Source organism: Pyricularia grisea, chromosome VI, assembly GCF_004355905.1.
Source record: "Pyricularia grisea strain NI907 chromosome VI, whole genome shotgun sequence".
NCBI classification, from domain to species: Eukaryota; Fungi; Ascomycota; class Sordariomycetes; order Magnaporthales; family Pyriculariaceae; genus Pyricularia; species Pyricularia grisea.
The window spans coordinates 599,451-868,386 of record NC_044974.1 but is presented as its reverse complement, the minus strand read 5'-3'; the positions used below and the strand labels follow the sequence as shown (position 1 = coordinate 868,386).

Genomic DNA, 268,936 nt, shown 5'->3' with positions numbered 1-268,936 from the left:
AGGGTCAATGGTCAGCTCTGTTTTTAAAAACTGCTGGGTGAGATTATACGTAAAGCAGACTTGATGACCCAGTGACTTGTAAATACTTACCCTAATAATTCTGCAGATTGCTTCTTTTTCCTTGTTGATTTTGACTTGGCAAAGCACTCCTTGTTCATTCGTTGGCAGCTAAAGGGCACATATCAAGACTGTCAGATTTTGGTTTAGTTTTTTCATGGTGGTTACACAATGATGGCCCCAGAGTTTCCCCCTCTCAGCAATGCATGAAGCCTCCCCCCCAAGAATTGGCGCTTACCGTTCACACTTGGTGGCGCCATCGGGTGTGATGCACTTGGCCTTTGCGACGGAGCAGTTTGCGCAGGCCCGATGGCCTCCAGGCGGAACAAATTTCAGTGTTTGAAGGGAAGAGCCGTGGCTGGCCATGTCGGAGCTATATCGGGTCGTCGGCTGTTGTACTGGTACTGAGCTCAAATCGAGCTTACGGGTCGCGTCCTTTTGACACCCCAAAGTCGTCGGGTCAAGTCGAAAGACACCGTCGAGGCCCAGTAGTGACTTGTTCCGACTCTTCTCTTTTCTTGCCACGACCGGCATCTTTGTTTCTTCTCTGGTCATTTCCCAAGTGGGAGTTTTATGTAAATATAAAAAAATAAAAAAAAGTATATATGAAAATAGCTAGTTGCTTACAGTACCAAGCAAGTCGGTAATAGGCAGCATAGGCAACACAGGCAGACAAAGTCGGATATAAGCAACCAGAGATGGAGAAAAAAAAAGAGCTTTCCAAGGATTAACACGGCTGGATCCTTCAAACACCCCCACTACCGTTTTCGACAGGGCTGTCTTTCAACGACTTTTTGAGCACGCCCCTGTGGGGTGGGAAATGAATACCCAGAGCACAAATGAGAAGAAATAGTAGTAATTGATGAATAATTAGATAGGGGGTGAATGTTCTCCACGATGATATGGATCAAAATAAATGGATTATCTTCGTGATTCATACCAAAAAAGAAAAGAGAAGAAAAAAAAAAAAAAAGAGGAATCGGCCTTTGAATGTCAAGGATCTAGGCCGCTTAGCCTACCAGACTTGCAGAGTAGACAGACATCAACACGCAAGGTACTGTCTGCAAGTGGACGAACACCCTGCTTTGCCTACTTGGTAAGGTGCCAAGGGTGCCTTAACCTACTGCAGTTCTAGGTCTAGTAACGAGTCGACCCGCAACGGCACCGAATTCTCTGATCCACTCCTGGCAACGTGCACCCACTCCGGGGGCGACGGAAGGCCCCTCGACAGTATGCAGGGTTGGATGAATCAAATGAAATGGAGTAGGAATCGGCCAATTACCCGATTCGGAATTCTTATCGGGGTAGCATGCCGCGAGCCTCGCCTCGACTTCTTGACCTTGCAAGGTGAAGAGAAAGGGGTTAACAATTCTAGAGGGAAATAAAGAAAGAAATGATGAATTTGACTGTGTCTATGCGTGGTTTAATTTAAAAATTCAACAGAGTGTGCAGGCAGACTGTGCGTGGTAAATCTCATTGACAGGGGGAAAGCATAAACATGGGATCATATCATGGAGTTCGCTATAAGAAGTTTGGATAAGTTAAGGTAAGGTGAGACGGGTAAGGTACAGTACCTAATTAACGAACGACCTTACCTACAAAAGTAAGTGGTATTGATCCAAGGTAAAAAGGTAAAACTAACCCCAGCAAGGCGAGAGAGCTTGAAAATGGTCAATTTGGATCAGGCAGCAGCTCTGAGGTGACGTCGTCTGGGTCGTTCAACTCAACGCCGTGCCATGTCGGATATAGCTCGGGAGGTCCCCTGTTCAATCTTGATTTTGCCTTGCTGTGATTTCATAGGGATTGTTTGATGGTACAATACATATTAAAATCGTAACTTGATCGTAGAAATCGTGTAATTCGTCAATGTCAGACGAAGCGCGCGAATCCAGGTGGCGCTTATGTTGGGGGGCGATCCTTGCGAATTGCAGTGGATGGTGTCGTGCGTGCGGGGATCTTGTCTACTGTAGTGGTACAACGTGGTAGACTGGAGTTGGATTTGAATTGGAGGTGAGCCCGGGAATATTCATTCCAGACAGACTCCATTAAAAACCGACGGTTTGGCTGAGGCCGTTTGTGGGTGGAGTTCAAGCCCCATAGGGCTTGTCTTGATTTGGACACTGATCGTCAGCTGATATGGTTGACCACTGCGGTGGCTATACATACTGTACTGCTGTGCCATAATGACCCCTGGATTTATCCATTGACTTGTAGGTTTTGGGTTGCCAAGAAGATTAAAGCAAAGCCCAAAAAAGGTACCTTGATTTGCTGGATTTCTCAATACAAATAGGACGACCATGCTCAGAGAGTGGCTTCTTCACAGAAATTCCACATAATCAACTTACTCTAATTTCTATTAGGTACGTAAGGTATTTACTATGATTTAGAAGAAATTGGGCAATCAACCCAAAGTTGTAATTCAGGCACAATAACTCTGGCCTATCAAATAAAAAAAAACAGCACTCACTAGTCTAGGTGCTCACACCCGACCCTACCTTATTTAACCCAAGGTTGTCGATCAAAAGGAGCAAATGCACTGCCCCCCCTCCAACTTTTGATCCCATGTCTGATATATCTGGTTATCTTATAATAGCAACGGGATTTGTTGGAAAAAAATAATAAAAAAGTCAGTCTGCGTAGTAGACCCATCAAATCCCGAGTCATTAGAGAACCTTCAAAACATGTCTAGGGTCCACCGAGCCAGCCTGACCTAACAGCAAGCCAATGTTCTTTCTCTTAGGGAATTTTGCCCTCTTGAGTAAATTAAATTTTCTCTTTTCTCTCGGAGGTTGAAGTATCTGCCCACTGGCACAGCCTACAATTACTTCGTAATACGCATATCTCTCTCCCTTTCCCTGTCATATAACCCGGCAAGCGCGGGACAAGCCGGTGAAGAAAAAAAGAAAATAGAGAGTGGAAAAAAAAATTGTATCATTTACCACTCAAACAAAACCCACGCCAGGGATAGCCTGGACGTCCGTCTCAGCCCGGCCTACTGGAAGCGGGCCTCTGTCTCCCAGAATCATGACCACATTGGATCCCCTATCCACTGCACTAGGGCGTACGGCCCGTTCGGCCCTCGGTGGTTCTACCACCGTTTTGACTTGCTATGATCGGTCCTGAAAGCCCAAGGTTGGCACCTACTACTGTACACCCACTCCCCTCTTTTTTTTTCCCTCTCCTCAGCGTGGAGCTTTTCCTTTCAAAAAAAAAAAAAAAAATAGGACCACCTGTTTTCCTTGACCTCTTCACCGGCCGGGTGATCCCAGGCGGGGTTTTCTTGTCCTCGTCTTTGCCAAGTTCATACACACACACAAAAGTATCATGTCTCTATCATCACTGACCCGGAACCGAGCCGGGGAAATCGAAAGCCGTCTTACAAGTTTCCAAAATGTAACAATGGGGGGGTTTTCCACCCCCCCGCTCCCGGGTGAATTGCACGAGTAGACGCGCGGCTCAGGGAGATGCTGAACCCCCCTCCGCGGGCGAACTCAACCAACGCCCGCGGCCTTGACCGGTCAAAAAATGCTCGGCGGCAGAGGCCGTCATGGTTTCGGGGTAGCATCGACAATGCCGAACGATGGGATACTTCCCCCCCTTCCTTCCTGCGTCCAGGGTGGGATAGGTCCGCCCGCAGCCGATGGGTGGCCATGCGGGTCTGATACGCCGAATTTATCTTCATTGGTGCGTGATGCGTTTAGTCTTTGCCGGCATGTTTACATACGTCAAAAGGCATGGGAGGGTGTCACTGGTCAACTTTGACCAGTTCTGTATCTTGAGGAGCGAACAAGGCAGGCAGCATAGTGTCATTGGTAATCAAAAGGGCGCGCTGGTCAAACATATTAAAGGTAACGTGGTTCCACCCGCAGCCTTACTGGAAAAGTTGACGCCCTCGGTGTGGGAATAGCTCTAGAATGGAGGAGGATGGATAAATATTTATTCGCCTAAGCTCCCCACAAACGGACTAGACGACTCTAGTTATAGTCAGACTCCCCCACGTATCCAGGCTTGTCCAGATAAGCTTGCCTTGTAGTCTCTGGGTAGGCGTTGACTTGGCGCCTCGGGAAGCCAACTTCCTTCTGGCCTGATATCAAAATAATTTGCATCCTAGACCCCATCATCGAATAGGAGAAGAGCGATTTTGCCTCCCTCGTCACAAAAGCTCATCAGCCACTTTCATTTCGTATACGCACAAGATGCTGTTGCCGCTTTCACTAAAACTGCAATCAGTCACAAGTTGTCAAACAAATCAGAGAAGGTGACAACAACTGGCATATGTTCATTACATCATGGTACTACATTGGTTTGTCCTGCATCCCCTGCCCCTCAAGACTGCGCAGGTTGGCACTCGCGCTTGTGTCTCGTCTTCCAGTCCGCCCGCTGGCAATCAACCGAGCAGTACTTGACCTCCAAGCATGCCTTGCATCGATTCAGCTTCTGCTGCGGACTTTCAGGCTTCCCACAGGTTCGGCACGTATCCACCACGTCCGCCACGTCGAGGTCCTCCGCCTTGCGTTTGAGCGCCTCAACCACGGCCTTGTCGACGATTTCCTCGACAAAGGGCACGGAAAACAGCGGACTGATGGCGATCCGCGTCGCGTACTGGGCGGCCGTCGAATCCCACTCGGGCAGCGCGACAAACGCCTCGGGCAGCTTTCCCCTGCCGCAGGAGCAAACCACCGCGCTCCCACCCCCGTGCTGTCCGTGCTCTCCAGGCAGGGGGATCGTCGCACCGGCGGCCTTGTACTCGCAGTCTTCGCCGTGAGGCCACGTCCGACAGCGCTCCGCCAGCGCCGGCAGCACCCTGCGCCAGAGCGCGAGCTCCGCATCGTCGGCCGACACGTAGCAGACCTGGAAGCTGGGCAACATGGCCAGGAATGCGCGCAGGTCCACGTCCCCGGCCACAATGGCACGAGTCAACGGCAGCACGGCTGCGTCTGCCACGACGCCGGCTGCCGCGGCATCTAGGCGGAGGGCCGATACGGCCACGATCATCTGCACCGAGCCGCTGCCCGGCCCGTCGTTGCCTGCGCGTTCGATGGCAAAAAGGCCCGTCTGGTCACCCTGAAGGCCAGAGGACAACATAAACATGGTGAAAAGGGACTCCTTGAAGTTTGTGCGGAGTGCCTGTGCCGCAGGCACGGTTTGAGTGTCGGACATGATCCGTTCTCGGATGCGGCGCTCCCGACTGCTGAATGTGTGTGAGGCCAGAGTGACGAGCCAGCGCAGTGCGCCCTTGTCAGAGATGTCTAGAACTGGTAGAGTGTTGAGGTTGACGTAGGGCAGGGCCCCTGAAACAATGGTTGGAATTGATAAGTGGGATGTCAGGGTCATGGGAGTGATAAAATCTTGTAGTTGTGGTGACGTGATTGGATTGGAGACAGGCGCGACAACTTCGACGTATGATGACTTCCGTGCTATTCGAGTCTTGGATCCCTCCTTTTCGATCGGCAGGATGAAATGTAAGGGGTACACCTTGTCCTCATCACCGAAAACTATCTCGATGACGAACGGTGTTGTCTGGCGAATATAAATAGGCACTTTCTCTGTGAGGAGTCTCATGCCATCGTCATCGGTGATATTAACACGCCCGGTCAATGAAGACATCTTGCCTGTGCTAGTGTCAGCATCAAGGCTCAGAGATATAGTTGTGTCTCGCTCTGCAGATGTTGATCCAGTAGCCGGACTACTTGAATAGATTGGATATGCCTCCTGATTCGGTAGGTAGCGTGTAAAGAATACTGCAGATGCATTCCCAGTGACTGTCTGGAATATTTGCATAGGGCTTCCGGGTTTCCCGGCAAACGTTTGGATTGCTTGCAATGTGGGCTGTACATCGAGGCTGATCTGCGCTGTGTGAGGCTCGACTTGCAGGGCAGCAGTAGGACAGTAGAACGAAGCTACAACGGGCAAATTTCCATTCCATCCTCCCTCTCCCTCTGATGCTTTGACCGCGATGGCAAAATCATCATTCTCTGGTGCTCCATGGATCTCGACTTTGCCGAAGCCAAGCTGCAAGTCGCCAAAGTAGTTGGTCCATTGACCCTGACTAGATTTGATGGTTGCTTGGAGAGGAAGTGCAGCACGTTGCATTGGTAGCCCGGCGAACAGTTTCTTGAGCTTCTCGATCGGGACAACGAGAGATACTGCAATAACTTCTGGAATTTTCTTCCACGCAGCGAAGGTGAGGCCGTTGTGGGAATTCGAGAGCCTGATCTCGCTCCTGAGCCATGATTCTGTATGCAGACCCTGAATATGCATCTGAGAGGCGAGTTCTTGGGAATAGTTGTTACCCATCATGATCGAAGTGTCCTTGTAGACCCGGTCGAGAATTTCTTTGCATACTTTTCCCCAGTCTGTCTGAACCCGGGCTACGAGAGCCTTGACGAAGGCCAAAAACGTACCGCGGTGGTAGCACGGCATAGATGCGCTCTGCAGTTTCCTTTTACGCTGCTCTGGTGAGCCTCTGAGCAGCTCTTGTGCATTCTCCTGCTGAAACATGTTGAGATATGCATGCCAAACCATTGCCACAGCCCCTTGTATATCCATCTTGACAAGCAACGGCGATAGGTTACCATGGCAAGCAAACTGTGAATCAGGAACCCACGTCATACGGTAGGGAAACATCTTAGCGTTCTTTTCTGCTCTGAGCGCAGTGCCGAGTGCTTCCTGAACATCACTTGTGACTGTCGAGTTGGTCCAGTACTCCGAGACGGTGAGTCCAAGAGCTGCACCAACAGCCAGAGTGTCGCCACATAGAAGTTCCTCAAAGTAGCTTTTGCCCTCAGTAGTAACACTCGCCAGAGCCTCAGTCGAAATTGCGGACCAGGGGCGGGCTTTGAGAAGCGGACCAGATGACATGACAATGTTGAGCACACCGAGGTGATCGGACAGGTTTGATGAATCGATGGCATCAAATAAAATCGGCGCTGCCGAGGCCTCGGCTACTTTTGGGCCATACCAGTCCCGGTCCAGCTCAAGCTTATCTGCGGAGAGTTGGGAGCGGACGAGGTTTGCTGTGAGCTCACTACGTGATGATGCATTGCAGCGTTGAAAGGTGTGACATAAAGCCAAGGCGTCTGCATTGACTGGGCGGATGATCAGGGATTCCCGTCTAATCAGGCCGACCAGTGCGCGAACCCAGGCTTGAAACTGAACAAATGCTGTATCGGCAGCCCTTGATATACCCTGCACACTCTGGCCCGAGCCTGATAATGGCGAACCCTCAGCAAGGTGTGCATAAGCCGTAGCAAGATGAAATCCCAGAAGAGGGTCGGTAGCATAATGCAGGACTCTGTCACCGTGACTAAGAGGACCCGAAAACATCGGATTGGCATGTTCGGTAGGTACATTATCAGGGTCTTGCTTGGTAGTGGTCCCGTGCTCCCAGAAATGCTCAAAAGAGATCCTGAGATCGTCAAGAGTATCCGCGCCAGGCTGTATAGCCAGCGGGGCAGAAGAACGCACACCGGTGTGGACTTTTCCATCGACTCCAAGTCGCGCAGTCTTCTCGGCCTTGGAGTCGTCGAGGCTATTTTTGAATGCCACAGGAGGCTCGCTTTGCAGCAACAGCTGTGACATGAGCTTAATCACCGAGCAGAACGCCTCAAAGGTAGTCTTGTCACAGAATTTGATGATGGAGCCATACCGGCTCTCCTGCCACGAGTTCCACGATTTGGCTTCTGCGACAAGATTTTGGATCTGTGTTCGCAAAAATTCCAAAGATGAGCCACTGAGATAAAGATGGTAGTAAGCATCCCTCAGCTTGCTATAGTCCCTAGGTTTTATTTCATCAATGAGGAAAGAAAAAAAGATTATATTGCGGGTGAGAATGGAGTCGTCGACATCGCAACACGTGATATCGAACTTCCTAGATACTGTCCAAAACGCGACGGGTTGTCAGTCATACATTTTTTGATGAACCAGTTGCTCAGAGCAAAGGCTTTAAAAATGACTTGTAAAGAGCTGGGAATATGCATACGACTGTCTTTGTTGGCATAGGCGGTGTAGAGAATATTGCGTACATCACCACAGCCGAGTAGGAGGATGTCAGCGTCAGTACCAGGCGGCACATTACGAGCTAGGTTGACTGCCGGGGTGTTCCCCAGAGCGTAAAAATAACCCGCGGGTCTAACTATAGACGGCGTCAACATGATGAATAGTATTCAATTAAAAGTGTAGATGCTTGAGGTTTCTTCAGTTGGCCGCTTTGACTGCTTGTACTGCATGCACCCAGACCTTTTGGCGTTTGGCGTTCTGTTCGCATGAGCTACAAGCGATGAGTGGGTTTTGTGGGGAGGAAATTGCGATGATAAAGACTGTTGCTGCGAACAATACAAATTCTGGACCCAAAACTGGGACAGGTTTTTCTGGGGTAATTGTTGGCCTCTTGATCCCCTTGGATTTCCCAGGAAAGATTTCGAGAGAGGGTCCTGTAGCCTATTTTTATGTATCCTAGGTGCGTTCCACAGCAAGCATTGAAGGAAAGAGGAAGGAAGTGAGTCTGTTTGGCGGGGCGTTGATTGAATGGGTACCTACCTACGAAGTAGGTAGGTTGCTAGGTACCTGCCTGGAGTCTGGAAAATTCCATGATACCTTAGCAAGCTTAGGTACTATTTGCTGGCTGGAATCACGTGAAACAACACCACACAAGAGGAGACAACTAACTAATTTTGAGAAGAGCAAAGTTGAAATGAAATTTACTACTACCTACGAAAGCCATGCACGGAAAAATACAAATATTTGCAGTGTCACAAAAGCCGGTCGAACCATCGATTAATGATGCCCGTTTGTACTGCCTTTTTTTGAGCGCTCAGTCCGCTCCCCATTCCATTAAAATCATAAGGGGTGATAAGTCATCAAGAAGTAGGTAGGTCCTATCAACACAAGCACAAGCACCAAAGATATCGGTTTTTGACACAAAACCCCTATTCTCAGGGTTCCGGCCCTTTGAAACCCCTTCCTTTTTTTCTTTCTTTTCTTCCTCCTCTGTTGGCGCATGCCATCAAGCCCGCCCAGTTCAGCCACCAGTGCTTTGCCTCTTGAGATCGTGATTTAACCAATCACTGTCCAGTTGGCTATCGGGCGCGAACATGTCCTCTTCAGGGCTGGTGGGAGTGAATGGGTTCTCGACAAAGTCGTTGATGTTGAATTCTTCGCCTTGTACTTCTTGATTTGAGCGCTCGGCATCGTTTTGTCTGGTGCGTGCTGCCTTGTCGATGCGCTCCTCCATGTCAGGGCGGGCCTTTCGAGGCCTTCCGCGCTTGCCTTGTTTCCTGACGACGCCTGGCAGACCACCAATACACATGCCGCGGCCTCGATGCCTTGTGAGCGCGTCTTGGCGCGAAAACTCCTTGCCGCAGGGGCAGGCGTATGCCTTGACCAACGTGTGAATCTTGGCGTGGCGCTTGAGGTCATGGGAGCGGACGAAGCACTTGTTGCAGTTCGGGCAGTTGTACGGCCGGTCGTTCAAGTGTGTTTGTACGTGCGACTTGACGTTTTCCTTGCGACCAAACATCTTGCCACAGTCGGGATAAGTACATGTCCACTTGCCCGTGCTGGCATCTGGGCCGGTAATGTAGGCTTGAACCGTGTCGGACGAGATACCGGTATCTCTCTTGAGCTTATCGAAGTCGAGATGTGCGATGCTTGCGGCGCTGACGGCACTGGCCTCGGACATATTGCGCTGGTGACCACGCTTTCGCAAGGGCGTCGAGTACGAATCAATCGATGACTGGTAGCCTGGGGAGCCGGCAGACTGGTAGCCACTAGACGAGGAGTGGTAGCTGAAGTTGTTCGAAATCGGCGACGATCGGAAACCAGTCGTAGACGTAGGCGACGTCAAAGACGCATTCATGTTCAGGACCGACGATGAGTAGGGGAACCCTGAAATGCTTGGGCCTGATGGCTGGCAATCGGTCGTGATTTGCGGCGGGACGGTCGGCATGGCGGGCATTTGGTAGCTGGCCGAGGGCAGCGGCGGGCCCAGAGGCGAGACCAACGGGGGTCCAAGAGAAGATACCAATGGTGCGCCATTGGGGGACCCTGTTGTTGGCTCAGTGGCATCCGTGATAGGGCAAGCAAACTCGTCGGAAGGAGCGAGATCCGGCGTCAGTGACGGCGTAAGAAGAGGAAGGTCAGCGTCTGATGTCGGCGTGAACATTGGGGGAACTGATGAGGAGGAAGAGTTATCGAACAAACCATGCTCAGCACCATTGAGAGACGAAGATGTCAGATTACCCATCAGACTTGTGGGCCACATCGCGTCCAGAGCCCATACGTTCTGTTCTTGTCCATTCGAGGTCGAAGACGTGGTCCCATGGTTTGGCAAGTTGTACATATCAATAACTTGATTGGGATCCACGTCGACGAAGTCGGATAGTGGATGGTAGTATTCTGACATCTTGGGTGACTTGATGTACTTGAACATGCTGGGTAGCACAAGTCACCTTCGAAGATCGAACGGTGAGAAGATGGTATCGCTTGCTATTGTGTGGTGGAAGTTTTCTAATTTGGAAGAAGACTTGAATGTGGAAACTGGGTCTGGTTTTTTTTTTGGTTTCCAAAGGAAAGGGGAAAAAAGAAGGCTTTACAGTAAACTTTTGTTGACTGCAGCGCTTGGGTTCCTGGGAAATACTCGTCGTCCCAGCAACCAGGCCAGGCCCTGGCCCAGGTTTGAGTCTCGATCTAGGCAAGCGCCAACTGGGGTGCATGGAAGTGGGTCTCAGGTCCAAGATTCATACAAGACTCAGCCAATCCGAAACGTGAAACAAATCCATTGCAGGAGCGACCGAGGGCGCGGGCGCTAGTTCGGTGCCTTAGTAAAACCCTATACACAAGCCTGTCCTACTATTTGCAGCCATCTTTTTGATTATGACGTGACCTTTGCTCAATTCCATCAAAGTTGGAGGGAGCACCCGTCTGCATACGCCAAACAATCAAGCCACACAAAAGCTTCGGTTCATGAATTGAAGTGTGTGATCTGAATATGTCGTACAGAGCAAATTAGGTACTTGACAAGGTACCCAGCCCTGTGGCCAAGTTCCTGAGGTACGGATGCTGGTAACTGCAGCCTGTAGCTTGTATCGTGCAACCAGTCATTCTGCGGCCATCTTTACTTGCTGCACTGCCGTGGTATGCTGATCGAACGTAATGCGACTAGACGCAGTCTTTTCTAATTTTTTACAATAATAGCCTATCAGGGTTCTCTTCGGGCACATTTGAGTTGAACACCATACATGTGTTGTTTGTCACCCGGTGCCTACTCGCTGCAATAAGCAAACCCAAAAGGAACTGCCATGGTTGCTAGGGAGCAAAGAAAAGCAAAAGAATGGCAACAAAACAGCAACCAAAAATATTAGGGAAGAATTTGAAAAAAAAAAAAAAAAAAAAAAAAAAAAAAAAAAAAAAAAAAAGGATCATGGCCCAGACTCACTGCACCTCATCAACCAACCCGCATCACGGGACAAACCATCCCGCGCCAAGGGCTATAGGTTCTCCCTACGCATAACCAGTTCTCCTTTGTCGCCACTGCATGCCCTTGACCCGACTCAAGATCACACATCCAGCCCCAGTAGTACCAATGAACAAGGAAACAACTGTGAAGAACCATCCCCGACCGAGCATGCGGCTCGCCGGATCAATAATAGCAGCCGCAGCAGCACTGAGACCACAACGCATCATCTGACCCGATGCATACGCCGTGCTCGACTGCTCTGGGAATATATCAACCAACAACGCGCTCGCCGTGTGGCTTAGCATGGTCGAGCAGCAACATGCAGCAAACTGGAGGACCATGGCAACCGCTGCATGTGCTCCGTACTGCACTGCCCAACCATACCCGGCCACTAGTGCGGCTTGTAGAGCGATCACGGGCAAAATGTGGTGGTACCTTGCCGCCTCTATCGGGAACTCGTCCAGGCTGGTCAGTCTGTTGCGCTCAATGACCGCGTTGTGGGCCCGGGCCGTCACTGCAAAGTTGCGGTCGACGAGCTTTCCTGCGACCATGCCCCCGATAGTCATGCCGGCCAAGCCGGGAAGCATGGAGAGACCGATTTGCAGCTCATTGTAACCGTAGATGTCTGAAAAGACGACGGGCACGGCCACCTGGAAGATGTAGTAGACTGTGTACGACGATGCAATAACCCACAACACCGGAGCGGAATCGGCGTGGAGTATAATCAGAATAGCGTCTAGTGGGCCGCGAAAAAGTCGTCGTTTGCCTCCCAACTCGAGGTTCCTCTCCCGAGTCGTTTGAGGAGCTCTGCGATTTTGGCTTGGAGAACCCGGGCCATCCTGTCCACTATTCCCACTGGTGCAGGATCGAAGGGAAGGAAAATAGGACCTCCACGGCCTCCAGACGCCACCGACGGGCTTGGACCCGTTGCCGGCCACAGAGCGGGCGGTCTCCGGAAGCGAGATACCTACGAGCAAAAAACAAAGCACAGAGTAGATAAGGAGGGCCAAGAAAACCCACTTGGAACCGCTCGTGCCTAGAGCCATAGCACCGCCAATGGCAGGACCAAGGGCTGAAATGCCATTACAAGTACCCAGAGCAGGGCCGAGCATAGACCCACGCTCGGCGACGGCCGCGACATCGGCTACCACGCCATATGCGATAGTGATTGTAGGCGATGCGCCGATACTCTGGCAATATTCATGGTCAATAATCAAAAACCTCCCCATATGCAAAGTTCAACGAACCTGGAGGGCTCTCAGCACAGCCAGCATCGCGTAATTGCCTTTGTTGAGTGCAAGACCCAAGCTGGCGCAAGCATAAAGGGTCACAAGAAACAGTAGCACTGGCCGGCGGCCGTGGGAATCGGCCAGTGGAGCAAACAATGCCGGGGCGATTGCCTGACATACGGCGTATACGGTGACTGTGAGGTTGATATCCTGAATAGAGGATGCGAACTCTCGGCTAAGCATTGGAATGAGTGGGAAGTAAATGGTAGCAGATATTGTTGACAGGACCATGACGAGACCGAGGAGGTAGGTCAAGTATAAACGCATTCTGTCAGAGAAAATTGAGTAATCCTCATCTTGCGATTCTGAGGAGGACTGCATGGCATCCGTTGGATGTCTCTGATTGATGGATTCAGGGCCTTCCATGATGGGCGAAGGGTTGTTAGATTTTTATTATGTCGACTTGGACAATTGTACCAATGCTTTTGCTGTGTCTAGGACAGAAAGCATTTTGCAAACAGTCACAGAAGTAGTCGAATTTGAGAGATTTGTACTTCATCCCTCGGCATGTACTTCATTTCACCGGAGCGGGATCGGCCTCGTTTTTGTCAAAGGTACCGGAGTAGACGCCGGCTCGTCGGCCGACCATACCAATTGTGGGTGCTGTGGTTCGCTGATAGGAACAGTAAACGCAGGGTTCGGCCACAAGAATTCAAGGTAGCTGCCAAATAAGGCAACGATAGTGCCCGCCGAGCCTCATGATGAAGTCATGAACCGACTTGATCCAAACAAAGAGAGTAGCTGTCTGCGGCATCGGACATAAGATGACAGGAACGAAACTAAGTGAGTGCGACACCGCTGGTCTGGCATCGCATTGAAGTCCGCATTGGTGGGACCTAGGGTGAGTCAGCTGTACGAATGAGTCTTATACCATATGGCTCTTAGAGATAGGAAAAGAAAAAGGGCATTTCATTTGAAGACGGACTCATGGTGAGATCTCTCGAAATGGAAACAAGAGAGACTTGGATGCTGAATACTGGCCCACCTCTGGAGGATAATCCTGGTAGTGGATCCCGATCAGGTGCTTGTGATGATTCTAATTGAAGAAAGACAAGAAAAAAAAAAGAATGCAAAGCGCAGTGCAAGTGCACTTAATAATAGCTCAATGACTATCGAATTTTTCCTTGGGTACGTAGTCCTTAGTATATCAATGAACAGATTGCACCATGCAGGGACAAGTTCATCTCATGTTTGTCATGTTAATTTGAGATGAATGCAGTTCGTCCTAGTTCGAGGATTGCAACCTTTTGAAAAAGATACTTCCAGTTAACTACCTAACTACTGTACGAAGCAACAGATTGCGGATGATATCGGCGGAGACACCCACCCAGTGGACCCCTCAATTTGACACTGGCGACTGGTGCCGAATAAGCAGCAATTGGTCTGTGCATCACCGTGTCAACTGAACCGAATAGGAGGCCAAACTTTTCTTGGTCAAATTCGAGCTGAGACCATCTTAACCTCTTGATCATCCGTCGTCGCGAGTATTCTCCAACCAACCGGCAAGCTATCGCTGCTTGTGCTGCCGTGTTCCTCTCGGTCAATTTTTGCTATCATACAGCTAGCTTCCCGACGCGGCACGCATCTTCGATCCTGCTTCTGGCCTTGTTCCACGGCGAATTTGGGGTTGTTGTTGTCTTGTTTGGGGTGTTGTTTTCGCCCAATCAATCAGTCAATCAATCAAAACCCAGATTTCCCATCTCCCAGATCTCCACCACGTTTATGCAATGTCAGGCAACACCCTTCGAGGTACTCCCGGGCGCGCTCAGGGACGCGGAGCAATACCAAACTTTCCATCCAGCCCGGCAGCCGCTGGTTCAAACTCGTCCATTCCTCGCCCTGTACTCGAACAAACCATGAGCAGCCATAATACTCAGCCTCCAGCCAGCGAGGCAGGCGGATCCACCATGAGCGCCAGCCGTCAAAAGCAGACAAAGAGAGACGAGGTACGTTTTAGCATGCCCTGTCGGCCAGACCCCTGGTCTTGACGATGTGATGCCCTACCCCTTTTCGGCCTCTCCGCTCCCCCACGAAGCCGTGTGCGTGGTCTCTTGCATCGATACATTTGATCTCAGTTTCGTCCCATCGCCTCACGAGAAGCGAGAGAGATCAGCTTTACCTCTAAGAAATCGACACCATGAGCACGATCAGCGAGCCCATTCGGGGCTTTCACGCCACCAGAGGAATGCCCACTGACTATTATGTTCAGGCAATCCGCCGCAAGATGGAAAACGATCTCGCCAAGAAGAAGCATGTGACGGGTCGAGCCCGGCACTCGAGGAAAGCCCCGCCCGGAACCGTCCTCGCCCTCAAGCCCAGCCAGGCTCTCCAGATCAAGCCAGGCACCACGGTGGCCGAGGCGGCGCAGCTCATGGCCGCCAAGCGGGAGGACTGCGTCCTGGTCACGGACGACGATGATAGAATCGCGGGTATCTTCACGGCCAAGGATCTTGCCTTTCGCGTCGTTGGTGCCGGTCTCAAGGCTACCAACGTTACCATTGCCGAGATTATGACCAAGAACCCGCTGTGTGCCCGAACAGACACAAGTGCGACCGATGCTCTCGACTTGATGGTCCGCAAGGGCTTCCGCCATCTGCCTGTCATGGACGAAAACCAGGACATTTCGGGTATCCTCGACATTACAAAGTGCTTTTACGATGCCATGGAGAAGCTGGAGCGGGCCTACTCATCCTCGAGGAAACTCTACGATGCCCTGGAGGGAGTGCAATCGGAGCTGGGCGCCAGTCAGCCTCAGCAAATTATTCAATACGTCGAGGCTTTGAGGACGAAGATGTCAGGCCCGACTCTCGAATCCGTCTTGAACGGCATGCCCCCCACGACTGTTGGTGTAAAGACATCGGTTAAGGAGGCTGCGCAGATGATGAAGGAAAACCACACAACGGCCGTTCTGGTCCAGGATCAGGGTCAAATCACTGGTATTTTTACTAGCAAAGATGTCGTGCTTCGTGTCATCGCTCCCGGTCTGGACCCTGGAAACTGCAGCGTAGTCAGGGTCATGACGCCCCATCCTGACTTTGCCCCCATGGACATGAGCATCCAGGCTGCTCTCCGCAAGATGCATGGTAGGTCAAAGAAGCCTTGTTCGTACGACATGTTTAAACCATAGGCTAACCACAACCCTCGTTAGACGGCCACTACCTTAACCTCCCAGTCATGAATGATTCTGGAGAGATTGTCGGCATGGTGGATGTTCTCAAACTTACATATGCCACTCTTGAGCAAATCAACACCATGTCAAGCGGCGACAACGAGGGCCCCGCATGGAACAAGTTTTGGTTGTCCCTGGACAATGAAACAGAATCCATGGTTTCTGGAGATGGATCACATCACCATTCCCACTCTCATATCCACCACCGTTCCGTTATGTCACCAGACTTGACGCGCGAGCGATTGGATAGTGTTGCACCTGGAGACTCCGCTTCTCACGCCGGCGTAGAGTCTCCTGGCCACTCGATCGTCCAGCACTCTCCTGAGCTACCCGTCAGCGAGATTCCCTTCCCCTTCAAATTCAAGGCTCCGAGTGGCAGAGTTCACAGGCTACAGGTGATCGCTTCTCACGGAGTAGCTGCGTTCATCACCAACGTCACTTCAAAGCTTGGCGGAGAAATCGAGGCAGTGGGCGGTGCACCAGAGGTTACCGAGGACGGACAAGTCCGTGGTGGCTTCGCGCTCTCATACCTCGACAACGAGGGCGACTCGGTCAGTATCACAGCCGACCAGGATCTACTCGAGGCAATCCTGCTTGCCCGCCAATCCGGTCGTGACAAGGTTGATCTCTTTGTTCACGACCCTGAAAAGCCCCCTGTTGCCGTGGCAGCTCCTGCAGCTGTCCCACCTGCCCCCTCGGAGCCTGTTTCAGTGCCCATTCCCACACCACCAGCCTCCAGTGTGGCCCGGGAGCGCAGGAGACGTAAGTCCCCTGCCAGCGATGAAAGCGACGAGGAGGAAGAGTCGGAAGACGACGGATCTTCAACCCTTAGAAGACCACGCCGGCATCAACGTGCGGCGGCAGCCCAGCAGGAGCCGCTCATCGCGGGCGTCCCTAACGAGTTGTTGCTTCCTGGCGCTATCGTTACGCTCGCGGTTGTAATCGTTGGTGTCTTTACCATCTCGCGCGTCTCAAGCAACAACAGGTAAAAGTAGCGACGACGCCTGGCCTTGAGATCAGGGTTGGTGAGATAAATGCGAGAGCCTGAAAGTGACTGCCATGGACAGGGTAGATACCCACGCTGGGGGAGAGGCTCCAGCCCGCGTATTACTGTGTTCGTCATATATGATTTACCGCTATGTCGTCGCGGTTGGCAAAGAGATGAGCTCAGCTTATTAGTGTTTTTGATATGTTTCCACATAGTGTTGACGATACCTGTCCAATACAAATAATACCGTACGCACTAAGCATCTTGGTCCCATGAATCGCCAACGTGAATATTGAGAAATACTATCTTTTTAAGTAAATTTGAAAATCATCAACCAATTTTCCCATCAAGTAATTTTCGAACCGCTGACTGTACATGATTCCTCATCTCGCGTTGTCGCGACCATCATCAGAATTCGGACCAATCTGCCACCTGCCAACCTACCCTGAACCCACCCCTTGATGAGGACCCACATCAACCAGAGGCACGGGCCACGCTAACTGACGTCCAGCTTCACGGTCCAAAAAAGTTTCGAAGCTTCAGAGTCTCGCGTCGAATTAGAAACTAAGCCAAACTCACATGTCACCATGATTATAAGAAATATAGCAGTCCGGCACGGTAAGATATCCCGCATATTCCATTGTATAGTACAATTGGTCGTTTTACTCACAAAATTTCTCAATTCAAAGGCCGGTCTGCCTTTGCAGCTCCGGTTGCCCGCGCCGTAAATGGCAGCACCATCAGCGGCATCCGCAGCATCTCGACCGAGACCCTCTCGACCTCAGGCACCGTTCACGCTTCTACTCCGCCTACACACCCTCTCCCGAGCACTGGAACGGCAACAGCCACGGCCACGTCAGCCGCTCCCCTGGCAGTGCCCAGGGTGCTGGATCCTCGTCTCCAGGCGCGGTTCGGCCAGACCCAAAAGGAAGAGGCGCCCGACACAACGGCCCGTGACTGGATCGAGCTGAAGCGGTTCAAGAAGAAGACCTCGGGGATTGGCTCTCAGCGTTCGACGCGGACCTACCGCCCCAGCGACCTGCTGCGCGACCCGCCCAAGCCCAAGGACGTGACCCTGGAGCTGCTGATGGCGTCGCAGTGCCACATGGGCCATCACAAGTCGCTGTGGAACCCATCCAACTCACGCTTCATCTACGGTGTAAGGCAGGACATACACATCATCTCGCTGGAGCAGACGGCTGCGCACTTGCGTCGAGCCGCGCGCCTGGTCGAGGAGGTCGCCTTCTGCGGCGGCCTGATCCTGTTCGCCGGCACGCGCCAAGGGCACATGGAGATCGTGACGCGGGCCGCCGAGCTGAGCCGCGGCTGCCACCTGTTCAACAAGTGGACGCCCGGTACCATCACGAACCGCGACCAGCTGCTGGCGGGAGGCGCGCTCAGGATGGTCGATGAGCACGACCGCGAGCTGCCTGGGTTCGAGAAGCACCTGCAGGAGCGGAGGCCCATCACGCCGGATCTCGTCGTGGTGCTTAACCCGCTTGAGAACAACATCCTGCTGCACGAGTGCAAGGTGTCGCAGATCCCGACGATTGGTGTCATTGATACGAATGCCGATGTCACCAAGGTCACCTACCCGATTCCGGCAAACGATGACAGGTAAAGACTTTCCTTTTTCTCCTTGTTCCTTTGGGAAATTCAGCGTGCGTACAAGGAGTAATCAGGTGCTAATGCAAGTCTTTCTGCAAAATAGTCTGCGAAGCATGGCCGTCATTGCCGGCGTTCTGGGACGCGCCGGTGAGTTGGGCCAGAAGCGGCGTCTCGCGGACGCCAAGGGTGGCCAGGTGCACTGGGAAAACCCGGCGGACGTGGCACGTTTCTTGGATGCGCTCAACCGGGATGCCATCGAGGCGACGCGCCAGCAGATGGAGGTGGAAGTCAAAGAAGAGCAACGTTTGCTTGAGAATGCTACCATCAAGGATCTGCTCATTTAATGGAGGCGTGTGCCCTGTATGTTTTCACTCTCGTCGCCTAGCGCCACCGGATCTTTTTGGGTTGTGTGGAAAGGGTTGTATTACATGTGAATAAGTTTGTAAAAATACATTTGAAAGAAATAGACATTGTATCCATGGGGTTTCTTGACGCGCTGCGGCCTTTTATAATCTGTCTGTTCACGGCATTCTAGACTGCCGGCTTTACTTTACATTTGGTATACATAGTGCGACTCCTCGATGCTCCGTCACAGAAAAGAAAAAAAAAGAAAAAGAAAAGGTACGCAAGGCAGAATTTCCTCCCTCTCTTGAACTTCCTTCCTCTAGAACTAGTCTGGTAGCCGAAGCGTAACCTATCGAGCTAATATTGCTAGCCCAAATCATCTGTACAGCAGCTTGATAGGAGGCCCTCTCAATGAAGCCTTGCGCGCCCGAATTCCGCATAGAAATCTCATCCGACACTTTTTTCTTCAAGGCACATTCTCTTTTGTCGTTACCGAGCCTTTGGTGCCTTCTCTGAGTCGTTATATATCGTCCTCTGATTGCTCCGGTGCACTCATATTCGTCTCTCCAAGTCATTTTGCTTTTCTCTCTTGCAGATCTTTGGCATGTCCGTGTTGGGGTCCTGCTGCAAAGATTTTTATGCTCTCGGTGGACCATATTAAACGAACGACAGATCTTAAGGAACACTTTTTTTTGGTTTTAGTTGTTGAAGTAACCGCCCATGTTGTGCATTCCGGGCGCCTGGAAAGCCGGGATGTGCTCTGTCGAGTACCGGACAGGAGCACCGCCTGGCTCCACATCAGGCATCATCGGGCCTGGCATAAGACCTCCGGGTTGCTGGTGGTACATGGCCTGCTGATATACAGGCTGCTGCTGCTGCTGCTGCTGCTGGGGATAGTGAATCTGCATGGGCGCCTGCATCATGTTGGATTGAGGATAGGGATACGCGCCGGTGGGGCATGTCGGGTACTGGATGGGGTGGTAAGCCATCTGCATAGCGCCGGGGTAGTAGAAACCGCCGCCGACACTGCCGCCTAGGGCCTGGCCGGGCATCATGCCGTACATTCCTTGCTGCTGCAGCTGCATCTGTTGGAGATGGGCGCTGAGGAGCTGGGCAGGACCCATTCCCAAAGCATCGTGGCCGGGTTGGGTCGGTTGCTGGTGCTCCTGAACGTTGCCCGTAGAGATCTGCACGGGAACGAGCTGTTGTGTTCCGGGATGTGGTCCTGGCACGAGCATGTATCCCGTCTGCTGCTGGGACACAGGAGCCGCCGTGGTCTGCTTTTCAGTGGTGGCGAGATGGGCAGTGCTCTCAGGAACAACGTGCTTGCGGCCCTTGGACTTCTTCAGGGCAGAGCGGAGGGGCTTCGTGCCTAGGTATGGTGCATCAGATGAGGTGGATGAGCGCACGTCGTCGTCGATGTTACCCGCGTCGACATCGCCACCACTGCTGCTGCTGCTGCTGCCCGAGTGGTGCCAGCTCTCCGGGTCGCGGGGCCGACGGTGACGAGCGGCTGTACCAGGGTCGCTATTGTGAGTCTTGAAGTGGACGTGGCGGTTCTTGATCTTGCTGCGACTATGACGCCCAGAGCCTGAAGAGTCGTCGGCGTCTTCGACCGTGGCGCGGCGGTAGTTTTTCGCCCAAGTACCACTGCTGCTGCCGCGGGAGGGATTGGTCGTGGTTGAGGCTTTGGCCCTTTCCAGATCCGCGATGGTGACTTTTACCATGCCGTCGGTCGTGGAGGATGATGATGAGGATGATATGTCACCTGGCGTTTTGGTGCCCTTGTTGCGGGAGCGACGGTCCATGGTTGAGGTGAGACTGAAGTGCAGGGCTGTCTAACTTAGCTTTTTTTTTGTTGTTGGATGGGAGGGTAGTAGGGCTTGAAGGATGTGACTGCGGTCAGATAGATGTTGATGTGAAAAAAGTCGCGACTAGAAAAGAAAACAGAAAGGCTTGCTGCACGACCGTGATTTGTTTTGGTTCAATATCGAGTTCTCCCGTGGCGAGAGATCAAAAGGAAGTTTTTTTTTTTTTTTTTTTTTTTTTTTTTTTTTTTTTTTTTTTTTTTTTTTTTTTTTTTTTTTTTTTTTTTTTTTTTTTCTCGTTGGGTTGACACCAAAATCAGCAGGTGAAGTAGATCTGAGGATGAAGACGGAAACAGCAGAAGCCGTGTGAAAACAAGAGCAAAAAAAGTAACAAAAGGTCAAGAAATGATCACAAATGATGCAGCTCCAGAGGAGCAGGAAGAAGGACCAGCACCGATCAGAGGTCGCATCTATAACGTAAAAGGTAACGTATTCGAAGTTGTGCAGAAGGTGGTGGCGAAAGGTTGGTGGAAAGGGTCCAGGTTTGGTCGAGGAGGTGAACGCACTGGGAAATCAGATATAGAGCCCTCCTACCTTTCAACGCATGTCCGAGCCTTACTACAGGAGCTCTGCCAAATACCCCTCCTCCAAGGACAGGACTTAGGCAAAGGGGTACCTTACCCTGCACTACCGCGTCTAGAAACCTGGGGAATATATACCTACCTACGTAGGGAGTGAAAGATTTCAAGTTGCAGGCGCTGATACAAGTTTAAGCAAGTCTTGATATTCCTTGATGTTCTTATTAGCAGCTCTTCCTGAAGCTCACCGACACTTGGTTGCTGTTGATTTCACCTGTCAGGCGGAAAGAATCTAAACTTACGACGCGCAGTCTTTAGCATGTAGTTTTACGACATACGTTTGGGAAGGTCAAGCTCGAGAAACATGTCTTGACGAGGGCCTCGAAAGACTACGTGGGGCATGGGTTGTTTCTGTCTGGCATAGCTGGCGTGGTGTCTCCTCGTAGCTCTTTTTGAAAGCCCATGAACTTTTGGAAATATTCGAAGTCGATTCTTTATCATTTCAACCAAAAATACATGAGACTCTGAGATAATCGTTTTCTATCTGGTAAGATATGCGTTGGCGGAATAAAGGACTAAATGCTGCTTGGGTACACAGCAAGCATATCCTACGAACAGACGTAACTCTAGACATCAAGACCAAATAGCAGAGGATGTCAGATTCTAATTTAGCTAAAGATAACCTCACTGCACGCATTCTGCCCACCATATTGACGGATTAGTCTAGTATTAATATTTCCAGTTACTTGGCATTTTAAATTTGCCAGCTATTACCTCATCAAAACTCACCGACTTAGATCAAAACTAGCGCATTAAACTGACCTTTGGACCGGACTATACAAAGCACAGGAAAACAGAATAGTTGGAAGAAACGAGTACGGTCGAATCAAAGTGTGGGAAAGAGGTATAGCCGGCTTCGTCAAGAAAAGAGCAGAACCTAGCACGGATTGGACCAGTATTCGACAGGCTTTGATCCTAGTTCCAGCAAGTATGTCACGTTTACGTATTCTATATAGCTAGATGTAATAGATCAGAAGAAGAAGAAATAAATAAATAAAATTTTATCTGTAATTGCCCAAGATGGACAAAAGCAGACCCAAGAAAGTGTCGAGTAACGACCGAGGTATATGGCCACAAAGAAAAAGAGAACAGAAAAAATATAATAAAAACAAACCCACAAAAGGAATTGTGAGGCATCAAGGGCACCAAAAATCGAGCTTTGCTCGAGGCAACACTATCTCTCAGCCCCCACAAGGTTCCTGTATGCTGCATACTGCCTGTCATCCAGGGCCGCCATCCTATCAAACTGCCCATCGTTCCCCGGGACGCCAAGGTTGGGGTTACCAGCAAAGTTCTGTGGAGAAAAGTTGGGCGCCGCAGACATGTTGGGATTGCCAGCAAAGTTCTGCGCAGCAAAGTTGGGCATCCCAGGCATGTTGCGGTTGCCGGCAAAGTTGGGCGTCGCGGCCACGTTGGCGCCGCTGGGGCTCGCCGTGGCCCCGGGCCCGCTCGGGGGCTTGTCGTCAAGAGCTACCTTGACTTCTTTGGTGCCCTTGAAACGTCGGTACATGTAGATTGCTGCACCGGTGATACACGCAACACCGGCTATATCATGTGTAAAAAGAAAGAAAGACGGTTTTGATTAGCTTTTGAGGATAGTTACCCAAGTGACATTTGCCCAGAAAGTTCCGCATCACCTACCAATGGAGCCAACAAGAATTCCGGGCGCGTCTCCTCCTCCAGTAGCGGCGGAAACTGTACCAGCCACGTTGGCCGATTCTCCGATAGGCGTGGTTTCGGGAAGCGCGGTCGGTGGCAAGTCTGTGCTAGTGGCACTGGTCGCGCTGGTTGAAACAACAGCGCTTGTAACAAAACCAGAAGAAGAAGAAGGTACCGGCAAGGGGAGGCTGAGGGTTGGCGGGCTGGGTGACGGTATAAGCAGTGAAGACAGAGGGGTTGTCGAAGAAGATAGAGTGGCTGCTGAAGACGTCGCCAAACTCGATGATGACGAGTTCGTTGTGGACGGAGGCGTTGACGTCGGGGCAAGCGTCGCCGGGTTTGTCGGGGATGGTGCCCGCGTCGTCGTCGAGGTCAGCAGCGTCGTAGAGTTCGTCCCAGGAACAGGGACGAGTATGGCACCTCGATTCGGCGGTATAGTATCATTGCGAAAAGCATTAGCCGGGGAAGAAACTGCGGGCAGAGTTGCCGTCGGCTGGCCAGGAAGTCCCGCTGTTGGCGTTGGTGAGGACTGTGGTTCCTCCGTTTTGACCCCTGACGCTTCCGAGCCTGAAGCGGAAGACGAGGACTCAGAGGAAGATCCATCTCCTGTAGAATCCGAAGACTCGGACTCGGGACCATCAGGTTGGGATGCGCCATCAGCATCAGGCTCTGGCTCTGGCTCGGGCGCCTGCCTACGCTCCAGGTCGGCCAAAAGATGAGCCAAGTCCCGGGGTTCCTCTCCTCGTTGGATGATGGCCGGCACCATCCTTCGAAGTCGACGATGCTGCATCTTTGGGACGGCCATGGTTGTTGGTATTGTGTATTTGTGTTATTAGACCAAACCAAATCATGCGCAGGTCTGGATTATAACCACAATCGAAAAAAGAAAAAGAAAACAACAACAACAACAACAACCACGAGGCGCTCAACGCCTCAAGGAACCGATTACGTACAAAAACGTTAAAGAGGGTAACGCACAGCCAGCTGCTCTGGGGGGTGAAAGAAACAGAAAAGAACGACGGGCGGGCGAACATGCAAATCAAATCAAGAATGATGGGCAAAAAAGGGGCAGGGTGGTATTCATCAGGGAACTACCCGCATGCAACTTTGAACAATACGATTGGGCAGCCTCTGGGGACTCAAGCATTTTGCCATCCCAGAGCTCTGGGCCATTCAATAAAATGCGAAGAGAAGCTTAACGTGACATTACAATTGGCGACCGCTTGGGAGCTGGAGTTGAACGGCCTCGATCTGCGACGGCCAAGACCGTCTCGAGCCCCTGCCGGGGGCCCGACCATCTTTTCCGAATCAAGTATTCTGGCTCGCGGCCATAACCAACACAACTACAGTAGGCAAAGCGGCATCTTGGCGGACGCTGTTCACCTATCGGAGTCCCCCCTCCACAACGTCAACGAACAGCGGAGCCGGAGGCGCCCAATCGGTGGTTTGTCCATTGAATTCCCCCCCCCCCCCCCCCTTCTTTTCTCCCTGACGTGGACCCCGGACATTAATCCAGACCTGCCGCACCGGATCATGTGCGAGCGAGGCTTGGAGGCTTGTTTCCGGCATGCTTCAACAGCCGCGTCCAGACTACCAGAAAATTTGACCGTGAGTGGAGACGGCTCATTTCCCCATGCTACTTACGATTCTACCGTACTTCGTAATGTAGATCGAATTCGTAGAAATATCGCAGATTTAGTTCCAGCACGTATTGACTCAGACTGGGACCCTATTTTTATTTATTTTTCGTTTATTTTCTTTTCGCGTTCGGCCTCAGAATGCGAGTTTTGGCGAGATTGTCAATCGCTGAACTTGCTGGGGGCTTGTCGTATCCCAGATGGATGAGTGAGTGTGTGTGTGTGTGTGTGTGTGTATGTGTGTGTCTTTCGCGACTTGCAATTCCGGTATGGTGGCGGCGGGTCTGGCGGACGACCGAAACAAGCGCCAAGTCGATAGGAGCTAGAGATGCCCAATTCTCCAAGTTTGGTCAGTGGTCAGTGCTGGTGATTGTTTACAGAAAGGGCATGAATAGCCTACCATAGTATGTTGATTGTACAGAATCCTTGTTGACTCATTGAATTTCTTTTTCTTGGCTTCGACACAGTTTGCCTTTGTACCTTGAGAAAGTAGGGAGTGATGAGTGGAAACAGGAATAAAATATATACGACATCATAAATTTCAATTTCAACTTTCTTTTTTTCTTTCCCCAACTCTTATCTTCAACTGTTTGGTTTTTCTCCTCGAAAAACAAGCTTATTTTTGACGCAAAACTCTAGTCATACGGAGGACGCAGTTCGTTAAACCACTTTAGCGATAAGCTGCCCTTGGGAGCGGATGCAAGTGTTTCCATGCACAGCCACAAGTTTGACGATCTTGGCATTTAAACGTCAGACAGGGGCCAAGGATTTTGGGTTGGGAGATGGAGATCTGCGAAAAAGAAGGTTGTTGTTATTATTGAAACTTGTTGTTTCGTAGATTGATAGTGGGACATAAAAAGGAAGAACAAGAAGAAAGGAAGAGGTATAGTAATAAAGTTTTTTGCAGCTCTTCAGTACCGGACGCGACTGGTGAGAGAAATTGCGATAGACAAAGAGGTACGGCGCTCAGGCACGCGTTCACATGAAATTTGAACCAGACATTTGTACCCAAGAACCAAAAACGACGAAAGGAAACTAGTGAAGCTCGTCCAGTGGATACGATGGCTTTCCGCAATCCGGACGGCAATGAACAGAATTCCCATTGTAGGTAGGTAGAACGGCGGGGCTTTTCGTACCCTGGTTGCCTGGCAAAGACGGGCCCACAATTATAGGTAGCCAGCTGTCGGAGTTGGGGTTGACGAGCGTGTGGAAATTCCAGTGACGAGAGGCAGTAATTACCTAGACCTAGTTGGGGTTGACCAAGCAGACAGACATCCATCCATCAATCAATCAATGTCAATTTCCTTTCCAGGATACCATCACTTACCTACCTTGCCACCCACCTCAGGCATATAACTTGCGCTCTTCCTCACCAAAGAAAACCTATTTGCAGAGTTGAAAAAAAAAAAAAAAAAAAAAAAAAAACCTTTACATCATGTCAGGTTATGTCTGAGTCACGTTGCAATCAAATGTATCTCGTTCATTCGTTGGATTTGCCGACGTTGATGCCGCCATGGAAAATGTGTGGATGCGGGGAAGAAGTGGTGTGGTGTGTGTGTGTGCTTCGAGCCCTGACAAAGCCCACACTGAATTCCTCACGCTCTGGTGTGCTTACTGAGTGGTCGGTCTGCTGCTTGCTGTCTTGACGGTCGCAATGAGGGGAAATCGATCGCGGCTGGACCAAGATTTAGTTCTGCGGTCAAAATTTCGACCTGAATGCTTGCTTCACTCACGTCATTCACAACAGCAGCGCTTCTCTCCCAGTTGCTATTGTCCTGTCTTGTTGCCAAGTACATCATAGAAATCTCTGGAGTAACCTGCAAAAAAACAAAAAAAAAAAAAAAAAAAAAAAAAAAAAAAAAAAAAAGAGACAAAAATGCCAGACAACCCAGATCAAAAGGTAAGGAGCCACTGGTAGAACCATGCTTACCCTTGGCTATAAAAACCCCCCAGTTCCAAAACGTTGATCGGATCTGCTCTTTTTTTTGAAACCAGAAACCAGTAATCATCGTAGGGGCAGGGCCCTCGGGCCTCCTCCTCGCCCTCCTGCTGTCACAGCGCGGCATCCCTGTGCAGATCCTCGAGGCCGAGGCGCACCTCGACGACCAGCCCCGGGCGGCCCACTACGGCTCGGCGGCACTGCCGGACCTCGACCGCGCGGGCGTCCTGGCCGAGGTCAAGAAGCGCGGCATCATCATCAACGACTTTGCCTTCCGCTATGCGGTGCCGGCGGGGTCGCCCGAGGACAAGGACGGGAGCGGGTTTGCTCACATCGCGACGCTGGACACGTCGTGCGTCAAGGACGTCGACGGCTTCGACTACCGCTCCCACTGCCTCGTCCTGCAGGATCTGGACGCCTTGATGCTCGAGATGCTGATCGATCGCATCGGGGATGATGTGGTCAGCTGGCGGCATCGGGTCGTCGATGTAGGGCAGGATGAGGAGCGCAAGGTCGCCTGGGTCGACGTGGTCACGCCCGAGGGGAGGAAGCGAGTCGAAGGCGAGTACGTCGTGGGTTGTGATGGTGCTTCCAGCCAAGTCCGGAGGAGTCTGTTCGGGCAGGACTACCCGGGTTTTACGTGGGAGAAGCAGATTGTGGCGACAAACACCTACTATGACTTTACCAAATTTGGTTGGGGAGATGTCAACATGATTATCCACCCGGATAACTTTTTTGCAAGTCGCCCCCCACAGAATCATAAGAGACCGGGCTATTCGCTTTCTAATGAGGAGGTATCGACTAACAGTCAGCTCATTTGTGTAGATGGCTGCCAAAATGGACTCAGACGGACTCTACCGTGTTACATATGGCGAAAAGTCCGGGTTGACGAAGGAACAAATGCGGGCACGCCAAGCGGCCAGGTTTGAAGAGATATTACCCGGACACCCCAAACCGAGCGAGTACACAGTGGTGAATTTCTCACCCTATAAAATGCATCGTATGTTTGCAAGTCAATCCTGGTGTGCTTTATGACACACCCTACTTTCTCACTGCCAACCGCTGATTTGCCCTTCTGTTTAGAGCGCTGCGCTCCATCATTTCGAGTTGGTCGCATCCTCCTAGCCGCCGATGCGGCGCACCTATGTAATCCATGGGGAGGTATGGGCATCACCGGCGGCTTTGTCGACGTCGGTGGTTTGGCCGACTGTTTCATAGGCATAGAGGAGGGACTTGCCGACGAGTCGATCCTCGACTTGTACAGCGAGAAGCGGATGGAGAAGTGGAAGACGGTCATCGATCCGATATCACAAGGCAACTTTCGCCGCATTGGGTACACGGAGGATCCATCCTCGGCCGCCCAGACGGACGAGTTCATGTTGCTGTTGAAAAAGGCAGAGACGGATCTTGAGCTCGCAAAGAATCTTGCTATGGGCAGCTTGGGTCTGAGATATGACTTTACGCAGCATTACAAGCAAAAAGATTCTGCCACAAATGCGAGCTAATGACACGGACAGGGGGGAAGGGGGCCGTGTGACATCTGTCTAAACTTGAAGTCTTGTTCTCAGGGCGAGAGGTCATGATCACTAGAGAACTCGGGCAAATTCGCTTCTGTTATTTTTGCTCAATTGTTTGCGCTCATGGGAATTAACACAAGACAAGCGACTACTAGATACAATGTTAGAAACCTTAATTTGGTGTCATCGCTCCGAATAATTACTAGGGCCTAATATGCCCACCATGATTGATCCACGTCGTCATGAATCCGACTCGAAACTTGATCCAAAAGCAGCAACACCTTTGGCCTCTAGTCCATCCACCACCTGCTCGGTGACGCGCCGGTTGCTGACGACAATTACGGCCTCGCACTGGCCCATGGCCTTCCTCACCGGCACTATCCTCATCCCCGGGCCGGCGACGTCCTCCTTTGCGCTGTCGATCCACGCCTTCCACGCCAGCCTGACCAGGTCCGGTCTGCCCATCTTGCGCGTGTCCCAAATCACAGCGTCCGGGTCGACGCGCAGCACCGTCTCGACGACGCCCTCGCCAAACGTCTCGAGCGGGCCGTTGGCCGCCCAGATGATCCTGGTCAGGTGGTCGGGCCGCTCGGTGAAGAGGGCCAGGCAGGGGATGATGCCGCAGCCCGTGGCCACGACGATCAGCGGCTCGAACATGGCGGCCACGCGCGCCACGCCGAACCGCGGCACGCCCACCGTGTACAGCTGCGTCGGCGCCGCCGCCATCATGCCCCGCGACCACTCGCCCGCCGCCGACGACGTCACCACCGAGAACCCCGGCTCGCCCGCGTGCGACAGCCGCGGCGGCGACAGCTGCTGCAGCTGGTGCTGGTGGTACCGCCGCAGGACAGATCGGTCTCGCGCCGCCGCCTGCAGAGCCTCGACCGTCGGCTCCGTCGTCGGTGCCGCGTCGCCCTTGCCGATCCCGCTTTCGAAGATGCTGCTCACGGGCGTGGGGAGCCTCGCCGTGTAGGACGAGTAGTTGTTATTGTTGTTGTTGTTGTTGTTGTTGTTGTTGTGGTTGGTGTTGCCGGCCACCCCCGCCGTGTTGGAGCGGCTCAGCATCGTCGGCATGATCTCGATTGGGGGTGGATCTGCCGGCTTTTTTGGGTTCGGGAGAATGGCAAATGTATAAGTCTTCTTCAGCGGCGCGTCCGACATGCAAATGTGCTGCCCGAACTCGAGATCCTGGTAGTCAAAGTTGAACTTGACGCAGTTGTCGGATAGATACTCCACGTGCACCTCGCGCTTTCTCATGTACGCCCAGGGGTATATGACGAGGAAGGTGATGATCAACAGGAGCCAGAAGGAAGGGTTGTCCGATAGTGCGTCGCTGTACGACTGATCGACCCTCCTGTCATCGTGGGCCACCAGCAGGGTCTGGATCCAGACGAGGAATATTATTGTCCAGGCGAGGAATCGATGGATGAGCTGGGTCCAGTCTTGAGTGGCACGGCGGAGTCTGGGAGTAGAGAAGACGAGGATGGTAAAAACGGCGATGAGAAGGGTGTAAGTAACAAAGTAGACGTGGCTCCGCGCCGGAGTGAGGCCGAGATACATGTCTCGCTTCCTATACTCGACCGTCAGAATCACGAGGTATGCAAGGTACCACACACCCGCTGCAACTCCACAAGCACTGTCTACATTACCAAAGAGATCCAGTCAGTCATTATGCCAAGGGCGAACAGTTGTGGTGCTAATTGGAAAAGAGAGAAAGAAAAAAGGATTATAAACTTACGAACGCCTCCCACAGAGTAATACTTGGCGAACAGATAGCGAACGCGGAATGGTATCCTCTGTGGCCGGTCACCAAGGAAATGGAATGGAGCGTTGAGGACATGATCATTGCGGACAATGAGAAGAAACAAAAGGTTGATGGTGAAGCCACTCATGGCAGCTTGGTACGTCAATCGATATGACCCGGTGAAGGTCAGGGCTAATACTAATATCAGCACCATTATGTTGGCACTGAGGATTCCTGCAAAGATCCACTGGTGCGCCGATCCAAACCTGCAGGAACGGGACCGCCTCGGCTCCATATCCTTCTCCGGCGCCAGTTCCGTATCATCTATGTCCATAGGGAGCGTGAGCTCTGAGCTGGTGGACTTTCGAGGCGACGGAGGCCCATCTTCGGACGTCTTGGAGACATCGATCCCGCCGCGCGTAGTCCTGCGCCCGTCTTCCAGCGACCTCAGGATGCCGACGACCTCGGCCTCGCTGTAACCCCGATATGCTACCCGCTGCGGCCTTGCCGGTGAAAACCTCCTGGGTATGCTGGGAGGTGGTGGAGGTGGTGGAGGGCCCTCGTAGAAGGAACCAGCTTCGGACGGGTTCGCAGGAATGGAAGCCGTCTGTCGCGTGAAACTCTGTCCGGTTCCTCGGCCGGAGTAAGGGGGTCGTGGTGGCGGCGGTGGCATGCTCATTTCCACAAACAAATCCGTGTACGGTTTATTGTTGATAGGAGGAAGCTATTAATCCTGTCGTATTGACTATATTTTCGCTTCGTGAAAAAAAAAGATAAAACTAAAAAAAGGAAAAGAGAGAAACCACTAGCTACATCGTCCAAGCCACATGGTACGGTAGAGACATTTTGGAGTGAGGCGGAATAACGCTATCCAATATTTTGTTCGTCAAGTTGAACGAGGTGGCCAAAGAGTGAAATATAAGACAAAAGAAAATAATCCCTTCCAATCTGACCATTTGCCGGTCCCCAAATCCCGAGAATATCATGAATTAATTTCCTGAAACGGCAAAAAAACATAAAAAAAAACACAAGAGAAAAAGGCCTCTTCTCGCTCAACCATCAAGTTTCATAATTTGAATAGAGACTTTGGACGGTGTGCCTGAACCGGCGATGCATCCAATTTAAGATTTTCAGTGCAGACAAGAGCCGTTGCACATACCAGCACGCGGAACGATCATGATTTGGGATGGGATGTTTTGACCTGGGCGAGAATCGGATCGACGCACGACTAGTATAATCAGATCAAAGGGGGTTTGAAATTTCCTGTCTTGGTAATTAAATTGTCCTCCCTAAAGGACCTGACAATGAGGCTGATGAGATGGAAGAAGGTTTTGACATGAAGCAGGTCTTGATGAGGAAAAAAGGAGAATAGTGACAAACAAGGATGATATGGCTTCTTTTGTGGCGCTCCGCCTGCGGTTTGTTTGCCGCATGGTCTGGTTTTGTTAGTGCAGCTCGCCATAATTTTGCCTGGCCACGAGGGAGTGGGCCACATGAATAAAATATCAGTTGGAAACAGGTCACAGTAATTAACTTGTAGTTAAACGGAGACTTGTTGACCGACAGAGGCTTGGAAAAGATCATCACCACGATTAAGTGCAGTCTAGGTTAGCACAGCTAGGATAGAATTGACACAAGATTAATGCTAACCATTGCCGGCACTTCTCGCCAAGGAGCAAATCTGCTTATTAAAGAGTGACAAAATCATTCAACTGAAGTTATCCCAAAGATAGCCGCCCATCAGACAAGATGAGTTTATCGGCCGGTGACTTGCAACAATGCATATCCTTGCAGGTGCAGGGCATTTATGTGTAGCCAGGGTGGGCCGGACAAGCACGATATACATTCCACATGGAGTCATTCAGCCAAGTTGCCAAAGATCGCGAGGTCAAATTAACTTTGTTAGACAGTTTGGCTTTTCTTTTCTCTTCGAATCCCGTGCTGGAATCCCATGCCTGAATCCCGTGGCCCGTGGGTTCATCCGCGGACCCCTGATTTTAAACCGTTGCCCGTGAGGTTTACCACTAGAGTGGACGAAAAAGGTTCCAAATGAAGCAATCTTCCTGGCATCAATTCCAGTCCCTGAGGCTCTGTTTGCCCGAGTCGCATTAACCTTTTATTTTTTTTTTTACCCCTTAACTAACGGACACTAATGTCCTGATCGTCATTGCAGGGGCCCCTCCTCCTGTGATTTAGTGCACAGAAGCAAAATGACTTGCATACCGTTTACAGCTTAACAATGAGCTTAAATCTATGTCACGTCTCCACCTGCAGATTTGTTGACGACGCTATACTTTGGCAGGTTAGGTGTCTTCCCGATGCATGGCGGACATATAGCATATGGATCGGGAGTTCTTCAATTTGTCAGTCACTTGCAGGAGGCTCGGAAGATTCAAAAAGCTTCTGTAAATTGACACGACCAAAACACTAATGGTCTGACAAATAGCAAGTTTCGCAATTTGACCAGCTGAAAGACCTTAGATGCAAATCTGGGACAGTGAAAGGGAAGAAATGTATGTGTCTGTGTGTTTTAATTCTCTCTTTTTCTTCTTCTTTCTTTCTCAAGTATTCTTCCTGTATAAGCTCACATGAAACTTGGCAAGGCTCGAGTATAAATGGAGAACCTCCGTAGACATCAGTCATTCGCTGCCTTGTGGTGTGCACCTCTTTGACGTCAATAGCTCAATGTGATGTCAAGCTAATGCAAGGCTGAACAGCTAGGTAGCTTTTAGCTCTAAACGAATAAGACCGTTGAAAAAAGAACAAAAAGAGATGCTGGGGGAAAGCGCACTGGTACAGTTTTTTTCTGATCTCATCGGCTTCACCTACTACCTCGCGACTAGAATGTAGAACGCGAACTAACTGCTGCCTCCAACTTTGTCCTTTGTTTCCTTGGAGTATTTTGTTTTCCGGCTTCTTCTACCTCGGTTTCGAGGTCAACTCGGTAAAAAACAATCCCTCTTTCTCGATCGCACTCTCAAAACTCCAATTCTTGGTGCTATTATAAGCATGGCATTCCTTTTCATCCAATATCCCTAATGTTCTTTTCTTTTTCTTTTTGCACACATCGCACCTAGTCATTACGCCAGATGCGCCTTGCAAGCCCTGACGTCTCTTGCTTCTGACTCCTTCTCAGTTATACCTCGTAGTTACTGCAAAGCAAAGGGGAAATTTGAAGAAGCTATCAACGATGTCGAATACTGTTTCAAATTTCCTTCTCTGCCCCGTATACGCTTGCAGTTTACCTACACTTTCCCTTCATGTCGTAGTCGTGACATTTGACTGACTATGCATGCCTCACGTCATTCCTCCTGTTCACACTCAAACCTCGTATTTGTCAGTTTAACCATGCGTGAACTCGATGTTATCTTTTCTGACATCCATTTCTTTAGATGCATGACTACCCAAACAGGTGTGTCCTTAACTGTCAGCGTGACCTGAATTGGAGACATAGACCCGGAAACGGCAATAAGATCATCTCCGGTTTGTCCCTTGTGGTACGATTCTAAGCCACTTTCCATCTCAAAACAGTTCGTGCTGATGCGGTTCTAATTATGTATCGTCCTCATTCTCAGTACATCGGGAACAAGGCCAAGACCATCAGTCCGGACTTTTCGATGCTTTCGGCAGGTCTCATCGTGCTCATGGAAATAGTCTAGATGTTCTAGCTACATGAATAAGTTGATTCCGCTACTACCCATACTTGCGAGTCAAGAGAATTGATCGACATGTACTGCTAGCAAGCAATCTTTCATGCTCTCCCGGATGGAGAAAAGGTACCTAGATAGAAAGTACCCTGGGACGATATATCGCCGTCCAAACTACCAACAACAGGCATCGCCTATCTGCGCAGTATTAGGGGCGACAATAACCTTCCTGTCCCTGTCGGTCATCACCGCGGCCGCGTGAGTTGCTCCGGATTATGTGAATTTTTCATTGCCACACCGCCTCCAAGGCCATGAAAAGCCCTCCGCCCCGACCGATGAGATGAGGAAAAAGAAACCCCGGGGATGGCACATTATCGCACCAAAAAAAAAAAAGAAAAAAAAAAAAAAACGGCTTTCCTGACCTCCAACTTCAAACCTAACTGCAAGGCTAGTGATAGCTGTTCTTGCAATATTTTATCCGCTCATCTTACTTTCGTGGGAAACATTGTGGCATCGCATTTCTTTGCACCCTTCTAGGTAAAACTACGACTCCTTATGGCTGGTCCCACCCTTGTCGAACTATGGCCCCCTGTTAGATCAGTCGATCTTCGGCATACAAGGAGCCTACCCATATATTTTGGGCTGTTTCGGAGAACGATCCGTTCTCGCAGTCAGGGGTGATGCTTGCTACTCTTTGTACGTTCAATTCCTGTCGATATCCCCAAACTACACGGCTAATATATTGATCTTCGACGGGGTCTATCTATCTCCTGGATTGCATCACCGACCCCCAGAGAAAGTGGACCCCCTTATACTCAAGTTGTAGCTGAAGTCTAGATACTGATTTGCTTTTCGTTGAATTTGTATACGGACGCAAAGGAGAGATACCTGTGATTGAGAAAATATTATTCGATCGACTGGGGATTTGTCAAGAGCATGATTAGGCTCAAAATTTTCAGTGTAATACGGGCTACGTTGCAAGCTTTTCAAGGCAATAGACCCAAGATTATCACGATAATGTAATAGTAATCCCCAAACCAGGAGGTTGGCAATTGTGCCAAAATACACAACAATATGATGCATCTCAAACATCTAAAGCTCATTTGTACCAATGAAAATACTCAACCGGCATCCCGACCTCTTTCTCGTTATATGCACGCGTTCTCAACATCAGCGCCCACCGTCAAGAAAAGACGGCTTCCCATCCAGCATCCTCAAAACCCTTGCTCCGCCCTCCACCTCTCTTCCCACCCAGGGTAGAAAGGATGCTCATCCAACGTCCCGGCCTCCCAGCCCTTCGGCGCGACCCCCTGCTCCACCTGTTCCTCGGCCCACCGATCCAGCACAGGGAGGACCAGCTCCCGCACGTGGCCGACGGCCTTGTGCGGCACCACGAGGGCGGGCTTCCCCTCCCTCAGCACCGTGGCCAGCAGTGCCGGCACGAACGGCTCCGTCCTCAGGCGCGACAGCGGCGTGAAGACGGCCTTGAAGTTGAAGGCCACGGCGCCGCTGCAGGGGAGCCGCCGCAGCGTCTGCCAGTCGCACCGCAGCTGCACGTCCTCGATTGTCAAGTCCTGCTCGGGCAGCGCGCACCTGCTCCAGCCGCCACCACTTGCTCCTCCTCCTCCTCCTCCTCCTCCTCCTCCTTCCTTCTTCTGCGCGCCTGCCACCGCGCCAGGACTCGAAAACAGCGGCGCGCAGTCCTCGAGCGTCCACGAGCACCGCTGGATCGGCTGGTCGGTCGGCAGCCGCGCAAAGTACCGGTCCATGCCGAGCCCCATCTTGGCGTTGTAGTCGACCACGGGCCTGTGTATGTCCGCCAGCGAGAGCCCGCGCTTGGCGCCCGCGTCCCACCCGACCGACGAGCAGATGAGCGCTGCGCGGAGGTGGTACAGCCCCGTGTTCTCGTTGCGGAGCATGAGGGCAAAGTCTTCGGGCACGGTCGCCGCAAGGATCTCCAGCGGGTGAAGAGCTGGCGGTGCTGCAGGTGATGATGATGAGACGACGACTGTCCTGGTTTTCAGGAGCTTATTGACCAGGATCGTCTCATCACCCTCCACTTCGAGCCGAAAGTACTGCGGATAGCGCTTGCACAGGAACCGAACAACCATCTCCATCAGTTCGCGGCAGGCCAGCTCGGAACCGGGCTCATAATACATGATAAGGTCACGATGCTGGCCCAGGAGTTTCTGGCGAGCCGCCATGGAAGTGTGGTAGTTTTGCTCCAGCTCGATCCAGTAATCGGGCTCGAGTTTCATAAGAGCTTTTTACGGATTAAGCTCATTTCAGAGAGAGTGTCAGACAAGCCCGAGATGCTCCAAAATGCACCAATTGAAAAATTCCTTTTTATTGTCCTCTTGGAAAAGACCTACCCATAGTCTGGTGATACCCCCATCTGAATGGCCGAAAAGGGCGAAACGTAGCCTTGGAAATGTCAAATCCATCGCCACATGGTTCCGGATCCGGCACGCCACTCAGCAGTGGGTAATCTGGGAAACGGCCGAGGGCCCGGATATCCTTCAGATTGAAACCTGTCGGCGTCAGGAGCCCTGCGTCCTCGTCTGCGTCGACGCTGCTCAGTGCTCGGGACGTCGGCAGCGCCTTGGCGGCGAGTAGCTCCGGGCTAAGCTCGATGGCCGAAAACGAACCTTTTTCGTAATGGGTTCGGGTAGGAAACAATTTGGAGAGGAGGTGTCGCCTCGAAGGTGGAAAGACCAGCTTAGTGCTCGGGGGTTTACCCTTTGAGCCAAACTTTATTCCGGAGCTGGAGTTGGCCGTGTGTCTCCGATGTATAATCCAGGCTGCCAATACCAAGATCGTCGGAATAATTAATGCCCACGTGGCAAAGCCAATGCGGATTGGTATATGAAAATCCATCGTAACAAGTCCCATGTCTGAATATAGGCAAATAGAGTCAGGGCCCTACGGCATAGGTAGTTGGGTTGTCTTGACGCCATCACAACCGAGGCCCACGCCACCGATGCGGAGATTTCATACAGATATATCGGGATCGCTCTGATAAGGTGGTTTCTCACACCATCCCGACCCCGCATGAAACAATATCTTCTGACATCACCTGACATGAATTATATCGGTATCTCTGCTTGATATATGGAGAAGCTGTCCTACCGTGATGTGCTGAGCACATCAACCTACCTTATCAAACTGTATGCGATCCACTTGTGCTTCAAATAAACCCAGAACCTAAGATTGCATGATACAGAGCTCTCATTTCTTGGGCCAATCAGACCTGCCATGTGTCTGTTATTCACCCACTTAGTTCTGCAGGTAGTTGGTCGAATGCATGTTGTCTTAGGCCACCAATAGCAGTACAAGGATACGGCTACTTATCCTGACGCTTGAGCAACCTCCTCTAATTAGTGTTCCCTACATCCAATGGGAAAGAAATAATTATTTGCCAGGTGGTTTCCCCTCCTATTTATAGCTACAATTACTTGGAGTTTCAGTCCTCGATCGCAGTATATACCTGCAACATTGGACGGCCGGTTAGTAGCCAATTCAATGCATTGGACATATCCCTTGTCACAAAAAGAACATCCTCACCAAAAATAATCGCACAAGCTCAAAAGGTTGCTTAATCGTCAAACTTATAACTTGGATTTCAGTCTCGTCTCGTCGTAGATCCCCCTAAAACATAAACCTTTAGCGACAACTAGACCTTTTCCCGGTTTAAGCGTAATAGCCATTCCCGACACATCCTTCATAGTTATAGATAAAACTACTGAGATATGCAGAATCCACGACCAGCCACGTCCAAAACCTCATCGAAAATAATGATTCGGAACGCCGTCATTTGAGATTAATCGGCTTAGAGACCGTGTTGATCGTTTCCGCTAAACTCACCGGCGCACGTCGAAACGGTCAAGGTTCATGACCTTGTCCCAAGCGGCCACAAAGTCCTTGGTGAACTTCTGCTGACCGTCAGCGCTACCGTAGACCTCAGCGAGGGCACGGAGCTCAGACTGCGAACCAAAGATGAGGTCCGCGCGGGTGCCAGTCATCTTCTTGCCAGACTTGCTGTTGGTGCCCTCAAAGACCTCACCGTCAACCGACTTCCACGAGGTGTAGGGGTCGAGAAGGTTAACAAAGAAGTCGTTGGTCAGCTTTCCGGGATTTTCGGTCCAGACTCCGTGGCTAGAGCCATCGTAGTTTGCCCCGAGGACACGAAGACCTCCCACAAGCACAGTCATCTCCGGTGCCGTAAGGGTGAGCTGCTGGGCGCGGTCCACCATGATCTGTTCGGTGGAAACACGAGAGGTTCCCTTGCCGTAGTTGCGGAACGCATCGGCTGCCGGCTCGAGGTGGGTGAAGCTCTCAACATCGGTCTGCTCCTGGGTAGCATCACCACGGCCCGGGGTGAACGGAACAGGTACACCAGCAGCCTGCTCGAGTGCAGCACAACCGGCAAGAACAATCAGGTCAGCAATTGAGACCTTCTTACCGCTCTTCTCGAAGTCTGCCTTGACTCCCTCAAGAGCCTTGAGAACCTCGGCAAGCTGCTGAGGGTTGTTGACCTCCCACTTGTTCTGCGGCTCAAGTCGGATGCGTGCACCGTTGGCTCCACCACGCTTGTCACCTCCACGGAATGTCGAGGCAGAAGCCCATGCAGTCTGGATGAGCTTGGAAGGAGCAACACCAGTCGCAAGGATAGCCTTCTTCAGGCTGTCAACGTCACCGCTGTCAATGATAGGGTGGTCAGGAGTCGGGATCGGGTCCTCCCAAAGGAGAGTCTCCTTGGGAACTTCAGGACCCAGCCAGCGGCTACGGGGACCCATATCACGGTGAAGGAGCTTGAACCATGCACGAGCGAAGGCGTCCTTGAACTGCTCTGGGTTCTCAAGGAAGCGGCGAGAGATCTTCTCGTACTCGGGGTCAAAACGAAGCGACAAATCGGTGGTCAACATCCTTGGCTTGTGCTTCTTGCTAGGGTCGAAAGCATCAGGAATAAACTCCTCAGCATTCTTAGCAACCCACTGGTTGGCACCAGCAGGACTCTTTGTGAGCTCCCACTCGTATTTGAAGAGGTACTCGAGGTAGTTCATGGTGAATTTGACGGGCTCCTTGGTCCAGATGACCTCGAGACCACTGGTGATGGTATCAGGGCCCTTGCCAGAACCGTGCTTGTTGGACCAGCCAAGACCTTGGTTCTCAATGGAGGCGGCCTCAGGCTCGGGGCCGACATTGTCAGAGGGTGCGGCACCGTGAGTCTTTCCCACAGTGTGACCACCTGCAATCAGAGCGACGGTCTCCTCGTCGCTCATGGCCATACGGCTGAAGGTAGTGCGGATGTCCCGTGCGGCAGCAACCGGATCCGGGATTCCATCAGGACCCTCCGGGTTGACGTAGATCAAACCCATGTGGGCAGCTGCCAGAGGCTTCTCCAAGTCGCGCGTGTGAATATCTTTGTGACCCTTCTTGGACTCAGAGCCGTCGACGACGCCCGAGTCCTTGTGACCCTCGTTGCCCGAAGAGTAACGGACCTCGTTACCCAACCAGGTCGTCTCGCCGCCCCAGTATGTGGATTCGTCAGCCTCCCAGGTATCGGGGCGGCCACCGGCGAAGCCAAAAGTCTTGAAACCCATGTCCTCAAGTGCGACGTTTCCGGTGAGCAGCATAAGGTCGGCCCACGAAATCTTGTTGCCGTACTTCTGCTTGATAGGCCACAACAGGCGGCGGGCCTTGTCGAGAGAGACGTTGTCGGGCCAGCTGTTGAGAGGGGCAAAGCGCTGCTGACCTTGGCCACCGCCTCCGCGGCCGTCCGTGACACGATATGTGCCAGCGCTGTGCCAGGCCATACGGACGAACAGACCGCCATAGTGGCCGAAATCAGCAGGCCAGTAGTCCTGAGAGTCAGTCATCAGGGCACGAAGGTCCTTCTTCAGGCCCTCGTAGTCGAGGCTCTTGAATGCTTCGGCATAGTCGAAGTTGGGGTCGTATGGGTTTGTGGCTTCTGTGTGCTGGCGAAGGATGTTAAGCTTGAGGGTGTTGGGCCACCAGTCACGGTTGCGGGTGCCGCCACCAGCAACGTTGGCGGTGCGAAGTGGACATTCACCCATGATTGCAGCCGTATGTGTTTCTTTCTGTTTGGATTGATGGGATTTTGTTGATGCGGATGATGCTTTGTCGTCACTATAGGACGCTGCTTTGAGAGAAGACGAAGAAAAAAGGAGACGGGAAGTAGAATTGGGTGGCCAAAAGTTTCGGGGTCGGGGAGTTGCTCTGTATGATATTGTAGCACCAGCGGCAATAGCTCCAATACCCCGCGTCCCACGCTTGACAAACCACTGCATTGAGCCCCGCATCTGCACCGGTCGACCCTGTCTAGCAGGGTGGGTTTCTAAACAGTAGTAAGGACCGTGGGTCCCTTCCAGAGTCGTCGGATGTAATGTAGCAGCGTTAATTGGTTGATTGATCTGGATGCAATTCCGAGGTCGTTCCGTACCATGCCCGAAGTCTGCGTTGGCCAAAGAGGTGCTGTGGTATTTGAGGGTCGACGCGTCCTAACGGAGCTGTGTAGTCTTGGTCGAGCGAGCTAGGCGGGGTTTAAGCTTGCACTGTACCGTCGAAGAATGGCCAGCTTTTTGCCTTTTCTTCTCCTCATTATCTGCTTGGCGTAACACTTTGGCTCAAGGGTTCGTTGTCAAAGTCAGTCCAAAGTATAATATAGTCATACGGACGGATTAGCTACTCCGTTGGTTGGGTAGGGATCACATTGAGCAATGCAATGCTTGCCATGGTAGAATGTTGAACATGACGGAAACATCTACAAGAGGACTGCGTCTGGGATTCGGCCTGGAACCTCCAAGCTTTCCGACACAATGCGATGGCGAAGCAGACTGTGCGTAGCAGATATATCTGGGATGAAACGATGGTCCTGGCGATATTCCATTTCTTGCGCCAAGCTATCGCCACACAGATAATGAACGCAGACACCACTAATCTGTAGTATCAATATGCACAAAGGGCACCATCGTTGAATTAGCGCCCCGAGGCAAGAAATCCAAACCCCTACTGCCAGCACATTCCATAGCACGCAATGCATTTTTGTATCATGCCATGGTTGAGGAGCGGAGCCTCGAGATGCGTCCAAGTGGCGACATGAGCTCCAGTATTTGGAATTCCAGACACAATTGGAAGCTTGCACGACGTCGCGTCGCCGTTGCCAGGACAGCCTACCGTGCTAATGCGATTCGGCTTTTACTGTCCAGTTTCGAGCAGCTGAGTACCGTGGAACCTTTTACAAGGTACAAGTCAGATCGATTATGTGTGGCAGTTCTAGACTACCAAGACTACCACTACTATAGTAGGTAGTGTGGCAATTCTTCATACTTTTTCTGTGGTGGTGGGGTTACGGCTACTAGTCGGTCTATATGACGTAATTACCTTAACCTATCGGCAGTACGGGCGGTTTCACCATTTTCCATCATTTTGGAGACTTACCGCCCCTCTTCCCCCACATGCTCATGATCTGCCGCAAGCTATCGAAGCTTGCCTGTGGAGATAACTGCACTGGCATGCTGAATTGTAAGCAGTACAGCATAGTAAGCTATTCCTAGCAGCTCAGCACAGAATTAATGTGGATACCTGGTGGGTAGCTATCCTTTTCATTAGGTTGTTCAACAGGCATTCCTGGTTTGCTTATTGGGCGTTCGACTAGATTCTCGAATCAGGTGCTTCCTTTTACACATTTTCCCAGTTTAGCGTTCTTGGCAATATACGTGGTAACCCTGGCAAGCCTGGCAAACAGCCCACCAAAATCCAATGCCTTCGGAGGTTCAGCCCAGAGTTATCGTAATTGGTCTTTGGTGGAAGAATTCCAGAAGTAATAGCATCAGATATTTTTGGACATGGTAACCTTTCACAATGATCATTCATTCTGTCTATAATAGAAAAACTTTAATTTCAAATCCTCATATATATGGCTGGCAAAGGCAGTTCGTGGTCTTGAAAAGGTCTTACCTTGACGTTATGCACTGACAAAGAAGCACCCTTTTTTCAATGGACGATTGCTATCGTTCCGTGCAGGGCACCCAAAAGCACCATTGAAATAAGAGTAAAATATTGGATAGTAATAGGTTAAGTAAAAGTAACCAGAACACATCATAAGTGAATATTTGATAATCTGGAAGTTATTGCTGCGTCCAAATGGGCACTAACTTTCTTACCTCGAGGTTTCAACTGAATACCTTGGTAATTGCTGGATATTATTAAAATATCATGTATTCTTATAGAGACGGGGCTTTCAGCTAGCAAACTCCTTGCGCCAATCTTTTTGGCACTACATAGTGATTGATATATCATCAGGATATTATACAAGATGAATTGGAAACATTTTTCAATGAATCTACGAAGAAGGGTAGCTTGTCTACACAGTTTGAGCAAAGGGGCGACTGTTGTACAGATAATAGCCAAAAAAGTCTTGCGTATCAACGATACCATTTCTGTGTTTTTCAAAGTTAGTTTAGAATGTGTTGGTTCTCTGCCACTTGCGTAGGAAGATACCTTGACGAACGCATTCGTGAATCGTGATTGGGATTGTTATTTATTGACGGTTTTTCATAAGTTTGTTAGTTACATGCCTACTCCTACTGTCAAACGTCCATTTAATATATGTTGTTCTCTGAGTATCGCTTGTATAACCAGCTGTTAGGAGAGTTTTGCGTCTCTGACTTCTGATATTCTAGGTATCCGGGACTTGAATTGCTTGAACCTAAAGAGGTGCTTAAGTACTCGGAGATTATCCTAGACCGGACCCGATATCTTGTCTAGTGCGATTGTTTTAGCTATTCCACAGTAACTTCCTGACACTGTTGATTATTTGAAGTAATAGCTCTTTGATTATCAGCCTGAGTGGGAGTCTAGGCCGTGTTATAACTACAAAGCACATGCCATCCTATTTAAGTTAGATCGAAGTATCGAAATAGCAAACCCGCGAATGCGTCCATAACAAGGGAGGTATGTGGTCTGACCGAAAGGTTGGCAGTGCAGGAGTAATGGGGAAAGAAACTAGATCGGCATTGAGTTTTGATTCGGAAGCGATAGACCTCCTGATCTTGAAAAGTTGAAGCCAAGTGCTAACGCTCTGTAACAATGAGGAACATTTAATTGCCAATTTTGATCTTTGCTTTCAAAACTTACAAACATGTCTGGCTTTATCACCAAGGAGCCCCTCTTCGTTTTCTCATAACCTCACTACCGTTTTCTTTAGGGTTGCTGCCAACCACCAATTGTAGCATATGAAGCTAGCTGAACTGTTCCGTACTGGACCGTATATGGGGGCTCATACAAATCAGACTATTTCTCTCATTGGCACTGCCTTGGAGCAAATATTATATAATTCTTCATCTCCCTTTTGATCGTCACATCTTTCTCGTGCATAACCACTACTGTTGACATGCCAACGACAATTTGCGATCAGCAGGCCCGCTTCCGGAATTAGTGCACACCTGAGGCCCGGCCCTAAATGATTACCTGGGCCTAGCTAGCTAGAATGGGCCAAATGGCCTGGCCTGTGCGAAACGTACCCTGTTTATGTCGAAGTGGTTAAAATTTTGGATGCTTAAAATTTTCAGTCTCGTTTTGTGCAGCTCATACGCCTTCAATAGGGGCAGAACCGAGTGAATTATTGTGGGATATAAATGCTTCTCCATCCTGGTTATGAGAATCGAAATTTGTTTATACGTGGTAATATATGGGCCAACGGCTCAGGTATTGCTTAGTGTACCATAAATTGCTTTTATTGGCTCATTCTCTCTGCGTCAACTCTGTCTGATTTGTGTGTCTGATTTTGTCAACGTTCCGAACCCCTGCAATGAAATGCTGGCCCCTGCTGTTGGTGTCAACGAGTCTTTTTGCTTGTCCAAGGCGATCATTTGTCTGTGGCGCATCGGACAAGCGCCAGCTGTCAAACTTGGTTGTATTCCCGTTGGTGTACTGAAGATGCACCGGGGCATTGCCAAAATTGCTTCCAAATTTCCAGGTTGCTTTTCGATAGGCAAAGCCCAAGACCAGTAGTCAATCGAATCGAAAAATTTACCAGAGTACGCGCTGAGGTATTCACCGAACCGTGGAATGGAGGACCAAAATGGGCATATCAATGCACCACCGAGGAATCTAGAACATGGACAGCTCACGGGTTTGAGATGGTACCTGCGGGCGGGGGTACATTCCGTCCGGCACCCCCTGTCATTTAATTTACGACCACCCCGGCATTTGGGACTGAACACATGGCAGTGCAACAATGCTTATCAGTAAAAGCTGGAACTGACACCTCTCAACCGCGAATCTGCGATGCAGCCAAGCTGGAGAATCTCTTGTTTCTTCTTCATCGCGCCAATCTTCCCTTAGGTATTTCATCAACCACAAAAGAACGACCGTCGCAAAGCTGGCTCGTTAACAAGACGGAAGCGGGCACCCGCGCCCAGATATCTCCTAGGTTCCTAGTACTCTTCAATTCATTCGTTTGATCATCGCCTTGCGCTCCGAGGTTTTTTTTTTTCTCTCTTTTCTTTTTTCTCACCATTCCCTCACCTCATCTCTCACACAACCCGTCCGATGGGTGACGGCTCGCACGACGATGGCTTCTTCAACAGGCTTCAACTTCAAGACCGCTGGGCAGGCATCTGCCGTGCCATAAAACCATACCTCCCGCCCGTCAATTTTATCACGGTCCACCACGCCTACTTCATCTTCATCGGACTGATAGTATCGGCGATTTTCTTTGCATTGGCCGACAGGGAGGAGTTCAAAACGCTCAGCTTTGTTGATTCATGGTTCCTCATCATGTCTGCATTCACGGGCAGCGGCCTCAACACTGTCAATCTGAGTGAACTGGTCGTTGCCCAGCAGGCCATCTTGTTCGTCATGATGGTCATTGGAAGCCCCGTTCTGGTATCTCTTTTCACCATTTGGTTTCGCGTTCGTATTTTCGAGAAGCGTTTCGACCGCATCGTTGAAGCCGAAAGGGAGCGTCGCCGACGCAAGCGCGCAACTGGTGCCATGCTTGGCATGGCTGGGGCCATGGCCGGTCTGCCAGTAATGTCGACTTTTGGCGCCAGTCCCCGTCCCAATCCTCAATCTCATGAGGAACGTGCCAAGAACGACGCTTTTGAACTTTCAAAGCCCAATTCGCCCAGGCCCCGGGAAAAAGACGGCCGTCAAGCCGAGTCACCTCAGTTATCACCGTTCCTGAACTCCACCCCGATGGCCATGCACCCGCAGGTGGCAACACCTCAGAGCGACTTCCAGGGGGACATTGCAGCTCCTTCGCCACGTGGTCCCAGGCCTACCCTTTCGCCCGGCCAGAGTCATCGCCAACGACCTCCTATGTCGCCGCTTGCGCGCTCTGCTACTATCAGGACTGGAACCACTGAGGCCGTAGGAGAAACTGGATTCGACTTTAGGACTTTTGTTCGTTCACACAAACATTCCATCGGGCGCAATGGCCAGTTTTTCGATCTTGACGACGACGAGCGCGAGTATCTTGGAGGGGTCGAATACCGTGCCCTCAAGCTATTGTTCGTCATAGTTGCCATCTACTTTGTTGTCTTGCAGATCCTGGGAGCCATTGCGCTGGGCGCTTGGCTGGCCGTCCACGGGCGAGAAGTTACCGCGGTGAATGCTCAGGATCCCTGGTGGTCCGGCATATTTCTGGCTATTTCCTCCTTCAACAATTGCGGATTGACGTTGCTAGATGCCGGTCTAACCGCCTTTGCAGACGACGCCTTTGTGCTTACTGTCATTACTTTACTATCCTTTGCCGGAAACGCCGCTTTTCCTGCCTTTATCCGAGGCACCATATATCTGGGACGTCTCTTTTTCAAGCACATCATCGCCCGCCACGGCCCCGAATCCGACGAGTACGGCGCTTGGGAAGAGGCTTTCGATTTTATCCTCAAATACCCACGACGCCTATTTATGCTAATGTTTCCCTCAAAGGCCAACCTCGTCTTTGTCTCTTTCTTTTCAACAATCGTAGCCGTCAACTGGATTGGGCTCCTTGTCCTAGGCTTGGGAAATCCGGTGCTAGATGCATTCCCGCTGGCCAAGCGCGTCGGTGTGGCGCTCTTCCAGGCTACGACGACGCCCTCCGGTGGTTTCTCAGTATTCTCGATATCTGGCCTGTGGTTCGATGCCCAGGTGCTTTTACTTATTGTCATGTATCTCGCCGCGTATCCCGAGATTATAGTGATGCGTAATTCTAATGTAGGTAACAGGATTCTTCTTACTTTGTTATAACTGACCATGAGCTAACCACTTTTGCTGTGTACGACAGGTCTACGAAGAGCGGTCGCTCGGATTATATTCTACCGCAGAGGCGGCCAAGCAGGACGAGGAGGAAGACGCCGCGGACGAGGCAGCAGCAGCAGGGATGACGCTCATCGTCCCACAGCTCTCGGCGAACTCCATGTCCCACGCCAGCGGCATTTCGGCAAAGCCTAGTATAGCCACGGCAACCATAAAAACGCTGGCGCAAGCCGGTCGGCGCGGCACCGCATTTGTGGGTAAGCAGTTGCAGCAGCGCATGAGCGACTTTCAGGGTGTGGGCATCGACAATGCCGCGGCCCGCCGTCGCTCACAGGCCGCCGCGTCCCTCCCAGTCATAGTCGGGATCAAGAGGTCCAAGAGCATCCAGTTTGAACCATCGCCGGCCGCTACGGCGGCATCCGATGGTAGTGTCAGTCTAGTCTCGCAGCACCTTCGCGGACAACTGGCGCACGACGTATGGTCCATCGCACTCGCATTGTTTTTGATCACAATGATCGAAACTCTACATTCAATAATTGACCCACGCACGTTTAGCGTGTTCAACTTTCTCTTCGAAATCGTTTCAGGCTATACAAACATTGGTATCTCTGTTGGTTTGCCCGACCAAGCCTACAGCTTCTCTGGCGGCTGGTATACCGGCAGCAAGGTAGTAATGATACTCATGATGATCAGGGGCCGACACAGAGGGTTGCCTGTTGCGCTAGACCATTCGGTCAAGCTGCCGGGCTGGGACGACGTGGCGAGGGAGGAACAGGACGCAGAAATCCGGCGAAGTCTCAGCATAGCTCGTGCCAGCATGGAAAATAATGGCCAACAGCAGGTCATTTACTAGCCACAAAACAATTTACCCATATCCGATCCAAATCTACACCTAACTATGTGCATTCACTGGGAAATCCGGGCACAGACGATCTCTCCATCTCTATTTTAGTGATGAGCGGACAAGTAGTGACAGCGGCAATGATTAAAGGTTACGGTTCCACCGTGCTGTATTCGAAACCGTTCCTGTTTGGGTGCGAAGCGAAATGCGAGTTATTTGTGCGTGGGAACTAACTGCATCTTTGCAGCAGACAAGACGCGAGCTCGAAGAGGCAGGCATATAGATGTTGGGTAAAACTTAATTTGTGTTCAACAATTCCAATAATTAATGTGAAGGAAGGTGCGGGCAATCACCCCTTTCAACGAGGATGCAACAGCCAAGTTGGTCGGATGTCCCTACCTCCAACTAGGTACATTACCTTAGGTACTGTAAATGGCCCCACTTCCATCCCCCACGTCCCAACGCCTCAGGTCTGCCCGAATTCAACAGTACTTCTGCTAACCACAAGTTTCCCAATGTTGGAAATGGGCACATTGCCCATTATATCGAAAACCGCTACGGTAGCCGCAAAGTCCTTGAGGATCCAATTACGGAGTTCGACCGCGAACAAAGAGTCGACGCCATATGCCGACAAAGGCTTTTCGACCTGCACATCGTCGGGTGAAATTGCCATGGAACGGCCGAGTTTCTGCTTGAGCCCCTCAACAACCACCCTGGCCCGGTCCGTTGCGTCGGGAGTGGCTCTAAAAATGGCACCAGGATCACTTGCAACGGATTGACCGACTGCCTGGTCAGCGCTCTTCTCATTGCTGTGCAGGAAGGTCGTGAACAGGGGCCGGCTGAGCATCTCCGGCGGCTCTTTGCATTGGTCCAAGAACTCGTCTGGCGTGCGCAGCCCAAAAAGCACACGTGCATCCTCGCCAGATTTTTGAGACGATGACCTTGATGGATCACAACATAGAGTCAATAGCGCAAGCAGCTCCTCCTCTTCGAGCTTGTGCATATCTTCAACCAACTTGAGGTGTCGTTGATAGCTTACTTCCTCGGACACGATGCCGACGTTTTTCATCCAGCCAACGTCAATCGATATGTTGCCACGTAACCCCAGTCGTTGGCGATGTTCGGCAAGCCAATCTTGTGCGGCACACCCTGCTGCGTAGTTGGCCTGGCCCGGGCCACCGATTGTACCTATGAGACTCGAGAGGAGGACAAAGAAGTCTAGATCCGGAGTGTTGAACTGGCTATGCAAGTTCCAAGATGTCTTCACCTTGGACCGCATGGTAAGGTCCCACTGGGAATGGCTCATGTTGGCAAACACGGAATCTTGAAGCACCATGGCGGCGTTGATACAACCTTTGACAGGGGGCATCCCGAGCCTGTCATGACAGTCCTTGAGTGTGGCGACTAGAGAGGCTTCATCTGCCACATCGCACCTGGGGGCCTCAATGTTGACACCTCGGCTGCGTAGTTCCACCAACAGCTCGGACACTTTCGAACCTGCCTCGCCCGCACCCGACCGAGATGGGAGAATAATGTGTCGAGCCCCACGGCTAGCCAAAAACCTGGCGAGTGATCTGCCAAGCCCACCGGTTCCTCCGGCAATCAAATATGACGCTTTGGAGTCGAACTTCCAGTCTCGACTCTCAGTGATCATTTGTGGCACGATGTCGTTCCGATCGAGTGTAATCAAGCAGCGACCAATGTTCTTACCACCTTGGAGCTGCCTGAAACCTAGCTCTATGTCCGATGCTGGGAAAATATTGAGGACGGGCCCAGGTGGACGTATCTTGCCATCGACAAGGAGTTGAATGATATCGCGGAGTAGGCGCGATGTTAGCTCAAGGTTGTTCAGAACAACGTCTCGGAGATCTAACGCAAAGTAGCTACGGTTGTGTAGGAAACCACCCATCGGAAGGGCTGCGTTGGCATGTTGGTCGGCTTCACCAATGTCAACGAACCGACCAAAGGGGGCGAGAAGAGCCCATGAGGCACGAAGCGCGTCTCCAGAGAGTGAGCTGAACACAACGTCGACGCCTCGTCCGTTTGTCATCCGCTTGACTGCTTCGGCAAAGGAGGTATCACGACTGAAAAATATGTGATCTTCCGGGATCCCCATATTGTTGACGAGGAAGTTGCGCTTGCTGTCGTCGGAGCAGGTCGCAAAGACTTCAGCGCCCAGCATCTGTGCAATCCACACAGCCATCTGTCCCGAGCTGCCAGCCGCAGAATGAACGAGAACCTTTTCGCCTTTGCTTAGACGAGCTCGATCCGCCAAGCCAAAGTAGGCCGTCATTCCCGGGATGAGGACTGAAGCGGCAATCTCAAATGACATGGAGTCAGGTATCTTGCACACAGCTCCCTGCGGGGAGCGCGGGAAAGCCCTCATACAGTTTGGCGATACCATGACTACCCTGTCTCCCGGCTTTATATTCTGACAGTGCGGTCCAACCCTTGTGACCACACCTGCGCAATCAACACCCAGGTCATTGTCACTTTCCATCTTGCCTAATGCAACGAGAACGTCACGGAAGTTGATGGCCCATGATCGAGCTTCGATTTCCACTTCGTCTCCTTCGACCGGTCTGTTATGGTCTGGGTCCTCGACGAAAGCCAACGACCCCAAAGTTTTATCTGCACCCACGCAAAGCTTGACTGGACCCTTGGAGAGCCATGGAGCCCTCTGGATCTGTGGCCGTAACAACGATACTAGCTGCTTGTTTTGTCTTACATCCTCGACAACACGCCCGGTGATGATGCGACTGTCGCGGTAAATATATTCACGCTCCGGGCTTGCGTATGAGCCGAAGGCTGCATCGAACACCTTGGCTACGCACTCCGCATGTGTGCTGCTGTCTTGACCAGACAGGCTAGACTCAATCAGCAAGCTGACAAGATTTTTCCCTGGCTCTTCTGTTCGGACGGTTCGCATCCACCCGAGATCAGCGCTGCCCTTTGCACTTTCATCATCTGATGAATTGACTCGAGTAACCCAGAGCAAGTTTTTCGTGCGATTGATCAAGTCTTGAATAGCATGAAACTCGGCAGGTGACGGACTCGCCAATACTGGACGCCACATATCTATCATTGATATGAGGACATCGTCCTCTCCAATTCTTATCCCAGCAGCTGTTTTGAGGTCCAAGATTCGGGAATCACGTCCTTGCGCTATTTGATCCCGGACCAGGTCTGCCGCTCGGATTTGGTCTTGTTCGTTAATGTCTTCCACCAAAAACAGCAGCTTGGATGTATGCTTTTGGCGAATCAGGTCATTCTCGGCCGTCGCGCGAGAGACAATAACACTGAACAAGTGAAGTTCGTTGCTACTATAGTCTCGAAGACTCAGCTGTCTCTCGGAAAACCCCGTTTCTGTAAAAACCCAGTCCCACATGGACTCGGGTATTGCAGCAGACAGGCCACGCCATTCCTCCCGCTCTCCCCACCAACCAGGGATCAATCCTGTTGAATAGTTGGTTATAATATCGTGCGGGGCTATCGTCTCGAGAGCCAAAAGAAGGCCCCCTGGCTTGAGCAACTTTCGAACGTTACGCATGGTCTCGAGAAGATCCTCTGTGGCATGGAGGACGGATCCAGCAATCACTATATCGTATGCGCCCTCCTCATATCCCTCCTTTTCGGTGCTATTTTTCATGTTGAACGTCTTAAACACCATCCTCTCCCGGAGTCGTCCTCCAGCGGCTCCCCAGCGTGCCTCTGCTGCCTCGAAGAAGGCAGGAGAGACGTCTGTATATGTGTACGATCTGAATCTCTGCGTGCCAGTCTCTGCCTCAAGCGCTGCCAGAATTGGCAGTATGGTTCCAGTGAAGCCACCCGTTCCAGCACCCACTTCGATGATCCGCATGTTTGGGTTCTCATGGGCGGCAAGATGGAGGAACTTCCGCAGACGATGGTCACAAACCTGAGCAAACATGTCGGCGTAGAACAATCCAGCTTGGTCAGATCCAAACATTATTTGCAAAGGATCTACAGCGCCAGTCAGAATCGGTTGCAGATCGCGCATGAAGGCGCAGTGTAGTTGCCAGGCAGGTCGCATAAGCTCGAGTTCCCTCATTTCCACCTCGAGCTCCTCTTTGCTCAATCCCCTGGGTTTGACTTCTGTGTCTTTAAGATATTGCCTCATCCATGTCAAGTGCCTCTGCATGGATTCCGGTACGGTTTGGTTGCTGGTGTCTAACTCATGGAGACTCGCAGCAATGGCTTCAGTCATGGCAAGCCGCAGCTTATCGAACTGTGCAACCAATGTCGCTTCGTCCTTGTCTGGAAATGTGTCGGCTTCGCACTCGATCGCGAGCTGCTCTGCGCTGAGCAGGCTCATCTGTGGCTTCCAATCGATCCGATGAAGCAACTTCCGGCTGGAATCATGGCTCTGGGGACCAGTGCTCACAGCTGCCATAACCATGTTGTCCATGCTGCACAGTATAGTGCCATCGTCCGAAATGGCATAAACGCGCCCGTTGACGCGAGACCGCCCGCATTCCTCTGGCAAGCAGGCAGCATAGAATTTGACGGAAGTTGTTCCAGGGGCCTGCCAGTTGTGCGATGCAGCGAAATATGCGTTGGTCAACTTGAATGGAACGTTTGTACTTGCGGAGGACAGTGAAAGCCCTTTGGTAGTGCTGACGCGCAGCACCTGGAATGCGGCATCAAGAACCGCCGGATGAACAATGCTGGCTGTCTTGTATCGACCTCCAGGATCGCGACGCTCGAGATCGATGTGACCTATGGTGCCACCAGATCCATCCCATCGAATATCATCTAGATGACTAAACCAGTCTTTCCACTCAATGCCAAGCTCTGCGGCGTCATCATAAAAGACTTGCGGGCTGATTGGTCGTGTGCAGGACTTGTCCGCGCGCCTAACCTCATTCACAAGACGAGCATGAACGAGTTTCCACTCGTCCATCTGAGCCGGTGACGCGCCACCATATCGAACCGAGAGTCTTGCGCGGAAGCAATCTACCCATTGGTCATCCAAATAAGCAAAAATCACAACCTCTGACTGAGCCACCGCCTTGATCTCGTTGGTCATGGATTTGATAGGCCGAAGTCGGACCATCACCTCGGTCCGCTCTTCCCACCTCTCACGAATGATAACTGGAGCAACGAATTCGGCCTCGTGTACCTCGTAACCTAGCACCTCGCGATTTGGTATTGCCATCTCTTGGACTGCCTCGATGGACATAATCAACATGGCTGCACCCGGGAGTATCACAGTCCCACTCACCACGTGGTCACCTGTCCAGGGTGCTGATTCGACACTCCAGAAGCTGCGCCAGCGCGGTTCGAGAGGGTTCCAGTCGTAAAATCGTGCACCGAGAAAATCGCCCGATGTTGTTGGCTGACGAAGGCGGAAATTGCGACTAAGGCGGGACTCAGTCCAATACTTCTTGCTGCGGTCAAAGGGGTACGCAGGCAGATCGACCAGAGGTACGATACTAACTCCTGAGTGGTTGTTTGCGGCTGGGATGTCCATGCTGTACCCTGCACAGAAAAGCTGGCCTACTAGCTCGAGGGCTGTCTCGAGGGCCGAACGGTTCCTGTGCAAGACACAAGCGTATCGAATTTCTCTTTGTGATTTCTTGATAGCGGTTTTCAAGGTGTCCAGTACCGGCCGACGCAAGGCAGGGTGGGGCCCAACCTCAACGAGATCGGTAATACTACCAACTTGATCCTTGAGGGCTGAGGTGAGGGTTCGAACGGCGTCGGAGAACTGCACGGGGGAGACCATGTTGTCGACCCAATACTGAGCCTTAGCAAGCTCGCTTGGATCTATGGTTTTGCCTGTGACGGACGATACCATAGGAATCCTCTTCGCTACATCCGGATTTGCGCAGCCGTGAAGTACGCCCATTTGGGTTAAGTACTCGCTGGCTATTTGATTCATGTGTGCCGAGTGGTAAGCAACACCTGTATTCAGCTTTTGTGCAAAGATCCCATCACTTTCCAGGCAGCTCTTGAGTGCATCTATAGCTGCTTCGTCCCCGGCTAATGTCACGTTCCCAGGGCTGTTTATGCAAGCTATACTGATGCTGCTGTCCCGAGCCAGGTCTTTGTCGGCCAGATAACTTGGTATGTCTGCTTCGGGAAGGTTGACAGACATCATGGCACCGGGGGTTTGAGAGGCCTGCAACTGCTGCTTGAGATAGCCCGCAAGCTGCCCCCGCACAAAAGAAACCTTGCACGCCGATTCTAGCGAGAGCGCCCCCGCCGCGTAGGCAGCTGCGATTTCGCCCGAAGAATGGCCCACGACGGCCTTGGGCACGATTCCAAAAGCCCTCAAAAGATCAATCATCGCGATTTGCAGGGCCGTCGACAAGGGCTGGCTGTGTGTGGGCAGGTTTATGGTCGCGGTATTGCTCAACTCGTCAAACAATGACCATTTGCAACCGAGTTTTTGGTAGACATTATCGATACGCTGCAGGGTTTGCTCAAACACAGGGTATCGCAGTAAACCACGGCCCATATCGATATACTGCGCACCTTGGCCGGTGAAAATGAAAGCGACACCGAGTTCTGACGTTCCTGTGCTCCTTGTTGCTTTAAAAGATGACGCGAGGATGGATTGACGTGCGACGCCGGCCGGTGTCGATGTTACCGTGGCGAATTGGCGCCAAAGCATGAGGCTACGGCGGGTCGCGAGCGTGTAGGCAAGCCTATCTAGCTTGTGACTATTGCCAGAGATCTGGTCTCTGTGAAAGGTTTCCAACTGTTTGCCCATACGACCAAGAGCCTGTTGGTCTGCAGCGGACCAAACGAGAATACGAGGATGCTCATGCTGATTTCCATTTTCGTGAGTGGCTTCGTCATTTTGGTGCTTTCCTGTCCCGTTCGTTGCAGTTCCATTGTTTCCATTTATTTCGCTGCTGTCATATGACAAGCTTTGTTCGTTTGAGTTGCCAATGTTATCGCCGTTTTGCCTCAACCCATTCTGCTTGGACACTGCCCTGTTCGGCCTGGACTGGATCCCGCTGAGCTCTTCTTCGACAACACCTTTTGGTCGTGCATCGGGATTTGGTGATCTAACAGTGTTGTGGTTTCCATTCAATCCCGTTTCCTCGAGATAGTGCAAGGCATCGTCAACAATAACATGAGAGTTGGTGCCTCCAAATCCGAAGGAGTTGACCGAGGCTCGACGCAAACCTTCGCAAGGCCACGGTATAGCAGCTGCTGGAACTTTGATGTTGTACTTCTCGGTTTCCAGTTTTGGGTTAACCTTCTCAAAGTTTGCCTGCGGTGGAATGATGCCACTTTCAAGTGCCAAGATGGTCTTGATTAGCCCAGCCAGTCCTGCACATGCCTCAAGGTGGCCGACATTGCTCTTGACGGAGCCAACAAACAATGGCGTCTCTGGTGTGCGCAAAGGCGCAAATATACGACCAATGGCTGCCATCTCGATGGGATCTCCTACTGGAGTTCCGGTTCCGTGGGCCTCAAAGAAACGGGTTCTATCTAGAGGCAGTTGGGCCTTTTCGTAAACTCGACGAATCAAGTCCGCCTGGGAATCAGAACTTGGCTGCGTCAAACCAGGAGTGCGCCCGTCCTGATTAGAAGCGGAAGCCCTAATGACTGCACGGATCACATTGCCGTCCCGTATTGCATCTCTCAGTGGCTTGAGGACCATGGCAACGATACCCTCGCCTCTGGCATAACCATTCGCACGATGGTCGAAGCTGAAGCATTTGCTGCTGGGGGACAGAAAACCTTGAGCAGATAGCATCTGGAAGGTGTTGGGTACTAATATGACGTTTCCACCGGTCACGAGGGCTGTGTCCGCATTGCCGCTTAATATGGACTGACATGCCATATCTACGGCGAACAGACTGCTGGAGCAGGCAGAATCGATATGGATGCTGGGTCCACGTAGGTCAAAGTACCAGCTCACTCGGTTGGGGATGATGGACGCAAAGGTTCCTGTTGTGGCCATCTGGTGATGGTCTTCTGGGTCCATGGACCCCATACGGCTGTAATCGTCAGACATGGAGGCTGAAAATACTGCCGTGTTGGACTGCTTCAAGTCCTCGATCGGGATTCCGGCTAAGGGTAATCAGGGTCAGTATATTTCTTTTTGTTCTCCATCAGTGCTTAGCTCGACTGTCTTCAACCGACCATTCTCAAAAGCATGATATGACGCCTCAAGGGTCCATCTCTGGAGTGGGTCCATGGATGCCGCCTCTTTGGCCGTGACGGAGAAGAATGGGGCATCGAAGACGGCCGGGTCTTCGGTGATGAAGTGACCTCCTCGACATTGGACCTTTAAGCGTTGAGCAAGTTAACTTTGTCATCAGTCCAAGTATGCTTCGTTGCTACATGACTAAAATACCGACCTTGTTATACTGGTTTGACTTGACAGCGCCAACATTGATACGATCTTCAGGCCAGTCTGTTGAAAGGTTGGTCCGTGTCTCGAGAACGTCCCAGAAGTTGTCAACGTCGTCTACGCCTTGCGGTAGCTTGAAGCTAAACCCAACCACGGCGATGGGTTCCTGCATTGTGGAGTTCTTTATCGCAGAGAGAAATAGCTCTTAGATGTTCACGAGTATAGTGAAGATAAAACGAAGTCTATACGATTCTTACGGAAGTTGATCTCCAAGTTAGGCTTCTATTTATTGCTTTCCAATACCAGGGGACGCATCTGCAGGGTCTCATATCCGATCTATGCTAGATGTGCATTCCAAGATCTCGGGACCACCTTCCATAGTCCTGGGTCTCTGCCTCAACAAAAAAAAAAAAAAAAGCAATTTTCGCAGACTACGGGGCCAGCTACCTGGAAGCACTCGTCGGTCTGGCGGATCCAGGTCGAAACTCAAATCCACCCTGCTTATCGTTACCTTGATGCCTACCTTACCTAGTAGGTACTGTGCTTGAAACCTACGGCCCGCCGACAACGACTGGGAAGATAAGGTGCCAATCAGTAAGGGAGCGTATACATGCCGCTTGGCGGAGTAGCTGACTGACTCTAGTAGTCCATCGGGAGGGTCTAGAATTACATTAGTTCCTGAGGCTGTGTGGCGAATTGCGAAGAAAAGCCGCAGAATAAGCAGCAGCGGCCCCCTTACTTCTGCGGGAAGGATCCTTTATTGCCTACCCGAAGGAATTACTGATCAGGCAGGTGTTGTATTAGACCCCCTCGGAAGGATGCGAGGTGTGCTGTTTGGGCATTATGCTGACATGTAGTCAAGGAACATGTTCTGTTTCGGCCTCTCCGTGGTCTTGGCAACGGCCGTTTCCATAACCAGTTGCCCGGCAGCCCGGGTTGAAGAAGGACCGCAATCTGTGGGAAAGATGACGAACCGTGGCTTTCTTAGCTGGCCCTTCCCTGTTTAAGTAGTTTTGATGGTTAGTTATATCAGTACTCTTTTGTGTACCTTGGGTTTGCCTGAGTTTACCAGATTGATGGTTCGAAATATATTTATTTTGCTTTCAGGGCTCGTGTGATCGGCATCTTCGTTTACCTCTTTCGATGTCAGGCGAGAGCGCATTTGCGGGGCATATCTCACCTCTTCATGCTGCTGGAGACTGACAAAAGGGTAACTAACGATGTACATAGATTTACCGACATAAGTGGGTTCTTCATCTTCTTTTTCCGCGACTTTGTTCTCCCGCAGCCCAGATGCTCTCACCAAAACCGTGTTAAGTTTGTAGACATGTACTACAACTTCCTTGGGAGACATCAAAAATCTTGTTCTGCGCTCTACAAACAAGGGCAGTAGAGCTTGGGTACTTGGTCATGCAGAGAACGCTTTATTATCTCATGAATGCCAAGGTATGCATTTGCCGGTTTCACATCCCTTCTGTTTGCCAGGCACCAGGGGAACTTCCCGATCTTGGCATGGGGCCTCGGGATGCGGTGAGCATTTTTTTTTTTCTCTTTTTTTCCCCTCACCGGGGGTAAAGCGAGATTTATGTAATACACAGTAACATGGTCGGATGGTATTTCTCGTTACTACTAGTAGACGAATCAAAAAAAATGACTACAAGGGCCCCAGTTTCGCCCTGCATAACCACATCAAATCAAGACTCTCAGCGAGGTCGTAGTAATGGATTGTACAGTATATAATTCCCAATGCAACATCACAGTCAGAATGGGTCTCGCGATGTTACAGTACGTAATACGATGGTATTATAGGATGGGGTCTTTGGTCAGGGTAGGGGCTCCATCACGGTATGTGGAGCCGGGGTTAAAGTTTGCTCTGGCTGGTTACTGTACAGTGTACGCAGGGTTGAAGAGAGAAAAAAAAAATCTTTTTTTTTTTGTTATTTATGCGCTGCGGTGTGGTACCCTTTTATTTCGTCTTCGTCGTCTAGCGAGACGGAAATAGCCGAGGCCGTGACGATGAACGGGAGGGTCTGCGGCCCCTTTGGTCCGGGCGGTTGTGGTTCGGCTGGGCAGCGGAACTATATTACGGCAACTAGTCTAGACTAGGGGCGACGGGCTGCCCCGAGGAGGGTCGTTTGATCATCTTGTGTGGGGGATCAATTGGGAGAATCGATCAAATGCCAGTTAGTGGCTTTGTCGTTTATTATTCCCCCATCTTTCTTGTTAACCCTCTTCTCTCCTCTACTCTGGGCCCTGCATCTGTCTCCGAGAAACCAATTGATCTGTCCCTCCTTAATTGACTCAATCGAAACCTAAGATGTTCCCTCTTTTTTTTTTTTTTTTTTTTTTTTTTTTTGTGGAGCTATATTTCACTCCATACACACACAGTCTGTTCAGGAACGCAGTCGCTACCCCATCTATTGCATGATTGGTCCATTGGATGAAGGGGTTCATCATCTGTACTAATTACCATGTACCACGTACATAAGGTAGGTACGGATAGTATACAATGCGGTATGTAGGGAACTGAATCGTACACACTTTTTATTGGTTTTCCCGCCCCGCCTGCCTCCTTTTACTCGCCTTCAAATTCTCTTACAGATCATGATGCTACGTCGGACCATCGTTGTAGTCTTCTAGCTTTTTCTTCTTCTTTTTTTCATTTTTTTTTTTCTTTCACCCCGCGTGTGTCCCATTTTTCTCCGTCCTTTTTACCCTCGTCTCCGTCTCCTATGTAGCAAGTCTTGGCTTATATCCCGCGTATTAATTACCCAGGAACGGCCTTTAGGCGAGCTTAGCCTATCCCCATATCCAGGCCGCCAGCTCTCCGAATCACGGGCAATCGAGAAGCTGTCCCACTAGTCTGTAGCATGAGTTACTACCATAGTAGGTCTACAATCTTATCTGGGTGGGGTATGGTATGGTATGGTATGGCATCTTGCTAAAGTTCAGATGGCTGGATGTTGTACCGTGGACCATGTCGTACCTACGCTACTTTGGGCTGAACTCAACTTTGGTACTGTGCTTTGTGGGCTATGGACAGGCTGTTACTGATTCTGGCCTGAATAGGTATCTTTCATGGCATGGTTTTCCACTGTAGGTAATAATTCATAGTAGTGGTCTTATTTGAAATATTTTGTTTTAGTGGGCATACGGGGCAGCCAAATTATCGGTAGTCTAGCCGACCTTCTCCAACTGTTACCTTGCCCAAGTCTTGGAGGCGTTTTGACGATGTGTACTGTGATCCGGTTTGCGGCTCGCGAGTAGCAGTTAAAATAACTGATCTACGTACATACAGCTCCTCGGACAGGATGAGCAGTTTTTCTCGAAATTCAATCTCCTGTCTACCGTACCTCCTACGCAGTCTTGGGATCGGCAGTAGTGAACATCCTGGTTTTTGCACAGGAAGGCTGGCAAGGCACAGGGGTGCAAAGACGCGGGAGAACTACGGGTAGCTCCCCTTGCAATGGATGGATGGATGGATGGACTGACAGGACCAGGGCCTTTCATTGGGCCCGTAATTCATGAACTTCCCACCTGTGGTGATTGGATTCGGTTGTGAGCATACACGGAGTTGCATTTCGTTTATAGCTGTACCAGTAATGCTAATACAGGGATCATGACATGTTGGCCTGTCACCTCCTAGCACTGTCGTCTGGTCTGTGTACGAAGACGGTGTGAGATGGCGCAAGAGTGAGATGATGCTGACATGTATTCTCCTCACCCAACACCTACCTTGGTAAAAAGGTGACCATGCAATAACATGTTGAACTGTTGTGTTTATGCGGAACGACCTTTCAATGGCTCATTTCGCAGAAATTGACTTTGAGTCCCTTGACCAGTTTGTCCCCTTGTTAGATCGAGGCTTGACGACCAAACTCTAGATAGTTCTGGGCCCTGATCATCTGATATGTGGAGGTTACGCACGCACGACTCTTTCCAATGCAAGTTTGCGCGATCCTTAAAGTAATTCCTTACCAGGCGATCGGCTCATCCAAGCCCAGAATCAAGGGCCCGGGTCCCTCGAGGCGGAACATGGGTGAAAGGGCGTCGAACCTAGGCAGAGGTGGTCATCTGAAAGCAAGTTGTCTTTTGAGTTTGTACTGCATGAATATTCCTGCCGTAAGTTCAGCACATCCTTACCCTATACAACATAGATCCGTCATAATCTCCCGAAAGAAAAAGAGTAAATCATATATAGCTTATCGAGCGGTATACCGGAAGGAGACAGAGGATCACGTTTGCAGAAGACAAGGGGGGTAATCGAAAGTTTTGCACAGCTGTCAACCACGGAGACAGGTTGATATTAGAAACAAGGTCGAATGCGGGATCGTCTCAGTCAAATGTACTTGTCTGGAGACAGACCCTCAAAAAAATAAAATAGAGAAGATAAATAAATAAATAAACAGAAAAATAAAAGAATAATGCAGATCTGGTCCTCAACTGGAGACTTTCAGATGACGGGAAACTCGAATGCTGGATAGAAATGATCTTGGGTCGACCGGGGGAGTGGTACCATGCACGAAATTACATTTGTGCAAGACGCATCTTCATGACATGCTTGGTGTCGTTCATAACTTGAATCATCCTGACTGTGTCATGCCTTGGTGTCGGAATCACGTAGTGTATAACCTTCTGCCCTACGACACTAAAATTCATTGCCTGCCCACGCGACCGACCACTTACTTGTTGGCAAAATACTCTCCCGCCTACGCCATGCTTTGAAGCTTGAGCATTTTTGGCTGGTATAACAACAGAGGCGAGCTACCGTATTGCGCATTAAAAACAGGCCAGTCCTGGTTTGGTCTCCAATAAAATCTTTGTACCAATCTCGCTCCCGGTGGCCTCACTTGATGTGGTAGCCGATAGAAAAATCCACATTGCGTACCATATCGCAAAATAAAAGCAGGCCAGCAAGGACAAGAGTGGATTCCGATCGGCAGAGGTCTGTTTTCTACCTTGCGGTCTTGATGCTTCGGTTACCTTTCGAACCCAGCCATTGCTGTTTGATGGGGTAAAAGGGGGAGCACTGATCGTCTTAGTTGTGGTTTTTTAAGGTTTAGTTCCTCTGTTTCTACCCGGCGGCGCCTGTGTCAGGCTGAACAACCCTGCCGTGGGAAGATTCCATGGGGTCAGTGATAAATGGGTGCAGCGTCGCATTCAGAAACTTTTTCATGAAACCCCTTTATTTGCGCCTCAAAATTCACCAGCCTCTCGGTTGGTCGACCTTCTTTTTTTCTTGTATAAACACTCGGCCGACAGCTTGTATTCTTTACAAACCAGCAAGCCGTGAGCCTGCATGCTGCTCAGTCTTCGCCTCGGTCGCAGCTTCTCGCAGTCTCTTGCGCGGTGCCTATAACCTCGCCCTACCAGCCAGCAGACTCTCTTACCGATCGTCCCGCTCCATAGAGCCGTTGGAACATCATGTCAGGAGTAAATAATCCTATCCCTCACCTACCTAAGGACCAACAGGAGCAGATCCTATCTGGACCTGCTCTGGCTCCTCCAAATGGAACTGTGTCCAACTTCGACAATCCCTCGAACGAGAATGGCCTCGCGATAGGAGTTATGTCGCTCTGCATCGCAGTGTCCAGCTTGTGTCTATTGATCAGAGGATATCTCGCTGTACTAGCCAGGCGGGTGACAATTCCAGAGGTCTTGATCGTGGTGGGTTATGGCTGCTATGTCGGATGGAGCTACTGCTGCTGTAAGCAACAACATTTATTCGATATGCCACCGTTGGGAAACGAAACTAACACGTCTTTCTCTTTCTGTTCTGCAGTCGAGGTCGTATATGTCCCGGGTCTATTTGTGCATCAATGGGATGTCGTGATGAGGGATATGATCCCTCTAGCATATGTAAGTCTATTCTCTTCAGAAAAAAAAAGCCTCCAAAAAAACTACGCACTGCAACTGCCTAGGGTGTCTTGGACTAACCCCTGAAAACTCTTCTCGACTGCCAGTACGTCTACATTGCCGGAGTCCTTTACTCGATTGTCCTCCCGTGTCTCAAGATCGCCATTTTGGTTGAGTGGATGGAAATGTTCACGGTGCAGAGGAACTTGTTTTGGTGGACCTGCATTTTCCTCATCTTCTTGCAGACCACCACCGGCATTGTTATTACCGTGCTGCTAAACTTTGTGTGTATTCCTAACGCCTCCATCTACGACCTGACTGTGGCTGGAGTTTGCAACATCAACAAACACTCCATAGAGCTCGCGTCGGCGTCTATTCATCTCTTCACCGACGCTGTCATGCTCTTCCTCCCGCAAAAAGTCATCTGGGGACTCAACATGTCAGTCAAGAAGAAGCTCGGTGTAGCGGGTGTCTTTGGGCTGGGTGTGCTGTAAGTTTTTGCAACCCCTTTTTTTTTTTTTTTTTTTTTTTTTCTCTCGCGTACATGACAACTTGAATCCACCGAAAAAGAAGAATCTCTCAATTTCCACATGGAAGTCACTAACCCACGGAACTATTTTTTTTTCTCCACCATTTCTACAGCGCCGTAATCTCAGCCATCAACCGAGTCGCTGCCACCGTCATATATGCCGACGCCACCGATGTAACCTACACGCTCGGCCCCGTCATCTTCTGGGCCTTTGCCGAGATGACATGCGGTTTCGTCATCTCGTGCCTGCCAGCAGCACCCAAGCTGGTGCGCGAGCACCGCGTCTTTCACCGAATCAAGGCCAAGCTGGGCATGAAGCTGACGACGGCGAGGAGCGGCGCGTCGGGCTCCAACATCTCGCGCGGCACGACGCTCAACAACACGCAGCAGGGCACGGCCCCTGGCAGCAGCGCCGGCGGCGCCAAGGCCTGGCGCAAGATCGAGGACGAGAGCGTCCAGCTCGGGGACATGACAAAGTCGGACTCGACAGAGTACCTGCAGCACGAGGCCAAGTCCGATGCCGCCCCGACAGAACGCCTCAGGGCCACCACCGTCACGGTCAAGCAGGAGGTGGCCGTCGAGGAGGACCTCGAGCGCGCCACAAACGGCCTGCCGTACGGTGCGGACCCCATCGCCGATAGCGGACGGTTCGTCTCGTCCGCGTGGCACGATGGTCCCCAGAGCCGTGGCGGCAAGAAGAGTTACTATGGCAACGCGAGGTAATTCCTGGTTGCAACCCTTTTTTTGTTACGCTGATGGCTTCCGCTGCTTCCGGTGTCTTGTTGCCGGGGAGCGGAAGAATGTACTACCTACGTATGATAAGCAAACGAAAACAAAAGACCACGATCAAGTGTTTTTTTTTTGGAGGCGGAAAAAGAAAAAAAAAAGCAGTATTGTTTTGTATGAGATGGAGTTATTGTTGTCAAAAGTTTGGCTGAGTTTGCCATTTAATCACAGGATAGATGTTATATACCAAACCACATTGGAAGATTCTATTGGAGAAATCATTCATCGTCTGCATGCATCACTGTTGTTGTTTTCTTCTTTCATTTTGCTAGACCAAGCCTCTCAACACATACACACACCAATCCCTCAATTAATGTGAGTCCTAGGGCTCCTAAACACCTAATCGGCCAATTAAATAGGGGTAATAAACGGAGCTGGAAACAGCAGGTTTAACAGATTGTACATAGTATGTCATTACAGGGTAAATTCGAATATAGCCGGGTTGGTGAGCACAGGCGGTACAAAGTGGGGCTTGCCAATTTGTACCATGTACTACGTATTTATTTGAAAAGGTGAGTTCGAACACCGGATCCGCATTTTAGTCGCCCCTCTCTTCAAGACTGTCCTGTTGCTGGGCACTATGTGATAATAATCGCGTTTGCCGCCTGCTTTTGCCGAAACTCTATTTTGACCCTTGTCCAAAGCCCCGGTACCAGGGTTGCAGGGTGCCCTACTTTCTGTGGCGGGCAGAAAAGTGAGAAGAAAAAAAAATAAAAACAAAAAAGTAAAGGATTCGGGGAAGTTTAAGACGAGAGCCCGTGAAGAGCAGGGTTACCCGTAGATCTTCTACTTTGTTGGGCATGCCATCGATGATACCATGTTGTCCCTAGCCGAGCCGTTTGTAGGAGTGGGACCCCGAAACAGTCCGTTGAGCACTTATTCCCACTTCCCACACCTCGGTGTCGTTTTGAGCATGAACCTTGCTGATTATGGTCAGGCAACCACACCATGTCTCCTGGATAATTCAGGGTCATGCAAATTATCAACCCCGCCTGTCAGCAAATGCTAGTCTAGGCAACTAGGTATACAGTGGATGGGTGGAGAGGTTTGTCAATTTTTGTTGTTCAACGAATTTTATTATTTCTTATTGATCAATTTGCACGAGTCCCTCATCATTAGCTGCTTCTCTTGAGATGTGTGAGTGATTCAAGCATTAATCGGCTGCACAAACCGCAAGCTTTCTGCACTTTCTGCAAGGGTACGGGTAGAATATATCGTATTACATATAAGGGATTCGTTATAGACCATCGTGAACGTACAATTATAGCCCAATGAAGGCCAAGACCCTCCTCCCTATAACAAGTTCTGTACCTGATCATTCCGAGTTTCCTGTTCATTTGCTCTCGAGCTCAAAGCCCCTAAACTCAAAGTACTTCTTGAACTTGGGGTCCTTCAAGAACGCATCGACAATCTCATTCTCGATGGACAAGGCAAACTCGGGCCCTTCATCCTCACCCAGTGGCCCCTTGGTCCGAGGCGGGAAGATGAGGAGCAGATTCTCCGTGACGACCGGGAACAGGTGGCGGTAGGCGTGGGGGCATCCGAACCCAAAGTCGTAGCTGTCGAGGACGGCCTCGCGCCAGTCGGTGGTGACTATAGTCAAGGGCGGGAACGAGTTGACGCGCGTGAAGAGGCACGTCTTGTCGCGGACGACGGCCAACTGCGCCAGCGTGGCCTCGAGCGCCTGCTGCGTCATGCTCTGCGTCATGGCCCGGATCTTGGCGGCGAGCTCGTACAGCGGCGCCGTCTCGGCCACCTGGGCCGTGGTCAGCTGCTCCGGCAGGCTCGCCGACGCGGCGGCGAAGAAGAGGTTGCGCTGGTACTTTTCCGCCACGGGAGGGTTCAGCCGGCCGTTGAGGCGGAAGTTGATGGCCTCGGCCAGCAGCGGCGCGTCCTCGTCCTTGGCGCCGTACAGCACCCGTCGATGCTTGGTCAGGAGGCGCCACAGCAGCGCCGTGAAGGCGTCGTACGTCGAGATCCACTGCTTGGACGGGTCCGTGGGCATGGCCAGCTTCTTGAGCTCCTCGGCTTTGCTCTTGGGCAGGTGGAAGAGCAGACAAGACGATGGTTTGAGGTCCGGGTGACGCTCCGGAGGCTTCGGTCCGTCCACCTTTTGCGCCGATGCGACGTTGGCCGTGAAGCGCTTGCCGTCCGTTATGGCGGCCGGGTCCCAGGGGGGAGGGGCCGTGCCGTTCATGGCCGCTGCGCAGTTGCCCGCCAGCTGACGCGCGCACCAGACCCAGCCCATGATGTCTTGGCAGTAGTGGTGGTGGTTCATGACGAACATGAGCCCTCCGCGTATAAAGTTGGCCTTGAAGGCTGCCAGGACGGGTTTCTGTGAAGAAAGATTCGGCGGTACATAGTCAGCTTGGGCAAGCCTTGAGCCACTTATCAACATTATTGACTTGTAAATGCCATGTAAAACCTACGTTGTCAGGATGGCACTCTGGCTTCTCTCCATACTCCATACCGGGAGTGCTAAATCGAACAGTATCACCAAGGTTCTTGGTCGCGAAATGGACCTTTTCAAGCTCTTCAAAGGACGGCACGTCGGCAGCCTCATCCCAGTACTCGACCATAAGGTCGACCGTGTCATCCTTCCTCTTGACGAACGAGTGGTCATCATCGTCGTCGTTCTTCTCCATCCTGCCCACGAGGTGCCGGCACTGGGAGAGGGTCCTCTCAAGGCCAGCCTTGAGCGCCTCGACCACCTTGGGCCGCTGACTGTCTTCGAGCTTGAAGTAGATGGCGTACGAGTTGTACGTCATGGCTGCGAGGTAGTCCAGCGAGGTGGTGTGTATCCGCTCCTCCTCCGCGTCGTTCTCCCAGCCCAGAGGGCGGAGCTTGTACAACTCGGTCTTGTTAGGCATTTTTGACGAACAAGCAGCGGTGGAAATTAATCTCTCTCTCTATTATGTACGCTGTGTATTCTCAGAGGTGCTTGAGTGGGAAAAGAAAGAAAGAAAAAATTGCCAAACAAGACTTGTAAACTGAGAAGTATATCAACCCCTCACTATTCTTGTGTTTCAATATGTAACCCCTCCAAAATCCCACTCCTTCGAGGGGAATAGTGTTGGCGTTGGTTGCCACTTCATTGTTCCCATGCATTGACAAGGGGACCCAGAGGAGCATCCTATCCTTCTGAACCACCTTGGGTAACTGGTTTCAGGATACTTTTGTGCACCTGGTTGGTTAGATGAAGCGCGCATCACTTTTATGGTGATTGTCTGCCTTAAGACCTTCCCTGATCACGTACAGTCCTGCCATGGCCAAATGGCACCGTGAATCATTACCACTACGGGGGTATTGGTGAATATCATACGCACTAACGGCGGTGTGTAGAGCGGAGCCGACTAGGGTGGCACGATTCAGTGTATGTGCCATTGACACCTTGGCACAGTGGCATGAATACCGTCCTTGAACCCAGGCGAGAAAATTATTATCAATTATTAATTCATCACCTCGGCACACACCCCATGACCGGTAATCGTATGACCACCCACCCCGACGCGCATATGCGACAACGATAGCCAAGCGAGTGTTGAGTGTGCTTACTAGGACTTTCTGGTAAAACAAAACTGGAGGATAGGGGTCTGCATTATGACAGGGCAACAGACAGGGCCAACCACACCACAAGAAATGTCGATCTTCATGACTTTCAAAGGATCGGGTCGTGCACGGTTTCTGGCCGAAGCTTCTCGGCCCGTTGCTGTGTGGAGACTTTGCTATCGAGACGATCCGTCAGTAATACGAAGAAGTATCGTATATTGAAGTGAAGCCTGCCGCGGCCTTGGTATTGACTTGCACTAATGTATGGTTGTGTGGAGATGTTGGCATGCAGGTATAGCGTACCACGAATTACGAACCAAAAGCTTTAACCTTTCAGGCAGCCTTGCCTCACGGTATACAGAAAACCTGACTTTCAACCTACAAGTGACCCCGAGCGCAACCCCCAATCCATATGGGGTGTCTAGAAGACCAGCAGCATACAAATGCATGCTCCGGATACGCTAAATGTATTATAGTACGTCAAATAATGGAACTTCTTGATGGTTGCTACCCCTCTCTGCGCCAATGCAATTGCGGTATGGGCCTCGAGGAAGACACGTAACTGTTCTCGGTTGGTATGCGCTGCTGCACAGATTTGTGCCTCCTCGTTGGCGCAGATCTTTCATTTACTTATTCATTGATGTGTACTTATTTATACTTTCTCGTCCATTTTAAGTTGGCCTTTAACCTCAGGGTTTAAAAAAGCAAGGCATTGCGTTTATCCCCAAGACAGCTCAAGATAATCTGTTGCTGGCTTTGTTATCATGACAGGGTCTGGATAGGGTAATCAAGGGTAAGTAAGCAGATAGCTGTGGAACCGGTACCCTGCCTCCCCTTTTTATTCGGGGTTTTCAGTACCTACAAAGCTAGGCGTGGGCTTCATATGACATGTCGTCAACCAAGCTCAATTCCCGCATCGCTAATTGTGATCGAGTCTTGGTACAGGGTAGGTCATGCCGCCTAATGTCACGGTGTGCGCTTACATGGCTTCCGCGTCCTTTTTTCTTCGAGATGAACACGCATGATTGCCATGTGTTAACAGAGTTCGACACGTTCGAATGATTGGATGACATGTTGCTAGATAAACTCGACACAAAACAGCTATAGTCGTCTTCCAGATATGCCATGTACCTCAAAGTGTGTTATTGCGAGGGCGCCTTCTTCTTTTCTTAGTACCCGGTGACCCCCAAAGACTCAGTGTACGAATCTCTCACTCAGGCTTGCGGTGATGGATTCACCAGCTTCAGGGGAGTGTTTATACCAACTTGGTCTTATAAGAGTTAAATTAAGTTAAGCTGTTGGCCCGACCTCTTGGATAGGGTTCACGGAGGGGTGTCCGACCCTTGCTTTTGTGGCAAAACAGTGGTAAACCCGACCCGGGTGCAGTGTCCCATCTCTACGGCCATCTTAGATCTGAGCGCTATCATGGCCCGCACCAACTCAAAAGTGACGTACATATACTTTGCTGTTACGTGGTGGCTTTGTTTGAGTCAGGGTCGTGGATGGAGAATTACTCTATATATTATAGGGCTGATTCTCAACGAGTATGTAGGATTGTCATCAGTAGATCAGTCTAAAGATAGCATCCATCTAAATGACAAGTCTTGACTGACTATGCTGGATGTGGCTCGGCAGTCGTCGCTGTGACATTAGATGCTTACCAAGCCAGAGTTTAATCGTACCGGTAATAAGGGAACAGATCGTTACACTGCTCACTGCCCGGAACCAGACTGGCCGTCTTGAATGTTGTATAGACCGGACAAACTGGATGCAACGGTGTGCAAAAATGTCATGGGGAAAACTTGGGAAAGTTAGTTGCGTTGGTGTCTTGCCTCGGACAACCAAACTCTAGATCTAGTACATACCTAGGTAGGTAGCATGGTAGGTAGGCAACGCAGTTATGTAACACCAAAATTCCCCGATCGCCGACCGTCGGTGTTCAAATTTCATTCCGATCGGTAGCTTATACATGCATTTTCGGTGATTCGATGCGTTCCCGACGTTGTCAAACCACCAATATTGATTGAGGACGGCAATCTTTGAGATCATGATATTGATGGAGGACATACAATAAACGGCTTTGCATGTGCGTTAAATCGCAAATCACAGCCAATCGCGAAGAAGGTGGCGTAGGAAGAGGGGCTTAATCAGCTAGAAAGTGGGCCGCCCGTTTGACGAAAGTAGCCATCTGATATCTGTTACTCAGCGCGTAGGATCACCACTAAAACGCCAGTTTAAGTGACTGTTACCTGCTTCCTAACCAATTGATCACTGACCCATGTCTGATTCGGGATGGAGCAGCCAAAGCGTTGAGGAGCTTGGACCAACAGTGTCATGATGCAGCACATGGAAGGAAGCTAGGGAGATGTCAGCTGCTATGGCAGACCCGAGATGGTCTCTGAATCCCATCTGGACAGGGTTGACTATCATTGTTTGCACTACCAACCCCTCCATTCCATCGTCTGCTGCACTTGGTATCATTTATAATCTATCAGCGGAGGTGAGCGCACGCGAAAACGAAACAGACATATCATTTATCTTGGGTGAACCTTGGCGAATAGGCGTCGATTCATGCTGACGCCAGATCGTTCGGCTGAGTTTACCAGTGATTCAGTCGCGCCTCTGAGGCAGCGATCCACAACGTCATCCAGAACCAGGCAGTTTCGATGCCACGCGTGCGCACTCATCCACGCCGCCACCATCGGCCTTCGACCCTTGTTTTTATTTAGACCGACTTGCTCCCATTTCGCATCCCCTCCACATCTAACCAATTGATCGCCCACCAACCGACTCGCCACGCACAATCAGCCATGGATGAGGCGGAAACGCACGCCACCTCGGCGGACTCGCTCGCGGCCGGGCACGCTGCGGCTGCGCTGCATTTTGTCGGCGGGCACTTCGGAGTGTCGGCCGATTCGATATCTAGAGCCACATCGCCCGGCCTGACGGTATCCAAGAACTCCGAAGACAATGACAAGCGATACAGGCCCCGAACCTTTGCCTACCAGCGACTTCTGCCCTACCCCGTCGAAGATGAGAGCTATCGCGATGAAGCCCTGGCGGGCATCCTCAAGAACCTCTACATGTCCATCATGGCCGAGGACTTTTCGCCTGGTGCCTTGCACTGGACTAGGGAGCTGCAAGGCTGGTTGAATCTCAAATTTGAGATGACGCGAGAGCTCCGTTCCAAACTGGTTCAGGTGTACTATCACCTGGCATTGGCGCCAGGTCTCGATACGAATACAGCAGACCGTTTTACAAAGATGCTGGTCACTCTCACAAGGTACGCTAGGTGATCAAGACTGACTTGAGGGGATGGAGGGGGCAGAATGACCCACTCTGGCTATGGTCTCTTGCAGCCGCCTATCCCATCCTCAGCACCGTCGAGTCGTATAGCTGCTAACTCATACGTTATCCCGACACAGGAGAAAGCACTACCTCAAGCCAGTAGAAGATCTCGTTCTCGACTGGCGACCCCTCTGGAAGGAAATCAAGGCGCTGGTTCTCCCGTCGGAATGCCCATCACACCAGAGCCGCCGGCGTCGATCGCAACGGCATCTGCTCAGGCTCTGCCTACATTCGCAGATATACTTTGACCCCAGTTCAAGGCGCGAGATGTTGGACGAGTTTCTGCCATTCTTCAGCACATCGGACTTGACAAACGCGTATATCGTTCTCGCTCTCGTCACTACCATGCTGCCATCAACCCCGTCGGCCTCGACCGACGAACTTTCCCAACCTTCCGAGTACTTCCCGACTCTATTTCACATCTGGTCACTGGTTAATAGGTCTAAAATATTTGACCAGTGCTTCATCGATGTATTTTCACGGATGTCACGGGACTACTTAGGATGCAATGATGTGCCTTTCTCAGAACACGGCATCTTCACCAAGGATCAGTCTGATTATATCTTCACGGCTATCCTGCGGCTCACCGAAATTCCGGTTGGCCAGGCCAACTCTCCCTACACAACGCTAGATTACTCTTCGGGTCTGGCAGTGTACCTGGAGAAGGACAAGAAAAAGTATCCTGTGCCGTATATGATTGCCCGATGGATCGTACACTCCTTGTCACCCCATTGTCTGGGGAAAGATAGTTCGATACTGCTGAGTCTCGAGGGTCTGATGGAGTCAATCGACACTTTTTTCCACCCGTCAAATCACGGCTCTTGGGCTCAATTCCTTGGTCAGCTCACTTATTATCTCACTGACATTTTCGTCTCGAGATGGAACAGAGAGCAGAGTGGGGAGCTCAATCTTCCGGCCGATCGAAAGATCAACGATGAGCTCAAAAAGAGATTCGTTTTGTCTCTCAGGGAAGTTACTTTCATGGGATTGTTTGCCAAGAGCTCCAAGGTCGCCAATTACTACTACTCCACGTTGCAGGGTCTTGCATACCTGCAACCCGATCTCATCCTCCCGGGTGCCCTTCAGCGCTTTTACCCTAGCTTGCAAGGGCTGGTTGAAGTCCATCGAACGACGGCCAGTCTCTGTGGACTTCAAATGATCACCAACATAATGGCTCGTCAAAAGGGGTTCAGATGCCATATAACAGCGTTGATGGCTTTAGCACTGCCCGGCATCGATGCGAATGATCTGGGGAAGACGCAATACACACTGAACTTTTTCCAAAGTGTGGCTTACAGCATTCCTTTGGTGTCCCTTATCAAAGAGCATGACGATGTCCACGACACCTCACTTGCCATGCAGTTTGTACAGGGAGAGATGGATAGAATGGAGCAAGAAGGTCAAGATGTTAAGATCAACTACGACGAGGAGCTCACCGACGAGATGGAAGAAGCCATTGTCCGTTCTTCCACGGCTGGGTTTGGAGAATTCATCATTGCGTTGCTTGGCAAAGTCTTTACCCTCCTAGAGAACCTCCCCGACTCTTCACACCTGCGAACTGGCTCTCCCGAGGACAATGTCATCAATACCTTGCCGGCGGCATTAACCCCACTTTTTGCTTCTTTGTCACCAGAGCTGTTTGAGATTGCTCTCGAGAAGCTCTCAAACTTTGTTTCAACTCACGTCGTTCATCAGGCACGTGATGCCATGGCCTGGATATGCAATGCTTTGTGCAAAGTCAACCCGGAAAAGACGCTCAAGGTCTTCATTCCGATGCTCATAGCCAACATCCGCAGCGAAATTGACGACAACGGCGCTGCGTCCGATCGGAGCAGTGGCACAGATGTCTTGCCCCGAGATCGCGCTCTTGTTTGGCACGTCAGCATGCTGAGCATGTGTGTGGTTCATGTTGGCAATGAGGTGTTGCGGTATCGGGCCGAGCTCCTGGGCATCGCCCAGTACATGCAGGAAAAGTGTCGCGGACTGCCAACTATTCACATCTCGAATTTTGTCCACCATCTTCTCCTGAACCTTACCCATACCTACACTCTCGACAACGCGCTTTTCGAGCCGGATGTCATCGCCAAGGGCCTAGGAGTTGAACACTGGGGTCGCGTCACTGCCCCTGCAGATCTCACCATCCACTGGCACCGTCCATCTCGGGAAGAAATCGAGTTTGCTGTTGAGTTGTTTGAGCTGCAGGCACACGCGGCATCAAAACGATTGGAGACTTTGATGAGTGACGACTCTCCAATTGCAAGATCAGCGAAAAACAAGGAATGGAGTGACGAGGTTTCGAGAGTCCTCTCACGGATCCGCCTGGTGATATCCGGTGTGTCGGCTCTTTTTGATCCTGAACGAGTCGTGAACCACAAGGCGAACGGTCATGTCGCTGAACAAGATGACAGCATGGATACGGACGGCGACACCGCGATGGACGAAGATGACGACCCTCTGGCTGAAGCAGCAGATGATGACGAACTGAAGCGAAAATACATTTACCCCGCGGGATATCTCCTGGATCGTAGTAGTACTCTTTACGAGCATATCCATCAACTACGGGAAGACATAGGCCGCACTCTCTCACGAACGCACCGTTTCCTGATTGCCGAACAGGAAGACGACGTCCCGTGCTTCACTGCTCTATATGCAGCGTATCGGACATGGATAACAGATGTTGGCATTGAGAGATCTGCGCATCCGCTTGAGCGCCTCCTCCGCCTCTACAAGGCAGACGTGGGCCCGTTCAAGGTGAGCGGACTACGAAAACCTTATCCCCGTCCTCTACTCGTCAAGCGAGCCGATGCATACCAGCTCCAACGCGTCAAATACAACGCATCATACCGTCAAAAGGGCGAGCTCGACAAGCAGCTTCTGCTAGATCTGGCAGAATCCTGTACCTCCGTCTACGCAGACGTGCGTAGGGTTGCACAAGGTTCGCAGGACTCTTCCTTGAAAGTACTTATTGGCGGGAGGCCACTAGTCATTCCAATGCTACTCAAAAAGCTTCGCATTGCTCTTGATGAAGTCAATCACGATCGCATCAAGGGTGCCATGTATACCTTACTCTTCACTAGCCTTCTCAAGACGCTTATGAAGGATTGGCGGTTCGCCAGTGATTTTATGAGAATGTATCTGGAGACAGCGAATGTGGATAAAGCATCCATACAGGCATTAGGTTCCACCGCGCTCTATTCTTTGATGGACTTTGGTAGACCGCTGGAACGTTTGATACTCAAGGATGACTCGATCATTGATGGGATCAAGCCCGCCGACGACTGCTCTGCGCGGATTAAGAAACGGCACAAATTTATTCTAGAGCGTCGTGCCAAGGTTGAAGCGAAGAAGTCAGCACTAGGCCTGGAGCTTACCGAGATGGCACGGGTGAGCCATTGGAAGGTGGCGACGAGGTGCATTCTGTTTGCTACAAACCTGAGTAGCCGATTTGACACTATTGCACCTCCCGAGTACATTGATCTCGTCGTCAAGGGCACCAATGATCCACACCCGGGTCTGAGGAGTGGCTACCAGTCGGCGTTTAGTACGCTCTTCACTACTATCGATATGCGCGCTGTCTATGATCACGATTATCGCAAATTCCTGGCCGAGGAGGTCAAAGACCAGCAGACAATCGAAGTCCAAGTGCCTGAAGATGATCCGCAGTGGACAGACCGCTTCCTCAAAGGCTTTGAGGATTACGATAACACTCCAGACTTTTACGTGGACACCGACCACCCCGGGTGGCTTGTTTGGGGGAAGAAATTCCTGGCTATGCGATCCCGCCCATTGCCCTTTGAAGATTATGATGATGTCGAGAAGGCCGCACGAGAGCAAATCGGCAAGTTGCTGGACAAAGACTGGTTCAAGCAATGCTTTGAGTACATGAAGCAAGAGCCTAGGGACAGTGTCAATGATCGCTTTAGGATGCAAAACGCTATTCTGTTGATTCACCTCTTCGATCTGATGAACTACAACGTCACCACGGTCAAGCTGGAAGACATTATCGATCTCGTCAAGGATGTTTATGGCGATGGTAGTGACAAACATCAGCATCGAGCAACATCCGAAATCCTTGGAGCTCTTTTGTCGGGAAGCGCTGAAGACCCGATAGAGATGCGGGCCAAAATTTGGAAGTTCGCAGCTCCTTGGATGTTGAAGATTCTAGCCGAGGACCTAACGCCAGACAATTTGTCTTACTGGATGACATGTCTCCATGTCATAGCTGACGCCAAAGACCCCCGAAAGTTCCCCGAGTTCATGAAGAGCATAGGAGCCTTCAGGTTGGATATGAGCTCGAACGCGGCGTTCAAGGAATCCTCGCAGTTGCAGCTGCTGGAGTTACTGATCAACAATTCAGGCTGGCACTTCCGTCACGAGAAGCCTATTCTTGATGACTTCCTCGCGCACATTGATCACCCCTACAAGTCGGTTCGCGAGTCTATTGGCAGGGTCATAGCTACGATTTACCGCAGTCGATACCACGAGTCTTTCCCTAACGTTGATGCCCTTCTACGAGAAAACAAAGAAGCCTCGTCTATAGGCATCCGCCCGTACCAGCCCAATTCCGAATTCAAGGACACGATTATAGAGGTCTTTGAGCGACTTGAAAAGTGGCGCCACGAACGTGAGCCTGGACAGCAGACCCCCTCCAGCTACACTTCGGGCTCCAAGACGGTACTCGCGTGGCTAGATACGATGCTCAGTTCACATGAGTGCACTCAGCTAGTCCAATTCTTCCCGGATCCGTTCATCAACCAACTCTTGCACATGATGGATGTCAAAGAGGACCCAGAACTCATGCGCCTGGCATACCACGTGTACCGCCATCTGCCGAACATCCCATTGCGGGAGGGAGAGGATGACGCCTTCATAAAAGCCCTTATCAAGGTGGGCCGATCGGCTTCGTCGTGGCACCAGCGGCTTAGGGCACTGGTCAACATGCAGGTTGTCTACTTCAGGCGACTATTCCTCACGGCGCCGCCTCAGAGAGCGCTTCTATTTGACGCTGTCAGCAACATGCTTGCAGATGCTCAGCTGGAAGTTCGCGATGGCGCATGCGCAACACTGGCAGGCATGATTCGCTGTTCCCCGCACGTCTACCGTGAGCCTATCATCCACAATCTCAAAGCTCGGTTCGAAGAGCAGTTGAGTCAGAACCCAATGCCCAAGTCCAGGCGAGCTTTGCAAGCTTCGGGCACATCTTCGGGCACAGAGACTCCAGTGGATATTCAGGCTCAGATCAGGGCGCGGCATGCCGCGGTCCTAGGCTTGGGCGCATTGATTGAGGCATTCCCGTACCTTACCCCGCCGCCCAAGTGGATGCCCGAGGTGCTGGCGCTTTTGGCGAGGAATGCGGCTAGTGACCCTGGCATCGTGGGCAAGGCTACCAAGACAATCTTGGCAGAGTTCAAGAAGACGCGACAGGACAGCTGGGGAGTTGATCAAAAGGTTAGTCTACATTTTCTTTTCGTCGACTTTCGTAACATTGATGCTATTTTCACTGTATCATGATGCTAACAACTTGTTTCGAACGTCACAGTACTTCACCTCGGAACAGCTCGAGGACTTGGAGGGTGTTCTCTGGAAGAGCTACTTTGCCTAGGGTGGGTTTCATCTGGACAGTCAACCAGATTTTAGACCAAGTCCATTTTGTATCTTTCCATATTTCTCATGCCCTTTGGCACTTCATGATGGAAACAGCAAATTTTTAGTCTTTGTAACATTTTTTTTTTCTGCATGCGGTGCGGCGAGGGGTTCCTGGGGTGTATACGGACGGACCGGATTGCATGCCCACAGCGCTAGGAGAATACGCTAGATGAATATCTACATATTCGAACATGGCTTGCAGTGATTAGTATGATTGGCCGTGGTTTAAAGCAAGATGCACTCACATAACTTCGGTAAGCATACCTTGAAGTGCTTGACGACAAGGCTAAAGCGTAAAATGGCAGGTTCCAAAACTCATTCGGAGTTGTTGCAATAAGGTAATTGGTTCTTATAATATATAACTCAAATTTGCTGTTCCTGACAATGCACAAAATAATTATTCCAAATAACGCCTCCATATATGCAGCTGCCCATAGCCCAGTTTAGTTCATTTCAGAGTCAGCGAAATGTCTGCTCAGTCCCAATAATACGAATAGATGTCCAATCCCATACAGTCGTCAATGTAGAATTTTGCTTCCTCTTCTCCAGCAGCTCCAGCACAAACGGCCAGCGGCATGAAGTGCTCCGCCCCACGAGGTGGATGGCTGACAAAGGCGTCGGGGAAGCTCCTCCAGGCGGCGAACTTGTCCTCCCTGGCCTGGACGTCCTTGGTGGTGGCGGCGTCGGTGACGGCGGCGTTCCAGGCCTTGTGGCCAGACATGAAGGCTTCAGACCCGGTGGTGTTGCCCGAGAACATGAGGCGCTGGTTGTGGAAAGAAGCAAACCCGGAGCCGACAATGGCGATGGGGCCGTTGCCGGCCTCGGCCTCGCGACGCTGCAGTTCGCCCAGCGCGCGGCCGAGGCGGAAGTGGGCGCGCGCGTCGTCGCCCCCGAGCACCGACACCTGCAGCACCGGCACGTCGGCCCCGGGCCACGCCAGCAGCAGCGGCACGAACACGCCGTGGTCCCACCCGCGGTCCTCGTGCAGGCGCGGCGACAGGCCGTGGTCGGCGGCGACGGCTGCAAGCTTCGCGGCCAGCTCGGGGCTCCCCGGCGCCGGGTACTTGAACTTGTAGCTCTCGGGCGGGAAGCCGTAGTAGTCGTAGATGAGCTCCGGGCGCGCCCCAGAGGTGACCTCGGGGAAGGAGCGCGGCGACTTGGCGATCCAGTGGGCCGTCACGAGGATGATGGCCTTTGGCCGCTCTGCGGGGTCCGGCGAGTTGAGCTTCAGGATGGACGGGACCCGCGTCCGCAGCGAGGCCGCCATGGCGGCGGAGTGAGGGTCGCCCAGGAGCGGGAGCGGCCCGCCGCCGTGGGAGAGGGCGATGATGGCGCCTCTGGTTGCGCGGCGGGACATTTTGGCGGGTTCGCGGGGTGGTGGTGTTGGTGATGGTGTCGTGACTGTGGTGTTATTAAGGTTGACCAAGTAATACGCAGCTATGGAGAGTAAGAGGATACCGATGGATACGGTAAGTTGCGTTTTTCTTGCAGGCATTAGTGGATCTTTTGGATTCGACTTGATCTCGCCGCCGTCAAGTCAAAGATATATATTTACAGAATTACAGCAGTGCATTCATCCTATGTTGATTTCAAAGAATGATTGGAAAGCTAGGAGCCGGTGGGATTTGATTACCTTATTCAAGATCACACGTGATGTGGGATATTATTACAAACCATTTTTTTGTCCAATTAGTGGACCACAGAATACAGAAACCAACCATCGCAAAATAGCACACTTGGGTAGGTAAAGCCAAGTAAGGTACGTAGACTTGTACAAAATCCGGTTGCGAAAATGAAGCCCAAAAACCGCATCGCAGCCTCTCAGCAAGTGAGATCTATGGCGGTGTGCCATCCCGCCCGGATATTGTTAGGGAATAAAGAAAGAAAGAAAGCATACTATAGTAGGTTGCTGGGCTGGAGGTTCAATTTGAATTGATGGAGTGATTGGCCCAGCAGCATTTATCCGATTGTCCACCCCCTGACATGCACAAGAAAAATCAAGGCCGCAGCAAGTCTTGGCGTGCCTGCGATTTTGATCGATGTCAGGAACAGTCATTTTAGGGCCGGAGCATATGCTGCATTGGCAGTATGCCAGTGATAAGAGAGATGATGCCAAGAGATGTAAGCTGGGTATGTTACCTCATGGAAGAATCCATTGATTGACCTAATCTTCCATGTTTTGGTGGTCTTTATCAAGGCGGGGTATCCCCTGCGACGGGGGCCTAGAAGCCAGAGGAAAAGATACGAGCAAAAGTTGGGGTTGGCTGGTTGCTGGCCTGTGCATCCCGTTGCGGTTAATTGAATTGGAAAGATCCATTGAAGCTCACTCAGCTTGCTCACGTGCACTGAGTTGCCTGACAATGCACAGCCTCCAAGTAATTCACTGGTGTTCCATCGACCCCGCAAAGGATTGGGCAGGAGCTGGGGATTCTATTGAACACAAGTCAAACGAGTCCATCGATGCGGGCACTTTATACACTACCAAGTTTAGAGTGCCCAGTCTGTATCGGCGTCTCAGCAAACAAAACGAAGAGAAATGCAGCCAAAGAAGTCATGGAACCTGTACCCGAATGAGCCGAGAACCGGCCAAGCCACCTTCCCTTCTTTTCTTCTTTTTTTTCTGGATTCTTTCTTATTTTGCTTCTATGGACCAACCAACCTCGTCGCCACCCAACGTCGAGTCAAAAGAGTTGTTGCAGTCAATTTTCTGAGCTCCTGCCAATTGTGGTTAGCGTCATCAGCAAACCATTGACCGACTTTGGTTGTCAGCTTCCTTTGAAGAACAAGCAATCCGATCCATGCAATAATGGATACGATGCCGTCGAGCCGGATAGCAAGCATATTTCGTAGCATGGGTGAAAATAGAACTAGAACTAGGTAATCTACAACTATCTAGCCTAATCAAGTTCACACCAGACAACACAGCTGCCGAAATGTCCGAATACCTAGGTACCTACCTACTTAGGTACCTAGTCGATGCTACCTATACAAGTATCAACTACAAAGTGGCTTGCCATGTTAACCTTTAATCATGTTGGCCAAGACCCCATTCATTCATTAGCAGGCAGAAAAAAAGCAGCCCGACCAACCTCCGCTCTAGCGGACATGGGGCCCCGCCAGCCGATCAATGCTGGTCTTGGCATACCACAAGCGAACTCTTGTCTGATTCTTAACCTTCCTTTCCTGGAGAGCCTCTTCAGCCTATGAACAGTGAGCGGCAAGGCGGCCTTCTCTTGCCCCTGGTTCGCAATCATGAAGCAGCCAATCTCAACGTCCCACCAAAGGCTCGGCGACCGCGTGTAACCCGTGGCCTCGGTAACCCGCAGCAAACACCTGCAGAAGAACTACTGGTATTACGGTGGACCCAAAAGTCTTGGATTGCAGATGGCCTCCTCCGATGCTGCAGTGGCAAGGGTCTTGCTCCCAAGGCCGCCGTTACCATAAAAGCATGTCTTGTCTCTCCAACGTCGTTCCACAGATCTACTTTCCCTTTTTTCTTTTCCTCACGCGCCCATTAGATTGGAGCTCGCACTGAGGAATCGTCTCAAGCCCAGCCGCAGTCGCAATTCGCACTCTGTCTGCTCCTCCTGTCCCAGTTTGGACCTTTTTTTGTTCCACCCACCCCCCCTACAGTCAACATGAAGATCCAACGCATTGGGGCTCTTGCCTCTTTCCTCGCAGCTGCTGTTGCGAAGGAGATCAAGCCTGATCTGCAGAGGGGCGCTGGTAAGCCCATTACTTAGCACATGTCTTGATAGCCGGTCTATTCCGTTCTGCCGGCCATGTTTCTGACACAATGTACCCAATAACTAGAGTTATATGACAGTGGTATCATGCACGAGCACCTCATGAGCCTCAAGATGGAGCATTGGGCTGCTGAGAAGGCTGCCGGCATCATGGACTCATCCGTCTGGCCGCGCCTGAACTACACCCAGTGCATCAACGGCAAGGCTGAGGCGATCCCAGGCGACCCTCTTCACACTTTCAAGTGCAAGAACGCGGTAAGCATTCCTCCATCCTTGCCATTAGATGAACTTCTGGCCTAACTGCTAACTATCAACTTCCCTATATCAGGACCTCTACGATTTCTTGCCTCACGCCGCCATCGGTTCGCCCATCGGCAACTCTGCTGGTGAGGTTGGCAGCTCCGCTTGGGGCTGGACTGACGAGGAGTCTGGCAGAGAGTTCATCGCTGCCGGCCTGTTCCAGGGTGCCTCGTTCATCGAGATCCTCCCCACCGGCAAGATGCGACACGTCGGCTTCCTGCCCACCTTCGGCACCCTGTCTGAGAACTCGCTCTGGAGGGAGATCAGGGGCTACAAGCACTACATGCTGATCGGATCCGAGCAGAACGGGCACGGTGTCCAGATCTTCGACATGAAGAAGCTGCTTGACATCACCGACGAACAAGCTCCCCGCCAGTTCGCCCAGTCCGAGGTCACCGGCCACTTCACCGAACTGCCCATCGGTGCCACCCACAACGTCGTGTCGAACGACGAGATGGAGTACGGTGTTGCCGTCGGTGCCCGTCCCCGCACCGACGCTTGCCGGGGTGGACTGATCTTCTTCGACCTGAAGGATCCCTCCAACCCCAAGAAGCTTGGTTGCCACGCCGATGATGGCTACGTGCACGATGCTCAGTGCCTCGTCTACCGTGGCCCTGACAAGCGCTACGAGGGCAGGGACATTTGCTACGGTTACAACGAGGATACCCTCACCATCTACGATGTTACCGACAAGACCAAGACCAACATCATCTCCCGCACGGGATACGAGGGCTCCAGCTACACCCACCAGGGTTGGGTTCTTGACAAGAACAACCAGGAGTACCTCCTGATGGACGATGAGTACGACGAGTATGATGCCATTCCTGGCCCTGGCCAGGACGGCTTTGCTGCCACCTACATTTGGGACATTAAGGACCTGGAGAACCCCAAGCAGACTGGTGTCTACAAGGCCACCGTCGTAAGTTTACTCTTAACACAATGCTCGGCGCCGCTTTATGCAGTATCGATTCTAACATGATTGACTTTCCTTTAGCGCGGTATCGACCACAACCAGTACGTCGTTGACGGCTACTCGTACCAGTCCAGCTACATCAACGGCTTCCGCGTTTACGACGTCTCTTCCATCCCCTCGGACCCCACCGGAGCCGGCGTCTGCGAGACTGCCTTCTTCGACATCTACCCCGAGGACGACTCGGCGCCCGGCGGCGGCGTCCTGCAGTTCAGCGGCAGCTGGGCCAGCTACGCCTACTTCAAGTCCGGCTACATCTTCATCAACAGCATCGAGCGTGGCGCCTTCGTCGTCAAGCTGAACAAGAAGGAGCGCTGCAACAACAAGGCCACGTGCAGCGCCGACAACTGCCTGCGTGCCATGCGTTCGACCTCGGTCGCCGGCCGCCTGGAGGAGAGCCAGGAGTTCTGCGGAGAGTTTACCAAGACCCACGTCTACGACGTCGCCGTCGTTCCCGAGTTCGCCTCCAAGGCCTGCGGCGAGAACGTCATCTCCAGGGTCAGCTCGGCCTGCGCCTGCCTGCCTACCCCTACCGCCGCTGCCTAAGTGACCGCGAGGGAGCAGGACTGTGTTTTGGAGTAATGCCCGTCTTGTAAAACAAATGCTAGATGTCTGTCTATAGAAACGAGCTGAATGAATAATAATTCTTAATGGCCACTATTTCTTTCGTCCAAGATTTGTGAACGCGGAATATAATCTCAAGGAAGAGTGATGATCGACATAAGAGGTGGCGGCAAGAACGGCTTCAGATCGGAGGGGAACGCAGCCACTTTTAGTATGTGCATGAGTAGCCTTTCTTTCGTTGCATCTAGCGGCATGCTTCATTTTACCCGCCGCCCTTCAGATTACCCGGGTTGCAACCATTCATCGCGGCCGGGGTGGCAATTTTCACATGCCTGAGATGCACAAGTCATCAAAAACGGGATTTATTATCCAAATTATTGCATTGCTACTCGTTTCATTTCCCATTCTTTGACGGTGTTCCCTTCCCCGTCCAGAATTTGCAGCAAGGAATCAATCAACAATGATAAACCTGAACTGGCTAGTGTACCAAGACTCAAAACCCCCGCCCTGTACATCATAGGTCTGCCACGCCATCACGTTTCCCCCCCTGTGCCCTCCACCAATGGTGTCGGCGTGGGGGGGTGATGTGTCCCGTTCTGGACGAGACTGCAGCAAGATCACATATCACATGAAAGGGTCACAGATGCCAAGCGCATATAGTTTTGCCCTAGTTTCTGCTCTTTGCAAGTTCTGGAACACAGCGCCAAGCAACCCCCCCAAGAATACTCCTTTTTTTTTTGCTGGCGGAGCGAGGGCCGTTGGAGTGATGATTGGCGCTTCCCGGGTTCCTTGGCTTGCTTGACAAGTTTGACGGGAAACGTATCCCTGGAGGCGCAGATAGACTAGGCGCGTCACGAGCCGGGCGGGTGGGGAGAAGGAAGCGGGTCTCGGCTCAAGAGAGTGACGGAGGGGGTCTTGGGGGTGGCTAGCTACCCTGCCGATGGCGGTTGCGGCCGCGGATATAACGGAGGCAGGGAAGCGGAGCCAAAGATTTTCGGTCTGCGCAAGGTTGAACGTCGGGTCGGGGAACGACTGATGAATCGGCCTGGTAATCCGGTGATACAGGTTTTACAGTAGAAAATGACAAGGGAAAAATATGTTTGTCCCGGTTGGTTTTGACGTTTTTTTTTTTTTTTTTTTTTTTTTTTTTTTTTTTTTCACCGCCCCTCAAGTCTACCTTGCGCAGCGTGGTGAGCGATTTAGTCAGCGTCCATGGTATGTGTGACACCCTTCAAAGAGCGGAAAACATTACCGTCCTGATGTGCAACTTGAGACTTTTTGCTTCTTGAAAAAGAAAAACTTCAAGATACTGCCCAGGTTGGCAGGTTCCATCACATGGTGACTTGCGCAGGTCAATTGCATCTCTGGTGGTTGCTCGGATGTAGAAAACAACCCAATCATTCGTTCTCAACTTCAACAATTATTCAGCTTTGATAGTCATCCCTTGCATGGATCAAAGCATACCGCCAATAGAATCGATTTCAGGGACCAATAAAGGTTGTCACATATTTTGGACAGGCCGAGGTTGGTGTGCCGCCTAGCATGCTTCGAACACCATGTACATACGCAACTTATCGTGATTACAGCATATCATAATGCAGGCCAAGCAGCACAACCGCACACGGAGCGGGGTACGCATTGTTCATGAAGCAAGGGATCAACATGTTTATTGTTGTTCAGGTATCTGACGCGCATAGAATGGACGTATGTATGGGTAGACTCAGAAATTGTTGAAGGCATCTACATCTCCGTTAGGGTTGCAAAACATGATTATTGGCTCGTAGAGAAGGCCGATTAGCGTGTGTGTGGACGGCATTGTGCTGGACAATGTTAATAGTCGCCACTTGTTGCTACCCTGCGAGGATATATTTGCTTCTACAAGTACATATATTGTCGACATGCTTCCCCGTCTCTAGAGTCTGGGTCGGATTAGAGGCTTCACAGCAGCATCTCCCACATCCAAATCATATCCCATCAGGCGGTATTTAGTATGGCGGTCGTTTCTCTCGAAACCCTGGCTATCTTGGCCCCCATTCTCATCATTGGTAGCCTGGCCTGGAGAATAATTCATAGCCTTTACTTCCACCCCCTTTCCAAGTTCCACGGTCCGTGGTACGCGTCTTCCTTCTCTATCGTCCATGCACTTGCCTCTACCCTCAAAATTGAACACGAATGGCTTCTTCAACTTACGAAACGCTATGGTGGTAAGCTTTGCTCTCGTTTGTCTTTTTTTTTTCCTTTCGAGCATGAAAGTGTTACCTCCTCGGAGTCCTTATCCTAACCAAGAAATGATATGACTGAGCACCAGCTTCCGAACCCATTCGAATCGCTCCAAACCTACTCCTCTTCCCGCAGCCCTCGGCTGTCAAGCAGATCTACTGGGACTCAAAGTGCAACAACAAGGGCCTGTTCTACGGTAGCGGCGCCCTGGGACCCCCGCATCTGTTCACCACGCTGGACGGCGACCAGCACAAGGATCTGAGAAAGGCGATCGGCGGGCCGCACTACACCATCGGGACGCTCAAGAACCACTGGGAGCCGAGGTTCGATGACCTCATCCTGACTGCTCTCGAGAAATGGGGTGAGCTGGCCGAGAAGGGCGAGACCATACTGTTGGGTGACAAAGTCGCGTAAGTGCCCCTTCTCCACACTGGAGTAATTGTACTCTAAGTATGATGATGTCTTTTTTCCAAAATCGAAAGTCAAATTGGTCCTGACACTGGTGATGGCTGACTGTCGTTGGCTTTGAAATCCCGGTTTTAAGTGAATTCGCCGCCGATATCATGACAATGGTATCCTTCTCGGAACCCTGGGGCTTTGTGCGAAACGGTCGCGATGAGCGTGAAATGCTGAGACGCTGGCGCGATAGCTTGCCCTACTTTGGATTCGTGAACCGATTCCGCTGGTTTCGTGATGTGGTTATGAAGTCCTCGTGGGGAGTCTGCTTCCTCCCTTCGAGTTCCGACGAGACTGGCATGGGCTTTTTTATGCGCGAGGCAGACAGACAGGTTTCCATTCGGGAGCAGCGAATAGAGAATGAACACTACTCCCAAGAGTGTCCGGATTTTCTCCAACAGTGAGCTTTTAACCCGCTTCTCCTTCAGTCCAGCTTCTCTGTTATTCCCNCCCCCCATACCATCGCAAGACTCCGCTGTCGATGTTTAGATCAACTGACACACAAAACCAAACCCAAAACAGCTGCCTCGAGGCCCGCATCGGCTCCAAACCACTCTCGCCGCTACAGAAGCGCTCCCACATCACGCTGCTGTTCCAAGCCGGCGCCGACACCACCGGCACCGCGCTGGGCTGCACCTTTCGCTTCCTGGCCATGAACCCCGACATCATGTCCCGCTGCCAGGCCGAGATCGACGCGGCCGACCAGGCCGGCAAGCTGTCCAATCCCATCATCCAATTCGAGGAAACGCGAACACACCTGCCCCTCATCGTAGCTTGCATCAGAGAGTCGCTGCGCCTGAACCCGCCGGCGCCGACCTTGTTCCCGCGCATCACGCCGGGCGCCGATGGGGGCGGGTTTGGAGCAAAAACTTCCAGCAGCAGCTTCAAGACGGTCGATGACGTCGTTCTGCCGCCCGGGTTCGAGATCACGACGCACCCGTACGTCGTGCAGCGGGACCCGGTGCTCTACGCACCCGACCCCGAGGTTTACCGCCCGGAGAGGTGGCTCGAGGCCAGCCCGGAGAAGCTGAGCGAGATGGAGGCAGGGCAGTTCACGTTTGGGGTCGGGCCGAGGGTGTGTTTGGGCAAGGACGTGGCTTATATGGAGATGTATAAGCTGATACCCCAGGTGAGATTTTGTCGCTTCTTTCTTGTTCATATCCATTTATGAGGCGGGTCCCACTCCCCCAGTTGCCAGCAGAAAATGGCATGACAGAGAGAAAATACCCCGGTACTGACTATGATTGAACCTCCTTCCAATCCACAGGTTTTGCGCACTTTTGACCTGGACCTGCAGCGAAAAGGGAGATTTGTGGTGGCCGGAGGAGTAGCGTATAACCATGACCTTGCAGTGAAGCTACGTTTGAGGAAGAGTGGTGAGGTATGAGGCTGTTATCTGGCTTGAAAACCTTGGTCTATTCTCTTGAGCATGAAAGAATTGGTAAAGCGGCGTTGGGGGTGCAGCCCTTATGATTATTGGCGATTTCTCTACTTCCGGTTTAGGATACATCCTTCAAGGACGTCTCCAACGATAGCACTCTGTTACAATTATTTGTTTTGACAGTTTGGCAGATATATGCTCTGAAACTCTACTAGACGCTCGCTTGTACTGCGAAAAAAAAAGAAAATCTCAAATCAACTCCTATGACTTTTATCAGGAGATATGGCCGTACGTAACAAAAAGGATCGCACCCGGACTTATAGGGGGATCTACCGCGTAGGATCTGAATGAGCTAGTCTTTCAACCCATTAGGTCTGAAGTTCGACAACGAGACCGGGGTAACGGACCGTGTAGCATGTAAATCATTCCAAAGTATAGCAATCAAGAAGAGAATGATTTCTTGGGCCACTTTAGGCTGAGTAGACGGTGTTCATTAATCAGATATATGCGAAGAAAAAGAAACGCTTTGTGGTTGCAGAACTGGACCCAGTACTACACTAAAAGACGCCAGGGAGACCTAGAACTTTCGTTGTAGTAAGGGAGCAGGAAGAAGCAAAGGGACGCCTGATACAAGAAAAGAATGGACCTAATATCGATTCAATCTAAGTTGATTTGATCTCTGTGCGGTGAACAACTGCAAATCCTGGGCTGCACGCTGATGATTTGTGACGGAATGAACAAAATGGTAGCTCTCGCCTTAATAGGAATCATTCTGCACTGACAATATTAATATCTGTAAATGGTAACTTAGACAGATGACTAGTGAACCCGTTTCTCCGAAGGCTCCCCCGACTGCACCTTGCCCCAAGGGCCAGCCATTTTGCCAATGGCTCGCCAAGCCCCAACCAGGCGCCGTGCTGCAACTTGATTAAACATTACGGTAGCCACGACGAGATCGGTATTCCTCAATATGCTCCGGATACCGTGATGGAAAATAGTGTTTAAAATTGGGTGGGTCGATAACTGTAACTGCATCTTTATACGTGAGGCAGTCGTTGACGCGTTCCCCACTGATTCTTTCCTGAGCTACCCATACTTTGCGATTGTCATTATATTTAAGAACTTTGTCGAGTCCATTGGTGGTAATCTTGCAAAAATATGTTGTCCCTATGTTATTCTTGGCATGAGGTAGGGCTTCAATCAACTCGTCCCCTTGGTCTAAGCCGTTAGCTCTAATAGTATGAGAATCACGAGTGGACTTGTACCAGAGGAACTGTGGTAAGGGGTGTGTTGCGCTGGCTAGCGTTGGGGCCGCCTTGATAACTTTCGGTCCAAACTTGGCGCAAAGGGCGATGCATTTCCCGGGGATGTCATTTTGCGCTTCCCATATCTTGTTAACGAAATCATATTTGAAATCATTCGTTCTTCCGTGGGTATGAACCTCGCAAAGATATGTCGTTTCTATATTAGAAGGTTGGGTTTCCGTAAATTTGTCCCCTCTATATAAGCCTTCCGCTTGAAGAGTAGACCAATCACGATTGGTCTTGTACCAGAGACTCGTTGGTAAGTTGCGACTTAGGCTGGCCTGCGGAGAGACTGCAGTGGCGTGGCCCAAAAGGAAAGATGCCGTGATCAAACAGTATGTTGAAAGGTGGAGCATTTTGGAGATAGCTAGGTTATAATTGTCAAAGAAAAGAGACAGCGAGTGTGCTGCAAACTAAACGAGTGGATGTGTGTAGTTACACGAAGAAGTACCGCAAAATGAATGAATGTATGTGTGGTTGATTAACGGGCTAATCATTGACACTGGGGTAAGTGAGTGCTTATTTTATATAAACTGTGTCAATATATGGAGGTTCCCCCAGCAAGGAGCTTCCTCGAGGGTGTCACTCACATATGGTTCCCAATTACCTAATTATATGCTTATCACTTCCATGTACTAATTTTGGCAATTCACGATACGAATTTGGTCCACGTAATTGGTTACAAACCCAAATCGGTGTTAAAATGCGGAGTGCTGTTTGAGTCGTGTACGACATAGCACAAAAAAAAAAAATTGCACATGCTGTATTTAGCTGTCGACGGTCATCCTCGGGTGATCATGCATGACGAGGGGCACGGCGATTCCCGGACCAGGATCTATGGCGCACGGGCTGCGTAGAGCCATTCTGTACAAGGCGGACTCTTGCATCACCTCGTTGTGCGACTTGTAATTGGAGGAGAGACACCAATTTGAACATCCAGTTAAAAATGGCGGCTAGTCATCTTTCCCATAAGCTTATGTAGTGCTATGAACAGTATGTTTTACCAGTTGTCATCAAAAATGCGTTGAACTGGGGCACAGCATATTATCGTTCGACTAAAGAACTTTTAACGAATATTCATGTGCCGGAAAGGGTGTCTATGACTGTAAAAGATTTGCATCCTCTCATTGTTGCATGCAAAAGATAAATGCAGGTTCCTAGCCAGGAACCTTTGTAGGCAGGCTCGCGTCTGTCACTCCTGGGCTGCTTTGCGACCCCTCGCAGCGACTGCCAACAATGACTCGGAAGCATGCTAGAACGTCCTTTGTTTTGGATGTTCATTGTTGGCATAACACAAGTCCGAGTTTATCAATACAACTTCGCCTGGGAGATGATCATCTCACCCGAATCCATTAATCTTCTCGCAGGTGCACAGTTGCCGCCTTTGAAGATGATCAGACGGCTGCCCAAAGACTATTTGATTAGAACCAACTGGCACCACTCTCGTGTAGAGTCCGATTGTAATGCACTTATCATTTGCACGTTGCCTCTACTAAGCGAACCCCTTCACAAGAGCTGGAGCCTAGGGCGGCCAATGAGTATGGTCGCCTGAGGAATAGCAAGGAACGAATAAAAATGCAACAATATGATCTTGGCCATATCAAAGCGATCTCACATAGCGCTACCGGGTGCATTGCGCCATCATTGCCCCGTATCATGGCCAATAACCCAGAAGATACCGGTTCCCCATCTTTCAGGCCCCGTTGTGTTCGAGACTTTGATCGAGTGTAGTTATTTGCCGATCCAACCGAAGTTGGATCCCCTTCATCAGGCGTCACTTTTGGCCGAGGTGTCATCACGCCCGTAGTCTTTCAGTCTTTCTCTGGCGAGACAGTTGTTGATAGCCTGAGTTGATGTTGCTCCGTTCTTGACAAACGGGAAGCCAATCCATGAAATAGATTTGTTACAAGGCCGGTGGGCTAATTAACATCTCTCACCTCAAATGCTTCCAGACTTCCGCGAAGACTGGGGGAGGGGGTTAGACTGTCTTCCTATCAGAACAACATCGGCAAACGGCACTGAAACCATTTTGTAATCGGCGTATTAGGCTCCTTGAGCGGTCAACTGACCGCAATACCTAGTCTCTATTGTAAGTCGGCCTCCATTTTTGATTAATCCTCTATTTCTCTGTTCATAATTTACTTCTATTTGACGATGGGTCGAATATTCTCCAGTCATAAGCGTTCAGCATTGGCGTATGCAATAGGTGTGCTTAAGGTATGAATTGGATTCAATTTGTATCCATCTCGGTAATTCATTCATACAAAAGAGGTAAACTTAATAAGATACAGCCAACAGGATCCCCCTTTTCCTGAACTTTCCTGTGTCGGCTTCTTTTGAGTCGGAAGCATCAAACCCGGATTGGCATTACCACCACCTTGATCTCATCTGGAAACTGTTGACTCAACGTGCAACCTTTATTGATCGTAGCTTCATACTTTTTCGAGCCATTGTAGGCGTGCGCTAGATATCTCGTAATCTTGACGCCCACGTCCTGAACCTTTTCTACGCTAGATCCATCGGGTTGGAAATAATAAACATAGCACGACTCTGTGGATTGTACAAGCCCGAACTGTGAAGCACAAAGCAGCAAGGCGGCGGCTTTGGCGACAAAGGAGGCGCTGAATTGCATAATGCTAAATGCTTTTGTTGAACAAAAAGAGAAGAAAGGTTTCGGTGCTGGGCTCTGGGTAATTGGTGACCGACAAAAAATGCAAAGGAAATGGAAGGAAATGTCTTTGTTTTTTTTTTTTTTTTTTCGAGTTCGTATGCCTGGCACTGAGTGAAACGCAAGAGTTAAGCAAAAGATTTCTGAATTTATACTTGGTTTATATAGTTGGAAAGCGCGTTTTGGATTTCTACCACGGGAGCAGGTCCAAAAGTCCCACCCCTATCACCGTACGTTCATGCTTATGCTTTCACCCATTTACTTTTGTATTATGCGAAAAGACCAGCCCTTGTCAACGTACTACTATCGTGGTAAGGGTAAAAATCACCATCCCTGAACAGTTAGCACAGCGCTGTGGGCCTAAGGGTGCTCCCGATTTTGGTAATAGTTTTCTTTTCTGAAAAAAAAAAAAAAAAAAAAAAATTTACCCTGTGGCAGGTACCTGAATCTCCCCGTGGATAGTTAGGTTGGTAAAGACCCACGTACTATGTATACATATACGGGGGCAAGGGGTGGTTTTTTTTTTTTTTTTTTGCCTGCACTTTTTTTTTGCCTGCACCCGTGGTACCTATGTTGAGGTTTTCCACGGACCCACGTATTCATGCGCCCGCCTGCCCGCCTGCACCAATCCCAAAAATTACAATCGCACCGGGTAGTTCATTAGACCATTTTATTGCGATAAACGCGCGCGCGTATTCTTCTTGACAGTTTATTTAAAAAAGACACAAACATATAAGAATAGGAAAGGAAATCAAGTTCTCGTATACATCTTTCTCGATTAAATTACGTGCGCGGGCGTATTTCTAATAATCGAAATAAAGCAGAAAAGAAATAACGTAAGGAAATTTGTCCTTACGACCGTATTTTTGAAGTTTATAAATATAAACCAAGCATTAAGTTCATAGTATTAATTTAGAATATATTCATATGCCACGCGTTAAATACCTATATTATTATATTTAGTATAATTGATGCGAAAAGTCTATATATATATATATATATCTCATTACAGTATAAGGTAAATAATAATGCAAGTTAATATGCATTAATATTATACAGATAAATATAAATTTATTACAATAATATAAATAACAAGATGTTAAAAACAAAACAATATTTAGAATATAAGTAGAGTGTAATAACCCGCTAACAATAAATAAAGTTTCCCTAGAATTATCAACCTCGACAAGCATGTTATAATAGGATTTCACTGTATGATAACCGGGTAAATACCGTTATAATACCTTTTCTTTTACATTATAATGTACTTAATAATTACAAAGACCCATTTTTTCATTTCTATAAGGGTAATTTAAAGCGCCTGTCTAATTAATTAAATGTTTGCAAAATTTATAATCGCTTTTGGAGAGGGTGGTCACTTTAGGGGCCTGACCACTTTTGGACCGCACGCTTTAATCGTTACCCTTATATAAATAAAACATGAGGCTTCGCACTTATTAGGTATTATATACTGAAAAAACACGTTGTAACGATATTTACCCGGTTTTAAATTACTAAGTAGTAATGTCCTGTCGTGAGATAACCCCACACCCCAAAGTATTTCCAAAATAAACTATAACCACAAAACCCACACACCTGCTCTATTGTGCAAAGTGAGTTATTTTTACCGCTAAAATTATAATATATATGCGAGGAGAAGTTGCATTCTCGAATTATAAACGTGAATAATTAAACTAAAATAAATTTAAAATAAACGCCCGCAAATTACGGCAGTAATAATAGAATAGGGATTTATGCGTTCAATTTGTTAATTGAATGATAAGTCACGGGTTTGACCGCACGGGCCAGTTACACGTGACTAACCTATTTAAATAATGGTATAAAACGAAAAGGACATCCAAACGCTTTTTTTTAAACTGTGAAATAAAATATATACAATATACCTACGTTTTCGTATAATAACGTTTCATGAACAAACATCAACAGTTATTACATATTAACGTTCTGTTAGTCGATTAGCACAACGAAAGGCCTATTAACAGTCTCGGTAATTTATTATACAAAAGAGGTAAGTTTAAAAATAAGATACAGCCAAAAGGATCCCCCCTTTTTCTAACCTTTTCTATGTCGGCACTTTGAGTCGGAAAAAATAATCCCTACATTGGAAATGATGCTATGTCCCAGCCTTCTGGCCAAATACCAAGTTTCTGTAAAAAGCAGTTGCTATAAATTTCAGCTCTATACGTTTCAGCCTTTCCTAAATTCTCATTCCATATCCGTGTCGGAATTACATCAGGCCTCGTTTGTGTGTTTAATATGTAGTGTATGTTTGATATGTAGCTGCCATCGGGCTTGTAAAGATAAACCATGCATGGACGTTTCTCCTCGGAGTTTGCAGCCGCGGATTGTGTAGCACAAAGAACCAAGCCGGCGGCTTTAACGGCAAAGGAGGCGCGGAATTGCATGATGCCAAACGTTTTTGTTAAACACAGGAGAAAAATAGCTTTCGATCTTGGGCTATGGTAATTGGTGTCCGATAAAAAAAAAATAAAAAAATGAAAAAAAAAAGTTTTTTCTTTTTCTTTTTCTTGGTTCGTATGCTCGATATTGAAAAGGATACAGAAAGTAATCAGAAATTTTTTAAATTATATTTGGTTTATATAGCTGAAAAACGCGTTTTGGACTCCTACCACGGAAGCAAGCAAAAAAGTCCCACCCTTGTCCTTTACGTTTATGTTTATACTTTCACCAACTTATAAACTTTGCACTGTTTAAAGTATGTTATTTTACTCCTAGAATTGTAGTATGTATGCGAAGAAAATTTGCATTCTCGAATGGTAGACGTGAAGGACTAGAATAAAAATAGACTCGGAAGAAAGCCCCGCAAATTGCGGCAGTAAGCTAAATAAATACATACTATTTACAGGTAAATGTAGTCAAAACTATACTTGCGAGTAAGACTCACGAGTCGCGAGGTCAAGCAAATGCAGTACCACGGGTGCAGGCAGAAAAAGAACGACCCCTTGCCACCGTATGTGTACGCGTGGGTTTTGACCAATTTAACTGTCCGTAGGGAATTTCAAATAGCTACCGCATAATAAATCTATTTTTTCTTCTTTTTTTTTGCAAAAACTATTGCCAAAATCAGGAACACCCACAAGGCCCATAGCGCTGGGCTCTGTGGTATTGATAACCGACAAAGAAACTGCAATGAAAGTGGAAGAAAACACTTTTTTTATTGACTCGTACCTCTGGCAGTGAGTGAGACACAAAACAAAGCAGAAACGTTTGGTCTTATTCTTGTTCTATATTAATGCAGAGCCTGTCCTCGATATGCAGACAAAAGGTTGCACTCTTGAAACAGTTAGAATAAAATGGATGCGGCATAAAGATCTGCTAATTGCGGCATTAAGCCGAGTAAGTATTATTTACGGGTAATTCTAGTTAAGATTGTATTTACGAATAAGATTTAAGAGGTCAAGCAAATTTTGTGGGCAGACAATTTAAAACAACAAATGGAGACCTCTCATCCTAGCGTAGTTTTTATGGCTCACCGAAACAAAACCAGAAAGAATTTTCTGATGATTTGGAAAACTTAATTGAGACTATAGAAGAAGTAACATAGTTTTTTCTGACTCAAAGGGATATGCTGACGCTCGGAATTGTTAAAGTAACCTTTTGTTAAACGACACCGATGCTCGGTTATTTTTATAGACTGTCTCTTGAGGGTTTATCGAGCTGATGGCAAAAAGTAGAGATATAAGGTTGGGATGACCTGTTCTCAACATGAAAGTGAAATGAGTCATGACGAAGCTGCTTTGCCCCTGCGATCATGAAACTAGGGGCGCTGTACAATCCGTTGCAACGACTTCTATAAGATTTGAGTTCGGTGGTCATTTGCTTGACGGGTGCGCAGAACAGGAGAGCCTCGTGCAATACGGCAACCACATGGCCTTGCATTACTCTGAATTTTTAAGCACAAGATGCTTACATTTGTTTTTTTTTTGTCTCGATGGAAGGAAGACCCACATGTCTCTTACAATAGCCCTTTTTAGAAGTTCGAGCCCTTTTACAAGGGAGGTGACGTCTACGACAGACTGGCTTTACACAATGATTCTCTGTCAATTTTCAAGATTGTATACCTGGCTGCTAGGATCTTCGAATCGGCACATTCTTTCAACATAGGTTGACACTGGACACGCCAAGGTGGCTTTAATGCATGCAAGCCGTTAGAAAGTCTCTGCTTTTTCGATCAAACATGCCGTCATCTCATAGGCTGCGGACGTATGTCTAAGGCATTCCAAAACCCGTTGCGGGCGCCCACGGGGGCCCATGGGCCGAAGAAGACCGAAACCCACGGGCCCCCGTCTTATTTGCACATTGTAGGACATGTATCTTGATGTTAATTTTAGCTTAATAAATACAAAGCCCACAGTGAAAAAAGCCGCGGGCTTTTAAAATAAAGTTTCGGGTCCCCATGGGGTATTTCCAACTTCTTTTTTAAACTATATAAGCGCATGAGCGTTACTTGGGATAGGGCACGTTATGGGGTGAGACCCCATTGGATCTGTTATACTTGAAAACCAGAATGCTAGGTCAAAAGGTCTGTAAACCATCAGCGGTGGGTGTCTTGAACCTCAGGAACCTGGGCGCCACTATAGCTGTAAGCGATAGATACTGCAGAGGAACATGATCGACCTTGTATTTCTGAGTTCTCCCAAGTATTCTTCTCCAAAAGCGATAGTTGCAGCTGTTGCAGCCCATGCAAGCACAGAATATAAAGGCATGAAAGTATTTACAGGAATATATGTACAAAAGAATAAACAAGACCTGCCATATAACTTCAGCTCAACAAAACCGAAACCTCCTTTACAAAATCTGACCAGCCTGGCCGGGGACCTGGTTCCTGACGTTTCCGGAACCGATGGTGGCGATCCTGGAGTAGGGGAAGCTGCCGGCGCTCAGCGTGCCCTTGGGGGCCAGGTTGGAGCTGCCGCCGAGGTTGACGTCCTCGGTGACGGCATAGCCGGCCTCGGGCGAATCCTCGAACAAGATGGCCTTGTTGGCGCAGTTGTTGAAGGCGGTGCTCTGCACAAAGGCTTGGCTGCCCATGCGGGTGTTGATGCCGCTCGCCATGACGGTGTCGTAGTAGCTGTTGACCACGTGGAGGGTGCCGAAGCGGAGCAGGGGAGTGCGCGAGTTGATCCGTTGCCAGTAGTTGTTGGCATACGTCACGCGCAGCTTGCCGCGGTCCTCGCTGGCGTTGCTGTCCGAGTGGCCGATCAGGGAGGCCTTCCAGCTGTTGGTTGGGCTTTGCGTTTAGCTTTTGATGGGAAAAAATGTTGAAAACGTCAAGAAAAAGAAAAAAAAAGAGATACTCACGCGTCATGAAAGTAGACGTTGGACACGGTGATAAAGTCAGCACCATGCGAGATGTCCAGCAGACCATCCAAGTCATCTTTGCCTGCGTTGAGGTCGCCCTTGAGATCGCAGTGGTCGATCCAGACGTTGGTGGAGGCGTCGATGCCGATGGCGTCGCCGTTGCTGGCCAAGACGCCCGAGATCTTCATGTTGCGGACGATGACGTTCTTGGCCTGACGGATGTAGAGGCCGATGCCGGTCAGGGAGCTGCCGCGCTCGCCGTAGATGGTCTTGTCGGCCGTGACACGGACCTTGGCGCTGCCCTGGATGTTGCCCGACACGATGATGGTCAGGGGTCCAGACCGGCCCGCCGCCTCGGTCAGTGCCGAGAGGGTCTTGACGGTCACGGTGCTGCCGGAGGCGCCTCCGCGGGTGCCGCCGTTCTGCGTGCAGTAGCCGATGCTACATGCCTGACTGGCTTGGCGCTTGATCAGCTCCTCGCGGGTCTCGAGGGGAGAGGCGGCGACGAGGCCGACGAGGAGGGCGAGGGCGTTGAACTTCATGTTGACGACGTGTGTGGCCTCGGGTACAAGTCACAAAAGAATGACAGAGGTTTTTCTGGTGCTGAGCAGTGAAAATACTCGAGCGAATAGATGACCTGGAGAGCGTCTGTGGCGTAAAGGGAGACAGTCAAGGGAAGGCTCAATGGCCAGCTATCTTTTATACATCCAAAACAGGATAGTTATAATGGAGAAGCTAACGATGTTTTCTCGTTTCCGCAAAAGTGTACCCCCATTCTGCAATACCTTGGCAAAAGGGGCACTGAGATCCGAACCATACAAAAGGTCGCCTCGGACATGGGATGCAAGCAATGTCAACTTGGCAGCATCTATTTTTTTCTAGTTTACAATAATGGACTACTTCGTACATTCGAAACGTTGACAAGGCTAACTCTCCACATTGTGGCATGGGGCGGTGGTTCGACGGAATCATACTGTAGATATTTTCCGTTCCGGAACAATTGGGATCGGCCATGACCCCTTGTCATCGTCCCAGTATGGAAATTTGGGTTGGGGGCCGGGAATGCCTGCTAGGGCGGTAGCGAAGGGTGTGGTAATTGCCAACGTCGGAAAAGGGCGGGGGCTCTGCTCCCTCCATATTTCTTGACATTACGTATCACTAGTGCGATCACTTTGCCCAGGAAATGGGTCGGATTGCGGATCAAAAACTCGGTTCGACAAGTGGTTTCTTTCTGGCCTTTATTTGTAGTTTTGTTTTTGTTTTTGCGTTACAGCTTGCTTTCTGGAAAACACCATCACTAATCTTCACATCAAGCATCCAATATGGGAATAGCCTCAACTGCATCCGGACTACTGCGTTGGGAATTTTGCGTCATGAAAAGAAAAGAAAAGCGGGGAAACGAGCTACGGTAATTGGAGGAAATACCGGGAACCACACGACGGTGAAACACGCTACGTTAAATTGATTAAAATTTGGCGTGGAAGGAGATGTACACACCCAATGAAGCAACGCTTGGCGTCAGCGGGATCTGCCGTTGGAGGAAAACCTATAACCAGCACGATCGACAGCATGGGCACCGGCATGTAAATGAGCAGTAGCTTTCTTGGTTATTTCCCATTTGTGTTCAAAGAGCATGGGTTTCGGATCTCGGCAACTGCAAAGCCATAGAAGATAATCTACCAGAAAATTTGCTTGAGGTACCGCATCCCTTTCTAACGTACCGCGCATAACATGAGCTCCATCTCGACAAGACGTTTGCAGTCTCAAACTCGATTAAACAAAAGAGAAAGAAAAAAGAAAAAGAAAGACAAGATAGCGTGAGATTTTTGCTACCATTTTGAACACTTGAGCGCGGTTTCCGACCTTATAGCAGACTCCATACATACCTATCCAGGCTAAAGTCTAAACGTTCTGTACCGTCCAGAACCCTCCCCCACCACGGTTACACCTGACTGCGCCTCCGGACCTTGAGCTGGTAGCTTATTGGCGGAATTCTCATTATACCATACCACGTGCCCACCGGCCTTTCGTCAATCTTTTCAAGTTCATACTCCAGCAGGAGGTGGGCAAGCATGAGCTTGAGCTCGGCTGCAGCAAAGAACCTTCCCGGACAGGCGTGTTTGCCGTGACCAAATGCCATGTACTCGGCAGAAGTGCATGAGAAGGCTGTACGCGCGCGCCTTTCATCTTGGGTGCCCATATCATCGTCGGCGTCGTCCTCGTTATTGGCCTTTGGAACAAACCGCAGCGGCTGGAATTCGAGCGGGTTCGGATAGTAGATCTCATCGAGCATGACAGGAGCAGCCGGAAACATGATCGGGGTGCCTTTGGGCAGGGTTTGCCCGTTGGGCAACGCCAGCCCTTCGGGGGCCGTGATGTAGCGGTTGCCGGCGACGCTCATAAAAGTATCAAGACGCGCTGACTCCCGCAGTAAAGAGTCAATCTTATACATTTTGGCCAATGCCTTTTTGCTCCATTCGCCGTTGCACGAAGCGAGCACCGAAACAACCTCTTGCCGCATCTCTTCCTGTACCTCGGGTCCGGCTGTGGCTAAGTCCAGAACAGCATGTGTAAGACTGAAAGCCGATGTGTGGATTGAAACATAGTTTGCAAATAGGGCACGGCTAGCCAACACTTCCGGTTTGGAAAAGTATGGATCCTCGAATTCTTCGGCCTGTTGAATCGCCCAGTTTATAAAATCGTTTTGTTGATCCTTTTTCTCGCCGCGGTTCGAATCGGCAAGCCGTTTCTTAACTTCGGGCACGATAAGTCTTCGAAATTTGTATAGCGACAAGCGGTGCGGCAGTGTAGCCAACAATGCAACTAGTGGTCGGATAGGTTTCCACACATTGTATAGCATTAAACCGGTCACAAATGACCTCTGAACAAACTCCATCGTCACTTTTCTCAACTCTGGATCACGGCTTAAGGGTAAGCCGTACGTAACCCTGCTTGTGATCAATCCTAGCATGTTTTGTACTGTATCGTAAACCTTGACCGAAGTCCATTCGTCGGACCGACCCCATTGCTCGGTGAAAGCCAGGTTTGCCTCCTCCACCATATCAGGGATTAAATTGCCATAATTCTTTGTTAAGGTTTTGGCGATGAGGTTGATGTGTAAAGGTGGACTGTTAAATCTTTTGTCGAGAAACGCGTAATCGAGTTGCAGCATTTCGACACCAATATCCCATAAGTTGAGGACGTGGTCCGGCTGGGATATGATATTTTTAATCCAACTTTTTGGCAGGACCACCATTCCTGCAGGTGAGCCGAAACATGGTAAAGCGTATGGCTTTTCGGGCCATTCCTTGTATGCCGAAAAGATGGCTTTTTGACCATCAGTAGTATTGCGTAATTTGGCCTGCAAGTAGGGGAACCAGTCGCCCTTTTTTGCGCCAGCGATAACAAGGTCGGGCATGTTACTCCGTTTAAAAAGGGCTTGGTAGATGAAGTAACATGCCGCGAATGCTATTAGCATCGCAATTTCGATTGTGAACATATTTTCAACCATGGTGTCTATTGTAATGAACAGTAGAGGAAAAGAAATGGAGTTGACGTTGGCAACAGTTATCCGTGCAGAAGTGATGTAGGCTAAAGAGTACATATTTATATAACTATGCTAAAGCTTTAAATATGGAATATAGCCTCGCTTTCGTAATCGCTAAAAAAATCCAAGAAATACGACCTTTAGCCTTTTACAGTTAGGCGGTCAGCATGGAGCACTGAAACTGGACTACAGTGGACCCAGGATTGCTAATACTGACGTCAAAGGCTTGAATTTCTCGAAGAAAACTAATAATCCCTGGAATGAAAGCCAAATCAAAGATAGCAACCAGAACACTGGGAATACATGTGAGATGATAAACAAAAGTATAAAATGAGGCCGCATTAGATCCCCATCAAAATTACTGTAGCCTGCCTTCCAACTTGGGGCCAAATAACATCCAAACCTCAAGCAGCAAACGGTGATGAATGTGCTTCGTCTCAGAAATATGGTTACAACTGGGCTCCTTTCGCCCTCTTAACGCCATACCTTTCTTGACTGCGAAAGCCCCAAGTCGATTGTCATGTTCCTTCCGCCGGGGACGGGCAACTTTCGTCCAAACTCTGATTTTTCAGCCAATGTTGGGCATAGTGTTCAGTTTTGGCATCTGCACTTGTTGCGCCCAGTTTGACATGTGCACATTGCCTCTATATAATTTCGAAATACGACGGATTTATATCGGTGTCACGTCCTTTTTCTGATCAAAACGTTACATTTCTGGCAAGAACCTGGCCAAGATAAAGAAAGACAAGTCGATGATCAATATGAAAATACAAAACCCACAAGTTAAAGTCTACAACTGAAAAAAGTTATGAAATTAACGCAAACCCAGATTCCAGCTAGTGGAAGTTCATTTTTCGGCAACTCCTATGAGTCCCTAGACTTTCTTTTCATCTTTATATTTCAAGTTCAAGCTACTGTTTTGATTACGAGTTTGCGTGCCTGGGTGGCTGCCAACCGTAAGATACCTCACTTTATCCAACGGTACATGGATCAGGTGGGGACAAGGCTCAAAGTGTACCTTGGTTAATCAGACGTCTACTGTGTACGTGACTTTGGAACTTGGCACCTTTATCATCGGGATTTGGGGGCCGCATTCGGACGAACTTGAGATGATGCGAGATTTTAGCGAATGCTATACATGGTCGATAGGCTGCCCCCCTTTTTGAAATTTGCTTTTTTTTCATGGTTTGATGGAGTTTACGAATGGGATTCCAAGATGGAGATGCGTAAACTCGTGCGTGATGAAACTGTTTGTTGAACCTCTAATTTTAGATGCCAAATGGCTGGGATGCACCGTGTACCAAAAATTGATCACGAAGAAGCACATCACTCGATTTATTTCATCACGCCCAGTGAATTCTGCGAGTTTTTCGTCCAAGCTATCTAGGTACGGTACTATAGATACTTTGCCATCGCCGGTTTTTGTGAGGATACTCTTGCGTTTCTATCCAGCCCACCCGCATCTCAGAGGCTCAGAGCCACACCATGCTCCCGCCACGTGTGGGCCATAGTAGACAGAAGGCTTAAAGTCTCCTTTTTTATTGGCCCTGACCCTGCCCCTGGTTGCTGCCCTGACCCTGCCTCTGGTTGCTGCCCTGGCCTTGCCGCTGGTTGTTGCTCTGACCCTGCCGCTGCTGGCAGCGGCCGCACTTGGCGTTTACAGTCTCCTCAACTACAACGATTTGGTTGGTATCTGGGTCCCTCTGAAGCCAAATATCACAGCATCTCGGATAAACCTCGCATTTGATCGACATTAATTGAGCCCCAAAGCACCTGTGGCCGCAGCGGTAGTTGCGATAATGCTCTTTATACCAGCACATCTTAGATTGTTGTTAGACTCGGTGGTTGATTGATTTGGGAATCGGTTTTGGTTGTATTGTCTGGTTGTTTGAGTTGGACGAATGAACCGTGTCTAGGAAAAGTTCCTCGAGGGGTATTTATAGCACTAAGCCCGCGGTGATAATCACACATCGACACTTGCTCACAGCGTCTACCCAAGTGACAAATATGAGTACTATAATGGAGCCTACAAAGAGAAACAGTCGCCATTGGCCAAGATCTCAATCAAACTCATTGATAAATCACTACAAAGCAAAACACACAAACGACCACAACTTCAGTTACTCGCACACACAGGGTGCTATCAGTTCGGATTCAAAGGTAATAAGTACATCACTATCAATTGCGATTATTCAATTATCCAGCAAAAAGCCTAATTATCCTGCTACTGTGCTGAATATGGAAAGAATTATCGGGTTTTGGTCTAATCTCTGGCACTGACTTATAGCGATGGCACGCCGTCGGCATTGAGATCTGGCTAGCTTGACAACCAACCAAGTTTCTTTTCTTTTTATGAGTAAAGTAAGTGAATAATGTTGCAATGTTTAACAGGCCTTAACTTTTGACAGATATCTGATCATGAACCGTCGCCACATTACTATATTAAGTCACATTTGTACTCTGTGCCAGGCCTGTTAGCTAGTAACCTTGGAATTACACAGTATGCCTTGTCGTTGGAAATATTGCGATCGGAACGCATGCCTGCTCCCGCCTAAAGCTACCTTACTTGCTACAGTATTTATACTTTGCCATCTGTTTGCCTCGTCCGCCTCGGGCTTATGATACTAGACCGCTTTTATTTTCGCGTGGTCGGCAAGGCATAAATTCAAAGATATTGACAGGGCGCAAAGCCCCCACGGAGTTTGTCGGTCGCCTTTTCAAAGGGTATATAAATTAAGCATTGGGTCGAAGCATTTCCGGTATATAATTCTGTTGGAACTGACGGGATCGCTGACCAACGGCATTATTGTTGCCTTTGATAGGCCTGTCCTTTTGCCAACTTAGTTGAGCCCGAGGAAAATCTTGCTGGATCGAAAGCGGAATGATTACGGCCGTTGTTGACTGGGCTGGGGCAGGCAAGCAACCGTTTGGCTTTACTCTCTATGGACTAGAGCATGTCCTCGGTAGGATGAACCATGTCGGATGGAGGCGGATCGACAATTTTAGGGAACCGAGGAAATGCGTTTTTGAGTGATTTGTTGAACGGAAGAGCAGGCAGCATATTTGAAACCCAGATGAACCTAGCTATATTGCAGACAATGCAGATATTCTTGTTTGATACGGTACGCCTTTTGACGGTAAATTCACGGAAACAGTAGGGACTTATAATCCGGATCAGAGCGATTCGCTAGGACTGGATGCGTTACTGTATGGATAACAAGTCGGTTAAGGGCGCATTATGCGTGAAAATTAAGACCGCAATCCCCGCAGCCTTGTGTGTAGCTCTTGGAGCCAGTTACGTCTTTGTCAGACCATCTACTTTCTAAATAACAAAAGGGGGACGCTCCTTGGAGATCCGTTGATTTGGGCGAAAGCAAGGATCCCAAAGCATATACCTATGCATGCTCTTCTCGGCCATAACCTCCAGCATGCCCCTGACCCCGTCGTACGGCACCACGCCCTCGGGATCCCAGTGCCTCCACGACACGACCCCAAACTCCAGCTCCCGGAATCGCTGTAAACTCCCATAGATGTCCTCGACGGCGACCTGGAGCCTGCGCCTCGCGTCGCCGTCGCTCCTGGCCAGAGCCTCCAAGACAGCCTCCTTGCACCTCGCCGTCGTGGCCCGGTCGATGAGCCAAAGGTCGCCGTCGCCATCGCCCTCGCGGTCCTCGGCCCCCGAGAGCGATACAACCCGATCAGGCATGGGCGGCCACTCGATGCGTCCGTGGTAGCCCGGTGGCAGCAGGGACAGCACGCTGTTCTCACCGCTGCCGCGCTCGAAAAAGCTCAGCGTCGCCGTCGTGACCTCGCGCGCGGGTGCGAGGAGCCGCAGCCGGAAGCCACCGTCCCAGAAGGGCTCCAGGCCGTTGGTAGCAGCGAGCAGTTCCTCGTAGTCCTGCGGGAGGTCCGGGTCTGCGCCGGCGGTGCTCAGCCGGTGCTTTAGATCGGCGAGCTCGTCTGGGTGGCAAGGCTCGTGGAGAAGACTATTTGCGTCGGCGGGTCTGTCGATGGGGGGTCCGTAAATTTCCAGTTCATTAAAGTCACAGTTCTCATAGGTGTGGGCGCTGATGAGCTGTGCGAGGTCTGCCACGGTTTTGTCTCGGAAGGGTCGCTCTGGACCGTTCCTTAGACGTTTTGCTAACTGTTCGACTGCTCGTAGGCCACAAGCGTGCAGGTCTGTCTGGCTGAGCTCGAGCAGCTTGACAAACCGCGAGCCGGTATTTCCAGCACCCTTGTCAGGGGTGAACAGACCGCTGTGCCAGGCTGACCTGGAGCAGGCTAGCATCTCCAGCTGTTCGGTAAAAGTAATCCTGTCGCAAATTTGTTCAAAAGTCTCTTTGGCATCTTTATCCAAGCCAAGTTTGAGCTGGATATCAAGGGCGATACTAAGGCCAGCCGAGCGGAAGAGCTGTTGCCACGGGAAAGGGTATAATCCACGACGCCACCATCCTTGAATCTTGATATATCGAGCACTAAAGGGGCCCATCGGATTTGACGCGTAGCCGTAATATCCATCTTGGAACCATTTATTCGCCAGTTGGATTCGCTCTACAGCAGATACGCTAGGGAAGACGTTGTTGATACTGGCCCGCGCCATTTCCAGCGCTTTGGCGGCCGTTTCGCCGTCGACCTTCCACTCCTCCGTAAAACGCTCCAGCCAGGGCTTCCTCGCCTCTGCTTCTATTTCGTTCAAGCGGTCTTCGGTACGCTCTTCAGGCGGGATCCAACCTGGCCAAGACCTGGTCGCCTCCCACGCAAAATACATAGCAGGGCGGGCGTAGGTGCTGCCCTCGTTATGGGGATCGAAGGGATCCAGCGAGTGTGTGCGAAGGAGCTCGATGATGCGCGTTGCGGCACCCGGCTCGCCGCAAAGTGCGAGGCCAATGGCCGTATCGGTGGCACGGTGTCTCAGCTCGTCCGAGAATCGCGTGTAGGAAATGCTTGGCGCCGCGTCGACGTGCCTCATGAGGAAGGCCAAGGCGGGGTATTTCTCCCGCATGGTCGGCTGTGCATCTTGGTACTGCTTTGATGTGGCGCCGCTCATCTTGGTATGGAGTAAGACGGATTGGACGGCAAGACGGTTTTAGACTCGCCCGGTTGTCGAGAAGCTAAGGTTTTAAAGAAGCAAGCTTGGAAGGGAAACAGTAAGCTTAAAAAAAGAACAGAAAAAAAAACAATTGACAAACGTCGATCTTTCCACTTTCATTTTGCCACTTGGAACTCAGCCATCTGCACTCCTTACACGCGAGCCAATTGCACCAGCCAAGTACAAAACTTGAGAATGACATAACACTTGGCAAATCTAAGCCAACCAGTGGCTCCAGCTGGATCCGGATGATAACCGCTGCAAGAGTAATATGTTACCAATCCAGTAATATCAGGTTATACTGCAGTGTTTCTGTGCATTCCTTCTGTATTCCTTTGAAGGGCAACAGCCAATCACTTTGGCAATTTAGTAATCAAAATCAGTCCATGTAATTGCCAATTGAAGCTTGGCTTAGCTATGGTGTGTCGGTGTATGGTGTACTTACAACAAGTCGACTTCAATTAGAACCATGTGTTGGACTGAATTGCACCATCCTATGGGCCTAGGCTTCCATTGAATCTTGGACTGAGTAAGTCAAAGACTAACACGGTAATTGCCTCAAATGCTGCGAGAGTGATGGTTATAAAACTAGCAGTTCCCTGTGAGGAGTAACTTACTTTATCAGCGGTTACATGATCATCTCACATGTGCACACGTTAAACTTTCCAATATCCTTAACAATATATTCAATACCTGTATCTTATTCACTTCTCATCAGCCAATCACCACCAGCCCACCATGCGCTTCCTCTACTTTCTCACACTCCTCTGCGTCTTTGAGGGCGTATTGTCGGGAAGTACCAGGCCGGCTCCAAGAAGAAGCAGTCGGCTTAATGCGAACCAGGGCACTAGAAAAAGCAGCGCGACTCAGGCCAGCAGCGGGACCAACAAGCTCGCCAGCAGCGGCGTTCTGCCAAAATATCGCTCTAACGCGGGCGTCAAGAAGAGTGGGGGACAGTACGGCAGGGAGATTGCACCACCACGGCGCCAGACATCCCCCGGCGGCACCGAAAGGGTCATCGAGACGTATGATGGAAACAAGATTCCGGGACACACGCAGGCCAAATATGATGCTATTAACCAAATCCCAGAGCTGGCTGTTAACAAGGTGGGCTCCGGTGGGCATCGAGATGCCGCCATCGGGGACCTGCCCAAAAAGAAGAACATGAATGTTGACGAGACGCCTAGGAACAAGCTCGAACCCACAAAACTGCCCTCGGGCATGTCCCGCCAGGACGCAACTTTTAGGAACTACCTGCCAGCCAGCGAGGGGAAGAGTGAGGGCGGAATCTCCACTCAGACCTCTGTGAATAGCAAAAACATACAAAAGGAGAAGGGGAGTAAGCCCGAGGTTATCGTTAACCCCATCAACGTACCCAACCCTTGGGCTGACAAAAAGGGAGGCCCCTCCGGCGGCTCGTCTTCTTCCTCGTCCAGGAGGATCAAGCGTAGGTCGATAGTCGCACCCGGTTATCAGCCCGATGTTGCTGTAGCGATGGCCTGAAGATGTTTAGAAAAGTGAAGGAAATGTGATGGGATTAGGACGTGGCACTTTGATTTGGATTTCCGATGTAAACACAGATTAGCGAGCGTAAAAGATAAAAATGCAAATAGTTACTGAGATGGCTCTTACAATAGATGGAGTAGTTGGCCATGACTGCATCCCGGTAGCGACTGAAGAAGACCAATGAAAACAATAAGAACAGCCCAAAAACATCCACAAGTTGTTAGAGTCCACAGGTCGTAATTGCCGCTATTAGCGGAGACTCGGACTCGGGGAATAAATTACACCCAAAATGTAAAAGAAATATATGACAGAGGGAATCAAGCACGCATCTACTGCAAAAATGATACATTGGCGAGCTTCTTACGTAGATTTACGCGGAATGTAGCGTCTGTTATCACACACTATCTCTTTTGCAGTTTTCTCTAGTTGAATGATGCTTCCAAGGCTTGATAAACTTAGCCTAGCTCCATTTCGCCCTAGAATACTCAAAGTTTGGCAATCCAATATTCGACGATGGCATTCGAGACTAGGATCCTTTGGACTCCACCGAAATTACCTCAGTTTGGAAAAGGCAAAACTCTCCAGGGTGTAGATATTAGGTCCCAATACGACAGGCCCATGCCCGCAGGGCTACCTTTAGGAGACTACTCCGTACGTACATTGTTTATTCGCGTCATTGCTTCGGCTTCTTTCAGACTTCAAGCATCTTTATCTTTTAACCTGTCCGATGTCACATCTGCACTCTCCATCACTTTGTCTAACCGAAAATTTCATCGGTGGGACTCGGCATGAAGATTACAAAAGTATCAATGGATGGAGCTATGGCGTGGCACTTATTCTATCATACCTGGTCCAGATCAGCAATATTTCCCATTGCAGTTGCCTGGACAGAGCCATTTAAAAGTCTCACGACATCACGGCCCCAAGGTCCGGCAGGGTTTCCAAAGGCTTCACTCACCGACAGTATTAAATGAAAGCAGTTGGCAAGGGAACGCCCTAATTGCAGTGCTAATAATGATCAAACAGGATTTAAATACCAACCGTAATTGAAGTAGGTTTAAAATAGGCCGCTTTAAGAAGCTAGCGCTATAATTAGTATTTTCAACGTGGTAATAAATTTAGCGTCATGGATACCTAATAAGTAAGCTTCAGAACAGGTACTACCCATGGAAGTGCCCAAAAATACACCGTTCGTAATTAATAGAGACAAAATTATGTAAAGGGGCCTCAAGTCTTCTTTCCAACGTATGGCTTCTCCTAACATCATCGTTGACCCGCAAACTTAGCTTTGGTTCCCGATCTGATTTACATAATCGATCATTTCGTTTACAAATTGTTAAGCTTTAACTGACTTCATACCGCCTCAACCTAATTCAAAATACCTTATTTCTCAGATAATTTCCTGCGACAAAAATAAAAACCATGATGCAATTCGCAATCATTCTCGCTGCCGGCCTCACTACCATAACTATGGTTTCAGCTGGCCCTGTTGGCTCCCAACATGGCTCCGGGGGAGTGACCCCAAACTCAAAGCCCAACAGTGAAAACGCTCCTGTGAAGTGCGTGGTGGGAATTTACGATGAAAAGAAAAAAGACTTCGTTGAAGGCCAGAATAAATTAATTGGACCTAACGAGATCGCCTACTTCGATTTCCTGGGACAAACATTTAGTGCCAGGACTAATTTTGAATGCTCGGCGACTTCGGTTGATAGGCAACCACCGCTCGGGTATTTTATTCTCGGAGGCATCGCTAGGCCTTTGCCTCGAAGCCAATAGTCTGTTTCTTTATGTAGCCGTTGGTGTAGAAGAAAACAAAAGAATGAGGAAATTACCATTCTTTCCATTCATAATACTTTGAGAAATTAGCTAATCAAGCTTTTTATACACTAATTTCAACCCTTTGTCACAGTCTGGTAGCCCACTACAATAGCGGGAGCTTGACTGCTCTATGGTATGAAGATATACTCCAAAAGTTGCAATACTCTTATACATATTTGGCGGGCGAAAAAGCCTCCTCTGATATATGACACAACTTGCTTCAGCTTATTGCATGATAGTGCGCTCTTGTTTCGTCGTCGGCATACAAGAGTACATGTGGTGAATTGAAAATAGCTGAACTGCTAAAAACGGCTCCCACCTGCAATCACAGTATCTCATATGCCAAATCCGTATAAATACACTAAGTCATTAAATCTCTCCTAATTTTCCCTCTTTCTAACAGGCAGCCATCACAATATTCAAATCCGCTGGCTCTCTTGCACACAATCCTTTATTTGCAGATCAGCTTCAGGGACACTTTAAACCCACCACTCAATAATCGTGACGCTTGATTGAAGAACCCCATTGGGTCTAGCGTCTTAACAGCGTCGCTCTATGTCTTATATTATGCATACAAAGGCTGCTTTAAACAAATATCTGTACGTTTATATTCTCCGGTTGTGTTAATATTCTACCACGGAACCTGCTTTTTCATCATCCCCTTTTCCCCAAGTTAGCGAAGATTCCCTCTTCTAAACGAACCGTGCCATATAATGGTGTAACAATTACAATTTAAATCAAGTTTTCTTATCTTCTGGTAAATAGCTTCAAGGAAAGATGCTTCGAATTTCTATGCCACAACCTATAATACACCAAAATTCTAATCCAAGGGTAGCCCAACAACCTACTAGTAACATGGCCCATCTTTTACTAAATGCGGTCAAAACTTGAAAGTTGAGATTATCACGCTAATATCGACAATAAATTTCAAAAGCACCAATTCTTTACCGCATATGTAAATGACCCGTAATGTTTACTTTATCCGTAGCAACTAGCAAAGTATAACTCCAAAATAGTAATGTACGAAAAATTGGTCCACTCATGCTCGCCACCGAAACTAAAACCACGGGACACGGGCGGGTGCAAATAACACTGGCATGGGCCACTCCTGACAAAATTTAAATGTTCCCACACTGGCCATCTCCATGTTGGGTTCTGCACGCCTATTTAAAGTAGTTAGTAGCCGTTGATACTATTTACATCTTGAAAAGTGACTTACATCTTTCCACTGCTGCACAGTAAAGCCCTGCTCATATTTACAATAAAACTTGTCGCCGCGGCTTGTTCCAAGCCCATGATTCACCTTTACACAAGCGTTCACGGTGATTTCTTTGTGATATTCAGCGCCCTGGGTGCACCTATTATCTTAGTTAGAACTGATGGAAATTTATACAATATAATGTAATATAACATACCAGCATAGCTCCTCTGCCTGTGCTCCAACTGAAGCAGCAGCAGCAAGGATAAAAAGTGACTACTTCATATTTCAAGATGGCAAAGTAATAATGGGAAATGGGAAATCAAAAGATTGGTTTTAAATGTGATTGCAAAAGTAGAGATGTGTGTGCGCATGCAGGAGACAGAAAGTGCGTTTGTTGGATTGTTCAATGTGGACTTATATAATGATATTGTTACAGCCCGGCCTGTAGTTCAACAACGTTCAACCCAACAAACTTTTAGAATCTGTAAGGATGACGAGGAAGCTTTCTAAATTAATCGGTTATGCTGCACATTCCGCATTACTCGCCAGCAATATAGCATTTACAATTTAGGATTCGTTCAAAGCCTTAACACACCTCAAAGAAGTATATTCCGCCTGTCTTAAAATAACCACTATTTGAACAAGGCCAACCCGGCTCAAAGCTCCATCTGGTGAATGCAGCCCAGCTGGGTAGTACAAAGCTAGAATCCTGGACCCAAGCCAACAAATCCTTGGTCGTACCTTTGGGGCTCACAGTTGGGCATTACACCATCTAAAAGAATGTTACATAAAGTGCAGATATTGTTAAAAGCAAATAGATATGTACATGTATCATTGAGGTGACAATACTATTGCTACAGAGGAATGCTCATACGCAGCCATAAATAGATAAGCAAGCAGAGAGACGCTAATACCTAACCTTAAACGGCCATGACGCATGATCCTTTTCGCATTCCCCAAAATAAACAGCACTTACTATACAGAAGACGGGCTGGGCGTGGTCAAATTTGTTCATTATCATCGGGTACGTGTCCTTGAAATCGCAATGCAACAGCACGATTCATTGATTTGTCACTGCGCAATCATGTCCGGCTGTCTGCTGGTTTATTCTAGAAAACAATGAATCGCATGCAGTCGGCAAGAAAAGCTCAAGTTGCAGCACAGGGGACGGAGGAGCAACTTTGAATGTAGCTCGTGACTATGACTTTGGCGCCTGAAAAAAGAGGAGCAAGGGACAAGTCGTGCAGTTATTTATGCGAGGTTTACGTAGTAATTAATCTCTATTACTATTTTTGTAAAGACTTGTCTGTTTTTGTTACCAGTAGTTTTGAACAGTGCAAACCCTCGTCTTGGCTTTTATGCACCATTTTGCCCGATTTGTCTCTTCGTTCCCCATCCCATACTCTTCCAGTCTAGCCCAGTGCATAACAACAGCCGCAATACAAGTTAAGGGGCATCCCCGACGTAGCAACGTTTCTGAATTTATCAAGTGCAGTTGGAGCAGCGCTGGGTCTGGCTCACGTAGGAGTTGGCATAATAGAAGGCGGCGCATCTGTTAGTACCCGCTGCAGAGCATGATGTAAGTTTTTTGTTGTAAAGAAAAGTAGAATGACCGCAGGCCCAGGTCGAGTAGACTGGTTGATATGAACACATTTTATTTGAGTTGCTTTTGTTCGGGGGTAGGGTTTGATCGGCTCTACTGGTTTTCTTGGTGCTTGTTGAATGCTTTGTGATTATATTGTGCAAAAGGTGGAAAACTCTGCCCGATATCCTCGTGGAATATATAGTCGCTGGATCAAGGGGAATCACAGCTTGCAGCTAACCGTGTCTTCAACAAATCACTCATTTGACCTTACTCACAGCCAACTTGGGCATACCGGGTGAGAAGCAACATATATACCCTCAGGGAGGAAGCGAGGATCGAGCTCAGTGATCCCACACCATCAGAGAAACAGAGACTAGAGTCAGACACAGCATTGACAATTCTTCATCACAGCATAGGTCCGGTGGCTCAATGGTAGAGCGTCTGACTACGATTCCGTCTGGTTATCAGGAGGTTGCAGGTTCGAGACCTGCCCGGATCGTAATAACGGAGTAACCAAATCTCCATTATGAATTTTTGGTGTTGGGTGTTTTGGCGGGGGCACAGTGGGCGCTTGTGACCAGAGTGAATTTTTATCCCGCATGTTGGTTATTACGTAATTTCCAACAGATATTTATAGCAAGTGTAGCAACTAACTATTTATGATATTCAGATTAGGCCAGGAAAATTTGATTTGTATAAAGTCATTTCGCAATTACCGGCAAACAGAATAATTTAAATATCTTTAGGCAGCTTATTATTAGTAAAACATGGACCGCTTAATTGACTCGTCAAGTGGTTTCGCATGGCAATTTTTATCCACTGGCATGCCACAATTAACCTTCCGTACATGCTTAGCGAGGGCCTTATGCATCGTTTAGTTTTCTTCTTCTTGTTCATCATTTCTAAAGAATGTCCACGTCATCATCCTATCCCCGTCAAGCAAGAGGGACCCAAACGTCTATAAAATGGTCTGTCGAACTCGGGTGGAAAATACACTCCGTACTCCCAATCAACGATGGCCTGGATCTTCAAGGTTAAAGGGTCTACAATAACGTTGTTGGCTGACAGATCGTTGTGGCAAAAGACGAGGTTGGGTTCCTCCCGATGCTTCATATGCTATAGCCCGCGAGATCTCCTCATAACACGGTATGGAGGCAACACCTAATTTGATAAATCAAACTTATATTTATTAGAGGACAGGTTAAGGCTTGCCGAGCCCGCTAGCCCGCCCTATTCGGAGGAAGGTAAGGTTTTTAGCGTTTTCAGGTGCTCCTTGAGCTCCTGAACAACAACTTCAACCTTCCGCCGTTCCTCGGGGAGCTCATTCATCCCCACTCCATCGACGTATTCCGTAACAGGCAGCCGGCGCCATTATCTTTAAAATTGGCGTAAAATTTCGGCAGCAGAATATTTGTATTTCTCGCAAGATATTCGAGGCACGCGCTTTCCTTCAATACCCGCTCTTTATTAAGATGTGGGACGTATGTGAGGCGCTATGGCTCTGCCATGTAAATGGCCGCAAGCTGCGTTTGAACATTGTGTTCCCGCACTTGTAGCGCTTCCTTTCGTAGGTGATAGCAATGCAGTGCTCCTCGCGGTTGGCGTTTAACTCAAAGTTACTTGGTCTCATCTTGAGAATGATTATTGTAGACTAAGAATATTTCAAGCCTGGCCGAGAGCTTGGTTTTGTTAGGTTTATCGAAAGCCAGAAGTCATAACTTTGATGTGGAAACAATCGTCACAGAAACGTGTCTTCGCAATGGCTTTTTCGCGGAACTCTGCAAGCATTGGGTAGGGTATTCACTATCGCTAAAAATTCAAGCATATAACTTGAGTCGGCTCCCTGAGACCTGTGGGCGCCACGTCTATTCAAGGAAAAGGCCTAACTAAATCTGGTGTTTGTAATAGCAGCAAGTTGTCACACTGCTGCGGAAAGCCGGATTAGCTGTCACCTCCAATAAGCAAGCTCGCGAATCGGAATGCGTCCCTGCTTCTGGCCTGCAAATGCATCTTATCTGAAATTATGACGACATTTGCCTCCTGGTCCTGAAAGTTGTCCACTGTTGCAGCAGCGCGGATAACATTGAGAGCGGATGTTCTAGGCTGAATAGCCTTGTGTCATGACACTGTATTTTCAGTTTGCAAACTTGATATTTGGTGTTCCTGTTCAATCATCTCAACCATATCTATTAACATACGGAAGCCTGCTGGCTTAGTCGCAGTCCCATGCCAGTACACTCCTAGGGGAAACAACGACGAAAAAACTGTCAGACTTTAAACTCTCCAGTAGATAGGCGAGTAGAGGCGTTGGTTCTATCTTTGTGAGATAATACTTTGTCATGAGCCACGACGACATGGGGTGTCACAATTGTATCATTTGATTAAACCTCGTCAATGATTGGAATCACGTATGATTAAGTGATGTAGTTTCAACAAACTTATTTCTGCGACAGCCTTCTTGAGTTGAAGATAAACAAGGGAGAACGACTCTAGATTAACCTGCCTCGATTAGAAAACTATCACTTCTTCCCACATGTCACTTCTCCTCTTCCTCATGGCCATTCATGAGCTTCTCCAGTATAACCATACAATCCACTGCCATCGCGAGCACCAGGAGGATATCCGACGATCGAGGGATTGAAAACTACCAGGCCCCCAGGCACACGCGCGATACCCTCCGTGGGCGACAGAATCACCGGATCCTGGAGCTCATGCACCGGAAACGCCGTCTGTCCGACACCCAGGCCGATATCACTGAGGGGTCGAGCGCTCGTCCGCACCGGAAGCTCCATGTCGCCGATACCGGTGCTAGAATTCCGGCTGGCGCGGATTTCCCGCAGCAAGCCGTCAAACGGGTTATTGCTGCCGCCAGCTTCCGGTCCAGGAGGCACTGTATGATACGCCGCAGGCATTGTACCGCCCCTCATGTTACCAGGGCCGTGAAAGTCCTCGAATAGGCCGTCGAGTGGGGTGCTGCTGGGTACGGGAAGCTGAAAGCCATGGCCGCCTATTGGCATCGGAGTCTGAGATCTGCCAAGATGATTGCCGAGGCCAAAGTGGTTCGAGTTGTGATGCATACCGGAGGACAAGGGCGTACGAGGACTGCTAGGGATTCTATCGCCGCCAACACCCGGCGCAAGGTTGCGATCAATCAAGATTGGTCTATTTTGACCAGGCCTCTGGCGGCGGAACCTTCTGATCGCTTCCTGCAAGGCCAATGGCAGTTTTGGACTTGCCCCCAAAGACGGAGATCCATTTCCTCTCGTGGGGAGACTTCTTGCACTTCGCCTGAGCGAATCAAGGAAGCTCTCGGCTGTGTTGAAATGTTGATTCGGTCGACCTCCAACCTGTGGACAACCTCCATACTGGGCATCGCCGCCAGGTGACTGCCGCTGTTGTCGTCTTCTGCTCTCGTAGACGCGTCTGGCGACGGCATCGCGGTCGCGGAAGAAGAGCATGGCGTCGCTGACGTTAGTGTGGTTGTCACACTCGCCTCCGCACTCTGGGCAGCGCTCCCGTGTCGGCAGGATGATTGGAGATGCCTCGTCGGTCCAGCGGATACAGCGGTTGCAGCCGGCGACGTCGCCGTTGCGGCGGGCCCGACATCTTTCCTCCAGCTCGGGTTCGTCCTCCCTGTGATGGCCGCAGGGCCAGGTCTCCCATCGGCGGGAGAACAGACACATTTTTCGGTTCACTGTTGGCTGTGGTAGTTGGGTTGACAGTATCTTGTGGTTTGATTGGTCGACAGGTTTCGTGGTTGACTCCTGACTGCGTTCCAAAACTGCTTGATTCCAAACAATATATAGTTTGAAGGAACAGTGAATTGGGAAAGTTTATGATTGTATTCTCATCGTTGGACACTTGCCCGCAACACTCATGTGCCACCGCTATGTGCGCAACGGTTTGGGATTGTTGGAGTTTGCCTTGCCATTAATCCCGTGTTTGTTTAAAGGGATAAGCAAACGTGACTTGGGTGTCTGGTATGCAATTCACTGACTTTCAATCTGTTGTATTGATTCAAATGCCACGATAAGGTTTTTGAAAAGCTCCGGTGACGCAGTGTTTGCGAGGTTACAAATTTCTTGCAGGAAAGCATGAATGTATGGTGTTTCCAAGTTGTTTGTCAAGAAGGCAGTATAAATTGAAAACAGTTCGAGGTAAAAGCTCCCATGGTCATGTTTGTGGACAAACAATGGTGCTTGCTCTCTTAAACATTAACAGAATCATATCTGCGCCAAATCTCGACACGCAAAATTTCCGTTTTTGGACACGTCCCAAAGTTTATCCTAAGCCACATTAAACTACGTTATACTGCCTTAAACTACTTTAAATTTACCCTGATCCGCACTTAATTTTACTTAACCGCATTAAATTGGCATTGCCCTATCTTGGGTTATAGCCCGGAGTCATATCTTATATTGGGCCATCTTCGGATTTGTGAGACATTATTTTAACGTACGGTGATATAAAGTAAAAGAACTGCAGACAACAAAGCAAATTGCTGGGTTAAAATTATTATAATTGATATGATTTGTCGTTTGCAATGTTTGAATCGTATTTATGTATTTTGGCAGTAATTTGTACAATTTTAATTGTATGTTTACGGCCTAGATAATAATGAAACACGTTATTAAATTAAAAAGTTTAATTGTGTCACAACTCGACCGATAATATAATCGATAGGTTAATAAATTAGAAGGTCCTATAATACTTGCACGTTGCAAATACCTCGTCGGGTCCCAATTATAAGGTGTGCCACGCGACCATCATAAATAAAACGTAATTTGATAATTGGTTGATAAAAATAGCTGATGAATTCGTCAGAAAACAAACATCGCCATTTTTAAAACCGAAAGGAAAAGTCGTATACGTTACCTGATAAATTTGCTAAAATATAAAGCCGAGAAGGTAATAATTACCCGCTTCGTCCTTGATTACAGGCCCCTTTTTATTAACGGATGAAATAATCCAAATCCTAAATTTTATATACCACGACCCAACACAATTTATAGTGGCTAAAAAGGCCTATAAAAAACACGAGTTTAAACTAGGTAAGGGCCATTCGGGCTAGTTATAGGAATGAACAACGCCCTTGTTTTTCGATAAAGTTATAAGTGATTAAATTAACCAGTTTAAAAGCACACTGTCTGTACGTTCACCTGCAACTTAATCCCACACAGGCGAGTGCCCATTATATACCAATATGTAACAATATGATATCCAACTTCATATATGCGAATACTAATAAATATTGAATATTAAAGCACAAAGGCATTAGCTCCTGGAAGTATTATTAACGAAGATTTGGAAGCAGTGGAGCTTTTTGTACCAGCCAATGGTCCATTAACATGCACTCAATTATGTCTTTAATTAATACCGACAGAATTGCAATAAGCCGTTTTCAACACTTATAGATGCGTTATTATAACTGTCGTAAACTTTGAGTGTTTGGTGAACAAACGGAAATAAGCCCTCAATTAAAGCAGGATTATAAATAATTTTCTTATTAGAAGTTTACCAGCCACTCCTATATTTAATTATTTATAACCCAAATTCCTTTTCAAATATTTCCATATTTGAGCTCAACACTTCTAACTTATTTAAGTACAACAGTCAGGCTGTCCCGACACCCTGGTGCAGCTAGCGCTGCAAGACTAAAAGCCCCGGCAAATAATTTGCAATTAGCATTTACGCGAGTTTTGCAGAGTCCCTGTGTCTAGCTTGAACAGGGCAGGGTAGGACGGATTGTTCCAACTTACGGTACAGGCATCTCCTTGGTGGGTTCCATCGGTACCCTTCTTGATACCGGACACGGCGCAGATCGTTGTTGTTGCTCTGGTTTCCATCTGAGCAAGCTCTACAGGACTAGCCGCGGCGAGAGACGCCAAGCAAGAGACCGAAAGAAGCAGGAAAGCTTTAAGTGAAAGCATTGTGAGCGGTGAAGGAGTTTATATCTAAAACAATAGATTGACTTTGGCGTGTATAGAACAATAGCTTGGCTTTGGCGTGTGTAAAGATTGGTTCGTTTGACTGAATGATAACGTATAAATAGGAGTAGCTATGATGGAGGCCCAAGATTAATCCTTTTATAATTTCTTTTCGCCTACGCTTTATATTGTTTAAAACTTTCTCCATATATTAATTGGCGTAAACAGCGAGTGATGTTATGAGTACTTACCCACAGGCACTCCGTGAAACACAAACACGACGTATATGAAACTTGTGCGTTAAAAACATATTCTAACTCCATTTGGTTCATCTAGTTCAACCTCAGCCCTGACGTTAACCATGGAAAAGATGTTCGATTACAGTTTTTGGGGGTTAAACTGCCTGAGTCAGAGCTCCAGGAATTGACCCCAGATCGTGGTTCGATTGTGGTTTCGCCATGTGTCAGGAACTGTTTGACTGTTAATTTCCTATTCCCCTATTCGAATGCGTAAGCTTCCGTAATTTGAAACTTTACAGCGTAATATTATTAAACTTTAATACAGTACCCAGTATGCATGTCACGAAAACAATCCCAGAGAGACGAGGTTGCAATATACGGGCGATTCTATGTATTCGAAGATCTAAAGCTAAATGTGAACAAGTAAGAAAGGCACGCAGTGGCAATTGCGTACACACGCCTTAGCGAACAATAACAGGCGAACCCTGGCGCCTTGTCACGTAAAGTGGAGATAATCACGGTTGGTAGTCGCCCCAGGCACGCCATTCCGTAACAGACTCGGTCAACACAATGGTTTTTTCTTTTTTTCTTTTTTTTTTTCTTCTCTCGCCGCACGGCCAGGTGGTAAGCGTCGGCGTCGAGCGACAAATGGTGTGGCTTTGGGGCCCGGTAACGGGGCGCATTGCCAAACACTCCCGTTAGGCCTTATTACAACTTTCGCTTCCCACTCGTCATCCAGCACGCTACTGCTTACCGATTTTTGGAGCTGTGGACCTGCTTACGAACTTTGTGTCAAATGGACCGCTACCGCTAAACAACAAAATAATGTCATCTCCGACGTCCTGCAATATTGGCTTATATTCTGAAAAGATCTGGGTTGTAGTAAGGTACACAAAGATTTTTTGCGTTTCTATCGATGCCCATGGCATAAAAGAGATCCAAGAAAAGTCGTGTTCGACGTTAATTAACGTTAATAATAACCCTGTTAATATATACGTGGTGCATTTACAATTTAGAGATTATCCCCTTGATTTCGAAAATCACTGCCTTTCCAATAACCAGTTTTATAATTTGGTAACAGGATTTTCTTCAGAAAGTTGTAAAAAAAATGGACCAAAAGTGGCTTTCGTTCAAGTGTGTCGAAAACCAGGAAAACAATAATCCTCTGATCCTCCAAGAATGCGAAGTGACGCTTCGGGAAACATTTGTATCTCCTTACTTTTGATTGTGATTGGGCCTAGAAAATGTTTGCTATTATTTACCAAATATAATATACAGCAGGTCCCCCTAGTCGTAGGCAAAAAGGGGCAGTTTGACCGGAATCTGGAGGGCTACTAATACCAATCCTACGGGTCTCGCGATCAGGAAGAATACAGGTGGAAGAATTGAGAAGAATGTGGGTTAATGGGAAAGTCGAGTCTACCACGTCAGGGAAACCAAGCAGACTTCCTCCACAATTTCTTCTCTTTACACTTTGTTTTACTTTTCTTCCTTAATTTCTTGTACCTCCCTCAATACGACGGACTTTTTGTCGACGGTTTCAGAACCATTCCTACACCCGACCCCCTGAATGAATCTGAATGCCAGGGCTCCTTGCAACTTGTTGGCCAATGGATAAAACCGGATTGAATAATAAATGGGACTCAGCACCAGGGAGGTACAAATTGGGTTATAAAATCGTAAATGGTTACAGGGCAATTTAAGTACCCTATGATACAGCCTTGTTTGGCAACTTGGGCAACATGGGAGGTACTAAATGGGGCCTTACGGTTTGCGTGTATTTACAGGGTAAGTTCGAGTACCTATCCACATTCAGATTCATTCAGGGGGTCGGGTGTATGTAGCGTGAAGTCCAGTAACAGTCAGCGAAACAAATTGGGCAATCCATAAGCCCGTCTCCCTAGAGTCATGTGTGGGTTGAACCTAAACAAATTAGCTTGGCTTAGCTTGATCTCAAGCCTGTGGAGTCATGCTTGTGTCGCAAGCTGGGCATAACCATGTTCTCCAGGTCTCGAGTTTTCAAGAAATGCAGCTTTAAGAACGGAAGTTTCTGCCTCCAGGGGGCATACAGGCACACGACGACGAATGCTCTCTTTAGGAACAGGAGCGTTCGGTACGAACTGCGCTAATTTGAAGCCTGACTCGATATCACCAGTCATATCAGAGATAGTTATTTACTATGGTGGTAAGGATAAAAATCCTTCCCCTGGCTCTGTCGTCCAATGGTGTGGGCTTTTTGGGCGTTGCCGACTTTGGTAATAATTTTGGAGAAATAAATAATTTAGGTACTTGATTCCTCCCACAAACAGTAAAGCTGGTAAAGGCCCACGCATACACGTATGGTGGCAGGGGAGGATTTGTTTCGCACGACACCCTAGTAGGCGATCACAAAATTTGGACACATCGGCAATCCGAATATATGTTCCTTAAATAGTATGGTGACCCTTGACAACCGTACGTTTCACGTCAGGGTGCCAAGACAGATATGTAGAGAGAGAAAAAAATGTTGCCAGATGCCGTGAGACTTGACGATTTGTGTTGCATTAACAGTCCCCTTTGACGGTATGCACACGATCGACGTAGAATCCAATTGCAAGATTGCATAGGTTGAGGCCTTTTGGCCATTGGCTTGTCCGGCTTGCACTGCATCAGTTTGTGAAAAAAATGCTATCGCGACTTCCGGCGCCGGCGCTTTTCATCGTTCTGGGCCGTCGCAGATGCGCTTTGGTTTTATGGCCCCCTGTTGTTGGGGGTTGTTGTTTAATTGGAAGTTTCGGCTAATGTATGCATTTTCCCTGGCGGCGAGGAACATTTGTTCTGCTTTAGTAACTTGGATAGTATTAAACTGGGTACGCTGGATTAAACGGCTCCGTTCCCAGTCGATAGCGTCTCGAGCAGCAGATCCAAAGGTGGGAGAGTTGGCTGGGAAATTGTGGCACCTCAACTCCGAGTCAGCATGACTCTCCCCAAACTTGATGCCAAGATCGGCGACCTCGGCATTACCAGTCGGGGTTGTGCCAGAATTAAGTGGCGGCGAGGCTCTTCTCGCAATGATTTCCAACCCCGACTGCGGAACCAGGCTCAGGAAACTCTCCCCATGGCTCTGTGTGGGCCAAGCTTTGGGGGGAAGCCGGAGATTAACTTGGTACAGTATCTTGTAGGTCCTCTCCAGCAAATACCACGTAAAACAGCCCGTTTATCCTCCGGAAGTAACTTCGAAAAGGGGTCATGCCTGTCGATATTGGTGGCAAAATACCACGTATTTCTGAGCCAATGCGTCTGCGGCATCGGGATGGTGACTTGGATATCCGCCGAAGTAGTTCGAGAATTAGGTTAATAATCGGGGAAGGGGCTCAAAAGGCTTTGTAGCTTTCCAATGTCGTCGGTCAAGAATTTGTGTAGCGTGGGAGGCCGAACGATAGATAACTCGAGGGCGAGTATGCCAAGCGACCACATATCCACTCTGTTCATATACTTGCGGCTAGAAAAAGCCTTTGGTGCAGCGTATATTTGCGTGCCATATATTTCGTTTAGGGCTTTGCTGCCGAAGCCAGATCGAAATCTGTTAGTCTGACGTGCATTGGGTCCCGACATTTGACCAAGACGCTGGCGGGTTAAATATCTCTATGCATAAAGCCCCTGCCGTGGAGATATTTGATGATATCGAGAAGATGCCTGAGAACGAGACGGGTCTCGCTTTCTGCGAGCGGTTGCCGTTCATAATCCAAGTTCAGATTTAGACCGTCGATTGGTTCCATTACAAATGTAGGTGGTCGGTCTGTCCCACACGGTAAAGTAATGAATTCGACAATGTTATGATGGTGGAGGATGTGAAGGAAATCGCGGCCGCCGTATCTTTTATTGTGAATTCTGTGAAACTGTTCGATAGCAACGGTATCCCCTGTACGTCCTTTGACCGCGCGGAAGACGGTAGCACTAATCCCGGACCCCATCTCTTCCCCGAGACTATAACCGAGAGTTTTCGCGCCTGTGCTCGCTTCTGATTCAATGTTCAAGTTTTGGATAGATGGAATTTGTAGCGCAAGTTGAGCGCAATAATGTTTCAATTGATGACGATACTCTGGGTTTTGAGCCGGAGGTCGGATCGTGATAATGTTCTAGCCGACCATTACGATTGATAGTAGTAGTAGTAGTATCTTTTAGCTAGCGCTGGGCCGCGCGGAGCGCCAGCAACGCCGGTTCTCCGCGCATGCAGCCGCACGTGGGGCATCACGGCCCGTTATTTAAATTTACATAAGTCTATATAGCGGATCGGTCGTTACATATAAAGGTGTGTGCCTGCTGCGGCCCTGCAACTTATATTCCTGTAAAGGTATAACCAATTGGCTGCGGTTTCCGCCGTTTATTCGTGCGCACCGTTGCCCGCGGGGTTATCCGTTAAGGCGGGTTCGATGCGCTTTTAACGCGGAAAGCGGGTAAAAGCTAAGGTAGTAAACTAAAAGGTTTTATGCCGTAGAATTAACGTGTTAGACAAACAGTATTACGTTTTTACGCCCTAATAAATAAACCGGTTGTGGTAACCTTGGACATTCCCGTATTTTATCTGTATAATTATGCCACTGAGCAGCCTGCACAGGGACTGAGCAGCCCCTGAACAAGGTAAGCCACAACTGAGCGAGGGTGAATTTTTCCTGAACAGCCCGAACAAAAGCGGCGCGGAATCATGTTGTGGATGCCAGGGTTGCCGTGGTCCAGATTCGGCGCAGATAACAAGTAGTAAAGGTGCAGAGGTCATCCTTGTTAGATTCGGCGTACCGTCACAGAGTGACTACTAGTAGCTACAGAATATACGTTATGAAACATTTCCGGTAAAGACTGATATGTGGGGTTAAGTGCCCTTGGAACGCATCGGCCTAAGTTCAAGTTTGGAAAGTTCCAGTTCTCCACAACAGTAGTAGGGTCTTGCTCCTTTCCTCCTCATCCACAAACAATCGAGCCGATGACGAACTTTCCTTAACCGCTGCGAAGAGTCGGGACCTCGCCGGCCGGAAAATCTGAAGCACAGGCATCGAGCGCAGCTTTGAAGGCGTCCTGAGCACTCTTGTCATCGACATGGGCCCCGAGGGCCTCGATGGTGCCAGGCTCGGTTTTCGTCTTAGTGAACTGTCCCGAGAGCGTGGTGCCGCTTTTGCCGACCCATTTGAACGAAACGCTCCATCCGTTCCTGTTCAGATTGGCCGCGAGGTCCAGAGACGCCTTATTCTGCTTTTCCGGGGCTACAGCAATGCTGAAGGTGGCCACGATCGTCTGCGGCCAGGGAATGACATTGGCCGTCTTGAAGTCGGCCCCAAAGACAGACCGCGCCGCCATATAGCTCGGGTGAGGTTCTTTTTCTGAGTTGGCCCAGGTGCCGGTTTTCATGAGGTATGTGGTCCAGTACTCGTACTTGTCGGTCCCAGGTGCCGGGATGCTAAGGTCCACGCCACCGATTTCGCCCCTGGTCTGGCCTATGGCCAAAGAGGGATTTGTTAGCCAGTCTAGGGAGCAATTTTTGTTCTTTGTGTTTTCCCTTGTCTGTCTGCTGCAAGTGGCACTTACTGTACACAGAACCCTGCAAGTTCGAGGCCTGAAGCCACCACTTTACCTGCTCCTGGGGCTGATAAGAGCCCGAGCTGCCATGAGGCAGCGCTGTGGGGTCGACGAAGATGCAATCAAAGTTGTCCCCGTTCTTGACGCCCACGACGATGTGGATACCATCGGCGTCCGGATAGCTGTAGTTTATCTTGCCGACAGTGAGCCAGTCCGGCTGCCCTGGGGACGTCGACCGGCTCCATTCGCCGATGCTGTCGAGGTCGAACGACTCGCCCTTGTTGCAGACCTGCCAGTCTCCACCGACGGTGACGGATATCCCGTCGGTTGGCAGCGTGAGCGTCCAGTTCAGGCCATACTCGACGACCCAACTGATACTGGCCTTGGGCTGCAGAGCCAGGGACTTCCACACAACATTAGAGATGGGCGGCTTGTCATTGTCAGTAGTGACCATCTTTGCAATCTGGTACTGCCAGCCGTTTGCCTTGATTTTACCAAGATCATAACGGCTTTCATACCAGTGAATGGTGCGGGTCGAGATGCGAGTATTTGAGGTTGTGGTCTTTGATTGACGAGGCAGTGAGTGATCTGGTGCTTGCGAAAACGACTTATTCTTTCAAACTTGGAGGCCAGATTACAGCAATTTATACCTGCCTCGCAAGCTCATTCTGTAATAAGAACATAGTTCCAGCTCGTCCCGGTGCTTTCAGCTGCACTGAGCACTCCAGATACATGGGAACAGAACAGAACAGAAAGGGAAAGCTGAAGTCTGTAAGTGCAACACAGTTGTTTGTTTTCATGAAAGATTATCACATGACTATTTCCACCTATGGCAGTGCGCAATCACATATTGACCCAAGATTCTTTCAGTTAGAGTAGGCGTTGGACTTCACTGTTGGTTTACCATAATTTCAGCATACCCTGACTTGATTGGGAGACGTCTGAGCTGCTACTACCTGGGAAGCTGAGCAGGTCCCATGGGGAGCTCGGCTGCTTCCAGCCGCAGCTGAAAGGCCAGTATTTGGAAGCTCTGGGTGGTGATATCCAACGTTCTCGCGTGAAAGATCAAGGCGCTATTAATGTATGGAATATGTAGTTACGAAATCGATGAGAAATTGGCGCCGTATCTAGTTCGTATTGGATTAAAGTTTCCGAGGTGGCGGTGGCTCAAACTGTGCTGCATGCAACCTTTGCAAACATTCAAGCTGGCAACACATTTGTGTTGGAGTGGTCCCTGCATGGGTGATCACGTGCAGCCAGCCCTGCAGCATTAGCTTTAGCCACGAGCCCATATGCACCAATCCTGGGCGCACGAAAGGTTCTGAATTCATGCTTTCTCTGCCTCGATACTTTGACCTCTTTTCAGCCCATGCTCACAAAGCATCCGTGCTTTTTATGCACGCCGTTGAGGGATCTACTCCTGTGTAACGTAGGACAGACAAAGGTCACGAACAAATATTGCCCCGAGTGAATTGCCGGATCTAACGTCTAATATACTGTAGTGCGGTCTAGTAAGATTATGCAACTCTTTATTGCTAATCAACGCGACCTCCCATGCTCTGCAACTGTGTAGTTCCAGGGAAAGTCTCTCAGTCTTACCTCTCGCACCGCGACGCCATCAAGCTGAAGCTGAAAATGCGGATTATTACCCATGATTAGCAGCTGCGAAAGAAAGTGTTTTCCACCAAACCCATTGTGTAAACTCCTGCATTTTGTCGTCTTAGTACGGAATTAAAGCTCCGGTATCTTGATATGCAAAGGTCCTGTATGTGTGGTCGTGTAAATTTGAAATTGGCTCCGACTTTTCGCCCAAAGCCAAGGCTACTGGCAGCTTTGCTACTCTTTAATGATCATTTTAGAACTTTTTCTCAGGTCACTGGCAGGCAGTCATAGACAGATAGAAACTACTCATGGCCTTGATTGGGAAAAGGTTCTGATGCCTGCTGTGTTGACTATCCATGTTGTTGCTGTACCGAGATGTTTTGACTGAATGCTTTCATAATGTAAGTATGTCAACAATACCAATTCTCTGGGTCATGTGTGGTTTCTTTTGTCAAATGTCTCACATGAGTTCGGGAAAGGTCTTTGTCTGGTATGCTAGGACTCATCAACGATGGGCTAGAATTCCGATCATCCGCTTTCTACTGAGATGATCCCCAATCGGCACGTCTCGATGCAACAAAGACAAACGCAATATTGCCAACTGCAAGCAGAAGCTCGATTCCGGGCAACGACAATGGCAGTCTTGGTGACTAAAACTCGGTTCTTGTGCCATCCCCCTTTAGAATATGGACATTCCCTGCCTTTGCGCTTCAACAGAGGGAACATTGTGCGATAGCTCATGCAGAGAAGCATTCGAGTCTTAGTACTTACAATCCTCAATCGCAAAAATGACGAATTTTTCCAAGATGGCCACCCGCCTGTTGACGTATGTCACAGGTTTTGCCGCAGTCACCCAGGCTATAGCCGGGACTGGATGCAACCCAATAACGAGTGAGTACTCTCTCGCCTTGAATATGGGCTACTTTCAAAAAGATCCCAGATGGCTGACACCAAAACCCTCCAGCGAAAAACTGCCCGCCCATGCCCGGCCTCAACACAGGCTACTACGAGATAGACTTCAGCAACAACCCCAAAGACGCGTCCAAGTACTGGACCACCTCTGCAGGGGCCCAGATCCCACGCGACAGCCGCGGCATCGCGCTGCAGTACCTCAAGCGGTTCGACGCGCCGCAGCTCATCAGCACCTGGTACATGTGGTACGGGCGGGTGGACGTGCAGGTGCAGGTGGCCAAGGGCCAGGGGATGGTGACGTCCATCGTGCTCATGTCGGACACGCTGGACGAGATGGACTGGGAGTGGTCCGGCAACAACTTTGGCTACGGGCCGAGCAAGGGCCGCGTGCAGACAAACTACTTTGGCAAGGGCGTCACCGGCACCTACGACCGCGGCACCACCGTCGAGGTCGACAATCCGCAGGGCACCACGCACACTTATACGTTCATCTGGAAGCCAGAGTCGATCGAGTGGCGTGTTGACGGCAAGAGCGTGCGTACTTTCTACGCCAAGGACGCCGAGACCAAGCCTGGCAGCAGCCATCAGTTCCCGCAGACGCCGGCAAAGTTGCAGATTGGGATTTGGGCTGGAGGTGATCCCTCCAATGCTGGCGGTATGTTGTTTTCTGAAGTTGGGGGGCTCAGACTTACTCTACTGAGTCTACTCACAGGATGTAAATCTTACTAATTCACAACTACTCGCAGGCGTCATCGAGTGGGCAGGCGGCGTTACCGACACAAACGCGGGCCCCTACGTAGCGTACGTCAAGAAGATCACCGTCCAGAATCAGTATGCCGCCATGGCTTACAACTGGACAGACCAGTCTGGTAGCCATGGCAGCGTCAAGCAGCTTAGCCAGGACCCGGGCAACCTGGTCCCTGTGAGTCCGGCTCTGTTGCCACTGCGGTCCGAGTTACCCGTGACCCAGATTGGTCGATGCGGACCAGAGCTCAAGACCATATGCAAAGGCAGCGTCTTTGGCGACTGTTGCTCGCAGTACAACACATGTGGCAGCACTGCCGAGTATTGTGGTAGCGGCTGTCAAGGAGCGTACGGTAAATGCGCCAAGCCAAACATATTTGCCAACGAAAAGCTCGAGTTTGAGCCCGAGCCGTCGACGAGCGTTAAGAAGATCACTTCTACTACTACTATAACTTCCAGCACCAGTACCAGCAAGTCTACCAGTACCACTACTAGCACTAGCACTAGCCAATCGACTTCATCCTCGGCAAAAACCTCGACAACCACTTCTGCTGCTCCGCTGCGGACGGATCTTCCACTAACTCCAAACGGACACTGTGGTCCCAATGTCAAGACCATTTGCAAAGGAAGCGTATTTGGAGACTGCTGCTCCGAGTACAACTACTGCGGAAACGGCCCAGACTACTGTGGTACCGGCTGCCAGTCTGCCTTTGGGCGCTGTGGAGATGCGCCTGTTGAGCCCAAGGCTGCAACGACCTCTTCCACCAGCCAGCTTTCCAAAGTGGCGACCATTCCTGTCAGCTCATCCAGCACCTCCTCGAGTACCAGCATTTCTACAAGCACCACAACCACAACGGAGACGGCGGCCAGTACTGCAGCCCCAGGCAACAACAATCCTGTGGTGAACGTCAAGCTGGCTGTTAGTGAAGATGGAAGCTGCGGTGGCAAGGATGCCAAGTTCACCTGCACAGGTGGGATCTATGGGGAGTGTTGCTCGCAGTACAACTTTTGGTACGTTTTGGTCTGATTTCCTGCCGGTTGAGGTACCTTGGATGCTACCGAGGGTTGAGAAGATGCAGTGTGTGCAGTACGCTAATCTACTTTCTGCGAAATTTAGCGGAAATTCCAAAGACCACTGTAACACGGGTTGTCAGGTTGGATTCGGGCGTTGCGAGGGTTCACCTGTTCCGTCCGCTGCCGAACCACAAAAGCCAGAAAATGTAAGCGTCACTACATCGACAAGCTCACCGTCGTCTTCTTCATCCTCCACAACATCCTCCACCAGCAAGACGGCCCTACCAACAACCATCGGGTACACCTGCGATGACGACTTTTGGTGGGAGAACAACTACTGCTACAAGTACATGGGGGCCAACGGCCAGATGAAGAAGATGACCTCGGCCTTCTGCTACTCGTGGAGCGGCAAGATGACCGACGTGCCAAACTGGCTCAACAAGGATTGCGGAGGCGACATTGAGCGTATCCGTGGCGCTTGCTGCGGCCGCTGGATTGCGCCACCGGATGCCGCCTCGCCGCCGTCACCGCCAGCCCCAGGCGCGGCGACAGTCAAGCTCACCCAGGCGCAAGGATGATGCCTCCCGGCGCCGGTGGCAGTAAGGGTCCAAGTCCCTGGGCCAGGGGGTTGCAGATTACCTGAGGCGCAGGCAGGCAGGTAGGCAGGCCAAGGAGGCAGATGAGGAGGCGGACAAGGCGGGGCCGAAGAAGGTGCGACTCGACCAAAGGTCGGGACGGACGAGCAGGGTGGGGGTGCCGAAAAGGGCAAGGGGCGGGGGAGGGAGAGAAAACAACGCGGGCCGCCACTGCAAGGGACGTGAGGAGGGTGGTTGGCCGCGATGTCATTGTGTGATGGTGTGAAAAAGTCGAGTAGGAACCCCTCATTTGTAGGTTATATTCCTACGGTACAAGACTTACTCTGCGGGGGTGGGTGGTACTTTAAGGGATGTGGGCGGCTTGAACTTCACTACTATAGTACAGTATGTACGTGCGGATGTTCCTGGCCGAACCAAGCTTCGGATGGAGAATTTAAACGGGTGATCAAACGCCGCTAGGTGTTTATTGTCGCATCCGGATGCTGACTCGGGTGGGTGTTCTCTCAATCTCTTGACTCGAATTATGGAATAAATGCCGCTCATATAAAAGGTCTTGCTTGATTGGCTGAACCAGACTCAGTAAAAGCCAATACGAATGGCGGGAAAGGTGTGATTGTTTTTGAATCTTTGGCCTGCGATATGCCAGATTTTACGTTGAGAGTTGCTGTTGTATTTTCAATTATTTTATTTTTTCTTCTTTGATTTTTCAGCTGATTTCCAGCGCATGTCGATGACACCTCTTGGGCATTTTCAAACCCAATCTCGTAAGACCGAGTTCCAGACTAGGCCTAGTTTTGGTATAACGTTGCGTACCCCCTGTTCGGCACCCCCCCTGTTCGGCACCCAAAAATAACAACACTTTTATTTTTATCCTCCAACTTCTATTATAAATATCTCGATGAATCTTTCACTTTTGGATTTACTTTTTTCTAATCTTGATTCTCCATTTTCCAATGAAGCAATATACTGAAAAACAGCTTATATCTGCAATTAACGACGTCAATAATGGCAATCCAATTGCAAAAACCTCCCGAAAATGGGGAATACCTAGGTCTACACTTCAAAGTCGACTTAAAGGTTCTCAAGCTTATAAAAAAGCACAAAGCCCTTTTCAAAGGCTTTCTACGGAACAGGAAAAGCATTTGGCTGATTGGGTACTTACCCAAACAGCTTTAGGGCTTCCGCCAACGCATCAAGAATTACGCTTTTTTGCCGAACGAATTCTTCAAGCCGCCGGAGAGACAAAAGGCCTTGGAAAACGTTGGATAACTCGTTTTTTGGCTCGTTATCCAATCCTTAAGACCCAAAGGCCCCGTCGAATAGATAACGCCCGGGTTAATGGCGCTACTACGGAGGTAATTAAATCTTGGTGGCTTTATATTACGAACCCGGTTATTAACGCTATTAAACCGGAAAACCGTTGGAATATGGACGAAACCGGTATAATGGAAGGTAAAGGATCTAACGGCCTGGTATTAGGGCTTAACGGGATCCGGCCGTTGCAACGGAAAGAGCCCGGAACGCGGGGTTGGACGACTATAATCGAATGTATATCGGCTACGGGCGTTGCCCTCCCTCCCCTTATTATATTTAAGGGAAAAAACGTACAACAACAATGGTTTCCGACGGATTTAAGCCTTTTCGATAATTGGAAATTTCACGCAACCGAAAACGGGTGGACAAATAACGAAACGGCTATCGAATGGTTAAAAAAAGTGTTTATTCCGTATACCCAACCTTTAACCCCTGAAAAGCGGTTATTAGTTTTGGATGGCCATGGATCACATATAACGGACGAATTTATGCTTCTTTGCTTGCAAAACAATATTCAACTCCTATATTTACCCCCTCATTCGTCACACGTTCTCCAACCATTGGATCTATCGGTTTTTGGGCCGTTAAAAGAAGCTTATCGACGTCAACTTGGATTTGTTAGCCAATTTTGCTGTTCAACAATTATTGGAAAACGAAATTTCCTACTTTGTTATCGAAAAGCCAGATTAAAAGCATTTATAGCAAAAACCATTCAATCTGGTTGGCGTACAACGGGGTTATGGCCGGTAAACTTGGTTAAACCACTTTTAAGCCCTTTTTTGTTAGAAAATAGCAATGCCAACGTTATAAAAGATAAAAACAACGGTTTGCAAAGGGATAAAACACCGGAAAGCCCAGCCCAAAAAATTAACGACCCGTCTTTACTTATTTGGAAAACCCCTAAAACGACCCGAGATGTCCGATTTCAACTGCAAAAACTTTCCCAATCCAACAAAACCAACGCTACTTCACGTCTTTTATTTGCAAAAGTCCAAAAAAGCTTCGAAGCTAAAGATACCCTTTTGGCTAGCGCCCAGCAAAAAATCAGCTTATTGGAAGCACAACTGGAGGCAATACGGCCGGTTAAAAGGAGGAGGGTGGTTCCGGATCCAAACGAGCTTTTGGTTAACAAACAGAACATTATTGGATTGCAGGAAAAGGATATAGAAAATTTGGAACCTTTAGCTGATGAAGAAGAGGTTAATGAACCGGAGAAGCGTGAAAACGATTGTATTTTTGTCCGTTGATAATTTTATATTTAAATCAGCTTATAAAAGTAGGCATTTCGTTGTTAGATTTTCAGGGTGCCGAACAGGGGGGGTGCCGAACAGGGGGTACGCAACGTTAGTATTTGGTCTCCTTGACATGCGGCGAATCCTTCGTTACGGGGGCTCAGCCACAAATTCTTTCAGATATGCCTTGTTTGTAGATCCATCCCAGCTCGAGGAATCATTCCATCTCGAGGATCGGTAAAGTTGTCCCGGAAGTAGCCAAAAGCAACTGAACAAGACAAAGAAACCTTGATTGACTCGATTAGGCTTCCTCTGCTATTTCATCTGAACCTGCTTTCCCTAACCAGGAAGAGTTCCTTGTCAACGCCTTCTTAGTGAAGCCTCAAAGGTTAACACCATACCATACCATTCGGCAGGTACTGACTGTCTCAAACCGAAACGTGTAATAACCCCTGTTGCTCGGGGCAGACTGTCAAAACCATGGGTATCTGGAGATATCACAGTCTATTTAATTTGATTCGTGTTTGTTGTAGCTGTAATGAATGTTACTTTGTACATGCAATGTGCCTGTCCTAGGAAGCTAAATGAGACCCATCTATTGGTTATATCCCGATCGTGACCTTGCCAGTAGCATTAACTACCCGCCGATATCCTACTTTGTGCCCCTTTGTTTGTTTTATTGAATCGCATGTTGAGTTCAATCTTGCTGTCGAAGTTTTCTACCACTCCCGAGACCGGCTCGACTTTGGTCCGTTCATCAACACATGGAACCATCCCTGCAAAAGGTTTCTTGTTTGTTGACATTATAGCGGCCATCTTTAATTCGTTTTCGAGATGGGTACTTTTAAAAAATTCCGCCTTATCTAAACCAGTTGGGACTCTCGTAGCCGTCAGGCGACCCTTGGGATGAAGGAATGTGCCGTGACCAAAAAAAAAAAAACGGCGGTCCAGGGAAGCCAGGTCGCAAAGATGCGATCGATCTGTACACGAAAAACGCCGTCGATCCACTGCCGAGGCCATCTGCCCTGAATTGACTTGACGTCTGTCGAATATCAGAGGTACAGTAGTCATAAGCAAGGAAGCTCTTATTATGCCTGTACCCAGCAGATGCTTTAAGATATCCCGTTCGCATTGACATGTTGCACCAACGGTGAAACAATTATTAACATCGAATGCCATGCTCCCCATGCCCGCATCGTGGAGATCCCGCATGACGGACTCATTATTATACGTTATAACAATTACATCGCCATAGCACTTTACATCCATTTGTTTACTTGGCTCAACTGATCGTTGTCCCAATTGCTCGGATCAAGGATAACGGGTCTAAGTCTTCAAGAACTCGCAGTCGGTTTCAGCAAAAGTTCGCTTGCGCGACAAGATGGCGGAAGCAGGAGAGTCTTTGAATTTGGATCCCGCCTTTCTGGGCGAGAACCGCGCCGGCGTTCTTCAGGGAATAGCCATCGCCTTTGTCGTCATAACAACGGTCATGATCGCCCTCCGTTTCTTCGCCAAGTTCCGCTTCCAGTCGCCAGACCCCGAACTATTCGACGTATTCCTCGTCGCCGCCTACGTCATAACCCTGGGAATGTGCGCGTTGGGTATAAGTAAGCTTTTTTTTTTTCTCTTTATTTTTTGTCTCCTTCCAACTTCCGTCTATCATGCTACCGCAACCGAGTGCCAACACCATGTACGTTAAGATGACAAAACACACAAAAAGACTGACAAGAACTCGTCGCGACTGCAGTCATGACCAGAGTCGGCGGCGTCGGGCGACATGTGGAACTGTTCGAGCAACCGGGCGGCGACAAGACTCAGCTGCGCGGCTGGGCCCAGTGCATCCTGGCCTTTGAGATCATCTACTTTACGTCCGTCGCCCTGCCCAAGATCGCCGTCGTCTTCATGTACATCCGCGTCTTCAACTGGCGCGACGCCAGGCGCCGTATGGCCTTGGCCCTCATCGCCGTGAACGCCTGCCTGGCCATCTCCCTGGTCGTCGCGGCGTGTTTTCAGTGCATCCCGTTGGCGTATTGGTGGGACCGCACCATCCCCGGTGGTAGGTGCTTCGACACCCAGGCCTTTTTCCACGCCCAGTCCATCCCGGGCTTCGTGCTAGACCTCTTCATCATGGCGCTGCCTCTCAAGTCCATCTGGGAGCTGAAGCTACCTGCTATTAAAAAGATTGCCTTGGCGTTTATCTTTCTGATTGCCAGTTTGTAAGTTCCTTTCCTGGATCTCGTTCTTCATCTTTTCTGCGCTGCGGCTCTTGTTAACCAGAGATAAAAACCCTCCCACCCACAGCGGCATCGTCGCGTCCGTAATCCGCGCTCGCATCTTCTTCAGCACGTCGGCGTTTGACGACCGCACCTGGGCCTCGGTTGAGCTCATCGGATGGTCCATCATCGAGTCAGGAACCTATAGTAAGAGCCCCCCTCCCCCTTTTTCCCATCGCCTTGCAATCCCTGGGCTTCATCTTATCGCAAAAGAAAAGAAAGGCAAATGCACTCCTGACACAAACCAAATCCACCCTTACCAGTCGTGACCGCCTGCCTCCCACACATGAAGCCCATCCTCGCGCACTACACGCCGCAGTCGCTCAAGAGCTTTGCCCGCGGCGTCTTCTCCAAGGCCTCGTCCGCGCTGTCGGGCAACGGGTCCTATGGCGCCAGCACGATGAGCGGCAAACGCTCACGCCGGCGCGGCGAGATGGACATCCACAAGAGCGGCGACGGCATCGACCAGGTACAGCCCGTCCGCCTGGAGAACCTCGACGTGAGCCGCGAGCCGGCCCCGCTTCCCTACCACGTCGTCAGCGACGACGACGACAACGACGACGACAAGAAGCCCTTTTGGTCCGCGGAGCCGCGGGGTCCACACGAGTCCATATACGGCCCCGATCGCGCCAACGAGTTCCACCGCCCACGTCGGATGCACGATTGGGCGGGCCGGAAGGGCATGCCGGCTGCTGGTGCTGCTGCCGCCGCTACTGCGGGACAGAGTGGGAGGTCTGCGTCGGTGGCGGGGCCCAAGGGTGTCGTCGTGACGACGGAGGTGACGGTTACGACTGATTATGACTCTGACAGTTTCAGACCAGACCCAAGTTCGAGTAGCTCTTGGCCACCTCGGACATGAACTGTTTATCTTTAGTAGTTTTCTTGGTTAAAAAGGTCAGTTACCATAATAATACTTATTCACTAAAAGCCGCGAGTGAAATCTATCCAATATCGGCAGCTCCTTGAGTAAACTATTTGCGAATGACGGTATACCATCGGCACAGCAAGGACAAACATGTCAACACACATTATAGTAGGTTCGGACCATTGATGCTGACAAAATAACGTGAATGTGTAGAAACAAAGTCCCTTCAATTGTTGAAGATTGGTCATAAAAAAATAAATACAATCATGATCGCTTTTACGGGTATCGAAGGAAATGTCGTCGTACTCTGTTGCAGGCCTGATCTTGGAAAGATAAACTCTGTCACACAGAACATGTCTCGGTCGGGAAAGGCATGAAAGCAGAAACTTCGTTCCACAGCCTACTTGGAACTCCTCTGCATTTCGTTCCCTTCCTCCATTCCCGAACTGCTCTTCCTCAGATCCAGATACGATCTATCGTCCACCGGCGGCGCAACATTCAGCTCGCCCCTGTAGATCTCCAGGATCGATATGACAGGCAAGATGAGGAGAAGCACGGACAACAGCTGGCCGAAACTCCACTCCTTCTCCCCATAGTCCGCCATGGGCACGCCCGGGTCGCCAAAGGCCTGGGATATGAGTATGACTCGAACGATAGCACCGATGCCGACCGCAGCCATGAAGACGCTGCCCACGACCTGAACAATCTTGTAGAAGCGCTGGCCGCGGCTGTGGAGATACCAAGTTGCCAGGGCAAAGACGACAATGTTGCCGACGATGACGGCGCCCGTGCCGATGTAGCTGGCGATGGGGTTTTCGGGCGATGATTTTGCCAGGGGCGACTCCGCATCCCAGACGCAGGCGATGGGCAACGTCGGCTCGATGTTGTGGCTGATGCGCCGCAGGATGTAGGCGCCATAGACGGAGCTGAGAACCAGGTTCACAAACATCAGGAACTGGCGTAGCCACCTCAGAAGCCAGTCGCGGCGAAAATCGTGAACCAGGGCGAGCAGCGTGGTGTTGTGTACTGCCATGGAGAGCAGCGACAGCATCCAGATGAGGAAGAAGTGATACGGCGACAGCCGGGCGGTCAAGGCGAGGCCGACCGACTGCAGACCAATGCCCTGGAGGATTTGCTGGTCGGAATAAGACGAGAGCAGCTTGCGGCGGATCGTGTGCGGCTTGCAGTGGGCCTCCTTTCGTCTGCATTCGATGAACTCCTGAAGTATCAATGAAGAGGACATGCCAATGGCTAGTAAAGCTGTGATAACGAAAGAAAGAATGACCTGTTTGGATTGCCAGCTGTGATCAGTACGGTGATAAACATTGTCGCGGAACGACACCAAAGCCAGAGAGAGGTAGGACGAGTAAGTAAACATACACCAATGCCACTTATTCCAGCATTGCTGGCTATATCCTTTGGCACCGTGGTGCAATTGGCCTGTTCGAAGAACATGGTGGGCTCGCTTGTCGATGTTCGATTTGTAAAAACGATATACTACTTTTCAATCGGGAGGCAAATCCAGGTGCTGATGTTGTTTTTATTGTGTCCCGCTAATGCGCGAGCGGCGCGTGTAGTACCTGGCTACTACAGCCTAGGTAGGGTTGGTATGATGAGGCGAACGGCTCGAGTCTGAGGGTCGTGGATGCAGTTAATGTGGGTTGCGGCATCCACGCGCAACGGTCATTTAGGCTTCTTGTAATCGCCGAAAGAAGCGAAGGTAAAAAGTTTGAAAAGGAAGCGGAAAAAAAAAACACAAAAAAGTGCCAGTCGGATAGTAGAGTTTAAACAAAGACAACTAGGTCATTTGCAAAAGCCATCTACGGATACGTCCCAGGATCCGATAAATGGAGATCGTCCTCCGCATTATGGCAAAGCAAAACGGGAGGGAGCAGATCCAAAACAGAAAGTCGGTCCCTCACTCTTTTGCCTCTTGCGTTTGTGAATGGGTGAAGCCTGATGACGTCGGCGCCAAAAACAGCATCAAAAGACCCCTGGTTTCGCCTGCTCGATTGGGCTTGGCAGCGGTAGTGGCAGATGGATCCCTGCAAGGATGCATTGGCTTGGGCCCTGAGCTCCACTGGCTTTACTGGATGTCGGCATCCCAACAGACGATGCGCATTTTGGCTGCGCCTCGCCCGTGCTGTTTTTTTGCCGTTTGCATTGATTGGATTACCTCTGCATGGAAACAAGAATGCTCCATCAAGCGCCTACTACCTATTGATGTCCTCCAATCAAATCAGTAGCGTTTACTGAGGTCCGATGCGCCGGACTTTTGATTCTTTTTAAACCAGTTCGGAGGCGGCACGTTGGCACCAGATAATAAACCTTTCAATTAGCTTTGACCAAAGCGCTGGGATAGACGCGATTACGACGAAGTTATGGCACTGAGTCTGATTAGGCCCACCCTTGTCTGATGTGACATATGTACAAGTTTCGGACTAATTCTTGGGCGACGAGGAAGGTGATACAATGCTACGAATTAAATAGATTGGAAGACTGAGTGTTTAGCATAGCGTTTTTTTTTTTTTTTTTTTTTTTTTTTTTTTTTTTTTTTCTCTCTCCTCCTAATTTGGGTTTGGGGCCGGGGCTTTACAATAAGCGTACTCAACCTACCTAGGCAAGGTATATATGTCCACCTTTTCATTCTCATGACCAGCCTCGTAGAAAATTGTCACAGTTTTACGTTTGGTCTCAGTTGACAATCTATTGATACAAAACGGATTTGTGTCGCCCTGAATCGATCCTCACAAATACCTGGATACCTAGGCAAAACTCTTAAGAGAATCCAGCTTTGCTCTAAATCAGCTCCTGCTCGCGCACTTCCCCTTTTCCTTCATATTTATATATAAGAAAGTACAAATACTCTTCAAACGACAGGTTGCGGCACGACTAGACACTACGACAGGAACCTCGGCCGATTCAGTCTAGGAGGGTAAAGGGAAAAGAAAACAATATCAATAAGACCCTGCACATATGCAGAACATATATGCAGATACACATTCCCGCATGAAGTAATCATTCAACCCATGCGGTAATAAAATAAACGTTAAGTTCGTCCCATGAAAAAAATGTGAAACTGACTGGAAGTATGAAGAAGCGAGTGTCCAGCTTGCGGATGCTCTGCAGTGTGTCCCTAAGTGAACGGCACTCAAACCTGACATAAAGGTAAGAGAGAAACAAAAGCAGGAAGGATTTATTTTTCGAAGTAAAACTGGCCCAGACGATCCCCAGAAGTTCCAGCGGACCCCAAGACTGGTCCGCTGCTGCCAACTCGCGACTCGTCTTCGTCTAACCGCTGGAATATGCGCTCAGTAGCTTCTCGTGACGTGGGTGACGTCGGTTGATTTGTTTGTTGCGAGTTCTGCTGTCGATGTGCTAGATCGCCATGCTGCTGCAGCTGCGAGATAGGCAAAGGATTCCGTGTGGAAGTGTCGACAAAAACATCGTCATCCCCAGGCGCAACGTCCATCTTTGCAGCTCCGTCAGTAGCCACCCCATCAACCATTCTCGCATCTCGCCGCTCCTGAGCAGCCGACGCAGCAAGGGGCATATCGCTAACGGCGGTATCAGGTAGGGCAACCTGTCTAACGGTGTCTCTCCTGGCGGCAGGTGCAGTCGAGGTGGACCCAGATCCCGCAGTGGCCGTGGTCGAACCAGCCACGCCACCAGCCGCGCTGGTATCACTGATGCCTGAGCTGCTGCGCTCAAGCTGCCATCGCGCAAAAGCCATGGCCCCCGCCGAGCTGGTGCCTGGCACCGGCCTGCGCTGGTAGATGGGTCCACTGACGGTACTGCCAGCGCCCTCGCCGAAGCCGACCAGACTCGCGTTACCGTCATCGCTCATCCGGTCGTCAAAACCACCGACAGAACGAGTCGCGAGATCTTCATCCATTGGATCAAGCGCCTCGCTCCTGGCTCCCCCGCCGCCCATGGCGCTGCGAGATCCACCCCCACCAATGTTGCTTATGCCACCTCCGACGCTGGCCGAGTCGTTTGTGCGGAAGTTGGTATCCATGCTACGCAAATCCTCGTCTTCGACATCGTCCATCATTTCCCGATCGCCCCCGTCAAGTGTACGTCCGTCTCCGCTCGATGTCGCCGAGGCCGTGCCGACGGTGCTCATCTTGGTCGAAGCAACGGGCTGGCCGTTGGCGTCGAAATACGCAGGCGCGGCCGTCGCATTCTGTCCAAAGTTGCTGGATGCGGTTGTTTGTGCATTTGGCTGAGAGCCGCCACGCAGAGCTGTGAGGTTAGAGAGCCCGGCGAGGCGGGAAATGCGGTCGGCACGCTCAGCCTCAAGGCTGTTTGTGGAAGCCTGTGATTGGTGTCCGCGATGAGGTCCGTTGTGCTGGGTGTGGCCGCGGTGGCCGTCTTTGATGGCCGTTGTAGAAAGCGCAGAGAGGGAGGTTGTGGTACTCGTTGGCGTGCCGCTAGTAGGCGAAAGCTTAGCCGGTCGCGCTCCGATGCAAACAACGGGCGCACGTCGGGTGGGGGAAGGGAGACGCCAACCAAAACAGAAATACTCACGGCATATCAGAGGGCGTATCTGGGTTGGATGACGGGGGTTGTGGGATATTGATCAGCATCGGATGTGCCGCTTGCGAGGGCTGCTGCATCTTGGTCGTTTCCATTGCGCCGAATCGCTCGTGTGTCGCCAATCAATCAAATTACTGCAGGTCTGGTCGCAGGAGTACTATCATCAAATGGGTCGATCACTGTTACTGCTAGTCTCGGGAAATGTTCTAGGTGAAGCGCGATATTGGTGTAGTGGTGATTTTCGCAAAGAAACGATTACAAGTCACAAGTTAGGCTCGCTCGGTTGGAGTGATCTGGAGTCCAGCTTGGGACATGACGAGATGGAAATACGTGGGGAAGGAAGCGTCACCGGGAGCAGGTGGGGCTTTTCAAGGTTATCTGAACAGGCGACCAACGAGAATAGAAGTGACAGCCTCGGGGATGATGCCACACACGTGATCTTGTGGGTAGCCCCTATCAACAAAGCAACAGAAAAAGCTGAAAGCATCAGATGAAGTGATGTAAAGTGTTCAAGGCTATGATGGCTGCAATTGATGCTCATTCAGCCGTGCGCCTCGAATGTTTGGGCTGAGACATAGGACATTGCCAACAAGAGAGCAATGTTACCCATATTGCATAAAGTCATGTAATGTAGGTCATCTACAACCCTCAATGACTCAATGCATCTCGCCGCGATGCGAACACGCGACGTGAATGTTTACGACTCCCTGTCCAGGGCGGCACCTAGCTGAGGTACCTACCTATTGCTGCCTTGCCTACTGTACCACATTATGACATGGGGGGGAGGGGGGNGGGGGGGTTGCTATGACGTAATTGTATGACCCAGCTCCAGAGCTCCGCCAACCCCGCAGTCAGAGCAGCGCAAATCGTCACTGGCTTTCTCATTATTGGTCTGTCCTGATCGCAAAGGGGGGGGGGTTATCTTTACTATGCGGTCTAAATAATACCTTGATAGACACAAAGCTATCAAAACAAAGTAGTTCTTCTTCGGTGTACCAAAGTAACACAAAATGGCATTACCCCCTGGATGCTAAGTAATTTTGTTTCAGGGGAAACGGGCAAACCCTTTATCCGCCTCCCAAACGACCTTACCCACCCTCAAGCAAAGACACCAGGAGTAAAGTCAATGACCTGGACCTTTGATAAAATGCTCAGCTTGGCGACGAGCTCTAGATGCACCGAGTCTTTCTGGTTGAAGTAATCGCGGTCTTCGACGCTTTCAAACTCGCTGACGAATGCATATTGAATGCCACCCTATCTCGTTCGAACCGGCGCCCGCCAATTTCCATGTCAGTTTGATGCATTCGCGGTTGCTGTTTCAATCTTTGTGATTGTTCAACCTAAGAAGTGACGCCTTGTGGGAGATCACCTACATCGAGGCCTGCTGGACTGTTGTTGATGCCCCCTTTCGCCGACTTGATGTACGGCTGGTTCGTCGTCGGATGGATGCACTTGTCCTTGAGCGCCACCATTCCCTTGTAGACCTTTTGTTTGGACGTCAAAATTTTCGCAGTCAGCCTCCGTTGGAAAGGTCGATTCTGTTCAGTCCTCGGTGACACGGAAACTTACATCCTCAATCTCCTCCTGCGTTGCGGACTCCTTGAACGAAAACAGGACAACATGAACGACCGCCATTTTTGCTTTTTGGGAGGCTGTCTTGGAGTATAAAGAGGAAGAACTTGGTACGAGGATGAATGCTGAGACTCATATTAGACAAAGAACTAGCTATGGAGTAGGTATCTCCATTTATAACATTTCTGTTGCCTTGTCACTCTGTACCAAACTAGGTCTAGAAGGCGACATCGTCACTCTCTACCTTACTCGCCGACACTGTGCCCCACGCATTGCGCCGAGGCATCCGGAGACATGAGTGCAACCAAGGGGCGACATGTTCTGTCAAAGTTATCGAATTCAACAATGCTTATATGTACGTTGATACAGGTTGCTAGTATTTCATCCTCGAAAAAATATACCGTAAAGTCCCGATCGACAGCAATCCCTGAGTCACTCAAAATCCATCGCCAGTAGAACCTACACTGTCGAAAAAGCACTCCAGTGACATAAGAAGGTGGAACAGAATAAGAACCGAAGTAACGAAACCTCGGTAGCGGGTATGGTAAGGATAATGCACCTTCATGGCCGAACAAAAAAAAGTCAACTCCATGCGGACCCCCTAAGGATCCACAAAACAACCACCAAACAAGACTCAACGCCGAACAAAGCCTCCCATACGGAACGCCTCTCGCCACTGACTCAAACGCGACAATCAATGCTCGATCATCATTTGACTGGGTAACTGGGCCGGGATATCCTCCATGTCCGAGTCCTCGTCGCTCAACTGCGCCAACCTTCTACGCTCGGCCTCACTCTCGTTTTCTTCTTCGGCCTGCTGGAGTGAGAACTCGTCTGCAGTAACTTCCATCTGTCGCTGGTGCGCCACCTCATCCTGTGTGCTCATAATGCCAACATCAACGGGATGGTCAACATTTTGCTGTGAAGACTCTCCATGTGCACTCTCAATGTCGTCGTACACGCTCAAAGTCGCCTGGTTGCGTGCACCTGAAAACGGAGTTCGTGGTTTTCTCGTCTTCCTGAGGGTACTGGGCGTCGCCGTCGCTGCAGATTTGCGTTTCCTAAATTTGCTTGCCGCAAAGACCGACGAATTGTCTGACACAGTCGAATTCGCGCGCGGGGGAGCTATCTCAAACCCGTCATCATCGACATCTTCCACCTCATCGTTCTGCACTGCGCTGCCAGAGACGCTTTTTGACCGATCAGGCTGGTCCAAATCAACGCTTTCAGTCTCCATGCGGTCTTCGTCTGCAAACTCCTGAAAGTCGCCACCTGCGGCCTGGCTATCAACCACTAGGCCGCTGGTGGAATCGTCTGCAGGGTCGGGTTGTGATCTTTCGGGTGAGGCTGGTACCTCGGGAGAAGCGGATCCATGTGCTTTGTCGCCCGTGTCGTCTTCATCATCGTCGTTCACAAACTGGGCACTCTTGTATTTCCCTGGTGTCTCTGGCTTGGTAGAGGCGCTGCTACGTCGACCATTGGTTTGGACACCATCTACCGATTTTCGATTCCTTGTTCTTTTGGCCGCTGGAACATTGCTCTCATCAGTCCCTTGAGTGATGCCATCGGCCTCTCCTTGGTCGTGTGCCTGGTTGTCCTGGACAGTGTTGCCCGGAGTTTCCTGCTTGCCCTTGGCCTTGCGTTTCCACTTGGTTGTTGTGCCATTTGCTGAATCTGTACCACCGGCCTTCAATGCTTCGAACTGGTTTTTGGGGGCAGCAACTCGCGGTGTACGGTAGGTTTTTCTGGCAGAAGGGCCAACGTCAAGCAGAGACACCTCGGCCTCGTTATCGACGTCGCTATCACCAAGCTCGACTAGCACATTGTCCTTCCTGTACTGTTCGATCAACGCGTCCGCCACAGCAAGAGTGCTCATTGAGGCTTGGCCCTCGACTGTCTGTCGTAGACGAGCCCACATAACGCGGATGGTGTTACGATTCCACTGCTGGCGGAACTTGCTGGTGCCAAGCTTACTCCACGCAATGTTGTCGTCTAGCTCAGCGTTGGTCTTGCGTACTGCTTCTATCAGTCGTAACTTGTCCTCGGGCTTCATCTTTCGAAGGTCCGATCGGGTTTTCTCTAGAACCTCGGTAATCCTGTCACCTCCATTCTGGATAGTTCCATCGCTCCCAACACGTTGACGCTCCCGGAGCAAGGCCCATTTCTCACGACACTGCTTGGCTGATCGTGTACGATCCATGCCTCTGCTGATACCCTCCCATGCTATGTCCCGTTCTGCAGAATCCTGACTGTCATTCTGGTTGCCATTGGCTCGTGACTGTTTGATGCAGTCAATGGCCTCGACGACCAGTTCAACGAGCTTTGCCTCTTCCTCCTGACTCCAAAAATCTGCCTTTTTCTTATCGCCGCACACAGTGTAGTTTCTCCAGCGGTCTCGGATGTCGAGTGGGCTTCGGTTTATCAGCGCACCGATCTCAGACCATCGAGGGCCCTTGAGCTCAACCAACCGACGGAGCTCTTCGTCCTCTTCTTTTGTGAAAACTTGTCGGCCAATGAAATTGTGAAAAAGTTTCCTTGTACGGTAGTTGATGATCCGCGGAGGCCTTCTAGGTAACGAGGCATGTACCTTCTCCCAGAGGAGCCTGTGTCTCTCCGTACCTTTGCGGCTGGGGTCTTCGTGAATTAGTTCGTTGACTTCGAACTGCGACATTCCCTGCTCACTGCGGAATTCCTCGACAGCTTCTTGGATCTTTGCATTCTCCTCCGCACTAAGAGCTCCCTTTGCCCAATCTTTTTGGACCTTGGGCTTCTTGCCGCTGCCACCAGTGTTTGAGCTGGAAGGACCCTCTCCGACATCGGCCCGAATCCTAGGTCTCTTCCTAGATGCCTGTTCAGTCCGATTTCGTACGGCTGGGGAAGCAGCCTCTTGGCCAGGGAGCTCTGTGAGGTTCCCGACTACCTCTGCAGCCTGTCGGTCCAGGTAAGAAATCTTGCTCTTACGTCTGCCGACGGATTGAGTACCTGAAAACGGTGTTGGTGTCTCTGGCGCAGCCTGTTCTCCGGAAGGTGGAGGCATGTTCTCTTGCGTCATCATCTGTGGCGTCTCCTCGGTCTGGGCTAAATCATCTTGGACTTGGTACCCTTGATGGACCGCCTCATCTTCGGTCATCTGGTGCTGCCCCAAGTTGTCACCAGTCGAAAATGCATCTGGTCCCGGGGTTAAATTGCGATTTTGGTAGCTAGGCTCACTGGCTTCTTGTTGTAAATCCGTATTTTCCCCTGTGGCGAGTACTTCTGCAGCTTCTTGTCCATTTTGCTGTTCGTAATGCGATGAATCCAGTGCTGCAAGTGATGGGTCCAGAGCAAGGTCAGATACAACTTGAGAACCAGTAACCATTGCTTGAATTGCTCCGTTAGACAATTCCGAAATTGGGTTGCTCGTAATTCCATGGTGAGCCTCCTGCGCCGTATCCAGCCCATGCATCTGCTGCTCTTGTGGAGCGTCCGTCATCTCGTTATCAGCCTCTATTGACTGCGAGATATACATCACTGCATCGCCATTTTCCAGCTCAGCTGGCTCGTGTCTCTTCGACTTCTTCTTGCGACTCCCTTTGCCACTGCTGCCCGATGCCTTGCGTTTGCGCTTAGGTCCCATTTCCGGGGTTTCCTGATCAAGCATGCTCGCCATTGCTCCCTCGTCGACATTAGTTAACTGATCTAGGCCGTGTTCTCCATTGGCAGAAAACGCCAGACCATTGATGCTGGCGGGTCCATCAAAGTTACTGTTTGTCTGGGGCGTGGGCGTGGCAGGTACAGCTGATGGTATAGGGGGTGGCGGCATATGCTGGATAGCAACATCGGAATGGGAGAACTCCAGTGCGCTGGGCTCGGTGCTCATCACGCTCTGGTCTTGTTCGTCCATCGCTTCTGGCAAGTCCCCGGCAGCCAAGGCGGCCTTGCGTGCCTCCTTGCGCGCCTTCCTCAGAGCCTTCCGCTCTGCTTTGGACAACAGGGACGGCGCAGCCTCAGTCCCGCCCGGCGTCCCTATAGACGCCAGATTTGTAGAGGAAGAGCTTGGGCGGTCGTCGGACGATGCTATCGAGCTCCTCGACTTCCTGCTCTTCATGGACTTTTTCAAAGAGCCAATTCGCGGCGTGGAAGCCTGCGGTGGCAATGGCTCGGTCGCGGGAGGTGGAGAAGGTGGGCGCACCCTGTTTGGACTGCTCAGTGTAGGTATTCCGCCTCGAAACTCGGGGTCCGAGGCCGGTGGTGGCCGGGGCGAAAACTGGTCCCTACTCGGTAGCTGCGCGGGCGGGTGGTCGTATATCGATTGAAGCTGTGTGCCAGCTGGGCCTTCGACTTCTAAGCTGGAAGCCGGTCCAGCCTCGTTTTCGGCAGCTTCTCCCTCGAAGTCGCCGTCGTCGGCGTAGCGGCCGGTGCCGATTGGTGGGGTAGACCCGCGAGATCGCGATCGTGAGCTCTCAGCTGTGTCGGCGGCGCCTTGTGGCTTGCTCACTTCATTCCCCATCTAAAGGATGTTGCGCATCAAATTCGGCATCGAAAGGAGCTGTTCATAAAGTTCACTTCTCAGCAGTGCCCTTGTTTCGACTGCCGATTTCTTTTGGTTCAAAACTTGTGGTGATAGATCAAGGTGCTGGAGTGGTGAAGGGTAGGTGTGCAGAAGCTCGAGCTTTGAAAAGTTGTCGGTGTTTGCTGAGAAGATCCCAGAAGGCGGTCAAAAAACTGAATTTTTCTGCCGACCCAGACACGCGACGCGCTTCCCCGCGTCTTTGCCAAAAAAGCCACGGCGCTGTGGTTCCAAGAGTGCACAATTGACAAGTGCCAAATTGATTGCAATTAATCCTTCAGCAATCGACACATTGTTTTTTTAATTTTCTGGTCTCTCAAATAATAGCAATGCTGCCAATAAAGATCCGTTCGCCTTTGATATTAATTTGCAGAGTTTTGACTTTCAAACAATCCAGGTCAGGTGAAACGCAGTGAGGAGCAGAGGGGATCACGAGGAAGGGGCGAACTTTTGCCTCTTCATTTTGAGTTAGAAAGTACCTTTATATCCTACATTTGCGCCCAATGGTGCAACTCCAACCTGGTCTGGTTGCAATATCGGTCAAACAAAAACTGAAAGTTATCAAAAGCTCATATCCATCGTATGCACGACGAGTCGCAAAAGGGTTAATACTACCCACACCAATTCGAACCTCGTCCTTCTCTCCAGTAGCAATCCCGAAGTAATACCCCAGCGAGACAAAGAAGAGGGGAAATGAAAGAAGAAGCAAAACTTTTTTCTCTTGTAAGGACACCAAAACCCTTCAAAGCTTTAACCTTCATACCATGCTTTTTTTTTCAACTCTTCAACTTTTGTGAATTCATGTCCGTGTTTGAAGTACGATTTCCGATGAGTCTTGATTTTTTGTTTTGGATGCGTACGCCACACCGAGAACCCCTGGCGCTCAAAAAAAAAAAAAAAAAAAAAAAAAAAAAAAAAAAAAAAAAAAAGCTCTCCCCATCCGCTCATACCCTCAGCCGAGAGCGGGACAAATCCTGTCGCTGCCGCCGCTGCTCGCTGGGTGATGAGCTATCGAGCCCAACCACGTTCTGCTCTTCGTCTTCGTCGTCGTCTTGCGAAGCCGCCAAAACCACGCTCATGGGTATCCTAGGCGGAGTTCTCGTCGGCGCCGCGTGCAGATCGGCAGTTTTCTGCTGCGCATGTCTCCGGATATTTGGCAGCGACCTCATCGGCCGCGATCCGGGATCCCTAGATGAGCCAAAGATACGCATCAGTGACGATGGTTGTTCGCGCTGTGACTGCATGCGACAGTGGCGTCGCTCGGGGATGTTGGGCGGCTGAGGAGCCACTTTCGTCATCGCTTCCATCACCGCCATGCCCTTGGGATGTCGTAGGCTGTTGAGACGAGGCACCTGTGGCAGCGCCTCTGCCTTTGGAGATTGCTTCTGTCTCGGCGACCCCGCTGCTTCTTTTTTTTGATCCCGCATGGCCAAGCTGCTCTTTGTTCTTTTGAAGCGTAGCGTCTGCCTGAACCTTGAGAAGAATCCCGGCTCCTTCTCCTTCTTGTCATCAACCTTCTCTTGACTAGCAGTGTTCCTAGCAGGCGAGTCGGCACTGACTCTGAGTGACTGTTTGGGTCTTGTTGCTGTATCTAGGCGACTATTTGCCCTCGTTGTCTCCTCAGCTCGAATGCTGGCTTTGGCCTTGGCGATAGTCATCTCCCATTCTAGTCGCTGCTGCTCCTTCATTCGCAGTCTTTTCTCTTCTTCATCGCTCCTCTCCTCCGCCGCTTTCCTCGTGCTCTCGGTGAGCAACTGCTGTCGTCTATCCACTGGTCTCTCCAAAGTCTTTGGGGTCTGTGTTGTCCTTTCAGCTCTACGACCGGGTGATCCGCCCGCAGAACTGACACGCGGAGGTGCAAACACATCGACAACGTGCTGGGAGATGGTTGTCGAATACTGATTAATGATACCACAGGTTTTGGTGCGGGCCATGGGGGATTCTCCGTTCGTACGATTACGCACAGTTTTTGAGAGGTCCGTCAGCCTTCCCGGGGAGGAAGTCGAGCTTTTTATCGAAGCCCTGCTAGGACTTCTAGCTGCGCTGACGGCAATCGAGCGATGGACTTGCTCGGCATAGAGGAGCTTTCTTGCATGATTGAGCTGGGCTTTGTGTCTCACGATGTGCAGATGCGAAAGGCTGTCGTAGGTGTCGCCGCTGCTGTTTGTTGCTCCGCTTCTCTCTTCGACAGAGACTCTCGAGCCCGTATGGCTTGGCGTTGCCGGAGGATGAAGAAGGCCAAAGGGAACCGTGTACGGCTCGTCTAGGTTATGAAACGGTTCAGGCTGATGATGCGGTGTCTCGGGAGGAGTGTCCACCTCGATGATCGGCGCATTGCGTCCTGGGGGTGGGACTCTTCCGGTCAAACTCTTGGTCCTGAGGGATGATTCACTGGACTGGCGCTCATGACAAAGTAGCCTTTTTCTGGGTTGTGGGATTCGGGTGGGAGACTCCTGGCGGGGCTGTGGGCTGACAACACCTTCCGCCGAATACAGGGATGAAGATGGTCGAGGCGTAAAGACAAACTGGAGCGGGGTCCGGCCTTCGTTTGCATCGCTCAGCTTAGCGTTCCTGAAGGGATCAAGGGGTTGCGGAAGCTTGCTAATATGCCGCCTGGGACGGCGGTCCTCGTCATCGCTCATATCGTCGCGAACCGATCCTGGTATCGGACTCAGGCTGATGTCGTATGACGGACGCCGGAGGTCTCGCACAGGTTTGGGAGGCTGTGGCTGAAGGTGAAGAGAAGGTGCTGGATTACTATTTTGTGGGCGCGAAGATGATCTAGCGGGCATTGGAGGTGGTCGCGATGCGGACTTGGGCGGAAGTGGAGGCGGCGCAGCTTCGTCGGGTTCAGGATCCTTCTAGGCCACCTGGACCGCGCGCAGCTGCTGCTCCAAAGACGCCTTTGGTGGTGGCGGCGCGAGTGCTGAAGCTGCAGGTGTCTTTGGGGTTCGGGTCAATGGAGTCAGGCTATCCATTGTTGCAAACGGGACGTGTTTCGTTGTCCCGTCTCGGCGCTCTTCCCTCTTCTTCGCCGTAGCTTTGGCTATCTGCTCGCGTCTCACTATGTCCGCGGCCAGAGATGCCCGCGGCGTTTTTGGATTGTCAAAGAGATCCTGGACCGAGCGGATCTCGCCAGCGACGAGGTCCGGGGTGGCACTGCGTCCATCGCGAAACACAGGCTCCGAGGTCATTCTACGCACGGTCTGAAGCGGTCGCGGCCAAAGAAGTCTGCTGCTGCTTCTTCTTTTCGGCGTGATGGATGGCAGCTTGTCGAGAAAGCTCTTGGCCGATTTCTGAGAGTTGGCTTGGTTTCCATTTTGCTGCTTTCGGAGTGCAGGATGAACATCTTGCGAAGATGAGCGGGCGAAGGTGAAAGAACTTCTTGACGAAGATGATGTAGCCGTGGTGTAGGAGGATGAAAATGACTCATTGGTGTTCCGTTCGACTGTCATTGTTGATGATTGATGGCGAATGATGCGTATAGCATGCCGTCGTGAAGCGCGGTACCAGACCGGATGGGGGTGATTGCGAAGTCGAAGAAAGAAAAATAAAATGTCTGTGATCAGTCGCAATAGCAAGAGCTCAGCATGTCATTTTATATGGTGGCGGACAGGAAACTTCAACAGCCGACAAGGACCTCTTGAGCGTCAGTCGTTGGTATCGGGTCTGTTTTACTCTTGTTAAGGGAGCCCAGAGTGACGAGAAGGTGACAGGGAAGTGACAAACACGCGGTTTTTTGGCCGAAGGTCCTAAACTGGGTATCCAAGTCGATTTTCACCAATCATTCAGATTCCCTCGCAGAATATTACCACTGAGGTCTCAATTGTTTCACGTATGTCATGACCACCTTACCCAGCTAGAAACTTTGGGGCTTTCTTTTTTTCTTTTCAAGTATCTACAGCCTTGGTGGTATGTTTTTCTCTGATTCAACGATTAGTAACTATGATACGCGAAGGGCATGAAAGCTATGTTGGTTTTCTTTGGTGAGCGCATATTGTTTTTTTTCTTTTGTTCAATTTTGAATCTGGAATCCTGGATGCTACCATGGCTCGAATAGTTTTCTGCTGCACTTTGACACCTGCATCAAAACTCTGTCCACGGTTCCGTTGTCATCATGCATTTTGATTCACATAATAATTACAATTAAAGATTTAGCACCTAACGTCTACGGTATGAAGCCTTTTTGCGAAACGAGCATAATTTCGTCAGTCTTTGGCTCAGTGTTCGTTGAGGTTATTCACATAAATTTATAGCTTTCGGCGGAGATGGACTTTCTCTTGATGGCAGATGGAGGTCAGGGATGATATTCCGATCTTAGAAAGCTTGTTATATACGTATCGTAAGCTATATGTCTCAGTTAGTGAAACAGCCGCTCGATCGATAGGCGCCTCAATGCGAATCATATAAGGCTTTGAATTGGATCGCTCAAATAAGTCAGGATATCCATGAAATCGCTGCAAATCTCCATTATGGAATTATTACCAAGATCCCGCTGCTATCGTCACTGAGCATACTGCAGGAATCGGTCACTTTTTTTTCAAATATTATTACAGCGCGTCATTACCCTTTTGCAAGAGGAACTTTATTGACAGATTGTAGCCTTCTAAGAAGTGAGACAAGCCACGACTAAATATTGTTGCAGTAGCTCGGTTTGAATCTTTATGGAATTGTTAGTGCCAGGTGAAATCTTCGCGGCTTTCCTGCAGTCGACTCGCGTGCCAAGCCTAATAAAGCTTTATCGCACGGCTTTCTGGCCTTTTCAAATACTTTGCGTTGGAAATCTGGAACCATGCCACATAGTCATTGCTTCGAGCTGCTTCAAAGGACGATATAAGTCATGTAAATAGTATTGAAGGAGAGTCATGAATCGAAGATAGCAGAATGAAGTAAACAATAGACCGAGACGACCAGAGTCTGACATCCAAACCTTTACACAAGTGGAAAAAGAAAAAAAACACAAAAGCCCGCAGATTTCTCGCCAAACCAATGCTCCAGCATATGCTACCAGCCACCAGGCCAAAAAAAGAATATGAGACAAAAGACAGAGAACAATGGAACAAAGATGCCAGATCCTAGATACATGGGAAACTAGCCCAATGTTTGAATGTGGCGTACTCGCCGCCTAGCAATCCCTTTAAAACAAAAGAAACAAAAAAAAATGAAAACAAATTCACCTGGCACTGCTTAAGCGTGCAGGTAGACGACGCGCTTGCGAAGGACAGCGCGGGCGGTGGAGTTGCCGTTGCTGCCACCAGCGCCGGGTGCGGGAGTGGGAGTAGCACCGCCGGCTCCAGCACCGGCAGTAGGAGTCGGAGTCGCACTCAGGGTTGCTGCTCCATCGTCGCCCTTCTTGCCTCCCTTGAAGAGGTTCTTGAGGGAATCAATGCCGCTCTTGATCGAGGAAATGATTTGCGAGAGCTTGCTCCCAGAGGCATCCCCGTTGCCGGCGTTGTCGCCGCCCTTGAGGCCCTTGATCAAATCGATGCCCGCCTTGACGCCGTTGATCACGTCGTCGATTCCGAGAGGCTCGGGGGTGCGCTTGGTCATGCGGACCCTGAGAGTGGAGTTGCTCGCCGGGGCGTCCGAAGCGGGAGCGTCCGGGGCGGGAGTGGGAGCGGGATCCTTCTTGCCGCCACCGAGCTTCTCCTTGATCTTGTCGACGCCCTTCTTGACTCCGTTGATGATATCATCAAGACTCAGGGGTTCAGGGGATCGGGTCGATATGGTGGCAACTTGGTTCCCATGGCTGATGGGACTCATGGGAGTGGCCAAGGCAGTGCTTGCGGCCATGAGGCCAAGGGCAGCGGTGAAGAAAGTTTGGGCATGCATTTTGCTGGTGGTGGTTGATGGTGTTTTTGTTTGTTTTTTTTTGCACAAATAAAAATGAACAGAAAGAAAAAACAATGGGAGTCTGGCTAGAATGCAGAAGCTACCGAGAAGAAAAGAAGAGATAACTAGGAGATTGGAAGAGAGAAGGAAGAGGGATATCCAGAGAAGGCGAGGATGGTGATGAAGGAGAAAAAATGACAACATCTCGGTGCATCTTCATGTTCATATATAGAAATTTCATTATCACCAAATGTTTCGCGGGTGTACTTACAAAATGGATCTGTTTGTTTCTCAAGGAAACAATTTTTCTTCTCGTTGCATTGACCAGACTTCGGATGATAGAATGGCTATAGGAGGCTCAGAGTGGCTCGAGATCTGGTTCGGTTAACTGCCAAGTAACTATTCTCAGACAACTCCTGGTGTTTTCGGCAGCGGCTGGCCGCTGGCAGCTTGTTGACGTGCCTCACGACTTCCCCGAACCGGTAAACATGGGGGATGGTACTGCGGCAGTCGTCGGCTAAAAAGAATTGAGGGAACTTATGGGATCCACACGGATTACATGGATTAAATGGGATGGAAAATAAGGGGCGCCCTGCTTGGGGCTGCTTGGAGCAGGCCGCATTGACTACTCCACCTTACGGCTGTTATTATTAGAGGCCTGTTGCCAGTTACAGGGGGAAGGACGCATGCTCACCGATGAATGTCATTTCTCCGCTTCACCTTACGTCGGTCAATCAGGTTTCTTGAACCTAAGCCCTGTTGGCCAAAAAAAGTACCCATGTCAAGGTGAATATGGGGAACCGTTACTTTCGGTGGTGCTATGATCCTAATAAGCCTCAATAGTAAACGCAGTGGCGAGAAACAATTTATTTCTTTCAGGGGATACCTACCTTAACTGATAGACGCGTTTTGCGCGCTCTCCTAATTGTTCTTGATTGTGCTGGATGGTGTTGCACTCGAGTCAGACGCGTCGTTTGCCACTCGTCATCGTTTACTATTGTAGGTAGTCCAGGGCTCCAGCGAGAGGTGAGTTCCTTGTGCCTGTCTTCTCCCTCTTCATTCATTGCCACAATACACAACCTACATTACTGGGTGGTTGTTTGATATGCACGGGAGGTACCCAAAGTCCCAAGCGACGCGACCATGTAACTAGGTAGATTTTCGGGCGTGGATCATGGGCACCCCTCAAATCTGACGACTGTAGTTGTGGCGTGTTTTGCAGAATCCCCGTGCTCCTTTAATCACAACTCTAACTGAACCAGAAAGAGCAGACCAAAGGTTCATCAATCAGCACCAACCACGAAAAACTCCCGACTTGCACCAATTTCGCCACCTTTTCAATCAATGTTGTCTTGAGTAGATGAACACTTTGCCAATTCAACAACCTCTTTTATCCATGTCCTTGAAGCCTGTTTTGCGCCTGCAGCGATGACCAACTTGAGTCTGGCGAGCACTGCACTCATTCTTTGCAATCGTTTGGTGCAATCTCTCACCCCATCCGATATCTGGGAAAGTTGTCTTTGACGCCCGATCGCCGTATGCTTGGAGGGAAGCATTGGACAGAATCTGAAGCCATGTGACCGCGACACACGACTTGGTGAACCTCTCCGTCATGAAAAAACAAACAGAGCAAGACCAGACTAACAACAAAACAGCTCACCGTGAATCGTGAAAAACATGCGCATTTTTGAGCTTCTTTCTTGTGAACAACATGCGATGCGATGGGTACAAAATCATTTTTGAACGCGACCAGAGTGTATTGGAGCGTCTTATCGTTTTCCAAAACCTCCAGAAAACCACAGACAAGATATCATACAACCTGACCGTGAAAACCATTTGCCAAAAACCCAGCCACATTGCGCCCCTTGGCATAGATCCACCGAGACCCAACAGCAAAAAGATGCACTTCCCAATCATGACCCTCGCGGCACTCGCCACGACCGCCCTCGGCAGCGCCCTCCCGCCACGCCAGGCATCCCCCTTGTCCACCCGATCCACCACCGCCCTCCACACGGGGGACATCACGTACTTCCACCCGGCCCTGGGCGCATGCGGCAAGACCAACGGCGACGACGACCTGATCGGCTCCCTCCCACAGTCCTTTTTTGACCGGTACACACCCGGGGGGAACCCAAACCTCAACAGCCTCTGCGGCACCACGGTGCGCGTCCGCCGCGGCGACAGGCACGTCGACGTCCAGGTCGTCGACCGCTGCGTCGGCTGCGCCGATGGCGACATCGACATCAGCATCGGCGCGTTCAAGCACATTGCCGATGTTGACGAGGGTCGCGTCGCGGGGTCTTGGGAGCAGATTTAAAATGGTAGGTGATTGATTGAAAGCCACTTTGCACACCTAACAAGCTAGGTAGGCATTGCATTGGAAGATAGGGCGATGTTGGTTGGTCGGTCTCGGCCGAGTGAGGGGAAAAGGTTATCTATAAGATACCTTATGCAATTGACCATTCCCCGACATTGCGGCTTATGTGGCTTGGCAACCAAGAAGAAAAAAAAAGAAAAAAAAAACAGATTTTGCTGCCTTTTCGGGAAATTCGATCGGTGGCGTTGTGCCAATAAATCTCTGGGCATCCAGATTGAGATGAGTTGGGTCTGCCACTTGCAGAGTAGAGGCGAATAAATTTGGGGTCTGCAAACACCAGTTTCCAGTACCTCGCATGCATAATATAGAAAAGGCTAAAATTAATCAACGAACATCAAAAAGTCCACTCTCCTCTTCCCTTCGTTTTGGTGCCCTCTTTCGCGAAATGATGTTCGTAATCGTCCATGATCGGAACCTTGTTTGTTAATGTTCACGTTAGTCAACCAGTCCATAAAATTGGCCATGTCAGGCAAACAAAAAAAAACCAAACAAAAAAAAACTTCAATGATCAGCACGGAGATGTCCCACTGAGGGTTCAAGATGGAAGAAACGGATGAAGTCATTTCGGCCCATCTTTTTTTGTTTCTTACAGTGCTTTGTTGTCTCTTCTTTTTTGTTTTGTTCAGCTCCAATCCCAGCAAAACCAGCGTTTTCGCATTCGACTGCCGTCTGCTAGCCTCATTCGATGGCTGGCGGTCTGATGTTTGTCTTTTTTTATTCGTCGTTTTGTCCGTGTGTTGGAAATGAGATCCGACTGTCCCCGCGCACAGTTTAATTCTTGCGACGAAGGGCGAGTGAATGGCAATAAGTTTCTCCCCCCGCCAAACACGCCTCCTAGCGGCCTTTTGGGTTTCATTTTAAATCCCACTACTTCCTCCCTCGTTGCTTTAACTTGCTAGCTAATTCCCACAAATAACATTTTCATTCGGCTAACAGCGCCCCGGCTTCGTGTTTTTGCCTTTTCTTTTTTTTTTATCGTCTATTTAAACCCTCTTGGTCGCGACCCGGACATCCCATTCCCACAAAACAAAACAAAAAAAAAAAAAGTCAAATGCGAGGTATAGGGACGCTGTGCGCGCTAGCCGCGCCGGCCGCGGCGCTACTAGCCAGCGGGCCCTTCACCACGTCCGGGCGGTGGATCCTGGCCGGCGACAACAAGACCAACGTCAACCTGGCGGGCATCAACTGGCCCGGGGCCGGGGAGGCCATGATCCCCGAGGGCCTGCAGTACCAGTCGGCCGCCGTCATCGCGGCCCGCATCAAGAGCCTAGGCATGAACGTGGTGCGGCTGACTTATGCGACCGAGATGGTGGACCAGATCTTCGCCAACGGCGGCGCCGACGTCACCGTGCAAAAGTCGCTCATCGCAGCCCTGGGCCAGCAGAACGGCACGACCGTCTGGGAAATGGTCAAGAATAGCAATCCTCAGTTTGATGATACTATTACGAGGTTACAAGTAAGTTTTATAGGATTCGTGTGCCTTTCTTTTTATGCAATAGCTGGTTAGGTTTGGCATCGAAGCTTACAAGTCTCCTGTGCGTAAAAAAAAAAGGCGTTTGATACAGTAGCTTCAGAATTGGCAAAACAGCAAATCTACGTGCTAGTAGATAACCACGTATCCAAGGCTCAATGGTGCTGCTCTCCCCTGGATGGAAATTCTTGGTGGGGAGACACATATTTTTCGACCGCAAACTGGACGCGTGGACTCACGTACATGACCGAGCACGTAAGCAACCAATCGCATTACACCCGCAAAAGCATGGTTACACTGAGCCCAAGCTGATTTAGAAAATGATGATTTGTCCCCGATCAGACCAGGGATTGGCCCAATTTGATTGGACTGTCCCTGCGGAACGAGCTCCGCCAGCCCCTGACCAACATCACGCTCTACCAGCAGGCGTACAACTGGGAAACCTGGTACGCGCGAACGCGCGAGGGCGCAGCGGCCATTCACAAGGCGAACCCGGACGCGCTCGTCTTCCTATCCGGGCTCGACTCGGACACGACGCTGCAGCCGGTGGTGGAGGGCAGCAACCTGACGCCGGGCAAGGCCATGTTCAGTCCTGGCGACTACTTTGACGGCGCCAAGAGCAAGCTAGTCCTGGAGCTGCACAGCTACGCCAACATCATCAACGAGCGCCTGGCCAAGAACTGCACCGGCCTCAGGGAGTCACTGGTGCAGGGCGGCTGGAGCGCGATGAGCACGGCGGCGTCTCCAGGCGGCGGCGCAAACAACGTCAAGAACCGCCTGCCGACCCTCATGACCGAGTTCGGCTGGGGTCAAAACGACCAAGAGTGGAACAGCACCTACGCCACGTGCATTCAGGATTTCTTGAGGGATGACGTCCGCGCCGGCTGGATGATCTGGGCCATCTCGGGGAGCTACTACGTCCGCGAGGGCAGGCAGGATTTTGACGAGCCTTGGGGTATTTTGAATCACGATTGGTCCGACTGGAGGTCGCAAAAGCACGCAATGGGCGAGTTGAAGCGTTTGGTCAATTCCACCTTGTCCATCACCATGACTGGGGACTCCGACCCAAATCCCAGTAGTGGTAGTGGCAGCGGCAATAATTCGCCGGGAAAGAAGAATGCTTCGGGAAGCATTAAAGGCTCAGTATATAACTGTGTTTGGGGCATAGCTGCTTTGACTATTTTCAACATGTTCTAGGACGGGGTCAACATTTATTTGAAGGCGATTGTTGATGACTGAATATATTTTGGAGGATACACGCAATTTTGGTCAAAATGTATATATATTCTCTTTTGGCGTTTACTTGCTGATGCTCCTGTTTTATCATATAAAGAGCAACACATACTAACAATAGCTCATCGCTCGTTCGTTTATGAGAAATAAAGTGTAAAAAGAAAATGGTTGGAACACCCCCAAAAAAAATGCATTTGTATGCTGTGGGCGCGGCTCGGGCGACCATATGGATGACCAAATACCACGCTTGCTTGCGAAACAAAAGGAAAGAAATAAATGACAGGAGACATAAAGACATACCAAGGGCATAATAATACATTACAGAACATTCATCAAACAAAAGAAAAAGAAAAAGAAACAAGGAAATTCAAGATTAGGCACACAAAAAGTCGAGGCCCATCCTATATGCAACACCCTGCCAATCCCACACGGCCAACCACTCGCCCTCGGCCATCAGACGCCACAGCTCCTCGAGGAGCTCAACGACCCTGTCTGCGTTGCGCAGGCCAGTGTAGCCCTTGACCCTGTTGACGGCGTCGCGGATGCGATCCTGCTGCGCGGGCACGAAGCACGCAGCGCCGACCACGAGGCAGGGGATCAAGAGCAGCGTCTGCGCCGGGTCGTTGGGTTTTATCGTGTCCAGGATCTGCAGGGACTCGTTGACCGCCAGGACGACGCGGGGGTCTTGGGTCGGGAGGCGGATCGGCGGCGGGGAGTCGCTCCTCAGGTGCGTGTAGGACGTGATTGGGGAGGAGCTGTTGCGGTGCGACGCCTCCGATGCGGCCACGGATGAGGATGGCGTGGCGACGGTGATGCCGCCGGTGGGTTGGCCGTTGGCGACGGAATGTCGGCGCGTGTTTTGCGCAAACATGATGTCGGGTTGCATCGCGTTGGACCATGCCCCGGCTGTGCTCGGTCGTAGCCGGGGGGAGGATGCACGGGATGTAGAGGTTGACTTGGGAGGGGTGTGGATTGGTTCCCCAGTATAAAATGCTGAACAGCCTCCCAGGGACGAGGAAGACTGGGTTACTGTTGCGGTGCCCGAGGTTGAAGTTGAAGACGGCGAAGGTGGGTATATGGTGCGATATAGGTGCACCCACATCATTTGCTTGTAAAGCAAAGCCACCCGCTCCCTGCTGTCATTGGCTGGCCATGTTGGGTTCCAATCGTATAAAGCTTGTACAATCTCCTCGGCCTTGTATAGACTTGGGTAGTCGACCACAGGGTCTGCATGCGTTGTGATGTTGTCCCTGATGCGGTTGCGGATGGTAGTGATGCTGCTGAGGTGCTGAAAAAGACCGTCGGCAACCCCCAAGAGCCTCGCTGGTTGTATAGGATGTGCGGGCTCCCAGTCTTCGCTGGCGAGACGGGTTTGATGCGGCTTGCCGGGGTAGCGTATCAGCTCGTCGGCGTAGATGTGAAACTGGAAAAACTCGGTGATGAAGGAAAGAAAAGACATGTCGGTCGGGGGTGAGGTGTTTACGAGACTCAGGTAAGCGCCCAGATGAAATCTGTGCTCACCATCGGCACGACCTTCGACCATATTTTCGAGTATTTGACAAAGCATCTGGCCATAAAATGCCGATCGAAGGTTTGGAGAGGATCCCATCTGGCTGTGGTCCACATTTGTGAGGATCTGCATCGCGCGGGCCTGATGGTATATTGATCGACTCCGCAACGCCTCAATGCTTGTCCCCGGATGCCTCTTGAGAAGGCTCAAAACATATGGGGTGTCGCAGTCGAGATGCTTGCTCGAAAGTGACAAAATGGAGTGCATCAATCCTTGATGTCTTGTGGCGATGGGTACAAGCATCTCCTTGAAAGCATTCCGATGTTCACTCTCCACGGTGAGTACCGTGCTGAGGTGATCGTTGTAGTGTTTCCAGAAAATCCGGTCTTCGAGTGTCTCGAGGCCGTCAAAAAGTGGCTGCATGGTAATTGTTGGGAGCATATGGGTATGAAGACGAGCTATAAAAAACGCACAGTTCGCGGTTAGTAATGTTTTTGTGGTGAGATACGTCTGTTGATGCTTGCAGTCGGGATGCCTTGCCTTCTTCTGCTCTCTCTTTACCACTCTTCCATATTTGCTTCTCCGGGTATCCTTCACATACAACGGCGTTCTTTTCGCAGTTCAAACCTATTGGAATACACGGTCAGTAAGTAACTGAATTGGGAAAAAAAATCTACACAAACCTGGACCGGAAAAAAAAAGGAAAGCTGTTATGCCAGAGGAGGCCATATGCTTACATCTTGGCTTTGCCTCATCACACTTTTTCTTGCGTTTTCGACAGGTAATGCAACCTGTTTTTGAACGACCTTTTGTAACTTTGCTGGTGTTGAGAAGTGCTGGAACAGGGTGCTTCCGTGGCCTTCCCCTCGGTCTCTTGACCTTTGGTGAAGTAGAAGTCTGGGCGTCCAGGTCCGTGATGGTCGGGGCCTCCTTAAAGTCATCCAGGCAGAAGGTGTCCTCATCCATCGGCTCCGATTTGGGGGCTGTCAGGATTCCATCGGCGCCTTGCTCCCAGCCTATATCATTTGCACACTCCTCGGCGCTGAAGTCATCCGAATCTCCAAAGTCCATGTTCCATGAGGTGCACGATGAGGACGATGCCGAATGTTCCATTGCAGGCGCCGTGGCCGATGCCGAGCAGCTCCCGATGCTGCTGCTGCTGAGCAGACCGGCGTCGGCAAGCATGGCCATGCTGATGCTTGTGTTAATGGGCGACAGGTGGCTAGGAGGGGTCGAGTGCGCTCCGGTGGACGAAGACAAGGAAGTAGTAACCACTGACTGGGCGGAGCCCAAAGTAAAGGCACTGTCGATCCATCTCTGGGGATGTTCCAGGACCAAGGGCTGATCTTCATCCGAGTCCAAACTGTGTCTATTGGACCAGGGGAGACATCCGCTGTCAACTACTAAAGGGAGAGAACAATCCATGGTGATACAAAGTCATTAACGAGGACATCCATGCTCACGAGGAAGTTTCTCGAGTATTACGGGAGAGGACAAGCTGCTAAGTTATAGAATCGAATAGAGTAGAGCGGACCGGGGCGGCTTGGGTCGCGGGAGGGGAGGGTGTAGGGCAGAGAAGGGGGGGTGAGTGAGTGGTAAGTGAGTGGCTAGCCAGTCTACCTCGTTTGTCTACACCTACCTTGAGAGGTGCGCCGCCACTGGCGGTGTTGAGCACGGCCGGTGGGATGTCAAATGCAGGCTCAACCACTGAGTGAGTGGGGTCTGTACGTGAGCCATGCTTCCACGTCGTTGACGACGTACTCATAGTTAGACTATCTCTAGTGGAGGTACGTAGCATACATACTAAAACTAGGCCTAGGTTGTATCCCGGTGGAGGTCAAACGACAGTGTGTAATTCCGTCGTCGAGTCAGAAAAAGACAAGGTCGAAAGAGGGTTGGTGACCAAAGCTTGCCAGATCCAACAGCTAGCACGCTGTCTGCACGTCTTTCTGTAGCTAAGATAAGGTGGCTAATGTACCTAAGGTAAGGTAGGTGGGCACGCTTATTTTTAGACCGGAGCGGGATTGAGAGGCTGATCCAGGGTGACTGCTCTGCACGTTGCGGCTAGGGGCTGGACTAGAAGAATGGCGCCAAGGCGAAAGAGCAAGGCGGAATGACTTGTAATTCGATCGAACCCTGGTAAATAGAAGTGGTGGGGGTACGAGCTACTACGAGTTGGGATCTCACCAGTAGTAGGTACGAAGAGACTACTGCATAGTACGTAGTAAGGTCACCAGTGTCTAGAACTTGATGGCAGACTATTCAAAAGTGTACTGATTACTACTGAAGTCTCTGAATGCCCGGGGAATTATAAGAAATGACAGAATTACTAAGGGAAAGGAATATATATCTATCTTGATATGAAGTAGTGTAAGATAGGATAGGTATGCAGGTAGGTAGGTAGGGTAGGTAGGTAGGCAGGCAGGCAAAGTAGGTAGGAAAAGTGCTCTACCAAAAAAAAAAAAAAAAAAAGAACGACCCTGTTTACAAATCAAATCAAGATGCCACAAACTGCAAAAGGGAAATTGTCCAGAGGAACTCGAAAGGAAACGAAGCCCGCACCAAAATCGTAAAATTCAATTCCAATTGGCACGGAAGGAGCGCGAAAAGGTGGAACCCAGGCACCAGATGGGGTCCCAGTGGGGTTTTTGGGGGACGGCAGTAGGCTGGTGACCAGAGGGGCAATTCTAAAATGTCAAATCGCCCAGTGGGTTGCTGCACAAGAATGGATGTGCCAAGGCTGAAATGGAGTCAAGGATCCAATAGCCTCAGCAACGACATCCAAGAAGAGGCAGACCTGACGACCCAGGTACGGTACGCTAACTGTCTGTCACGAAGTGCAGGTATGGAAAAGCTTCAGGTGAGTCTGTTGGACGGGGTCGCCTAATGGTACATTCGGCAATACCTTCATTATTGACCATATTATACTCTGTTGTTTTTTTTTATCCCTCTTTTTTTCCTCGTTTTTTTCTTTTGTGATGATAACCCTGATGGGCAACCGGGGTAGGGGTAACACAGTAACTTTCGGGTACCTACCTACGTTACTTGTCCATCTTTTTCAGGTCCCCTCGCTCGTCATTTGAACGCCATTGACAACGCAGGGTCGACGCCGATCCGCTACTTCCATTCCGAAGAAAGATTAAAAGGGAAAAAAAAAAAAAAGAAAAAAAAAGGAAAAGAAAAAAAATAGCGTCAACGTCTGGAAAACTAACGCGACTTTCTCGTCGAGTGGCTTGCAAGACAAAAAGTTTGCAGTGAGATCTGCCAACGACTTGGGGTTGTGCTACAAAAATCGCTCGTTCACCTTACAAAACCTCACCAAAAGACTTGCTTTTATTTCACCCCAGGCAAAAGCAAGTGTGTTCAGTCCAATATCGACAATTCCCCTTGTTTCCACCAACGTCTCGTCATTGGGTGGCTTTGTGATCAAGAGAATGCATGTCAGGGGGAACAGGTCTGGATTCACTGTACACTAAGTTCATCTCATACATATTCAAATGTTTTCTCTATTAATTATTGGGGCTTGCCTTGGCAGCGAAAAAGAAAAAAAAGCCTCCATGTAAGGATGGCATTGATCAACTTTTGCTGGTCATTTCGGATCGCAGGCCGACACGCATTCCACGAAACCAGAGCTGCGTGCGTGGTACTTTGTACCACGGTACGGTGCTGTAGCATTTTGAAGCATCGTTGCAGTCCAATGAACTTACTTTATTAGCAGCTGGTGATTAAGCGGGGTGGAGTGGGGTTAAATGTCGAGGCACGCCGCAGCCTACATCCTGGACTTTAGCTGAAGACCCATGGCATTATATGCGCCTTCACCCACCCACACACCCACGCCAATCCCTGTTGCGCAACTCATCACAGCTCTTACAAGCAACCATCATCCGGACTCGGCCAGGTCGGCTTGTCATAGATATTATTCGTTTGCAAACAAGTTCTCGGCTCTCGGGGCTGAATAGGACCACCACCACTGCTGCTGATCTTAGGCCTCATGCGGGTACGAAGGCGAATTACGGATATCAGCTGGCTGTCTGTCCTGTTAACACCGAGTTACCTGGAGTAGGGGTCGCGTGGAGTAAGCTGGATGGATCACTTGTGTGCATCGGGCTGGAAGATCTAGGTTGGAAAAAAAAAAAAAAAAAAAAAAAAAAAAAAAAAAAAAAAGAAAAAACCCCCCAAGGTCTGTTAGGTTACGGTAGACAACTCAGTAGGTACATGTTTGGGTAGGTCGCTTGGTAGGTACCTTGCCTTGGGAACGTAGCAGTGTCCTCCCGATCTCCCTGAATACCATGTCACATCAACTGCAATGCTCCCGTACCTACCTAACGACTTTCATCTGCCGTGATCACTCTTCAGGTCCATGATAACTACCTATCCTCTGATGCGGCGCTAACCCTTACCGAAATTCCTGGCCCATATTGATAAAGTCAGATACCTAGATAGGTAAGGTAGGTAAGTGGTAGGTACCAAAGGTAGGTAGGTAGATAGATAGGTAGCCATCACACATTTGTGGTAAGACGAAGTCGGAATATTCGTTCCACCCTCCACAAACCGTACGCGCCGCATTTTGGGACACCGAATGGCTGCTGGTATAGTTAGTACACGTAAACTGGCTGCGAATTAAAAAGAATCGAGCAACACCTCCGAAGGTTTAATGTCTCAGGTGACGCGAAAAGACCAGGGCGGCAGCCATTGGTTTGAACCCCAGTTACCGTCCTTGAATATCGTATTTGACTACCTTGTTTGAGCTTTGCCACTTCCTTTGCCTCTATTCTCCTCCACAATCTTCCCAAAGGAGCAAGAAGAATTATGTGCTAGTGCGGAATATGTGCTGATCTCTTCTTCTAGACTTGAATCCAGGCAGACAATTAGGCCATCCATCGCCGGGGTATTTTTACCCGACTGTCATCCGAAATGTCCGATCAAATATTGACAAAACCGTTGGCTATTTCTGGTCATTTATCGATTGCCGCGCTGAAATGTACTCGGGCTCTTACACGCCAGACAAAGAAAACGCTGCATGTATGTACATTTGACACCCACACGGTTCCGATGCGTTAGGCGAGGCGGGGTCATAGTTTCTCATCGTGTTGTGTCCCCCCACGTTTTGCTGATCCCGTATAGAGATGAAAGTTGAAAAATAAAATAAAAATAAAAATAAAAATAAACCAAAATAAACCAAAATAAACCAAAATAAACCAACATTTGATCGTCAATACCCTTTCCCTATTTCCTACTCGCCCCTCCGTAAGTTGTCCAGATTGGGATGGTAGGGGTTTGTTTCGCAAACCAATCGCTTGTTGGTTTAGCGCCATAGGGACTCTCTTGTTTCTTTTGTCTCTTTGTCAATCCCATACCCGCTAGGTCCAGAACTAGTTCTTAGTTCTAGATTCGACCAATCTGACTCCACCAAGGAACGGGCCGCTAATAACCATACTTGGTATTTTGTAGATATCGTTGATCATCACCAAGATCGATCAAATAAGGCTCACGTTTTGAAGTATTTAGCGATTCAAAATAAATCTGTATATCACGAAATACTGCAGAAAAACTGACCGCACGACAATTGGAGCGACAGAGCTGAAGATGACAGCTGGAAACAACCACCAATCATTTCACACTGACATCAACATACCGTCCAGTCGGCTCGGTTCAGCATGCATCCGAGAGGTCTGGTTGACCATTGTCGCATAGGGTAAATCAACCCGGGCACACAGACTGCGGTTTATTTTCTGAACAAGTTTGTCCCCCGAAAAATTGGCCCTAATGTCACTTATACCCCACACGCCAAGGCGCCGACGCGTACCATTGTAACTCAATACCAGGTCAAGCAGAGGGTTACGAGTGCTACGTAGTAAACAAAAAAGAAGAAAAGAAAGCATTTCGACATGCAAACGCTGCATGCGCCCTTTTTTTTTTTTTTTTTTTTTTTTTTTTTTTTTTTTTTTTTTGTCCTTAACCTTTCGTTCCGACCCTTGTCCTATAATCCCCAGTCTTATCAGGTACCATTCGGCTCTTGTTACTCGTCTGTGGGGGGTTTTTTTTTTGTTGTTATTTTTTATTTTTTATTTTTCTGTTTGTAAAAGGTGTTCTTTGTGTGGTCGGTCGCGTTTCGATAAATTCGTGCCAACTTGTCCCATTCTTGTCAAAACCAATTGCACCATATCGCGATGGCACAATGTTGCAACCCGCTCCGGTACTCGCTTCTTGCCACATGTCTTCCTTGTACTGCGAGTTTTCTATCCAACCCTACCAAACTACCAAGCTCGAGATCCTGTGGGCGATGTCACCCAAAAAAGTAAAATAAGTGATGTGGCTGCCTTCGTGCAACCTGTTTGGTAGGCACGCTAGTCTTTGCACTTTTCGTGGCTATGGTTGATCTTCTTTTGATGTCGAGCGCGACCCTGGATGAATGATTTCCCAACTGAGACTGGCGCACCCAAGATGCGACCGATCACCCCCGGATCCCCCAGTTCGTCGTCCCAAAAAGCCTCAAAGAAACGTTGACAAGCAAAAAAAAATAATAAAAAAATAATAAAAAAATAAAAAAAAATAAAGAGCCTCCATTAAATGACAGGGACCATCGGGGGAGTAGCGGTCTGAGATTTCTCGATCCTTACCCCCACAAACCCTGCTAACCTACAATATGCATGTAGTAGATAGAACCACAAAGTGTATCTACAAACATTTACAGTACAGTCCCCTCACCAACCCATCACACTTTTTTTTGTACGGACGCATGTCCCTCATTCCTTGCATTGACCTCCAAAGGATCCCCAAAAAATTAGAAATTCGGTTGCAATCAGGCCACAAGTAAATTTTGTGACACCCTCTCTTGCAGTATGATGACGCGGAAGGTGGTGGCTCTTCCAGCCACATTGGTGGCTACCTAGGTATATTCCAAGAAAGCACGTAGTATACAACAATCCTTTGACCTCCCTCCAATTTCGACCCCCCGTCTACCGAACACGAACTCAACGGACGTGACGGATGACTGACAAAGCATCGATGGCCCAACCCTCCAAACTGCACGGGACCTCCCTCATACCAAGCCTACCTCCACTCATATCATGACCCGCTGGGTGGTACAACCTAACCCCCTTTAACAAGCATCAATAATCGCTTCTTCTTGCCTTACTCCTATAACTTTTTGGTCCCTTTCTTTAATCTGACTCTTTTTTTTTTCACTTACCGTTTTGGTCTTGGCAATTGAAAAAAAAAATGCTCCATATACCGACCGCGTGGACCGCGCCCAAAAGAGGATTGCAGATGCGTCTTTTCCACCCACATGTACGCTATACGGAAGGATCAAGAAGAAATAAGAAAGAAAAAAGAAGAAAAAAGAATTGCCCACTGTATATCTGCAGATCATTAAGGACCTTCCGCATGAAGGATAACTGCTTCATTCTTGAAATCTCCGACTATTCGGACTGTCCAATCGGGCCATCTCGCGGGAGCCACGATGCATCCGAACGCGTGGTTTCTTCCCTTTTTTTTTTCTCCGTCGGCTCATTGGGGGTGAGATTGCTATGAATAGAGCGGATTATTATTGAACAGAGCGGACTATTTTTTTTTCTTTGTTTTTCTTTCTTTTCCCCGATTCCGCAATTATTGCGGAGAGGGACTACGACAGCATACTTAGTCGAACTATGTGATAGAACTAATGGCCAAGGGGAGAATTTCCTCCGGAGAAAATTGGACAAAGTAAAAGTCAGTCCTGGGAGAAAACAAGAAAGAAAGAAAAAAAAACCCCCCGCGAGACTGGCAGCCCACATACACTTGTCTCGGGGGTCTGGTCTACAAGACCGGAAGCAAGTTGCGTCTCCCCAACAAAACGTGGGCGTTGAAATGGTTGTGATATCCTGTGCGCCTGTGCAGTTTTTCTGCCAAGCTTTCTCCAAAAAAAAATCATTAAAAGCTATAACAATCGGTCCTTTCAATATCAAGGGGGAAATATCGATGGGAATAAGCATCGATTAATTTCTTTTCTTTTTCGCCATCTTGTGTTCTTTTCCTCTTCGTCTTAGTGCGTGCCACGTCGTCCAGACTAGTTCTAGAACTAGTTTCTTTAAATGGTCTGGTAGGTCCGGACTTCGAGGCACTTCCAATTCGTGATGATCTTCAATGCAGATGGGTCTATCAGGGCGGTATTTTTTTTTTTTTTTGTTACCACTATACCAACTTCAGAGTTCACGCTAAACGAGGCACGCGCACACTAGAGTCGTACAAGTCATGTAACGCCGATGAAAAAAAAAAAAAAAAAAAAAAAAAAAAACCCAACTGGGCTTTCCTATTTTAGAGTTTGGTAATCCAAGGGGACCTGCATGAAGCCGATTTCCGTCGGGGTGTAATAGTGGGTTTTCTTTTGGGGGCGTGCGCATTGTTCTGCAGCTACGCTCTATACTGTATTTGGGCAGTGTGGCTGGTGAAAGAGGGAAGGCGGGATAGCTCTTGTGCGGATACGCCAGATGAAAGGATCAAGGCATCCGTGGGGTACCGTCGGATAGGCGACGTAAACAACAACAAAAAAAAAAAAAGATAGTGTGCTTATTGATATGCGGCAAAACATCCACCACAATTGATAAGAGGAAAATCTTAGGGTTGCAGTTGCGACGCTCAAAACGTATCGACGTTGCCCAGAACCGCCCGGTACCAGAAAGCTTGACAACCACTGAACATATCACTCGGTCTTGACAGACAAAAGAAGAATGTAGCGCGTTGTCAATTTGGAGCCCGTGACCGCAATAACTTTGGTCATTGATAGAGTCAGCACGAGGTTGGCGCGAGAGACAATACCAGAGAGCAAGCTAGCCTGGAGCGCTAGGGGATGGATAGCATGGAGCACGGGTGAGTGAGGGGGTTCAAAAGGAAGGAAGTCAGACAATACAAGTGAGGAGCCTCATCGTGCCAAGCACTTAAGGTGCGTCATTCACAAGTGTACAAATTACTACTTGATCTTCAATGAGGATCTTTAGAGACGTGGCTTGAGATCTGCCTATAAAATGTGCACTCCCCCGTAGATCAAATTTAGCTTGACATTAGCCTACCGGCTACGTAGCTTTCTGACAGGATAGTTTGTATTTTTGTATCGTCATCACGTAGAGCGATGGAAACAATTGTGTACCCCTCTGCCACCTTTGTCTGGTTAATCAACAGGACTAGACTGGAGTTCGCCTTGTTTTTCTTTCTGAGGAGAGGTAGAACTTGGTGATGCCTACGGCTTTCTTGCCGCAAGAAGACCTACATAGCAGCGACCATGTCCACCTGGCAAATGCCGGATATCCGTAGCATTACAATGGAAGTTCCTCCAGCACTCATACTCTTGAGATTCTGCGGCTCTGGTGTTTTGGTTCTTGTACGAACGATCTCGTTGGTCGGACAGTTTGTGGGGTATTGCGAGATCGTTTTGAGAATCATGACGATAACAAATTATTATTCCAGATCAGTGGCTTGCCAAGATGTTACCATCAAATCGGGCAAAAGAGTCCGCATTGTAGATAAACCTGTATGTCACAATAGATGGTGCGACCATTGGCTGAGAATTGAAAATGGGCATCACGAGATCGATCTGTCTAGGTCTACCGAGGATAAGCCATCAACTCCGAGATATACAAGCGTGGTGGTACATGAGACATATGGTTGGACAAAAAGACAAAGGAAAATGGTGGCCAAGAGGTGCATGGATGAGCTTGAGTTACTAAGGTGCTGCATCTTCTGGGTCAGACGGAGATCCATCCGGCTCGATTCCCTTCAGCTCCACAACAGTCATCCCCTTCTTTTGGGTAATTTCGTACTTGCCACCAAGGAAGAGATCCTTGGCTTGCAATTCCCTTGTGCGGCCCAAGCTCTCAATGTCGGCGATACGCTTGTTGGTCGCGGCGAGGTGTTCTCGGAATCCGGGTTGCGAGCAAATCTCTTTGAAGGCGATGTGCATCGGGACTGACGAAGCACGAACGTCGGCGGAACTCGTGATGGCGAAAAGGTTACGTCGGTCAAAGTCACGGACGAAGTCGGCTCGCGTCATTATCTCCTGTGCCTCATGAACTGGAAATGACGGCAGCACATGACCCTTGACAGGGTCGTAAGTATTCTCCATCTCGGTTTCTTTGTCGACAAGAGCAAGAGCAAGTACCATGGCAGCAGCCTGTTGTTGTCATTCTTTCTTTTTAGCTTCTGTGCTTATCCGGTTATCCAGTCGAGGCTTTGCATGGTCTTGTAACTTACCGCCCATTTCTGCTGGTCCATTACGTCGTCATCCATTGTCGAGCCAAGGATCCAACATTGGTTGAGGAACCAAGTCTTCTCAATCTGGATAAGTTTGCGACAAGTTTCTAGCATGTTATTGCTCTTGGCGACGCGATGGAGGAAGGTCAATCGGCCGCCAACTTGTCCGTAGATACTGTCGGCAGTGGCATCATCGATCTCCTGTGCATGGTACCTGTCGATGATCCGCTTTTAGCAACCATGTCCGGTTTATCAAGACCGTTACTACCAACAGCCTAGCCATGACTTACCTTAGTCGGTACTTCTTCATAGCGTCTGTAGCCTGTGCCTTGGGTAAGTCCTGAACAGCTAGAACCTCCATGCGTGTAGCAAGCTGCTTGAACCGCTCGTAAACCCAGTAATCATCCGAATTGAATACCATGGTGACCAAGTTCGCTGCCGCCCATTGCTCTGCTCGCTGCTGCAGAAGTTCCAACAAGTCTTTGCCATCCTCGTCGTCACGGAGCAAATGCATCTGGTTGATGATAAGCACAAGGGGTCGACCTGGCTTCGTCTTCCGCCGCTTCATGGCAACCTTTTCGAGCTTGTTGAGAGCACGTTCGATGTCAAGCAATGCTGTGGTGTCCCTTGGTCCTCGCTCGTTGAAGTATCCACCAATGTAATCCTCGTGGTACTCATAGTCGAGGGCTTTGCCCAAGCGTATGCGGAACAACTCGAGATCCGCGTGGCAGTCAAGCATGGCGATACCTTCCCCGTCAATCTTACGCATCGCTTCGAGGAGCATGCTCGTCTTCCCGGTGCCTTTTTCTCCAATCAAGAGATGATAGTGTCCACTAATGCGACCAGCCACAATAGCATCAACCTTTTCCTGCTCCGGTCGAGCTACCCAATAGTGCGAGCCAATTTCGCTACCGTCTGGGTGGTGGCCGTGGATGAGCGGGTAAGGCATTCCTTTGCCCATCGCAGCAAGCTCAAGGACTGGGTCGCCAGGTTCAAAAGCATTGGCCATCTTTTTGAGAACGATGGCCTTGTATGACTTGTGATAGGCGTATCCGGCAATGGCGAAGCCGACGGCCAGCACCAATATAGACGCGAATGAGGTCGCCGCTGCTTCGGCCATGCGATGGGCAAGATGAAGAGGTGGCGGGGCATCGTTGCCGTTGTTTGAGGAGTCTGATTGCGAAGAGTAGTGCCTTTGAGAAGCGATTATTTTGAGCTGTTGGGGTCCTGATACAAATGGCAGGCGACTGTGCTCAAGTCGTACTCTTCTTGCGCCTGACAAGCCAGGGGAGCGACACATCTCGCCCGCAAAACCGAAAGCAGCATTACTGACGCGCTCGGCATTCGGCACATCGGCCCAAGCCAAGGTAGAGCGTGCAGGCGACCCACAAGCGACATCTGAAAGCTGCTTATCCTTCAATTGGTGATGCGTCTGTCTCTGGGAAACTTGGGAAGTAGTTTTTGACAAAAAGGTGTAGAGCTGGAAATGCCGTTTCTCAGATGCGCTGCACCGAGCGCCATCTCTCCGACGCGTTGTTTTGTGCCCTTGTCGCAAGGCAGAAACCCTTCCATCTTCTGCATCATTAAGCAGAGGTAAACGTGAAGAGGGGCTCCCGCGCAGCACCAGGCTCGGGGAGCATTGGTATCTTGGAAGGCTTCTTCGCAGCATTTCGCACCTCTGCAGCCTTGCCGGCGCGCGACACTCCAATTGCCAAACGCGTTGCGTCACTTGTTCAATTGCCTGCATGGTAATGCCAGCATGTCACAAAAACAGCACAGTCTGCGGTGTGGGGCGGGATGAACCATCACGTGCCTTGCGAGTGTGCAGACTAAGGTTTGGAATTTAATGAATTAATTAAACTTTCGACAATCATGTAGTCTGTGTTGCATCCCTTTGCATATTCCTCAAATTCATGAGTCTCGGAGGAAGATAGAGAAGTGGGAAGGCTTCGAAAAAAAAATAATGAAAAAAAAATACTGGAAACGAAATGTTGTTACTGGACTTCAACCAGTCGGTCTAGGCGTCTCACCGAAAAGTTTCTCAATAGCCGTGGACTGAGTACAGCATTTAAAATGTGTGTTAAATATTATAAAATTGATATTATCATTTAAGAAAGCTTGCATGCATCAAGGGCATCTACGAGTGTAAGTATTACCTCGAGGTCAGCAAGTGCCGAACCAAGTAGCTGGTTAAGGGAAACAGTATTAGGTAGGCAGGCTCCTGGATAGTAAACTGGGAAGGTGGTAGGTAAGCAGATCTACATTGCCTCCTTTGTAAGCTTCCGGGAGTAAAAGTATCTATAAAGAAATGCTTGATCATCCATGGTATTGGAGGGTGTTCGGTCAAGTAGCTGGCATATTTTCGAACTGAATACTCATAACCGGTGAGTTAAAGTGTGCAGGTATGAAGGTTAACCAAAGTGGCGAGGCAAAACTCCGATAGTATCTTTGAATACAGGCTACAAAATTACAGATGTGCCTGCCCCAGCTGCATGATGGCATGATGCACGTAGATTATGATAGTTTTGTTTGAGAAAAATAGCCACAAGGTAAATCTATATAACTAGAGCGAGTGGACCTTCCCCAGCTGTCCTTCTGTTGACTGCTTTCCCATCAAGATCTCAAGATTTATCAAGATATAAACATCAGCAGTCAGACAATAGTCTCTCAAAATCTCTCAAAGTCCTCTTGCCAACATTAAGAGAACCTACCTAGCTTACCTACCTTGCCTACTCTCACTCCGACCTACGACGTTATCAAACCCTACCAACAAAGCAGGAGTGATCTAGCAAGCACATCCTACCCACCAAAGCAATATACGATCCTTGAAAAAAACTTCGCCTTCATACAACTCTGAAGCTTTCGGCCATCGTGCTCCGAGCTTCAAATCCTCCAAGACAAACAAAGTAAGTCAAGTTGCCTTGCTCACCACATCCCTTCAGCCCACAAGCTAACAGCTTTGCCATGTATTTTATCAGCGCCAGCCCAGAAACCAACATCAACAATCCCACCGGCAGCGATGCATACCACCATGAAGGACGGCCAGAACGGGCAGTACGCCCCCCGCCAGCACGGCACGCCCACCACCATCAGCGTAATCCTCAACTGCCTGACGTGCGGCATCATACCCAAGGATTACAAGCTGCCGCCCCCTCCGCCCACGCCCAGGGGTCCTGCTCGGCCCAGTCCCCCAGCGGACCACCTTCGCCCGGGCCCGCGCAGGGTGATTTACCCGTCCTTGCCGCAGGACGAAAAGCGGCAGCAGAAGCAGCAGCAGCAGGCCCAAAGGAGCCTGCGCCAGCAGGCTGGGGCCAACAACCGCCCTCCCATCCCGACAATCTTTGTCACTCCCCCGCCTGAGGATGGATGGATTTGAAAGCGTGGGGATATCTGAGCTGGGGGGGAGGAGGGGGGGGGGGGGGGGGGGGGGGGGGTAGTTCTGTGTCATTTTCGTAGTCTGGGATGACTGGAGTTTGTGCTTTTGTTTTCTTTGGAGTTTTGGGCTTTTGGTTTTCTGGGGCAGGGTTTTGGGTATACCTTTCAAAGGTTTTGTTGGGTTTATCTATATGTCATTGCAATAAAGGGGCATATATCATGTTTGGCGCATTGGCTTATCGATTGTGAATGTGCAAGGTATTCGTCCGACTTCCAACAATATACTTGGAGTAGCACTGCAATCAAAAGTACCTTCTATACAAAACCTTTTCAATTTATAAGCCAAATTATCTGAATGGGAAAGTGAATAGGTAGTTTAATAGAGATGAGTGTCAAACCTTAACGGTATATGAGCCCGGGTAGGCGCAGTAGTAGTTCTACAAGTGTACAAACATGTACAAATAGACAGCCAAGCATCGAGGACCGATATAGCCATATACTTCATGTTTGAGGAACTTACCGGTCCGCCTATCCGCCCACTTTTCTTGGGATAGTTGTTTGTGTAAATAGATGCACAGTTTCGTAACTGATGAGACCAAAGCCCGGATCAACGTTCCTTGGGCAGGCTTTGATTAATTTATACTGGGAATAATTTCATGGCAGTCAGTCTTGGGATTTGACTTAGATGAACCATGAAATATTTACTTGTCTAACGATTGGTCTGCATGCAACTCAAGTATACCAACTTGGTAAGAACACAATCGATACTATATTTTGGCGAGTAATAGTACCTTCTTCAGGTAGGTAGGGCGTGATTTACCTTGTGCATCTTGGCTGGAGACTTTGCCGATGGCGATCGGCTGAGCGTTGGCAACGATATCAGACTCGATGATGGAGGTGCGGAGAAGACCCAGATCGTGACAGTAACTCTGGTTCCTAGAAGCAACCATACCCGAGGGGCGTCATGTAATTAGATCCGAGATTGCTCTCGGCACGCTTTTGAGAGCTCGTGTAATGAACGGAGAAAATAAATCTCATATTACCGAGTTGGACAGAAGGAAGAGGAAACACGCTCCGGAAAAGATACATAAATAACGTCAAAATGGCCACTCCAACAGAAAAGCCTATTGTTCTTCATCTCGGCGACTCGATCGAGTTTAACCACGGCCTTTATGCCACGCTGGAATCAAGGCTTACCATCATCCGCGCCTGGCTCGAAGAACGCCAGCGGCCCGCCTTCCTTGACGCACCACGAACAGGAAAATGGGGCCCCATCGCCGCTCATTCAAGCCATTCTGGGTCAGCGGTGGGGAGATGGGGAGAAGTCCCTCGACGCTCACCGAAATGCGCCATTTGGGGGCGCACAACCCGCAGGGCCTTACACTTGGCGTGGTCGGGCCCGGCAAAATTGGCTACAGGATCGCGCAAAAAGCATATAGGGCCCTCGACATGAAGGTTGTGTACGTGGTGGTCGCCAAGAGCAAAGAGCAAGAAGACGCCATTGGCGGAGCCAGGGGATGCGAGACTATCGAGGAGATGCTGGCTGTGGCGCACTGCATAGTCCTCGCTATGCCTGGTCAGGCAGGGCAACTGCTTGACAGGGAAATTTGGTTAAGTTCATATTGCGGCCGCTATCGAGGCCAGCCATGCCCGCCAGAGCAAGGGGGACTCGATGCTGTTGACCTTGTATGACCTGCAACAAGAAAGTGCAAATTATGGGTTGTGCATGAGTGGTAGCCGTTTAATTTGAGGCAGACTCAAATGTTCGCAGGCCAGGAGCCCAAAAGGCTTTACCATGCGCGTATATTGGGTGTAATCACAACTGCTGACAAACCTGTTTTATCAATAGCAAACATATTTTAAAACGCATACCAAAACACATGCAATTACATTTACTTATTATAAAAGCCTTATAGTAAAGCGGGTAGCGCTATCTAGACTAAATCACTATAGCCCCTTTGTCTTTTGGCTTTTCGAGGCATATCGTCCCGCAAAGAGCCCCAGGCTGGGTGTTTAAAAACCTCGTTTATGCAAATACGAGAATGGTTATTTTGTCGAGCCTTGGAATGCCTTAGCATCTGTTTAATAAGTTCACCAACTATTAATCTTTCTCTATAACTTTGACGGCAGCCATTTTATTTTTTGCATTAGAGGCAAAAGAACTTTTGTAATGCCGCCTCAGCCAAGTGGTTGCGCCAAAACCCAATTACCCATTATCAGCACATCGTAACGGGGAGTCGGCATTTTAAAATTAAAAATCGCCTGCACTCCCAGAACCGTGGTTAAATATCTGCGTTTCGTGGATTTTAATTCCTTTGTATCGGCCCATATTATAAATCGGAGTTCGTACGTGAGCTTATTAAAATCGACCTTTATTAAGCGCTGGTTTAAAGCAAATAATTGCTCGGTAATAATAATGCCATTGATTTTGAGCTCGGCGTGCTGAGATCGCCTCCCCGCGATAAATAAGGCCGAGTTCTTTTTACAGAAATTGAATCGTGCGTGTGCAGTCCGGATATTGAGGCAGTGCTTTTTCGCAAAAACTGGCGTGCATAGGCTCCTGCTACCCTCCATTACAAGGTGCTTGAGTAGCGAGAAAAATGCGATAGTGGTTAGTTAACAGGGTGCAACACAGGTCTCGGCTATCTGTGCAACCCCCATTGGCCACTTTTCAGTCACTGTTTGCGTAAACCGAGTGAGCCGTGCCAGCTGTACGCACCTACGGATAGACATTCCTCTGTGTAAATGTGGAGACATGGTCACGTGGATTGGCGAACCATACGGAAGTGAGGGGCTCCGAGCGCACGCGTCAATGCTTCCTCGATCCTCCAGGGTCAGAGTACGATTGTGTTTTCTCATCCATTTGCAATATGTCGACAACATAACTAACGCAATTTCCCACCGTCATTCGTCCAGCAGTCAACCACCATAAGCTGTCCCGCGAACGCAATGTAGACTGTTCCTTCAAGCGTGTGAATCACTTAGCGCCGATCGATCCTCTGCAGGATGCTCCGCGAGGTAATAAAGGAGATAGGACTTTTTCCAGAAACCATTCAGGCGGCCATTCAGGACGAGACATACTGGAAGCTAGAAGCCGAAGCCATTTTTAGCGATTACGAACACAGCGTGGAGAACTATACGTCGATAGCTTCAAATATTGTTCGTTCAAATATCCTTCATCATGGAAGTATCGACCGGCATTCACCATCCATGTGTAAGTCTTCCTCAGCTAGTGATCTTTTAAATGCCAAAGGACAACCGGCTAATGACCTACCGCATTAGGAAGAAACTCCCGTGGATGTTTCACAGCGCACCAAACCAAACACCCCAGTGGTGACAAAATTCGGATACGAAGACTTCGTGAATCAACTCACTCGCGGACTAGAGCTACATTTGACGACGATTTCCTGGCGAGCTGCCAAATACGGACAACAAATTGCCGTGGAGACATTCCCTGGCTATACGCCACCCGATGTGAAAGAAAAGAGAATGAAATTTGTGGACGACGAGCTCGCCCGCTTCGAAGCCGATACCTCATGCGACGAAAACGACAACGATAATGGCAGGGAAAATGCAACGCCATATCCCCTCAATAATAGACCACCAAAATCTGTGTCCATGTACGTGCGGAAAGAACCATTTAAAAGTGCCAGTTTGGGGTGTATCGCAAATGGTGCCGAATCTACAGGGAGCGAACGGCAAAGAGAAGCGACAGAAGAGCTTCTGAGCTTGGACCGCCCCACAACGGCTACCCGTGGACCGAGGAGGCTCCGCTCTACTGGAGACAGGAATGCGCGACAGCAGACGAGTACGACGGTAACGCTTTCGAAATTGCGGTCAAATGCAAAAGTAGTCAAAAAAAGGTAAGACAAGCGGACTGTAACATCCTTGTCGGCGTGTCGAAAGCCGCCTGCCGCCCACAGATTGCCCATCGCAAATACGAATTCCCAAGAGAGTGAGCGCCTCAAACAAGAACCCTCTAGTACTGCAGCCCTGTAGTACTGCAGATAATCGCGAGCAGGTCACAAACGGGCGTAGTCGCCCTTCTGGCCCAGTATACGGAGCAAGAGTATCAAAATCGCAAAATAAAAAGAAATTACCCGCTATCGGTAATAACGATCAGCCGGTAGAGACTACCAAAACACGCAAAGGTCGATCAATGAAACGACCGGTAAGGCTTGGATTTGAAGATACCCTAATAAAACCGACGATACAGAAATAAAAAAAGATCACGGTGATGGGCAAAAAATCCCTTTCACCCCACCCCTTTTTTTTTCTCTCCTCCTACCCAAAACTGGCGCTGAAACCATACCAGGGGCGGTGGTCTGAGGTTTTCGAGGGGGGAAGAGAACCGCAACTGTAGTTGAGGAACGAGGCCCCTGGCTCATCGGCGAAATTTGCACATTCTCATGTTTTTTAGGCTCATGTAACTCGTGTCAATCAGGTTCACCGGGAACCTAAGACCGCTGCCGGCTTCCGAGGATACTTAGCCTCGATTTCATTGACGATGAGTCCGTTGCCTGGGTCTGCACAAGCATGATCACCACGGGCAGTCGCTTAAGCCTCCTGGGCGTTGGCAAGTGTAACAATATGAGTCACCAGTCTCAACGATCAGTCACGAAGCCGTCAAACAATGACAATCACATGTAGAGCTGCTTACCGAAGGTAACAGGCAAAAGTGCAGGTCTACAACGAATATGATGGCTGCGTATTTGCGTGCTGTTCTTTGCCCTCAACGTATAATGGAACTGGCCCTCCAGACGTTTCCCATGCCCAACATACATAGAGTCCTCCATGTTTAAGACCCATGGCACAAAGCTCTGCAAACTCAAAAACGTCAATGGCAAGCAAATCTATGGGTCGCTGAATGTCTGCTGGTACAAGGTCTTGACTAAGAGCTGAAGAACACGAAAGCTTTCATCGCCTCTGTCCGCCTTTGCAATACATACCTTATTCAACCCCTGTTGCAAACTTGTATCTTATCCAGTCCTTCTGCAGGGCGAGTACAATAAAAGGATGGATGTGCTTTCCGATGTATATAATTGGGACATATTCGAGATATCTGACACGGTGCACAATAACGTCGTCACTTCCAGTCCCTGGTCTAACGCCTACCCCAATAAGCAACCCTTTCACACCGGGAGTGACCTTCCCCATACATAGTGTCCGCTAGTGTGGGCCTGATGGGTGTTGCTGACTTTGGTAATAGTTTTGAACAAAATAATAATTTAGGTACTTGATGGTTCCCTGCGAACAAGTTTGGTTAAGAAAAACCAGCAAGACAAAAACCCCTGCCATTGCCAGTGTAAGACCCACTAAAAACCAGTTGAATTGCCGGATTCCAGGCCCTTGAAGGACTCCAAGTCGGCAATCAATTGATGCGCTCAGCCTACCCCGCAAATCTCCAAATTCCCGGGGTTGAGCTTCTGTTGTCGAAGAATTCTATCACATGGATCCAAATCCATTCTGCGACACCATGGAAATTCTACAAACCGTACTTCATTACGGCTCTACACATGCTAGACCAGTATGACGACGCAGAACACTCGAGATCCCGGTAGTCCCAGCCAGAACGGTTCGATCAGCAGCCAAGTTCGTCGCCCAGTGAGATCCAAGAATGGATGTTTGACTTGCAGGTATGGGTGTGATGTACCGATTTTGCACTTCCCATAGACCGCATTGCTACTGATATTTATAATATGAGAGCCGACGGAAAGACGACGAAAAGTCAGATGTGACGAAAATAGACCACACTGCGGCCACTGCCAACGGTTGAATCTGCCATGTCAGTGGCGTATGTCTTCTGCCACGCCCGACGTGGCCACCACGAGCTCCGATGCAAGACCAAGTCCTGCAGCACCCAGAACACAGACAAGACACCTCTGTGATGAGCGCATATCTAACCCACAAAATGCCGGAACACCCGCCATACGTCGCGCCATGAGAGGTCCCGGGATTCAACAGGGACAAGGACATGCATCAGTAACACTCCAGACCTCGGGTGCTGACCAGTTCTTTGACTATGCCACGTTTCTTTGGACTGATGGGGGACTCTTGGGCCACACGGAACTGGAGACTGATAACGACTGGATGGTGATTGCCCCTTTTGCGATGCATACGTAAAGTCCATGCTGCGCATATGGCTAATCACTTTCCTTTCGGTCTAACAGACACCCGACACTCGGGGGAATGTTAATGTGGATTTTCCGTTGGTTTCGGCGGCCAACATGCCATCCGAGAGTGGAGCTGTCAGGCTCGTAGGCCAATCGCTCAGCCCTCCCACTGTACCTTGGGACGAACCGACGCTTCAAGGTGCGGACGGCGACTTGTTGAGGTATTTTGTCAACTCGGTTGTTCCGCCACTTTTGGAGGTCGAGACGCAGAAGAAATGGAATGCTATGAGGCATGTCCTTATTTCCATGGCTACCACATCTTCCATGATTCGATCCGCTATCCTGGCATTCGCCAGCCTGTTGCGGTGCCGCCGAGAGACGCCATGGTTGCAACCAACACAGGTACACTACCAGGCTGCAAGTGATGAGCTCGCTTGCGCCGGGGATACGTCCGACCAGGGTCTGGTAAAGTACAGCAAGAAACGAAAGAATCTGCTGGCCACGTTGTTTTTTCTCTGTTACATTGACATTCTAGAGGAGAGGATGGATACAACACATGCAAACCTCAAGCGTGCCTACGAGCTGTTCAGTCTTGGCGAAGGAGGCGACTTTCATCCTGTCGAAATGCAGATACTCTCCTGGATTCGTCTTTTGGATGCCCGTGCCGTGTCGGCAGGAGGTGAGGGCCTCTTCTTGAACGACAAGGACGAGAACTTGCTCGTGCAGACGTCGCCAGCAACAGCGGACAACCCAGATGACGAGCCGACACACCCCAGTCATGACATTGAGGATGTTTTATTTGAGTTGCTATACCAACCCGGTCATATATTTTACCAAAAGGTTCAGTCGTTTATGGGCCGGATCTCAAAGATCGATCCATGGCATCGGAGCCGTGGCACAGTCGAAGATGAAACCGAGGTGATGAATATCGCAGCCGCTATTCTAAAAGACCTCCGTGCCCTCTACGATAACCGCCCGAAGTTGATGGATCATGCCGTGGCAGGGAAACTTAAAGCGCCACACGTGAGCTTCGAAATAGCTGCTTCGGTCACACGAGCATTTCGAGCATATCTCGCCAACTTCCACGCCAGCAAGGTCCACCTTCATCGTGTGGCTTACAAGCACCTGCCACTGACTGCTGATACGAAGGAGGCACTTGTGCAGATCCGTCTTCTGGCACAACTCATGGTTGATGAGTCTTGCAACTCGGATGTGCAACTCCCGGCGGAGCGACAGAACGTGGTGTCGATAGAGTCCGACTCTGGGCAACAGGACACTCTAACCAGTAATTCACTGGTAGAAACGTCAGAGTCACTCCCCGTTACTTTATTGTGGCCGCTCCTGATGCTGGGCTCCGAGGAGAAGGACCCCAGTGAACGGGAGTGGATTCGAGGGCAGATCATCAAGATGGAAACGGTTGCGTCAAATGCCAGAGCTACGGCGCAAGTTCTCGAAGAGGTTCAGCGGCGTCAAGATTTGACAGGTACCCGCCAGGATATTCGATCTGTCATGCACGCTGTATTCAGCCGGATTTGGGCTATTGTTTAAGCATCAGCTTAGCGATACTGGCCCACACTTTCCTCAATACAGGACCGATTTTGAGCTGGATTGGTGTGCAGCAGCAAAACCACCCATACCATGAGCATGTGAAAACCACTCGTATATCGAAGCAAGCGGTACAGCAGGATATCTATCCCCATTGCTAAGTCTCGCGAGTATCGCGTAGAGCGTACGTCACGTCCTCGGATTCAGCAAAATACTCTATAGATACAGGATCTGCTCGCCTGGTTGTTTGCCGACCGAGAAGCGACCCGAGCGGCAGTGTTGCCGATGGCCTTCTTCATATAAACTCTGCACCTCTCCGCATATCATCTCTTCCACAGCTACGGCAATGGCCCGAGTCAACAATCTGGGGTTTTATCCACGGGGTAGAATGCCAGCCTGCAGGTTCTCGCGTGATTTCATTCTCTTGGGTACCTATGAGAGTGGTCGGATCTGTCTTGAAAACCGCTGATTGTGGGCCGGTGGTCTGTCTATCTTCTCATCTGCTGGGGGGTGAAATAATTTGATATCCATCAAATATGATGGGGATGATTTCTTCGTTTGTCCAGGTATTTGTGCCGATTCCAGGAGTTTGGTTTGGTGCAGTCATTTTCCCTCTGTATTCACAGCCTGACATCCTCGAGCCTTTGTTTTCAACAAATGGCAGCGAGCCAAACTGATGTGTTCAAGATGCTAAACACGCCCCGGAAGCAATTTTCCCTTGAGACGGTTGAAGCAGATCTGAAGGTAACCGAAAATGGAGTTCTCATTGAGGACAGGGAGCGTAAGGAAAAGGCGTTGGTGCGAAAGATTGACGGCTGCATGATGCCACTGATGATGTTGCTGTGTATGACTTTCTGGGCTCCTTATCCTGTCTCGAGTCTTAATTCATTCACATAACTGACCGCCAAGAATAGATGTTCTTAACTATATTGACCGCAACAACATCGCAACTGCGCGGCTCGGTAGATTTGAGAAGGACATTGGTCTTCATGGCACCCAATACAACACCGTCATCAGCATATTCTTTGTCGGCTATATCTTGTCACAGATCCCAACCAACATGATCCTGAACAAAGTTCGACCGTCTATTTTCTTACCAGCTGTCATGATTTGCTGGGGCTCAGTCAGCGCATGTACAGACGCTGTGCAGAAATACTCCGGCATGATAGTCCTGCAATTCATGTTGGGATTTGTTGAGGCGCCCTTCTTTCCGGGTGCCCTCTTTCTGTTTAGGTAGGTTGATGTCGTTACGGCTCCTAATGGTACAGCCCTTTCAAGTAACTCAGTTATGTCGGGATTTCTAACCAATAGATATGATCTCTGTTTTGTAGTTGTTGGTACACCAAAAAGGAGCAGGCCAAGCGTATCTCGATCCTTTTCGCGGCAGGACAGATGGTTGGCGCCTTCAGCGGCTTTCTGGGCTCGGCCATCATGGATGGCATGAATGGAGTTGCGTGACTGGCTGACTGGCGCTGGCCTTTCATCATTGAGGGTGTCGTGACCATACCGGTGGCCTTTCTGACGTACTTTGTTGTTCCTGATGTACGTCTTGCCCTTTGGGAGTGCTACACACTTTTAATCCTTCATCTATCACTCGGTAGGTTGTAGATGCTAACCACCCACATGATAGTAACCGACTGATACCAAGTGGCTTAGCGATGAGGAACGAGTTCTGGCTGTGTTGCGTATTGCAGAAGAAGCAAACGAGGAAGACGTGCGAGAGGCAGTATCAGCGTTTCAAGGCCTCAAACTTGCCTTCACTCAGTAAGCTTGTACCTGATTTGGATGATGGAGCTGGGCCTCATCACTACAGCGGCTTTTACCAACTTCTTCCCGACTATCGTCCAAACGCTGGGCTACCCGCAGCGCGAGACTACTGCCGAGTTCTCCGCCGTACGTCTTTGCAGCCATCCTCAGCATCAGCAACTCATGGCACAGTGATGCCAAGCGCGCGGTACACGACCACCTTGATGATAATGAGCATCTACGGCAGCTTCGGCGCGATCCTGTCTTGGGTGTCAACGTCGCTGCCGCGCCCGTCTGCCAAGCGCGCTGTGGCCTATGCCTTTCTCAACGCCATGTCGAATCTGGCGTCGATCTATGCCAGCTACTTTTACCCAGCAACCTAGTGTCCGCAGTACTGGCAGGCTAATATCGCAAACGTGGCCTTCAGCGGCATGTGCATCGCCATGGCTACAAGTTGAGGTTCTACCTCTACTGGATGAACAGGAAGCTGGACGAAGCTAGCGCCGAGGACATGGCAGCCGAAGGGACGGCCAATAGCACCAAGACGCAGGCGCTAGCAGCAAAATGGCAGTGTCACCCCGATTACCGTTATACACTCTGAAAGGGCCTAAAATTGGTGGGTATTCATTCGTCATCCATGCCGGGTTTTATAGCCATGGGCAAAGCGCAGCGGACATAAGGTATAGCCGTGGCCAAAATTAGCGTTCATCTTATCGTGCGATTTGCAGCGCAATCGTTTGTTAAATGATTTAAAATTGATGGTTTATTTTCTACGTCACAAGTTATCTTTCTAACCCACCCATACCTAGCTTCGATTAGTTGTTTCACGTCTAGCCTCACAAATCCATAGCCCAGGCAGCAATGTCCCCTGATCAAACTACCCGATTGGGCCCAGAGGCAGACGCCACTGCTGCCTGTCTAGGCTTGGGACAGGGGACGAGCGCATCCTTACAGACAACCTAAACTTATAATTCATGAGAAATTCGCATCAATCTTTGGAAATTTTCACCAGATACAACAGCACAGATAACTCACAACAAGACGCACGATGGTTTTACTTAACAACCTCGCAGGTGAAATCCTGTTGGCCATTGTCTCCAATTTGGATCCTTGGACCCCAGGCTTTAGATACGACGAAGATGACAGTCGCACGTGGGATGAAGACTTCAAAAGTCTCGAGGACCTGCGCAACCTGCGTCAGACGTGCAAATCCCTCCACGAAGTCGCAACTCGGCAGCTCTTCCGCGTCGTGCGCCTGCGGCCCAGCGACGAGTCCGCCAAGAAGTGGGGCAACGTCGCCGACTCACCGACCCTGCGAGCCCACGTCCGGGAGGCCATCGTCGACTCTGCGATGAGCGAGGACATCGACGACCAGGAACCCTGGGAGCAGCCAGAATCGTGGGCCGGCGCCCTGGAGCGCCTGGGCGAGTTCCCGGGCGTCGACGCTGTCGCGCTGCGCTTCTCGTCCCAGTGCGCTGTCGACGGCGGAGACTTTTGGGAGAAGGAGGTGGCCGAGACGCAGAGCGAGCGCGCCGACGTCCTGGACACGGTGTTTGGCGCGCTGGCCCGCGTCAACGAGCTGCCCGGCCGCGGCATCCGGACGCTCAGCGTCAAGAACCTGCAAAATACGGTCCATGAGGGCGCCGACGGTGAAGACTTCAAGTCGGTCGTGTCGGGGCTCAAGGAGCTGCACGTCTCCATCGCCACCGAGACGGACGATGCTGCCCCCGAGCACACCATCACCAAGACCGAGGTCAAGTCCTTCTGGGCCCCGGGGGGTTTCGTCGACAAGTGGCTCAAGCCAGCGGCGCAGAGCCTGACCGGCCTGACGCTGTACTGCGACAACTACTTTGGCCTCCTTCCCGAGTTCGACACCTCCAACATCAGCTTCCCCAACCTGCGGGCGCTGTCGCTGGGCAACTTCAACCTTGCATATGATTGGCAGGTGGACTGGATCGTGTCGCACAAGGGGTTGCGGACGCTATGGCTTGACGACTGCCCCATAGCGCATTACTTTAACCTCACCCACTACGGCTTGGAAGAATTCCGCATATCAGAGCTGGAGAAGCTGCCGCAGGCCGACTCTTCCGAAGACGTGGTTTACGTTAGTTCTCTGAGATGGTCCGGCGTGTTTGACAAGATTCGCGAGGGTCTGCCAGACCTGGAGGACTTTCGACTGGCACATGGTGCTTGGGATGGTGAGGTACATGGTGGCACCCTTCCCTCCCATTGAAAAAAAAAAGAACCACCCAGTAATGCTGGACTTCCTGAACTATGACATTTGAAACTAAAACAAAACATGCAGGCCCAAGCCTTCGAGCGGCGCCACGGCCTAGCCATCGGCCTCCTCGATAAACGGTACATGGCCTTTAACGGCGGCATTGGTCCCTCTCAGTGGGTCGAATGCCGCGAAGGAGGCAAGCCCCAATCCGATGGGACTTTCACAGAATATCTCTGCTACCGTGGTGCCTTTGACGAAGAAGTTCTCCCGCCAAATGCCGAGGATCCAGCTGTGGAGGAGGCCGAAAACAGGGCATATGCTAGATTGATGGCTGGCCTGTCTCAAGGGACGTGAGCACTGAGGCGCGGGCTCGGATAGGTTCGAATGTGTCCATGATGATGTTTTATTTTCTTCCGGTTTAGTTCTCTCGCTGCCAAATATTGCATACTTTCTCACTCAATAACTTTCGGTCGCACATGGTGAATACTGTTAGTAACGGCCTGTAGCATGTCACCATCGTCAAATTTTATAAGCAATGCTAAGAGTATCACCTCTGCATCCATGAAGATAACCCAAACTCTAGGCTTGAAAATGATGTCCCTGTTTACTTTGGTTCCTGTTCCGCTTCGGTCCGCCAGTTTAGTTTCCTTGAAGTCTACTGTCTTCGGGCCAATGGAAAAACCTGGGCAACTTACCGTCCTTCCCACTGATCAAAATACAGATACTCATATGGGAAAGAACGTCATCCAGCCGCAGCTGGACAACATTATCTTCGACCCTAGCAGAAAAAGGGGTAAAAATCAGACTCACACTTCTGGAAATGATGGGTATCTGGCTTGAAAGGGCGAGGAAGTCATTTGCATTAGCGACGACGAGGTTCCAGTGGTCGATCAGGGCCAGCACAAACTCGAGAAACTCCCAGTTTGTGCTTATATCGCCTCGGCCAGGTGTCGTGGCTGTCTGCTGGGATGTTTTTTTTTCTGAAATTTGGATTCAGAAATCAAAATAGCGCGGTCCATAACATCTCGACGTCCGATCAAGGTCTCATTCTATTTGCTCTGCTGTCGCGGTCGCTCGGCTTTGGACAATGAGCACATCTGATACCCCGTCCGTTGCTGGAGTCGAACAGCGTCCATGGCGCTCAGTATGAGCCTTAACCCATTCTTCTGGCGTGCCGTGAATCTGCCAAAACGTAAAAAGGGTAGTCGTCAAAGTATCCGGGGATCGTCTGGCCATAATACGTCGGGGGCTGGTGAATCTGGGACGGCATTTTGCACTCCTTTCGACAAAGCATGAAAGGCAACAGCCGTTTATCTCCTCTTCCTGTGGGCGCATCTATCCAGCGGTAGGGATCATTGGCACTCTAGCGATCAGTATATGCAACGATCGGAGCCTCCGAGGTGAAGGAGCAGCTCAACCATGCCCAAATAACCATTGTAAATTGCCGTGAAGAGAGGCTGGTATTCTTTTGCATCCGTCGGTAGGAAGGTGAACATGTTGTCCTCGATGAGCGGGGTGAAGCGGCCCTCCTTGCTCAGGGCGCAGAATTCAAGGTAACACGGGATGAAATCGCTGACAGGATCCGCACCTTGAGCAAGCAGGACCTTGGCCACATGGTTGTGTTGTCAATAGATGGCGACGTGCAGCGGGGTAAAGCCTGCAATTTCCTGCACGATCCACGACCAGAACCAATTAGTAGGCGAGGTTGGTGGTGGAGCCTTCGCCAAGCTTCAATATGTGTCCGGCGCGTTGCTACTATGGTAATGGCTTCGGGGTCTGCCTTTGATGTACAGGGATAGTAGCTGGTCAAATATATGTCTGCATCTCCCTTGACCATTTCTTTTACACACAGATTTAGTAATCCCACAGAGGCTCCCGCCTCGATTGCGATCCAAGCCAGCCTGTGGTCAAAGATGCATGCAAAAGGAAGCTGGAATCTGTCGTCCACGCGAGTGTGTTGCAGGACTAGTTGGTGCCTGGCCACATCGTGAAGATGATTACAGGTCTGCACAAGCCGTGAGAGGTCTGGTGGCCTGACTTGCAGACAGACTTGATCCAGAATCTCGACTTGCGGGAGACTCGGGGATACAGCGCGGTGAGGCATTTGTCCAGATACGTCGGTGTTCGTCATTGGTGAATTGGTATAAAACCCCCACTGTTCATATTGTGAAGAAGCACCCCGAGTTGCAATCGTAGATATGTTCAACCTTACAAATACATCTCGGGTGGTTTGAAGAGATGGTGACGCTGACTGGACGACACAACCGACGATGGTGCGGGGTGATGCGATGGATGGATGCATTCTCTGAGGAACCGAATAGTCCGACCATCCCCCCGCAAAAAAAGTTACCGAGAAAGAATAGTCGAGAAACTCAACCGAGGAGTCGGTAGAAGTATCCATAGGTTGAAAATGGATCTGGTCTTGGCACGTCCCAGTCAAAATCCAGCTGCTCCAACGTTCCGGGTGCTAAAAACAAGCTAGTCCTGCGTATTACGGGGTAAGATGGAAGCCTTTGCTGACCCACTAGACCACGTGTGGTCGCAAATTTTCGATGCCCAGTCTCTGTCGTCCACATTCCGACTGCCGTACGTAACTGCTACCGCTAACATGAGGTAAAAGTATCGGCCGGCCGGTGCGTGCGGTACATACTTTTATACTTACATAGTTGAGGCGAGCTTGACGTCACTCACTGTTTCGTTCCCATGATCCTTAGCATGAAGGAAAATTTCCTCCAAAGCAACAGGTCGTATGGTTCCCGGTTACCCAGTTACCGGTCAACAACTCAGCTGCTTAATTTTTCGAAAGCTATATTTAAATACCGTAAAGTTTCAGATCTGGCAGCTACAAGAGCAGGCATGTCGACGAGGCCAAGGTCTTCTGGAAAGTTGGCTGCGATACCGTACCTGGGGATGATGACTACTGCCGAAGATTAAACGAACCCACTCCAATGCATCTCTTGATGCACCCCAACTTCATCCCCTCATCACACTCCGCACATCGAGAAATTCTGGGATCGTGACCATACCGTATCGTCATAGGTGCCACGATGAAGTTCCCATACGTTCGCGGTAGCTCACTAAGAGCTGACTCAGACGAGGAGGTAGCTATTCAACCAGAAATATGATGGACGACTCGCTTGGCCAGGATGGCCTTGAGAGCTCAACAAGTCAGCTTCCCCCTCAATAACGGGTCCAGTTTGTGCCCGGAAATTACTTTACTTCTGTACCAATTTTAGCCCTCTTCCCGGACTCGCCCGAAGAGATTGATAAATGTTTAAGAAGACCCCGAGTCGGTGAGAAGAGATGGTGGTTGTGTATCCCCCTCCGTCTTCACCTCCTCCCACTTCTTCCCACAAGTCACCGAGACGTCTCTCGTCCTTTGCGTAAACCGCTCGAAAAGATGGCTCGTACTCTGTGGAATTTGGTGCTCCTTGTCGCCTTACCCGGCCTATCGTCTGCCGCTCTCCCCACCGTGGTAGGAGACTCGTGCAACCAGTATGCTGGGACGGCCAACGTGACGACTGGGGTGACCAAATGGCTCGGTATTCGATACGCCGCTCCTCCCGTTGGTGATTTGAGGTTCATGCCCCCTCAGGATGCGCCTTGCCAGACTGGTGTTCAGAACGCAACTCAGGTGAGCAGCTTTCCTCGTTTGATTTTGAGACGTTCCCCAGCTTGCGCAAGTAGCGAATGTATGCGGTGGTTAACAAAGCATACAGCACGGGCCGATATGCATAGGGACTGGAGATACCGAGAGTGCCACTCGCTCGGAAGACTGTCTTTTCCTCGACGTCTACGCGCCGTCCAATGCCACATCCACCTCCAAGCTCCCGGTCGTCATGTTCATCCAGGGTGGCGGCTTCAACAAGAACTCCAACTCTAATTACGATGGTACAGGGCTAGTCAAGGCCGGTGATTACGGCCTGATCGCCATAACTTTCAATTATCGCGTCGGGCCCTATGGCTTCCTCACCAACGGCAACCAGGTCAAGCCCAACAACGGGCTGAAGGACCAGCGCAAGGCGCTCGAGTGGATAAAGAAGAACATTGCGCAGTTCGGTGGCGACCCGAACCACGTCGTCTTGATCGGTGGTTCAGCTGGAGGGGCGAGCATATCCCTGCAGCTGATCGCGTACGGCGGCAAGGACGAGGGCTTGTTCCACGGGGCAGCCGCCACCGCGGTGTCGTTCGCGACGGTGCTTACCATAGAGCAGTCTCAGTACCAGTACGACAACTTTGCCATCCTGGCAGGCTGTGCTGTTGCCGACTCGCTGGCCTGCCTGAGGTCAAAAAACACCACCGAGCTGCAGGCTGCCAACCAGCCGAGCGCTTACCCGGGCGCCGCCCAGGCCCCGCTGTACATGTGGAATCCCGTGATTGACGGCGACATGCTGACCGAGCTGACCTATACCGCCTTCGAAGAGGGAAGATTCCTCCACGTCCCGGTCATCTTTGGCACGTCAACAAACGACGGGCGATCGTTCGTCCCTCGAGGAACGTCGACGCTCGGTCAGAGCAACACCTTCCTGAAAGACCAGTTCCCGTACATGACGATTGAACAGCTCGGCAAGATCAACGACATGTATCCTAACGATAACAAAACCTGCCCTGATATAGGCTGCTACTTTGGGCAGGCCAGCGCAGCGTACGGCGACGTGCGCTACATGTGTCCCGGAATGTGGATCTCTTCGATATATGAGAAGTTTGGACAGGGAAGCAAGTCTTGGAACTACCGATATGACGTCGAGGACCCGAAGCAGATCGCTGCGGGAGATGGTGTGCCACACACGGTAGGTTTACCTTCTGAACCTGTATTGACAACCGACAGTTGTTTTGTTTTCTCCCAAGAAGCTGACCATGACGGATGCATGATAAAAATCAGTCCGAGAACCAAGCCATCTTTGGCCCCGAGTACACTCTGGGTGCGGCACCGGCAAGCCTCTACCCCGGCCAGAGCAATGCGCACGCTGTCGATGTCACGCAGGCATACTGGACCAGCTTCATCAGGACTCTGGATCCCAACACGCATAAGCTCGCGGACGCGGTCCACTGGGATACTTGGACGGACGCGGGTCACAAGCGATTGCTCATCGCGACGGGCGGCAAGTCGAGCATGGAGGTTGTGGACGACAAGACCCAGGAGAGGTGTAAATACATAACTTCGATCGGCGTTGCCATCAAGCAGTAATTTTAAATAGCATAAAAAAATAATTATTATTGAACAAAAGTCATAATTCTGCAGCAAATGGTTGAAAAAAAAAAAAAAAAAAAAGACCCCGCAATCAGTTGTGTCCAGTTTAAGGTACGTTACCTTGGTTACCAGATTTTCTCTGTTTGCGGGTTAGGGTCACGATCCTGGGGCCTCGGCAATGGTGGGGCAACCTGTCGGTAATCCTTCTCGATTTTGATCTGCCCCGGATTGTGAACAAGCTTGCAAGGTTGTTTTACCGAGGCATGGGGGTCGGGGAGTGACTGCGCAGACGAAAGGAAATAGTGTGTGGCCTTTTGTTCGTTTGACGACAATTGAACGCAACGAAGTCGAATATCGAGTTGTGCATTTGTTTTCCAGAATCTGATAGCACATTTGTATTTCCGAAATAGGATCCCAATTTACAGCTCAATCTCGTTCGACTCAACTCTAATTCCCGGACCCCTAATTCGCCTTTGTTGGGGTAAGGATAACGTCATCCGAATTTTAAACTGGGTGCATCTCGTCCACAATCACATTGCGGCGAAATTGGACAAGCCGATTCCATTATTCTCATCCATCAATTCTTCAGATTAGAATTTTTTTCAACAGACTATCTAACAGAAAATGGCGAGAAATAACACATCCGTCGTGCTGGCCGAGCGGCCCAAGCCGAAAATCATCCCGGGCAAAACCTTTGCCAAGAAGGTCCAGCCGGCGCCTACCGAGGCCGACCTCAAAGATGGACAGATTTTGGCCGAGACGCTGTACATTGGTCTCGACCCAGCTATGCGTGGATGGTTGAATGGTGAGTCACAGCAAACACAATAACCCCCGATTTGCCAACCGAAGAAAAAAAAGTGAATGGGGAAGCTAAAAGAAGCCAAAAAAAAAAAAAAAAATCTCCCCCAGATGCCCGCTCATATGTCCCACCCGTCCAAATCGACGAGGTGATGCGAGCCGCGGCGGTCTGCCGTGTGCTGGCGTCGCGCTCCAAGCTGGCCAAGCGCGGAGACCTCGTGTCCGGCATGCCCGGCTGGCAGGAGATCAGCATCCTGTCCGAGAAGGGCCCGCGGTCCTTTGACGCGCCCTTTGCCGTGCCGGCCAACGGCCGCCCGACCGACATGCTCGGCGTGCTCGGCATGACCGGCCTGACGGCCTACATGGGCGTCAAGCACGTCGCGGCCATCAAGCCCGGCGACACCGTCGTCGTCTCGGGCGCCGCCGGCGCCACCGGTAGCGTGGTCGGCCAGATGGCAAAGCACGTCTACGGCGCCGGGCGCGTCGTGGGAATCGCCGGCGGTGAGGACAAGTGCCGCTGGCTCGTCGAGGAGCTGGGCTTCGATGCCGCCGTCGACTACAAGGCCCCCGACTTCAAGAAGAAGTTTGCCGAGGCGACAAAGGGGTTTATTGATGTCTACTGGGATAACGGTGAGTCTGTTCTGTGCAAGGAAACCCAGGATTAAGGGGGGAAAAAAAACTTCGAGGAGCGAATACGGTGAAGAAGTTTCTTGACTAATCTGAATCATGAGCAGTTGGCGGTGAGATCCTTGATTTGGCGCTGGCTCGCGCTAAGAAGCACGCGCGGTTCGTCATGTGCGGCGGAATCAGCACCTACAACGACAGCGCTAACGAGGTCCGGGGACCAAGGGTGAGTGAGAATGCATCGTTCCGTGAACATCGAAAAAAAAAAAATGCATGACGCGACGAAGAAGAAAGGCTAACGTTTGCCAAATTAGAACATTAACATGGTCATCGCCATGTCTATCAGGATGCAAGGCTTCATAGTTTTCGACTACATCAAGGAGTATGCACAGGCGCGTCAGGATCTGGCCAAGTGGCTCGAAGAGGGCAAGATCAAGCGCGGGGAGACGATTGTCAAGGGTGGATTGAATGTCATTGAGCAGACGCTGGTTGACCTGTTCAACGGTGTTAACAAAGGTGAGTCAGCCCATTTATTATTACCTTCTGAATCGCAATTACCATTACTAACATGCTGCGTGTGATTTTCCAAAAGGAAAACTGCTCGTTGAGGTCAAGAATCCGGATTCTGCAAAGCTGTGAGGGGGGCAAATTAATGAGAAGCGGATGAGGCGGGGACTAAATGAGGCTTTGGTCAGATGCAGGTAACAAGAATACGATGTTCGATGCCCCTCTATCTATTCAGTTAGATTAAAGAGCCAAGGTACTTCGTAAGCTTGTTTGTTACCTTAGTCTGCAGAAACCCTGATCATCGCAATTCTAACTCTAAAAGGGAAACAAAAAAAGCCACGACAGACAATTCACGAGTTTAACGATCTAGAATCTAGAACTAGATTAGAACCCAGACATGAATGCCCCCAGCTGTACATACTGTATTGCTGACAATTTGCAGAATTACTGCAGCAGAAAAAAGAATTTATTGACAAGTGGACCGGCGGAGGTTACCATTCTCGGCATTCTCTTACTCGATCGTTACTCGATCAAAACCTCTTTCATATTCCCTGGAACTCAAATGGAGGTCAGATGGATTCCGAGAGCGGCCTGGAATTTCTGTCGATTGATTGGCCGGATAAGGATCTCTACCTGCCCCACCCCCCTGTAATCAGTCTTAGATCAATGCAACCGCCGCAAATGCACCTTGTCTCTTGGGCCGCAGCCTGAAGAACAGGGTTCCAAGGTGAGCAAAAAAAAAAGCCAATCCTTACCACCTACAAGTACCTCCATATCTTTGCCGAGCCAATTGGCAAACGTTGATAAGAACCTCTTGGGTTCTTCCAAGGGTCTGTCGTGTCTTTCTTTGTTTGCTTTGGCCGCATGCAGGCCTGCTTTCCTTTTTTTTTTTTTTCTCTCTCTCTCTTTGTTTCTGTTTTGTTTCCAAACCCTCTGTGGATTCCATCCAGACTCGGTGCGCCAGTATATGGAACCAGTGGATGAACGCCCAGGGTCTGTCATTGTTCCAGATCATTCGTCAAAGACTGCGTTGTAGTAAATAAAGCACATGCCGGTTCGGGTCTTTGTGGATACAACCACTCAGTCCCTGAACGTTATTGACCGTGCCTAGTACAACATACAGTACCAGCTAGCATGATGGCAAAAGTCGGCGGCGCCGGAGAAAGCGAAAACAGGCCAGGTTGCCTGCGTCGATGGGTAGATGCCTATTGCCGAATCGTTTCCGTTCCCCAGAGAAACACGCCGGCTCCGCCCTAACGACGGGCCTGTCCGCTTCTCTTTTGCTGACTCGTGTCGTCACATAAACTGTTCCTCACCCCAGTCTGCTTTCCTTTTTTTTTGTTGCAAAATCGTATATGTCCACGGATATCTCCTTTTCCTCATCTCATATTCATCTGTCTCAGAGGTCACCTCACCCGTCCCGCCTTTTCAGATCACAAAGATAAATAAAGAAAATACACAAAAGCACAAGTCGACGTCTTGTCCTTTGCACAAGGGACAGCCAAGTAAGTTGGCTTTCGGCGAGCCACCAATCTCCTTTGGTCTCTCTTATCAGCAAGTTATCCGCAGTTCTGGGCGTATCTGCGATAAGCATTGCCGTCATATCTTTGGTGGCACTCGAGCTTGGAGCTTGGCTATTTTGGGCCGTCGATCGGATGGTTAGCATCATATCGAAGCTGTGTTTGCTAGCCCGCTCGGATCTTTGACTGTCATAATAGTCTCTTTTGGTTTAAACACTCGCTCTTTTGTTGGATTCGAACCTGGCTTTCATTCAGTCAAGCAAAACCACACCCACATCTACATAGCCTGCACCAAATCCCAAAGATGGGATCTCAAGTTGAACCACTCGCTGTACTGGTATCCACCCGGGCAGTACTCACCCTCGAAGACGACAGTCTAATCCTCTCCCCAGCAACCATTACCATCTCCCCGACCTCTGGCAAGATCATAGCCATCGTCCCAACAATACTACCAGCAAGCTCTTTTCCGTCTTCGGTAGCATATATTGACCAGTCCCCAAAACTTTTACTGCCTGGGTTAGTCGACGCTCATGTTCATCTCAATGAGCCCGGCAGGACAGAATGGGAGGGGTTCAATACGGGCACGCGAGCTGCCGCATCTGGTGGTGTCACCACTGTCATTGACATGCCCCTGAACGCTATCCCACCCACCACGACCGTCGCAAACTTTCAAGAGAAGCTCAGGGCAAGCATAGGACAGTGCTGGGTCGACGTGGGCTTTTACGGCGGTGTGATCCCAGGCAACTCACAAGACCTCCTTCCTCTGGTGGACGCTGGCGTCCGTGGGTTCAAGGGTTTCCTGATCGACTCTGGAGTCGACGAGTTCCCAGCCGTGTCATCAAAGGACATTGCCCTGGCGATGAAGGCGCTCAAGGATGCGCCGACGACGCTCATGTTCCACGCAGAAATGATTCCACCCATCGCAGACAGCGTCGGCGACTCGGTCCAATCGTCAGAGCCACCGCTTGCACCCAAGGGCGAGCTGACCTCGTACAGCACGTTCCTCGAATCGCGCCCGCCCGTGTTTGAGACGTGCGCCGTGAGCGAGATCCTGAGCATGACGGACCTTGCGCCCGACCTGCACTTGCACATTGTGCACCTGTCGGCGACCGAGTGCATACCTCTACTGCGCGAGGCGCGCAGAAAGGGCGTCAACGTCACGGCCGAGACGTGCTTCCACTACCTGGGTCTGGCGTCGGACGACATCGAGGACGGCGACACGCGCCACAAGTGCTGCCCCCCTATCCGCAGCAAGACCAACCAGGACGGCCTGTGGAGCGAGCTGGTGCGGGCCGCCGAGCACGACGGCGTCATCAAGACCGTCGTCAGCGACCACTCACCTTGCACACCCGAGCTCAAGCTCCTTCCCAACCACCTCGCGCCGCCACCCGCGAGACCGCCATTCCCGCATCACTCGGATTCGGGCATCGACGTGTCGTTCAGCCCGACCGAGAAGAGCAAAAAGCTAGAGGCGAGGAGCGTCGTCGGCGGCGGCGGCGGTGGCAGCGACGCGCCGGTGCACACGGCCCAAGGCGACTTCTTCGCGGCGTGGGGAGGAATCTCGTCGGTGGGGCTGGGGCTCCCGATCCTGCACACCATGGCGACGCGGCGGGCGCGGCAGGGCCTCGAGGCGCCGACCATCGTCGATATGGTCCGGCTGACGAGCCAGGCCACGGCCAAGCAGGTGGGACTGGCGCACCGCAAGGGCGGGCTCAGGGTCGGCATGGACGCCGACGTGTGCGTGTTTGACGACGCGGCCGAGTGGGCCCTGCGCAGCGGCGACATGAGGTGGAAGAACAAGTGCTCACCCTGGGAAGGGCACGAGTTCAAGGGCAGGGTCCTGGAGACCTGGGTCAGGGGTCACAAGGTGTTTGAGTACGGTGGCAAGAACGGCAGCTTCGTCGGGGGCGAACCGGTCGGAGAGGCCATTGTTGAGAAGAGGACTGCATAATTGTTCTCCTTTCATTTGGGATTCGGTTTTGGGAAATTTTCTTTTTTTTCGGGTTTTGGGGGTTTTATTTTATGATGTTTATGTGTTATACCACGATATATACCAGGCATGGCATGATGGGATTTTTTGTTTGTTTCTGCTCACTTCTCTGCTTTTTTGTGAATTGTGGATTGTGAATTCCATGCGGGGGATTAAAGCAACGCGGGACGTTTCTTGTCGCCCATCCTACATACTGTGATCGTGACCGTGATCGTAATCGTACCGTAACACCAAACCAACGCCATAATGCATCATGGTATCGTCATTCATGTCGTGCTGTAGATGGAAATTGATGCCAGACAACCGAAGGACGAAGCTCTGGTCTGTCTTTGATATAAACCGTAGCTCGCCACCCGTTTAATCGTGAACTTGAGAATTTCGCAGGCTCACATACACAATAAATTACCGGCTTGCTCGTATTTTGCGCTGGCTTTTCCTGGGCTACCGTGGAATATACCGATTACGTGAACATGCTGTGATGAAAAAGGCAAAGACGACATAACCGATCATAGGCAATCAGTTACCAGGCATTGTTCATCACAAGTGTATCCACTCTCACCATCTGAAATTTCAGTTTTTTTTTTTTCTTCTTTTTTTCTTCTTTTTTTTTGTTCAGGAATGCTGTCATACCGCGGTTGTAGACAGCAAGTAGATTTCATTTCCACTACGAGTGAACATCTCGAACATTCCGTGCAGCTCGACAAGGATTTACATAGTAACTTTTGGGCAGCGAACCCGAACTGAATGCACGCGACAATCAGGGCATGCGGGGTCGGTCATGACGCCCGTGCTGTTTGTCTCACTGGAACGCCACCAAAACATCAGCTTCAAAGGTGCAATGTACTTTACTGTACGCACAGCTTTGCTTCTTTCTGCACCACGCGGTGACTTGCGCGGCTTGAATTTCCGATGAGAAGAAATCGATTGATTTGAGTTCAGTTAACCTTTGATTTCCCCCGCTCCATCACGAAAATAAAACCAGGAAGACGCACGCACAAACATTTCAGGTCCAATACCGAAATCGGCGCTCGGGCGCTTTCACCGTGAATTGTCCAGCCGAAAGATACAGCTTGCGTTTGTGTCGGTGATGATTTAAATTGAAATCTTTTAGGGATGCCCGGGCATCTGCGGGTTCGCCGTTTGACCGATTGGGCAAGGGTAGGCCCTGACACCCTCACCTACAAACTCCCCCATAGTTTACGCACCAAAGCCTATGTCATCTGCGAGCGTGTGTCATGGCACTACCACCTGCTAGCGTCCGTGAGCTTGGCAGGCCAATAGAGCTCCCTTTAACTGACATATTTTGTTTTCGGTTGGAATCCGTAATCGGGACATTCTTGGCATCGGGGTATGCCTGTCGTCCGAAACCCCGATCTGCCATTTTGTTTCCAGAAATGCAAATCAAACCCTTGCCCGCCACATGTAGCTCACGAGGTTCTCTACACAAGCTGTAATACCGTACCTGTCCTTGCTATTATTACCTCCCTTACCAGCAGAACTGAAATGAGCCCTAGCCTGGCAAGGACGAATCTACCAACTTAGAAATATGTATCCGTAACTGAGTCGATGTTGGCACAAGAGGATCAGACGGTCTAGCAGAGAATACAGTTGGTATTCAAATCCATCTGGTCGAATCCCTGCGTAGACGTTTGTGGTCCCATGAACCGTCGGCCCACCAGGGCCAGGTTAAGCTTACATAGGATTATGAATGGGGAGAAATTTGCCGGGCAAGCAGGCCCCACGTTCATTCATTATTCATTGCGGACCGTGTTTCCTAGAGGCGTGGTACAGTACAGTACAGTATTTGATTATCACAGCGTCGCATTTTGGTACGGGGCCTTTGTCACTGCTCGCCATCTTGGTTTTATTTTTAATCTTGAGCTACCGTGTTCATGTCACTCGGGACTTGATCGTACTCTTTCAAGTAAACAAGCTAGCCGGAATATCTTGGACGCCCAGCTGCATCCAAATATTCAGGTACGTTGATACAAAGCTAGCTCGTAATGCGCATCAATGTCTTTCACGCTGAGAGAAAAACCCACACTGACAACGCTTGTGCAACAGCCTTGCAATTGCTATGGCCTAGCGACGCCATCTGCAGGTACCCCCGATAACGCCCGGCTCCTGGCGCATTCGAGCTTGACGCTACATCGCGAGTCTTTTCGTGGCCCGACCCAATACTTGTTTTAGCAACAGAAGCAATCGCCAACGATAATGTCGGAAAATAAACAAACGGAACAGCGCCACCCGGTGGAGGCACACGGCACCAATGATGACCCAGAGGATGTCACCAAGTCTATGGGCGAGACTGTACCACAGGGAAAGACATTCGACTTGGGTGAAGAAGATGCTATATCCATCACTGAGAAACCAAGGTCGGAGAGGGCAAGCTCCTTTTACGAGACTTCGATCATGGACCGGGAAATCCCTGGCAACCGGTTGATGCATACCGAAAAGTCTACACCAGCCCCGTACGACGCTCAGCATCTTTCTTTGGCCGACGTTCAGCAGGTTGATGTGCAGATTCGTGACTTGCGAGTCTCTGTCAACACCTCACCTTCGATATGGGACCCGTCGACTTATATGGACCTGGCCAAGGAGACCTTTGCCAGAAACAAGTCCCAAGACTCCAACCATATCAAGACGCTACTGCAGTCCGTCTCCGCGTCCCTTGCGCCTGGAACTCTTACTGCCATTATTGGTGGTAGCGGTTCCGGCAAGACGACCATGCTGAATACGCTTGCCCAGCGGGTTTCCAGCTCTCGACTCTCGGTAGGGGGAAGCGTCGCCTTCCGCGACATCAGTGGAGGGCAAGGACTCGACGGCCCGGGTGGAGACATACAGTCGGTTCGGTATGCATATGTTATGCAGCAAGACATTTTGCTTCCCACGCTGACGGTCCGCGAGACGCTGCGGTACTCGGCCGACCTACGACTGCCGCCTTCGACCACGACTGAAGAGCGCATGCGGGTAGTGGAAGAGGTCATTCTTGAGTTGGGTTTGAAGGAATGTGCAGATACTAGGATCGGAGACCATGCGCACAAGGGCTGCTCTGGTGGAGAGAAGAGGAGGGTGAGCATTGGTGTGCAGCTGCTTTCAAACCCCTCGGTTTTGTTCCTCGACGAGCCCACGACTGGGCTTGACAGCACCTCGGCATTCCAGCTGGTGCGGACCCTAAAGACCCTCGCGGAGAAGGGACGGACAATCATTACCACCATTCATCAACCAAGAGCAGAGATCTGGGAGCTCTTTGATAACCTTGTCGTCTTGACCAAGGGAAGCCCTGTATTCTCCGGACCAGCCAATGAGTGCGCCTCTTGGTTTGCCGACCTTGGGTACGAGCTGCCACCGTTTGTAAACCCCTGCGAGTTCTTCATCGACGTCTCGGCTGTGGATAACAGAACACCCGAGATCGAGGAAGAGACGACCACCAGAGTAGCCAACCTCAAGGCGGCCTGGAATCGGGAGTCCAGCCGGCGCTACCCTCCGGCGTCGGCCGGAACGCAAGTCACATCCCGCAGGGCCAAGTCCGAGGCGCGGAAGCATGCTTCGTTCCTGCGCCAGGTCCATGTCCTCAGCGACCGGACGTTCAAGGTTACGTACCGCGACCCCATGGGCATGGCGGCCTCGATCGTCGAGGCCATCTTGATGGGTCTCTGTACCGGCTATCTCTTCTACGATCTGGGAAGGGATCAGTCGGGCATCAGGTCCCGTCAGGGTGCACTTTATATATCGGCAGGTCTTCAAGGCTACTTGTTTCTGCTCTTTGAAGCTTACCGCCTCAGCTTGGACATTCCTACGTTTGACCGCGAACACAACGAGGGCTGCGTCGATGTAATTCCGTTTCTCCTTTCCCGAAGGTTGTCTCGCCTGCCGACTGAAGATTTTCCTGTGCCATTCATTTTCAGTGCTATTTTCTACTTTAGTGAGTCCACATCAATCCTCTCTTCTTCCATGGTTCATGATTGCCTTCTTGCTAACAACCCTTGTTTCAGTGGCCGGTTTTGAACGAGAAGCACACAAGTTTCTGATTTTCTTTGCCGTCAATTTTCTGAACCACTACATTGCCGTTACCTGCGCCATGGTGTGCATTTCTGCAATTCGTCATTTCCCCGGAGCAAGTCTGCTTGCCAACTTGAACTATACGCTACAAAGCATGGCGTGCGGCTTCTTCATCCAGTCAAACACCATCCCTGTCTACGTCCGCTGGCTCAAATGGATCACCTACACGTTTTACGTCTTTGGCTCCTTGTGCGGCAACGAGTTTGAAGGGAATTTCTACGACTGTCCTACCAGCAATAACCAAAACGATCCGAGCTGTCGGCCATACACGGGCGCCTTTATCATGAATGCGCTGGGATTCCCCAAGAACTGGGTTTGGAAGCCCATCGTCGCTCAGGTGGCATTCGTAGTCTTTTTTTACACTGCTGCTGGTTTTGGTCTGCGGTTCCTGAAGACAGAAATGACGATTGCTAGATCTCGTACGAGCGAGACAGATTTGTCTTTTGGCAAGGAGAAGATGAACGCTAGGTCCATCGCAGAGGTCAGGGCTATTGATGTTGGCCTGGACGACTTCACCCTCAATCTTGAAAAGAGGTCGGCCTTGGGCAAGAAGCTACCGACCAAGGTCATTCTCAATCCCGTCACTACGACATTCAGGTCAGGACAGATCAACGTCATCATGGGCCCGTCCGGGTCTGGTAAAACTTCATTGCTCAACGCCATGGCTCTTCGACTTCGCAACACGATCGGAACAAAGTACCGACGCTCGGGCAAGATCTCGTTCAATGGTGCTGAACCTTCTGATGCCGTGATTCGGTCTTGCTGCTCCTACGTTTCTCAAGACGACGACGCTCTTTTACCTAGCCTGACAGTGCGCGAAACCCTGCGCTTCTCTGCCGGGTTGAGGCTCCCGTCTTGGATGAGCAAAGAGGAAAAGTACAAGAGGGCGGAAGAGGTGCTGCTCAAGATGGGTCTCAAGGACTGCGCCGATAACCTCGTGGGCAACGATCTTATCAAGGGTATCAGCGGTGGAGAAAAGCGTCGTGTGACTATCGCCATCCAGATTCTCACCGACCCTCGGGTCCTTCTACTTGATGAGCCGACCAGCGGTCTGGATGCCTTTACGACCTTGTCACTGATGGAGCTGTTTGCCGGATTGGCCAGTGAAGGAAGGACATTGATTTTGACCATTCATCAGGCTCGATCGGACCTTTTCCAGCAGTTTGGCAACGTTTTGCTGCTGGCCCGTGGTGGCTCTCCCGTCTACTCGGGGCCGGCGGGACAGATGGTGGAGTATTTTGCCCGCCATGGATACCGCTGCCCGGTCAATAACAATCCGGCCGACTATGCTCTAGATCTCATCACCATTGACCTGCAGCACGCTGATAGGGAAGCTGCCAGCAGAGAAAAGGTTCAGAGACTGGTTGAGGGATGGAAGACGTTCGCCGAGGAACAAACCCGAAGAGGACTGGAGCAGGAGAACAAGGAAAAGTCAAGCGGAGGTGGCACTGCCAGCGGTGTACTCGCCCCATATCCAACTAGGCTGTCAGATATTCGTGAAGCCGAGGAGCCAAAATCTCCCTCCGAATCTGTTGCGCCGGCATCCGTCGCGCAATCGATCGCCCGACCCGATCCAGCCCTGTTCTCAGCCGCGTCGCGCCGCTCTTTCCACAAATCCAAGCTTGCTACACCCGCCGAGCTGGGTGCCATGGTGCGAAAGCGAGCGAGCTTCTTTACAGCATCTCCTATACTGATGCACCGTGCCTTTGTCAACTTCCGCCGCCAGCCGCCGCTCCTCGTCGCCCGCATGATGCAGGTCCTCGGTCTCGGCATAATCCTGACGCTCTTCTTCGCGCCGCTCAAGTCCGACTACTACTCGGTTCAGAACCGGGCCGGCTTCATCCAGGAGATTGCCGCTTTCTACTTTATCGGGATGCTGCAGAACGTCGCCGTCTACCCGGCCGAGCGAAACTGCTTCTACGCCGAAGACGACGATGGCGTCTACAGCGTCGAGGCCTTCCTGACAACATACACGCTTCTGGAGCTGCCCTTTGAGATAGTCAGCTGCATGCTATTTGGTGTGCTTGCCGTATTTGCCGTTGGCCTCCCGCACACGGCCGCCATGTACTTTGTTTGCACGTTTGTCTGCTTTGGCATTGTGAGCTGCGGCGAGAGCTTGGGGATGATGTTTAACACTTTGTTTTCCAACCACACTGGGTTTGCTATTACTTTGACTAGCGTTTTCCTCAGCATCTCAAACGCTATGGGTAAGTCTTTTTAACCTCTTTTTTTCATGAACCAATCCAAACTTTCCAAAACAATCGAAGCTGACCATTTACCAACAGGAGGAATCATGTCCATCGATATGCCCGCGATTTTTAACGCCTTCAACTACATCAGCCCCGTCCGGTTTGCCGTCTTGGCACTGGCGCCTTATACGCTCAGGGGTGTCCGGTTCTCGTGCGATGCCTCCCAAAGTCTCCCCAACGGACAATGCATCATCTCGACGGGCGAGGACGTGTTGAACCTCTACAAGCTCAACGTCAACGGCACGCTGAACCTGGGACTGTTGATGGCGCTCGCGTTTGCGTATCGGGTCGTGGCGTGGGCTCTGTTGAGAGCCGTGAGGACCAAGTGGAAATGAGTCAAGTTTTCACCGTTTTCGGGGTAACTGTCCCCCTGTATATATATATACTTTCTGAAAGGGGGTGGTTGGTGGTGCCCGGGATGTCATTTACATCATTAACCTGTCTAGATCATATGACTTTGTAATTCCACCCGAGAACTCGTAGCCGTCCCATGATGCTGTACAGAGAGCTTCCTGTGCCGATGTTCCGGTGGTATGCCGTGAGGCGGACACATATCCACACCCGTTTGCTGTTGCGTCATCCTCTGCTGCGCCGTCCTCTGGCTCCTCCTCTCGGCATCCGCCCTCATCGACGCTGCCTGCTCCGCGCTGGCAGGCAGGCCCTGTTCCCTCCTTCGCTTCCGCACCACCCTCATCGCCGCAACCGTCGCGGCCACCGCCACCGCCACCGCAGCGGCTAATATCACCGCCACCACCACGCCCATGGGTATCCCACCACTATTACCACCACCACTATTACCACCACCACTACTACTACTACCACCTCCAGCACCCGTGCTTGGACTTTGATTCATGCTGCCTCCTACCCCGCCACCGCCTACGCCGTAGATGCCGCTGTTGCCACCGGGCGAGGGCGTCGACGGCGCCACGAGGAGGGTCGGGGTGCCGATCGTGGGCAGTATGCGGCCGCCGAGCACCAGCGCCGCGTCCTCGCCCTGCTTGAACCGCACCTGGATCGGGTACGCGACGTTGACCACGCCCGTCGTCTCGGCGGCGCGGGGCCCGCCTCCCAGGCCGTCGACCGTCGTCGTCGCGATGGGTTTTTGGTCCTTGACGTCGTCGTACACGGTGATGATGAGCTGCCGCGTCGTGGCGATGCTCTGGCAGGGTTTTATCAGGTCGCCTGTCACCGCGGGGCATGCGTAATCTGTTTTGTGTCGGGAACGGTTTCGGTGGTCAGTTGGCTTTGGGTTACAGTTGAAAGAGGCCCGAGATGGAGACGGAGAAAGACAAGAGGCGTAAACACAGGAAAAAAAATAAGCGAAGGACTGGCTTGAACGGGCGAGGTCGTAGGCCTGCAACAAGACAAAAAAAGAAAAAAAAGGTGGACTTACTGCTCGGGCAGCAGAAACGCACAATCTCGTCGGTGGCCGTCTTGAAGGCCGGGTGTGTGCCCTGAAAGTCGCACCTTTTGTACTCTGATGGACAAACTCCGGGGGAGTAGTAGCTCGTCACGTACGCCCAGTCCTCGGTGTATGCTCCTCCCGGTGGGCAACACTTGTTGAGGGCGCATCCTTGGGTGATGTAGGCGTGTGGTGGACCCTGGTTCAGGTGGAATAAGACAAAATTATAAAGTCAGCAATCACATCCGCGGGGTGTTTTTCTTTTTTTTCTTTTCGTCTTCTCCCTCCCTCTTCAGTGTCTACAACTTGGCATGGGCCATGGAAATGTGCGCGTACGAGTGCCGTTGTTGGATGGTTGAACCGTGCTAGGTCCTTGAGACATTCTGGCGGGAACGACGCCCGCGTGAGGGTGCCGAGGTTGGTGGAAGTCGTCCACTGGGGAAGCTCGACGACATTGTCGTTATCGTATGTCACCGTCGTCATGGTAGGGGACAGCAACTGCGACGACCAGACAGCCTGTGCCGAGTCACGCCGTGGTGACGACGTAACATATGGGATTGCCTTTTCGTTCGGTAAATAATTTTCTCCCCCTCTTTTTGTTTTCGTTTTCGTTGTCTTTTTCTTTTTCTTTTTTTCTTTTTCTGTTGTCGATTCTCCCAAAAAAAAGCAACGAGCGGAAAGAAAAGAAAACAAGAAATAAGAAAAAGAACAGGGAGAAAATAGGATCGATGGTGAAGAAAAACAAACACAGAAACGGTTTCAGACCCAAGTCTATGTTAGTTCGACGCCAAGGACGTAAAGGTAGAAAAGACGGCGTCTTGGGCGTCCAGGAACCCACAAAGGGTTCCGGACTTACCGCCGCTCCCCCTGCTGTGTGGCGCCCGAGCTATGGAACTATTCAAATCTCCAGAAAAGAAACCGCGCCATGCCACAATTGCTAAAAGTTAAATGAGCTAAAGAAGTATCTATAGTATACGTCAGCACCGGGGGTCGGGTTCCTGAGACGCGCTAGAACACAACAGTCGTTGGTGCCGGTGTGATTTCCGCTGCGGTTTAGGTAGTGGCCGAGACAGCGGTGTTAATTCCTCTTTGCTTGATCCAAAGGGGATTCTTATAACTAATCCTGTGTTCAACTTCTGTAAACCGAGGTTGCCAGATATTCTGTCCCGTTGTCTGCTGGATTGAGAATGAAATCAGCAGATATGGTTGTGACAAGATGCGAATGCAGCAAATCCAATGGTATATGCGGACTACATATCTGGAGAAGCCACGGTTGGCGTCGCAAAAAAAAGTGCGTCAAGATTTGTGCTTATTAACTTGGGGTTCTTATTCTATTTTAGACGCAACGTAATCTAGCTGGCACTCCAAGGCAAGCCGCTCAGAAAGCATCAGCTCAAGCCTGGAGCAGCATGATACAACCTCCTTGTTGCTTCTGGAAGAAGCCAGTCGGGTCGTACTGGGACGAGACCAGCTTGAGGAAAGCGACGTTGGCCGGTCCGTAGCTGTCGACGGGGCCCTGGGTGGGGTCAACGTAGTTGATGTACTGCCACTCTCGCAGGCTGCGCATGGAATTGGCATAGGCGGCAATCCCGTCCTTGAACTTGGCCGAGATCTCGTGTAGAAACTTTTCCTGCTCGGCGGTCTCGACGGTGCAGGCGAGTAGCCATGGGAGCGAGCCGCCGTCGACGCGGCCCATGCCCATGATGTTGCCGCCCCTTTCTAGGCCGTTCTCGAAAAAAGAACTTGGGCATGGGCTGGAAGAGCATTTCGGTGCCGAGCTGGTCCGCGGGAACGACCTTGATCAGGTCGGAGACGAAGGTTGCGTTGAGATCGGCGGCTTTGTTGATGATGCGGGCATCGTTGGCAAAGGTCGGGGTGTACCAGACATTGCTTGGACCGTGAGTGAATTTTATCGTTAGCCAAAATATGTTTTAGAAAGGAATACGAGTAAACAGGTAGCTGAACTTACTATTTGCCGGGTGGAAGCACATAAGTATCGACAAGCTTGCCCAAAGTGTTTGAGGAGAGGATGCTGGTTATCCCGGTGATATTTAGGGCCGCAGCAAAGGCGGGACTTCTCTCGACGCCATCAGTATCAACCATGAACTGAGAAATGACTGGGTCTGCCCATCGAAAAAATATAGGTCCAGTTGAGGAGGTAAGCAGCACCGTGGTGCTTGGAGTAGCTGGTGGTGAAGTTGACCATGGAGTCGGCAACAGCAGCGATCTGAGGGACTGCAACGAACCTGGCACCTCCCCAAATGGGCAAGCTGGGGAAGGTGAAGAGATCAAAGCGGGTCACAATACCAAATTTACCCCAGCCTCCCTTCAGGGCCTTGAACAGGTCCACATTCCCGTCCTTGTTAACGTTGACGATGCGGCCGACGGCGAGAACGACCTCGGCGTTGATGATATTGCCACAGCCGAAACCGTACTTGGCAGTGTGGAAAGACTTGCCACCGCCAGTGAGGAAGCCTCCAATTCCGATGTTTCCATCACGGGCGACCTTTGGAATCTTTCCACCGCAAAAAAGACACTAGATGCTTGGTTGCCTTGCATGGCTTCAACATACAAGCGCTCTAGCAGTATTACCCTTCGAAATTGGCTCAGAAACGCCCTATCTCTAAATACTCAAAGGGCTCTTGATAAATGGAAGAAATCAACGAATGAAACCCTGTAGAATATGCTTGACAAATCAGGCTTAAACGAGGACTGGAAAACGGCAGACTGCTGGCCACCATGACTGCAAAGCTTCGGCGCGCCTAGCCATATCCCAAAAATCACAATGTAGTAGTGACAACTAAACCCCTTCAAGCTTCCGTCCAACAGTCTCCATCGCCTTAAAGCCAGAACCCAGCTACCCAGTCGGCTTTCATGCTTCCCTTTGAATCCCAAACCCTTTTGCCTTTCACGCACCATGACTCCACAAATTTCGCTCGTCGTCACAAACACAATGGCGTGGACTAGGCACGACGACGGAATGATCATCCTTGTCCGACTCGAGCTGGATAGCTTCGTGCCGACCCAGCTGCACCCTCGCTTGTTTCCGCCTCTCCGCCTCGAGCTCCATGCCCGCCGTGTCCGCATCATCCTTGGAGGGCCGCAGGGTGCTACTCAGAGTCTCCAAGAAGCAGGACATGTAGCGCGTGAAAAATGCCCGGGTGGTACTCGTAGACGCGCAGATAATGCAGCCGGCCAGCTCGGCGTACATCCACCAGAGTTCGTTGGAGAGTCCGTGGATGTAGTCGTTGCTGTTGAAGAGCTGGATCGTGAGGTGGCAGCAGTAGGCTGCAATTCAGACGACTCCTGTTGGGTTTGCTGTCTGATGGTAAGCAAAAGCACGTTCGGTCGGCAGATACGAGAGGGAACAAAATAAGTGATTGTTACCGCCGCCTGTTGCAAACAAGAGCAGAAGGGACATCTTTTGCCTTCTAGCGATCTGCAAAAGCAGGAGAATCCTCAAGGGCACCGGCAAGATGACTACATCCACGACCACATTCGCAATACTGGCCGCGAGGAAAAACATGGGTTTGTCCACGCAGTTTGCCGTCGACATTGTCTCGAGGTCCCAGTGTGCATGGAACGGTTGGCTACCAAAGATGCTGACGCCAGCGTAAATGATGGCGCACAGGGCAAAAGCTATAATCAAGACGTAGAGTGTAGTCAGGTAGGTGCGGTCCGGGGAGAAATTGAGGTAGAGAACGAGAAGGGAGAGCTTGGCGAGGTCGGCGGATAGCATGTAAAAGATATTGACAGGGAGCGTCCACTTCAGCAGCTCGACGTATTCGGCTGAAGTGACTTGCCAGAAGTGTCGACCGCAGCCACCATGAGACATCACTAGACCAAGGAGCATCACAGGTCAGTTCGAGATTATCTTGAGTTGTGATCAGTTATCAAGATAGACTTACTTCCCATGGTGCAACGAAGAAAAGGCCCAACTACCGGCCATTGCGACACCTGCGAGATCTTGAAAAGGTTAGTCTTATTCAACGAGCTAAAGTAAAGGAATAGAGATGATAACCTACAGTCATCCCATCGCAACGCAAGCCTAGTCAACTAGACTCGGGTGTAGATGCGAAGCAGGTAGACAAGCGTAGCAACAGGGAGCACTGTAGCGCCAACCGTCCTCTGGTTGGTAACTAAGGAGTCAGCTGTCCACCTGTCCTCGCCTGTAGGCGGATCTCGCATGTATTCTAGGGTAAAAATGAGTGCTTGACGGTGCTTAGTCACTGGGCGTAGTTTTCCTGACTTCTTTGAGTACAAACAATCACGCTTGAAGAGTTGACGGACTCGAGGAGGCTACGGTCTATTTATTACAAATGTAGTAAAAACTACGGTTTATATATCAGAGTGGGTTAGGCACCAATTTGAGGCACAATTTGAATGTTCATAGCCTTTGTGATAACTCAAATCAATGGTTTAGGTCATGTCTACATTACACTGTTTACAAGGGAAAGACATTTGCATGGGCGTTTGCAAAATTCTGAGACCTACCATGTAAGGGTTGATGCAGAAGTGTGATTGTATGCCATGAGTAGAAACTAATGTTGGTTACTTGGCCAAGTGGCGGCCGGGTAATCACGACGGTTACGGGTGGCACAAACCTGGGTGACACGGGCAAGATGAATTGACAAATCTTTTTCGTGCCGTCTGGTCTGGTCTGGAGCCGACCGGCTACGAACGTCGAGCCGAAACCCGAAGGCGGGCCGACAGGCTTGGTATTTATGGATGCTAATGTGATGTGCACTGTACGTATACGAAATTGAATCGAAAACAATTTGTCATGGCGATGATTGCCACAGGCTTTGAATTGATCATTTGTTGGAAGGCGAAGAGATTCTGTACCAATATAAAGATATATCAATGTGTAGGAACAATAAAAAGGAAAGCAAAAGCACAAAGCCGGAACCAAGCTCCGATGAGGAGGAATAACCCCTAAGAAAGTGACAGCTCACCCGACACCATGTTCAAATTACATCCGTTCTTTTTCGTAGGCGGCAAATTGCATATGGTGTGAAAGGTGCGTTATCTCATCAGCCGATCTTCATGAATCCTGCCCACATAAAGGCCAAGACCTGCACGTCCCGCTCCATCCTGCATGAAGGGACCGTAGCCCGACATCCATCACGCTGTCAAAGGTGCAAAATAGCCAGGGTTTTGCCGTCACCTCCTCACTTCTGCATTTCTGCGAGATTTTTGAATCAAAGCAAACGCTTTCATCGCACACCAGAGTTCACATCACGTCCCCCCATCCAACCGTACAAGATCACCCCAAAGATCCAAAACATGGCCGACCTATACCCCTTCAAGGATAAGGTTATCGCAATCACTGGAGCAAGCCGAGGGACCGGCCTGGCCACGGCCCGCTACCTCCTCCTGCGCGGGGCCAAGGTGTCCATGTGTGCCACGAGCGCAGAAAATCTCCAAAAGGCAGTGGTAGGGATCGAAGAGGATATTTTAAATGTCCAGGACCGCATCACGACCCACGTCGTGGACGTTTGCAAGCCCAAGGAGGTCAAGGCGTGATCGAAGCCACCGTCGCAAGATGGGGTCCCCTGGATTGCGCGGCTAACATAGCCGGTGAGTGATTGATTTCACTGTAGATGCCTTGACACACCCTATATCACAATTGTTTGCTGTTGTCGGTTCCGAAACTGCCGCTGGGGGTTTTTATGGCGTCCATTGGCTTTATAATAAGGACGGCGTTTGGCTTCCGAAAACTGAAAATAATATCTCCATCTGGGTCGATCTCAAAATCCCACATAGCGGGAACATTTAGGCAGTCAAACTTTTAAAACTGGTTTAGCGACAGGACTAAAATTTAACGAGACGGGAAAACTGGCAGGTCTCATAATGAAAACCGTTCTTCGGGCACCACCGTAGGCTTTCGGGCTCGGCTTAACTGTCGTGTGGCTTTCGTGGTTAACGTCCAATCGGCAATCGGCTCCCCCATAAACCCTCCAACGGTGGAATACATAACAATCACGAAGTCAAAATGGAAAGCAACCCGGCCCTCTCCGCTATTGTAAATTTTGGACTTCAGCCAATCGTATAGTGGGGTATCACTCATGTTGAAAAAGACTTTCAATATTGGGGCGCATTACGAGGGTACGCATGGGACACTACATCTAATAATACTACATGTAATATACATATCGATGTAAGTGACTTGTTGAAACTTGTGCCCAATCGCAAGGCCTTAAATGTGGAATAATATGCGGGAGGCCTACCGCTTTCCAAAAAAAAAAAAAAAAAGAAAAAAAAAAGAATATCTGTAGCCCCTCACCAGATTGCACGGCAGCCGAGCAAACATTCCAAATCCGCTCACATTGGCTTCTGCTAATGAATTAAAGAACCTATCTTGGAACGATTGCCAAAATTGTCTTGGCCTCATACAAAACCGTCGCGGCCTGGACTTGCTCTGGCTTGTAAAATGTTGCATACTGTTACCAGTCCACACAGTGCCGACCAAAAGGGCAAACATTATACAAACGACATTAACGCCAACCCAACTGTTACAAACACCAGCGTTTGCTTCGCCGGTTAAGAAAACGCCGCTTTGGTTACCACTGTTGCAGGCGTAGCATTTGCGCTTCCCGCCGACGGTCCTAGTCTTGGGCCCGCCCTCAAATTTGTGTAATCATTATAAAACTATTCCCCGTTTGCAGCAGGAAGTTTCACTATTTAACCAAAAGTATGCCGTGACATAAGCCTTGGCTCGCATTAAAAACTGAAAAAATCCTTTCTTCTCCCTTGCATCGAAGTGGTTTGTGGCAGACAAAAGTGTGAGTGTAGCAGGCAGGAACCTTCCATACCGCTTCGAAACTGGGGGATTCCCATCCTTTCTTATCCACAAAGTGGGCGTGCCACAAAGTGACGCAAAATCTTCCCTAATAAACTTGCTCAACTCTTAATTGGCTGACTATTTAATCCCCTATCGCCTAATTTAATAATTAAATTAGCAGCCTGTCCACCAACCTGCTAGCTCTGGGCCAAAAAGAAGAATACGCTGTTTAACACCGCGCCAGGAAACCGAAACGGCAAAACTAAGCGTTAACACGGATTGCAATGCAGCCCTAAAAACGCCTACATTACCGGTCCAATTTTACACCTCAATGTAATGTTATGGAAAACCCTATCATACAGCAGCAACGTAGTCCTAAAATAGTAATGGATGTGGAAGGGCTGGTTAACGCAAACAAAATTCGATAAACCACGTCCCCTTAAACTCCATTTCGAGTGAGGACAAGATTACTTAAACTAATGTCAACCCAGTCCAACTGAAATACCAACACCGTAACATGCGACTACTTTACTCCAAATGGAGTTTCTGGATTCCACCAAAAGTTTGGCACCACTCAAAGCACGAATGGGTGTTCGTAAATGGCAGCGTGCTGATGGCACGTGTAAAACTCGGCATCGCTTAGGGCGCTAAACGAGACCGGAGGATTGAATATCAGACAAGAATCTGAAAATGTGTTGTTCGTTTGTGAAAAACAATCACCAACGACCCCTACAGCAAAGTTGAAGTATATAATGTTAATAATGGAATGCACCTACGAGCATTTCCACCATTATGCAATCTTCGGGCTTCCAATAAAACTTTTAATTCACTAAACGGCCGCCAATCGCAGCCTAGTGATGGTTTAAGGCCGGCTAATGGTTACCGGCACTTCGTGCAGCTTCCCCCTCTTTTAACCTGCATATTTGTTTTTGCCACGGGCCATAAAGTTGCTTATTTTTGAGGAGATAATAGTGGTTGTAATGGCAAATCACTATTCCCAGCTAAATACCTTATCGAATAAACCAAATTAGCCCCTTAGCCAGCCTGATTAATATCTTTATCCACCTTGCAAATACCTCAACGCACCCCTGTTATTTTAAAAAGAAGCAAACACACTTATTGTTTATGTCCAGGACGTGGTTGGGTATTCCCCGGGTCATGCATTTATTGTGTTTGCTTAATTTACACTGTAAACAGTCGAACTAATCTAACCTAGTGCTTCCTCGCTGCTCGGCGGAATTTTACCCCATCAAGTGAGGGACAAAAAAATAGGGACTGCAAACAGCTTTTGCGAATAACTACCACAAATTAAGGAAATAAAATTCAAAAAATTGTAAATTTATAAAAGTATCGCCGGTCAAGAAAATATGTTTTTAATTTGTAAAAAGTCACTCTGTGTAATAAGTTACGCATTGTTTAACATGGTCAGTAGGGGTTTTTTTTTTGGTCGTTTTGGGTGGCCGTTCACCAAATTTGGCGGTCCTTATTTTTTTATCCCCCACTTGCCCATTTATCCCTACATATTTATCCGTCTGCCCTATTTTCCACTCACTCCGCTTTATCCATTTATAATTTGTGTACGGTACCGCACCGCCTTTTTTTAATCCCCTCATTAACGACTAATGACTGCCCCCCTGTAAAAACCCCGCATTTACAAAATAAGAACATTTGATAATTAGTGATGAAATTTTTAACAACACTTTAAATAAACGTTTAACTAAATTAAGCAACATTGGAAAAACCAACGTCCCTTGTATTACTATTAACGGCAATGGTAAATGTCTAGCAAAAAGCTTGCACTTTTATAAAGTTAATAATATAATCCGACTGGCCCTTGAGGCGATTAAGCTCTTTTAAACCACCTGTTCCATGTAAAAAGCGTCCATCTTTACTCTAATAGGCTCTTATTTTGCAGGAGGCCCTCCATTGTGGAAAAACGAAATTAAGTGTACGATACGTACAACCGTAGGCACGGAATGGAAAGAAATTCTATCAACATACAGCGTACAAAAAAGCTGGGCTGGAGCTCCGTAAACCAGTTAACAAATTTACGAAATATAATATAAAGCCTTCATTAACCGACTTCCCCCCGGTGACTAAATGGAGATTATATGCATTTATCGCTCGCTTAATCACAATAAATAAAATGTACATCGTGAAACCTAATGGCGACCTTTTTGTTCTTTTGGTCTATTCTACCGCGATGACTTTCGCGGTTTGGGATTAAAATGGTGAAAATTTATTAAGTTTATTGGACCACTTATCTGGACACGCTGAATTCGAAGCCAAGGTTGTATCGAAACGTTTGGCGTTAGTTTTACTTTATTTCAACGCAATGTTGACGGTTGGTGTGAAGCCGAGAAGTATGTGGGTGAATCGCGCAATATAAAACTTGACCAGGAAAAGGGATTTACCCTAAGGCCTTAAAGGATTGTATTGGATATTATTTATGGAAAGCCCCGACGGACTCCGCGGTTTGTCGAACTAGAGATATTGGCGAAAATTTCAATTTGTCACACTATTTCCAACGCTATAAGTCGATTCGCTGCCAGTTTCATTGGACAGAGACCTTATTTTCTGGATTCTCATAAGTTCAATTTTTCACCAAAAGGCGAGATTTGAGTTTGCCACACGAATAGCAATTTTGCACGGAGTTGGTCTAACGCGGACTTAAACATTTCCTATAAATGTTGAAATAATTGGCGTGTTTCTTCTGTTCTTAAAAAGTTTATTACTAACCGGGAAACAAAAACAACTAATTATTGCCAACAAAACCTAGTCGGTTAAATATTTAATGTTCCACGGGATTTTGTTTAAAAGTTGGCCAAGGATAATGGTAAAATTAATACGCCTTTTTAAATAGATAAATTTTCTTCATATATCGTATTAAGATTAATTTCTCCTTTTATGATTAAGCAACCGATAAAATTGACCTTATAAGAATATACTCGATTAAAACTTTTACTTATATTTTTATAAACTATTTATAGCTTATTACAGTATAGTTTGCATAAATACCGACTCGTTAATCTGGGATAAATATAAAAGCTTTAATTTTACTCGCAAATTAACTAATAAAAGGTACGGAAATGTCCGACTTTTCTATTAATATCTCCGTAGCCGTAAATTTGTATTTAGAACATTAAGCGTTGGAAAATCCTAATGTATAAAGTAAAGGCCCTGTTAATAATATATACAAATTTTCTAAACTCCAGTTTAGCAACAGCTATTTATCCTCCAATATTACGTACTACCTCCTTCAAAATAAAAGTTTATATTTTAAAACTTATCTCCAACTACACGTTTCGCCATGCAGCTTGGAACTACCGCTATTATTATTGCTTTATTTGTTTTGAAAATTAGCGCCAAATTAACAAAGCGCGTTTCACCACCTGCCGCCTCACAAACTACCTCACCATCCCCTGCTCAACTTTATTTTGATACTTGCGTCGTCAGAATTAAAGAGCGAGGCAGACATAATGAATATTGGTCCCACATAAGGGGTTTAACTACACCCGGCGGAATCGCCATTATTAAGCACGATACTCATAATTTCGAAGTTAAAACGAGCGAAGATTGCAGATATTACAAGGTTTTAAAATTCGATATTAGCAATGATAGGCCAATGTTGAAAAATACATGGGAGGTCGAAATTTCACCAACTTTGCAACGCCCGTCTAATCCCCATAAAAAGCTTCTACCTCCATCACCTACCGCTATACACACTACCTCCTTTGACGCGAACTCCGATTTCGATGCCTGCCAAGTTAGAATTAAGCATAAAGGCATGATCCGTCCTTATAAGCCTTTTTTTGGGAATCCTTACTGGAGCGATGCGATTAATTTTGCTGTACCCGGCGACGACGCAGTTATTAATTACCTCCCTCAATATCACTTCGTCGTAAAAACGAGCGATGATTGCAGCTCTTTCAAAGTTTTAAAACACTACGATAAGTGGGGACGTCGATGGGCCATTGAAATTAAACCAATTCGGGCATTTAACACCTTTCCCCGTATAAAGGCACCCACTCCGGCCCGTTAAACGGAATTAAAGTTTTTCCATCGGCAAATAATCTTTAAAAAATAATTGTTTGGCCTTGGAAAAAAGGACGAGTTATATGGAAGATAAATAACCGGGCTTAAAAAGTTATTATATAATAAAAAGTAAGAAATGGGCTTTTTGTATTAGTTTGTTTTTTAATTTCGGTTTAAACTAGATTTTATTATATTAAATTTAAGTTGTTTAATTAATAATTTTGGATTACTTTTCCTATTTTCTTCCGTTTATTGTTTCCCTTGCTTTTTATTTTGTTTATTTATTTATTTTATTAAATTATATTACTTTAAACCTTTTGAATTTGGTTAATATAATAATATTATCTGTAAATTTGTTGATATTTAAATAAGGGTTATATTAAGAATTACCCACAGTTTTTTAAATTAACACCCTTTTTGGACCCAGATAATAAATAATTACCATGGGTATATTAAAAGTGGGGTTTTCAGCCAAATTAAACAAAACGCATAAGTTAATAATAATATATTTAATTATAAATCAAACAGAAATCAGTATTAGGAAAGGGTAAAAATTAGGGTAATGATATAATTTAATTTACTTAGAAAAATTGTAAAGCTTTCGGCCGGTTGTTTTTACCGGGCACCGCATTTTTAAATTATAATAATACCCTTATATGTATATAAAAAATAAATATTCTTTACCAATTATAAAAATATAATAATTTTAAATGTTTCACGTTTTAACCCTTTTTAATTTTCCCGTAAATAATAATTTATTATTTTTTATGTAAACCGTAAAGGGTATATAATAAAAAACTTGCAAAATATTATTAATAAAAGTTAATTTCTTACCGTTACCCTACACCGAAAAGAGATAAAGAAATAAAGAAATAAAGAAATAAAGAAATAAAGAAATAAAGAAATAAAGAAATAAAGAAATAAAGAAATAAAGAAATAAAGAAATAAAGAAATAAAGAAATAAAGAAATAAAGAAATAAAGAAATAAAGGAATTTAAAAATCTTTTATATGGCCAAAATTAATTCCATGGTTTTATTTTGACTTTCCAATAATTTATATTAAAATTGGCTGGGATAAAAACTCTCAATATTGGTAATAAGTTGGTTATTTTTAAATAATGGTTTCCCTGCGTAAATTTATAAATATCTTTTAAATATTAATAATAGATTTATAAAAAAAATTTATATATTAAATTCGCATTTATTTCCCTTATATAAACCTCACCGCACGTATTTGGTTCACTTCATAATTTGGTTGAATCCCGCTCCTTTTTTAACATTTGTTTAGCTGTTATTCTCAACTTACTCCGCAGAGGGATTTTCAGTGGGTGGCCGAGATTCGATCAAAAGTTGGGGCAGCTAGCTCCTGCGGCAGGGATCATACCGCGAGGTTGAAGGTAAAAACAGCTCACGGCCAGATAAATACATACGTATGTTTAATGGCTCTGTCATTAGCGTGCACAGTGGATGGATCTTGGCTGTTATTGAGGCATTTTGGCTGCCTGTGGGGGTTTGGAACGGTAGCTGGCAGCTAGTTCGTAGCAAATAAAGGAAGGGCGTTCTTATTAAGCAGCTTTATTCAGTAATTAGCAGTCATATTTATCTTACACAGTCTGCGTCCGCATTAAGTACTTATTAGGCATGAATATGGGTTGGTTCGAATAAACATAATACATGGACATAGGTTGGCTAGGACCCTAAGCAAGTAGGCAAGTAGGCAAATACCAGGGTGGGACGGATTTGACTAGGAGTTCCGGTGTCTTAGCATCTCCATGTTTATGACACTGCGTGGCACTTACAAGTGACTGCTGAGTAGCAAAAAACGGCTGTTTGATGAGGTCGTTTCAAAAGAAACTATAACATTTAACTGATAGGAGATGAGATGGTTATGGGTTCGCAAGAGCCTTGTCTACATGTACATGGCGGACCAGACATGGTCCAGTATTTCTTTCACATCTTCCGTTAACTGAGTCCGACCTCGCGTCATATACAGTCTGGCCACCTTCGCCCCCAGGACTGAACTGCACCTCGCCTCGCCCGCACCAACAGGTCACACAAGTCTAGCGATTCTTCTTCTCCACGCCCTTCTCCATCTTGCTGATCCCCGCGATGGTCTTTTCACGCCAGTACCAAGTCCCAGCGTACATGGCACCCGGTCCGACCAGGGCCAGGGCGGCGGGCACGGCCAAGGCGACACGGCAGGCCTCGCGCGTCGTCACGTATCCCATCCTGCGCACCTCCAAGACGGTCCACAGGCACCAGACGAGCAGCGTAGTGGCCAACATGAGCAGGTCCCACTTGAACAGCACAAAGGCGACCTCGATCGCCGACTTGCCCTGGTGCCATGCCGACCCCTCCGGGCCCCACGGCAGCGGGACATCGAAGAAGGTCTTGGCGAGGGACAAAGGTGCGGGTCCTGACCAGGAGGTGGCGATGCGGGTCAGCACGGCCACGTGCAGCGCCGCGGTGAGGGCAAACATGGTCCCGTAGGCCCGCATCAGGTGCGGTAGGTCCTTGTTGTGGTACAGCTCGTAGTTGGCCGCGGTGCGGCTCTGTGCGTCCTCGCCGGCGGCCTTTGCACGGGTGGTGGCGCTGCGGTATGAGCGCAGGGCGTGCGCCATGCCTGCGGCCAGCGGGGCGGGGATCAGCGGCGAGATTTGCCAAATGGTCGTGAGGTCGAGCCAGAGTGAAGGTCTTGACCGCAGCGGGGTCAACATCAGCGCCGTGGGTACCACGAAGCCGAGAATGGTTGCCGGCAGGATAGTTTTGGCCAGATCCGGGTCCACAATACGGCTCGTAGGACGGTGGAACCTTGGATTGCGGCCGATGAAGATGGCTATGAGGAAGTAGATCGGGCTGATGCGGGCAACGGTGAAGAGTTGGTAAGCCAAGGCGAATATAGTTGGCCTGGAATGTTGTCATACGTCAGTTGGGTGTGCTTATTTCATATTCAAATCGAACCATTAAGAGATAAAAGAGGAAATGCTTACCACGTGAGTAGGGCGCCCATATGCAGGATGTTATGCTGATGGCCCCTCCTGTTAGCCTCTACAGCCCAAATCAGGACCACGGGCGCCAGCACCGGGAGGAAATAGACCATCTGGAGGTACTGCTCGGGAATGGGGCTAGACAGTCCAGAGGCAAAGATCTTGGTGACCATAAGCAGGATCTTATCGACGACGGGGTTGGAGGTAAAAGTAGTCCTGAAGGGCTGGCCCAGAAATGTATTTGGGAGACCGTCAATTTGTACAATACCATGGCCCGCCATTCGAACCAAGGCGGCCATGATCAGAGCAACCACGAGCCTGGGCAGGCGCAAACTCTTGATGGGCTTGGCCGGCAGCTCATCTATGAAGGGGAGAAAACGACGACGGAAGGGCACGGGCAGGCGTTGGACCCTCACCCCATCTATACATCCGAGCGCTGTATTCTCTATCGTGTCCTCAGTCGAGAGCAGAGGGGAGACCAGACGCGTTATTAGGAGGCCAAAGGAACTCCCTGGTGCATTGAATGCCTGCTGTTTCTTGGCGTCCTGCTTGAGAAATTCAGCCCGTTTCTCTCGGACGGTCTGCGTCTCCCGGAAAACGGCCTCTATCTCGGCTTCCGAGAGCCGGGACGAGCCCTTGAGCCCGTCGAGGGCTGGTGCAAGCGCGTTGGCGAGTGCGGCGGCGCTTTCCAGACCGCTGTTACCTCCTTGGCCACTAATTGGGTTAAGCTATTTCGTGGCAGTTCACTTCAAGTTAGTTTCCCTGCCGTGTTCCGTGTGTTTCATGAGACAGCCAAAAAAAAAAGGAGGACACGGGCTTTCCATACCTTGTGACAAGAATCACCAATGGTTATAATGCGGCCGTAGTGCCATTTCTCATAGACATGTTCGTGTAAAGCAGTCATGACCATCGAGGTCTGTCCGTCCACGAGCTCACCAAAGGTGCAATTCAGGAGGAGGACATCGTCACGGTATTTCTTGGCCAGCGCCCTGGCGTCCTCGTCGCTGTATTTTGGTGTCTTGTCACCCGAAAGCTTTTCTGGAAGCTTGTCGAAAAGAAAATAGTAGACTCGACTGTTGGGCCCGCCTATTATCAGGTATGAATGGCCCTGCCCGGCCACATATGTAGCGTCTCCGGGTTGTACTGATTTGTGTGGCTTGGAAATTCCAAAAAGACATGTGTACTCAATAGAGAGTTCTTATTTGTGGTGAGTTAGTCGTCGCCTCTCTTGGCAATAATCATCTCTAGTACTTGGGAAAAGAGATACCCCATACTCACGCTTCATCGGGTCATTTCCGGGAAAGTATCCAGGAGATTTCTCTGCGGCAATGCGCCACATCTCCTGACGGACTGAGCTCTTGATACCATCCGCGCCGATAACAATATCCCCGTGGTACTTGCTTCCATCTTTTGTTTCAACCGTTGCGCTGGTCTCGGACATAGTAACCTTGACGGCACGTTTATTCAAAAACAACTTGTCCTTATTCCTCAGTCTGGTGTAGAGAGAATGCAGCAGCTTCTGCCGGTCGGCAAACGTGATTGGAGCCCCAAACCTAAATTGAAGCGGCACGTTAGAGGATTGAATAAACCAAGAGCCACCACACAGGCCAACCCCTGAATGTCGGCCTGAACTAGTTAACTCCCAAGTAGGAGCACACAAGACGGGTATGTCTTTGCTCAGACTAGTCTGCGACCGCTCTCACCTTTCCGACGAGTGAACATCCGATCCATCATGGTTGAAAAGATGTTTTCCACCAATCATTGCCATGCCCAGACTGGAAGCCGGAGGGACGCCCTCTTCCCACATGTCCCTGACGCCAATCTGGTCCAGGATCCTCGTACCATGTGGCAGCATACCGATGCTGGCGCCGACTTGAGGCGCCCATGCGCCATAGGCCTCGAGCACGACATAGTCGATGCCAAGCTGTTCGAAGATGTTGGCGAGGGCCAGGCCAACTACGCTGCCGCCGACAATGACTGCCTTGAAGTTTTTGGAGGGGGCTGGGTCGGTCGCCATAATCGTCTGATCTCTCCCACGTGGGGATAGAGTTATATCAAGCTGTCAAAACAAAAATGATTTGTTTTTTCTTGAGACCAATTAATTCTGATAAACGCAGAATAAACCAGATATTGCTCGGAAAGGTCGTCTAAGTCTGTAAAAAGCTGTTCTGCAGGCGAGACGAAGTTGACACGCGGAAATTTGCGCACTCTGTCCCCCTATTTATTTGATTTTCTAAAAGTGAAGCAACTTCATTTGGTTGGTGGTGTTTCCTTGGGACGTGCCGATAATTTTATAATTATCCAATACCGGAACACCGGAAATCGGGTCCACGCTTGTTTTTGGGTAAAATTCTAGCCTAGCACTAAGCAGATCTATCTCACTTGGCTGGCTGTCCTTGACTTTGGTTCGCTCCGTTTCATGATTCTGCATTTTTGCCCCCTATTCTTCCTTGGGTTCTCGCTACCTCGGCAACGCCCTGGAGCCTATGTGGATACTGGAAACCCATAAAAGGCACCCGAAATAGAAATTCACTACTCGTCGATGCTTACGCCGACGGAGCTACACTAAATCCCGATTTCCCGTAGGAGTTGGCACGTCCGTAATAAATCACGTGCAATGGAACACAAACAACATGGAACATGCTTACATTAGGACCGAATAGTGACCATGAAGCAAAGGGGAAAAAAAGAAGAAAAAAAGAGAAACATAAAGAAGGAAAGAAAGAAAGCAGTAGGCCAAGAAACCGGGTACTAGGATCGGATTTTTTCTGATAGCCACGTCGGAATGCGGGGTCGGTGATCCTTCGATGCACGTTGTTATCGGGCCATCCATCGGTCAAACCCAACCTACAGCCCAGTCGGGGCGGGGAATCTTTGGTTGCACTCAGCGCGCGCTGCGAGTGCGGATTTGATGTTTACAAGACATCTGTTGCAGAACCCACTTCGCGTTTTATTCCACCTTCCTTCCGCGAACCCCACGGAGGGTATATCCTTGATAATGCCCACTACGAACATGCTTTTCGTTACATTGATCAACACAAATTTGCCCCCTTCTCTCACACAAGCCTTGGAGGGCAAATTAGCAGAGTTCATTTCGTATGATTCTGAAATCTGTATTGTGTGCTTGATGCAAAGGTACCGATCGGGTTTAGCTGAGCTTGTATATCTGTACCCAGTAAAGGTGGAAGGTGAAGTAGGTTTGTACGTCAGTTTTGAGTCGGCGACTGATAAGTACCCAAAAAAAAATAAAAAAAAATCTTACTCTAGTTCTCGGATCATCGCATAACTCTTGTGAATACATACGAATTGGTAGGCTATCGCAATCTAGACGCTTCAACTAAAATTGCATTTGGATATCAACACTAGTGATTCTTACGTCATCTTCACATTCAGCTCACCTGTTTTGCTTTCCTCGCACACTTGAGCCTTGCGGAAGCTAACGGATGCCTTTCAAACTCCGAGTTTCAACCCCGGCCTCATCAGCACTGTACCGTCTTGCTGGTAACTGGGCAAGAATCCTGGCTCGCTTATCAGGGTTACAGCACAGAAACAACCACACGGTACTCAGTTTCATGTCTAATTGGGCATCTGGTGTTATTTTGATAGACACGAGGAGCTGCACAGCCGCAACTAATAGTGAATTAAAACAACAGGTTGGTCATTGTCAGTTTTTGCGGCTTAAATGTACGAGATTCGGCTGAACCGGATGGACATCCTTGAGGGAATTTCCCCACGCAATGACTGAAGATCAACTCTATAGCTGTAGCGGAATTGCTCCGTGATTTTTAATTATCCAAACCCATGAAGCATGAGGCCTGGTATCTCAAGCATGGTTGCTATATCCTAACTTGCGCCATAATTACCCAGGTGACCTATTCCGCCGGCATTGGCACAAACCCGACGGTCTTCCACGCTGTGCCATCCCAGTGAACTTGCTTGAGCTTGCCCCCCTCTTGAAAAAAACACCTGCTCATCAAGTCAGTCTCGGCAACCTCCCTCTCGACACCGGCATACTTTGCTATTGAGTTTGTCAGACACTCAAGTTGCGAGTCGTTATCCATCTTGTCAAAGACGGGGTCCGTCTCGGGACCCTCCCAACGATCAGTGTCGTTCAGTTCACCCGTCCCGTCACTCTGCGTCAGGATCTGGACCTTGTTGTCGGCGTCCCGATAAAGAAGTTTCGTCGTCACCAACGGATTATTGTTGGGCCGCGACGAGAAGCCCGTGATGGGGGCCTTGTCAGGCACACTTATCCGGGTTAGGACGGCCTCCTTGGTCTTGTTTTCTGCGCTCCGGTCGAATATACCGAGGTTGCCGTCGCGGGTCCGGTAGACGAGCCGCAGCTCGGGCGCCCTGAACAAGGACTTCATCGGCAGGGCCACGATCGCCGTGCCCGGGCTGATGCCCGCTGAGGGATCGACGGTCATGGTGGTGAAGTTCTTCCTCTCCTTGTAGTCCTGGATCAGGTGGGTCAGCTTGACCGAGTTGGAACCGCTGCCGCTCTCCTCCCAGACGCTGTGCGGCCAGAGGTACTTCACCCTGCCGCCTTGGTTGACCTTGTTCCCGAGATCAGTATACGTCGTGGCGACGGTGCCCCAGAGGGGGTAAGCGGGACCCCAGTCCTGCATGGCTATCTTGCGGTCCTTGGTGACGAAGAGGAGCTGCTCCCAGGGCAGGGGCCTCGCCGACGACTCCGTCCAGGACACCGTGGCGGCCAGAGGAGTCCCCTCTAATGGTTCATCGCTCCTCCGCTCCCTGTTTGGCATGACGCCCACCTCGATAGGCTTGGACCACGCCCCGTAGCTTGTGCTGTAGAGCGAGTAGAAGATGTTGCCGCCGTCGGGTTTCTGGTAGTAGACGCGCATCTCAAAGTCCCTCTCCACTGCGGACGGGCGCCAGCTGGTGACTGAGATGGAGGAGCCCCTCTGTATGAAGTCACCCACGCCTCTGGTGTCGTTCTGGTTGACCACTCCGCCGTCGGTGCTCGCCCTAATCTCCGCCTCCAAGGCCGCGATGCGTCCCCGGGTCCTGTTCTCTGTCACCTGCCATCCGACGATGCCCGAGACGACGCCGGCGATGATGACCGCGGCGATGGCGCCGACGACAAATCCAATCTTCTTCCCTCGCTGCTTGTCGACATTGCCTTGGTTGTGGACGTCCGGGTCTGCTGCGCTTACAAGGCGGGGCGAGTCGGAATATAGCGTCTTGGACTCCCATCCAGTCGTCCTTTGGGTGGCGGCGTCGGCGTTTGAGTAATTGTTCGCCGAGGGGTGTTGGTAATGCGCCGTGGACATGGGTGCACCATATGGCGAGTGGACCTCTAGGTTGCTGTGTTGAGGATGTGCCACCTCGAGTCCTTCATGGTAACCATCGCTCCTTGGCGTCGCCTCGGATGGACTTTGGTATCTGTGGGCCATGGTTCGACGCTGATCGAGGATGCGAGGGGAACAAAGAAAAGGGAAAAAAAGATAAAAAGGAGATGGAAAACCACGGAATACTCAGGACGAGCGAAAATAAAAGGACGGCACGGCTAGATAAAGGAGCAGAAGGCAAACTTCGCCAAGTCCCATCGTGCTTACTGTGGGACTGAAGAGCTGCTGTGGTGAGACAACAAGAAATCTTGGGTAAATGAAATAGCACGTCTTGGCCTTACGGTGCTCCCATTGTACAGATGTCCGAAAAGATCAAATCATGGCCACCCATAAAGGCACCCCGGCGGCACGATCCCTTCTGGGTAGGAGGGTGTTCAGAGTGTAAACCAGACTCGAAAACCTGGAAAACGATGATCATGTTCAAAAAGAGTGTATGAAGTAAGATGTTAAATCCAGATTGCGCCTTGGTCGACTTTCCAAATTTGTACATTGATTCGCCCTCTCACCGGGCCACTGCCACCCTGGCGCTTCTCCAAGCCTCGATGTGTGCAGTGTAATTGGGTGCATCGGCAAGAATGGGTCCGCAAAGGAGCGAAGCTGACGCTTGGCAATCTTCTCTTCTCTTTTTGGGGGTGTGCCCAATTTTAACCGCAGGATAACACGGCTAATCACAGAGCAGGCAGTCGGTTCGGGGGTGGGTTTGTCCTGGGTGCAGCTCCAATTGCCAGAGCTTTCGGTTTTGGAGAGACAGGCACAAATCCACACTGAAATATATCGTACCACTGTGATAAAAGGTGAGTGAGTAAAAAAAAAAAAAGATAAGTGAGTAGGTTGGCGGATAGGTAAACCAAGATATAGGTAAGTGAGCAAACGAAAGAGTTAACAGGTAGGTAGGCAAGGTAGGTACCTAAGTAGGTACCTAAGTAGGTAAATACTGCGATAGGACGAGTATAGGTGTGTCAATCTGGTTTACCCCTTGTGCGACCATAGATATTGGGCTATGGCGTGCCTTACCCGTCTTGGCACCAAAGTAATACCATGAATTCGGTCCATCGAGCCAAATGCCTTGTTCAGACACAGCCTCAGTCTTTGGACCGGTGTAATTGCGCTTGCGGTTTGCAGGTCGGCCACTGTGGATGTGCTCATTTTCGGCGTAAATTCTTGATAGCGATTGTCTTTGACGCGCTTGCGATCAATGCAGACGAAAACGATTGATTCTTTCTTAGTGCTCCGGCTGCATTTGGCCAATGGCAACATTGAAGGAGTGTTTGCCGGATTTCGGCGCCAAAGATGAAGCAAGCAGATAAATTCTCCGTCCAAGTCGAGTGATGATGTATTGTAGACTGCCTACCTAGGTAATCGTCACCAAAATCTCGAACCACCCTCACACTCGGCTTGCGCTTTGGCTACAATTACCAACGAACAAGATAAAAACAAACCACGCCCGGTTTAATTCAACTCCATCGAATCATCAGTCATCATGGTAATCGAGCATGGCCACATGTTTCGGGATAGAAAGGGCGATAAAATACCTCTTCATCAACAATATGGCTCAGAGTTCTTTCCAGCTCGCCCAGAGGGTGCTGCACCTACGTACCGGTCGTGTTGTCGTCCGCAAGATATGCGTCGTAGGTAGGTACAAGTACAAAAACGAGAATTGGGACGCTGGACTCGCTGCTCAGCTCAAGAGGACCGAGTTGGCCACCATCAAGGGTGTGGAACCTCCCCGGTTCGCCCGCTTGATCTCTGCCAGGCCATCGGCCGTTGACTCTTTTTGGGGATTGTACAACTGCGGAAGCATTATGGAAATTGAGGAGACGTGTGTGATGCAGAGGGTACTCATGTCACCCGGCTTTCCTGACGAGGTACGTCCACCAGGATCTCAGCTCGCTCGTCCACCTCTACAGCATGCCATTTGACGTGGTCCACAACGACCTCGACCTACGCAACGTTTAGGTGCACCTACCCACCCAAGGTCCGCCGAATTTTTAAATTGGGGATTTTGGAGAGGCACTCATCGACCTCCAACCGGGCGACGGCAAACACTGCGCCGACATCCGGAAGTTCAACAGCTTCTTCGCGACTCTGGACCAGGACCGGACGCTGCAAGGTTCGCCAAGCAGCACCGATCGTTGGAACCTACTTACGTTGAAGGATATTGTCAATAAATGCACAAGCAGTGTGTGAACGAGGTCCATGGCACATGGCGGAGGTCGATCCATGGTCACAGCACGTGTCGAATATTGGTAAGGATATCCGTGGTTGACCAGTGTCGGCAATTATTGACACGATGCCCGGTATATATACTCGTTCAGGTAAGTATAACCTATATATCACGGATAGTTTCAGATTAGTTTGGGGTAATAATTGCAATTCTCCCACTTTTTATTTTGCTTAAAACGTTTTCGACGCCTTTCTAATGTGCACAAAACTGTCGCCGAGTACGATTGTGGCTTGGCCTGTCAGAATATGACGACATGGCGTTCACTAGAAAAACCGCTAATTCTAGGGTAGGTGGAGATTACTGCTGGGGGTGCAGAAGTATTGCCACTGGGGGGAACACGAAAAATTGAAAAGGTTGTTCATCTGATGTCAGTTTCTTACTCGATGGAAGTAGTAGCGGTAAAGAGCAGGAAAATGTACGAAGAATAGGCAGAGCTGCCTATTACATGGTTCGAATCATTAGATGATTGAAAGAAATATTAGACAAATTTCGAAATTCAGATGCATGAATGCAGGTACCAACCAGTTTTTACAAGCTGTCAAGGGGGAAAAAACGGATGAACCAAATATTTCTCCTGAACTGCCCCTGAGTTCTGGAATTCGCTCCGTGTGTACCGGTAGGGAAAACAAGAAAGGCGAGATTGGCGGGATCCAGATCTTTGGGGCTGAGCACAGAAAATAATGACGGGAGAGGCCCGGTTACTAATGGCAAAATCCCTGCCATGTGGATCCGCCGAGCCGGGACGTGGGTTCATTACGAGCAAAAACGAGCCCGGAATCCTTGTTTTTTTTCTTTCCGCCCGGGTTCGAGAACCACTGGATTTGCGGGGCGTTACTTTCGGCGCATATCGATAATATGGGAATCTTAGTACCATGTCTTTTCGCCGCTGCTATGGCCCCTCCATTGCATGTTTTTTAAAGGGCAGCCACTGCCAACCGATCAAAGGCTTTAAAGTTTTATTTTTTTTTCTTCCTCATCCCAACTTGCTTTCGCTTATTGTGGTGGTAAATTTATCCTTTCCTGTCCAGTTTACTCTGAGACGGACGTCTTTCGCTTTCCCCTCTCACTGACCACTTGGGAATTAAAAAAAAAATCTGTTTTCTACCTATTTATATACCAAACCTTACCTTAATCATAATCCATTAACAATGCATTTCACAAACGTCCTCGCCGGAATGGCGGCCATGGCTGCCACCACGGCCAACGCAATCCAGGGCTTCAACTATGGTGCTTTCTTCCTGAATCAGCAACCCAAGTATCAGGTCGACTTTGAATACGAGTTCCGTCGTGCTCAGCAGCTGCCGGGCACCTCGGGATGGAACTCTGCCCGCTTGTACACCATGGGTTAGCTTGCTTTGTCCTACCCCCACCTCCTTGGAATAGGGACCCACTAACACGGAAGCAAAACCCACTCAGTTCAATGGCAGACCGCCAACGACGTTGTCCAGGCCATCCCCGCCGCCATCAACACGCAGACATCCCTCCTGCTCGGCCTGTGGGTCTCGGGCGGCACGCAGGCCATCGAGAATGAGCTGGCTGCGCTCCGCAAGGCCATCGACCAGTACGGCACGGCCTTCACGTCGCTCGTCGTCGGCATCTCGGTAGGCTCCGAGGATCTGTACCGCAACACCAACAACGAGGTCGGCGTCGACGCCGCATACCTTCTCAACTGCATCCAGCGCACCCGTGACCTCATCCGCGGCACGGCCCTTGCAAACGTCCCCGTCGGCCACGTCGACACCTACAACGCATTCCTCGACGGCCGGAACGCTGCAGTCATTCCTGCCATTGACTTTATTGGGTTCGACGGCTACCCCTACTGGGAGCAGACCCTCCCCAACTCCATCGACAACGGTCGTGAGCGCTTCTACGACGGTCTGAACAAGACCATCGCCATCTCCCAGGGCAAGCCCGTCTGGATCACCGAGACTGGATGGCCCGTCGTTGGAAAGCAGATCAACCAGGCTGTGGCCAGTGCGCAGAACGCCAGGAAGTACTGGCAGGACGTCGCGTGCTCGCTGGTCCGTTCCAACATCAACATCTGGTGGTAAGCGAACTTTGGACCTCCGCCGCGCATGACGGCATCGAGCACAAGGCTAACTCTTTTGGAATCCAGGTACAATCTTCAAGAGTCTCAGTGGGGGCAGGCAGAGACTGAGTAAGTTCATTTATTTCCTGAGTGTGTTGGTGTTTTGCAGTTATCACTAACATCTGTTGATATAGCTTCGGTATTTATGGCGCTGGTGACCTTTTCTCCATCAACCCATACTACGATCTCTCCTGCTAAATGTGGTATGCCTGCTGTTGGAATTAGGCCATAGACTTATTGGGAAGATGAATACTGTTTTGCTTTGAACTTTGTCGATTCTGTACATTGATGGATACAATTGGTATAGGATTGACATCAAAATAATAAACAGGAGACTTGAGATCACGTGGAATGTCGTCCCTTGTTCGTGATTAGCACTAGCATGTGCATTTCCCCAACCTAAACAGTGCAGGTGCAATGCAACTGGCTTGTGTTAGGAGATCCAGTAACACCTTCGGTTGCCTACCCGAAGTGGGACGATGGAGAAGGCCATCAATCTGTATCAGTCCTCCAAATATGACTAAAAAAACGTCGCCGAATCTGCAAAGAAAGTCCTTCGCACACCTGGATAGCTATGAAGGAAAAGATGTAAATGCTTCATACGTGCATAACCCTAGTAATATTGCAATTCGCATGGGATTCATTTGCAGTAGTGCTTTGCTCGCTAGATGCAATCCATTAGTAATCCACTATTTCGCGTCACATCGTCCATCCCAGATCTGTTAGCTGTTCTATTTAACAGAAATACAACCCTGTAGCTGCAGTGGTTGTTTAAAATTACCGCAACTTTTTTCAAAGTCCCACCAAAGCTCACCTGATCCACATAACCAGATTTAATCTAAAACACCAGCTTTCTAAACTATAAGAAAGATTAAGAAAGAGAAGATTAAATATAGCCTAAGTATAGAAACTTTTTCATGTGAAATGCGGGAAAGTTTCGAAAAAGGAAAATAAAAACAATTAAAGTGGATTACAGGGGATTTATAGTGGATGTGTTATTTTTAGCCTTTTCACATTTAATCTGCTATCTGCTCAAAATGCACATTGGTGTACTAAAATAACTTTGAACTGGATATTTACTACATTGGTCAAAGATTTATTAGTCATTCGCATTTCAATTTATAAACAATATTTTAAACGAACTAGAATATTAAGCAAAGTGTAACCTCCGGTAGTAATTTAAATAAGCTGCGTTAATTTGAAACTCATGCTATACCTATTTTCACACCCTATACAATTTAATAACCATCCAGTGGATATTATTACGATGTTATGATGATAGAAGTAGAAGGTTAAAAATATAACATTCCCCACCAAGCACACTACCTACCCACACTATTCAAAGCGCTCCCCGTTTAAGTTAATTTTCATAACATTTTGTGCGCATATATTTATTTTTTATATTATAATTAAAGTTGTAATGCAAACACTGCTGGTGTTATTAGTGGCACGGAAAATATTAAAAACTGGCATGGGCTTGTGCAAGCCTTGTGTTATTTGGAAAATCACATTATAATATTAAAATGAGAGTTTTAAAATAAGGTAACCAAAATAATTTTTCCGAAACATATATTGTAGCCGGAAATAAAAATAAAATAAAGTAAATTTAACTTACATTATATAAATCACGCCTGCACTTAATGACATATTATAATATATACAAAGAGTTGGTTAAACTTAATAATGTCGGCCAAAACAGTTTATAACCGATGTACGGTGGGCGTAAAATTGTAAAAAATATATAATCATGCTTTAAATGGTATTAATATTTGTACAAACATTTTTTTAAATTTAAAACAATCTAATAATATTATTTAATTATTTTATATAAAAGATAGATTTTGGTAGAATCTCGGCTCCGCTGCCTTATTTCCGGACCCGCACTATAATAATGAAGGGATGTTTAAATTATATGCTGTATTAAAATAGCCCCACCCAAACACTTACGTATAAAAATAAATTTTGTAAATTATTTAAAAAAACTTGTATTCCGTCCACGAAAATATTAATATTATTATTTTACCGAGACGTTGTATTAGTTGATAACATTTAGCCGGTGTACCTGGCCATTTGTAAATTAAAATAAACTATATAAAGTAAAGTTTAATTTATTATTATATAAGCGAACTTGTTATGTAATACGCCGCTCATTTAATATTATGTATATATATATATATATATATATATATATATATATATATATATAAATATATATAATATAGTTTTAACAGGAGTATATATAATTAAACAAAAAAACAAAAGTTTATGTGTGGAGTTAAATATAATAAAATAAATAATAATATATAATTGGAAAAAACTATTGTACGGGCGTGTTAATAATCTCACACCGGATACGTACTACTATGGTGGTAAGGGTAAATATCCATCCCCCTGTACAATTACCACTGGTGTGGGCCTTTTGGGGCTTGCCAATTTTGGTAATAATTTTAAATAAAATAAATAATTTAAATATTTGATGGCTCCCGCGAACAGTTAAATTAGTAAAAGCCCACGTATGTATATACTGTGACAAGGGTGGGCTTTTCTCGCCCGTCACCGTAATACTTTTTTTAATGTAGCTCGGCGTTGTAAAATAACCCGTGTAAAATAATCTAATTAATATTTCACCCCGCTGGTTTATGCGTAATGTTTGCCGCGTTTCTACCAGGTATAATCGTAGGGGACTAAAGCTATAGCTGGTCTAAAAATACCGACAGAATGAAAAATTCATACTTGTACAAGTATGAATTTTTTTTTTTTTTTTTTTTTTTTTTTTTTTTTTTTTTTGAATTGCCAGGCCTTTAAAATTCACACGTACCTACGAGTTCCAAAGCTGCTATAATATATAAAGCAGTATTTACGCTTTTCAAAACGTATATCAGCGCAATTCCTACAGCGTGTCCACTTCTCTACCTCCTCCTCCTAGTACCTACTCGATCTACGGCTTCTACTGTTCCGCGCTCGGACTTTTAAACCCAACATACAATTTTCAACCATATAGTCAACTACCAAACGCTTTCAAGGTTAAAATCGAGTCTAATGCATCTCAAAGAAGTTGTTTTGGCCGCCGCTGGCCTTGCCTTTGTTCCGGTCGTCAGTGCCATGAAAGGAACTCGAATTCACCCAGTTACCTACGCCCAGGAGAACGAACTCCAACTTCAGACGCAGCTACACAGCGTGGAAGCGGAGGACGGCAATACTGGCTGTATAATTACGCTCTATAATTCAGCTCGTGCCATGGTTGGAATGCCAGCATGCATAAGATATCATAGCACGGGTAACATTCAAAGGCATCATTTTTCTGTCGGTGCCGATTGTGACACCATTGAAAGCAATTTGCCGGCAAGGTGGTATTTTACAAAGGCTCCCGCTGGTTGTACTTGAAATATCAGTGGTGTCAAGCCTAGAAACCTTCCAAGATTTGCTTTCTAGATAAAAATTAAATGCGGCAATAAACATTCTACAGTCGGATATGATAACGCTTTACTTACGATTTGCGCGGGATGTGTGACAAGCTTTGTTATGACCTGACTACATAGTGGTGAAGAGTACTGTGTATATCCTGATTTATTCTGAGATCACCAAAGGCTAGGTTCAGTCAAGCCCAATTTAAAGAGGCTAAATAATTGATTGGACCTGCCACGTGACAGTGTATAGCAATTGTTTGTGGTAAAGAAAAATCCCATTTGAGGCCAACCAACACACGGCTTACCTTGTACAAACACTTATGTTATCAGAGTTGATTGTGCAGCTCAATTTACGATCACCCCTACTCAGCCTGAAGAGTCGGCTAATCAATGTAACCCAGCTGAATTTTAAACCTATATTATTTTAGATTTGTCGAGCTGGCCTGGACCCACTCTTCACAGGTAATCAACTACTTCTGACAGTCTTCCGTGTCAGCTACCGCAGGAAGTATCGGATAAGCCCGAAACCTATTTATATGCGCGTTGACTCGGAAGAAACGGGGACGAGAGTTATTCACCTCGTACAAAGCTATTCTCGCATAAGTATATTTTTCGTTGATTATTGCATTAATACCCCTGAATTCGCCGAGTTTTCTACTTTCTGTTTCTATCTCGCTCTTTTTGTTTACTCACTTTACAACCGCTGATCTTCTATTATCGACAAGGACTTCAAAGCTACAAGCCCATAGAATGCATCTTCTCCTAACGATTACTTGTTTTGTGTCCTGCAGTGGTCTCGCTAGTTCGGCGCAAACTTCAACCTCAAAAATTACTCCCCGAAACCCCGAGCGCGGAAAGTGGACTTTCAAGGGTTATTTACTAACCTGTTAGGCCCATTATGTTGGAACACATAACTCTTCTTAATGGATTGGAAAATAATGCCAAAGGGTATGTCTAGAGGAAAACTGGAGACGTTGGCAGCTCAAGTGGCAGCTCGAAGCCCAGAACAAACAAAAGCAAGCCCAAAGCGAACAGAATCAAGCCGAAGGCGCATCTGGAGACAAGAAAGCAAAGAAGACTTCTGGAAATTGAGTTGGAGAAACTGCGCAATAGTACTGTGACCGAATAATAGGGTAGCAGCTCAGGAAGCGGACCAGAAGGACGGAGAAGGAACTGTGATTGTTTTCAACCAAAGGTTCAAAGAGTCTGGGGATGTCTAAACGTAAAAATAAAAGTAAAAAATAAGAGTGCTAAACCGTTTTCGGGCCGATAAGTGTCGGGATGAGTCAAATTCATTATCCCAAACGCAATTACAAATGGTGTAGCAAATCCAATTTCTGCTACAGATCAGGCTTGGTGCGCTTGGATTCATTAAGGAATTTATGCACATACATTTTTTGGAGCAATCAGCGTGGCCACCATTAGCCTACGGATTAGCCCCAGCGCTGCATGGGCGGATGTTTACAAGGTATCTGGGAACATGCCACACCCTGTATGCTTTTTTGGGGTTGCGGCTGGTCAGTTGTGGGACTTTAAGTATCTATTCGATCTCTTCGCACGACGAGGAAGCAATGTCCTCTCTGCATCCGTTCCCGTTACAGTCCAAATAGCGAGTAAAATCACCTCCCAAGTCGCGGGCCTAGGCCAAAGATTCTCTACTGTAAATCACCTTGAGCCTTTGTGGGCCTTTTACACAAGAGTGCCTGACTAGGACCAATTAAGTAGCCAAGAATTTTGCTTTCATTACCTCCCTGCATCCTTGCTGATGCCGATGCCTGGTTCGGACACGAATCACTTTGTGAGATGGTCAAATGTTACTGTTACCTAGCAAAATTGACTGTTTTGTAAGGAGACCGACCCCTCGGTAAATATCGGCTGCAAGAATATCAACCTCCTGCGCAAAGTGGGATTCCATTATTGTGGGATTCTATCCAACACATCACGCAGACAGAGTAGCACGGGTAGGAAGCCAAATAATATACCACCTACTCTCGAAAGTGATTTTTTACTCTCTCGGTTGGATTGCCCTACTCATTTTACCAGGCAAACATAAGAACCACCATGATGACAAACACGATGTAAACTTTGTTACGTATCTGGATGTTGGAGTGGCCACCCGAAGCAAGACAGTGGCCCAATCAAAAACACAACGGTAACGAAGCCAAAGTAGCATTCAGAGACCAGCAAAGGAATCGACTGCAGCAGATGCGAGGAGAATATGTGCCATAAAGGGGAAAATATGCTGCAAAACTACGCTCATGCCGAGGCCTCAGTGCCATTAGCCCTCCATCCTCACTCTGGCGGCCACCTTGATGTGTTACACCGCTGCATTGCCTAGGTATGTATGCTTCAGCCCGTACACCTGTGATTCTAAGATCAGGTGCTCTTTGTATATGGGCCACTACCTCTTTTAGTGGCCACAGCTTTCTCACTTCATCGAAAGCTCGCAAACATCCTGTGTCAGCTATCTTTTTGCCGTGATTACATCTTGGCCTGCGTCCCTCATTACTAATGCAGGGCCTATGAGGATTGTAGAGCTTGGAAAGCTACCTAGACTCGGCTCCGATTGCGGTTCACCGAAAGATTCGCCTAATATCTCACGGCTGTACATATCACGTTTGTCAGAGTCGATCCACAGATTGCCGAGACATGTAAGCATCTGAGTGGATTGTCGCAATGTGACCCTCACATGGTGTGCGTGCATTCATATTTGTCAGACTGTTCGCTTAAGGCCATATATAATATTTGGCGGCTTATCGGCTCAATGCTTCACGTCACGGGCGATTGGTAATCATGGTAATCGAAAATACCGCCCTGCTGCGCCTGCGTTTTGTTGTCGGCGATACTTTTCGCAATTCCGAGAGACGAGTAACGGAGACAAAAGAACTTTCAGTCGAAGATAAGCTGTTAAATATGAATATTTACGCGCATAAAGAGACAAGAGGAATATATAAGTGTTTAACATTCCGCGTTTGACGGTGTTTGAAATCACTTTGTTCCAGGCCAGTGCACAAGAATACCTGAGCACGCGTCTATTCACAAAATAACGACACATCTTGCAGATATAGCCCACCTCTTTAGCTCAAATATGTCCTCGGAAACTGCCAATGTGGCCGCCCTCCTCATGGGTGTCGGGGAAGACCTCGTCTTGCAAGAACAACCCGTTCCAACTCCGGGCGCTAGCGAAGTCCTGATCCGCAACCACGCCCTGGCCGTCAATCCCGTCGACTGGAAATTGCAAACTCTTGGGTTCATGGGCGGGCCATACCCAAAGATTCTCGGCGCAGGTAGTTACACTGTGTTCTGTCAAGATCCTCTGCAACGATTCTCCATGGAAGCCTGACATTTGGTCTTGCAGATCTTGCGGGTGTCGTGGTGAAAATCGGCTCATCCGTCGATGGATTAAAGCCAGGGGATCGTGTACTGGCGGATGCAAGCGGCACCATGACTCAAAACCCCAACCATGGATGCTTCCAGACCTTCACGGCGGTGGACGTCTCTTCGGTGACCAAGATCCCGGATTCGATGTCCTTCACCGGGGCCGCCACCCTGCCCTTGGCCGTCGACACCGCGGCCCAGGTTTTCTTTGATAATCTTGGCTTGCCCTATCCGATTGGGCCTGGTGATAAGAAAGCCGGCTCGATTCTACCCGGCGACGCTCTCCTGGTGTGGAGCGCCGCGGGCTCCGTCGGTCGGGCGGTTGTACAACTCGCCCGAATCTTGGGAATAGAGGTGTATGCGACAGCGAGCACGCGCCACCATGACGCCCTCAGGAAGCTAGGCGCGAGCTTCGTCGTAGACTACCAACCAACCACCGCTGTGGAAGAGCTCAAGTCCGCCGCGGCGGCCGCTGGCAAGCGCATCCTCGTCGCGGTAGACTGCAACGCCAGCGCAGACAGTCTCGCTAATGTTCTTGGGTTCCTCTCAGATGGAAAGAGTGACGTGAGGAAAACGGCGGTGGTCATGTTGCCCCTGGAATGGATTCAGCCCAGTGTGGTGGTGCCTGAAGACGTCGAAACGAGCTGGGTGGATGGAGGGAAGAAGTACACTTCGCGGCTGGACATCCAGGCGTGGCTTCATGGTAAAGGGCTGCCTGCCTGGTTGGAAAGCGCCGAAGTCGTCCCCGGCCCCTACCGTGTTGTACCCGGCGGCCTCGGAGGACTTCAGCCTGCTCTTGATGAGCTGAAAGCAGGCTCTGTGAGTGGCGAGAAACTGGTGATTGAGGTTTAATTCAGAGTATCTAGGGCAGAAGCTGTGATTAACCAGTCAGTACACCGTTGAAACTGATTTTAGCTCACATTATAAAATAAACTACACCGAAATTCTAAGTTTCACGGGAAATGGCTACCGTTTTTGGCTGGCGTTGGTCGTCGGTTCAGGCTGCACGTTGCGCTGGTCGCCCAGCTTAAACCCTCAACGGTTGACACTCACGTCCTGCGAAAGGTTTACAGGGAGCATGGGTTGAGTTAAACGTCGCATATGCATACTTCTAGATAAGCACCTTGGCCCACGTGCGTGCGATAGTTAGCCACCGTTATTCTAACCCTATCCTCCGATGCCACCCATACCTTAATCGCAGCACAAACGTTAACTCGCGTAGCGATCAAACTAACGAACCTTGAGTTAATCATTCTTATGAATCTGTCACGTTCAAAATTACATGAGATATGCCTCAAAAGGTTGTGCGTTTCATATATCGTGGAATATAAAAGATGCACAGTCCCTCGCACAAATTGAAAATCCTCTCTTCGATCCTCAACTTATGCGTGGATTTTCAGTTTGCTCTACTTAAATCTCAATTTCTTATTCTATTTTTCATCGACTTCCTTCATTATGCATACCGCTAGAGCTGTCCTTACGGCTTTTTATCTTGCTGGCCTGGTTGCGGCCCAAGATTCAGATCCCCTTATGCCCGCGACTGGAGATGCATGTTGCGACATCGGAACACCAGATCACAGAAATTTCTGCATAAATGAACACCCAACCAAACAACCCTATTGCGTAAGCCTTTATGAGTCCTTCTCTAGCATTTTCCACTTTACAATATTATGCTCCAACGGGGGAAAAATGTCTGTATAATCTGAATTGACTAATACGTCTCTTGCAGTGCTTCAACACACGTTCGAGAAGAACGAAGGGATGTGCAGACAAGTCGAGGGGCTTCCCTAAACTACGAGTTGTTGCAGGCTTTGACGGATCGTTGTGCAATTCCGGCCTCGATAATGAAGGTGGATTTTTTGCATGTGCTTAAAAAAGTAGCATATATATTTACCGGAACCTCCTGCCCCTAGCTTGAGGCATGAAACTTGCTGCATTCATTTCTATTTGCTTCTCATCTGTTCTCTGCTTCCGTGTATCCTATTCAGTGTATCTTCAACCACATCCCCTTACCAATATTATTCCTGTGAATCAAGTGCTCGACTTCAAACGCATCGTGACAGGGTGGGCTTTGTCGGGGAGGTGGCCTTTCTATATATATCTTTTTTTTTTCACTAAAGCTGCTGAGTAATGCGAACAAGGTTACGCATTCTTATCAAATGTCAGTCCAAGTTTGATCTGAGGTGTTCCGCCGATCCTAGTTGCCTTGAATGTTTCGGATCGTATTGTTGGTTCTTCAAAGCTGGCGGGAGGTTCCACGGTCATTTGGGGATGATTTGAACTTAATGTATGTGGAAGATGCTGCAGAGTCTGTCACAAAGTAACACAAGAAATAGAAGTGAGATGAGTAATTAACCCATTCGCGAGCTTTGCCGTGGAATATTACACCATCAACTGTCCAAAGTTTTTTTGGCTTAACCAACTAGCTTCCCGCTAAGTTCCTTGATGTTTATGCCATACAACAACAAACAGGGAAGGTTGAAAAGCGCGCGTATGCTTACGGCTTTGACGCCTGCAGCGGCAAGGCAGGCGCTCTGCTCACGTCTATTTTGTACAACTCCATCGACACGTGAACCAAATTGCACGTGGTGCCCTGGTTTAGTTTTGCCGGCTTGCTCTTTACCGGGATTTTCCTCCCCGGGGTGTCCTCCCGGACACGGATGCTCGAAGTTCTCGACTCCGTTACCTACAGACAACATGTGTATACTCGGCCTGAAGAGGCACCCGTGTCAGGAAGTAACCAGCGCCGTCCTCCTTGTCAGTCACGAACCTAACCCTGGCATTTGGCAGAAATGTGTCAGCTCCGGGTTGCTCTATCGTAACAAAGTCCCAATTCTTTCAAATGTTCAAGGCGTAGCGCTTGGGTTGCTCATTTTGCTAACCTGGCAGTCAAAAAATCTCATTCGCATAGACCGGCAGAAATCAGTGGCTAGTGAAGCAGCTCGGCCGTCTCACGAGAAGCAAAATGAAGCAGAGTCTCGTGAGCCTCGTCCACAGCAACGACGACACATTGATCACCTACTCTTGGGTTCTACGCAGATTCCAGGCATATTGAAATCCGCCACGGTTGTCTGCCGTCATCCCATATCGGTGTTGAACTAACTGATATTCCCAAATTAATAACACAAGGAAAAGAAAACGAAGTAGCTGCCTCGAGGTATTGACAGGCACCAAACGACTCCCGGCAGTGCAAAAGCCCGCCCGTATTTTACACCTGGGTGTGTCCCATCGGTTCGGTAAAGGACTGGACGACCAACAAACATGCTTCCCTGTAATCCTTGAACATGGTCCATTTAAACATTCTTGCTTTTCGCGGCGGCTCCCTGGCACGGACTATTGAGTTTACTGAAGTTTTTGTCGTCGGTAGGGGGAATGCTTGCATTTATTTGCCAAATGTAGTTAGCCATGCAGTCTGGCAGTTGTCGTGGGGAAGTATCGGCAGCGGATCAGATAAAGACCCTGGGCCATGTTCATAAGCTGAAAGATACAAGGGGATAGAGGTGCATCGCCGAACTTGATTCGCCATGATATTATTAATCGTTTGCACTCACAGAAAGCTACCTCAGGTTAAGTACCTGAACCGGCATAATCAGTAAGCATTTGCCCTAGCTCTGTGTTGGAACTTACACATCCCATGGGATGCAAACTTGTTACAAGTATGAGTTATTTGTATATACCAACCTATATTTCGTCCAGATATAATTACGTGTCTATCGATCGAACAAGCGATTGCTTATGTCAGCGGACGATGAGGTTGTGATCACTGCGGGCTGGTGTCGATCCAGGCTCAACGGGGTGAATTTGTCAGCTAGTCAGCGCTAAAGTTTAGCGCTCAAAACGGTGCCAACCAGCTCAAATCGATCTCGCTAGAATCTCCCAAGATCGATCTTGGCGGAGGATAAAAACAGCAGCATATCACCTCTCATCCGAAAATCCATCCCCTTGACTCTGAAGTCAAAGTTTATCTGTTGAAGAAGACGCTGAAATCATGTCTGCAAATCAATTCAAGACAATTGTCGCTACAGGCGTCAGCTCGGGTCTGGTAAGATGACATGACATGACATCATTCTGCCCCGACGTCTTCACCCATTTCCCAACCCCTCAAGTTCCCATATTGCACCTTGTAATTCCGGGATCATCGGAACCCACGACCTTCTGCTACCGTGAGAAGGATCCCATGCAATAAACAAATAAACAAAAAGCCCCTGTTTACGGGCCGATCACTAACTCAATCATGATAAATCACAGGGGTTCGAGGCGATCAAGCAACTCTTATCCTCGACGGCGCAACCATATCGCGTCATCCTTGGAGCGCGCAACCCCTCTGCCGCCAAGGAGGCCTTTGACGCGCTCAAGTACGACACGGCGACGCACCGTTTGGACGTCCTCCCGCTGCAGCTGAACGATCTCGGCACAGTCCGCAGCTTCGCCAAAGACACGCTGGTCGGGCTCGGTTCGGAACCGATCAACTATCTCTTCCTCAACGCCGCCGTCGCGTACGCTGCCGAGCGCAAGGCGCCCACGGGAAGCGGCAAGTGGTGCGAGAGCTATGTCGTCAACCACCTGAGCCAGCACTACTTGATGCATCTGCTCCGGGAGAAGGTGGTCGAGTCGAAGACGAGGGTAGTTGTTGTGTCGTCGGGAGCGTTTGAGCAGGTATCCGACCCGAGTAAGTGTCAAACTTTTGTTTTGAGTTTTCTCGTGACCGCGTGAATTATACACAGGCCGTTGAAATGCCCGCTCGTGCTCATGACAAAAACAAAATCACAGGCATGCTCGAAACCATCCTCAAGGCCGGATCCGACGCCGAGGCCATGAAGACATACCCAGCTACCAAGTTCTCCCAGCTGCTCAACGCGCACTGGTGGAGCCGTCAGCTTCGCCCTCGGGGTTGCAGCTTGGTTGCCGTATCGCCGGGCTTCATCCCGTCGACGGGTCTGTCGCGCGAGACGGACTTTGCGGACAAGTTTAAAAACATCCCCGGCGGCAAGTCCGTCCAAGAGGGCGCGGCCAGTCTTTTGGCTGCGTTCACGAGGAACGATCTCCCCGAAGACCAAGACTTGATCTTCCTTACCAGCTGGGGTGAGTGGTGGGGTCGTGACAAGTTGGAGAAGACGTTGGATAAGGGTCTGCAGGATAAGTGGAGCCCTGGGCGGGAAGAGATTGAGGTGGAGGAGGGGCTTTTGTGACTGCGCGCTACCAGCTGAAGTGGCTGAACCGTAGAAAATTGGGAAGGTTTAGCGAACAATCATATGATTCATTTTAGCTGTCAATGGTGTTTACAAAAAGAATATTCGCATCAAGCATTTAATAAACGTATGAATCAATCGATTTGGAACGAGTAGAATATACTTTCTCCAATTGTAACAGGTATATATATATATACCTTAGGTACCTAGGTAGGTACCTAGTATGTATAAAACATTGTCTATATTTGAGGTCTAGATCTAAATGTCTAGATCTAAATGCAACCACAATCTCACTATAAGAGTGTTTAACTTGGGAAATAGAATGAACATCTCACAGGGCAAACTAAATTTGGGGGAAAATTAGGAAGTTGAATGTTGTAGTTTGGATTATACTGGGTTGCTACAAAAATGCCTGCTAAATTTGAACAGTTGATTGGGCGCTTAGGCCTCTCTAGAAAATAATAAATTTGACACCAGCATTGCCAACTTCATGCATTGAAGCAGTACAACTTCTGGTCAACTGCTGCAGTGGACAAAACCTTTGTTAGCGTAAGCAACTTAAGATGCGGCTGTGAACAGGGTGTACACTTGTAAGTGCTTGACGTGGTACAGTAGCACAGTAGCATCTATTCAGCCAAAGGGCGTGACGGGTTGGAGTCACTCAATTGACGATCTGAATTGACGAATCCGCTAGCGCAGCGCAAATGCAACCCCGGAACTAGGCAGTGGACCCTTTTGGAGGCCAAGCCTATCCCAGGCTAAGACAAGAAGCCAGGATGGACATGACGCCTTCCCCGGCCTTGCGCCAAACTCTGTTTTTTTTCTTCTTCTTTTACAACCTCGTTCACTCTGCTGCTTAATTTTTCTTTGGCTTTGTTTCTCATTCTTACCCAGGCAGATATTCATTCTCTACTGCCTGCAACACACCACATAATAAAACCAACAAAATAGATGAACGCCGCACTAGCAGACGAGAACGACCCCCTTTTGGGAACAGTCGCGGAGCAACATGTCCGCCATGCGGTGACCGAGGACCCTGACGACATTGGCTCCGACTCTCAGGAGTCGGGCGCCGTCCTGGTCGATGGAGAGCTGCTCGAGTTTGACCCCAAAGGTGACCCGGAAAATCCGATGGAGTGGGCGCCCGCCTTCAAATGGAGCATTGTCAGCTTGTTGGCCCTTTTTGCATTCTGCATGTGAGTGCATTTTTTTTTGTTTGATGCGAGAATTTGTTCTGCAATTTTTCCTGTGCTGTTGCGTTCCCTGCAAACCATCCTTTTTTTTTTTTTTTTTTTTTTTTTTTTTTTTTTTTTTTTTTTTTTTTTTTCTTCCCTTCGCTGCCAACCCCACCATTTATTTTCATCCGCGAATATCCGAGACCTTTTGCCGCCCTCCAAAGTCGCCACCCAACCCCTGTTCCTTGCATTCCCTAATGAACACTAGGCTGACAAACCACCAACCACGCAACAAATCAGAACATTCACCTGCATTTCCGTCGTCCCAGTCGCCTCACAAATCGTTCGGGACCTGGACGGCGATGATGATAGTTCCCGGGATTCGGCCTCTCGGGCCGCCAGCGCTGCCCTCCTGGTGACCATCTGGGAGCTCGGCGAGGCGGCCGGCCCGCTGCTGATCGCCCCACTGTCCGAGATCTACGGCCGGTGGCCTGTCATCAACGGCGCCAACATCCTCTTCGTGCTGACCACCGTGCTGGCCGCCACGTGCCGCCGCACCGACATGTTCATCGCCGCCCGGGCCATGACCGGCGCCGCCGTCGCCACAAACGTCCTCAACCCGGCCATCGTCGGCGACATGTTTGTGCGCGAGGAGCGCGGCAAGCCCATGAGCCTGTGCATCTTTGCCCCCATGCTCGGCGGAGCCATCGGGCCCATGCTCAGCGGCGCCGTCGCCCAGACCCTTGGCTGGCGGAGCTTCATCTGGATCAGCGCCGGTTTGGCCGCCGGCTGCGAGCTGATCTTTCTGTGCTTCTTCCGCGAGACCTACAAGGTCGCCATCCTAAAGAAGAGGAGGGCCGCCGTTGGAGAGGCCAAGGAGAGAAGCCGACGCGTGGCCTACGGAACCGTGCACGAGTGCCAGAAGGTTGAGGCTCCGGTCAGCAGCGGGCAGATGCTGTACGAGGCTATTCTGCGGCCGGGCATCGTTTTGTGGGGTTCTGGGGTGCTTTTGGCCCTTGCGTTTGCCGGCTCCATCTCCTTTTCGTATTTTTACATCATTTCGGTGACTTTGCCGGAAATGTTGGCGGATCGGTATGGAATGACGCCTGCACAAACGGGTGCTTCAATGCTGAGTTGGAGTAAGTGTTTCTGTCACATTCATCAGTTCGGTGGTATCTCATATACGGCGTACTTTCGTACCTCCTTGCCTCCCTGACTTTCCTTCTGCTTTTTTCATTAAAGAACCGTTCAATCCCTAACGATGCGCCACTTACAGGCTTCGGAGGCTTTATCGCCATCTTCATCTGCAACCGGTTCCTAGACAGCATCTACATCAAGCTCCGCGACAGCAATGGCGGCCGCGGCCTCCCCGAATATCGCCTGCCACTCGTCGTCCTCGGCGCCGTGACCGTACCCCTCGCCACGGCCGGCTACGGTTGGTCGGCAGAACTGCGCCTCCCGCTCCCAGTCCTGCTTGGCACTGTCGTGCTCATGGGCGTGTCCATCATGCTGACGGCGATGCCGCTCATGGCGTACGTGGTCGATGCATTTGGCGTCTACTCGGCCTCGGCTATTACCGGCGTCATCATCCTCAGGTGCCTGATGGGTGCTTTCCTCCCCCTGATGGTCGCGCCGCTCGTGCGGGGCCTGGGTTGGGGTTGGGCATTTACCTGCTTGGCGGGTCTCATCGCCTCTGTAGCTCCTATTCCCATCCTTATCTTGCGATATGGAGAGCGATGGCGGGCTGCCAGTCGGTATTCAAGGGATGCCTGAGATCTAGGTTATGAACTGTATGGATTTATGGACTTGCGCACGCGCCGAGGATCGAAATGATGATAATAAAAAAAAGGAAAAGAGGGATTACATGACGGCTGATGATACTACGCAAACTACTTGGGGGCTGTACGTTGTGGGCTCCCTCAAAGAGGGGGTTGCAATATCATGATTTTTTGACAAAATCGTGGGCCAAAATTTTTCTTGAAAATCGAGCTTACAAATATTTTAACCCATATAAACCGTAGTCTCAGTGCTCAGACTAGACCACCCCTGCTTCGCAGTGGTGGACCGGACGCTCCATGTACCTTTCAGCCACACGGCTTTTCGACCAATCAAATTGGCCGAAAAGATCGCGCCCGTTCTAGTCTGAGGACATCTTGTCAATTATCGCCGCAAGTGGAGGTTAACGCATAGTATACGCACTGTGCACACACTGTGCGCGCATTATATGCGCAACGGCGATACAGTTTTTTAATTGTGTATTTTTTATTTATGAATATTTAATTAAATAAAAATGCTAAAAAAACAGTAAAAATATTGGTATAAAGTTTGAAATTAAGGCTTTTTAATGGTTAAAACTTTATATTTATATACGGTGTATACGAATAAAAATAAAATTAAATAATAATAATATTATTTTTAACGCCCTATACAAAAGTTTATATATAAATAGTAATATATATAAACCGTTTATTCTTATATAATAGTAAGTATAATTATATTAATACCCACGTATAATTTTTCTTTCCAAATTATCGTTCGTTAATTTTTTATTTATATAAATATATGTTAAATTTAATAATTTGTATAAATATTTAATAATTAATATATTTATTAATAAAAGGTTTTATAAAAATATAATTTGGTATAATAAGCCTATATATCTAATAAGTATAATAATTTAATAACGTTTATTTTCTTATTTAATTTAAAATAAATATAAAATAAAATTTAAAAATATGTAAATATATTAAATTTGGATATAAAATACGCAATTTAAATAATATTAAGAAACTTTTTAAACGTGGCCGTTTGGTTACACCGGTTATATAATCGTTAAAATCTTGGTGTTAATATCGTTAAAATTGGTCAAAATATAAACCCGTTTCGATTGCAAATTTATTAAAAATATTTATTATTTTACCTATTCGATTATTTAACATTTTATATTACGTAATATATTAGCCAAAACTTATATATATAATATATACGTATATACCACCCCCCCACGTGCCAAAACATATAAATTTTATTTAAAATAAAAATATAATTAAAAGAAATTAAAAAAGTTAAATATTTATTAAAAATCCAACCTCCACTTGAAAATTAAAGGCACCCATATCCCAATTCGACCAATATGACGATTAAAAATATAAAATAAATCGTTGTTAATTATTTCGTTAATTCCTATATCCAACGTGCAAACCGTTTATTTTTACGATCTTTATTTAATTAATTATAACGGAGTGTCGGTCGCCGAATTGGCGAAATCACCTCCACTTGAGCCCAAAATGAACAAGTTGTCCTCAGACCTGAACCGCTGTGATCTTTGTGTTTGGACCCACAGGTACAAAGCAAAGCCACCAATTGAGCCACAGCTCAATTGGGATCGCGCCGTTCAGGGATGAGCCCTGAGACTATATAAACCGGCAATTGCAACGTTATACAACGCAAAATTAAAACAAATAAATAAATAAATAAACCATTATATTATTAATTTCTATAGTGTTTTAAAGATATACAGTATAAGTATATTTACAATATTATATATAAAATAATATTGGCTTTAAATTGGGATGGTACTCGCAATATATTATCCCCCCCGCCCGGTTAAAAATATAAATAAAAATATTTTGAATATAAAAAAATAAATTTGGTTGTAAAATTAACAAACTATTGTTTTGGCTGTAAATTATAAAAAAGGAAGGTTTTATACAAATTAATTTAATTTTTAATTAATTTAATTAAGAGTTAAATGTAGTAAATTAACTTAATATAATAGTGAAAAGTTAATTCTTCAATTTAAATATTTATATTAATATAATATAATAAAGTTTTTTTTAATGTTTAATTTTATAAGTACAAATATTATATTTGTTTAAATTTAAATTACACTTTGCATTATTATTATTAATGTAAAACTTAATTATATCAAAAAATTGATAAATATATTAATTATATAAATTTTCTTTCACCATTAGTTTTAATTTGTTTTATTACATTTATTTCTTTATTAAATTTTGTAGGAAATAAATAAATTGGTTGGAAAATTGTTTTCTTTTAAATCTTACAGCCAAAACACCATCCTTTTAATTTTAATTTTAAACTTTATACCTTTAATCAATTTTACTGTCAAACCTTTTTCTTTTATATTTATAAGACTTATATTAATATCTTGTACCGGGGGGGGGGGGGGTGGAATAATATATTAACAGTACCAATTCAAATTTGATTGAAAGAATTTTTAATTCAATTTAATTTAAATTATAATTACAAAATGACGTAAAAAAATAAAAGTTTTACATTTAGTAATAACATTTTGGTTTTTAAAGTATTTGTTTTACATAAAGCTTCATTTTACATTAATTTATGGTACGGCCCTTTTCAGCCGGGTTTTTCATTAGCGACAGTGGCCCACGATTTTGTCAAAAATCATGATATTGCAACCCCCTCTTTGAGGGGGCCCACAACGTACAGTCCCAAGTAATAAAAAGTGCATGAATGAGGCGTTCGAATAGCAACATCACAAATACACATTATTTTGACTACTGACGGCTGATTTTAACACAGTATCGATGATGGACCTTTCCTGCGAGGTAAACGGGGTACAGACAAGCAGTTTGCAACTTGGTGGGCAGGCCAATATGCTTGATATGAGCCGAGTGAACTGCTCCCATATTAGCAGACTCACGCTGAGGAATTCGTACAAGGCGCTATCTTGCCCAAGAATGCGACGAATAAAGTACCAGTATGCAATAATTTACGCCTGATAGCCTTCTCGCACATGTACCACCCTGAACCCAGAAAACGCACTCATCGGGTCAGGTGAATAGACTGAGTGAAGGAAATGGGTAGCTGTCAAGTAAGAAATCTGCGTATCGACATGAAGGCCCTCGAGTGAAATATTATCGTCGTAATGCAGTCTGTAATTCTGGGCTCATGATGTTCGACGACCCTCACTGTAGGTCGGGCTGTTCATGCAGCACGCAACCGTGCCCTCGCCATTCATGCCGATTGGCCGACCTAAGCATGTAAGATGGGGATGAGAGGCGACTGGTGGTGATGTCCGTCGTCAAATCCACAAACGGGTCTCCAATAAATTCCCGAGATGGAGTTGCTCATACAAGGCATTGTGAGTTGAGAGTAAATGGTCATGTGGAAGGAAAAACAAAAAACCGCCCGAGAGATGAGGCAGGGCAAATGAAGGAGAATGCTATGTTTGGCCGTGCTACTGTTTTCATCGCCAGAATGCAACGTTCCTGACTCGTGCTGCCCCCTTCGGTTTGATACCATGCCCATTTGACACTTGCCAAGAGAGCACTGGAGCACCTTAACGGCCAGCGCATGCCGACTTTCCGATACCTTTTGCGACGGGAAATTCCGTGCACGTGCAGTATGAATGGCCTGCGCTGGAGAATGGTTCAGGTTGCTCATCAAAGTCCCACGCGGAAATGTAAGCCATATTGGACTGTTTGGCTACCGAGACTGTTGATGCCCCATGCGACCACCAGTTTTGGCCGCCGTAACGCGGGTTTCGCTGTGATAAAAATGCACGCGAGATTTATTACAGAACTCGGCAACCGAGGAACAACAGGATGGGCAACTAAGAATTCCTCTCATAGGGCTATAATAACCATCGAATTGTTGCAATGGGTATTGGTTCCAAAGAAGACCAAGTTCAAGTGTGGATATCCGAGCAAATTACGGCGAAAAGATGCCGCGATAGAACCACGGATCAAAATGGCCGGCCCTATGACTGGGCTGCGCTATAGCACATTCCCAGCTCAATTTTTCGCATTGACCAACGGCTTCGCTTCGGAGCAGGACTTACTTTGTGTGCATGTGTAAAGGGCAAAGTAAAAAGAGTAGTAGAAGTGACAAGCAGGGATATCCCGGGAACAAGAGATCCGTCCCCACGAGAGGTTGCCCTTCCAGGGCTGAACGGCTATCCGCCCGCCAATTAGAACCCCGATAGCTCAGTGAAGCACAGCAGCAAAGGGAAAAAAGGACTAGACTCGGTGACATTCCGCGACAAGACCCTTCATCATTCATGCACGGCATGCCATTCCACTCACACCTCATTTACTTGGCCAGTGTCACGAGGCCTCACTTTTTTTTGCTTTAGAGTGTGATTTGGGCCAATTTTCATTTATGGACAATCTATGAGGTACGGCGGGCTTATTGGTGGGCATCTGGAAACTTAACGATATGATGACATCCCTGAATCCTTAACCATGGTATCATCGTCGGTGAGCCAGGTTCCTGTGGGGCTTAGCTGAGCGAACTGGATGGGGATCGCGAAAGGAAAAAGGAGAAGGCATCCCTGTTTCCATCCAATCCTCATACCAATCGGATGACGGCAAGCCAACCGATCGGACAAACATCAGTGCTATGACCTTTCGGCAACATTCGCGAATGGCTAGTGGACATTAATGGTTTACATCCCGCGGGGCTGCCGATCTTGGCCATACTCTAAGCATATTTTATGAAGGCCCTCGCAGGTGGAGTTCACCACCATCAAACGGCTGGGCATGCAGCTTACCTCCCCTTAGCTTCTCACCAGGCCGGCACAAACCTACTTCGCCTCCTTGGGCCCCCCCAGAAATAGAGCCATACAGGTTGAGAACCTGGGTGTTTTTACCGATGATTTGGCCAGTGAGAAAAGGAATTAGCAAGATAAGCTATATCCCTTCCTGATATTGCGCAGTGCGATGGTTGCAACTGCAGACCCCAACTGTGGAGATCCAGCCAGACAAACGAAGAAAGAGGTGTCTCTACTTACCTTGGCGACGAGGGTGGTGAGGAAATCCACAAAGAAACACACCATCACGCTGAGGAAGGGGAGGACGGGAGTCATTTTTCTACAACTATGCGGCATGCAACCACCAGAATCTTTCTCTATTCCCCTTTCTTCTCCCTCATCCTCACAACCTCTCACAGCTTGAGATACCACACTCATTTAAACACTTTCTTTTAATTTTCTCTTCCCTCATTTTCCTTCGCTGCCCAGCAAATACCAACCTCCCTCCACCAGACAAGATGCAGTTCAAGAACATCCTCCTCCTGGCTTCTGCCACCAGCGTCCTGGCTGCCCCGACCACCCTCGAGGCACCAGTCGCCAACGTGGACGCCGGGGCTGCGGCCATCGAGTTCGGCACCGCCGGCCACGTCGAGGCCCAGATCGCAGCCGAGGAGCCCAAGCGCAGTCTCGTCGAGCGCCAGGTCATCTCGGGCGCCATCATCGGTGTCCTGACGCCCATCCTCCAGGACCTTGCCACCAGGGCCGTCAACAAGGCCATCAAGCAGGCCGGAATCTTCATCAAGGACTTGCGCAACTGGACCGCCGCCCGCGAGGCCTTCACCCAGGCCACCGTCCGCGAGATGTGGTACAACAACCCCGACCCGGCCAAGTACCCCGCCGTCATCTGCTACAACAAGGGTTACCACCTCGAGAGACCCGAGGGCATCGCCGGGTGGACAAAGGTCGAGCTCAAGACTGGTCTCCTCCACACCGACTACGACTGCATGTACATGGAGGGCAACAACAACTTCTACACCTGGTCAGACGGCGGCTACATCAACTACGCTTTCGGCATCGACAGGAACCGCTGCGAGTTTGACCGCTCCACTGGTGATGTCCTCTGCAGGTAGATGGTTTACTGTTCCTGCCGTGGCTTACCTTTGGGCTCGCGAGATGGAGGGAAAATTAAAGAAGAAAGTTGGAAATCGTAACGACGAGAAGGGATTCTGGGCCACGCACTTATTCAATTACTTCCAGGCGGTCAGAAACCTGCCGATGCGTTCATAATGGTCTGTGGTTAATCTTGATCGCGCGGTCAAACACATGCAAGTACAACCTGTGTTCTTGCAACAGTCTTTTAGACTGTCACCAACGTGAGACTGTATAATTCTAGCTTTATAATATATACAATGTTTATTACCACGCACTCTGGTTCTTTTATTTTAATTCGGCCATTTACCTGCTCGTTTTATCCTGCACAGTCTCAAGGAATAAATGTTGGGTAGGCATGCTTCAACCCCCTGACCGGCTCTAGAGGCCCATTGAATGGGATTCACCCGAATTAAGCTTTCCAACAGCCTTGACTTACGCTCTAGACCTATGCGTTATTTATGCCTTCTCCTCTTCAGTTGGTCTCCCAATTGATCCGCCTTTCCTCAGGTGCGGGCTATCCTACCTACTGCCTACCTAGCCTACATTCTCGTATACTTTTCCTAACTTATTCTCGTGGTCAATGATGCACGTGATGGGCCTGTGTCTCATGCCCAGCACTCCATTCATCCCTACGGAATGGTGTAGAAAGTTCTCAAGGACGTGGTGACATAAAAAGTAATGATTTTTTTTGAAGCCAAATCAAATGATACTCCAACAAAGTCTGTGCGTGCCATACAGATATGGCTTGTTGAGAAATACTGTCACTGTCACTGTCACCCCAGCGTTGCTATTAAATGATTTTCCCTTAGCTCAATACGGGCCAACACCGGAACCATTAGGTCTCTCGGGAACCCAGCCCCCGAGGCCTGCGGAGAGCTTGTCCATCCCAGTCTTTCGTGTCCTTCTGGGCGCTGCTACCCTGTCCTTCTCTGCTGTTGCTCAATATAAGCATAAGTCAGCAAAAAAGTGATCTACGACCTCTTGTAGTCACCTAACAAGGTGTGTGTGGGATGCGAAGGAGACTTGCCAGCAGACTGATCTGTTTCTTGCTGCTCCTTGAGCTCATCGATAGTGTCTACGGACTCGACTGACGCACTGGCCTGCTGGGTGTTGGCCGGGTAGATTTTCTTGGATGGCGAAATGCGGTTGAGAATCGCGGCCAGCTTCGTCTGCTTCTTTGGCGGAGCAAGGCCTGATGAGTTGGAGACATCCGCAGCGACAGATCCTGTGTGGCTGGATACGTCCATGGCCAATGAGGGAGACTCGATAAACAGGTCTGGTAAATAGGTCAGGAACAAATGTGTCGAGAGGCTGCAAATTAGAGAACTCTTGGTACTTGCTTATTGTGGAAGATATCACAGCTCAAGCCGTAGGAGGAAAATGAAGGCCAAAGCGGTCCTTAAATATCGAACGACAGTCAGCAGTGATTGTTGAATGACATTAAAGGTCCTATCTCATCAATCACCACCCGTTCGTTGGTTTGACTTCAACTTTGCGCAGCTTTCAAGATTGGCGAGTCCGCCCGTCAGCGGCTTGTCCGGATTGGGAAACTCCGTCGCCGATTCGGGCCGTCTTGCATGTCGTACGATATTGGGAAAAATCAGGGACGTCATATTGTTTATCTAAGCCAATAGAATGACATTGGTGTACCTTTTTGAGTTCTTTTGATAAAATCCAAGTCATGAAAAAAGCTCCAGGACACTCTGTCCCTAATCTAGATACTACCTCCATCCACAGATAAGGCCGCTTACAGGACGTACTGATCATTTGCTTTTTGTTAGAGCCTGAGTCAAACGATAAGAAGATTATCAAGGGGGATTTTATGCTTTTTTTTTTTTTTACTCACCCTGAATTCATGGTTCTCGCGGTCCGTCAGGTCGAAAAACTCACTGTTTTCCCTGTGGGCCTCATGCGCGTACTTTTGGTCCCGCTTCTTGTTCTCCCACATATAGTAGAGCATGAGTACGACGGTCAACAGAGCGGCGAACGCAGTCGACACGACCATGGCGATTTTAGCCGGGATGAAGCGCGGCTTGTCCTGATCGCGGAAGGTCAAGGGGCCGATAATGTTGCCCACACCTGAATAAAGACGGCAGGTGAGCAGCATGCAGAGGGAAGGATGAGGAGCAGGTGGGTGACAGTGATTGCTGGGACGAGATCAGAAACTGGTCACGGGTACGTACAAAATGATATCAGCACAATGGCGTTCATGGTAACCTTCTTGGTGTGTCCGGCGTAGTTGGCCCCGGCATATGAGTACATGAGAGGTAGGGAGGAGCCGATAAAATTGGCCGAGTAGTTGCCGATCATTTTTCCCGCAACATAACCATCCTCGGGGAGAAAGGCCATGAGATTGCTGCCAAGAAACCCCATACCGAGGGTGGCAAGGATGAAGGGGCCCCTGAGATTAAATCTACCGGCGAACCAGGTTCCAGTGATTGTAGCAAAGCAGGCAACGGCGCCAGAGGGTATAGACAGCAAGGCAGCCTGTTTTGAAGTAAATCCGAAACTTTGGATGACAGAGGCCTGGTAGCTGCTGATGAAGCCGTTGGGTATGTTTGAAGAAAGCACAATCAGGACGAGTAGAAACGTCTGCGGGTCTCGAAAGCACTCAACCACCTGGTACATCTTGAGATGCTTGTTCTCCACACCTGTTTTGTTACCTCTGAGCCGCTCGATGGCCCAGAACTTTTCTTCCTCGGTCAAACGCGACTTCATGGGGCTGTCGGGCATGAAGAAAACGACCAGGATACCGACGGCGACTGTTATCAGTCCAAACACGAGGAACATGATCTGCCACGACCGCATGACGTTGCCCGTGTAGTGCTGGAACCCGAACGATGTCAAGGCGCCCACCATCTTGCCAATTCCCGTACCGACATACCACAAGCCAACCCGGGGAGGCTGCTCCGACTTGCGGTACCACATGGTGGTGATGAGAATCAGGGAGGGAGCCACGACGGCCTCGAAGCACCCCAGTAGGACCCTCAAGGTCACTAGTCCCGCCCAGTTGTTTGCGGCTGCGGTGCACGCGACCATCATGCCCCAGGCGCAGACGTTGAATCCGAGGTATTTGGACGTTGGGAGCCGTTGCATCAGGTAGCCGGTAGGGAACTCGAAAATTAGGTAGGAGACGTAGAAGATGAGGGCCAGCTGTGAGTACTGATCCGTGTTGATGCCTGTGTCTTTTTGCAGTCCCATGACATTGGCGTAGTTGACTGTTGGGGCGTTAGTACTGATTTATCCGGTAGAGGAAAAAAAGGAGTTGAATAAAGTCGGTCGTTGGTCTGGACTTACTGAGGGTCTTGTCGAGGTATTGCAGAAAGTAGCACGCAACTTTGTGACTCTATTGTCAGTTCATCGTTCCATTTCCAGGGGAGCAGATCCACAAGAAGCTCTCTACCCACACATCAGAGGCATGATGGTGCGGTCTATTTTCCTAAGCAATCGCTTCTCATCGGCCTCTGTCATGACTGTCGCAGTGCCATTGTTGAGAAACTGCAAGGCGGCATCGCCATCGCTGACGTTACCATTTCCACCGTCATATTTCGGGTCGACTATGGTCTGCTCCTTTTCCGACATTTTGCTCTCGATGGGTGGGTTCCGGATGAATGTTCAAATGTCGAGGCACAAAGCTGTCGCTGAAAAACTCCATCGTTTCTCATTTATACCATCCATAAATACGTATTGCTACACTACGTGTTACTGTCTAGTCGTCATTGCGGGGTTTTCCCCTCTTCCCCGTCTCCGATGTCCCTTATCTTCTATGCGGCAGCATCACCAATGCAGCAGTAAAAAGGGAGCCTGAATCCGGAGTGTATTCAGTATCTAGCTTATTACCTTCCCATAAAATTACTATCAGAATTGGAGTTATGGATCAATGCTTGCCCGAACATCGGCGTGGGGCCTCCGCAACATCATGCCGATCGCAGATCGTCAGCCTATCTGCTCCGCTCATCCATCCCGCATCTGTGGCCTTTGATTAGGGGGCGAGATGTAAAGAGGCAGGGGAATGAGAGCTTATCACGCGGCGAACTGTCTAAGACCCGACCGGGAGAAGAGCTGGCTGCAGCGTTTCAAAGCTATGTGCTTTCTTTTTAAAAGAAATGCCGAACCGCCGAGAGGGTTGGGTCGCCTGCTTAATTTGGCTATCTAGTTGCCGGAGCATTTATCCCCAGTGAAATTCGACTTGCGCGGTACCGAACTACATCGGAACTAAGGTGTCCTCTTGTCTCAGGTTATTGATTTTGATAGGGATTAGTCGTCTATAGGTGTTGCCAAGAACCACCTAACGAACATGTCGGTAGGTATCCCTCGCGCGCGGCCCGCCACACTGGGCAAAAAGCGTGTTGTACCAAAGGCCTTCACTTCCGGCTTATTTAGCGATCTGTACATGATAAATAAGGGTGTAGTTATTTCACCGCCACGGTTCGAATAATTTACGGCCATGTGGATACTTTTACAGTGCAAATAATCGACGGCATACAGCCGTTTTGCGAAGCCACAGATAACCAACAGAATTTACCTTTGCACCCTCAACACCATTCGACCATCTGCACCACCTACCATTACCACCCACCACCCATTATTTATATTTTTAGTTTAAAATAGACGCGTCCGTAATTACGGTATCGTTTTAACTCGTATACACGTGCACGTATCGGGCTGTATATTATTAAAAAGTCCAAATTGTACGTGTCTCGATTTTTTATATCGGTAATTGCCGTATACAATTAGCTTTTGTGTGGCGCTTCCTACCAGGGGGCAATGACACCGTTAAAATATCCATATGGCCGTAAATTAGTCGAACCGTGGCGGTGAAATAGCTAGACCCATAAATAACCACGCCCATAAATAATCACGCCCATAAATAATCACTCTTATAAATAACCACTCTTATAAATAACTAAACTCATGAATAAACTGTTAGAAAGCTTGACTAAAGCTGAATTTGATTGCTTTAGTTAATATAAGAAATTGTTTAAATTAAGCTAAGCTATTCAGTCATTAATTAGTTAATAAGTCAGAGAATATTATGCGTATATTATTTGTTGACAGCTCTTATTTAAAATAAATACTTTCTACATATAAATAGAAATGTTTAATAACTTAAGGTTAGCACTACGAGTAAATGTACAAATGGATGCTTAAAGCAGTTATGTATGCTATTTACTAAAATAAGCAATGAAGTAAATATATTGAAACAACTGATTATATAAATGGGGGGTTAATCTGCTGTTCAAAGGCACTATTTGTTCAAACCATCCTTCTTCATCGTTTTAACAATACGATTACTTGGCACCCTTCATTCAACGTGGCTTTCTGCTATACGTCTCACCTTTTGCTTACAATTCTCTGTCTTACTTTTATTACAGTCTTCACACTCCAAATAATAACAAACATTCTCAAAATGAAGACCTCTCCCATCCTCACTTTTGTTATAATGGTTACCGCCGCTCTCGCCCTTCCTGCAGTTACTACAAACACCGAAAACATTCATATCGCTCAGAGAGAGAACGAGATCGGTACTCCTAAAATGCATCGGAGATCACCGATGTTCCCAAACAGCGTCTTAATGAACGCTTACTCTAAGCAAGTTGGCGAATGCTTAATCCGACAAACTGTTATCGATAGATACCCGGACTGGCATGAGCGATTGAGATACTGTATTAACGGGGGCAATTAAAGGAAATTTATATTCTTTTTGTTCTTTTTAACAATTGGTTTTATCCTTGGCGTATAAGCGCTACCATGCTCGTTTGCTTTCCTGTTTAATTATTTAGACTATTGGTTTTTAGTTTGCTCTTTACTTCAACTCGGTTTCTATTCCAAGTACAATTCCTCAGGCTCGCTGTATCACCTTTACCGATCTTACTATTGTTTTATCTATCAAATAAATATAATCTCTACACGGTTAAAGTGCCCACGCCCGCGGGCAGCGCCGACACCAACAAGGCCTCCGCCGCCCCCAGAAGCAGCAGCGTTAGCGTAATGCTTATCATGGCGCATAAAACTTGGCAGGCCCAGGACGGCTGCGCCGTAGCCTCCAAAAATGTCAACAAATGTCCTGGCCCGGTGTATTTCAAAAGGCTGACCACGGCCCGATGAAGTGCGTCGGATAACGTTACATAACGGGTCCCAAAATTGCAGGCTGCGACGCCTTCTTTTAACACCCTTTAATACTTTTGCGAATAGTAGTTGGGAAGGTAATCACTTTATCATTTTATGTGTTTGGTGGTGATGGACTTGTTTGGGGGGTTTGCAATGACCAGGCCTTTACAATGCCTCTGCCAAAATACAAAGGGGTGGACAAATACATTTTGTTTTTTTATCAATTATTTTCGCGGCAGCTGTAGACTGTAAAAACTTGGAAATTTAGCGCAAGGAGGTAGTCAATTTGTGAGCCGGTATTAAAAATCACTTTCTGTTTCAACTTCGCCCTTTTAAAAAGTTGGTTAAAGGTGCCAAAAGGCCGTCTTGGCTTGGTTCTTCTTGGAGGCTTTTCCTACTTTGATGGCATTTAAAATCGCCCGCCCCCGGCTACAGTTTATCAGTTGTACGGAGCTTTATGAGATTTCGCTAGAATGAAAATGTTAATATACGTCGACCTTTTGCTTATATCAGCTGCCCTACCACTCTTCTTACTTTATTTTCGCTGAGAGATTTATTCCCACACATGATTAACTTTAAACACGAAGGAACATCCAACTACGTTGAGATATAAACGTGCGGGGGTTTTATAGAATTAATCGATTACCTTGCCAAATTATCGCATTTAAATTCCCTACATCCACGAAACTGCCAACTCCCTCAGCCTACACTTCTACTTCTGTTTTCATTGTCCGTTTTGAATCTCTTCCGCCGTTTTTGCTTATATACAGGCGCTCCGGGACGTAAAGCAGTATTTGTTTGGAAAAGAAGCAGAAGTGAAAGCTGGAGCCTTTGCCGTTCGTTTAGAAATAGTAATGTGTTACGAACCCAATGATAATAAAGAAGAAGAATAAGGTTATTAATATTTGTAACGGGTTTTTCTTTTGGGAAACGCTGTTTAAACAGTATTTGTTGTAAGGTAACTATTGATGTATTGGACAGGCAAAACTTTATTAGTTAAAACGTCCACTCTTATTTTTATTGCATTTTTATTTACATCGTTGAACTGCTTGTCAACCTTTTTTTCAAATTTATCGGCCGACGGTATCATGGTAAAACATGATTAAAACTATCTCTAACATTCATGGATTGTATCTCTTTCCGGATCCAATAATAATCCAGCATCCATTAAGAAAAAACCGATAATTCTTGGTTTTTTCTATTTCATATGTTTCACTCCGTCTTTCCCCAGGAACTGGCAATGCCTACATAAGTATTAGTTTTAATCTGTCATTAACGTTTAATTGTTATGATATCGGGCGTTTTTTGCTTTGTCCGTTTGCAGAATAGCCTTTTAACAGTTCCTTTATGAGCCAGCTTGCGACGACGCTAATGATAATATTCGGCCGAATAGTGGACATGCATTTCGACGTTAGTTTTTACAACTATTACCGCTGCTGAAAGGTTTGATTGGAAATATTAAAGCGAATGAGTAGGACAAATAGATCGAAAAACGTTTAACGTTATTCCATAAACAGGACTTTGCAAACAGGTTTCAATGTGACCACATGACCTCACGTAGTCCCCCAGAAAGTGATCTTGGTGACCGTGAGCCGGATCCAGCGAACTCCTTAGGAATGAGATAGATTGTTGCTAATTTAAGCTCTTTTGAAAACTAGTTGGATCCATAATGGCGACCGTTTTTCGTCCTTGTCTTGGAAAACCCAGATTGGGGATAATTCTAATCACCAATCTAGCGAAAATGGCATGTGGGCTGAACCACTTTTAAACAGCACCTGAGCAGCTAGAGCAGCCTCTGAGTTTGGGTAATTTCTGCCTGCGAAGCCTGAACAGAAGTGGTGCAGGTCTCGTGGTAGATGCCAGGTATGCAGGGGTCTGGTTTTGTCGGTGGTTACAGCAAGGATATGCTATTAAACAACTCCTGATGCTTGGGTCTTTTTCCGCAGGGGAAATTTCCAGCCTCGGCCGCAGAATAAAGTTCTCGGAAAGTTTATAATAGGCAAGGAGCGACATGCCTATGGAGACCCTGGATTCCCACACATCGTATGGGAACACCTTATGGCGCAGCCCCGCGGCAACTTCCCTATAGACCAGGTCTAGAACCCCCTTTAGACATTGGCAGACTGTAGGATTATAGCGCACTGTATTAATTTCACTAATTCAGCGGCCCAATCTGACTTATTCGGGTGGGGCAACAAGCGGTGGTCGGTTGCTTTTTTTTCGTTTACAATGTGACAGTGAAGTCGGCTTTTTGACCGTCTACCAGGGCCATATTCTCTTTATTGGATCAAAAATACCAAACACTGCAGTGGATGGTTTTGCTCCTTGATACAAGGTATGCAAGACCCTACTATCGTAGGTATATACTACTACTTCCTTGATTAGTGCCTTCGAAAGCAATGTCTATTCTATTCTAATCTAAATTTATCAACATATGTCTGATTATTCCAGGCAATTCCTCTGTCTCGGTCTTGATATCAACAGCTTCTAAGACACATCATAGCTTGGATGCAATTTTGTCTTCCTTCTTGGGAGCACTGACATAGCCCCCTTCAACATTTTCCTTGTTGATAACCTTTCCCTCTGCATCCCTCTTGATTCCCAATTCCATCAACTTGTCAAAGACCTTGGCAAAATCCGCAAAGAAAAGCTCTTGGTCATCCCGATACACCTTGACCCACTTGGCAAACACTGGATCGGACGTGAGGGAGAGGTCCGTCGGCAACATCATCAGCTCGTCGCCCGTGACCTCATCGACAGCCACAAACTGCTTCAGGCCCGTCTCGGCCACAATCTTCTCCCTCCAGTCCTCGCTCAGCAGCAGGCGAAAGTACTGGTTCGAGAACCTGGTCGGGTTGTTGACCCATTTACCCTCAAAGCCCGAGTTGGCCGGGTGGCAGCGGCCGAGCGAGTGCGCGCCGGACAGCGCTACGATCTCACGGTCGTCGAAGCCCATGCGGTAGAAGATGTCGCGGATGTGCGCGGCGCCTTGAGTGGCGTCCGGAAGCCTGCCCCGCGGCGGCACCCTGCTGTCGTCGGCAAAATCGGTCCGGCCGGGCCGCCAGGGGATCTCGGGTCCGCCCATGGCCCGCACGGCCACGACGCCGGCCAGGGTCCACAGGTCCGCGTACGTGATCCACGGGTGCCGCGCCTTGACGGGCTCCAGGAACTTCCGGGCGTTTTGCAGTCCTGCATTGGCTGGGTCGCCGCCCTCAGCCTCATAGCGCATTCCAGCGCCGTTGGAGCCGCCAGTGTCTGTCGACTTGTCATATGTTCCGGCGGAGTGCCTTTTGTGGGGTTTAATTTTGTATACTTTAGTTTCTGGAAGATCTAAGTGGAGAATAGGATGCAAATGATGCGACTTACCAGGCAAGGCGGACGAGAACGGGACCGGCGCTTCCGTCGTCGTACTCTGGTTGATCCAGCAGAGACACGATATCCTTACGGACAGCGTCAAAGTCGCCTGGTTTGGATGCCATTTTGGTAGGTTCTACTATATCAGGATTTCTAGTACTACAGCAGAGGAGACAGTATGATATTAGATGAAGTGGGTATTCGTCGATAAAGCAGCAGTAAGACACCGGGATAGGAGGAAAAGAGTAAAAAAGAGAGAGAAAAAAAAAGGCATGGCCCACCGCCCACAGAGATAGTGTTCATAGATAACGATGGAGTCATATCTCGGAAATAGATCCGGTCGCTTAATATTTTAACGCGATCCACCTTGTGGAGTTAAATTCTTGGATCAAAGCTAATCGTAACAAAAACTGGGGAATGTAAGGATCCCTAGACGACAACAGTTGACTTTGCTATTCCAAAGAGTTCAGTACATGCCTTCTCTACCATGCCTAAACCTCAGTAGTTAGGTGCATATTCACTGGCCGGCTTGAACCGGCTGAGCAAATAATTTTGCCAACCATTCAGATTACTTAGAATGGCTCACATGGAGGGGCCAATCCCGCCATCGCTTTCTTAATTCATTGGAACTGTAAACCGGCATTGATATAAATTATTTTGGTAGGTAGTAGTTACTTTTGAGAACCCTGGATTCAGCGTCAGTGAGAGTTAGTCAAACCCAAGCCTCTTCTTGTTCCCCTCAGATTGTCAGATGTTGCGGTGTGTACCTCCCGAGTCAGAGGCTGACGGCGGCATTCTTGCTGGTAGGCACCTGTTTCAGTGTTGAGAGCCTAATACACTGCGACTTCATCAGAAGTTCGTCATAATGGCATTAAAGTCCTTCAAGGTGTCGAGTAAACCAAGAACTCGAATATCCAGTAGACCACCAACGCAAGCTCGCCGAGACAGCCGAATCCCATTGGTGGACAAACAAGTTGGAAAATAGGTAGGTAAGTAGTTAAACGTCTCCGGCTGTTTGTATCCGGGGTGCTCCCGGGGATGACTGCTCTCTACTCGACTAGACTACTTGATACGTGGCTCCTACTTTTAGCACTTTAGCAAGTCTCATATGTACACTCCGTTTTGCCAAATATCACTCACTCAATGATCTCAGTGCTTTAGCTTTTGGTTGCCACCGTAACAAGCAACTCCATGTCCATCTTAATACCATCCTCCGTGGTAAGCTTATCCCATTCTCGCTTCATTGCCTCCCTTGCCTGAGGCTTCAACTCGGGCGGGACCGCGCCGTACGTCTTGCCCGACGAGCTCGTGTCCAGCCACTCTAGCATGGCATATCCGTCCTTGACTTGCTTCACTAATTTGTTGATGACCATGCTGTAGTCGACAAACCCAGCAAGATCAAGAAGTTGCTGCATCTCTGCCCGTTTTACAAACTTCGGCCAGATCCCATCCTTGTCGGGATATTGACAAAACGGTTCCTGTGCCATGACTGTGGCCTTCACTTTCTCATGATCCGCCACAAAGTCCCCACACCCGCCCGAGATGCCCAGCTGGCCGCCGCCCGGCTTCAAGACTCGGTGGAACTCGCGCACCGCCCGAGCCTGGTCCCCGATCCAATGGAAGGTGGCGTTGACGTAGACTACATCGAAGCTGCCGTCGGCAAACCGTGACAGGTCCTCGGCTTGGCCGACTTCGAATGTCAGGTTGGATCTGTTGGTGGCCAGGTCCTGAGCCAAGGCGAGGCGCTCCTTGCTAGGGTCAATGCCGACTACTTTTCCAGTTGGCCCAACCAGCTCGGCGATGTGTGCCGTCAGGTTCCCTGGCCCGCAGCCGATGTCCAGGACGTGCATGCCAGGTTTGACGTTGAGGCGGTCGAGGAGGAACAAGCCTGTGCTGTGTTGGGTGGCATTGTTGACCGTGTAGCCCTTGGCCAGTTCAAACGTGTCTGCTGTCATTTTCTTTCCTTGTTGCATGCATGCAATGGCGGCAGAGGCTGACGAATGTAGGTCTGCAGGTTCGGGCAGGCTGTATTGCTTTTATAACCGGTTACTCACTTTGGACGAACAACACTGCCGGTCGGCTAATACATTCGTCTTACCGCGGAGTCTAAGACTGACCAACTTTTAGGGTTTTTTACGCCCTAAATCTGCGCTTGGAAGTTGGGATTTTCTTAAATCCGTTTCTGAAACTTAAAACTAGCCGTGTCATCCCATCTATATTTTGAGTTTACGGTAGATAGCCTCGGCCGGACCGGTTGGACTGTATTAGGTATACCGCTGATGTATGCCATCTTTGCCATCACTAGAAAGGCTATTCTAGCCGGGGTTGCAGAGCTTTATCTCAATCAAAATCCTGATTCGTGGTGCTTTGAGCTTCAGCTGATCTGAAACATGATAACTTAAACTGCTATTTTCCCCTATTCTTTGAGTTTATTATAACCTGGATTCGTTTACCCAAGTCTCTTTGCCGTTATTGCCGACGAATGTCCGCTTCTGAGTCTTTGACGTCTATAAACTATCCCACTTTCATTCGCGTTGTCCAGGCCTTATTTCCCCTCGCTTAATCGCAGGTTTGTCTGTTTAGGGGTCGCTCCCATGCAGATTAATATATTTAATCACTATTTGATTGCTGTTTCTAACTCGTTTTTAGCCAATACCTACTTCTGCAAGGCGACTTGCCTTATCGACACTGACATCATGGTGCTGGTGTTTTTGTCAGTTCGCTTTCAAGCTGGGCACGTCCAATATTTCGTTCAAGAATTCCACCATATGGTTTCTGGATGACCATCCAGCACGGTCGCTGCACGGTCGCTGCACGGCTACCTGCCTACACGTCTGGAAGATGATTAAAGGTTCTATTTCATCAATCCATTTTATGATTCCATTCTTCTTTTGCCTTCCCGTGCCCTTGTCGTTGCGGAGTGCTTCAGACTCCCTCGCGTTTAGTTGCATATGTTGAAAAGTCGCTCGCAGTGGCAGTGCGTCGTGGTTGGAAAAACCGAGAGTTGGGGCAGCTAATGCAAAGACAGTTGTTTGATCAGAGTAAATAAAACAACCATGAGGAGGTGCTCTTAAATTTTATCGCCTTCAAAAGCCTGGGGGCAACGACACTGATAGCAAGAATGTTACAATACTGCACGAAAGCATGCAATAGTTATCTCTTGCGAGCGGTATACCGGGCGCATCCCCCATGCATTATGGAAGAATTTCAAATCCAATCGAACCTAATCTCAAATCTTTAACCACCAGTTTACAAAGCTTTGACAATATGAAAATGGTATGTACCTGCGTTGTATACCAAGAATATAACTCTCATTGACAAAGTTAAGTCTGTTGCAACTCCGCGTTCTTTCATAGCCAAACGTGCCTACATTAAAAGCGAGTGTGCCGATTGGCAGAAGCGAGAAATACTAGAAGCTCAAAAAGGGTAAAAGAGACCGATCCTTCAGTATTGAAATATTTGTTATTTATGGAGCTGATAGTTCTACAGGTGTCAAAAAGCAGCGCTAGCTGCATCTCGCGCTGTCGAAAACGACTCCAATCTCTTTCAAAAATATTTCAAAACCAGCGACCCTGCCGACAAAAGAGCAGTTAAAAAAGTTTTTCTTTCCATCTATGACGCATGCAATCCCGAGGGGGCTTATAGCTATTACATAGACTGCGACAATAGTGACGTTAAAACGGGTTTATCTTGTTATAAGAGGGGCCCACCTGGCTTTTATGCCTTCGCCAGGACAGAGGAAAATACAGTATATGCATGCCCTCTTTTTTTTGAGCAACACACGACGGGGACGAATAAGGCTTCAGTTTACCAGGATCTAATCTTAATCCACGAGTTTTCGCATTTGGACAGCAGTAAGTGAACATTTGCAACCTCCATCAGCTAAAATTACTATTGAAACGCATCATTGAAGCCAAAGTCAATTATTAATCTGGATGAAATATAGTAAAAGGAACTGAGGACTATGGAACTTATGGCCTTAGGGCCTCACTGGGGTGAGTATCAATTAAAACTAAGCCAGATGCCCTATTTTAAAATCGTATAGTTTTCGAAACTTGATTAACTGTTGGCAACCCCATCGGGAGGTACAGACTTACGAGCGAGCAGAATTTAAACCACGCCGATACTTATGAGCATTTTGCACGAGCTGCCAGAGATGGCGATGAACCCAGCTACTATCAACACAGCCACCATCAACACAGCTACTATTACCCCAGCCACCATCAACACAGCCACCATCAACACAGCTACTATTACCCCAGCTACTATCAACACAGCCACCATCAACACAGCCAAAGTGATGACAGCAAAAGCCATGGCGGCCGAGTTTATGAAGAAGGTGGTTCGTGGGACGTCGCTTATATCACCGATGGTGTGGACTGGGTTTGGAGGGACAAGAACGGAAAGATCGTGTATGTTGGAAAGGAGTAGATGGAGTAAGCTAAAAATCAAGTGAACCACAATAAAGCCAGCTACATTTATGACAACCAAACTTAAAACAGCAGTGTTTATTGGGACTGGGTCTATTTGAAGGATGGGTTTGGCTGGGCTCTGAGGGACGGGAGTCAACTGAGTTAATATCAAATAAGCCGAAGCCCAGCGCGCAAACATTCGACGCTAGCGGCGGTCAATGGGAGTGGGCTTACTTGGAAAATGATTTTGCCTGGGTTTGGAAGCATTATGATCAAAATAGCTTTGGTTTATGGCTGTGGCATTTAGACACCGTGATCGCCAGACCCTCGCCCCGACCCCTGACCAATGACCAATAAGGGAAATACCTTTTATCCGCGTCACGTCAAATTCAACAACTTTTTTTCCCCTCTCCTCAAAGTAGAGTCTGCTTCAGTAGGTTAAATTGACTAGTTTCCGTGATATGGTTACTTTTTGCCACTGACTTTATGGATTCAATGTTTGCATATAACCTACCAGATCAAGTGCCGGTATACTGCCTTGTCTTTTTCAATTTGGGTCTTCAACATGCACCCAGTCATTTGCTCATGCAAACTCGACTACAAAATGGTTCTTGATCAAGCATCTTGACTAATACTACCATGTTGAAAATGAGGCGCATCTGTCAGCACAACAGTTATATACAGCAAACGAAAATAGCTTGGGTTTTGAGTCGAGTTAGGACACGTACCGTCTTCCCACGGCTCGACATGCCAGTCAAGCCGGCCCAGAACATCAGGAATGTGCAGTAAATGGTAAAAGAAAATGAAAAGCAAGGAATTGTTGGTGGGCCTTGCTGCTGCAGTGCTGGCGTGGGTCTTCCAAAACATGAACGATTGCAACAAATGATGTCTAGATCAAAACGGAATAAAACTTCTGGTCTGCTTAATGTTCCCGCTCGCCTTGAATGCCTATCGGGCGCTCTCTTCGTCAACAGGGCAACGAGGGACGTCCTGCAACCATTTTGAGCCCATGATGTAAAGCTATGAACCTAGAATTAGCATACGATTTTGGTTTGTATGCCGTTGAGAATTACTGGAATCTCATGTATGGAACAACTAAAATGTGCTTTTGGATGCCTCGGCGGCTAAAATAGCTGTGCACCTCGAGAGGCACATTTGTTACTTCATCCCTACATTAAAAATCATACCAGCTTGTTTCCCGGGCTGCTATAAGAGCAGACAAGCACAGGTCAGTAGTAAACCAAGCTGCCAGTCGCAAGACTTGCTTTTCTTGCGCTTGATTGCGCTAGTTTCAACCAAATTGAGAGTGGTTCTGCTGGGTAATAACAAATTGCTTGTAGTCAGCTGCTATGCAATGTGTTGGAACCCACCGCTCAAATAGACTTGGTCAGGACATTTCAATTCCAAGTAGTGTTGACAAGGCCCTCCATCCCCAATGCTTGGTTCTCATGACAAACTACACCATGTCGTGCATAAAGACTTCTTCACTCAGTGATCGAATGAGGAAGACGACAACAATGATTTTCGTGGCTGTGGGAGGAAGTAGTATGGCTGTACGTAGGAGTATAAACTGATAGTCGCAGATTATTCCAGATAGCAAGGCATTTTTTGCAAATGCTTCTGTTCCTTTTCTCTTCTCCATTTGAAACATCAAGACCTGGTCACCTGGACAAGTCGACACATCTAGCTCCCAAATGAACCACACTCAGCTTTGACAGCTTCAGTAATCTTAAAATCCGATTCCTGTTAGCTCCACAAACCCCAAACTTATGCATTGAAGTTTACCTGAGCCTCTTAACTTGTATATTATAGTCAAGTGTTAGTCCATAACTAGCTGCACATCCCACGAATTGATTCAAAACAAAAAGTCTTAAGCTGTATTGGCTACCCCCTTAGTTCCTACTTTGATAGTATCTAGGCAATGCCGCAATAATATTTTGTACGCATGATAAATAAAATCGTTTATTTGGAGGACTCTAACTACCTACCTACCTATTTGTATAATAAGATATTACCTTTCGAATTTTACCTACTTTATTTACCCAAACCTACCCCTTTTTTCGGCTTTTGAGTATTTAGTGCGTGCGCTGACTGTCTGTGATAAATGTGAGTGCTAGTTATTAAAATTGTCTGAAAACGTATTTTGTTTGGGGTATGTTTGAAGAAACCCGAGGGCGGGATCCTCAGTTGACAGAGCGCAGCATGTGCTGGAAAGCACATGAAAGCACCAATGGCATGTACGAGAATAAACATTAATGTCTATGTTATGTTTCTGTCTATGTTATGTTTCCTGTCTATGTCATTGTTTCAGGTACAAAGCTTACCGCAGCTCATAGTTCCATATCCTTTCTCGACCACTCCCGAATCATGGCGCCGTATTTACCCCCAAACAACATCGGAACCGGCCCGAACAAGACGGCTAAAAATGCAAGCAGGGTATTCCCCCAGCCCCAACCCAGCGACCGATACAGCGCCAACCCACTCAGCGGCAGCAACGCACCTACAAGACCCCTCAGCACGGCGTTGGCCGCCACCGCGCTGGCGGCGTACTCCTCAAACGCGTCGATGAGGTACGTTTGGACGCCGACGAAGATGGGGATGCTCGCAAAGCCCGACACGGCCGTCCCGAGCATCGGCACGGCCCAGTGCGCGCCGTATTCAACTCCCCAGCCGTAGATGAGCAGTCCTGTGGGGAAAAGCAACGCGCCGGGTAGGGAGATTACGGGCGGCAGCCTGTCCTCGGGCGTCACGTCGTACCCTGCTTTGGTCCGCCGCTTGATGGTGCGGTCGCTAAAGTAGGCCACGTACGGCGGGCCCAGGAGCGTGGCGAGTCCACCTGGTAGGAAAACGAGGCCTGTGGCTAGAGGGGAGAAGCCGTACACCTCGCCGAAGACAAAGGAGTAAGTCGACCAGAGTAGGTACAGCGTGCCGTAGATGATGGCGACGTAGGTGCAGAGGATGGTGACCATGGGACAAAGAAGGAGTAGGCGGGTGGGTCGGACAATGCTTTTGACGAAAAGATGAGCGGGGGAAACGGTTGATGCAAGGCGGGAGCGGTAATTTGGGTTGTTGGTTTGCTTGCGGAGCTTTGCTGCTTTCCGGGCGAGGAGGACAGCTGGGTAAGTCTCACAGAGGATGACGAAGGATGCGATTGTCATCAGGCCAGTCTAATTTGTTTGTTGTCAGGGTATTGCGTCTTACCAGAGGGCGCTGTAGGAAGAGACGAGAGTACATACAACCATGGAGATGGACCAGAATAGCCACCGCCAGCCGGCAACCTCGGTGACCTTCCCTCCAATTATCGGCCCGATGGTCGGTCCCAGAACCGTGGCGGCCGACCACACCGATGCGGCCTTCCCGCGCTTGTGCTTCGGCATAAGGTCCGCTATGCTTCCAGACCCGATAGCCACGGTTGAAACTCCAAAGAAGCCAGACAGGAACCGCATGGCGAGCAGCTGGCCAGTCGTCTGAGTGAAACCGCAGCCGGCCGTAAAGGTTGTGAGCAGGATGTTGGTGACATTATAAATGAGCACACGACCGTAGAGCTCACTCAGGGGTGCCAGGATGAGCGGCCCGCTGGCGAACCCTAGGACGAATATGGAGACTATGAAAGTTGCAAAGGTCTCGGATTTTGTGTTCAAGTCTGTCATGATCAAGGGAACAGCTGGAGCGACCATGGATGATATGAAAGGCCTTTTTGGTTTGACATTTGTATTAGTCTCTTTGACACATCAAGACTTAGCACGACTTCTGACTTACACTATGAAGCTGATGGATGAGATGGTGACAACGTTGAGCCACTTGGACCAATCTGGCCAATTCTGAGGGTTGTGTGGATCTTCATCTTCGCTGGGCTCCCACCACACTTCTACCACCGAGACCTCAGCAGCGACGGCGGTGATACCTTTCGATTTGCCCATATCGAGAGAAATATCTTCTTGGTAGATTTTTGATTGGTTTTTGGCGATCGATGGTAGGGACATATTTGTTGAAGACTTCTCTGCAAGCAGCCCAACATCCCCGCTTAGACACAGTGTCTTTTTGGCAGTAGCAGGCCCCCCGCCTTGAGTATCAGATGTGATTCACGCCTTAGCGTGCCATAAACAGCAGCTACTACTCAACGAAAGAAATGGCAGGCAAAATGGGGACGAAACCTGCAACAATTCTAGAGTTTGGGCCCGCGCGGTTCTGACTAGCACGTGGTCGGATCTTTATGATTTTCTGACATGTGGGATGACTTGATTCGTCTCTGCTATGTCACGTACGAACAAAGTATCTAGGTGCCTCTAGTCAATAGTTTTGTGTGTGGCTGCTGCAGAGAAGAAGTAGGTTCAAATCTCATGCAGACGTCACAAACTTTATCGATTCATCCAATCTTCTCCAAAGCAATCCCATCTCCTTGAAAGAGATTCGCCTACCATAACAGGTAATTCTGGCGCCTTTGGTTAAGCATCATCTTCAATTTGTGTACTACATGGGCGGAACTGTATATCTACTCAAATTTAGGATGCCGTTGTCAATCAATCACTTCTTTTAACTAGTAGTTATATTTGCCCATCAGCTTGCATCTGGACGGGGTATATTTGACGAGGTATATTACCTGCATAACTCGAATGGTCACGACAGAAGGTGTATGGAAAGATCTATTTGGACTTGCAAAAATGGATGCGGAAACCAAACATGTACTCAAGTGCAATTGTAACTGCCTGCGTAAGCAGTTAGGAATGTGGTTTGATACATAAACACTGTGGAGATAGAAACAGGATGATACAAACAAAGTTAGAAAAAAAAGCCACTCTGCCGTAGATTATGATCAACAGCTAATATCAGAAGATAGTAGCTGGATTTTATGCTCCGTAAGTTGGTTTTGAGATCAAACATTTACGGCCACTGATGATGGTCGCAGAGTATGTTGGCTGGACAATATTTACCTCGTACGTGGTCTTCTCTTCCTGGAAGGGGGTACCATAGCTGCGAACATAGTTATCAAAGTCCCACGAGCTATTGCTACATTAATATATCCATAAATGACACCTGACGTGTACCCACGACATAATAAAATGACATATGGGCAGCTGCAAGCCGAGAGAGGGAAGTTCCGCAGTTTGAAAGTCTTCAAATCAACTGGTACGATCAGTATGACAGACCCTCCCTCTGTTCATCAGACGATGTGATGCCAGCGCATTCGGCTGCAGAGTCGCTCGAGCGTTGTCAAAGCCTGTGCTCATGTCCGGATCCCGACGGCATTGCATCCTGTTTTGTTACTGCATTAAGGATAGCCGGTTATCCTACATCCTACGTCTCGGTTACTCCCTCTGCCTCACCGTGTGCGTCCCGTCTACAACCAAATCTCGAACCATCTCTACAGTGACGGCCCAATCTTTCCGAAGAAAGAAAAAAAGGATGTAATAAATCCAACTTCGAATAGATTATAAACTAGCTTTTACTTCTTCCAATGATGACATTACCACAGGGACCCGCACCGGCAGGGCCGTAAACAGCCGAACCAGCTCATCTCTCGAGACGTGCTCGAGCTTCAACTTGGCCAGATTCCTCCCCTTCCGCATGTAGTCCTCGCCCATGACCATCTGCGCCATGACAATAACAGCCGTGATGGGCGATGCGTCAATGCCCAGCTTTTGGGCTAAGCAGTGCCAAGCCACTAACAAATCGGCCACGTCCTCCGATATGTTGCGATTCCGGATCGTCGGCGGCGCCCGGAGTTTATTATGTGGGGGTGAATGCCTGCCGAGGTCGACGAGGTCCTCAAAGTGCTGGTCGTAACATTCGTTTGAGATTTGGAGAGAAGAGCCTATGCGTAGGCCAAACGCGGCGCCGATTTTGCTGCGCACCAAATCGATGGCCTCCATCGCGTTGGCGACTGACCGGGTAAGCCCGTCCCGGTATGATAAAAAGTCCCCTGCCGTGTCTTCTATTCGACCGGCGTTGAGGAGCACGAGCGGAGGGTGAAAAGTGCCGTTTATGTTGCACAGACAGGCTTCAATTATTGTGCACCACCTCAGGTCCACTCGTGGGAACACGGCCTGGACCTCGTCATACCGTACGCGATCTCTGTGGAGCGCGGCAATGAAGACGCGCTTCTTTTTGCCAAATAACAACAGCTGGCCCTGGTCATCCATCCGGCACGAGTAAGGTGAGAGGTTCGTCTCGAGTACGTTGGCCACCCGGAGTCCATTAACCAGCGAGAAAAGGTTACCGGGAACGGCAATTATCGTATGCTGGCTGAGGTCAAAGGGGCTGAGGAGCTGTAGGATGCTCTCCTGGGCGCTCGAGGGGACGGCGAGGACTAGAATCCGAGAAAACTGGACGGCCTCGGCCATGTTGGTGGTGATGTGAACATTCTGGACGCAGCGAAAGACACCATCGACGGCCAGGCATCCACGAGCTTGCACCTTTCTGGCGTGTTGCTGGTGTTCGGGATGTGAATACACCAAGGTTTCCGTCCCGTGGTTTTGAAGGTCTGCCGCCAGGGCAAAACCGGCCGGTCCAGCGCCCAAGATCGCGGCGCTGAACCTGAATGGAAACTCCATCGTAAATGGTGATGTGTGTTTGTCGATGGTTACAGTGTGATTGGGCGAGACAAGGTTGTAGTGCAAGCATGAATTGGTCTGGCAAGGAAGATGGTCCGAAATGACATCGGCTGGAGCAGTTGATCTCTGGGGGTGGATCGTGTCACAATTGTTAGCCAAGACCAAGATATCTGATGAAAGAAGATCCAAGGAATGATGGTTGGAAAAAAATAATACTTCAGATAAAGAGATGTTCATCTCCCAATTTAATAACTTGGACGCTCTCGCACCGAGTGCGACCGCGACTCGGGTAGGCCATGACAATCCCCAGGTGCCATCCATCTGATGCAAGATTGCCTTGCGTCAGAATTGTCTGCGATAGCGAAACAGTCCAGATTGTCAGATCTAAGCCCTCAAAAGATCTGCAAAAACCCGGGGTAGTGCGGGTTTTGAAAGGCTGAACTATTGTACTGCTGGTGCCTACCACTTTTTTTTTTCCCCTCCTTAAAACACTCTGTGGGAAGTCCAGATATTCATTAACAAACGTGTCAAGAGAATGACACGGAAATATCCAAAAACGTGCTTGACTGTCCGGTGCTAGCTTTCAGTGACATATGCAAACAGACCTATTCGAGTCTCGACGAAGGTTACCTAGATAGGAAGGTTTTCGTAGGTTTCCACAGTTTGGAGGTTTTTCTTGACCCAGAATCAATACGAAGCGGCAGCAAATCCATACTGTTCTATTTTCGCAGGTTGTTGGAACTTAGCCTGTAGCTTTCGTAAATGGCCATCGGGTTCAAACTTGAGGGTAAATCTGAAACCGATATATTTCTACGCATGAATTAGTTAGGTCCTTACCTTGGTAAATTTGGGCGATCATCCGCGTGGTCGATACGAAATACGTGGACATCAGACGAGGTACAGATTGGGGAAGGGCATGGATGGAAGAGTAAACATGGTGGGTGGTGGGTAGGTAAGGTACTTACCTAGGTACCTAGGTACGTAAGGTAGGTCCGTTCTCTCGGGACACAAGGGAAACATCAATCATGACAAGCTGCGACAGGAAATTTCTTGGCTTATTCTTCAATGAATGGAAGAGCACGACACATCTCAGGCTGTGTAAGGTTTGGTCAAGTGCCGACCGACGAAATAGTGTAACATAGCCCGACCTTCTGCTTCATCTTGGCCAGTAAGGCATATCTACTTCAACTGGCCCAAGATTCTCATATTGAGGTCTCACAGATAACTTGTACCAAAACACCATAGCGTGTTTCCGCGGCTCGATTGTTTCGACAATGAACAAACGTCCAACCAAACGGTGTCGCCGAGTGCAACTAGGTATGTTGAACTTTTTGCGGCAAGTTTTACCAAACACCTGAAACCAATTATGTTAAAAAAAAAAGCCCGGTAAGACTTTCTTTTCGGGATATATGCAGGTCATCAAGCAACATGTTTCTTTGCTTCCGAGCCAAAATTGCTTTCGATGAGACGGTAAAACCCCCTACTCCCCGGCTTAGACTTGCATAAGTTGCGGCTACCCACCTCATCCAGTGTGCCGGTTCTGTCAACCCCTAAAGAACCTTGTCAACTTAAATGTAGCAAACCAAACCAAACCCAAGCTAAGCAGCCCTCGCACGCTAAGGAGACGTCCCGCCCTGCACAGAAGGCGGTTTTGCAGCCGCTGCTGCAGCCTGAGCTTTGCTTTTCTTCTTCTTCATCTGCAGCCACAAGGTTGCGGCCGCAATCATCAAGCTAGGCACTCCGACGCCCAGACTGGCCGCCAGGGCGATGATGTCTGACTGGCTGAGACCCCCCTTACTCGCCGAATCTCCTCCAGTGCCACCACCCTGCTGCTGCCCCGCTCCCGAATCGCTCGTCTCGGCGGGAAGCCCAGCCCCGGTCCTGCTTCCCCCACTCGCGCCAGTCTGCAGGGTACCCGACGATGCGGCCTTGCCCGTGACGCCCGCTGGGTTCGGCGCGTTTGCAGCAGCGTTGGGCGTGGGCTCCACATTAGCCGTGGCGCAGTATGCCCTGTACATGTCCATCATGCTCCCGGCTTCGGATTTCCAATCGGCGACGTTGGCGGCGCACCTGGAGCTGACGCAAGAGCTTATGTACGAGCTCGCCTCGGACGCGACCTTGGTGTTGCAGTAACAGCCGTTGGCGGGACCGCAGCCGCAGCCAAGGCCGATGCCGAGGTCCTGGTAGCCTGCATTCACGCCGCAGTTGTAGATGCCGTTGTAGACGAGACAGCCGACGGCGCATGAGCGCGCGGTCGAGTAGTCGGTTTGTTTGTAAAGCGAGACGGTGGCAGCTGGTCCGGCTGTTGTCTTTTGTGCCGATGTAAGGCTTGATGGTATCGCCAAGAGCGTAAGGAAAAGTAGACTGTAAGGATGGAGACTTGACTGCCCGGATCTTGATTGGTGATTATGCTTCATGCTTCTGAACATTTTTCTAATTCTTTGAGCTTCTTGGTAGATAACATATACCACTTTGTGAGATGCTTGATCTGGTGCAGACATTCGGCGGGAATGGCATCACAGTGATGAACATGACGCTGTGTGCTTTGAGTTTCGCTCTGCTGTAGGGGAAAAGGAGCCGAACAAATTAAAAGAAAAGGCTTTTGCACACATCTTCAAGGGATTAATTGCCTGTTTAGGAATTACCACACTTCAGTTGGTATAGTCTTGGCACTCAGCTCAGGGGGCACGCTACGGTGCGGCTGAGATCTGGTGGCCCTGTGAACTTTCGGGCTTACACCAAAACCAGTAAAGCTTCAAAACCAGCCTGTTCAAATCCTTCGCAAACCTGGGGAATTGGCAACATCCTAAGACCAGATTCTGAGTTACCCTTGGCGATTACTATAGGGCTGAAGACTGAAGTATGAGGTCTAGACCCGCCCCTCCAGCGGATGACTTTTTATTGGCGATCTTATCAAGCAGCCACTTTCAGTAGTCAGTAGTCACATTGAAATTGGGCATGTTGGAACAAGCATGATGTATACAAATAGGTAAGTAGGGAAGTAGGTAGGTGAGTACGTAGGTGAGCAGGCAGGTGAGGATGTAAACGAAAATGCAGGTAAATGAGTAGACGAGAGTGTAAATGTGCAGGTAAACAGGCAAGTAAATAGGTAGACACATAGGCAGGTAGGTAACAGGGAAAATACCAGGGCGGGATAAGTTGAGTTGTCTCCATTTGTATTAATGCTGGGTGGAATACAAAACTCCCTTCGAAGCGTACAGACCTACAGGCGAAGCCAGTGCCTGTTCAACGCAATATACCAGAGCAAAACCACAGGACAAAACCATCAAATCCACCATTTTACGCCGGCGTCTCGGCCTCGACCGCATCCGCCATCTCCCCCAGCGTCGCAAACTTCCAATCATACTTTTCCGTCTCCAAGTTCCCCATGACGGAGCCGTACCTCGCGATCCAAACGCTCTTCATCCCCATCTCCTTGGCCGGGTGGTGGTCGTGAAACTGGCTCTGAGCCGTCTGCAGCACCTGGTCCTTGGTCACTCCGAATTGCTCCTCGACCCTGCGCAGCATGTACTCAAAGTTGCGCAGGTCAGGCTTGTACGACCCGATGTCCTCGGCCGTCAGGATCGCGTCGAACTCGAACCCCTCCATCGGGCCGGCGACGCTGCCGCGGATGCCCGCTCGGTCGACGTTGGATAGCACCACGAGCTTGTAGTGCCGGCTGAGCCGCCTCAGCGCGTCCACGGTATCGGGGAAGGCGGGCCAGGTGCCCACGCTCTCGCCGAACGTGCGGGATTCGGCCTCGCTCGGGAGCACCGAGAAGCCAAGGTTCCGTGCCACTTGGGGATGGATGGCAGCGAGCAGGTCTGGGTATTTCATCGCTGGCGTCTCTGCCTGCTGTTTGGCCTCGGCCTTGTGGATGGCTTCCATGAGCTCATTCTTGCTGGGGCTGGCGTTGTTGGCGGTGATGAGTGGTTGCAGAGCTGTGATGATGCCCGTTTCCCAATCAATCAGGGTGCCGTATACGTCAAAGCACAGCAGTTTGAAGTCTGTGAGTTTAGACATGGCGACAGGGAATCCGGTAATTCGTAGACAGATACAAAGATATGTAGGTAGGGTAGGTTATCGGAAATGCTAGATAGACTTGAGATAGTAACAATATTTGCCTGACTGCTGGCTTCAGCGGCAATCGGCCCAGATCCGAAAGAGGGGTTGATGGTATCCCGAGAACGGCAGTACCGAGAGCTGGGGCTAGTGGTTGCGCCAAGAACACATCAAAATGCAGGCACCATGTGCGAGTAAAGAAATAAATAAATAAAACCCCACAGCCGAAGATGAATGCCTCCTGGGATCTAAATTATACCTGAGCTCGTCACTCTAAAATGCAGTTTTGATGAGTTTTTTTTTCGCCGAAAATCCATGAAACCTAGCGGTAAGCATGCCGAAGTATTGCAATGCATGATGGTGCCAGGGAACCACGATGTTGGAACAGCGAAAATCCAAAAGCCAAGTGCGCCGGCCAGTACCCCAATGAAAAAAAGAAAGAGAGAAAGAAGGAACAAGAAAACCCCATGTAACACAGTGATCACATGGCTCGAAAGAAAAAATGGCGACCAGAGAACGGAAAGCGGAACCATGGCCGAGAAAAAGAATAAAAAAAAGAAAAGAAAAAAAGAGAGAGAATCGTCACCTCAGCACCACGCAATCTTCTCATTAACAATCCACTCAACCTCCCTATCCTCTCCACCCTCACCGTACCACATCAGGCTGGCAATACTCTCCTCCTCTCTGTGTACCACGGTGTAGTCGACGCCGCAGCCCTCGACGAGCTCCTTGACCACGCCCTCTGGGTTCCAGAACTGGACATCGCCCATGTCCCACCTGCCGGCCTCTGCGCGTGCCAAATCCACGATGGCCCGGAAGCCTTCGGCCAGGTCCTCGACGCGGGCCTCGTCCGGGTTCTCGACGACGACGCGCAGCACGTTGAGGGTGTTGTCCTCGACGGCGCCGTAGTAGCCGCGCATCCAATAGGCCCAAATCCGGCCGCCGGGAGGGCCCCATACGGCACCCCGGATCGACGGTACGCGTCCGTCCGCGTACATGTGCGACGTCACGTATTCCTCACGCCGGAGGTGCCATTGCACATTGTCCAGGCAGGGGATGATGGCCACCGCCGGTCGGCCTGTCCGCGCCGCTTCTGCAGGGAGACGCGCGCGGATGAGCCGCTCGTCGATGGCGCAGAGCTCTGCAAGCTCGCTCTCCTGAATGGGCCGAACTTGGTGGGGGTTCTCGTGTGCATCGCCATGGGTAGATGTGGCCGCGTCTGAGTGTGTTGGTGTCCACGATACGTGGGTGCTGGGGTACGGACGCCACCCGTGCTTTGCATAAAAGCCTTTGCCGACGTCCGAGTACAGCGCCGAGAACAGGACTGAGGACTTTCCATCCCCGTCGACTTCTGAAACTCCTTTTCTATCTCTCTGCCGAACCGTCTTGCCGTGGCTATGGCTGACCTGGTCGGCCTGGTAAGATTTGAGAATCTTGCCAACCTCAGTCATCATCCTGCTCGCATATCCCTTGCCTCTGAATTCCGGTGATGTGAAGACCCCTCCAATAACATGTGCGATTCCATCCTCAATGTGCTTGCCATCGGGCGAGATGGCCACCGCAGGCTTGCGCCATGTGTCGCATGATGAAAGCACTTGTCGCTCCTCTGGTGATTTATCCGCTTCCACAAGCACCCAGCTCGTCATCCGACCCTCGCTCGAGCCTGGTATGGTCGTGATATAACGCTCCCGCTCGACATAGTCAGGCAGAGAGAGGGCGCGGCCCCAGTTGTTGTACGTTGAGATCCAAATTCGCCTGAGCTCATCTGGTGTAGCTTCCGTCACAACAAGGTTGGGAGACGATGCTGCTGGTAAATCCGACCCTATTGAACCCATTTTGGCTGATTTTGAGCGTAGTGATGTGTGCTAGACTGTGTTAAGAAGCGACGGTAGAAGAACTGTGTGGGTAAAAGTCTTTCATAAAAAGGTTCTTGATTGCAAGTCTAATGCACCGGAGTTTCGGGTGTCCGGATCCGACTCTGCAGGTGATTAAACAGGTAAATAAATTATTCAAAAAGTAAATATCAAATCAACAACTTTTGCCAATGTTCCAACTGATGTTGCGGAGTTCTGCGTGAAGCCCGATGCAGACGCGCCCTTGCATGCACATTGGCGGGGCGGTGGATAGCAAAAGAATACCTGTGGATGTGAAGGAGAAAGTCAAAGTACTTTGAAACTTGTGAGGGGAAGTCTCCAATCAGCTTCTTTGGAACAAAACAGTATATGTATGTATATTATCATGCGACCTTTCCCCTGACATGGACGAAGGAAGTAGTGAAAGCTGAAATTTATGTGATTTGCGCCATTGGCGGATCAAAAACATTGACGAGCATGTTCGATGTTGACAATTGGCTGCAAAACATGGATATGCTGGCAAATTGGACCTGAAAGACCAACCATCTCTGCTGAAACCAGCACTCAGTTGGAATGAAAACACTTCTATTGAACTAAACCAGGTCAGCAGGTCGGCACGCTCCGGTTATTTTTACGTCACAGGCGTACCATCTAGTCCCTATTCCTAGGCCGTTTAAGGTTGGATGACTGTGGTTTCCTTGGCTGCAGAACCAAACGCATTAGCTGCAAGCAATAATGACGATTCATGATTGGGTACGGTACTCGATGCTTTGGACGGCGTCGAAACTAAAGCCGACAGTAGGCGATAATGGCGGCAGGGAATAAATACTGGAATCGGAATGATGTGGTTGCTGACTTCAAGTAAGTCGGCGCATTACGAAGAGAGGGAAACAGGAAAAAACCACAACTAGGTTTGAAATCATTTCGTTCGTTACTCACATCAAAAGCATGCACAAATTTGCGGCAGATTTGGTGCAGTCGGCATGGGCAACTAAGCTATGGTTGATCAGA

General features: G+C 49.3%; 70 protein-coding genes across 70 annotated transcripts in view; 27 read left to right on the top strand and 43 right to left on the bottom strand.

Moving 5' to 3' along the window:
• Positions 1 to 984, bottom strand: part of PgNI_11382 (uncharacterized protein) — a 3,429-nt gene extending 2,445 nt beyond the window's left edge. Inside the window, exons 1-2 of the mRNA XM_031131349.1 lie at positions 296 to 984; positions 91 to 168 (exon numbers count right to left, since the gene is read on the bottom strand). Of these exons, the coding sequence (XP_030976873.1) occupies positions 91 to 168; positions 296 to 612 (395 nt within the window). The 5' untranslated portion in view covers positions 613 to 984. The remainder of the gene's footprint in view (positions 1 to 90; positions 169 to 295) is intronic.
• Positions 985 to 4,383: 3,399 nt separating this feature from the next.
• On the bottom strand, positions 4,384 to 8,301 carry PgNI_11381 (uncharacterized protein; the record flags this gene model as incomplete). Its single annotated transcript, XM_031131348.1, has 2 exons — positions 8,039 to 8,301; positions 4,384 to 7,934 (listed from the first exon to the last, which is right to left on the bottom strand). The coding sequence occupies exons 1-2, from the start codon at positions 8,208 to 8,210 to the stop codon at positions 4,384 to 4,386; spliced, it is 3,723 nt and encodes a 1,240-aa protein (XP_030976867.1). The 5' UTR covers positions 8,211 to 8,301.
• Positions 8,302 to 9,076: 775 nt separating this feature from the next.
• Positions 9,077 to 10,486, bottom strand: PgNI_11380 (uncharacterized protein; the record flags this gene model as incomplete). Its single annotated transcript, XM_031131347.1, has 1 exon — positions 9,077 to 10,486. The coding sequence occupies one exon, from the start codon at positions 10,484 to 10,486 to the stop codon at positions 9,077 to 9,079; it is 1,410 nt and encodes a 469-aa protein (XP_030976866.1).
• A 1,070-nt stretch (positions 10,487 to 11,556) lies between these two features.
• PgNI_11379 (uncharacterized protein) lies at positions 11,557 to 13,167 on the bottom strand (the record flags this gene model as incomplete). The annotated part of the gene is made up of 2 exons (XM_031131346.1): positions 11,557 to 12,702; positions 12,760 to 13,167. The coding sequence occupies 2 exons, from the start codon at positions 13,165 to 13,167 to the stop codon at positions 11,557 to 11,559; spliced, it is 1,554 nt and encodes a 517-aa protein (XP_030976730.1).
• Positions 13,168 to 14,938: 1,771 nt separating this feature from the next.
• PgNI_11378 (uncharacterized protein) lies at positions 14,939 to 19,081 on the top strand (the record flags this gene model as incomplete). Its single annotated transcript, XM_031131345.1, has 5 exons — positions 14,939 to 15,884; positions 15,950 to 16,955; positions 17,488 to 17,576; positions 17,648 to 18,575; positions 18,670 to 19,081. The coding sequence occupies 5 exons, from the start codon at positions 14,939 to 14,941 to the stop codon at positions 18,908 to 18,910; spliced, it is 3,210 nt and encodes a 1,069-aa protein (XP_030976701.1). The 3' UTR covers positions 18,911 to 19,081.
• A 528-nt stretch (positions 19,082 to 19,609) lies between these two features.
• PgNI_11377 (uncharacterized protein) lies at positions 19,610 to 20,719 on the bottom strand (the record flags this gene model as incomplete). The annotated part of the gene is made up of 1 exon (XM_031131344.1): positions 19,610 to 20,719. One exon carries the CDS (start codon positions 20,717 to 20,719, stop codon positions 19,610 to 19,612), a length of 1,110 nt encoding a protein of 369 aa, XP_030976935.1.
• A 1,812-nt stretch (positions 20,720 to 22,531) lies between these two features.
• PgNI_11376 (uncharacterized protein) lies at positions 22,532 to 23,821 on the bottom strand (the record flags this gene model as incomplete). The annotated part of the gene is made up of 2 exons (XM_031131343.1): positions 22,532 to 22,902; positions 22,999 to 23,821. The coding sequence occupies 2 exons, from the start codon at positions 23,819 to 23,821 to the stop codon at positions 22,532 to 22,534; spliced, it is 1,194 nt and encodes a 397-aa protein (XP_030976734.1).
• A 2,708-nt stretch (positions 23,822 to 26,529) lies between these two features.
• PgNI_11375 (uncharacterized protein) lies at positions 26,530 to 28,097 on the top strand (the record flags this gene model as incomplete). Its single annotated transcript, XM_031131342.1, has 4 exons — positions 26,530 to 26,553; positions 26,649 to 27,386; positions 27,418 to 27,592; positions 27,676 to 28,097. The coding sequence occupies 4 exons, from the start codon at positions 26,530 to 26,532 to the stop codon at positions 28,095 to 28,097; spliced, it is 1,359 nt and encodes a 452-aa protein (XP_030976703.1).
• A 252-nt stretch (positions 28,098 to 28,349) lies between these two features.
• Positions 28,350 to 30,526, bottom strand: PgNI_11374 (uncharacterized protein; the record flags this gene model as incomplete). Its single annotated transcript, XM_031131341.1, has 2 exons — positions 28,350 to 29,749; positions 29,848 to 30,526. The coding sequence occupies 2 exons, from the start codon at positions 30,524 to 30,526 to the stop codon at positions 28,350 to 28,352; spliced, it is 2,079 nt and encodes a 692-aa protein (XP_030976705.1).
• A 4,188-nt stretch (positions 30,527 to 34,714) lies between these two features.
• On the bottom strand, positions 34,715 to 36,454 carry PgNI_11373 (uncharacterized protein; the record flags this gene model as incomplete). The annotated part of the gene is made up of 2 exons (XM_031131340.1): positions 35,873 to 36,454; positions 34,715 to 35,763 (listed from the first exon to the last, which is right to left on the bottom strand). Exons 1-2 carry the CDS (start codon positions 36,390 to 36,392, stop codon positions 34,715 to 34,717), a joined length of 1,569 nt encoding a protein of 522 aa, XP_030976731.1. The 5' UTR covers positions 36,393 to 36,454.
• Positions 36,455 to 36,617: 163 nt separating this feature from the next.
• PgNI_11372 (uncharacterized protein) lies at positions 36,618 to 39,990 on the bottom strand. The gene is made up of 3 exons (XM_031131339.1): positions 37,365 to 39,990; positions 37,065 to 37,148; positions 36,618 to 36,987 (listed from the first exon to the last, which is right to left on the bottom strand). Exons 1-2 carry the CDS (start codon positions 39,821 to 39,823, stop codon positions 37,109 to 37,111), a joined length of 2,499 nt encoding a protein of 832 aa, XP_030976702.1. The 5' UTR covers positions 39,824 to 39,990; the 3' UTR covers positions 36,618 to 36,987; positions 37,065 to 37,108.
• A 4,085-nt stretch (positions 39,991 to 44,075) lies between these two features.
• On the top strand, positions 44,076 to 46,620 carry PgNI_11371 (uncharacterized protein; the record flags this gene model as incomplete). The annotated part of the gene is made up of 2 exons (XM_031131338.1): positions 44,076 to 45,725; positions 45,796 to 46,620. 2 exons carry the CDS (start codon positions 44,076 to 44,078, stop codon positions 46,618 to 46,620), a joined length of 2,475 nt encoding a protein of 824 aa, XP_030976732.1.
• A 454-nt stretch (positions 46,621 to 47,074) lies between these two features.
• On the bottom strand, positions 47,075 to 55,124 carry PgNI_11370 (uncharacterized protein; the record flags this gene model as incomplete). The annotated part of the gene is made up of 3 exons (XM_031131337.1): positions 47,075 to 54,660; positions 54,733 to 54,877; positions 54,951 to 55,124. Coding segments are annotated over 3 exons (7,905 nt in total), but the record flags the coding sequence as incomplete, so codon positions are not given.
• Positions 55,125 to 59,586: 4,462 nt separating this feature from the next.
• PgNI_11369 (uncharacterized protein) lies at positions 59,587 to 62,419 on the top strand. Its single transcript, XM_031131336.1, has 4 exons — positions 59,587 to 60,650; positions 60,726 to 60,802; positions 60,907 to 61,289; positions 61,442 to 62,419. Exons 1-4 carry the CDS (start codon positions 60,368 to 60,370, stop codon positions 62,049 to 62,051), a joined length of 1,353 nt encoding a protein of 450 aa, XP_030977041.1. The 5' UTR covers positions 59,587 to 60,367; the 3' UTR covers positions 62,052 to 62,419.
• Positions 62,420 to 63,234: 815 nt separating this feature from the next.
• PgNI_11368 (uncharacterized protein) lies at positions 63,235 to 65,440 on the bottom strand. The gene is made up of 2 exons (XM_031131335.1): positions 64,544 to 65,440; positions 63,235 to 64,449 (listed from the first exon to the last, which is right to left on the bottom strand). Exons 1-2 carry the CDS (start codon positions 64,982 to 64,984, stop codon positions 63,448 to 63,450), a joined length of 1,443 nt encoding a protein of 480 aa, XP_030976916.1. The 5' UTR covers positions 64,985 to 65,440; the 3' UTR covers positions 63,235 to 63,447.
• A 1,712-nt stretch (positions 65,441 to 67,152) lies between these two features.
• On the bottom strand, positions 67,153 to 67,662 carry PgNI_11367 (uncharacterized protein). The gene is made up of 3 exons (XM_031131334.1): positions 67,529 to 67,662; positions 67,325 to 67,464; positions 67,153 to 67,193 (listed from the first exon to the last, which is right to left on the bottom strand). Exons 1-2 carry the CDS (start codon positions 67,632 to 67,634, stop codon positions 67,376 to 67,378), a joined length of 195 nt encoding a protein of 64 aa, XP_030976913.1. The 5' UTR covers positions 67,635 to 67,662; the 3' UTR covers positions 67,153 to 67,193; positions 67,325 to 67,375.
• A 511-nt stretch (positions 67,663 to 68,173) lies between these two features.
• PgNI_11366 (uncharacterized protein) lies at positions 68,174 to 74,916 on the top strand. Its single transcript, XM_031131333.1, has 3 exons — positions 68,174 to 68,946; positions 69,089 to 74,459; positions 74,551 to 74,916. Exons 1-3 carry the CDS (start codon positions 68,474 to 68,476, stop codon positions 74,611 to 74,613), a joined length of 5,907 nt encoding a protein of 1,968 aa, XP_030976912.1. The 5' UTR covers positions 68,174 to 68,473; the 3' UTR covers positions 74,614 to 74,916.
• A 216-nt stretch (positions 74,917 to 75,132) lies between these two features.
• Positions 75,133 to 76,014, bottom strand: PgNI_11365 (uncharacterized protein; the record flags this gene model as incomplete). Its single annotated transcript, XM_031131332.1, has 1 exon — positions 75,133 to 76,014. One exon carries the CDS (start codon positions 76,012 to 76,014, stop codon positions 75,133 to 75,135), a length of 882 nt encoding a protein of 293 aa, XP_030976911.1.
• A 2,156-nt stretch (positions 76,015 to 78,170) lies between these two features.
• On the top strand, positions 78,171 to 80,524 carry PgNI_11364 (uncharacterized protein). The gene is made up of 4 exons (XM_031131331.1): positions 78,171 to 78,383; positions 78,471 to 78,658; positions 78,732 to 79,622; positions 79,698 to 80,524. The coding sequence occupies exons 1-4, from the start codon at positions 78,296 to 78,298 to the stop codon at positions 80,217 to 80,219; spliced, it is 1,689 nt and encodes a 562-aa protein (XP_030976910.1). The 5' UTR covers positions 78,171 to 78,295; the 3' UTR covers positions 80,220 to 80,524.
• A 1,379-nt stretch (positions 80,525 to 81,903) lies between these two features.
• On the top strand, positions 81,904 to 84,558 carry PgNI_11363 (uncharacterized protein). The gene is made up of 5 exons (XM_031131330.1): positions 81,904 to 82,441; positions 82,546 to 82,867; positions 83,002 to 83,313; positions 83,436 to 84,042; positions 84,181 to 84,558. The coding sequence occupies exons 1-5, from the start codon at positions 82,228 to 82,230 to the stop codon at positions 84,298 to 84,300; spliced, it is 1,575 nt and encodes a 524-aa protein (XP_030976818.1). The 5' UTR covers positions 81,904 to 82,227; the 3' UTR covers positions 84,301 to 84,558.
• An 8,538-nt stretch (positions 84,559 to 93,096) lies between these two features.
• On the bottom strand, positions 93,097 to 94,151 carry PgNI_11362 (uncharacterized protein; the record flags this gene model as incomplete). The annotated part of the gene is made up of 2 exons (XM_031131329.1): positions 93,097 to 93,526; positions 93,610 to 94,151. 2 exons carry the CDS (start codon positions 94,149 to 94,151, stop codon positions 93,097 to 93,099), a joined length of 972 nt encoding a protein of 323 aa, XP_030976915.1.
• A 1,400-nt stretch (positions 94,152 to 95,551) lies between these two features.
• On the bottom strand, positions 95,552 to 97,120 carry PgNI_11361 (uncharacterized protein; the record flags this gene model as incomplete). Its single annotated transcript, XM_031131328.1, has 1 exon — positions 95,552 to 97,120. The coding sequence occupies one exon, from the start codon at positions 97,118 to 97,120 to the stop codon at positions 95,552 to 95,554; it is 1,569 nt and encodes a 522-aa protein (XP_030976811.1).
• A 3,358-nt stretch (positions 97,121 to 100,478) lies between these two features.
• Positions 100,479 to 102,203, bottom strand: PgNI_11360 (uncharacterized protein; the record flags this gene model as incomplete). The annotated part of the gene is made up of 1 exon (XM_031131327.1): positions 100,479 to 102,203. The coding sequence occupies one exon, from the start codon at positions 102,201 to 102,203 to the stop codon at positions 100,479 to 100,481; it is 1,725 nt and encodes a 574-aa protein (XP_030976914.1).
• Positions 102,204 to 102,983: 780 nt separating this feature from the next.
• PgNI_11359 (uncharacterized protein) lies at positions 102,984 to 103,748 on the top strand (the record flags this gene model as incomplete). The annotated part of the gene is made up of 1 exon (XM_031131326.1): positions 102,984 to 103,748. The coding sequence occupies one exon, from the start codon at positions 102,984 to 102,986 to the stop codon at positions 103,746 to 103,748; it is 765 nt and encodes a 254-aa protein (XP_030976728.1).
• Positions 103,749 to 108,255: 4,507 nt separating this feature from the next.
• PgNI_11358 (uncharacterized protein) lies at positions 108,256 to 108,423 on the bottom strand (the record flags this gene model as incomplete). The annotated part of the gene is made up of 1 exon (XM_031131325.1): positions 108,256 to 108,423. The coding sequence occupies one exon, from the start codon at positions 108,421 to 108,423 to the stop codon at positions 108,256 to 108,258; it is 168 nt and encodes a 55-aa protein (XP_030976998.1).
• A 1,257-nt stretch (positions 108,424 to 109,680) lies between these two features.
• PgNI_11357 (uncharacterized protein) lies at positions 109,681 to 109,985 on the bottom strand (the record flags this gene model as incomplete). Its single annotated transcript, XM_031131324.1, is given in 2 exon segments — positions 109,681 to 109,798; positions 109,813 to 109,985. The coding sequence occupies 2 exon segments, from the start codon at positions 109,983 to 109,985 to the stop codon at positions 109,681 to 109,683; spliced, it is 291 nt and encodes a 96-aa protein (XP_030976726.1).
• Positions 109,986 to 110,907: 922 nt separating this feature from the next.
• On the bottom strand, positions 110,908 to 112,038 carry PgNI_11356 (uncharacterized protein; the record flags this gene model as incomplete). The annotated part of the gene is made up of 1 exon (XM_031131323.1): positions 110,908 to 112,038. One exon carries the CDS (start codon positions 112,036 to 112,038, stop codon positions 110,908 to 110,910), a length of 1,131 nt encoding a protein of 376 aa, XP_030976727.1.
• A 1,831-nt stretch (positions 112,039 to 113,869) lies between these two features.
• Positions 113,870 to 114,283, bottom strand: PgNI_11355 (uncharacterized protein). Its single transcript, XM_031131322.1, has 2 exons — positions 114,115 to 114,283; positions 113,870 to 114,009 (listed from the first exon to the last, which is right to left on the bottom strand). The coding sequence occupies exons 1-2, from the start codon at positions 114,199 to 114,201 to the stop codon at positions 113,956 to 113,958; spliced, it is 141 nt and encodes a 46-aa protein (XP_030976725.1). The 5' UTR covers positions 114,202 to 114,283; the 3' UTR covers positions 113,870 to 113,955.
• A 981-nt stretch (positions 114,284 to 115,264) lies between these two features.
• PgNI_11354 (uncharacterized protein) lies at positions 115,265 to 115,450 on the bottom strand (the record flags this gene model as incomplete). Its single annotated transcript, XM_031131321.1, has 1 exon — positions 115,265 to 115,450. One exon carries the CDS (start codon positions 115,448 to 115,450, stop codon positions 115,265 to 115,267), a length of 186 nt encoding a protein of 61 aa, XP_030976997.1.
• Positions 115,451 to 117,216: 1,766 nt separating this feature from the next.
• Positions 117,217 to 117,809, bottom strand: PgNI_11353 (uncharacterized protein; the record flags this gene model as incomplete). The annotated part of the gene is made up of 2 exons (XM_031131320.1): positions 117,217 to 117,638; positions 117,701 to 117,809. The coding sequence occupies 2 exons, from the start codon at positions 117,807 to 117,809 to the stop codon at positions 117,217 to 117,219; spliced, it is 531 nt and encodes a 176-aa protein (XP_030976723.1).
• Positions 117,810 to 119,495: 1,686 nt separating this feature from the next.
• On the bottom strand, positions 119,496 to 120,525 carry PgNI_11352 (uncharacterized protein; the record flags this gene model as incomplete). Its single annotated transcript, XM_031131319.1, has 3 exons — positions 119,496 to 119,789; positions 120,088 to 120,253; positions 120,308 to 120,525. 3 exons carry the CDS (start codon positions 120,523 to 120,525, stop codon positions 119,496 to 119,498), a joined length of 678 nt encoding a protein of 225 aa, XP_030976724.1.
• A 1,936-nt stretch (positions 120,526 to 122,461) lies between these two features.
• Positions 122,462 to 124,921, top strand: PgNI_11351 (uncharacterized protein; the record flags this gene model as incomplete). The annotated part of the gene is made up of 4 exons (XM_031131318.1): positions 122,462 to 122,564; positions 122,638 to 123,240; positions 123,332 to 124,340; positions 124,447 to 124,921. The coding sequence occupies 4 exons, from the start codon at positions 122,462 to 122,464 to the stop codon at positions 124,919 to 124,921; spliced, it is 2,190 nt and encodes a 729-aa protein (XP_030976721.1).
• A 3,945-nt stretch (positions 124,922 to 128,866) lies between these two features.
• Positions 128,867 to 130,617, top strand: PgNI_11350 (uncharacterized protein; the record flags this gene model as incomplete). The annotated part of the gene is made up of 4 exons (XM_031131317.1): positions 128,867 to 129,092; positions 129,215 to 129,701; positions 129,787 to 129,905; positions 130,022 to 130,617. The coding sequence occupies 4 exons, from the start codon at positions 128,867 to 128,869 to the stop codon at positions 130,615 to 130,617; spliced, it is 1,428 nt and encodes a 475-aa protein (XP_030976722.1).
• A 226-nt stretch (positions 130,618 to 130,843) lies between these two features.
• PgNI_11349 (uncharacterized protein) lies at positions 130,844 to 132,284 on the bottom strand. The gene is made up of 2 exons (XM_031131316.1): positions 132,004 to 132,284; positions 130,844 to 131,908 (listed from the first exon to the last, which is right to left on the bottom strand). Exons 1-2 carry the CDS (start codon positions 132,076 to 132,078, stop codon positions 131,024 to 131,026), a joined length of 960 nt encoding a protein of 319 aa, XP_030976907.1. The 5' UTR covers positions 132,079 to 132,284; the 3' UTR covers positions 130,844 to 131,023.
• A 186-nt stretch (positions 132,285 to 132,470) lies between these two features.
• PgNI_11348 (uncharacterized protein) lies at positions 132,471 to 132,985 on the top strand (the record flags this gene model as incomplete). The annotated part of the gene is made up of 2 exons (XM_031131315.1): positions 132,471 to 132,650; positions 132,980 to 132,985. The coding sequence occupies 2 exons, from the start codon at positions 132,471 to 132,473 to the stop codon at positions 132,983 to 132,985; spliced, it is 186 nt and encodes a 61-aa protein (XP_030976906.1).
• Positions 132,986 to 133,298: 313 nt separating this feature from the next.
• On the bottom strand, positions 133,299 to 135,561 carry PgNI_11347 (uncharacterized protein). The gene is made up of 2 exons (XM_031131314.1): positions 135,154 to 135,561; positions 133,299 to 135,056 (listed from the first exon to the last, which is right to left on the bottom strand). The coding sequence occupies exons 1-2, from the start codon at positions 135,255 to 135,257 to the stop codon at positions 133,820 to 133,822; spliced, it is 1,341 nt and encodes a 446-aa protein (XP_030976904.1). The 5' UTR covers positions 135,258 to 135,561; the 3' UTR covers positions 133,299 to 133,819.
• A 699-nt stretch (positions 135,562 to 136,260) lies between these two features.
• Positions 136,261 to 136,797, bottom strand: PgNI_11346 (uncharacterized protein; the record flags this gene model as incomplete). Its single annotated transcript, XM_031131313.1, has 3 exons — positions 136,261 to 136,416; positions 136,536 to 136,646; positions 136,732 to 136,797. 3 exons carry the CDS (start codon positions 136,795 to 136,797, stop codon positions 136,261 to 136,263), a joined length of 333 nt encoding a protein of 110 aa, XP_030976903.1.
• Positions 136,798 to 146,470: 9,673 nt separating this feature from the next.
• Positions 146,471 to 147,115, bottom strand: PgNI_11344 (uncharacterized protein; the record flags this gene model as incomplete). The annotated part of the gene is made up of 1 exon (XM_031131312.1): positions 146,471 to 147,115. One exon carries the CDS (start codon positions 147,113 to 147,115, stop codon positions 146,471 to 146,473), a length of 645 nt encoding a protein of 214 aa, XP_030976905.1.
• Positions 147,116 to 149,030: 1,915 nt separating this feature from the next.
• PgNI_11343 (uncharacterized protein) lies at positions 149,031 to 149,432 on the top strand (the record flags this gene model as incomplete). Its single annotated transcript, XM_031131311.1, has 1 exon — positions 149,031 to 149,432. One exon carries the CDS (start codon positions 149,031 to 149,033, stop codon positions 149,430 to 149,432), a length of 402 nt encoding a protein of 133 aa, XP_030976900.1.
• Positions 149,433 to 150,543: 1,111 nt separating this feature from the next.
• PgNI_11342 (uncharacterized protein) lies at positions 150,544 to 152,160 on the top strand (the record flags this gene model as incomplete). Its single annotated transcript, XM_031131310.1, has 3 exons — positions 150,544 to 150,948; positions 151,045 to 151,218; positions 151,306 to 152,160. The coding sequence occupies 3 exons, from the start codon at positions 150,544 to 150,546 to the stop codon at positions 152,158 to 152,160; spliced, it is 1,434 nt and encodes a 477-aa protein (XP_030976899.1).
• A 409-nt stretch (positions 152,161 to 152,569) lies between these two features.
• PgNI_11341 (uncharacterized protein) lies at positions 152,570 to 155,131 on the bottom strand (the record flags this gene model as incomplete). The annotated part of the gene is made up of 3 exons (XM_031131309.1): positions 152,570 to 154,164; positions 154,268 to 154,333; positions 154,444 to 155,131. 3 exons carry the CDS (start codon positions 155,129 to 155,131, stop codon positions 152,570 to 152,572), a joined length of 2,349 nt encoding a protein of 782 aa, XP_030976902.1.
• An 8,100-nt stretch (positions 155,132 to 163,231) lies between these two features.
• PgNI_11340 (uncharacterized protein) lies at positions 163,232 to 165,616 on the bottom strand. Its single transcript, XM_031131308.1, has 3 exons — positions 164,221 to 165,616; positions 163,931 to 164,144; positions 163,232 to 163,850 (listed from the first exon to the last, which is right to left on the bottom strand). The coding sequence occupies exons 1-3, from the start codon at positions 165,597 to 165,599 to the stop codon at positions 163,404 to 163,406; spliced, it is 2,040 nt and encodes a 679-aa protein (XP_030976901.1). The 5' UTR covers positions 165,600 to 165,616; the 3' UTR covers positions 163,232 to 163,403.
• A 1,345-nt stretch (positions 165,617 to 166,961) lies between these two features.
• Positions 166,962 to 167,306, top strand: PgNI_11339 (uncharacterized protein; the record flags this gene model as incomplete). The annotated part of the gene is made up of 1 exon (XM_031131307.1): positions 166,962 to 167,306. The coding sequence occupies one exon, from the start codon at positions 166,962 to 166,964 to the stop codon at positions 167,304 to 167,306; it is 345 nt and encodes a 114-aa protein (XP_030976755.1).
• Positions 167,307 to 170,486: 3,180 nt separating this feature from the next.
• On the top strand, positions 170,487 to 181,057 carry PgNI_11337 (uncharacterized protein; the record flags this gene model as incomplete). Its single annotated transcript, XM_031131306.1, has 12 exons — positions 170,487 to 170,519; positions 170,588 to 170,925; positions 170,994 to 171,168; positions 173,096 to 173,398; positions 173,476 to 175,807; positions 175,878 to 176,196; positions 176,295 to 176,505; positions 176,594 to 177,389; positions 177,529 to 178,912; positions 179,015 to 179,399; positions 179,487 to 179,548; positions 179,628 to 181,057. 5 exons carry the CDS (start codon positions 170,487 to 170,489, stop codon positions 174,964 to 174,966), a joined length of 2,340 nt encoding a protein of 779 aa, XP_030976754.1. The 3' UTR covers positions 174,967 to 175,807; positions 175,878 to 176,196; positions 176,295 to 176,505; positions 176,594 to 177,389; positions 177,529 to 178,912; positions 179,015 to 179,399; positions 179,487 to 179,548; positions 179,628 to 181,057.
• Positions 180,301 to 181,061, bottom strand: PgNI_11336 (uncharacterized protein; the record flags this gene model as incomplete). Its single annotated transcript, XM_031131305.1, has 2 exons — positions 180,301 to 180,534; positions 180,798 to 181,061. 2 exons carry the CDS (start codon positions 181,059 to 181,061, stop codon positions 180,301 to 180,303), a joined length of 498 nt encoding a protein of 165 aa, XP_030976968.1.
• A 1,269-nt stretch (positions 181,062 to 182,330) lies between these two features.
• PgNI_11335 (uncharacterized protein) lies at positions 182,331 to 184,118 on the top strand (the record flags this gene model as incomplete). Its single annotated transcript, XM_031131304.1, has 3 exons — positions 182,331 to 182,564; positions 182,650 to 183,720; positions 183,813 to 184,118. 3 exons carry the CDS (start codon positions 182,331 to 182,333, stop codon positions 184,116 to 184,118), a joined length of 1,611 nt encoding a protein of 536 aa, XP_030976969.1.
• A 298-nt stretch (positions 184,119 to 184,416) lies between these two features.
• Positions 184,417 to 187,020, top strand: PgNI_11334 (uncharacterized protein). The gene is made up of 6 exons (XM_031131303.1): positions 184,417 to 184,926; positions 185,031 to 185,549; positions 185,654 to 185,769; positions 185,858 to 186,059; positions 186,136 to 186,698; positions 186,815 to 187,020. The coding sequence occupies exons 1-5, from the start codon at positions 184,746 to 184,748 to the stop codon at positions 186,180 to 186,182; spliced, it is 1,065 nt and encodes a 354-aa protein (XP_030976842.1). The 5' UTR covers positions 184,417 to 184,745; the 3' UTR covers positions 186,183 to 186,698; positions 186,815 to 187,020.
• An 854-nt stretch (positions 187,021 to 187,874) lies between these two features.
• On the top strand, positions 187,875 to 189,521 carry PgNI_11333 (uncharacterized protein; the record flags this gene model as incomplete). The annotated part of the gene is made up of 1 exon (XM_031131302.1): positions 187,875 to 189,521. One exon carries the CDS (start codon positions 187,875 to 187,877, stop codon positions 189,519 to 189,521), a length of 1,647 nt encoding a protein of 548 aa, XP_030976843.1.
• Positions 189,522 to 191,417: 1,896 nt separating this feature from the next.
• On the top strand, positions 191,418 to 196,340 carry PgNI_11332 (uncharacterized protein). Its single transcript, XM_031131301.1, has 4 exons — positions 191,418 to 191,537; positions 191,625 to 193,485; positions 193,556 to 195,829; positions 195,908 to 196,340. The coding sequence occupies exons 2-4, from the start codon at positions 191,775 to 191,777 to the stop codon at positions 196,204 to 196,206; spliced, it is 4,284 nt and encodes a 1,427-aa protein (XP_030976844.1). The 5' UTR covers positions 191,418 to 191,537; positions 191,625 to 191,774; the 3' UTR covers positions 196,207 to 196,340.
• Positions 196,314 to 197,756, bottom strand: PgNI_11331 (uncharacterized protein; the record flags this gene model as incomplete). Its single annotated transcript, XM_031131300.1, has 3 exons — positions 196,314 to 197,077; positions 197,265 to 197,472; positions 197,610 to 197,756. The coding sequence occupies 3 exons, from the start codon at positions 197,754 to 197,756 to the stop codon at positions 196,314 to 196,316; spliced, it is 1,119 nt and encodes a 372-aa protein (XP_030976819.1).
• A 910-nt stretch (positions 197,757 to 198,666) lies between these two features.
• On the bottom strand, positions 198,667 to 201,108 carry PgNI_11330 (uncharacterized protein; the record flags this gene model as incomplete). Its single annotated transcript, XM_031131299.1, has 6 exons — positions 198,667 to 198,988; positions 199,017 to 199,163; positions 199,243 to 199,396; positions 199,443 to 199,788; positions 200,224 to 200,561; positions 200,661 to 201,108. The coding sequence occupies 6 exons, from the start codon at positions 201,106 to 201,108 to the stop codon at positions 198,667 to 198,669; spliced, it is 1,755 nt and encodes a 584-aa protein (XP_030976845.1).
• A 1,451-nt stretch (positions 201,109 to 202,559) lies between these two features.
• On the top strand, positions 202,560 to 202,799 carry PgNI_11329 (uncharacterized protein; the record flags this gene model as incomplete). Its single annotated transcript, XM_031131298.1, has 1 exon — positions 202,560 to 202,799. One exon carries the CDS (start codon positions 202,560 to 202,562, stop codon positions 202,797 to 202,799), a length of 240 nt encoding a protein of 79 aa, XP_030976783.1.
• Positions 202,800 to 209,959: 7,160 nt separating this feature from the next.
• PgNI_11328 (uncharacterized protein) lies at positions 209,960 to 213,096 on the bottom strand (the record flags this gene model as incomplete). The annotated part of the gene is made up of 5 exons (XM_031131297.1): positions 209,960 to 210,999; positions 211,083 to 211,807; positions 211,906 to 212,276; positions 212,358 to 212,632; positions 212,783 to 213,096. 5 exons carry the CDS (start codon positions 213,094 to 213,096, stop codon positions 210,153 to 210,155), a joined length of 2,532 nt encoding a protein of 843 aa, XP_030976782.1. The 3' UTR covers positions 209,960 to 210,152.
• Positions 213,097 to 214,951: 1,855 nt separating this feature from the next.
• PgNI_11327 (uncharacterized protein) lies at positions 214,952 to 216,496 on the bottom strand (the record flags this gene model as incomplete). Its single annotated transcript, XM_031131296.1, has 1 exon — positions 214,952 to 216,496. The coding sequence occupies one exon, from the start codon at positions 216,494 to 216,496 to the stop codon at positions 214,952 to 214,954; it is 1,545 nt and encodes a 514-aa protein (XP_030976942.1).
• Positions 216,497 to 217,998: 1,502 nt separating this feature from the next.
• PgNI_11326 (uncharacterized protein) lies at positions 217,999 to 218,407 on the top strand (the record flags this gene model as incomplete). The annotated part of the gene is given in 2 exon segments (XM_031131295.1): positions 217,999 to 218,316; positions 218,330 to 218,407. The coding sequence occupies 2 exon segments, from the start codon at positions 217,999 to 218,001 to the stop codon at positions 218,405 to 218,407; spliced, it is 396 nt and encodes a 131-aa protein (XP_030976941.1).
• Positions 218,408 to 219,601: 1,194 nt separating this feature from the next.
• On the top strand, positions 219,602 to 221,109 carry PgNI_11324 (uncharacterized protein). The gene is made up of 4 exons (XM_031131294.1): positions 219,602 to 220,019; positions 220,092 to 220,722; positions 220,792 to 220,833; positions 220,899 to 221,109. Exons 1-4 carry the CDS (start codon positions 219,824 to 219,826, stop codon positions 220,960 to 220,962), a joined length of 933 nt encoding a protein of 310 aa, XP_030976781.1. The 5' UTR covers positions 219,602 to 219,823; the 3' UTR covers positions 220,963 to 221,109.
• A 6,150-nt stretch (positions 221,110 to 227,259) lies between these two features.
• PgNI_11323 (uncharacterized protein) lies at positions 227,260 to 228,401 on the top strand (the record flags this gene model as incomplete). Its single annotated transcript, XM_031131293.1, has 2 exons — positions 227,260 to 227,458; positions 227,530 to 228,401. The coding sequence occupies 2 exons, from the start codon at positions 227,260 to 227,262 to the stop codon at positions 228,399 to 228,401; spliced, it is 1,071 nt and encodes a 356-aa protein (XP_030976940.1).
• A 2,971-nt stretch (positions 228,402 to 231,372) lies between these two features.
• Positions 231,373 to 232,866, top strand: PgNI_11322 (uncharacterized protein). The gene is made up of 3 exons (XM_031131292.1): positions 231,373 to 231,591; positions 231,798 to 232,218; positions 232,320 to 232,866. The coding sequence occupies exons 1-3, from the start codon at positions 231,538 to 231,540 to the stop codon at positions 232,736 to 232,738; spliced, it is 894 nt and encodes a 297-aa protein (XP_030976939.1). The 5' UTR covers positions 231,373 to 231,537; the 3' UTR covers positions 232,739 to 232,866.
• A 717-nt stretch (positions 232,867 to 233,583) lies between these two features.
• Positions 233,584 to 236,017, top strand: PgNI_11321 (uncharacterized protein). Its single transcript, XM_031131291.1, has 3 exons — positions 233,584 to 233,934; positions 234,214 to 235,052; positions 235,190 to 236,017. Exons 1-3 carry the CDS (start codon positions 233,690 to 233,692, stop codon positions 235,684 to 235,686), a joined length of 1,581 nt encoding a protein of 526 aa, XP_030976938.1. The 5' UTR covers positions 233,584 to 233,689; the 3' UTR covers positions 235,687 to 236,017.
• Positions 236,018 to 240,948: 4,931 nt separating this feature from the next.
• Positions 240,949 to 241,560, top strand: PgNI_11320 (uncharacterized protein; the record flags this gene model as incomplete). The annotated part of the gene is made up of 1 exon (XM_031131290.1): positions 240,949 to 241,560. The coding sequence occupies one exon, from the start codon at positions 240,949 to 240,951 to the stop codon at positions 241,558 to 241,560; it is 612 nt and encodes a 203-aa protein (XP_030976937.1).
• An 832-nt stretch (positions 241,561 to 242,392) lies between these two features.
• Positions 242,393 to 245,164, bottom strand: PgNI_11319 (uncharacterized protein; the record flags this gene model as incomplete). The annotated part of the gene is made up of 6 exons (XM_031131289.1): positions 242,393 to 242,514; positions 242,574 to 242,910; positions 243,429 to 243,661; positions 243,766 to 244,800; positions 244,880 to 244,918; positions 244,990 to 245,164. 6 exons carry the CDS (start codon positions 245,162 to 245,164, stop codon positions 242,393 to 242,395), a joined length of 1,941 nt encoding a protein of 646 aa, XP_030976745.1.
• A 1,828-nt stretch (positions 245,165 to 246,992) lies between these two features.
• On the top strand, positions 246,993 to 247,268 carry PgNI_11318 (uncharacterized protein; the record flags this gene model as incomplete). The annotated part of the gene is made up of 1 exon (XM_031131288.1): positions 246,993 to 247,268. One exon carries the CDS (start codon positions 246,993 to 246,995, stop codon positions 247,266 to 247,268), a length of 276 nt encoding a protein of 91 aa, XP_030976746.1.
• Positions 247,269 to 250,190: 2,922 nt separating this feature from the next.
• PgNI_11317 (uncharacterized protein) lies at positions 250,191 to 251,205 on the bottom strand (the record flags this gene model as incomplete). The annotated part of the gene is made up of 2 exons (XM_031131287.1): positions 250,191 to 250,980; positions 251,060 to 251,205. Coding segments are annotated over 2 exons (936 nt in total), but the record flags the coding sequence as incomplete, so codon positions are not given.
• A 999-nt stretch (positions 251,206 to 252,204) lies between these two features.
• Positions 252,205 to 253,002, bottom strand: PgNI_11316 (uncharacterized protein; the record flags this gene model as incomplete). The annotated part of the gene is made up of 1 exon (XM_031131286.1): positions 252,205 to 253,002. One exon carries the CDS (start codon positions 253,000 to 253,002, stop codon positions 252,205 to 252,207), a length of 798 nt encoding a protein of 265 aa, XP_030976986.1.
• A 4,787-nt stretch (positions 253,003 to 257,789) lies between these two features.
• Positions 257,790 to 259,379, bottom strand: PgNI_11315 (uncharacterized protein; the record flags this gene model as incomplete). The annotated part of the gene is made up of 3 exons (XM_031131285.1): positions 257,790 to 258,626; positions 258,696 to 259,152; positions 259,219 to 259,379. 3 exons carry the CDS (start codon positions 259,377 to 259,379, stop codon positions 257,790 to 257,792), a joined length of 1,455 nt encoding a protein of 484 aa, XP_030976747.1.
• Positions 259,380 to 260,888: 1,509 nt separating this feature from the next.
• PgNI_11314 (uncharacterized protein) lies at positions 260,889 to 262,010 on the bottom strand (the record flags this gene model as incomplete). The annotated part of the gene is made up of 1 exon (XM_031131284.1): positions 260,889 to 262,010. The coding sequence occupies one exon, from the start codon at positions 262,008 to 262,010 to the stop codon at positions 260,889 to 260,891; it is 1,122 nt and encodes a 373-aa protein (XP_030976748.1).
• Positions 262,011 to 263,626: 1,616 nt separating this feature from the next.
• PgNI_11313 (uncharacterized protein) lies at positions 263,627 to 264,439 on the bottom strand (the record flags this gene model as incomplete). Its single annotated transcript, XM_031131283.1, has 1 exon — positions 263,627 to 264,439. One exon carries the CDS (start codon positions 264,437 to 264,439, stop codon positions 263,627 to 263,629), a length of 813 nt encoding a protein of 270 aa, XP_030976752.1.
• An 871-nt stretch (positions 264,440 to 265,310) lies between these two features.
• Positions 265,311 to 266,033, bottom strand: PgNI_11312 (uncharacterized protein; the record flags this gene model as incomplete). Its single annotated transcript, XM_031131282.1, has 1 exon — positions 265,311 to 266,033. The coding sequence occupies one exon, from the start codon at positions 266,031 to 266,033 to the stop codon at positions 265,311 to 265,313; it is 723 nt and encodes a 240-aa protein (XP_030976729.1).
• A 626-nt stretch (positions 266,034 to 266,659) lies between these two features.
• PgNI_11311 (uncharacterized protein) lies at positions 266,660 to 267,907 on the bottom strand (the record flags this gene model as incomplete). The annotated part of the gene is made up of 1 exon (XM_031131281.1): positions 266,660 to 267,907. The coding sequence occupies one exon, from the start codon at positions 267,905 to 267,907 to the stop codon at positions 266,660 to 266,662; it is 1,248 nt and encodes a 415-aa protein (XP_030976750.1).
• Positions 267,908 to 268,602: 695 nt separating this feature from the next.
• Positions 268,603 to 268,936, bottom strand: part of PgNI_11310 (uncharacterized protein) — a 2,566-nt gene continuing 2,232 nt past the window's right edge. The window contains exon 3 of the mRNA XM_031131280.1: positions 268,603 to 268,936. This exon is cut by the window's right edge and continues 1,798 nt beyond it. The gene's annotated coding sequence lies outside the window, so the exon portion shown is untranslated.

Coding starts and splice junctions, on each gene's coding strand:
- PgNI_11372 (XM_031131339.1), bottom strand. CDS start 39,823: ATGCGGGGCTCAATGCAGTGGTTTGTCAAGCGTGGGACGCGGGGTATT. Junction 37,149..37,364: donor GACCGTTTCGACGTGCGCCG/GTGAGTTTAGCG, acceptor TTTATGTTTTAG/GGGGATCTACGACGAGACGA.
- PgNI_11369 (XM_031131336.1), top strand. CDS start 60,368: ATGTCAGGAGTAAATAATCCTATCCCTCACCTACCTAAGGACCAACAG. Junction 60,651..60,725: donor CGGATGGAGCTACTGCTGCT/GTAAGCAACAAC, acceptor TCTGTTCTGCAG/TCGAGGTCGTATATGTCCCG. Junction 61,290..61,441: donor GTCTTTGGGCTGGGTGTGCT/GTAAGTTTTTGC, acceptor CCATTTCTACAG/CGCCGTAATCTCAGCCATCA.
- PgNI_11368 (XM_031131335.1), bottom strand. CDS start 64,984: ATGCCTAACAAGACCGAGTTGTACAAGCTCCGCCCTCTGGGCTGGGAG. Junction 64,450..64,543: donor CAGAGTGCCATCCTGACAAC/GTAGGTTTTACA, acceptor CTTTCTTCACAG/AAACCCGTCCTGGCAGCCTT.
- PgNI_11367 (XM_031131334.1), bottom strand. CDS start 67,634: ATGTATAAGCTACCGATCGGAATGAAATTTGAACACCGACGGTCGGCG. Junction 67,465..67,528: donor CTACCATGCTACCTACCTAG/GTATGTACTAGA, acceptor AACTTTCCCAAG/TTTTCCCCATGACATTTTTG.
- PgNI_11366 (XM_031131333.1), top strand. CDS start 68,474: ATGGATGAGGCGGAAACGCACGCCACCTCGGCGGACTCGCTCGCGGCC. Junction 68,947..69,088: donor ATGCTGGTCACTCTCACAAG/GTACGCTAGGTG, acceptor ATCCCGACACAG/GAGAAAGCACTACCTCAAGC. Junction 74,460..74,550: donor GCTGGGGAGTTGATCAAAAG/GTTAGTCTACAT, acceptor CGAACGTCACAG/TACTTCACCTCGGAACAGCT.
- PgNI_11364 (XM_031131331.1), top strand. CDS start 78,296: ATGAAGATCCAACGCATTGGGGCTCTTGCCTCTTTCCTCGCAGCTGCT. Junction 78,659..78,731: donor CTTTCAAGTGCAAGAACGCG/GTAAGCATTCCT, acceptor TCCCTATATCAG/GACCTCTACGATTTCTTGCC. Junction 79,623..79,697: donor GTGTCTACAAGGCCACCGTC/GTAAGTTTACTC, acceptor ACTTTCCTTTAG/CGCGGTATCGACCACAACCA.
- PgNI_11363 (XM_031131330.1), top strand. CDS start 82,228: ATGGCGGTCGTTTCTCTCGAAACCCTGGCTATCTTGGCCCCCATTCTC. Junction 82,442..82,545: donor ACTTACGAAACGCTATGGTG/GTAAGCTTTGCT, acceptor ACTGAGCACCAG/CTTCCGAACCCATTCGAATC. Junction 82,868..83,001: donor CTGTTGGGTGACAAAGTCGC/GTAAGTGCCCCT, acceptor CCCGGTTTTAAG/TGAATTCGCCGCCGATATCA.
- PgNI_11355 (XM_031131322.1), bottom strand. CDS start 114,201: ATGGAAACCAGAGCAACAACAACGATCTGCGCCGTGTCCGGTATCAAG. Junction 114,010..114,114: donor ACCAAGGAGATGCCTGTACC/GTAAGTTGGAAC, acceptor CGGGGCTTTTAG/TCTTGCAGCGCTAGCTGCAC.
- PgNI_11349 (XM_031131316.1), bottom strand. CDS start 132,078: ATGTTCTTCGAACAGGCCAATTGCACCACGGTGCCAAAGGATATAGCC. Junction 131,909..132,003: donor CTGGAATAAGTGGCATTGGT/GTATGTTTACTT, acceptor CAATCCAAACAG/GTCATTCTTTCTTTCGTTAT.
- PgNI_11347 (XM_031131314.1), bottom strand. CDS start 135,257: ATGGAAACGACCAAGATGCAGCAGCCCTCGCAAGCGGCACATCCGATG. Junction 135,057..135,153: donor GATACGCCCTCTGATATGCC/GTGAGTATTTCT, acceptor TTCGCCTACTAG/CGGCACGCCAACGAGTACCA.
- PgNI_11340 (XM_031131308.1), bottom strand. CDS start 165,599: ATGCTGCGAAGAAGCCTTCCAAGATACCAATGCTCCCCGAGCCTGGTG. Junction 164,145..164,220: donor ATGAAGAAGTACCGACTAAG/GTAAGTCATGGC, acceptor GATCATCGACAG/GTACCATGCACAGGAGATCG. Junction 163,851..163,930: donor TGGACCAGCAGAAATGGGCG/GTAAGTTACAAG, acceptor TGACAACAACAG/GCTGCTGCCATGGTACTTGC.
- PgNI_11334 (XM_031131303.1), top strand. CDS start 184,746: ATGGCGAGAAATAACACATCCGTCGTGCTGGCCGAGCGGCCCAAGCCG. Junction 185,550..185,653: donor TGATGTCTACTGGGATAACG/GTGAGTCTGTTC, acceptor AATCATGAGCAG/TTGGCGGTGAGATCCTTGAT. Junction 186,060..186,135: donor GTTCAACGGTGTTAACAAAG/GTGAGTCAGCCC, acceptor ATTTTCCAAAAG/GAAAACTGCTCGTTGAGGTC.
- PgNI_11332 (XM_031131301.1), top strand. CDS start 191,775: ATGTCGGAAAATAAACAAACGGAACAGCGCCACCCGGTGGAGGCACAC. Junction 193,486..193,555: donor CAGTGCTATTTTCTACTTTA/GTGAGTCCACAT, acceptor CCCTTGTTTCAG/TGGCCGGTTTTGAACGAGAA. Junction 195,830..195,907: donor CAGCATCTCAAACGCTATGG/GTAAGTCTTTTT, acceptor ATTTACCAACAG/GAGGAATCATGTCCATCGAT.
- PgNI_11324 (XM_031131294.1), top strand. CDS start 219,824: ATGCATTTCACAAACGTCCTCGCCGGAATGGCGGCCATGGCTGCCACC. Junction 220,020..220,091: donor TGCCCGCTTGTACACCATGG/GTTAGCTTGCTT, acceptor AAACCCACTCAG/TTCAATGGCAGACCGCCAAC. Junction 220,723..220,791: donor TCCAACATCAACATCTGGTG/GTAAGCGAACTT, acceptor TTTGGAATCCAG/GTACAATCTTCAAGAGTCTC.
- PgNI_11322 (XM_031131292.1), top strand. CDS start 231,538: ATGTCTGCAAATCAATTCAAGACAATTGTCGCTACAGGCGTCAGCTCG. Junction 231,592..231,797: donor CAGGCGTCAGCTCGGGTCTG/GTAAGATGACAT, acceptor GATAAATCACAG/GGGTTCGAGGCGATCAAGCA. Junction 232,219..232,319: donor TGAGCAGGTATCCGACCCGA/GTAAGTGTCAAA, acceptor ACAAAATCACAG/GCATGCTCGAAACCATCCTC.
- PgNI_11321 (XM_031131291.1), top strand. CDS start 233,690: ATGAACGCCGCACTAGCAGACGAGAACGACCCCCTTTTGGGAACAGTC. Junction 233,935..234,213: donor GCCCTTTTTGCATTCTGCAT/GTGAGTGCATTT, acceptor GCAACAAATCAG/AACATTCACCTGCATTTCCG. Junction 235,053..235,189: donor TGCTTCAATGCTGAGTTGGA/GTAAGTGTTTCT, acceptor CGCCACTTACAG/GCTTCGGAGGCTTTATCGCC.